The sequence below is a fragment of the Urocampus carinirostris genome, chromosome 1 (assembly GCF_059441175.1).
Source record: "Urocampus carinirostris isolate Australia breed hairy pipefish chromosome 1, RoL_Ucar_1.0, whole genome shotgun sequence".
Taxonomy (NCBI): domain Eukaryota; kingdom Metazoa; phylum Chordata; class Actinopteri; order Syngnathiformes; family Syngnathidae; genus Urocampus; species Urocampus carinirostris.
In genome coordinates, this window is record NC_142349.1 from 62,468,491 (window position 1) to 62,695,274 (window position 226,784).

Consider the following 226,784-nt stretch of genomic DNA (forward strand, 5'->3'; position numbering starts at 1 on the left):
ATGTATGTTCGAATGGTGAAATTGTCCAAATGTAAAGAGTGACGCAGTTTGGGATGATGTCAGAATATTTTACATTATGGTGATAGCTAATATTTGCCGGACATTTCTTCCGATGCCTAAAAAGGAATTTTGTTGAGGTGTGGCTGGCAATTGCAGAGGTTGAGAATGGGTAACCATTTAAATTCAAATAATATAATAAACCCTATGTACTGAACCACCTTCAATTATTTTTAATAAATCAATTATTATGCCAATTGGGCAGAAGATTGGGGCCAGCAATGGAAAAAGCTTGAAAATCTCTAATCTTCAATTTAGTATATGGTTTATAAAACTGTAAAGTGAGGTGAACTCAGTCTAAGAATAAAAAAACAAATACATTAATCTTGTAACGAATGTGAGATAGTAATATCCAAAGTAGTTTAATTGGCTTTCATTCCAAACTAATATCTTTAAGGCATGATCTCTTTGATACAGTTTTTTCTTATTCACTTGGTGCTTGGCTATCATTTTGATTTTTCCCATCTGCTGCCGTGCTTTCAGCATACCACACTGTAACGCCAAATGCCATAATGATATCCACTGTGGATTTGTAGAAGAACGTTTTTTTATAATGTTGTTTAACCATACACACATATATTATAAATAAGTATTACTTTCTATGTAGTATTTGTTATTATTGTTTAAAATGTATATACAATTTTAATGATTTTACCAGGGGAAGCAGGGGTTTGGAACAAATTACCTTACGATCCCCAGTCCAGAATATATTAAGATTGTATAGTGATTCGTCGTATTCTAGATTCGGGATGTGATTTTAATTAAGTGTTCTACTTTGCTCTTGCAAGCTTTCACTGGCCTGTTTGGTAGCATTTCCTGCAAGGTGCTAGCCACTAATTTGTCACTCGCTTCGTATGCAAAAAGTAATTTGGAGATGGGCTCGCGAATTGTGTGTGGTTATTGCTTTTTGGCTTCCAGAGAGCGACTTATTCCAATGCACACGCTTCACCTTATTCCATAGTGCTGAGATCTCTAGTGGGATATTTTTACACGCTATCACTTTATGATCTGAGCAGCTCCTTTTGCGCTCCTTCATGTTGCATTTAATCTGTGATGACATTGCGGTACATTTTCTAGCAGCCAGACCCCACATTGAAAACAGATTTCAGAGTGGTAGATCCAGTTTATACACAAAATTGCATAAAATAAGCCCACCCATGAATAACAAAACGAAAATAAACTCATGCGTGCAAAGGAATTCCTCATTTGTGCATCATATCTATATACAGTAAAAATATACGTTGAAAACCACTGAGCTGTCTAGAAATAGTATTTGGTGTTACCATGCAGTGGGCAAGATGATAAATGAAACTACTGCTGGCAATGTTATTATTATTAACACAAAAGTGCGACTCAAGTGATGCTGTGGTGGACTCAATGGCAATTAGTATTCTAAATGCATTCCAGATGTGCGTTTGATTAAAGCTTAAAAGGAGACAGGCCACGGCGGAAAGTGGAAGAAGGCAGCGGGTCAACACCCAAAAATCCTCAAACAAACTCAAAAATCTCTATGTATTAAGGCAGATGGATGGAAACTCCCAATTATTTAGATAGCAATTTAATTCATGTGGTATTGTCGGCGTAATGACTTCATAAGTCAGTGGATATCCTGAAAGCAACTGAAAAATAGATGGGAAAAACGAAAATTGACGTTCCTCAAAGATTATTTCATTCTTTCACTTAGTGTCATAATATACTGGAGGTTTGAATCCCTTTACAAAAGCCGATTCAGTTTTCGATAGATGGGGTGTCAAAGAGGTCATAAAGTAGACCTCAGGTATACAGCATACCCGCCTTACAATGTTTACGTGTTGTGGAATAAGATTTACTTTTCGGCCTCTCGTTTCAGCATTTTCCCCACTATACAGCATCAAAAACTAATGATTTTGGTAACCAAAAACTTACAAAACGTAAACTTTGCCGGAGTCATGTATTCCATATGTCTCCTAGACACCTGTCTGCTATTGGGCAACGTCATAAGATGCTTGTCCGTTTTTGGTTTGTGTCACGGAATCATGAAGATGCTAATATGCTATTGGCTAAACACCCTCCAACAATGCCTTTCTTTCTTCATTAAGTTCAGAATCTTCTATTCCAACGCACCAAAGGAAAATACAATTTCATTTTTTCTTTACATTTATATTTATTCAAAATATTATTTAATACTATACACGTTTACAGTATTACACAACTGTAGTACTTACTATTTACCCTTTTCTTTTACTTTAAAGTTTTCATCAAGGATACTGGGGGTTCAGAAAACATTAGCTAATTACCTTAGCTGTCTATCCCCCACAATTTGACAGTTTCACCTAGCAATCCCCATCTCAGAAGAGATCGTTGTCTAATGTAATTGGAAAATATGCATATATAGTTTACAGTTGAACTCAAACACAAGAAATAACTTTGGACAAAATGGATTTCTTGTTCTAAAGGCCAAAAAGTACCAAAACGAAGGAAATTTTTATGGTACTTTTGGTGTTGACTGAGAAGTTGCTCCTCAATACCACACTTGAACATAAAGTTATCAAAAAACACCAAAATTAAACTGAGATACGACTAGTTGTGGACAAAAATAGGAATTGGCCAGAAAAGTATTGCTAGGCTTTCCAGCAATCTACCGACTGATTTAGCACTTTGTTGCCAAACCTCACGGGAACGTGTTGCTTTGGATGTTTCAAAGATGGGTTACCAAGGAAAATGGGCAGCCAAAAAAAAGGTGCTTTTTGGTGGTCAAAGTACTAAAGTATGAGTCAAAGAACTTCAAAACCAAGCCAACCAAAGTAGTCTGAAATTTGATCTTCCAGGAAAATACGATTTAACAGTAACACAAAGCTTTAAATTCAAACACTTTAATCCGGTTATCAAGGGCCAGTAACCAAAAATGTAGAGGGAGACATTACATATATACAGATACTCCCCCATTTACAACCATTCGACTAATGTAAAACGGTAGATACGAACATTTTTTTCGGGATGTCGAAAAATATTTGGACATTGTTGTAAGTTAGGTTTTGTAATGTGTGCACCTTTTCTGAGTACAGGACATTACTGTAGTGCTTCTTTCCGCTGCTGCCTGAGTGTGGCACAGTGAGAGGTCACCCAGCATCCACCCGGAAGAAAATCATCCGCTTCATCTTCCTAGTTCATGTGTAAACATTCCATACATCCTATGCCTAGACTATCTCCAGCGAGATAAGAACTTGACATTTTTTTTGTTTAATACCTCGTGCATACATTCAATATGGTCTGTGTAAAGTGTAAAGAAGTGGCAAACTGTTTCTTTTAAAATTAAAGTAGAATAAGAAAGTTTGATGCGGTTGAAAAATTGTCAGAACGCTTTTTTTCTGCCACTTTTTACCATGGAGGAGGACCTCTTGAAGCGCATCTTCCAAAAGTAAACTCAACTTTATAGAGCATATTATTCTATGAAATGTTTATTTTTTAGTAAAAAAAAACAATACAGGTTACTTTTACATGCTTTAAACATACTTATATAAAACTTAAACATAGAAAATGTAGCACTGAAGCAACTTACAAACAAATTCAACTTACGAACAGTCGTACGGAATCTTGTTCGTAAGTAGGGCAGCGTCTGAATATAAAAAGTGTGATTACTTTTATGTAACCTTAAAGAATAAGCCTTTAATTATCTGATTGGGCTATATTTTAACATTGAAGTGTGTTACTGCCCATATTAAGCCATACCTGTAAAAAAGTTCCTTCATACAGTTGTGATTTTTTTATTCTTTTAGTTTTGCTTTATTTTGTTGCCAGATGTGACCTTGAGTATAATTATATCAATGCCTGCTAGAACTGGTTCAGAAAGAGTCTTGTGCAGTGGAAACGTCCACTGTTGTACTCAACGTTTCAGTTTTGTTTTAGCTTCTGTACTGCCTCTTTAGGAAAAAGATAAAAATTGGTGATCTGCTGCAGCCATTGTCTGTAACTGATTCATACCCAAAATTTTCTGTAGATAAAACTTTTGAAAGAGCTATTCATCATTTTAAGCCAGTATTTTCATTACTTGAAATCAGAAAAAAACGCACGAGTAAAAAAATTGATTGAATCAGAAGATTAAAATAATCTTGATCGTTACATCATTAGTTGCCAAACCAAATCTTGAAAGAAGTTGCGAAATAAGGATTGAAATAAATGATAATATATAATATAATTTACTTTTTCTTGTACTTTTAAAAAAAGGTTTTAAAACTAAGTCTGCACTTATCTCAATGTTTTGCCCTCATTACTGTTCACAAGATTGTGAACAATTTTTGGTGAACAATATTTACATCAACACAGCCAAGAAAATCATTGGCTTCTATTTTCCCAGTCTGGAGAATATTGCTGGCTCAAGTTTTATTTTGTTTGTCCCGAAGTGCCACATCTAATCTCATTGTACACAAGGTTCACGAGGATGTTATCAATGGCAATAAAAACATTTCAAATTCAACTATAGGCCAACTATATCAGATAAACGCAAAAACATGACAATAATTGAAAGCTATCTCGAAAATTGATTCAATGACATTCGAAGGCATTTAAAGTACTGCCAAGCCAAAGTAGAAGTACACCATGCTACAAAATAGCAGTTCGTTTGAAATTCTGATTCAAGCAGCCCTTCAAAACAGCTTTAAAATGCGGTTAAAGTAGAATCGCTTTCCATGTCATGATTTCATTATTTATTCCTCCAGGCAAATGGACACAATATGCTGGACAGATGCGGTGAGGGCAGATTTGTGTTGCATGTTTCCTCATGCCCAAGAGAGAGGAAAGAAAGATTTGTCTGTATTTGGAAAGCACAAGTTACTCCAGATAAGATGTATTTAAAGATGTATAAACACAGATAATGCTGTATTTGTTGCGTTATGCCCACTGATTGTGCAGTTGTTGTCTCATCCTTTCAAAAGCATTCTAGCAAGTTGAATATTTTTCATGCTAAATTGACATTGACACGTTCTTTCATTTGGACGCCTGATTTGCGTCATCATCTATAATATAGGTTTCTGAAAAAAAATCACACATATTGTAAGATTCGATCTTTTCGCAATCTAAATGACATATATGTCCTAAAAAAGCATTTCTTTCAGGCAATATTCAGGGTAAAAAACTATTGTTGCCATAGGCCTCATTCAGTAAAACACCTAATGTGAGGCTTTTTAAAAATGTTTCTAAAACGGCAGGACATGTTGAATTTCTAAGAAAGCAATCATTTCAAACATCAATTAGTAGTTAATGTTTCTTTTTTTTAACAATTACTTTCTACGAAGACTAAAAATATTAATATTATATAAGTTAATCACGACTTCTTCCAAAAGGTAACTCAGTTAGTAACTGAATTACTGTATTTTAAAAGTAACTTGTTACCACGGAAAGTAACTATTTCCGTTTTTTTTTAAAATAAGTTATATTTCAAAGACAAAAATGGGGAAAAAAAAGAAACAAAAAGAAAAAAGTACAATTTCAAAAGGAAAAAGGGAAATTAAAACAAATAATAATAACTTTATATTTTTATATAAACACATTTACACAGAAAAACAAAGGAAATATATTTAAAATATTTATAAAATTTAACCCTTTCTTATGCTCAAGAAATTTAAAGTCAACATCACAGAAATTCCCCCCAAAATTGCATATTGACCAATCATAGGAGAAAAGAGGCATCTTGGACAGAACAAGCTGTTGATTGGTGGGAAGCTGGCACCCTTCGTTCACTTCCAAGAGATGCTTTGTTCACGAATGACACGATTTGGGTGCTGTCAAATATAGGGTTCACATTTTTCATGATTCAACACGCATCCCCTTTTCTTTCAGCACATTAGTAAATACTATATTAGTAATCACTATCTATATGGGAGTCGATCTGAAAAGACGTGACGTAATCAACTCGGAAAAAGGCGGAAAACTGTTCTACTGAAAATAGCATCAGGTTTGTGGGGGCACACCGCATTCGACCGTCAGTAACAGTAACGGCGTTGTAACGGTGGAAAAAATAATTTGATAGACGACCCCTTTACTGAAAAAAATAACGCCGTTATTTATTCCCAACACTGATTATGAATAATTAAAAAAAATAACAAAGCTACATCCAAGTTAGTTTTTGAGGTATGCCCTTGGTGGAGGTAATGTCAAGGTTAACTGACTGCAAAGCTCAGAGCAATTCATCAACGTCATTCTAAGTAGCAATGACCTTTAGTATACAGTGGAGAGATTGTTACCTCTCCACATTAATTCAGAAGTCAGAGGAATAAACAAATGCTTCATAAGTAAAACACATAAGAAAGCATTGACAGACAGCTACTCTGTTTTTCACTTGAGGTCATCTCCTACATTTAGTTCCATCCACCAGCAGACAACATGGCTGGATGTGAGCTTGGCCCACACGTGGAATCTGAGATTTTGAGACATTTCCCACACTGTGCTACCAAAACACAACACAAACACAAACCCTCGGCTGACTTGAAGTGCTACATGATGCCCTTCGTGTTGCCACAGCAACCAGATAAATAAAATACCTGCTGCTCAGCAGCATAAAGAGCAAATAAAGTGAGTCATGAAAATGTCAGTTCCACAAACTACATTTACTGGATGGTTGAATTGAACTGATAGCAATCTCGTGCCGGGGTCGGGAATCTATTTGACCCGAAGAGCCTTGAGAGCAAAACTATTTTTATTTTTTAGAGACACACCATATATCTTAAGACAAAATTCAACAAAACCGCCAAATCCACTCTCCAGCCAAAAGCTAATTCTTCAGCACACTTTGTTTCACTGTGTGACATTTGATGATTTCATAAAATCTATCTAATAATAATAATGCCAAAGCCTATGTCCATTTCAATGTAAATTAACCACTTAAAATGTATCACCCTTTCAGTTACTCAAGAGCGTTGAGGCTGATTTTTGTCCTAAATAATGGTTTTAAAACGAGGTGAGAGCAAAGATCTTTTTTAAAATTGTCACAAAATACTGCAAACTAAATGTGTTTACCTTCGGCGCAGACTGGCTATGCCTCACCTGAAATACAGTATATAATTAAAAGTATATGAAATGCTTACGTTTATATTAAGTTTTTACTTATTTACTTCACGATTTGTGGATGTTCTTTTTCAAAATGGATGAATTTCCACATTATATCATCAGTATTATTAATACAATTACTATGTAACGTATTACTGAGCTTAGTCTTCAGATGCAGAGTGAGGCACGCAATTCTCTTGCCTAATGGCAGAGGGTGATAGTGAGTACAAACAGACAATAGAATTAGTAATAGTATTAGCAAGCTAAATCAAGTCAAGCCGTCCAGTCTATTTTTTTCTCATTGCATGCAATGCTTTTATTCAAAAGGAGCAGCTAAAATTGTAAGTTAAAGGGGATGCCTGGAATTTAGAAATTTCCTACTGGCTGATGCCATCTTCGGACTTAAATCATCATTGCAGCCTCTGTCAAGCTACTTTTGCGGTGCATGCAAATTCGAGCATTTCTTAGACACGCTCGAAAAAAACGCTTCTTTTTTCATCTTTTTTGTGGTTTGAATTGGCGTTTGGTGTGTATTTAAAACACCCCTTTTCTTACTTTCAACAGTTTCATGCCACACTAAAATACAGAAAATAAACAGTCATGAGCGTGAAATCAGTTACCTCCTCCCCTCCCCCCTTTCCTGCTTCCTAATGTAGTGCACGTCCCTGAACATCGATGCTAAGATAAAAGCACATAAGCGCAGGGGGGGTGGAATATACAGGCTTTTTGAACTCAGTTGGGCATTGTTAATGAATACTTGCTATGCTGCTTTCAACTTTTTTAAGGACGGCTCAAACGACGACACAGCCCTTATTTAAGGTGAGACAATAAAGCTTTGTTTCTATGCTACACTTTATATATTGCTTTCTCGCTTTGCCACTCATATGATGATGATCATTTGTAAATCTGCCTCACCAGACAAAAACTTCACCGCACATTATTGTTAAAAACTGTATGATTAGAATAGAATAGAATAGAATATGCCTTTATTGTCATCGTTACAACATGGGATATGCTGTGATTCAGCGACTTCTAGTTGTGAGTTATTACATACCGCTGCTTCATGGTGTAGCAATAATGTTGTTTTAGCATGATACAGTTTAGTAGTACACTAATGTCAAAAGCTACTGGTAGCATCAATGAGGCCTTTAGGACAACATGTGCTAATTGACATAGTAACTGCCACTCAACAAAATGAGTCATGGAAATGCCACTGCACTATACATCCAAGTCAAGCCATGTTGTTTGCATAGCCCTTAATCACAAGGAGTCTCAATGGGCTTCACAGACCACAGATTATTGCAAACAACAGACTAATATGATCCAAAACATACATGATCCAACATTTGATGCACTTAAAAAGTATCTATGAAACGTTGTTTTACTCACGAGAAAAAAAGGCAGTGGGGAAAATATGAGTGCAGTCAGCTTCAGGTGAGTCATTTTATGTTCAGCAGTCTGGTCCAAAACCGCCCGCGTCGTCTTCTTCTTTCCCCATTGCAGGTCGGAGGATGGCGGAGGTGAGAGAGAGAAAAAAACACAAACAAGTACTTCATTCTGATGCATGACAGGTGTGTTTTATATTTAGCTTTAGCTAAATGTCTGCTGGCGGGATCTGGGCCAGATGACCACACCTGTCAGGCTGAGGTGTTCAAGATGTCTCCTCTGTTTGGACAACCTACTGAAATGTTAGTCCCGAAGAAAATTAGCTAGATTTAAATTTTTGTGAACGGGGATTGCCTACTCTGTTAAGCGTTTGTGAATTTGTGACGGTGGTGCTGGTTAACCTCCTCCAATTCAGTGTATTTGTTAAACAATTACACAATAGCCGAACATGAACATATGAACATTTAAATTAGGAATGGGTGATTACGGATACCAGGCATGAGTATCGAAGCCAATGCCAGCCCCATTTTAAAGACTGATACTCATGACCGTGGCTGATTCCCTTATCAGTTGCCCTCTACTGGTCATTTCTCAATAAACCTAGAATTAGAGTACTGTAATCGTATTGCACAGCATTAAATACACAAACAGCTTATATATTATCATAGTGGCAGGACATTTGGTGTATTTTTTTTCTCATTTTATGATGCTGTTTCTGTATTGTCAGATAAAAAAAAATAATAATAATAATAATTTTTATAATAGGAACATATATCTTATTTGGCGGAATTTTGTTTATTTTGATAAATATTTAGGGAGAAAAGCAAAAAAAATATTTTAGATGAGAATATTTTGCAGATACAGAGTGTATTGTACGGTTATCATTTTACTCACCAATTTATAATATATAAGAAAATGTATACCTAAAAATGTGTGCCAATGTAGTAAGAATAAGTGAATTTTGTTTTTTTTAAAGAAATATTTCTCAAGCCAGAATAGAAAAAAAAAACAATGCAAATCTGCCAAAATTGCTAATTTGGGTTAGGTTATTTTTTTACTTCAATTATTTAGAGTATCATGTTACTATTTTACTTTAAACATAAAAAACTATGCTTAAAATAAACATAATTTTCTGCTGATGGGGAAAAAATATGTATTTATGTTTTGTAGTGTAACATATGGGTTGAAAGTATTTTTTTAAATATTTAAGTGAGATTGTTTTGTATTGTGGTATCGGTATCAATGACTTCTCCAGAGTGGATTAATGCATTTTTTAACATTTGTGTTTGTCCAAATTTGTTGTGAAAAAGCACATGGAATAATACATTTGGTCAGTTACCTATCACCGCCATCAGATCATCGAGGTTTTTAACAGGTTTTAGCAAAAGTTTTTTTTAATTTTTTTAGCAGGAGCCTAACAGTGTGACAAATATTTTGGGCATTTATTATTTTAGTTTATGATATATTGCAAAAACCAATAACATTTCCATGAGGTTTTATTCAAGCCAAAAATTGACAAAATTCTCAATAAATGTGGAAATAATTCGTCTTTTTACAGTGTATTAGAGAATATGTATGCATATTTTCGCCAAAATGTTATGAGTAACCTGCCTGCATAATTCTTGTGGCAGGTGAAGCAACACGACTGCCTTGAATTAAGTGTCACTGAAGTATTATCCACTCCAATTTCTTGATAAACAATAGAACGCTGTACATCATCACACATTAAAATGTGCTTATTTTATTTTATCTAAATTAGCCTATAATGTATATATGTTAATCACTCAATGGGCTTATACCTGTACAAGTCTTAGTAATTCACTGCGCCTATTTTAACCCCACTCCTATATGCCGACATTTCTGGGGTAAATTTTGTGTAAATTATAACTATAACCTTATCCTCGTTGTTTTATAACCTTATCTTCTCTGTTCCTTTATCTTCTTGGGTTTTTTACCCTCACTGTGAATGTGTGAAACTGGAGTGTCATGCCCAATTTCGTTGTCACAATATGTTAACCCATTTTGTAACAATGACAATAAAGGTATATTCTATTCTATTCTATTTGAATCGTTATAACCTGGTAATATCATAATAACAATACAGTAACAGCATAGTAATAATTTGAACTCTTTATGCTAATCTGTAACAAAGAAGTCAAGTGAAGTCATTTTTATTTGTATAGCCCTTAATCACAAAGAGTCTACAGATTGGGCAAAAATATCAGATTCTCGATGTGCAAAACTGATAGAGACATACCCCAAGCGACTTGCAGCTGTAATCGCAGCAAAAGATAGCGCTACAAAACATTAACTTAATGGGGCTGAATAATTTTGCACACCCACTTTTTCGTTTTTTTATTAGTTATAACAGTTTGAAATATCCAATAAAGTGTGTTCCACCTTCTGATTGGGTCCCACTTATTGTTGATGCTTCACAAGAAATTATATATTATTATATTATATATTATATATTTATGTTTGAAGTATGAAATGTGGCAAAAGGTCACAAAGTTCAGGGGGGGGCAAATAGTTTCACAAGCCACTGTATATAGTGATGTACTTGATATTTTATAAATCCAAATCTTCAATAGCCGTTCCGCAATGAGCAAAAAGCAAAGTAGCGAGCGACCACCGTATCACCATTCCTGCATAATACACTACAGGTGTACACCAGCAGTACCTCATAAATTACCCAAATGAGCGGCTTTTTGAAGTCTCTTTTTGCCCCCATTGAGGTACCTCTTTTCCCAAGAAAACGTCAAATTATTCCTTCAACACTTTGAAATATAATACTGTACCTCCACACGGCAGCCAAGCGGTGGGCACGCTGCAGTATTTACAGGTCAGTGCTTTCCTGGAATGTGGAATGACAGAAATTATCAATAGTAGAACTGCTGGAGGAAGAAAAGAATGTGCCCTGCACTCAAATGACATCAATAACATACAACAGGGAACAGGTTTATGAGGGAGATAGTCAATAAATGAATCAAGGAGGAAAAAAAAAATCTTATTGGGGTTTTTTGTTTGAAGGGAAGTGGTTCACTTTTGGCTTTTCTTTTTAGCCCCACACACCAACTGATGCATTTGTAAAATTATACTCCATTTCTAGAACTATTTGCATTTTATTTATGAAATTGTTCACAAATGCTATCGAAAGGATTTTCCTTGGATCAATTTATCCCCCGTGGTTTTCTTCAGGGCACACCAAATGGTGTCTCTTTCTCTCTTTCCAAAGCCTAAAGTATATTTCCAGATGTTCTGTCATCTAAACATACTAACATTTTTAAAATTAAGCTATCATTTTATTTAACATCCATCTACTTTTTAGATACAGTAGCCCCCCTGGATACAGTGGATACAGCCTTATGATATTGTAAATGTAATTATTTTTTGTTGGGATGTTCTGTGAGTGTGTTGTATGTTTGATAGCACCAGAGACTTTGGAAGTCACCGGCCCTTGAAGAGTCTTTTTTGGGGGGGTTGGAGTTTTTCTAATTTTTGGTCATTAGGTGACCAAGCTCCTTAATTCAAACCCCTAATGCTGAGCACCAATGCAAACCAAGAAGTAGAAACATACGGTTTCAGAACACAGTCTGTTTCAATCCAGAGACATCTGCACCCATCTTTTGCCATACGAAGCAGCGTCCGTATGTAACAACTTTTTCTTGTTCATTTGGTCAATATTGTTTCTTTGTTTGGTGTTTTGGGATTGGTGTTTTCATACATAATAAGTATGTAGTAGGCAGCACGGCGGCGCAGTGGTTAGCGGATGTGCGGCACAGTTCTGAGGTCATGAGATCGATCCTTCCTGTGTGGAGTTTGCATGTTCTCCCCGTACTTGTGTGGGTTTCCTCCGGGCACTCCGGTTTCCTCCCACATTCCCAAAACATGCATGGCAGGTTAATTGCCTGGGTATGATTGAGTGGGTTGTCTGTCTCTGAGGATAAGCGGTGCAGATAATGGGTGGATGGATGGAAGTATGTAGAATAGCTGTACTTGCCCAAGACACACCACAAGAAATGGTGCCCCTACAACCCTAGCTGTTAAGGGATCCAACCAACCAATATAGTTAAATATTCTTGTGAAACTGAAAAAAATGTTCCCAAAATTAAAAAAAAAAATGGGGTATAATTTTACAAAAAATAATTTTCAAAAAGAATTGTAAAATGATTAAAATAATGAACATTCCATACAAATTGCCTTGCTTTAGGTAAAATTGTTCTCATTTTGTTAAAATCAAACGCAAAAACATGAATTTTTGTCTCGGAATTTAAATGAAAAGAGAATAAAGATCACAAACAATATGTTAATCAAAATTTTTAGTCAGGCAGCACGGCGGCGCAGTGGTTAGCGCTTGTGCGGCACAGTTCATGTCATGGGAACCTGTCGTGGGTTCAAATCCAGCTCCAGACTTCCTGTGCGGAGTTTGTATGTTCTCCCCGTGCTTGCGTGGGTTTCCTCCGGGCACTCCGGTTTCCTCCCACATTCCAAAAACATGCATTTCAGGTGAATTGGCCGGGTCCAAATTGTCCCTAGGTGTGAATGAGCGAATGAGTTGTCTGTCCCTGTGTGCCCTGCGATTGGATGGCAACCAGTTCAGGGTGTCCCCTGCCCACTGCCCGGAGATGGCCGGGATGGGCTCCAGCCCCCCCGCGACCCTAATGAGGATAAGCGGTACGGCTGATGAGATGAGATGGGAAATTTTTAGTCTTATCTATATTATTCATTAAGCAAAAAAAATAATATATTCAAACATATTTGTTCCACTGGCAGATGTTGCTTAATTTTAAGTTCCCCTACATAAAAATAATGAATAAAGTAATTTTCCAAAGAAGAAAAATACTTGAAAATATAAAATATTACTTTTCTTTCTGCGCGATTTCTTGAGTTGTTTGTGCAACATGATTGAAAAGAGAAAAACAAATGTAAAAAAAAAAAAATACAATCCCTGCCTGTGACCCATTGAGCAAAACTTCATTTGCAAGTCACATGTTCCCTTTCTTTCGGAGTCAGAAAAAAACGAGTTGAAATGTCAATCTCGTTTAAAATCAGCCACACGTGTTTAATGCTTTTGGATTGGAGTGCATGTGGCCCAGACCTGTTGATTAATAGAAAAAAAAAGTTTTCAGCGATAACAGCTTTCATTCGTCTGGGAATACTTTTACCACTGGATGTTGGAGTGTGTGTGTGAGGCAGTGGAATTTTTGTCCATTCATCCGGAAGAACATTAGCGAGGTCACTGACGTTGGACCCGAGAGAATGCCTGATGGTTCCTAATCAGAGCGGCCGTGATGATTGACGCGCCCTGACAGCGCCAATCAAAGCCGAGCGTTATTCTCATTTTTCTACCGCACATTTTACATGGGATACTGTTACATTTTGCAGGTGCACCGAGGAGAAATTTGCTACTATAGCCAACGACGAGTTGCCTGGTGGATGTCCACATTCCTGTGAAGTCGCTCTGTTTCCAAGTTGTAATCAGATTAAGCATGTACAAATACTGGATTACCCCTTGTGTGGTCTCCTGCCTGTGAAAACCTGCCACCAAAATCCCATTAATGGATTTAATGAAAGGATAATACCTGTGGGATATTGTATCATTATTGTTGCTAATATTATTAAATTGTCATTGAGTGACACTCGCGTCACATGCGACGTCGTGTCGGACGCTATTATTGAATTCTACACATTCCGCGGCAGATTTTGCCAGGGCTTACAAAAAGGATGCCCAAGTTCATGTGAATTTTGGAAGCGGCGCTACAGTATGCCCTCGGATCGTTTTAGCATTTCGCGTGGATTCAGTGAGAGGGAAGTAAACGCAGCAGAGGAGGGAGGTGAGACTGTGCCTCATCTGTCATCAAAAATATAAAATTAAATCATCCATATCAATAGGTGGCAGCAGATTAAAAAAAATATTACTATATCAGTGTCTAAAACTAATGACAAAAGGTTACCGGCCATAAAGTTGCCTGCCCCATTTTTCACAACTTGAAACACAATAAGACGATTGATCGCAAAAAAAAAAAACATTGCTAAGTAATAAGGATTTATAATCAGAATGTATAACAGAACAACACTTTAAAATTAAGTCTATTATAAATCTACTTATAAAAATAATTGCATGTATATGAGATCGCGGTTTTCCATCTGCCATCGGTATGTATCTGTATTTACTCATCTTCATTGATGCAATGTTTGCGTTGCGTCGTCTGCTACTAGCCACGTGAGCTCCTCTTTCCACGATGCTCTCATTGTACGTTGAAGTTTTGTAGTGTCATAGATTTTGTTAGCTTCTTTTGAATATTTCTTCTGGGGCTGAGGTTTTGGCTTGATTCCTAACCACTTATCAATTTTTCTTGTGTTCTATGTGCGCCTACTTTGGAAAATGATATGCAAATGCTCGACTTTATAACGCTCAGGAAAGTCCGGAAGCACGAAGTTATTCGATGCATTCTTCTGATTGGCTGCCGTGTATGCTAATTGCCAAACGAACCGAAATTCCGAAATTTCCAAACCAAAAGAAGATTTCGAAATCGGAATAAAGCAAACATTTGATTTTAAAAAAAAAATCTTTTTTGTGTTTTATATATATATATATATATATATATATTAATAATAATACTATATATATATATATATATATATATATATATATATATATATTATTATTATTAATTTTTTTAATTAGTTTTATTTTTTACAACAGAAAATACAGTTCAATTTTAGCTACTTTTTAATCTTACAGAAAATGTCTAATTTAAATGGATAAATAGTAAAATAAGAGAACACAAATATAATATAGGTAAAATGCATTTTAAAATGAGCAAGTTTATTTGTAAAGATAAACCATGTGGAGAGAACATACAGAGAAACACTTTTGCAGATTATTTTATAAAAATTTCAAGTAGTAACCTGGTAATAATCAGAATGATATTGTGTTTGACTCTTAGGATGGTGGCAGGTGACTTTTCTCATCAAGTATTAATTGACTTTTTTTCTAGTTTCATAAAATAAACATTTTTTTTAAATCAGCAAAATGTTTTATACGGCAGTTGGCAGAATATTTTGCTTATTTCAAATATATTTCTAGGGATAACTTTTAGTAAAAAAATATCATCAAAATGCACAAAAATATCTGCTATATACCACATTACACTTTTCTGATACTTTGAAATATTTAGTTTCATTTTACTTAAGTGTTTTGAACAAATGAGCTATATTATGCAAGTTGAAACATGCCAGTTGGAGCACTCGTACGTCAAGGTAACACCAGCAGTCTACTTTATGTGGTCATGGAAACAGAGAGTGCCACCCGCTGGGTAGAATGCTTTACTGCAACACTCCTCCATCATCGAGTTGTTAGTTTGAGCACTATCAGCAGCAGCATAATTCCCTAGCAGATCCGGCAATTCCAGTCACAGAGCCACATGGAGTATTTATTAAAAGCAGATGGCTTTGCCCTGCAAGATGGGCCTCGGCAAAAAAAGAAAAAAAAACACCAAAGAAAAAAAAAAAACTCTGACTGGCTTCTCTCGAGTCTCGCTCTCCTCTGGGGGAACCAAGAGCGACCGGTCCACCCATTTCCTTTCCTTGCCCTTCACAGGCATGTCAGAGAGCAGCCAAGCCAAAATGGAAAGCAAAAAAGGGAGAAAAAAATCAGACCTGCAGTGGCTCTTTGGAGGAACGGTGAGGTCATGGCGATGGGTGACGGAGAGAAGGTGTGCAATGGAGAGGACGCTTGTCCGAAGCCGAAACCTTTAAAAAACAAACCACAAAACAAACAGAATGATAAAATACTAGGACATTCTGCTCCCTGCCCCCACCTATAAATGACATTCCGTTGACTGTTCTAAGGTCCAATGAGCATCGCTAAAACTTGAAGTTCCCGCAGCCGTTTTAGTCATTTTAAAAGGCCTTTAATGACCCTTACCAATTGCAAAAGGCGTCAAAGTTTTGCTTGGAGGGCAGGTTGGGGGTGGGGTGGTGGACGGCGTTATGTAATTATGATCCAGAAAATGTAATTGTATTCTGCTGCAGTTACAGGGAAAAAGACGTAATCAAATTACAGGTGCATTCAGTAAAAATAAGGATTACTTTGCAGGACTACAATTTATGTTACACACTTCAGAGGATAATGTTGTGCGTAGGTCTCATTCATTTCACACACTCACTGGTGCGCTCACTCTCAGGACTGGGGCCTGAGTAAATCATATGACTGTATGACCCAAAATATAGCAAAACTAAAAGAAAAGTGCCATATAATTAAATGCAACTAACAGCAACATCAACAAACAATTATTATTGATGCAACATGTCCCACATTTACATATACATAATGCGCTGATACACTAATTGTGTCCATCAGAATTTTAATCACTGACAAGAGAGAGACAGGGAGAGATGACAACACATCCCAGATTTTTGGGGACATTTAGAAAGTGAACACTTCATGTGTTTAAAACTATATTTATTGGGTTCTTAATGTGCTCCTAAAACAGAGCATATCTTGTCTGCCATGTGAAAGAGAAAGTTATATTTTTGCGCAAAACATCATCATAAGATTGGGCAATTAAAAGTTTCTTTTGGCTTGAATTGATATGTGATGATCGTGTGTACAGTGCTCTGATTTGAATACACGTCGGGAAAATTGCATGAATTATGTTGGGACTTTCATTGGCTAACCAATGTGCCAATCATCATTTGAATCGGTCATTACTGGCTAAAAAGGCCCGCATAGGCTAATGCGGGCTATGGCCCGTGAAAAAATCCTGCTATTTGCCAAGAGTGGTGTCAGTCAAAAGGTAAGAGGCCAACAGCCATATTGGGAATAATTCTGGTTGGTTGGTTGGTTGGTTGGTTGGTTGGTTGGTTGGTTGGTTGGTTGGTTAGTTGGTTAGTTGGTTGGGTCCCTCAACCACTAGGGTCGAAGGAGCACCATTTCTTGTGGTGTGTCTTGGGCAAATACAGCAAATAATGCAGTGGTTAAAATGTGAGCACTACCTGATCTTGGTTTCCTTTATTTTTTTAAGGTTATATTTTTCGTTTATCTTAACAACATTTAGTTAATTTTGCATTTTATCAGATTATTTTATATTGGAATAATCCACCCATCCATCCATTATCTGCACAGTTTATCCTCAGTAGGGTCGCAGGGGTGCTGGAGCCCATCCCAACTATCTTCAGGCAGTGGACAGGGGACACCCTGAAATGGTTGCCAGCCAGTCGCAGGGCACACAAAGACAGACAAGTCACCCGTAGGGACAATTTGGACCAGCCAATTAACCTGACATGCATGCTTTTGGAATATGGGAGGAAACCGGAGTGCCCGGAGGAAACCCGCGCAAGCACAGGGAAAACATGCAAACTCCACACAGGAAAGTTCGATCTTATGACCTCAAAACTGTGCCGCATACGCGCTGACCACTAATCCGCCGTGCTGTCCTGGAATAATCCAGTGCTTCTAATTATTTTTTGTAACAGTGTATTTTATTTTGGCCATTTTTTATTAGACATTTTGAAAGAGTTGTACATTTTTGACTTCACTTTCCAGAAGTCAATCAATGATTGTGCGCACTTACGTGTGATGATTGCGTGTATCGTGCTCTGATTTTGATGTTGGGACTTTCATTGGCTAACCAATGTGTCAATCATCATTTGAATCGGTCATTACTGGCTAAACAGGCCCGCATAGGCTAATGCAGGCTGTGGCCCATGAAAAAATTCTGCTATTGGCCAAGAGTAGTGTCAGTCAAAAGGTAAGAGGCTAACAGCCATATTGGGAATAATTCTTCGAGTCTGTTTATATCCATCGATCCATTATCCGCACCACTTATCCTCAGAAGGGTCGCGGGTGTGCAGGAGCCCATCCCAGCTATCTTCGGACAGCAGGCAGGGGACACCTTGAACTGGTTACCAGACAGTCGCAGTGCACGCGGAGACAGACAACTCACTCGCTCATTCACACTTAGGGACAATTTGGACCGGCCAATTAATCTGACATGCATGTTTTTGGAATGTAGGAGGAAACTGGAGTGCCCGGAGGAAACTCGTGCAGGCACAGGGAGAACATGCAAACTCCACACAGGAAGGTTCGATCTCACGACCTCAGAACTGTGCCGCACACGGGCTAACCACTGCGTCGCCGTGCTGCCCCTTTTAATATGTAAACGGATAATATTTGGCGAACAAACGGAGTACAACACAGAACAATCGATGCTGAAATGCTTTTAGGCTGATTTACTTTATTATCTGTCGGCATTATTGTGTTTTCGAGTAAATACTTTAATCGGTTGAATTCTCAAGAGACTGTCCTGGATGTAACGAAGCCGTTTTCGCAGACATTCAAGGAATTTGAAGATGGCCAGAGGACGTAATGGTGAGTTACACCAGCTTTATAGTTTTCAGGTATCTTGTTTCAGACTGATCGTGATGTTTCTGTTATGAGGACATTTTGAAATGGTCATCATAACTCGAATCCCAAAGGTTTAAGCTTTCCATTTATATTTTACACAAGGTATTTCAGTGACTGGTGGGATTGTACAGACACGTATTTATTTATGACCAATCCCGTGGGGACGTTAAGGGGTTAAGACTGATTTTAAAACATGTGAGGGTTGTCATTGCGCTTAGATTTCCTTCCTTTGACCACTTCTTTATTGTTTAATAAATAGGGTAGTGATTAATGAGCTTTCTTCCTATTTATTGATAATAAAAAGCATTAATCCTATTGGTATTATCAGAAATTGTTCCTAGGTGTGAATGAGCGTGAATTGTCTGTCTCTGTGCGACTGGCTGGCAACCAGTTCGGTGTGTTCCCTGCCCACTGCCCGGAGATAGCTGGGATGGGCTTCAACAACCCCGCGACCCTACTGATGATAATGCAGATAATGGATGGATGGAGATTCTGAACTGAATCAATAGAAATCTATTGTGGGAGGTAGTTTAGCCAATAACATATTGCTGTTTTCTTGATGACATGATGTAAATTAATGGCGGATGAGCATGTTAAATAACCATATCAACCAATAGGAGATGGGCATCTTGGAAACGTAGGCCATTATATGCAAGAATACCACAAAGTTAGAATTTTAGACGTTTTTTGCCTGACAAAATAATTGTTTGTTAATGTTGTACAGAGGTGAAAATACCATTAAAAGAGCTGGGGGAATAAACATCTCACTTGACATCGTAAACTGAAAACGTTGTAAAGCAGTGTTGTCGTATCCGGGGGTCTACTGTATCATCAAGTCGAATGAAAAACTATACCCTCTATGAACCAGAAACTGGGGAAAAAAGAAAATTAATAACAAAACTATATGAAACAAAGAAGAAACTTCTCCTGCACTCGGAACAAAAGTCACACCGTTTTTCTTCAGAACTAGTCCTACTGATTAACATTGACAAAAATAGTAATTCCCCCCCCCCCCCCCCCCCTCATGTATAAAATGGTCCAGTCTGTCAACTATGAACCAGAATATAGCCTACTAGCTAACAATTAACACAGTAACAAAAAGTGGCTACCAAATATGTATCCACTTTTACCAAAATGTAACTTGTAACTAAGTTATTTAATAATGTTGCTCTAACAATAAGCACTCTAACGAAATTACCATTTCATTTTGTATTTGCAAATATAGAAATGCTCCCATTTGCGATAACAAAATACCTGAAATTCAGCTGGGTTTACTTACATCATTCTCTGTAAACTAGGAAGTTCAGTACAGTGCAACAAGAACAAATAACAAAAAAAGCACACAAATTAATAGAACGTGCACACTTTTTGGAAAAAAAGAGCTCTTGTCACTTGTGTAACACCTTTTCCCTGGCTTTAAATCAAAAAATGGTACAGTCCCTGTCGTTGGGTGCATTCGAAGAAAGTGGGAAGTCTGAGAACATGTCAAGAAATGAGAACTGTATATCTTATTTTATTTTTTTTACAGATTTTTTTCTTTCTTTCTTTCTTTCTTTCTTTCTTTCTGACTGACCTTACTCGAAAATGACAGGGCCCATGGATGGACAGACTGAATGTATTAACATAATTTATACAATATTATATGTATTGATATTGTTATTATTTTGAATACATTTACGTTTTGATGGGGCGGCAGTGGCTCAGGAGGTAGAGCGCTCGTCTTGGGATCAAGAGATAGCAGTCTAAGTCTGAGAGTCAGGATCACTGGGATTGATACATCAAGTCAAGTCATGTTGATTTGCATAGGTCTTAATCACAGGGAGTTTCAAAGGGCTACACAGACCACGGACTGTTGCAAACTACGGACTATTATTACACCATCCCCGATCTAAAACCTACATGAGGGCAAGGAAAAACTCAAAACCTCAGCATGAGAAATTGAAGAAACCTTGAGAAGGGACCGCACATGAGGTAATCCCTGTTCCAGGATGACCAGGTTGCAATGGATGTTGCTTTAACAAACAATTACATTAAAAATAAAATGTGAAATAATTAGAGTGTAACATAAAATCAAAAGATAAGAAAATCATATAATTTTAATAAATATCCGTTGAAATTCTGCGTTACATTTGTTTTTATTTCACTTGAAATTAAGCTTATTATCCCAGGGAAATCCTATTTTTCAATTTAACGCTTGCTCAGAAGAATGCTTCAATTGCAAGGATTGGTTTATTTTGACTTTTAATTTGATTTGATATTTGATTTTGAGCGCTTGTAATAAGAAGAATGCATAGTATACATGGGTATTTTTATTTTGACTATTAATCCACTGCATAGATGTATGCTTACAATGCCAGGGTTGGTTTGTAAAAAGGGGGATGTGATAAGATTTTTTTTCGTGTTTATTATAAAGTTGTCAAATTAGTGTTACTCTTGTTTTCATCCTGATTGCAATGAAGAATGCTTATATTGTTGAGGTAGTTCTATTTTGACTTATAAACACTTGCCAAAAAGAATGTCTTTTTGACAGGATTGGTTTAAATATACAACACTTGCTTTTATTATTCAGCGCTTGAGAAAAGTATACCTATGATGCCGGGGTCGTTCAGTTTTGAAAATTAAACACTCGCTAAGAAGAATGTGTATAATGCCATGCTTGGTTCATTTTGACATTTGTTTTTATTCGGCTTGCAAAATATAATGTTTTTAATGCCTGGGTATTTATGTGTTGACTATTGGAGATTTTTTATTTACTTGACTTACGTTTACATCACTTTGGTTACTTATCCTAAACTAAATTATTTTAAAGACAAAAAAGGGTGCAGGGGGCTAGATATTAGACCTTGTGTCATGATTACCAATGTGATGCACCTGTGCTCGCTCATTTGTTGCCAACTGCCTCTGACTCTGATTGGCTCCCTGTCACTATTTCAACCCACTCCTTTCTGTCACCTGTTGTCAGTCCATCTGCGAACCTCAGTTTACTCTAGGCAAGCTTTTTCGACCCTGACTCACTCCTGTTTTTACTTCTGTCTGTTCCCCGGCTTCGACCCGTTTTTTGATGTTGACCACATCTACTCTCCTTTCCTGGCTTTCGACTCGTTGCTGATTCCGACCACGTTTTTGCTCTCCTGTCCCGGCTACTGACCCGTTTTTTTCCCGTTTCCGACACCGCCATCGCTCGCCGCGGAAGTAGCACTTCCGCTTTCAGAGCAACCTGCCTTCCACGACCAGCGATCACCGGATCATGGGTGCAATCCTTTCCTTTCTTCCTAATAAAACTGAGAGAAATGTAATGCAAGTGGGTCCTGTCTTTGTTCTGGTCCTGACATCTTGAGCGTTTTGTACAGTCCTCCCTTGTTCTCCTTGAAAGCTAAAAATCCATTGGTGTCTCCTTATTTTAAGTCTCTGTTAAACTTAACTGGGATGACAATTGTGAACGCTGAGATTAAGTCTAGGAAAACCATTCTGAATTAGCTCGCTAATTCCCCAGGTGGCCCTACGCAATGTGAAGTGCAATGTGAAGTGCAATGTTTTGAGGAACACCAGCTGAGCAAAGTCAATCTATGAATATTTGTTCAGTAAGGTAAAATGTGTCAATTAGGGTTTAACGGAATTTTCGCGACAAACTGTGTTAAGTGTTATTACAGAAGCTGTTAAGTGATTCATTCTCTCCTTTCATTACTTTTCCTCGTTAAGCTCCTCACTTTTAATCCTTTACAGGCACCGCAAAAAAGCACCGAGAGATCTTTTTCCAAGCAGGTGGAGAAACTTATGAGCAATTGTGGATTTCCGATAGAGCATAAAAATCGGGCACAGAAAACCTGGGAAAAGCAACAAGTCCTTATTAAGAGCATTTGGCATTTCTACGTAGTTTTCGTAAAATAGTGGAATAATAATGTAGCATTACAGTACATCATTATGTTTTGGGTGGCCTTGGATACCGCCACCCACCTGTCCGCCCCACACAAAAGAAAAAACAAGGTCAGCATACAGAGCTGTGAAATAATATGTAATATTTGCTTCCCTTTCTGGGCTTTCGTTTGCATATTTATCACTTACAAAGTGTCAAGACCAGAACAGAGACAGGACCCACTTGCGTTGCGTTTCTCACAAGTTTTTATTAAAAGGAAGAGAAAGGGCTGCGCCCACGATCCAATGTTCGCTGGACGCAGGAACCAAGTCGCTCTGGTACTCGGATTGTGCTCCGAACGCGGAAGTGGATCATCCGTGGCGAGCGATGGCGGTGTCAGGGACCAGAAAAAGCGGGAGAGCAAAATGTGGTCAGGGTCGTAAGCGAGTCGTAAGCCAGAAAAGGAGAGAAGACGTAGTCAGGGACAAAAAGAGGTCGGAAGCCGGGACAGGAGAGCAGACGTGGTCAGGATCAAAAACGCGTCGAAGCCGAGTCCAAACGGGAGCAAAAAACGGGACAGGTGGGAGTCAGGGTCGAAAAAGGCTTGCCTAGTCTTCACTGAGGTTCGCAGACGGACTGACAAAAGGGGACAGACAAGACTGGGTTCAAATGGTGATCGGGAGCCAATCAGAACCCGCGACAGTTGGCGCCAAAAGAGCGGGCACAGCTGAGTCACATCAGTAATAATGACTCAATGATTTCAGATCGCCAAAATATGCGTAATATCACACAGAAACTACCCAAGGAAATGCAAAATCTAAAAGGCACAAAAAGAAATCAAAATCTATGTGAAAAACTACAGTGGCTCAGGAGGTAGAGCGCTCGTCTTGGGATCAAGAGATCGCAGTTCGAATCCCGGCTCCTCCGTGTTACATGTAAAAGTATCCTTGGGTAAGACACTGAACCCCTAATACCCCCAATAAGCAGGTTAGCGCCTTACATGGCTGCAAGGCCGCTATTGGGAAATGTGGAGCACATTGACTTGAAAAGTGCTATATAAATGCAGATCATTTCATTTCATGAACTTAAAAGAAAGTTGAGCTACCTTTGGAAGTGATAACAGATATCAAACAGAAATTAAAAATTAGTCTTCACAACGCTGTGGAGGAATTTTGCCCCACTCTTCTTTCATATCTAGGCCAGACTTGGCCACTCCAGAACCATCATTTTGTTTTGTTTTTTGAGCCAATCAGAGGTGGGCAACACAATCACAGTCACAGAGTGCTTTGCTTGCAACAGAAGAGATTGACAGCTTCTAGTGTCCATAAGTATAAAAACTATGAACTCAAGAGTCCTCCTATCTGGCAAGAGTCATCCGGCTTAAACCAGGGCTAGCCCCTCAAACTGGTTGTGCCGATTCCTCCAAGGTCGGCTGGCCTGCAGCGCGTGAGGCTCCGAGGAGTGTGGGAAAAAAAAGAGTGTGAAAGGGAAGAGAGGAAGTGTGTATTTATCTCTGTTGGCGCGGGCGTGATTCTCACTTTTGATCTGTGTGTAAGCTAACTTCTGCTCTGGCAAAGGGAGTTGACTGAGGGTCATTGTGTCATCACTGTCAGCCATATTTAGCAGGGATACTTTGGTGGATTAATATGTTATTTACCAGCAAGACAGTAGACTATCATGTCATCTCCTTTATATGATAGGTCATGTATATCAGCTTTTTATTCAAATCAATATTGCTTAATTTAATCAATTATATTTTGCTTTTTTACCACCAGGTGACACCAAATAATGCACACTTTCACGACCAGCACACAGGGTTGACCCAATCGCGTAACGTTTTCTCACAATTTTATTGAAAGGAAGAGGAAAGGCAGCACCCGCGATCCGATGCTCACTGGATGCGGGAAGCAAGTCGCTCTCGTACTCGGATTGAGATCCGAACACGAAAGTGGATTTTCCGTAGCGAGCGATGGTGGTGTCAGGGGTGAAAAACTGGTTGGTAGCCGGGACTGGGAGAGCACTACGTGGTCGGGTCGGAAACGAGTCGTTAGCCAGAACGGTAGAGTAGACGTAGTCGGGAACAAAAAGGGGTCGTAAGCCGGGACGGGAGAGCAGACGTGGTCAGGATCCAGACAGGTCGTAGCGGGAGACAAACGGGAGCAAAAACAGGACAGGGGGGAGTCGGGGTTGAAAAAAGCTTGCTTAGTATACATGGCGATTCGCAGACGGACTTATAACAGGGGACTGACAGGACTGGGTTCAAGTAATAACAGGAAGCCAATCAGAACCCGCGGCGGTTGGCGCCAAACGAGCTGGCGCAGGTGATTCCGATCAGTAATCATGACACACACTATTTCTTTATGTGTTGCAGTAGTAATCAAAGCGGGAACATCAAGCTAATAAAACTGACATTAGCCTGACACTCACTTGCCAAGCAGTTATTAAAATAAGGGGGGAACGAAACAAATTAAGACTTTTTTTCAATGGCAGTTACTGTTTGTTTTCTTTATTTTTTAACAATTTTGAGAATTTTACAATTGTCGTGTTACATTTTTGGGTTGTGGACTCTACTGGCAGGGTTAGGACAATTATTTCATTGGGGAAAACAAGGATAACCGAGGGGCTCCACCACGGGAGAAGAAAACAAACGACAAAATAAAAACAGTTTGGAAAAGTAACTGCTGGCAGCGCCAATGAACACAAGAAACAAATACAATGCTGATGCACTCAAATCTGCCAAAAGTCCAAAATGTCCAGGGCTAGTTGTTAGGGAGCCAGGCTGCAATCATTCACTTTCGATGCGCAGAGATGAAATGCAGGTGTGCACAGTTTAGCCGCTCCCTCTAGGTTTACGCCCTCTAGGGGGAGACGGTGTGCCAGATCCTGACAAGCAGCCAGTGATATCTGAAAGCTTGATTGAAATAATACAGAACAGTACAAACTAAATATTTATATAGTTCCATAAATACTTTATGGTCATGTTTTTCTAATAGTTTTCTATTAGTAATAAGTGTAACTGTTAAATGTTATATTTATTGCAATATTCTCTGTGTAACTTGTATGCCAGTGTAGTAAATTATTATACAGATTGGGTATGAATTTGATTTCTTTCATCTGCCATCTATCCAAAAAGTAATCATTTTTCATATTTTTATAAAAAAATAGTACAGAATCAAAGCTTCCGAGAAACTCAACAAAAACAAAATTTGATTTTAGCATACTGTTATTTACAGTTTCGTGCCAATTTGTTTTCTCACGAAATTTTAAGTCTGTCTTGCTTGACTTTTTACCCAATGGTGTCATGAACCGTAACGGGAGGAGGACCCAGAAGCGTGACATTTCTCCCACAAGCTTTATTTTATGGGAAATGGGGCAGTCATGCACGTTAACCCAAAACGCCAGTGATTCGGCGATCGTTGGGCGGAAGACGTAAGGCAGCAGTCTGGCGTGGAATGACAGGAAGCCAGAGGCCAACGAGATACCAATTGCACGAGCAGATGTCGGACAGTTGGGGTCGATACCGGACATGACGGGACAGACAGGATTGATATCAGACACTGTAGATTGGAGTCCGATAACAAGCAGGACGAGATAGTTGGGAACGCTACCAGAAACTGGAGATCGATAACAAACAGAACAAAATAGCCGGGAACGAAACTGGAGATTGATATTAAACAGGATAAAAATACACAGGAACGATACCCGACAGGGAACGATACGGAATAGGAAACACAGGCAGGAAACCAAACAGAGTCAAAACCCACGTCTTGCGGGTGCAAAGGTTCGTTGACAGCTGGCGCGACACGGGCGGGGCCAATTGGACGCCATGGCAACTGTAACAAATGGTTTTCCATTCCGAACAAAAATGTCATTTCTTCATCATTATTTCTAAGCTAGACTTTAAAATCGGTTAAAATATCGTAAAAATGAATGAAAATACAAATAATACAACCGATGCTGGCGATCAAATTTCTCATCTGACAAACTCAGTATATTTCAGTTTTATTGCAGTGGCTAGAATGGCATAATTATTACAGCACTTAGAGTGGCAATGTTTTGGCCTGAAAAGTGCTTTACAAATAAATTTGATTTGATTGGATAATAATAATAGTCATTTCCTATCTAAGCCAGGAAATTAATGATTTGTTCCTTTGGCCCATGCCTTTGTCATTTTTTTGCAGCTAATGAATCAAGACAAGAGTAGTACAGGAGCTTTACGCTGAAAGGATGATATCATGGGGCTTGGTCCATCCCATTTCCAAATCTTACTCACTGAGCAAACACATCTTTTATTTCTGCCCTTGTTCAGCCCGGGAGTGGCTCATTAGAACGGACGTTTTCCATTGTCTGGACAAAATTGCTCTTAATTAGAGCTGCATGATATAGTCCTGTTTTTAATGTGGACGTCTTCAAATATGTTTGTTAACCAAAACAGTGGAACACAGTGACGTGAATAAGGTCCAACCTTGGGTTAGGAATTTCACCATCTGGAAAAAAAGGTTTTTCAATTGAATCGTCAACGGCAAAGATAGTAATGAGATTCGATCTGTAACCTCAGTGGAACTGTTGAAATCTAGGCTTGAAACACATTTAGATTCTGTAGCTTAGGAATGACCTATGTTTCATGATGACCATGTCTGTGTATGACAACATTCATCACAGCCTGGTCGTCCTGGAAGGGGGTTAACCTCATGTGTAGTCACTTCTCCAAGTTTCTTCATTTTCCTCATGCTGAAGTTTTGAGTTTTTCCTTGCCCTCATGCATGTTTTAGATCAGGGGATAGTATTGTCTGGAGTGTGTAATATTCTGTGGTCTGCGCAGCCCTTTAAGACTTCTTTTGATTAAGGGCTATACAAATAAACATGACTTGATTTGACTTTACACTGTTGCTAACCAAAACTGCAATAATGATGATGACAGTTGGGCACCGCCAGGCTGTACTTGCCCAAGACACACCACATGCACCCCTACGACCCTTGCAGTTAAGGGATCCGTGAACCGGAATTGCAGTACCTGTTTAAAGATCGATTTGTTTAATTTGCTTTAATTTTTGCTTTTTTTGTCTGTTAACATTTTGTATTTAGGAAGTAAAATCAGTTAGAACAGTAAATGAGGTAAATTGTTTGATTTGTCACAAAACATAGTGAGTGATGTGAGAGATATACAAGATATAAACTCTCTGTTGGCAGAATTATTTAGATAACAACACTTATTGAAGTTTTAACCTCCCTCGCGAATGGAGCGGGCACGACCGAGCGGCCATCTTCCCAGGTTCCCCGGGCGTGCTGCCAACAATCGGTCAGGAGGCGTGGTTTATTGTATTCACACATAAACAGGAAACAAAGTCAAACATAAGCGCGACTTCACAATAAAATGAAATAAAATTGAGAAACGTATTTACAAATAATGGAATTAGACTGATCTTTGAAAGGTGACTATGTGTATGTGTGTGATGATTGTTTTTATATTCCTAAATATAAAAACAGGTTAATTTCATAGCAGGGAAGTCTGAGAAATACACAACCAAAAACAGTCAACTTTACAAGTGAAATATGGCAGAAAACAGCAAAAAAACAACAGAAAGTCACTCTTAAACAGCATTGGATGACATAATAAAATTCTGATGATTCTTATGTATACTTCCTCATACAAGTCAGTATAAATTGTATTTTATTTTTTTAGGAGTAAAAGGTTCTTTTTGTTACTATCTGATTAACAAACTAAAAAAGATGGCTTCCAAATGCTCAGTGCTATATTCTCTGGGTTGAACGATTTTTTTAAACTTCGTAATAAGTAAAGTGGTTTTAATACCCCTGTTACAATCAGCTGTTTGGTAGCTACATTTCAATGTTGTTGGCCCTTACCTCTCCCTGTCCCCCCCTTTTTTGACATATTAGATTAAAACTGAAGGTCCCCACCCAAAACCTCCTCCGATTGTGGAGGAAGTGGGTCATCGAGGGTCCGTGTGGCACACGGGCGGGCAGGCATCTATCTGCTTTCGACAGTTCACACGGGCTTTTTTCCCCAACCGCCTCTGAGCGTATCAACACAATGTTTCCCTTCTCAAAGGATCCTATCTCCTGCATGTCCTCAGGGCTAAAAATGTCCAGGGACAATATCCCGACCCCTCCTTGCATTGTAGGGAGTGAGACGGCTGACTGATATTGCGTAACATTTCGTCCACCAAAGCCACTCTAAAATTATATATTTTTCCCAAACTTTTTTGTGGAAAACTTGATTCAGTACAACCTTACCCAGACCCTAGCTCTGGCGGCCCAGGTAAGTTGAGTTTGAGATTTGGCGGCCCACATGTAAATTAAGTTTGAGACCTCAAGTTTAGGGAAAAATCTCTATGGAGGGAACAGTTTAGGGTGTAGCTGGCCTTGAGTTTAAGGTTTAGTGGACCCCAGGTAAATTGAGATTTGGCGGTCCCCATGTAAATTGAGTTTGAGACCCCAAGTTTAGGGAAAAATGTCTATTGATGAACAGATCGGGGTGTAGCTAGCCTCTTTCCATCAACTAAATATTTTGCGTAAGGATTCAAAAAATATATAAACGGTATGTGAAAAAGGTACATGTTTTTCCCAAACTTTTTTGTGGAAAACCTGATTCAGCACAACCTTACCCAGACCCTTGCTCTGGCAGCCCAGGTAAGTTGAGTTTGAGATTTGGCGGCCCCCATGTAAATTACCGTATTTTCCGCACTATAAGGCGCACCTAAAAGCCTTTATTTTTTTCAAAAGCTGACCATGCGCCTTATAATACAGTGCGCCTTATTTATGGATCAATTGTTTGTTTGTTTTTTGTTTTTTGTTTTGTTTTCCAACTAACTTGCAGCTGCCGACTAGATTTTCCCCCGAACGCCAAGTAGTACGCGGTGTATGCTGGGATTTATTTACCGGCGTTTCATTGGCTAACCAATGTGTCAATCATCATTTGAATTGATCACTATTGGCTAAAGTTATTCGGAGGTCAAGAGGCGGATCATTTTTATCATTTACAGGCTGTCATTGGCTTAAACGGCAAACAAAGCCAGCAATTGGCCGAAAAAGATGTGTCAATCATCAGTTGAATCGATCACTATTGGCTAAAGTTATTCGGAGGTCAAGAGGCGGATCCTTTTTATCATTTACAGGCTGCCATTGGCTTAAACGGCGAAACAAAGTCTGCAATTGGCCGAAAAAGATGAATGCGTATAGCACGTGGCTGACGGCATAGAGAAAGCATTTTTTTCTATTCTGTATTTGTAAATATTGTATTCTCCTGGATTTACTACCCTCACGGATATAAGAGGACATTGCCTGCACATTATTATGAACACAACGACTTCGGTGAGCTATTCCGGGTTTTATATTGTCCCTGTATCTTGTTTCAGACTGAACTCGATGTTTCTGTGATAAGCGGTGCAGATAATGGATGGAATGGAGTGTCTATTTTTAAATTAAACTCAATTCCAAGTGTTTATTGTCATATGCACAGTAAAGTTGCGAGCGAAAAAGAAAATAGATACTAAGGAATGGTTATCATTTCTTGAATCCCAAGACTTTAACCTTCCGAATGATGGAACGATGCATTTGAGTGACATCTTACGGACACCGCATCCGCACGTGTTCTCGACACGTATTTGCGTCTTTGCAAGCTTTCGGAATGTTAAGGGAGTAATAAGTTGGACTGAACTATCTGACTGTTTTGTCCACGTTCCAATTGTAGCGCCTTATAATCCGGTGCGTCTTATGTATGTCAAAAATAGGACCAAAAACTATTTTTTCGGGGTGCGCCCTATAACCCGGTGCGCCTTATAGTGCGGAAAATACGGTAAGTTTGAGACCTCAAGTTTAGGTAAAAATCTCTATGGATGGAACAGATCAGGGTGTAGCTGGCCTCCTCCCATCAACAAAATATTTTGTGTAGAGAATTTCAAAAATATATAAACGGTGGCCCCAGGTAACTTGAGTTTAAGGTTTCGTGGACCCCAGGTAAATTGAGTTTGAAACCACCAGTTTAGGGAAACCCTTGATTGATGGAACAGATCAGGGTGTAGCTAGCTTCCTACCATCAACAAAATATTTTGTGTAGAGAATTTCAAAAATATATAATTGGTGGCCCCAGGTAACTTGAGTTCGAGATTTGGTTGACCCCAGGTAAATTGAGATTTGGTGGCCCCCATGTAAATTAAGTTTGAGACCCCAAGTTTAGGGGAAAATCTCTATGTATGGAACGGACCAGGGTGTAGCTAGCCTCCTCCCATCAACAAAATATTTTGTGTAGAGAATTTCAAAAATATATAAACGGTGGCCCCAGGTAACTTGAGTTCGAGATTTGGTGGACCCCAGGTAAATTGAGATCTGGTGGCCCCCATGTAAATTAAGTTTGAGACCCCAAGTTTAGGTAAAAATCTTTTTAGATGGAACTGATCAGGGTGTAGCTGGCCTCCTACCATCAACAAAATATTTTGTGTTGAGAATTTGGAAAACTGTATGTGAGAAGACCCTAGCTATGGCGGCCCCAGGTAAGTTGAGTTTGAGACCCCTGGTTTAGGGCACATTCTGCATTTATGGAACAGATCAGGGTGTAGCCCGCTTTATCCCAAAACAAAAAAAAGTTAGGTAATGTTTGCTTCCAACCATAAAAATCAATTGTCTTCCTTCTCTGAGAGAATCCTTGGGAAAAACCCAGCTAGCCAGCCCAGTCAAATATGATTCATAACCAACCCATCGGTAATTGGCGGTAATGAGCACTTCAAGAGTCTTTTTAAATGTTGTGACATGTCGGATAGAAAGTGGAAAATATCGATTTGAAATCCGCCCTTATCTCATTTCAGGGCTGACGTGCGCTGGTGCGCACATGGCCTAGGGAAATACGCGCTGTTGTTTCCGCCGCCTGTCATATTAATGACACAAAACAGTTACGTGTTCCCTCAAACAAATCATTGACTCATTTGGCCGCCGCCGCGTGTTTATTGCCGGGCCTCCGAGGTCAAAACAGTAAGTAAGCATCCGCTTGGCTAACGCCGTTCGTGTCGTCACCCTCACTGACCCGTTAGCCTTCTGAGTGTCATTAGCTTAATGAATGGAGGCTTTCCTTCTTCCTGTCACACGGCGACGGCTCAGCGGCGATAGCGCCGCTGCGCTCATTAGGACGCCGCCACCGTGTGTGGGATTTCCCATCTGGACTGTCTCACGCTAAAACTCTGTGTCACGGTGGACTGGATAGAAAGTCTGTGGGTTGTATTTCCCCATGTGGTTGGCGGATGTCGGCTCGTCAATGGCGGCATGTAAACAATGTTCAAGTACTTGTTCCCTTCTAATGATATTAGAGCAAATATGACAGATGCGCCCATGCCTTACGACATTTTACTGTAAAGGTGGTATCTTCAAAATACAGTGGTACCTCTACTTGCAAATGAATCTAGATACAAACGTTTCAGGTTACGAAGAACCTGGATGGGAAAATCTTGCCTCGGGTTACAGACGTTTAAGGATTTTTCCTGAACGTAAACAAATGGGCTATTGCTTCAAATCTTCCTGGCAACTTAGTGCGCATGCGTGCTTCCCGCATGCTCTTCGTCTCACCGTCATAGTTCAGAGATGAGGAGGAGGAGAAATTCGGACAAGATAGCGAGAAGGTGGACGCAGCCATCATCAGCCCAAATTAAAGACATTTTAGCAAAATTCCATGAAGTCTCAGAATTTTTGGAAAGGAATCACCTGGAAAAAGTGTTGACAATTCGGTCTGCTTTTTTTTAATCAACATTATTTCTTGTCTAAATTCTAATTAGGAGCGGATTGTTTTCTTTAGTAGTTGAGATTTTTGGTTATGAGAAAAAAAAAAGAGTTTTCGCCAGCAAACAAAAAAACACTAAATCAGCTGCTAGTTAGGCGCTATTCGCTAGCCGCCAATGCTTACAACTGCCGCCATATTTGCTATTATGTTTTATGGAGGTGGACCCCAGTTGAATCACTAGATTCTTTTGGGGGGTAAGGTAAACAATAAAAAGTGCTCAGCAGGTGGGAGGGGGCAGAAAACAATAAACAAAAATAGCATTCCAAAAAAACTCATGGTTGGAAACCAGAGTCGATTGACGATAAGAAGCATACTTACGTAGGAACATCAAAATGGCATGCAACGATTTGACAGCTTCTGCTTCGCGCGTTTCCGACGGATAGTCAAAAGTCGGCAAAAGCAGACATCATTGGATCAGTTGTTCTAGAAACACGAGGCAAAGAGGTGAATTCATATTTTTATTATTTCCTTTATTATTTGTTTTTTCATTTTATGTTTAATGTGCTATAATCTTAATTTAACATTTGTTTTATACGTTGATGCTCTTTAATGATTTATCAAAAAATATACCATACTGTAATTTTGTGGGGCTTGAAACAGATTAGCGCGTTTACATACAAAATGCTTCTCTTATTACAAAGTTTTCAGGTTACGGAGCTACTCCTAGAACATATTAGATTTGTAAGTAGAGGTACCACTGTATTCTACTTGCTGACACAATATTCTTGCTGAAGCTATCATTGTGGCCTCTGTTAAGCTGCGTCTGTGGTGCGTGCACATACGTGTCAATTTTGGAAGCGCTTGAATAAACTCTTCTTTTTTCATCTCTTTTGTGGGGTTTGTGTTTTTGGACTCTAATTGAAACAGTTATTTTCTTACTTTCACCATCATCCTGGAATAAATAAAAACAATGAGCACTTTATTGAACATTTTTGGTTCAATAATTCATATTGGTGTGTCAGTTCATTTCTAAATTCAATTGGTTTATTTAACTAAGCCACGAAACAACTCAATTTGGCGTTTTTACTATAGTCCTCAAATCCATGCGGTCAAACTTTTAATTGAGTCAGAACTTGAAAATATTTTGCACAGTTGTCTTTACTTTACAAGGTCAAGTACGTACAGAATGAATGTTTTACTTTAGTTCGTCCTCTGTATTTGAAAAAAATCATTTAAATGAATGGCGAAACCGCAAATTCGGGAGGGGAAGGAATTCCCAGCGCACGAGGAAATTACAACGTCTCTCCAGCTTTCAGTCATTTCCATATCGAATTCCGTCTTCTTTTTTGGGTCAGAAAGTCTGCTTATGGCTGATTAACACAAATAAATCAAAGGTGAGTGTTGACATTATGAACCTAGTTGGCGGTGACGTGGAATTTCCACCCATGGTCACGCATGTGTCGCGTCTTTAAGTGGATTTCAACCATTGGTATGCAGAGTTGCTTGAATCTTTTTGGGGAAAGGTTTTTGTGCAAATTCATTTGGTTTTATTGGACAGAAACAGAGGGACGAAATCGGAAGTCTAAAGCAACTGTCAATCAATGTTGAAGAGGATGACTAGAATAATACAAGTTTTATACCAGTTAATATAATAGAGTGGAACTTCCTGGAGCATTTCTATTGTATGACTTGTTATCACGCAGCTACAGGGTTGGGGAGTAACAAAATACATGTAACAGCGTTACGTAATTAGGTTACAAAAAAATGTACTTTATTTTCACGACCATAGGGCGCACCGTGTTAAAAGGCGCAGTCTGCGTAGCTGGTTCTATTTCTGTATTTAACACATACATAGGGTTCACCTGATTATTGGGCTTGGGTGCTCTCTGCTGCTACCAGCTTACAACACAGACAAGCATAGAAGCAGGGTTGGGTAAGGTTACTTTAACTGGATTACTTTCAATTACTTTTGGATTACTCCAATACCAAAAATGCTAATAAAAGACAAAAGAAACTAAATATGAATAAAATGATGACTCACAACACGTGGTAAGCTTTCTCTCCTGGCTTTGGTCTCTTTGATCTCCGGCAAAACTAACATAAAATGCGACAGAAACAAAATGAAAATAAAGCTTGCCAACATCATTTTTGCCGTTCCATGTATTCCATTACCCCCCCATTATTCATTTTTAGTTTCTTTTGTCTTTTATTAGCATATTTGGTATTGGAGTAATCCAAAAGTAATTGAAAATAATCCAGTTAAAGTAACCCTACCCAACCCTGCATAGAAGTGTGCGTATTTTAAGCGGGAGCAAAACTTTGGTTGTGATTTATTTAGGTATTGATTACAAAGTAAAAACACACAGATAAAACAATTATTTTAAAAGCACTGTAGCGATACACACAACGGGGTAAAGTCTTCGGGTACTGTTGTGCTTTGCTCAATGATCCACTGATTGACCTATTCTTCCAACTCGGGCCACCTCGCCTTATTTCCACTGAAGCTCAGCTGCGTTTTTTTCGATTGTCGGAGTTTGTTTTTCAGCTTCTTCCACTTGCAAACCATCGATTAATTAATCTTCAATTTTCTCGCGGCTGTACGGTTCCATGTTCTTCCGCTTAGCGTTGAAATCAACACACCAAGCCGGACGAAAATACAGAAAGCATTCAATGGAGGTAAAGTGAGGTTCTGGATTGAATTCATATTTGGGGGGACAGCTCTGTTTGGCCTCCGGTAGCACAATAACTTTCAAATTGCTCGATATGCTACAACGATAGCATCCTTGGGTACTTCCACAAACAACGGCCGCATTACGAGGGACATCATGTGTCCTCTTCTGCTCAAGTCACAGGAGATTGCATACAGGTCGCATTTAGTTAGAAATGCGAATGATATCACAAAAAAAATCGCATTTCACCCAAAAATCGGAATTGAGCATTAAGCTTTCCAGTGTAAACCTAGCCTTATATGCACGCCAACACGCCAGTGCAAAAAAAAAAAACATTTGAAGACAAGGCAAAAATACATAAACTATAATACCAATGTTAATAAGTTAAGAGTTTTTTATTTCTTTTACACTGTGGAATCCCAACCTAAAAGTTGCTCCCATGTCTCTCTGGCATATTGCTGCTACGCTGTGCTTGTGGCACTGGTTTTGTTTACATTAGATGACACAGTGCCACCTTGTGGTCAGAAAATACACACTGAAGCTTTAAACACTGATATTTATGGTATTTATTATGGCATCCCTAACAACCAGCATTATTGTTATTCCAAACTTCTCATAGGTTGGACTTCCTGTTTTTTTCTTTCGAATTTTTGATTTTCCAAACTTCCTATTCATGCTTGGACTTCCTTGTTTTTCGAAATTTCTTCACTTCCTGGTCGTTTGATTCTCTGCAACTTCTTTTGAGGATTTTAAGTGAGTGAACAAATACTGTGTGTAGAGAACATGGTAGAAATACATTTTTTGATGATTTAGGGATCCATGAAGCTGTTCCAGTATGTTTATCACCGGTTGCATTGGACTCAGGAGTTAACGCCTAAGTGAATAATGGAGTTTGAACTGAGATATCAAAGCTGTTGAAATATTTTTGTACAGATGGTAAAACAATTTGTTTTCTCAAACTTCAATGAGCCAAGGTGTGAATTTTACACAGACAAATTCTCACAGTTATCATCCAAGAAAAATATCCCAAGGTTTAAGAAGTATACTTCACACACCCACCTTTTATTGAGTCCCCGTATCACGAAAATAATTCATTCCATTGGTCGCTAAGGAAGTGCGTTCACGATGCATTAATAGCTTCCGATTTTGGGTTTATGGCTTCCTCAAAAATCAGAGGTTTGGCTCTAACTGAGCAATTTTATCCTTTTTATCATGTCCATTGAGGGAACATTTCATTTTGTTACCTGGGGAGGAAATATTAGACTACTAGTGAAAATAAAGAAATATTTGCTACATGTCTTCATGATGAAAGTCTTCAAGGGTGGGTGCGGATGATAGATGGTAGCGAGCTGCAACTTTACAGCGCAAATGCGTTCCTTGGGCAGTCATTTAAGTGAATGATTGGCTCTTTAATCGCTCTCCTTTAACTGGAAATCGTTCCAGTTTCTGAGCTCATTGAAGGGATTCCCAAATTTTAAAACATCCAAAATGTGAAAAAATAGTACCTGTGTTTTGCATAATATGTTATTGGTATACAGTGGAACCTCGGTTTTCGACCATAATCCATTCCAGAACCCTGTTCGAAAACCGATTCATTCGATCACCGAAATCATTTTTCCCATTAAAAATAGTGTAAATCGTTTTAATCCGTTCCAACACCCTGAATGTTTACCATGAACGTAAACATAAAGCTAACCCAGGTTAATCGTACGTTCGCGTTATCGTAATCTTCAGTACGAAAGATTACGCTAACATGAACGTGTAAAAATTAAAAAATCAGGTCGATTACAAGTCATTTAGCACGTGGGTCTCCACAACAAGTGGTGAGCGGTTTATTGGAAAGGGGGCTGCGTCCCAACCTACTGAATGTTGGGCTCCGTTCCAACACCCTGAATGTTTTGAATGTTTAACGTAAACATGAAGCTAACCCAGGCTAATCGTACGTTCGCATTATCGTAATCTTCCGTACGAAAGATTACGCTAACATGAACGTGTAGAAATAAAAAAATAAAAGGATAAAGAAAAGAATTATGCATAGGATTTCTTACCTTTGTGGTGGTCAGCAGAAGGCTCAGGTGGACGGTGGTGCTATTATTTCTCTCTTGAATACAATAGTTGTACGCACTACTTTTCTTTTTTCACCTGTAGCAACTTTGCTGCTTGCACTGACTTTCTTCTGAGGCTTAATTAGGGCTAAAACACTTCGTACACCTATATTAAAAGCGAAAGCAAAACGAAGCACGTCCGCACGCGATAACAGTTGGTCACGAAAAGAGCGAAAAGATTTTTTTGCCCGAACAGCGAAGCAAGAATTTCTGGACATTTTTGGTCGGACTCCGATTTGTTCAAACTGAGTGGCGTTCGAAAACCAAGGTTCCACTGTATTCGAATTATTTTCCGAGATAATGCATTTTGAAAACAGTCCGACTCATCTTTGACTTCTTGAGCTGTGACGTCATGTATAGAATACCAGCACCCTAGCAAGCCAGTTACCCTATTGGTTTACATGTTAACTAGACGACAAGGTTTTGAGTGTTTTCAGCCAAGGTTTGGTAGTTTTTGTGGAGAATGCCTAGGTGTTGTGTCGCAGATGGGTGCAGCAATGGTAAAAAGCGAACTGGCAAAAATAACACGCACAGAGCTAACAAGGCAGTGAACCATCCAGTACACACCAGGCTAGCCGGCTGCCATAAAGGACAAACCAGGACCAATCTGCGGAACAAATGGTAGTCTGGCTGACCAAAAACTTGATGAGTCAGGATAACCGCGAGCCATAGAAGCAACAATCACGAATGCAGCCGGGAGAATAAACAATGAGCACAGCAGGCCTAGCCGAGTGCTAGCAGGGCTAACCTAGACATAACAAAACCGGAAGCCTTAGAGTGCCCACACACTTACGATGAGCTATCTGGACATTATTATATCAATTGCAAGACAAGCAGCAAAAACACGAAAAAAGTCACCATCGCATACCTAAAATGAGGCAAAGTCAAAAAAGGAATGCAGGTTGTACACGACGACAGGTAAACTAACCCTTTGATGATCAACTTGGACAAAACCATCAGAAGTCCCCCAGCAACACAGTAAGCAAAGTTCTAATTACTCCAGACTAAAATGTCGGCCATGCATTCTCTGATTACTACGATCAGTCTGTTTTTCAATGGGACGCGCCATTTGTTTTGTTTCTCGTTGTCTTCTGGTGATGTCACAGCTCCAGGAGGTATGAGATCAAACTGTCTACTTTGAAAATTAATTACTCAAGATCCATGGTGCATGGAATATTTTGAAACATTTCTGCATGATTGTGTGGAGGAACACTACACGTTCAGTGCATAATTGAAAAAAAAAGGGTCTTTTAGAATCCCTTTAAGCATTTCTCTAACTTGAAACTCTGGACGTTTTCCTCCTGTGCTTCTTTGGCCGGACATCAGGAAGATCTAGTACCACAACAGTCCTTATTTACTTTTAAATAATAATGTAATTTGTCACTGCTATTCTAAAAACAGCCGCTTGCTTTCCACAGCTGAACCCTAAATAGGTGATGGTCGATAAGTACCTTAATTCAGGCATCTGGCACTTTTTCTTTCCACGGTTTCCTTCACTAGCCACTCATGTTAGCTACTTGGCTGCTGGGTATGGCTCGCCGCTAGCCTCTATTGTTATCGTTCACTGAACAGTGTAAGTAAAGCCTGCTTCATCTTTCAGTGTCATTCGCCTTTGACATCTGGCCATGTAAGCTAAGATCTGATTGACATATATATATATATATATATATATATATATATATATATATATATATATATATATATATATAAGTAACCTGTATTTTTTTGTATTGAAAAATAAACGTTTAATATAATAATATGCTCTAGAAAGATCTCATCTCATCTCATTAGCCATACCGCTTATCCTCATTAGGGTCGCAGGGGGGGCTGGAGCCCATCCCAGCAATCATCGGGCAGTGGGCAGGGGACACCAATCGCCAGGGCACACAGGGACAGACTACTCATTCGCTCATTCACACCTAGGGACAATTTGGATTGGACAATTCACCTGAAATGCATGTTTTTGGAATGTGGGAGGAAACCGGACTGCCCGGACGAAACTCACGCAAGCACGGGGAGAACATACAAACTCCGCACAGGAAGTCTGGAGCTGGATTTGAACCCACGACAGGTTCCCATGACATGAACTGTGCCGCACAAGCGCTAACCACTGCGCCGCCGTGCTCCCCCTCTATAAGGATAAATAACGTTAGGTTTAACTTACTTTTGGAAGATGGGCTTGAAGAGTAAGGTGACTTCCTCCTTCGTGGTAAAAGTGGACGAAAAAAAAGTGATCCAAACATTTCCTCAACCGCATCAAGCATTCATATTCAACTTTCACTTCACAAGAAACGGCTCTCCTCTTTTTTACACTTTACACTAACCATATTGAATGGATGGACATGATATTAAACAATAAAATTGTTCTTATCGCGCTGGAGAGAGAGTATAGAATGATTACACACAAACTAGGAAGAGGAAGTGGATTTCTTCTTTGAGGTGGATACTGGGTGACCTCTCACAGCGCCACACGCTGGTAGCGGCGGAAAAAAACACTACAGTAATGTCCTGTACTCAGAAAAAAGGTGCACAGAATACAAAATCTAATTTACAGCAATGTCAGGATATTTTTCAACATCCCGAAAAAAATGTTCTACCGTTTTTCGTAATTCGAATGGTCGTAAGTAGAGGAGCGTCTGTTTTTGCATTTCTTTTACAGGAGATTTCCTTTGCGCACGCCAGCTTTCTGCAACCAGACTTGACTGATTGATCGTAACCTGCAGTTTCCCGTATGAATTGAACACAGGATGAAGCTGTTGGTGGGGAATGTTGATGAGGGAGGTTCTGGGCAGCACGAAGGCATGCTCTGGGCTTGAATGACGGCAAACGGAGTGGGGCTTGCGTCGGCCTCGCCAAAAGGCCGTCAGACGATTTCGACTTGTTTTTGCGTAATTAGAAGTCGGTGCAGATGTCTGGAGCGTTACCTCACCGCGGCTTCCCCCTCCACAAGCTGGATCTGGGTTCTCCTCTGCCGATGGTGGAGGGGGAGATCCCATGCTTCCGCTCCCTCCGCCTGTGGTTAGACCTTGCCCAGATTAAATGGAAATAAGATGGGTCTGTAAAGACTGTAAAGGATGTGCACGGGTTGCCAGGGCAACTAATGTCACTTTTTTTGTCTTTGTCTTGGAAGTCGCAAAAAATCCCATATTGCTGCGAGTGGGAACCGGCAGAAAGCACTTTTTAGGAGGCCTTTTCTTCTGGCCAGCCTAAAATGAAATAGATAGAGATAGATAGATAGATAGATACTTTATTCATCCCCTAAGGGAAATTCACATTTTCAGCAGCATCCCTGACCCGAGAACATACAATAATAAAGCCAAAAGAATACAATATACAAATACCCAGTGTGACGTGCATGTTATATAGAGTAACTAAATAGTGCTACACAGAACACATAATGCAGTAAGATTTGGTAATATCCAATGTAGGTGGTGTGGTTTAATGTGGGCCTTTACTCTGCCGGGTGGAGTTAAAGAGCCTCATGGCATGAGGAAGAAAAGATCTCTTCAGTCTGTCCGTAGTACAAGACAGTGACAGCAGTCTGTCACTGAAACTGCTCTTCTGTCCGGAGATAATGCTGTGAAGCGGATGCGATGGATTGTCCATGATTGACCTCAGCTTTTTCAGTGCCTGTCTCTCAGCTACTGTTGTTAGGCTGTCCAGCTCTTTGCCCACAACAGAGCTCGCTTTCCTAGCCAGTTTATTGAGACGAGAGGCATCCTTCTTCTTGACGCTGCCTCCCCAACACGCTGCCGCATAAAAGAGGGCGCTTGCCACTACTGTCTCATAGAATATTTTCAGGAGCTTTTTGCAGATGTTGAAGGAGGCCAGCCTTCTGAGGAAGTAAAGTCGGCTTTGCCCTTTCCTATGTTCAAATGTTCTCTTGCGGCCGCAATCCATTCCATCCCATCGACTTCTGCAGGCAGAGTGCATTTGTTTTCAGTTTGGGCTGCTGAAGCGCGCCTTTGTGGCTCACCTAACATGAACTGCACTGTTTTGGCCACAAGCCATTAGCATCAATTGACTATTCTTTCGGGCAGGGCCCGAGAAATCAAATTTATTTCATGTGGCAGCTCTTTTTTTGTTAATGCTGCCTAAATTGAACAGCACTCATGCAACCACGCTCCTTTATACCCAGTCAACTAATACCGTAAGCAAAGGCTCGCAAAGCGTACAATACAGGGAGTGCAGAATTATTAGGCAAATGAGTATTTTGACCACATCATCCTCTTTATGCATGTTGTCTTACTCCAAGCTGTATAGGCTCGAAAGCCTACTACCAATTAAGCATATCAGGTGATGTGCATCTCTGTAATGAGAAGGGGTGTGGTCTAATGACATCAACACCCTATATCAGGTGTGCATAATTATTAGGCAACTTCCTTTCCTTTGGCAAAATGGGTCAGAAGAGGGACTTGACAGGCTCTGAAAAGTCAAAAATAGTGAGATATCTTGCAGAGGGATGCAGCACTCTTAAAATTGCCAAGCTTCTGAAGCGTGATCATCGAACAATCAAGCGTTACATTCAAAATAGTCAACAGGGTCGCAAGAAGCGTGTAGAAAAACCAAGGCGCAAAATAACTGCCCGTGAACTGAGAAAAGTCAAGCGTACAACTGCCAAGATGCCACTTGCCACCAGTTTTGCCATATTTCAGAGCTGCAACATCACTGGAGTGCCCAAAAGCACAAGGTGTGCAATACTCAGAGACATGGCCAAGGTAAGAAAGGCTGAAAAACGACCTCCACTGAACAAGACACACAAGCTGAAACGTCAAGACTGGGCCAAGAAAAATCTCAAGACGGATTTTTCTAAGGTTTTATGGACTGATGAAATGAGAGTGAGTCTTGATGGGCCAGATGGATGGGCCCGTGGCTGGATCGGTAAAGGGCAGAGAGCTCCAGTCCGCCTCAGACGCCAGCAAGGTGGAGGTGGGGTACTGGTATGGGCTGGTATCATCAAAGATGAGCTTGTGGGGCCTTTTCGGGTTGAGGATGGACTCAAGCTCAACTCCCAGTCCTACTGCCAGTTTCTGGAAGACACCTTCTTCAAGCAGTGGTACAGGAAGAAGTCCGCATCCTTCAAGAAAAACATGATTTTCATGCAGGACAACGCTCCATCACACGCATCCAAGTACTCCACAGCGTGGCTGGCAAGAAAGGGTCTAAAAGAAGAAAAACTAATGACATGGCCTCCTTGTTCACCTGATCTGAACCCCATAGAGAACCTGTGGTCCCTCATCAAATGTGAGATTTACAAGGAGGGAAAACAGTACACCTTTCTGAACAGTGTCTGGGACGCTGTGGTTGCTGCTGCACGCAATGTTGATCGTGAACAGATCAAAGCACTGACAGAATCCATGGATGGCAGGCTTTTGAGTGTCCTTGCAAAGAAAGGTGGCTATATTGGTCACTGATTTGTTTTTGTTTTGTTTTTGAATGTCAGAAATGTATATTTGTGAATGTTGAGCTGTTATATTGGTTTCCCTGATGAAAATAAATAATTGAAATGGGTATACATTTGTTTTTTGTTAAGTTGCCTAATAATTATGCACAGTAATAGTCACCTGCACACACAGATATCCTCCTAAAATAGCTAAAACTAAAAAAGCCCCACTCCAACTTCCAAAATATTCAGCTTTGATATTAATGAGACTTTTGGGTTCATTAAGAACATGGTTGTTGTTCAATAATAAAATTAATCCTCAAAAATACAACTTGCCTAATAATTCTGCACTCCCTGTATTGGGAGGGAGGTACCTCACAGAAATACGCAAATTGCAGTGGGTCTCGGTTCTTTCTCTCTCTCTGTCATATATATATACACACAGTATATACGTATATGTATATATATATACCACATATACATTTATATATACCACACATACATTCAACAACTACAATTATTTTTTTATAATTGATTTAGTCTCACCAATTAGACCACATTCAACAATATCCCGTGGCAGGCTAAAGAAGGTCTCTTGTCAACCAGTGTGCTGCTGGTTGACAAGCACTAATCTAACGAACCCCGACTACAAAGTCCATTAACTAAATTACCATAACAATTCCATTTTCTGAGTTATTAAGGTTTTTTGGGGGTGGGGAACTGCCGTCAATTCCATATAAGGATCAGGGTTGGGTAGGGTTACTTTAACTTGATTACTTTTAATTGCTTTTGGATTACTCCAATATAAAATATGCTAATAAAAGACAAAAGAAACTAAATATGAATAAAATTATGAATCACAACACGTGGTAAGCTTTCTCTCCTGGCTTTGATCTCTTTGATCTCTGGCAAAACAAACATAAAATGCGACAGAAACAAAATGAAAACAAATCCAAACAGCTTGCCAACATCATTTTTGCCGTTCCATGTATTCCGTTACTCCCCAAGCCTGCACAAAATTTAGTAATTTTATTCATATTTAGTTTCTTTTGTCTTTTATTAGCATAATTGGTATTGGAGTAATCCAAAAGTAATTGAAAGTAATCAAGTAAAAGTAACCGCACCCAACCCTGATAAGAATTGACTGCTGCTCAATAATAGAGCACATTTGCATGGGTCACCTATCAGCCAATGAAGCCAAACCTGGGTTGAGAACAAGCCCAACCTAAGTCATAGAGCCTGAATTCCAAAACACTGGTGCATTCCTGGACTAGATACATTTTTAATAAATTAAAAAAATAAGTAATCTTTTGTTGATTTTTTTTTTTTCTTTGACTAAATCCTTGACGCTTGCAAAATAAAAAAACATATATATTTTATATCATCATAGACAAAATGATCTTCCCTCCAGAATTGTGGGTCATTATGATTAAGTTATTTTCAAACAAGTATAAACTAATTAAAAATAATATCAGAAAACCCGCACTACTTTATGCTTTAATTTTGTTGATTTTGAATTTCATTTATTTCGTCTTTATTGTTATTTTGTAGCATAAACCAAGTAAAGTAAGTTAATAAGGGTAAAGCTTCAGGCTGCAAAAAGTTCATCTATGTGTATGTATATATATATATATATATATATATATATATATATATATATATATATATATAAAAGGTTAAAAAAACAAGTAAAAAAGAATATGTAAAAAATATCCCAAAATAAGAAAAATTATACTTGAAATAAGCTAAATTAGAGTCTAAGAAAAAAACATTTTTTTGCAGTACAGTATTAAGTTTTAAACTCTACTTTTATCGTTTATTGGTCCAAATTATCAAATTGTATATAAAATTCCAATGAAACAGAGTATAAAGCTGATCTTATCTTAAGAACAAATCATCATCCATCAAAGACCTAATACTGTCGTTCTGTAGCCCTGTCAATATAAAATTTAACGTAAAAATGAAAAATCTAACTAATTCATATTAAGTAAATAATTGTGTTTTGAAGATGCTTTTTCTCACATGACAGCAACGATGTGGATTTACAACAAACAGAATACAATGACTGTTATTGTCTGCGGTTCCTCCTTCCACCAGGGGGCACTGAGCGGGTTTGGAACCGGGCACAGGTGTGTCCAATATTCAAACACCTGTCCCTAATTATTCGTAACCTTTAAGGATAATTTGGACAGCAATGTCGTCGGGTCATTTTCATTTCACTGCCACGTTAGGTTTGTTTTTACTTTGGTATCAGGTTTCTTAACAATTTGTTAGTGGTTTAGTGCGCCCTTGTTAGTTTGTTACTTTGTTCCTCCCATTTTGCATTTTCCATTTTCCTTTTCCAGTTTCTGTCTTTGTTTCTGGTTTGGACCTTGTCCATTTTGGTTTTCTTGGACAATTCTTTGTTTTGTGATCTTTTTTGTCACGTTGTACCCAGTGTTCCCTCTAAGCTGCGCACATGAAAATCTAGCCAGCGCACAAAAATGAGGGCTCAAAATGACTAATTAAGAAGCGTCTTAAGTCAAAGTTACAGTGCATGAAGGTAAAAATACACGGGTTCCCCTGACGTTGTGTCCTAAATGCAGTATTTTGAAGTCAATGTCGAACAAAGTTGGAAAGTAAAGTCAGTAGAGTTTGTCGAGAACTGGCTTCTTCGGCTCGGCTCACTAAAAGAACCGGCTCTTCCGGGTCCTAAACGGCTCTTCAGGTTGTTTTTGCTTCTTTAATCCCAACATGACCAAATATTATGTAAAATTATGCACAAAATGACTTAAAGGAATGGGGGAATAGAACAAAAAAAGAAAAAAATGCCAAAATGAAAAAGTAGTGAAAAGCTGAGAAAAAAAGAAACATAGGAAGAGAAAAAAAGAAGGAAACATTTAGAAAAACGTCAGAAAAAAAGAAAAGTAAGAAATGTAGGAAAAAAGTAAATAGAGAAAAAGAAAGAAAAAAAGTAGAAATAAAAATGAACACAATGAGATTTTTTTTAAAGGAATTTTAAAAGTAGAAAAAAAAAACACGGAAAAAAGAAGAAAAAGTTTGTGTTGCATTCAAATAATTTCCAATTATATCAAGAGAATCTTGTTGCCAACATTGTACTTCCACTTAAAAATGTGATTGAGTACAGTTCTGTATCTTTCAACCGACTAAGCCCCCCAAAAATGTGAATATTATGCGACAAAATATATGAGGAAATAAAAAGAAATGGATATCTTGTGAAAGAATTGTAAGAACAAACGACGTTTGTAGGCCGTACAACCTTTGCAATAGTACATGAGTCAATTCATTCAAAAGAGAAAAATAATTTTGCATTGCCGGAAACTCAGCAAAATGTAACTTGATGTCAAGTTTTGGACGTGTTTGATGATTAATTATCTTGCCACACTTGGGATTATGGTTGCTCACTGTTGTTTCAAGCGTTGCTCACCGACTTTGTGTGAACAAAATTAGAGGGAACATTGGTTGTACCTCCTGTACGCATGCTAAAAACATGATTTACCAACCACAACCTTAGTTCTGATCGATTCTTAGTGACAATAACAAACTAGCATGGAGTGTTGGTAGTCCAATCATCCAAAGACCTTCGCAAACTTGAGGTCACTCATCCGACATGTGACCAAAGAATGTTGATTAAAGGTAAGATTGCACCTTCGAAACACAATTGAAAATCACCCGTCACTTTATTTCTCCCGGATTTTCCTTTCCAAGCCCTCGCAGTCACGCTGTCATTGAAATCTGGCGTATATTTGTCCAAGTCGTGTCATGACTGCTATCCTAAGCGTGTTCCATAACTCGAAGAGTCCCTGCGGAGAATCTAATTACCACTGGAGAGGTGTGCTGATTGTTTTTCAGTAATGGAAGGACGAAGAGATACGTCAAAAAACAAAGGAAAGTCTGCAGAGTGTAAAACAATATTAATGAGCAGACACAGCGAGTTAGCCGTGACGCCAATCGTGCACGACGATCCAAAGCGGCCTGTCCGTGTTTCCCAGGACGTGATGAAGCTTCCTCCAGAGGTAAATATCGACGGGAGTGCATCGGGGGTCAACGTGTCCAATCGCCTGATTACAAAAGACAGAAACATCTGCACTGGATAAAGTTAGGAGAGTCGCCACCAGGGATGGCTTTCTCGTTTTCGAGGGAAAACAAATTAGCTTCGTAACCTGCGGCCAAGAGGCGGTTAATCAAAATTTCAAGGTTTTAGGTACAAATTAAATGCAATACTTCATGTCATGATGTTAGACTTGGAAGTGCAAGATGCTTCCCATGGAAAGAATGTATAATGAAATGAATGCTTTATGTAAATAAACTAAATTAAAATATCTGAAACATCTGAACCCTGCTCATCAGAACAGCAGCACCGACAAAGGCACATAACCATTGGCGATAGCTTTAGCTATCAAAAAACATCTAATAGTTATAAGACTTTGGATTTAAACCTTGTTTTTGTTTGGCGTTCTTTACTTTTTCAAAAACATGTAATTTAGGAAGCAATCGAAAATATCCGCAGATTGTCTGAATGTATCAAGATCTTCAGGATTCAATGAAAACTGATTAAGACAGATATTTTGAGTGCCGAGAGGAAATTCAAAATATGAAAAACAAAGATGAACATTTAAATAAAGGAACATTAAGAATAAAAAAGTATTTTTAAAAAACATAAGAATTTTGAATTAAATGTAGTTATTGAAGTGAAAAATGGATACGAAAATGAGGTAAAATTTCAAAAACTAATTTCTTTTTCTTATACTCATTTTTTAATTATATAAATCATCCAGCTCAAGAATGCAGACTGTCCTGTTAAAAATATGAGAAAAATATAGTAAAAAAATAAAAATCATTTGAAAATACAATTCATAATTTTATATATTTTGTAGTATGAGACTACCTTATAATTTATGTTGGAAAATATCTAAGTTTAAATAAAACATGGCGAAATCCTGCAAAAAATGAATATCCTGGGAAAAAAAAAACAATATTAAAAATCCATTCCGTCCTATTCATTTTTTTAAATTTTGAGGTTTTTATTTTATTATGTAGACTTTTTAGTGAATAGAAAAAATGAAAAGATTGTAAAATATTTCAAGCATTTTACATTTTTAAAACACACAGAAAAAAAAATTTATTATTCAAATTCTAGATTTCAAAAAACTTTTTAAATGATGATAATAAATCAAAAACCTTGTAAAAACTAAACATAAAAACCTAACAAGTAAGATGGACATAAAATAAAAACTGAATGCATTATCCTGTGTTAGTAAATGAAAATGGTCTGCATTTGTATAGTGCCTTTTAACTCAATGAAGCCCTCCCAAAGCACTTTACAATGTGCTTTACACTTTTCCCTTTTACACACTAACTAACCGATAGCAGCATCAGCCATGCAAGGTAACTTCAACATTTAACACAGAGGAGCTAGGAATCAAACCTGCGACCTCTTGATCCCAAGACAAGCGTTGTACATCCTAAGCTAGTTTTGCTCTCATGTAGGTTAAAGACAGCCGGTGGTGTAATAGTAGTCTGTACAGCCCTTCGAGACTTCATATGATTAAGGGCTGTACAAATAGACATGACTTGACCTGACTTGGTAACCAGTCATGAGTGTGCTGACCATTAACCCTAAGGACAAGTGCAACAGAAAACCGCTTTCTAGTTTAAGTTTCAAGGGAAGAGGAAAGAATAGTCTTGGTACATTTTACCTGGATATTGTTTTTGATCTCTGGGACAGATTGCCCAACAATTTTGCAACAACTACTTAAGAGCCTGGGGAAACTCTTTGACTCAACTCTGAGAGACTCTGCTGCCATCCAAGAGACTGGTGAACAACTGGAAATGTGGCTCACAAAGGTAGATAACTCCGGCCTGCCTGGTAAATTTAAAGTCTGGATCTACCAGCACTCAATTTTACCCAGAGTTTTGTGGCCTCTCTTGGTCTATACCAGGGATGTCAAACTCAATTGCACAAGGGGTCAAAATTCAAAACACACTTAAGGTCGTGGGCCAACCAGGATAAACATTTATTGAACATACTTAAACTGAATGTTTTTGGAACATAAATATGAATATAGTATACGCCATATATGAAGGAATAGGTACAGTGACTAAAACGTCAGAATATTGACGGGCCATTATTAACAATAATGTAAAATGGTCTTGTGGGCTGGATATGATTACACGGCGGGCCGGACGTGGCCCACGGGCCGGGAGTTTGACACATGTGGTCTATACAGTCCTGCTACCAACTGTGGAGTTCCTCCAAAGCAAGATCAGTGGCTTTCTTCAGTGGGCTCACTAAGGGCATTCTAAATTTGGCCAGCCAGAGAGCAGGAGGGCATGTCCTGACAGGTCGAGCTTGACCAAGGCCGTAGCCGGTCCTGGCCGGGTCTCAGCTCAGCAGGAAGCCAAGCTTAATCAAGCTACCGGCCAAACCAGAGGGACAAAGCCAGCAACCTCAGAGAAACCTCAAGCCACCGCCAGTCAATCTCTCCTTCAACACTCTGCATCCTTTGGTCCTCGTCCCAACCAGCTCTCAAGCCTACCAGGATTCCTCATCGGTCTACAGCCGAGGACATAAAGACTGGGCCGTCATCTTCATCGACGCAGAACTTTGCAGATCATTTGTTGTTGCTAGGTATTGGTATTAAAGGGGAATTCTATTAAAATACAATACCTAAATAATCAAATCCACGTTGTTGTCTATCCAAATGGTGCCAATTTAAGTTCTCAACTTCTAGTTGTCTTTATTTAATTTCCTTACAAGTGTTTTGTGTTCTTTTCAAGCTTCTTCAGTAGATGATTAGTGAAAGATCTATCAATCTACCTTGGTCCCTAAGGAGGGGTGACCGACAGCAAGACAAACACATAAAATAACAAAGAAAATAAAAGGGGGAAAAAAACACACACAAACAAATTTTTTGGACCATGGCCAACCCAAATGCCCAAAAGAGTTAGGCACCTAAGTTGGTCATGCTTTCGTCCCCCCAGATGAAACGGGACATGCGAAAGCGGCCATGTCAAGTCAAGTCAAGTCATTTTTATTTGTATAGCCCTAAATCACGAAGAGTCTCAAAGGGCTTCACAGATTATTACACTATATTACACAGACTATTTTTTCAGCCGACGAGAAGAGTAGGTTATTCATATGCTATGGAGTAGAAGTGAGTTTTAAGTTTAGATTTAAACATTTCCACTGAGGTTGCAGATCGGATCTCAGGGGGAAGAGCATTCCACAGCACCGGTGCCCGGATGGAGAACGCTCGCGAACCAGCAGAACACTTCTTTGCTCTTGGGATCACCAGAAGACCGGCACTCTCAGATCGCACAACACACTCTTTTGTTCAACAGGAGGGCCCGACAGCTTTCACTGGTTTACCCCTGCTGCATCATACAGGTGCCCTGTCCATCCCTTAGAACGCGCCCAAACATCCCACTATCCTTTTACAACACATCTCCACTCATTCCTATCACAAGAAAGTTAAAGTCCATAAATCCAAGACTGTGTGTCTTGATTAAAGCATATTGAACTATCAAAAATGGTAAAAAGAATTCACCGAAAATGTGTGTAGCCACCCTTCAGAATAATGAAACGAGGTTTTTCATCCGCTTTCCTAACATAATGATCTAAAAACGTATGAGTTGCCCCAAAAAGGTGAGACGAGTTTTGAAAAGAATAAAATAAAATTCAATTGCTCAATAAATTGTTTGTTAGAATAATTTATTTACCACCCATACTCTCTACATCCGTATTTGCAATGATCTTGTACTGCTCACATTTGATTTTTATGGAGCAAAGAGCCAAAAAAAGCACAATTTTGAGGACAACTAGATTTAAAGAAAAACTCTTTCACACCCTTTCCATATGGTTTTATTCGAGGCCGTGACACAATCAGCAGAAGAAAAAAAAAAAGTACCATATGCTGATTAAAATAACAAAAGCAGAACTCCCATTCTCCATGCCGACGAAGAATCACGAAGGAATCGAAGTCGAATTTGGCCGGCACGGAGGCGCACATGCTTCACCTCCACTTGTGTGGCCTCCATCCATCACAGCGACCGATGCGGGAGGACATCATTAAAATAACAAGTTACCGCGCTCGGCTTCCCCGCTGCGTTTGACGGTAGCGCGCCCAGAAAGAACGTTTCCTCATTTCGGCCCAGCCGTGACGGTCATGTTTGACTGGATGCCGTTCAAAACTAATACGGTCCTTTCCTTTGAATAGGATTTGCGTCGGGGTCATAGATTACTCCGAAAGGCCTCCAAAAACGACGCTATCTTTTAAAAGGGACATTGTGTTTTATTTACTGCCTCTATGAAATTAATTAAAAAAAAATAGTTATGTCACGTGAATCATTAGCAAAATGTACATTCTTTCTTAAAAACAATAATTGCTTGTTTTTTGCAGGGGTCGCAATCCAAAAAGGTCCCGTAATAGTTAAAACCAGCAAAGTAGAAATATTTACCGTATTTCCCGCACTATAAGGCAAGGCGCACCGGGTTAGAGGGCGCACCCCCAAAAAATAGTTTTTGGTCCTATATTTTCCATACATAAGGCGCACCGGATTATAAGGCGCTACAATGGGAACGTCGACAAAACAGTCAGATAGTTCAGTCAAACTTATTATCCCCTTAACATTCCCAAAGCTTGCAAAGAAGCAAATACGTGTCTCAGACATGTACGGAAACAGTCACTAATCACTCAAATACATCGTTCCAAATATCATTCGGAAGGTTAAAGTCTTGGGATTCAAGAAATGCCAAACATTTCTCAGTTTCCATTTTAATTTTTGCTGGCAACTGTGTGGACAGCAAAGAAAGAATTTTATTGTGCAGGGAAACGGGGTTCTTTACTGTGCATATGACAATAAACACTTTGAATTGAATTTAGTTTAAAAATAGACTCATCACAGAAACATCAAAATTGTTCTAAAAAAAGATACCGGGAAAATATAAAGCCGCATAGCTCACCTAAGTTCTCTTGCAGCCATCACGTTCAATAATAACGTAACCATGGTCTTCTTATAACCGTGAGTGTAGTAAATCCAGGAGAGTAAAATATTTACAAATACGGAATAGTAAAAAATGTTTTCTCTATGCCGTAGTGCAACCCAACGTGTGTTTCACATTCATCTTTTTCGGCCAATTGCAGGCTTTGTTTCGCCCCTTTAGCCTATGCGAGCCTGTAAATGATAAAAAGGATCCGCCCCCTTTACCTCAGAATAACTTTAGCCAATAATGACTGATTCAAATGATGATTGACACATTGGTTAGGAAATGAAACGCCGGTATATAAATCCCAGCATACACCGCGGACGACTTCACCTTAGGGGGAAAATCTAGTCAGCGGCTGCTTGCCTTAGTTGCAAGACTTTGCGACTTAATATTGATCCATATATAAGGCGCACTGTTTTATAAGGCGCATGGTCAGCTTTTGAAAAAAATAAAGGCTTTTAGGTGCGCCTTATAGTGCGGAAAATATGGTACTTATTTATTTTTTAAATTCTCAATCAAACATTGAAACCAAAGAAAAAACCCTATTTACAGCTTCAAGTAATAAAATTAGTGTACTTTATAAACTTCTGCACTGTCAAGTCGTCTTCTTAAAAATAATCTTGCCGCTTTATTGCACAACTGTATTGATTAAGGACATGATCCACTTTACTTCACGTGATACTTTGTCGCCATCATGTGAGCTTTATGGAAAATTGAATTCACTTTCCGGTTGGCGACCCAAGATGCACACACATGACCTAACCACGTGCCGACACCACGACGGACGGCAGTAAACCGTTGTAAACAGGGGGTGAGGCCAGTTAACAGTAGACAACAACAACAGCAATAGCAGTACTATACAACACCATTGGCATTAACCAGTCAAACTAATAATGAACAGCTGTCTGATGAGGTGGCTCATCTTGTAGGAAATCACAGACAGAGAAAGTTAGCATTACCGCTAGCTACACCTACAGTATGGAGAGACGCTGCCCTACTACGAACGTGATCGGTTCCGGATGATCTTCGTAAGTTGAATTTGTTCATAAGATGCTTTAGTGCTATAATTTGTATGTTTAAGGTTCATATAAGTATGTTTACGTAAGTCTTGTATAAGTAACTTGTATTGATTAACAACTGAAAAATAAACGTTTAATAAAATAATATGTTCTATAAAGTTACAAAGCGGGCTGAATGATAAAGCATAGTACTGAAAAACAAAGCTACACATTAGGCGTTGACATTCTGTGGTCTGTGAAGCCCTTTAAGACTCCTTGGGATGAATGGCTATACAAATAAATGACTTGAATTGACTATAAAGATAAATAAAGTTGAGTTTAACTTACTTTTGGAAGATGTGCTTCAAGAGATCCTACTCCGTAGTAGAGAGTGGATGAAAAAAAAGTGATCCAACTATTTTCTCAACCGCATCAAGCTTTCTTATTCCACTTTCGTTTCAAAAGAAACGGCTCGCCTCTTCTTTACACTTCAGTCCACACTATGTGTACCAATGTATTGTAAATAGAGTATCCCCATACACCAGTGCTGATCTAAAAGCTTATAAAAGTCTGGATGCGGCCCAGTTCTTCATAGCTGGTTGGGTTATTGGTACACGTCGCTCACTGATGCAAGGAGGTACCTTGTTATGGCAACGGCAAGACACTGAAGTTAAGAGTGCATGATGTTTTATCCAAGGTGCCATCAAATCTCAAATCGTCAGTAACTGAAAGCTGCTCAAATTGTTGGAGTGAGATTCTTATGCAGGAGAATCGAATTCAGCCACAACACTCGTACCTTCTTAACATAAAATTGATCGGAAATACAGCAAACGTACCTTGTAAAAAATATGCGCTGCAAATCCCAAGTCCCTCCGTTTGATTGCAGAAAAATATCGCCGTCCTCATGAAAAAGGGATACAATAAAATTCCTAATCGGGCTTAAAACCATATCATTAGGCACAGCTACCACAAAGCACAATTGTAAAAAGTTTTGGTTAAATTCTTCTGCCTTTGTTTTAATTATATTTGTTTCAACTCAAATGCTTATTCAAGTGCTGTCCCCTAGGATGCTTCTTGCCGTCCGTCATGGCTCTCATTCAGCCAGGGAAGGCACTGGGATTTCATGTGCAAAGGGTCAAATGGAGCCCCCCCCCCCAAAACAGAAAAACTTCCTGCTTAAGGTACCCCAAAAAACAAAAAACCTCGTTAAGAGCTGGGGAAAAAATGAGAATAAAGATGACCACTTTGAGTCTCCGTAGTTTGTATTCTTTCCTGTGTTTTTAGCACTCGCTAACAGTTGCACTACACAATAAAGCGACATCTTGTGGTCAAATATTACACAGCGTCTCCTTAACCTAGTCTTAAAGAAGGAACTAGGTGACCAATGACAACCGGACCTCGTGCGTGCAAAGCCTAATGACCAAGGCCTGTAATTTGAGCATCAAAGCACACCACTAAGAATCGAACCGCAAAGTCATTTGGAGACCTCGTCCGCGAAAAACCGCAGAGAAGGTCCGTGACGCACTCGGCCACGTACACATAAACCCACGCCGTGTATAAAAATAACATATTTTGATGTCAGCGTGGCCATCTTGTCACCTCTCCCTCATCTGACAGGAGGGAAGGTCTGAGAATGCATGCGGCAAGTGTAAATTAACAAAGATATGTAATATATGGAATCGGTGAAAGTCTTCGCTAGCTCATATTGGCAGGGTAAATGAATGCACGTGATTGAATTAATTGCTGCCCTGGAAGCTGGAACAATTTCTAAATAATTTTTGAGGCTTTTAAAGGGACAGCGTGTACTATTCCTGGTCCGTGCATCTTTTTCATGGCCGAATGCAAGCACTTTTTAATAACTCTCAAAGCCAGTTTTCAAATTTTCTCGGTACCCATAAAAAAGAAAAATGTAGTGAATTATGTATTTTGCAGTATGCAGAGGTGAGTAGTAACGGAGTACATTAACTACGTTACATTTACTTGAGTAAGTATTTGGAAATTTTGTATTTCTAGGAGTATGTAAATGTGCTACATGTTCTTAATTTTTTTATTTGATTTATAGTATTTTTATTTTATTGTTTATTAAAGCACTTGCTTATTTATTATTTATTATTTATAATTTATGTTGATTTTTTTAAATTTACTTTTAATTTAAATATATTTTTTGTTGACTGGATGGACTTGGATTATTTGATGATCTGATTGGTTGTTTTTTAAAAAAAATCAATAAATACGACGTTCCTACAGTTACTCAGTACCTGAGTACTTTTTTCACCTAGTACTTTTTTACTTCTACTCAGGTAAGTATTTGGGTGACTAATTTTACTTCCATCCATCCATCCATTATCTGCACCGTTTATCCTCAGTAGGGTAGCAGGGGGTGCTGGAGCCCATCCCAGCCATTTTCGGGCAGTGGGCAGGGGACATCCTAAACTGGTTGGCAGCCAGTCCCAGGGAACACAGAGACAGACAACTCACTCGCTCATTCACACCTAGGGACAATTTGGACCGGCCAATTAACCTGACATACATATTTTTGGAATGTGAGAGGAAACCCACGCAAGCACGGGGAGTACATGCAAACTCCACATAGGAAGGTTCGATCTCATGACCTCAGAACTGTGCTGCACATGCGCTATCTCTACCCACCTCTGGCAGTATACAACAGTGTTATTCCCAACACTGAAAACAAATCATAAAGGCTCTTTGAACTCAGTTGGGCATTGTTAACGCATACTATTCAACTTTTAACTTTTTAAGGACACATCTAACGACGCACCCCACCTTTAAACCCCCAGTTAGTAATATTTGACCACTTTAGGGCACTGTTGTCTAATGCCAAGGAAAACCAGTGCCAACTGACCAATGCGTAGCAGTCCGATGCCAGACAAACAGGTATGGATTCCACTATGTAAAAGAAACCATAATTTCTTCACCTACTAAACATTCGAGGTGATTGTGTTGAGAACGACAAACAACTAAGTCGTTTTATGTAAAACGACCCAGAAACGAGTCAAATTGATCCAAGTATCGTTTCTTCTCATTTTTAACGCAAGTTTTTTATAGTGTAGCCTAATTATCAAAGGCAGAAGGCTAAATGTCATGTGACATTTAAAAGCATTGGTGACTAAACCTGAAACACTTGAAGTCTAAACATTGCTCCAACTTTCCAGATAAATTCACGCATTACAAAGACGAACGAGCTGATAAACTGCACGAATGTCAAATAAAAGCGATTCATTAAGTTGGTTTTTGGACAGGGAGTTGTGCAGCTGCACGACAGGGAGTGAAAATGTAGGCACAAAGAGGCTGCAAGATCAAACACTTCTCAAGGCCTCACCGCTAAGATAAGAAACATATGAGTTTTATTTCACCCAATTTGCATTTGATAGAAGCCAAATTGCAAATGAATGCTGGACATAATAATACAAATTCATACTAAAGTCGATGATCTCACAATTTGGCTCATTAGCCTATAATAGTTATTCAGAATTTTATATGAATGTTAGAAAAACAGTCTGGGTTATGTGCAGCTGCGTAATATTCTCATTCATTCATTTTGCGGCTGAACAGAAAAGCAAAGGTACTGTTGCTAAGTTCGTCAAACTCACAACATGACACTTTCTCAATGAACTACCAACCTTGCAAAGAATCTTTGTTAGCTTATTTAGCGAAGCACCATAAATGCAGTGTTCTCGTTTGCCCTCGTCCCTGCGTCCTAGACGCATTATTTTTGCTGGGGACGCATCGTGTCAAATCAACGTGCGTCCCCGGGACGCAACTTTTTTTGACACAAAATTGTCATTATCATTTTTTAACAAAAATTTACCGCACTCCAAACTTTTCGTGAGGCAGATCCGTCATTGTTGTTTTGGTCTCGCGGTTCGAGTTTTCGTCTGAACGCCGATCTCCAGTTCGAGTTGCGTAGTGAAAGTCCGTTTCTTTTTAGAGAACCGGCTTTTTCGACTCAACTCATTAAAGAGAGCTGGCTCTCAAACGGCTCACTTGCTTTGATGCATTATATTACGAATGATGATGTTGTATAAAGAAGTTAAGAAAAAAAAAGGAAGTATAAAAGGAGAAAATGAAAAAAGACAGGTTTGTGGTGATCCCTTTTAATCAGTATATTACCAACAATAATTTAATGCAGAAAATGAATTCATAATTTGAATAAGAAAATGTATTATTCTACTTAATTATATTTGCATGTATTTTTTACTTCTACAGTGAACGTCCAAGCGACTTCATTTTTGAACTTTTTTTTATAATAAACCTCATTCATGTCGAGCAACTCAGTGTCTCACAACAAAATGTTCATTAACAATATATATATGATATAAGGAAACACATGTAAAATATAACATGTTAAACTACATAAATAAACATGTTTGAAAAAATGTATATTGTGTAAGATTCTTTTGTATTTTGTAAGGGAAAATACGACAGTTTGTAAGGGCATGGAGCACACTAAATTTTGGGGACCCATAGATCTCTGTTGGGACCCATAGATTCTTGAGCATGAGAGTCCCCGGGACCCATCACTTTTCACAGGTAAAATGAACACTGTAAATGGTCAGTAAGGTTCAGCCTGAACTTCAGCCTTGTCTTTACTGGTTTAAACTGAATAATGTGTGCAAGAGTGCTTTTAGATAGGAATGCGCCAAACAAAGACAGTCACAGAAACCAAGCGGATGAGCTCAAGTCATCTAATATCGGAGAGGCCTAATCGACCAGGCCCTGAAAGCTAATTTCAATTCGACCGAAATGTAGAACAGTAGGCCCCTGGATACGACAATAATCTGTTCTGAGGTGGTGATTGTAAAATGAAATTGTCGTTTGGCTGGGGATAGAGACCTATGATGATTTGATAATGCGTTCTGAAAACCCAGTCTCCAGATAAAAAATGGATATAGTAAGTAATACTTATATAAAATATACAAGTATCTCAATAAATATCCAGGGTTGGGTAGGGTTACTTTAACTGGATTACTTTCAATTACTTTTGGATTACTCCAATACCAAATATGCTAATAAAAGACAAAATAAACTAAATGTGAAAAAAATTATGACTCACAACACGTGGTAAGCTTTCTCTCTGGGCTTTGATCTCTTTGATCTCCGGCAAAACTAACATAAAATGCGACAGAAACAAAATGAAAATGAATCCAAAAAGCTTGCCAACATCATTTTTGCCGTTCCATGTATTCCGTTACTCCCTACGCCAGCACAAAATTTAGTAATTGTATTCGTATTTAGTTTCTTTTGTCTTTTATTAGCATATTTGGTATTGGAGTAATCCAAAAGTAATTGAAAGTAATCAAGTTAAAGTAACCCTACCCAACCCTGTAAATAACATTCCAAATAAATATACATCTCATCTCATTAGCTGCACCGCTTATTCTCAGTAGGGTCGCGGGGGTGCTGGAGCCCATCCCAGCAATCATCGGGCAGTGGGCAGGGGACACCCTGAACTGGTTGCCAGCCAATCGCAGGGTACACAGGGACAGACAACTCGATCGCTCATTCACACCTAGGGACAATAAAGGAAAAACATTTTTTTTACTTATTGGGCGGATGCCAAGATTAGAATTAAAGCTTGTTTCAAACATTCCACTTGAAAAAATTTGCATACCCTTAGAAGACTTGGTTGCTTTAAGTGTCTCCCTATTCTTAATAAATTCTTATTATAAATTATCCGAAATATTAAATGACAAAATAATACGTCATGGTAAAATAGTAGAGTGTCTGCTTTTGCAGGCAATCTGTCCAGAATACGTAGGGAAGACGTCATCATATTGAGAGATAGCCTGACTTGTGAAGACCTTTCCTGGGTGATTCCTTTCAACAAATTGCGAGACTTTATGGAATTCCGCCTACTGTATTTTCCGCACTATAAGGCACACCGGGTTATAGGGCGCACCCCGAAAAAATAGTTTTTGGTCCTATATTTGACATACATAAGACGCACCGGATTATAAGGCGCTACGATGGGAACGTGGACAAAACAGTCAGATAGTTCAGTCAAACTTATTACCCCCTTAACATTCCCAAAGCTTGCAAAGAAGGAAATACGTGTCGCAGACACGTGCGGATGCGGTGTCCGTACGATGTCACTCAAATGCATCGTTCCAAATATCATTCGGAAGGTTAAAGTCTTGGGATTCAAGAAATGCCAACCATTCCTTAGTTTCTATTTTCTTTTTCGCTCGCAACTTTACTGTGCATATGACAATAAACACTTGGAATTGAGTTTAATTTAAAAATAGACACTCCATTCCATCCATTATCTGCACCGCTTATCACAGAAACATCGTGTTCAGTCTGAAACAAGATACAGGGAAAATATATAGCCGGAGTAGCTCACCGACGTCGTTGTGTTCAATAATAATCTGCAGCCATGGTCCTCTAATATCCGTGAGTGTAGTAAATCCAGGAGAGTAAAATATTTACAAATACAGTACAGAATAGTAAAATACTGTTTTCTCTATGCCGTCAACCCAACGTGCTATTCACATTCATCTTTTTCGGCCAATTGCAGGCTTTGTTTTCGCCCCTTTAGCCTATGCCAGCCTGTAAATGATAAAAAGGATCCGCCCCCTTTACCTCCGAATAACTTTAGCCAATAGTGATCGATTCAACTGATGATTGACACATCTTTTTCGGCCAATTGCAGGCTTTGTTTTGCCGCTTTAGCCTATGCCAGCCTGTAAATGATAAAAAGGATCCCCCTCTTTACCTCCGAATAACTTTAGCCAATAATGATCGATTCAAATGATGATTGACTCATTGGTTAGCCAATGAAACGCCGGTAAATAAATCCCAGCATACACCGCGGACTACTTGGCGTTCAGGGGAAAATCTAGTCCGCGGCTGCTGCATTAGTTGCAAGACTTTGCGACTTAATATTGATCCATAAATAAGGCGCACTGTATTATAAGGCACATGGTCAGCTTTAGAAAAAAATAAAGGCTTTTAGGTGCGCCTTATAGTGCGGAAAATACGGTAATTAAAAAGGAGCAATTCAGAGACGAGAAGATGGAGGACACAGCCATCATTCCATCAGCCCAAATTAAAGACAAATTATTTGCATTGATTTAAAATGCTCATTGACGCAAAAATTACAATAACGACATGTTTTGAATAATCGATTTCAAACAATTTTATGGATTTGTTGTTGCAGCCCTACTCTGTACCTTAAAAACATTAGAACACTGATTTAAAACATGAAATTGATGATGGTTTGTCGTCTTTATTCATCTAAGGCATCGAATGTGATTTAAGGTGGTGTCCGTAACTGTCATGATTACTCATTATACTCACGTTTGGCGCCAGCTGCTGCTGGTTACTTGATTGGTGTTCCCGTCCTATTAATGCTCAGTCCTTTCACTCGCCTGTTGTCAGTCCGTCAGCGAACCTCTGTTTTCACAAGGCAAGCATTTTTTACTTTGACTCCCGTCTGTCCCGTTTTGTCACCCGTTTTCCACTCCGTTCTTGATTTCCCTGTCGTCTCCTGCTACGACCCGTTTTTTGACTCCGACCACGTTTTGATCTCCCGTCCCAGCTAACGACCCGTTTTTTTTTACCCTGACCACGTTTTGATCTCCCGTCCCGGCTAACGACCTGTTTTTCCGTCTGGATACGCTACGATCTCCCGCTCCGGAAGATCCACTTCCGCATTAAGAACACACTCCGATCCCACGAGCGGCCTGCTTCCTGCGTCCAGGATCGCTGGCGCTGACTTTCCTCTGATGGAAGTTTTTAAATCGAGGCTTAAGACACACTTCTATTCCAAAGCTTATGATTGATGCCCATCTCATATTCTGTATTGTCCTGTCTTTTTCCGACTGCCTGCCTGGTGGTGATACGAAGGAGAAGGACGTTTTGAGATGAGTCAGCAGACCAGCGTTTGACCTGAAGCATGTGAACGCCTGCATGGACCAACTGGCAGAGATGGGAAACTGCGTGGCCGTCATAGACTTTCTGGACTAGTTTACAGGCTGGGGGCGTCGCTGCTGTCATGCACTTTCCGGACAAATTTTTAACATGTTACCTAGTGTTTACTATCCTTGTGTATAGTAATGCTAATTGTGATTCACCCTGGTCATCCTGGAAGGGGGATTACCACTTGTGAGGTCCTTCGTCAAGGTTTCTCTTTTTCCTCACGCTGAGGTTTTGAGTTGTTCCTTACCCGCATGTTGGTTTAAGATCAGGTCATTGTGTAATTGTAATCTTGTGCAGTCCTTTGAGACATTTTTGTGATTAAGGGCTATAAAAATAAATGTGACTTGACTTGACTGTTTCTCAATAAACTTGTGAGTAACATTACGCATCTGGGTCCTCCTTCTGTTCTGGTCTTGACAGTAACTTCAAAATATTCTCCTTGCCGATGCCATCTTCTGGCTGGAATCCTCATTGCAGCCTCTGTCAAACTTCTTTTTTGCGCGTGCAAGTATGTGAATTTCTTAGATGAATTAACCTCTCTTTTTGAATCTTTTGGAGGTTTTTTTTGTTTGGGATTGTATTTAAAACATTAATCAAAACGAATAAAAGGAAAATGGAAATGTGCTCAATCTCTGCACAGCATGAGCCTATTTCCATAATTTCGAGGTATTTGGGCGGGTAGGGGGTTGGTCGGTTGCGCGGGGGCACCTATTTTTTTGGAAACTCCTTCCGCAATCCCAGATGCTCTGCAACTACAGGGGGAAGCCGCCAGCAAATGTGTAATTGGAGAAGATGGAATGGAGTACAGGCACGTACACAAAAAATGGAACGTAGCCTGGTGAGGTATGAAAAAAAAAAAGAGTACCAGATGTTTACCCAGCCCGACCATATGCGGCCCGGTGGCGCTCGAAGTCCGCGTTGAACCTTTGACCAAGCGACCGCCAAGGCCGACAATTAACGTCTCGTGACCGCAACCGGGAAAGGAAGCGTCCCTCAATCAGGAATCCTCTTTTTCGTGTCGCCGGACATCAAAGACCAGGGCTTCCATTCCGAATGCGCATTCTTTACTCGTTCTTCGGGTTTATTTGGACGGCGAATTTGTGGGTGGAGCCCCAAACTAATTGGTATGGGAAACTTGCACCTGTGGTCAGCCGATGTTTTGAGAGTCGGCGGCGTCGAAATATTTGGAAGCGGCGGCTTCGACTTTTTGTGTGAAAAACAATTCCAGACGGCATGTGATGTGGAAGATTTTCTGGAACAATGCAGCGACGCGGCGGTTAGGAGTTTTCCGAGATTTGATTTCAAAGCGGGGCCCGTATAATTTGTCATTCATCGTTGGAGCCTTTGAAGCGCGTGATCGCTCTCGCGGGTTAAAGACTTCATGGTGGTGCCACCGCTCGCCGCCACGGATGATGTCATGCTTTTAGAAGAACTCCAGATGATTGTCATCGCTTGACTCGAAATTCAGGTTCAAAATGGTTAGTGCACTTTTCAAGAAAAATCCTTGACTCCATTTGCTCAGGTTGCTATGTTCATATAATATAAAATAGCACTTATGGAGAGACTGTGGATGTTCGATACGACTATTTTCATCGGTTTGCAGAGGTCCCTCAACCCTGGTTCGTCGAGGCACTACTAAGGGTTGAAGGATTTTATACATTTGACTATAAAGGATTTTATACGATCGAATACGAACAACATTTATTGCAAAATACATTCACCGTGGTGCGATGTTAGGGCACTCTGGTGGAAAATGTTCACAGGAACGGCGAGAACGGGACATAAGGCTGATAAGATAATCCGCACATTCAGACGCAGAAAGGCCCTGATGATGTAGAAACGCTCGGTGTTGTTTTGAGTATTCCAGACATCGCGACGCTCTTCGACGAGATGGTGAAGCCCAGGGGGAGCTTCCTTGGCACGCCCATGGGAGGAGTCGGCACGCCATTATGCGGGGAGAAGAAGGCCAATAGGAGAGAGCTAAAGGACTTGAGAAAAAGGCTTCCCACAGACGCCAACGACACTAATTCGGCCGTTTTCGATGGAGTACACTTAGTTAAATTGTTAATGAAATTAAATCTTTAAATTAAGCTAAATTAAAGCTTTCTTGTTGATCTTTTCTCTCAAGCAACGGGCGCGCATAAATTGTTCGGTGAATGTAGGTTGTGTTTGGTTAATGGAGTCAGATAACTAATTCGAACGATTTGGTATACGGTACATTTTGATATTAAATCCCAACAGGGTGCAACTGTGGCCAGCTTTCTACACTGTTGACGGGTTTGGGTCCATTATTTAATGTTCTTGGCCCACTTCTTTTTCTATCTTCCTCTCCTCCTGCCTTCTTGGACTGGAGAATAGAGGTGAGATTAGGCCTAAAAGCCATCCTGACTGACCCATCCTGCGGTTATTAAGGCCTTAACCAACCCCGAGCTTGACTGATTATCTTGATTTTAGGCACTGGGCCCAAAGTCAACCCAAATTTTTTATGTTTTATTTGTTAGGGGAAGGGTGATTTGGGCCGTCTTAGACAACGCCCTCCCCAAAAATCAGGTCGATTTGATCTGGGTTTGGGCTGGGCCCAAGCTTTTACCTCTACTGCGGAATAATCTTGGACAGTCCTGATGATCTTGTAACGTGAACGTTCTACTGCAGTTTTTGTCCGCCAATAGTTGACAACAGTTTTTCTGAGGATCCAAAGTGTCCTCTGATGGTGTTACATTGTTTTGTTTGTCTCATGGGCTAAGTAGCTGATGCAGAGAAGTTTCCTGTGGCCTGGATTTTCTTTTCCAGTTCTGCTGTGAGGGTCCATGTCTCGCAAGCGTAGAGGAGGATGACAGTAACCAGCGCTTGCATGAGTCTGATCTTTGATTTCACTGCTATGTTCTTGTCCCTCCAGATGGGTTCAGGTCTGGAAAGTGCAGCTGTGGTTTGAGCTATCCTGGCCATGATTTGTGGTCCTCGCCTCACTTATGATATGACATCTCCAAGATACAGTGGTACCTCTGTCCAAAACCATAATGCATTCCTGGTTCCTTGGTTGAGTACCGATTTGGTTGAGGACTGATTTTTTTTCCCCATAGGAAACAATGGTAAGTCCTTTAATCTGTTCCACCCATCATAAAAATACCTAAAATATTAAGAAAATGTGTATCTAAACAACATTAAAAGTGTACATAAGATATAATAAACATAAATAACAAGAAATATAAACAATTTTGTATTGGCTACATACCTTTGACATTACCCAATAGTGGCCATACAGCCATGTAAGGCGCTAACCTGCATATTGGGGGTATCAGGGGTTCAGTGTCTTACCCAAGGACACTTCGACATGTAACACGGAGGAGCCGGGATTCGAACTGAGATCTCTTGATCCCAAGACGAGCGCTCTATCTCCTGCCTATGATAGATTTCAAGCTCTTGGTGTTTGTGGTGATACCTTGGTTGTTGGTCATTACTTTTGTTTTTTTCTGTGCTGATTTCCATTCCATACCGGCTTGATGCTTTGTCCATGTGATTGACTAGATCTCTTAGTTGCTCTTCTTCACCTGCCAGCCTGGCAATATCAGCAGCAAAACGGAGGTTGGTGAGGTTATGTCCCAAAATTCTGTCTGTACCCTCATGTTGGTCCAGGGCTTGAGTGATCTCTTCCAGGAAGGCTTTGAACAAAAATAGTTGAGATAATGCAGCCTTGTCTTGAGTACCGTAGTTTGTGGACTGTAAGCCACAACATTTGTCATACAATTTAAAGCCTGCGGCTTATGCAAAGATGAGGCTAATATATGCATTTTTTTCTCAAGCCACCAGGGTCGCTCGAAAATAAAGAGTGAGAGAGGTGGTGTTAAAGAAGACACAAGTCATGACCGCCAAGTGACACCATAGAAGGAGATGTTTAAAATACGTTAACACACTTTGCATATGAATAAAATTAGCATAGACTGACCATCGTAATGGCAGCACGGCGACGCAGTGGTTAACGCGTGTGCGGCACAGTTCTAAGGTCTTGGGAACCTCCTGTGTGGGTTCAAATCCAGCTACCGGACTTCCTGTGCGGAGTTTGTGTGTTCTCCCCGTGCTTGCGTGGGTTTCCTCCGGGCACTCCGGTTTCCTCCCACATTCCAAAGACATGCATTTCAGGTGGATTGGCTGGTCCAAATTGTCCCTAGGTGTGGATGAGCGAGCAAGTTGTCTGTCCCTGTGTGCCCTGCGATTGGCTGGCAACCAGTTCAGGGTGTCCCCTGCCCACTGCCCGATCATTGCTGGGATGGGCTCCAGCACCCCTGCGACCCTACTGAGGATAAGCGGTGCAGCTAATGAGATGAGATGACCATCGTAATGGAAAATGCAAAGAGAAAAGCCTATGACGGACCTTTCAAGTTAAAAGCAATCAAACTGGAAAATAAAGAAGGACGTAAACATTGGATTGATGAATTAACGGTGAGACGCTGGAAACGGGAGCCGAAAGAACTGGAGCAATGAAAAATAGACTTGAAAATAAAATTTTCAGCGGTAACAAAATCAGAACTGGAACACATTTTTGAATGCTGGGTGATGCAGAGAGAGTTTATAGTGAGATGCGGCTTATGTGTGTACAAAATGTTTACCCTTTAAATCTATTGGGTGCGGCTTATATTCTGGAAATTACAGTACATATCGGATATAATACAGTAGTACCTTGATTTAGGGCATCACTACCCACGTTACGATGTCAAATAAGATGTTTTTTCTGCCCCTTAATACGGCATTTGCCCCACATTAAGAGCAAATTGAATGAATGAACTAATGAAAATTTTATTTCGAACATTATAAAATAAAAACAGAACAAAAACAATGCCTCAACAACAAAAATAATGTTAACATAACATGTTCGAAAAGGGGTAGTAAGAAGCAGAGGCTTATTTTCCCTACCCTTTCATCTTCTTTATCAATTACATTTCACAGATAGCTCCTCTTTTGCGTCTAAATGTAACAAAATCTCACGATATACATATTACATAAGTCGGATATCAATAATTATAATAACAACAATAGTCACATATGTTATATACTAATCATCGTAGTACCCATCTATTGATGTTATAATGCTATAGGTCCCTAAATATCATTGAGACACCAACGGTAATAACAAAAATAGCAACAATAACAGTTATGATATAATAATAGTAACAATAACAACCAGGTTAACTATAGTTGTAAACCATTCATTTGCGACGCAATATTTCAAATCTCCATCATCGCTCATACCCCATTTTCTTCATCTCTGTATTCTGCCAGTAATATTTTTTTGTATTCAAATTTGAATATGTGAATATTTGAACTTCGTTTGATCTTGTAAATTGTTCCAAAGTTTGACTCCACACACAGACACACACATACTTTTCCTGGTGGTTCTCACCAGTGGGATTTTGAATTTACTACAGCCCCGTAAGTTATAATTTCCCTCTTTCCGAGTGAATAATTTTTGGATGTTTTCTGGCACTATGTTTTTGTTGACCTTAAATAGCAGTTGTGAAGTGAACATTTTTACAAAATCATCCAATTTTAATAATTTGGACTCCAGGAATGAAATATTAGTATGATCCCGATATCTTACCCTGTGTATGGTTCTAATTGCACGTTTTTGGAGGATAAAAAGGGGATGTAGTGAACTTTTGTAATTATTGCCCCAGACTTCTGCACAATATGTTAAGTATGGCAGAACCAGAGAACAATATTATAAATAAAATGCATTATGGTCCTTGATCTGCTACCTTATCGTGGTGGAGGAGTTTGTGTGTCCCAATGATCCTAGGAGCTATGTTGTCGGGGGCTTTAAGCCCCTGGTAGGGTCACCCATGGCAAACAGGTCCTAGGTGAGTGGCCAGACAAAACGCAGATCAGAAGACCCCTAATGATGAGAGAAAACTTTGGTCCTCGATTTCCCTCGCCCGGACGCGGGTTACCGGGGCCCCCTTCTGGAGCCAGGCCTGGAGGTGGGGTCCGCTGGCGAGCGCCTGGTGGCCGGACCCTTACCCACGGGGGCCGGCCGGGCACAGCCCGAAGGGACGACGTGGGACCCTCTTCCCATGGGCTCACCACCTGTAGGAGGGGCCAAAGGGGTCGGGTGCGCAGAGAGCTGGGTAGCAGCCAAGGGAGGGGTCCTTGGCGCGACGATCCCCGGCTACAGAAACTTGCTTTTGGGACATGGAACGTTACCTCTCTGGCAGGGAAGGAGCCCGAGTTGGTGCGTGAGGTTGAGAAATTCCGACTAGATATAGTCGGACTCACCTCTACGCACGGCTTGGGCTCTGGTACCAGTCCTCTCGAGAGGGGTTGGACTCTCTTCCACTCTGGAGTTGCCCGTGGTGAGAGGCGCAGAGCCGGTGTGGGCATATTAATTGCTCCACGGCTCGGCGCCTGTACGTTGGGGTTCACCCCGGTAGACGAGAGGGTAGCCTCCCTCCGCCTTCGGGTGGGGGGACGGGTCCTGACTGTTATTTGTGCTTATGCACCAAATAGCAGTTCGGAGTACCCACCCTTCTTGGGGTCCTTAGAGGGTGTGCTTGAGAGCGCTCCCCCTGGGGACTCCCTCGTACTGCTGGGAGACTTCAACGCTCACGTGGGCAATGACAGTGAGACCTGGAGGGGCGTGATTGGGAAGAACGGCCCCCCTGACCTGAACCCGAGTGGTGTTTCGTTATTGGACTTCTGTGCTCGTCATGGTCTGTCCATAATGAACACCATTTTCAGACATAAGGGTGTCCATATGTGCACTTGGCACCAGGACACCCTAGGCCGTAGTTCGATGATCGACTTTGTCATCGTTTCGTCGGACCTGCGGCCGCATGTTCTGGACACTCGGGTGAAGAGAGGGGCGGAGCTGTCAACTGATCACCACCTGGTGGTGAGTTGGCTTCGATGGTGGGGGAAGATGCCGGCCCGACCCGGCAGACCCAAGCGTGTTGTGAGGGTCTGTTGGGAACGGCTGGCAGAATCTCCTGTCAGAAGAAGTTTCAATTCACACCTCCGGCAGAACTTCGCCCATGTCCCGAGGGAGGCGGGGGACATTGAGTCCGAGTGGACCATGTTCCGCGCCTCCATTGTCGAGGCGGCTGATCGGAGCTGTGGTCGCAAGGTAGTCGGTGCCTGCCGCGGCGGCAACCCTCAGACCCGTTGGTGGTCACCGGCGGTGAGGGATGCCGTCAAGCTGAAGAAGGAGTCTTATCGGGCCTTCCTGGCCTGTGGGACTCTGGAAGCAGCTGGCAGGTATCGGCTGGCCAAGCGGAATGCGGCTTTGGCGGTTGCCGAGGCAAAAACTCGGGCATGGGAGGAGTTTGGCGAGGCCATGGAAGCCGACTTCCGAACGGCTTCGAGGAAATTCTGGTCCACCATCCGACGTCTTAGGGGGAGGAAGCGGTGTGCCATCGACACTGTGTATAGTGCCGATGGGGCGCTGCTGACCTCGACCCGGGACGTTGTGAATCGGTGGGCGGAGTACTTCGAAGACCTCCTCAATTCCACCGGCACGTCTTCCTCTGGGGAAGCAGAGCCTGAGGACTCTGGGTTGGGCTCTCGTATCACTGGGGTTGAAGTCACCGAGGTTGTCAAAAAACTCCTCGGTGGCAGGGCCCCGGGGGTCGATGAGATCCGCCCAGACTTCATTAAGGCTCTGGATGTTGTGGGCGTGTCATGGTTGACGCGCCTCTGCAACATCGCGTGGACATCGGGGACAGTGCCTCTGGACTGGCAGACTGGGGTGGTGGTTCCCGTCTTTAAGAAGGGGGACCGGAGAGTGTGTTCCAACTACAGGGGAATCACACTTCTCAGCCTCCCTGGTAAGGTCTATTCAGGGGTACTGGAGAGGAGGGTCCGCCAGGAAGTCGAATCTCGGATTCAGGAGGAACAGTGTGGTTTTCGTCCTGGCCGTGGAACACTGGACCAGCTCTATACACTCTTCAGGGTCTTTGAGGGTGCATGGGAGTTTGCCTGTCCGGTCTACATGTGTTTTGTGGACTTGGAGAAGGCATTCGACCGTGTTCCTCGGGAGGCCCTGTGGGGGGTGCTTCGGGAGTATGGGGTACCGCACAGTCTTATCCGGGCTGTGCGGTCCCTGTATGCCCGGTGCCAGAGTCTGGTCCGCATTGCCGGCAATAAGTCGGATTCGTTCCCGGTGAGGGTTGGGCTCCGCCAGGGCTGCCCTTTGTCACCGATTCTGTTCATAACTTTTATGGACAGAATTTCTAGGCGCAGCCTTGGCGGGGATGGAGTCCGGTTTGGGGGCCTCAGCATTGCGTCACTGCTATTTGCAGATGACGTGGTGCTGTTGGCTTCCTCAGCCCGTGATCTTCAGCTCTCGCTGGAGCGATTCGCAACCGAGTGTGAAGCGGCCGGGATGGGGATCAGCACCTCCAAGTCCGAGGCCATGGTTCTCAGTCGGAAAAGGGTGGTATGCTCCCTCCGTGTCGGGGAGGAGGTCTTGCCCCAAGTGGAGGAGTTCAAGTATCTTGGGGTCTTGTTCACGAGTGAGGGTAGGATGGAACGGGAGATCGACAGACGGGTCGGTGCAGCGTCTGCCGTCATTCGGACCCTGTACCGGTCTGTCGTGGTGAAGAGGGAGCTGAGCCGAAAGGCAAAGCTCTCGATCTACCGGTCGATCTACGTTCCTACCCTCACCTATGGTCATGAACTTTGGGTCATGACCGAAAGAACTCGATCCCGGATACAAGCGGCCGAAATGAGTTTCCTCCGCAGGGTGGCTGGGTTCTCCCTTAGAGATAGGGTGAGAAGCTCAGTCATCCGGGAGGGACTCGGAGTAGAGCCACTGCTCCTCCGCGTTGAGAGGAGCCAGTTGAGGTGGCTCGGGCATCTAATAAGGATGCCTCCTGGACGCCTCCCTCGGGAGGTGTTCCGGGCATGTCCCACCGGCAGGAGGCCCCGGGGGCGGCCCAGGACACGTTGGAGAGACTATGTCTCTCGGCTGGCTTGGGAACGCCTCGGGGTCCCGTCGGATGAGCTGGAGGAAGTGGCTGGGGATAGGGACGTCTGGGCTTCCCTTTTAACGCTGCTGCCCCCGCGACCCGACCTCGGATAAGCGGAAGACAATGGATGGATGGATGGATGGTTTAAAAGGAATTTGGCTTTATTAATTATAGAAATGCTTTTAGATACCTTAGTTTGTATGTGTCTGATGTGTGTTTTCTAGCTTAATTTATTGTCTATTATGACCCCTAAAAACTTAAATTCTTTCAATGTGTCCTAAAAATAACAAAGTCATGGCACTGGTTGGCAAAACAGTTGTTCACTTTAACTACTGTATAACATACTCCTACCGTAATACACTTGCTATGCTGCAAGTGACACTAGCCGAGTGAAAAAGGAGATTAGAGGGGGAGAGCGGTGCTAGGACTGAACCATTTCAAGGCAGCTGAGTATTTTGGAGGCTGCTTCGTTCACGTTTGTTTAGTTTTTCTTTTTCAAAATTGTATCTAGTGTTTTTCATCGTATTTAAGCTGATCTTGTCCTCTTTTAGAGAAGAGTGTGTAAAGATTGCCATCATTTGGGGGTGCTTTGGTTGAATTTGCTTGAGAACCCTCCAAAACCATCTGGTTACGGCAATGTTTCCTTGTGCCAAATTTAATAAGGATATTTTTCATTCATGTCAAAACGGAAACAGAACATCCGACACGTGCCCGACGACATAAACAAACAGTACGTCCGGGTTAATTACGAGCGTGTTTCATGTTTGGCCACGGCGGAAGTGCCGTTATCCTTTTTTTGAATGAACCCTCAAGATTGGCCTTCCCGCGGATCATTGGCCTGCTTATTTACTTTGCGCACAAACCGAGAAGGATTATTTTTATCCGGTGAGGACGGGAGGCTTGACAAGGCACATCTTTAATTGTAATCACAGCGGATTCCGGAGCAACGACCCCGGTGCGATCGTTGTTGTCCACTTCCGCAAGTTCACGCAGTCCAAAGTCATTACCGGGCCAGATTCAGAGCAGGCTTTGAAATATAAAATCCAGAATTTGCGCTGGCTTGACTTTAGTGCAAGTAGCGAGGGCCTGGGTGTCTATGTGCCATTAAATTGCAAAGCAAACAGTCCGGGGATTTAATGAATGCCAGCTAACTTAACCATTTATTGACTAAGTATCACACAGGCCGCCTGGATTTTTTTCGGCAGACAAAAGGAGTCAAAAATCATGTTATGAATTATTACTTTTGGTCCTTTTATCAGAACAACCCAAACTTCATAATTTTCAGATTTAATTTCCCCCCATGTTCCGGTCCGGAGCCTTCGCTCCGATAATGCTGGTCTACTAGTGATCCCAAGAGCCAAGAAGAGAGCGTTCTCCATTTAATCCCCGGTGCTGTGGGATGCTCTTCCCCCTAAAATTCTTTCTGCAACCTCAGTGGAAATATTTAAATCTAAACTTAAAACACACTTCTATTCGAGAGCATATGAATAACCTATATTTTATGTTGACTATATCTGTGTATTATTTGCCCTCATGTAGGTTTAGGATCAGGGGACGGTGTCACATACCTGTCAACCTGTACGGTTTTGCCGTGCAAAGTACGTTTTTTTATGCATTTTAGAACAAGTACGACGTACAAGGAAATCTGTACGGAAAAACGCAAATTTGTCAATGATGGGTACCATCCGGTATACACAGACTATCACGAAACGACAAATCGATCAAGTCAAAGGAGTTCGCCGCGGAAGCCTCTATCTCGGTATCGTTTTTTTCGTTGCAAACGAAGAGAGCGGTTTGATGCTACTGTGCGCGTGCGTCTGCCGCCTGGGAATTTCCCATCATGCATCATTCAGAAAAAAAAATATATATATGGTGTACTATTTTGTACGGGAAAATATGAGTTTGTACGGGCATGGAACCATGGAGGTTGACAGGTAAGGTTTCATAATAGTTTGTGGTTTGCAATAATCTGTGGTCTGTGCAGCCCTTTGAGACTCTTTGTAATTAAGGGTGTCACAAATGTGCAGCCCTTTGAGACTCTTTGTAATTAAGGGTGTCACAAATAAACATTACTTGACTTGACTTGATTAACCGGTCTCGAACCGAAGACCTTTCGCGTGTTAGGCGAATGTGCTTCACAAACAAGTCTCACTGGAAATGGGTCGCATTTCCGACCAAACTATGAAAAAAAAAACTGTGACTTATATTCTGGAAAATACGCTAAGTGCTTTTAAAAAAAGATCCTGACCATGTCTGTTTTCCCGTCCCGGCTTACAACCCGTTTCTGACCCCGGCCGCGTTTTTGCTCTCCTGTCCCAGATATTGTCCTGTTTTTCCGTCCTTGACACCGCCATCGCTCGCTACGGGAGATCCGCTTCCGTGTTCGGATCACAATCCGAGTAAGAGAGCGACTTGCTTCCCGCGCCCAGCGAACACCGGATAGTGGGCGCAGCCCTTCCTTTTTCCTTTAATAAAACTTGAGAGAAACGGGTCCTTTTTCAGTTCTGATTCTGACACACTAAACTGCAGTTGTGAAACCAAGTTTTAAAGTGCAATGTCCTGGTTCTAAGTGCAATACCACGGTTTTAAGCGCTAAACCCCATTTTCTTTTAAGTGCAATATCCTGCTTGTGTTTTGCACTGTGATCCAGTACGTTAGGATGCTCTCTATGGTGTTACTGAAGAACTTCACAAGCAACTTCTCCTTCAAGTAGTTCCTCCCGAGCAATCTCAGGAAGTGAAGTCGCTACTCAATTAAAAAGAATAGTGATTTATAAACTCACAAAGGTACAAAATGTCCCAACACCTACTCAAGTAAACAAAGTGAGATTATTCTAAATTACAATTAATTATCTATTATAGGACCAGCAATACTTTTGAGATAATCTTTGGGAAAGGAGCAAAGGCCAGAGAGCAAAAAACATTCCCGTGGATGCTTCCCTCCGCACTGTTCGCCTTCAAAGTCGCAGCGGAAGTGGAGCAGCCCGCGATGAAGTCACGCTCGCCACAAACATGGCGTCAAGGCCGGTCGGTTCCCTCGGGTATCGGTAGCGCCCGCCAAGGGAAAGCCCACTCTCGTGTGTTTGCGGCGAGGACAAAGCCTCTTCCTTCGCCGCCGCTTGCTTCAAGGCTGCATGGAAACCACGCCAGCATGTCTCTGAGTTCACACGAGATTGTGGTGTGCCCCTTTGCCTTGCGCCACTTCACTGCGTCAAAAATGAGCATCTTGGGTGAGTGATGGACTGGGAGCAGATGGGACAGAATTTCAAGATGTGACTGTCAGTTAAGAAGGAAAAACTCCTTCACTGATGTACTACTGTAGAGCCCCTAAATACAACATTAATCCGTTCTGATGTGGGTGCCATAAAGGGGAATTGTATTCAACTAATGCATTTCAAAAGCCCTGGTACCCCAGGTAAGACTCTACAAATTGTATATACATATTAAACATTGGTAACAAAATAGTTTAGAGTAAGTACTACTTATTTCCAATACATGATCAAATAATATATATATAAAATGACTTTAAGTGAGCTGGTACAATGGAGTAAGCGGGTGGATGTAGAGTTGGGGAAGAAACAACATTAAAACTGATTAAGATTTTCATTTGCAAGGATTGTTATGACCTTAGAATACTTTGTCGCTTTAATTGCCTCCTTATAATTAATAATTGTGGAGATATTCAATCAAGTTACAGTTTGCAACTTAAATGGGCTAATAGAACGTGTGTCTTCTTCATATTACTTGATAATCACAAACTTTATTTCCATGGTTATCAAGTTTTTGTTTCTCCCTTTAGCATCACTGCAAGTCTTCGGACACAAAGATAATAATCGTTGTGAAATGATTGTACGCGGTATTGTTCCAGTGTTCGACAGACAAGGTTATTAAAGTTCACTGATGAACTAGGTCGAACTTTTTGTGGAAAAAAATTCCTATTATTGAAATGAAATATTTGCATTGGAAGGTTTTAATTTGATGTTTGTTGATGAGGGGGGTGAGGGACAAACAGAGTTGCTGGATACAACTGGAATGTTTGATGTTTGATCTTACATTACCCATAGTCCAGTGTTTTTCCCGAATTGCTCAGTCCACAATTGAATGGATTTGGGAGTACAGTCCATAAACATGCCCGATTAAAGTCGCTGTAGACGATAAAGCTTCGTTGGAGTGTGCAAGCTGCTGTTTATTGATAGCAGTGGGCAGGAGATTCAGCGCTATGCTAACGTTAGCATCCGGTGAAACGCTTAGCGGTGTAAAGTAAACAGCAAACACAAAGACCATGGTTAACTCTCCCGGTACATAGAAAGGTCTGCACGATACTGCTAGAAACTCCATATCGAGTGAGCAGTGTGTACAGAGCAGATATACAGATGTAGAACAAATAAGACCAGTACAAAATTGACTTGACAGAACTTTGGAATGGATAGAACGACGGTATCCCCTCTTGGATAGTTCCCGACGTACCAATTTACCATGTATCATAATGAAATCTGATAACATGAAGATTTCAATGTAATTAAACAACCCAAGCTATGAATTGATAAAATAAGGTTCTCACCGTACGTAAATATGTCGATTGGGGGGTCATTCTCATGTACAGAACATTACGCAAATTTCTCACTTCTTTGGCTTTCTAATAAGTATAGCAACTTCAAAGACCGTTACCTGATACTGCGAGTATCACATATCTAAGTCCACGCCCATAGAAGCATGATCTGGTCAGGCGTCCCTGGTCCATATAAAACGAGGAGCTGATCAATAGCTCGCTCTCTTTTTCTGCCGCCTCACAGGACGGCCGTGTCAACCTGCACTGTGGCCTTGGGTCTAGCACGTGGGCCACACGTTGAGACCATATGAAGCACAAGACCAAATCTATCAGCAACAACAAGCGGACGGTTTCAGATTTAACACCATGTTTGCTGGTTTTTGGGAATGAGCGTTTTTTTTTTTTCTGTACAAGGGAATCTCCCCAAATCGACTAGCATTATAGCGGGAAACTTTCATTTTGCGCTTCTTTCAGCAGTCAAAAACTCCCATAATCTCCAGCGCCCTCCCCTCTCTTAATTCTCTGTGTTAATAAATTGTGTGTGTTATTTCCATTGGCCTAGATCATTGATTCCATTTTTCTTGGTATTCGTAATTAGTATCAGAATTCAAAAGAACTTAAAGTTATCACGTAATTTAATTTTTTTATCAGTGTAGGAAATTCGAAGATCTTTCAGAGAAAAAACAAGATTTATGGTGGAGCACAAGCAACAACAAAAGGCAAATTTGTTAACTGATTGCAGTGAAGAATAATTCGTTTCAATCCTAACAATTTTCAAAATTAAAGCTAGAAAAAGTCCTACATAGGAATATGAAATATTATACAGTACTTGAAATTAACCATCACTAGAGCATAAAACAAATCCAGTTTGCGGAAACAAAAAAAATCCCTGTATCATAGTTTAGAAGTTTATTTATGTTGACATAGGCAGAAAATGATTTTTTTTTTCAACTAGCTATTGATACCATGTTTATGATTTTCAATCCATTCATCAAACATGACTCTTGTTATTTTTATCGATCAATAATTTTTTTTATTCACAGTTCAACAAGAGATGCCTAAATTTCGCATTCACAGAGACAATATTGCTTTACTATCCACATTTTTTGAGGTGCGTGATTCAACTCACAATGCGGGTTCATGCATTCAGTTGTTCGGACATAAAACCGAGTCACACTTACAGTAACAACAGACAATGACATTATTGTTATGACAAAGTGAACATTAGTCCTTTGCACATTTAGCAGCTTGTCAAATCTGTAGGGAAATAATTATATTCCGTGTACGGCAACATGATCGACATGTAGTACAACTTCTCTAACACGGCTGCCGTGGCATGGGATCGATTCAATAACCATTTAAATAAAAGACAGATGCGCCAATGCTCCAAAAGATAAAGGAGCAATAAAGTGTCTTTTGGTTGAGCATGCTTTTCTTTGTCTAAGTTTTCTATTGTGCCTAAAAGACGCTTGTGATAAAATGGTGTGCCTCAAAGACCATAGTCTCATCAACCCTGTTTTAAACATTTGTCTTAGAATATACTGTATATCCACATATTATGAATATCTGTCATGATTACTGATGTGATTCAGCTGTGCCCGCTCCTTTGACACCAACTACTGCGGGTCCTGATTGGCTCCGGATCAGTATTTGTACCCAGTCCTGTCTGTCCCCTTTAGTCAGTCCGTCTGTGAACCTCAGTTAACACTAGGCAAGCCTTTTTTAGACTTTGACTTCCACTTGTCCTGTTTTTTTGCTCCTGTTTGTGCCCCGGCTTCGACCCGCTTTTGATCTACAAAATCAAACTTATAGCAATGTCCGGATATTTTTCGACATCCCAAATAAAATGTTCGTATCTCCCGTTTTTTGAAAGTTCGTATGTAGGGGAGCGTCTGTATATTTAATGTATATGATTTGTTTTATAAGCTGTATTTTGATGGAGACCTTGACAGGTGGTATAATCATGGAAATTTAGGTGACATTAAAAGCTTAAGAACAGAACTTACATGTTACTAGAGGACTTCCTGTATTAAGGTTACCTAAACCTAAAAATAATTTAATAAATACAATAACAACTTTTTTGTTAATAATAGAAATAAATCAAACATTTGACTCTAAGTATATAATTTTTTTAGGTTTACGATCATAAACATAAATGTTAGTAAATTCAACCATTAACAATGTTTATAATATTTGAAAAAAATAATGACAAAAAAATCTAGATCCACCTGTTGGACATTTACTTTTAATATTTGTGTTTGTTCATTTCTAAAACCATCGAATTTCTAATAACAACATTAAAGCAATATTCGTTATGATTCGATCCATTCTGTCTTTTAAGAAGCTAATGCTAGCAACAGTTTCTGTAGAAAACCGGTGTCTAGCTCGTGGCTCAGGGGCCAGATCTGGCCAGCCACAATAAATTTGGGACACCCACAATATGAAATCACATGCTATGACTTCACATTTCTTGCTAGAATACCAAAATTGAAAATTCTAAGATAACACAAACATTTACTGTTACCACTGTCCCTTGGGTAGAAGACTTTTGTGTATCTGTGATAATGTGATGGTAGTGTACGTTTCAAAGGATTCATCATGAAGGCACCCCGGGGGAAAACCAATAAATAACACTGCTCCATCTCTGAGAGGAAACAAATACTAATATAAAGTCCTTCAAAGTACTAATATGTTCTTGTCTATTGTCTCTGAAAGCGCCCTACCACACCATCTGACTGTTCACAGCAGTCTCTTCATGCGGCATGTGTGCTTCCCGATAGTCATGGAGGCTTGATCTGTGGTGTTGGTCAGGACGTTCAGAACTTCGTCCTGACGTTCCAGCTCCGTCTCTGCCTCTAGGGCCAAGCTCTTCAGCTGAAGTAACATCTGGACACACACACATACGCGTTTGTTCGAACCGAGAATAAAAAGGTTCGCTTGTGATTTTTGCAGCAGGGGGTTTCACACGCTGCCCACCTGCTTGAGTTCTTGGGCTTCGGACTGGCTGACAGCCGGCTGGAGCACGTGCACCTGCAGCTGGGACAGCTCCCCCGCCGGGACCTCCATGGGGACTTCCACCTCCTGGCACCCGGGCAGGGAACCTGTGGTGGGAGAAAGGCAGATGAGTCGCTGTTTGTGTTAGGAGAAGCAGATGTGTGCTGAGGTTTATTCGTAGAGCTACGCTGCCACTCAGTGGTCGAACAGGAGAATTTAGGGCTGGTGTGGACAAAACAAATGACATCAAATTTTTGGGGTATGAAACCTAAACGCAACTGAAGAAAAATACCCCCTTCATCTCCACCCACCATCCCGAAACATCAAATAGACAAACACACAAAATTCACATTAACTAAACAAACAAACAAAATCATAAAGTGGGAGTCAGTAAAATACACATCACAAAATGGGAGTAAGTCAAATAGACAAACAAAATTGAAATAAAATAAAAAAACACACAAAAATGCAGCAGGTAAAAAAGACAAATACACAACATCACAAAATTGGAGTAAGTAAAAAAGACGAACACACAAAACAGCAGCAAGTAAAATATATGAATACACACATCTTAAAATGGGATGTATACAGAATAACATATGAAATCACAAATAGAGAAATACACAAAATGGGAGGATGTAAAATAAACAAAATTATAAAATGCGACTAAATAATATAGACGCACACACAAAACAGCAGCAAGTAAAATAGACGAAAACCAAAAACAAAAAAAATCCCAAAATGGGAGTTAAATAGACAAACACATTAATCATAAAATGGGACTAAATAAAATAGACACACACACAAAATGGGAATAAGTAAAATAGAAAAACACACAAAATCAGGTGTTATATGGAAGTGTCCTTGGGCAAGACACTGAATGCCTAATGCCCCCAATAAGCAGGTAGGTGCCTTGCATGGCTGACTCCCTATTGGTGTGTGAGTGTGTGTGTGTGTGTGTGTGTGTGTGTGTGTGTGTGTGTGTGTGTGTGTGTGTGTGTGTGTGTGTGAATGGGTAAGTGTGAAGCACAATGTAAAGCGCTTTAGGAGGTCTTCATGGACTTGAAAAGTGCTATATAAATGCAGACAATTTGTCACAAAATGTAAGTAATATAGAGGAATAGACAGAACAAGAGAAAGTAAAATAGACAGATACCCCAAATCACAAAATGATTGTGATATAGACCAGTATTTTCAACCTTTTTTGAGCCAGGGCCTGTTTTCATTGGAAAAAAAATTGCTAACCAAAAATGTTATAAAATGACACTGAACAGTATGTTTAACTACAATATAATTTATAATACCACGAGTTTTTACAGCACAGACACTTAACAACGGCATCATATTTGCAGAAATTGATTCATAAATGTTTTATAAAATTTTTAAAAGTGACATTGGATAATTTCTCACGGCACACCTGACGATCTCTCACGGCACACTAGTTCGTCGCGGCACAGTGGTTGAAAATCACTGAGATAGACAACCCCACAACATGAGAGTAAGTAAAATTGATAGACAAACAATATCACAAAACGGGAGATAGAATAAACAAGCATTAATCATAAAATAAGTAAATGTATGAAAAATACATTTGGCTTGATGTGTTAAATAATATAGAAATGTTATTCAGTAAATATTATTTTTTTTAATTAAAAATATATACTATCGTAAGCAATTAAAATAATTTCTACTCGTAGATGTCTTGCTTTCCAGCCCTAGACGGTATTAGTGTCCTATGTTTAATTTTGTTGAGGGAAACATTTTATCCCTATAAAGTCAGAGCAGTTAAAGGTGTTGAGATTATGATTCCAAAATAAAAAAGAAATGGTCAAATTAGTAAAGCCTGTTAGAAAATAAAATTAAAAATAAAGTATTTTTAATCTATCTATCGGAGAGAAAGAAAGACGATATATACACACATATCTCCTTTTTTAAAGCAAATGACACTCAGGGATGCTTCAAAAATAAATCCCTAAATGAAAAAAGGTAGGTGGGTAGGTAGAGTAGATTTTATGTGTGGATCTTAACAATGCTAATGAAAATATTTTGGAGCTAAATCTCTCCCCATATAGGTGTAGGGTCAAAATAATGGTAATCCGTAGCTTACATTTTCAGTTGCAGGAAGTTCTTCCCATTACAATTTACCACAGGGAAACATTACCTATTTTTTACATGGCCATAACTGATACAAAATCCTTGCACTAATACAAATTTTATAGTGCCCTGTTTACGTGATGCATGTAGCAAACCGTTAGCAAAAAATTATATTTAAGCTGATCATCTCAGAGAGTTATCTTTCATAATACTGGAAAGTGCTGCCTCCCCCATTGTAAAGAGATGAATCTTTTTTACACTCTTTCATGCACCCGTCCTAATGCACCTGTCCTAATGCAGCTGTAGGGGGCGATGATGGTTCACATGACGACACCATAATGTCACAGCTGCCTTGCAGACTTTTATCGCATCGCATTAGCTGCACTGCTTATCCTCAGTAGGGTCGCGGGGGTGCTGGAGCCCATCCCAGCAATCATCGGGCAGTGGGCAGGGGACACCCTGAACTGGTTGCCAGCCAATCGCAGGGCACACAGGGACAGACGACTCGCTTGCTCATTCACACCTAGGGACAATTTGGACCGGCCAATCCACCTGAAGTGCATGTCTTTGGAATGTGGGAGGAAACCAGAGAACATAAAAACTCCGCACAGGAAGTCTGGTAGCTGGATTTGAACCCACACAGGAGGTTCCCAAGACCTTAGAACTGTGCCGCACACACGCTAACCACTGCGTAGCCGTGCTGCCCGCCGACTTTTGTCATTTTTTATTTTTCTTCGTGGCCTGTCGAGTCAGTCGAGAGACATGGCAAGAATTTAAAGCATTTTCAAACACTTTAACCAAAGTTTGAGCATTTTCCGGACCTTGAAAACACAACATTAAAATTCAAGCATTTTCCTGGATTTCAAGCCCCCGTACGAACCCTGAAAAATGCTGAATAAAGAATAATTGCCCTACCATCATGAAAAACAGTCGCCTCACTTGGTGATGAAGCGGCCGTGGAACAGAAGGCGGCGTACTCTGCGGAAAACTCCAATTTCTTCTTGTATTGCATCTCCAGCACGGACAGCGCCTCCGGCATTTTGGCCGACAGGAGCCGACAGCGGACGTCGGGCCTGCCGATGAAACGCTGCCCCACCGAGATCTCGTACGGACTGTGCACTCGGATCTCGTCCACCTCGCCGCGTTCGAAGCGGTGCAGCAGTTGGCAGGCGGCGTCTCGCACTTCCAGGGAGGACGGCATCACCAACAGGCAGCCTGGCTTCAGGCTGGAGTCGCCGTCTTTGGACACCACGGCGGGGATGCTGCAGATCACTTTGCTCCGAGCGGATGCTTTGGATGCGGCGGAGGCAGCTTGAGCTGCGTCCTCTGCCTTTGCTTCTTGCTGAAGCTTCCATGGGAGTTTACCGAATGGCCACCAGGAAGGAGACTCCAGCTCTGACAAAAGCCTGAAATGGAAAAATGAATAAAAAACTGTAGTGTGCAAGGATGGCAGAAAGGAGCCCAATGCTGCTTCACCACATCAAAAAACAAAAATATGAAGACACCTAAAATATGAATAAATGGGAGCAATTTACAACAAATACACTAAACGCTTCCCTAAATTAATTACAGATAGATAGATAAGATTAGATTACTTTATTCATCCTCGAAAGGAAATTCACACTTCCAGCAGTATCCTTGAGTTGAAAATAAAATAATAATAAAACAAAAGAAATAGAATACAAAAATACCCAATATAACATGTTGATATAGAGTATTTAAATAGTGCTACATATGCAAATGTAGGGGTGGGGTTTAGTGTGGGCTTTTACTCCCCTGGGTGGAGTTAAAGAGCCTCATGGCATGAGGAAGAAATGATCTCCTCAGTCTGTCCGTGGAACAAGACTGTGACAGCAGTCTGTCGCTGAAGCTGCTCTTCCGTTTGGAGATGAAGCTGTTTTTTGGCAGTTAATCAGTTATTTTTCCCATATTAAGTGAACTTCAGTCTGGTAAGAACCATACCCTCTCATATATTTTTAAAGCATAATTCAATCCTTAAGGAAATTAATTTTCACTGACTGTACCGGGGATTTACAGTCAGTGCTGTTGTAGCAGAGCGTGCGCCAAATATCCTATTTACAGAACCTTGTTTTCCCAGGTGGGCTCCCATCAGAGGACTAACTAGGACCGACCCAACTTAGCTTCCCAAATCTGGCCGCTCTTAAGGTGGTATGGCTGTAAACACGTCAAACATAATGAGTTTACTTACACGCATTAATCCAAATGCGCAGTTGCTATCATCTACCACAGGGTTATCCATCCTTATATTATACATATAACAGTTGCATCCATCTATATACAGTGGAAGTCTAGGCTTCCTTAATTACTTGAATTCCAATCAGGTGGGAACCGTGAATTTTATATGTATATATATATATATAGATATAGATATAGATAGAGAGAGATTTTGTAGCGTTCAACAAATAGTTTACTTGTGCGCATTTTTGTCATACTCCACAGTGTTATCTCTCTCTCTCTCTCTCTCTCTCTCTATAGGGCAGCACGGCGGCACAGTGGCTAGCACGGCACAGGTCTGAGGTCATGAGATCGAACCTCCTGTGTGGAGTTTGCATGTTCTCCCCTTGCTAGCGTGGGTTTCCTCCGGGCACTCCGGTTACCTCCCACATTCCAAAAGCATGCATGTCAGGTCCAAATTGTCCCTAGGTGTGAATGAGCGAGCGAAATGTCAGTCCCTGTGTGCCCTGCGACTGGCTGGCAACCAGTTCAGGGTGTCCCCTGCCCACTGCCCGAAGTTAGCTGGGATGGGGTCCAGCACCCCCGCGGCCCTACTGAGGATAAGCGGTGCAGATAATGGCTGGATATAAATATAAATATATATATATATATGTATGTATGTATATATATCTAAAAGAAGAGTTGTATCTGTTGATATAGAGTGTAAATCTATGCTTCTTGCAAGCAACGTCCGAACGGACCTAATAAACAGGGACGAATTTAAAGGTTTAAGTGAGAGCAGATAAGCATGGTACTTTAATAAATATGGCGAATGACATTAATGAATTCATACTTTATAAGATAAAAAGTTAAATGTGGTCAATATCTACCGCCACAAGTGTATCCAGTCCATGTAGTGTCAATATTTGCTTTCTGCAAGCCAATCCATTTGGATTAAGCCAATATTCAGACTTCTGATCACAGTTCAACCATTCCCTGCATGTAAACGTCATTTTCTTTTATTTGCACTTAAAAAAACAATATCATACTTATCCGCCATCCCCAAATCCGAGTCCATCTTCTCCAAGCCTTGCATCATGTTGTCAAACTGCTCTCCCTGATAGCTGAGGGCCCTGCCTGTGTCCTCCAGTCGTCTCTGGGCCCCGGCGACGAGGTTGATGAGCTCCTGCCCCTTGGTGGGCTCACTTACCGGGGCCACATTTCTGGCCTCCGCACCTGCCGGGGATAGCAGGCGCTCTCTCCAGAAGTGCTCCATCACGTTGAATACCACCACCCGGTTGGGTTTAAGGGAACCGAACCAGTGTTTGACGTTCCCCTCCTCGAGTACCGTCAAGGTGCTGAAGATGAAGCTGGAAGATTCCATTTTGATCTCCATGATACGCGAGAGACGGAAACTGGCGAGCGTCTCCTTTGTTTGGTTGGAAACGAAACGAACTGCGCTTCTACTTAAAGAAAGCATGCCATTTTCCCACCTCTTGGAAGAGGCTAGGTAGTAGGATCCCGGCCAGCTGTAGATGGAAGCGTCTTGGGTCATTTTTTTAATTGCATTCGTTAACTAAATTAAACCTAAAACGCTCCTTTTGTAATCAACAAACATTAAATGAATGCCAACGCTTCGTTAAGTTGGCTGCGACTGTTTACCAAGGAAGTGACGTCATGAAATAGTGCATCGCCGAGTTCAGTATGACATAAATCAGTCCGGGGCAGATTAATATTTATTTGTTGCAGTTTGAGCATCAAGCCACTTAAGTCATTTTAAAATATGAAGATATTTTTGCCACAATATTCTTCCAGGTGGAATATGCTCGACTTCATGCCGCTAGTGTAGTTTATTCAGAACAAGACGTCACTGATGTTGTGTCCACTGTTACTTGTCCCACTTAAAACAGCATTGACAGTTTGAATGTCCTACCGAGTGCTTGACCGTTTTACAGTCAACTGTTTTTATTATTACATGAATACAATGGTTCATGTATAATCAATGAAACACAATACCCATTTTATTTATTTATTTGCCAAACACAATCGCATTTTTTCCGCTCAGCTATTAAATAGTCGTTTGGCGTCCTTGGTTGACAAGGAAGTGATTAGGTGTTACAATGAAAGTTGTCCGACCTAAACGTGTCGGTATTAGCAGCAAAAAATGAAACTAAAATAATTAATTATATTGTGTCAGTCAATCGAGGATTGGTTTGGTTTTAAATTATTGTTGTGATTTTTTTGGGTGGGAAAATAAATGTTTTTATGATTTTGTAGAATGATACATTTTTTAAAAAGCGTATTGATTTATTTTGTACATGATGTGGTATATTTACAAATTTACTGTCAATCAACATCAATGTTTCATATACATTTTTATTGAAAATTCACAAACACATTAGCATACAAACAGCGTAAATTGCAAGCAATTTTGATCATCAAGGAAATGACGTCATTAGAACACATTGTTGCATTGTTTACTGTCCGGACAGAAAGTATGCTGACAAATGGTCCACTGCGACAATGCTTGGACAAACATATCCCTTAGCATAGACATTGTGTTTTTAATTTATATTTTTGAAGAAAACAAAAATATTTTCGAATATGAATATAGTTTTAAGGTTATCAGAAACTGCTTCGGAACTGAAATTCATCACAATGGATATATTATTTTCTGCTGCGCTTCCAAACGACATCTCGGGAATGATGTCACGTCCATTGATCATTTTTATAAACTCCCTAAAAAATAAGTAACATCTGTTTCCTTTGGATAATCAAAATTCCTCAATTGCATCCCATGTTTGCATCATCATGGACAGGGATGCCTACCGCAACTGCTGCAGCCTGGTCAAAATCCCACGACAGTCCTACGACCAGTTTTGTTCGTCGCATTTCGTCGACTACATCGACAAAGATTTGTCTTATTCAAAATTCTTCAAACGCTACCTGCTGCCCAACCACCCGTGTGTCTTTTCCAAACGCTATACCGACGACTGGAAATGCAGGAAACAATGGGTGACTGAGGAAGGCAAACCTCACTTTCAGGAGCTGCTGCAAGAATTTGGTAAACATGACAAATGATGCACACGCCCCCTCATTGCACTTAATGCATTTCAATTCTCACTTCTTAGGGGATACTCCTGTTCCCGTGGCGAACTGCAACGCCAAAGAATACAACGCAAACCCTAAGCAAGTAATGCCTTTTAAAGAATTCATTCACTACTGGAGGGAGTACATTCAGAATGGACATTCGTCTCCTAAAGGATGCCTCTATCTGAAAGACTGGCATATGTCGAGGTATAATTTAATTCAAATGTATTACAAGGACATACATCTTTTTTTAATTGATTTTGACTATAGGACCTCCACATGTCGCCATGCAATCACAGGACACAAGAATTGGTGCGACGTGCAGGTGCACATGCTTAGCATACATTTCTAAATGTGATGAGGGTTAAAATGAAAATTCAGAAACACTTAATTGTGCATAGAGGTGAGATCGGGCCTAAAAAATGGTCACGTGTATATTAACCCGAACCCGCCAAAACCTGCAGATAACCGAGCCCGAAAAAAAGGCTTTAATTTGCCGCCAAAGTAACCACGAAGCTTTACTCTGGCCGTGCCTACTTCAGCGCCAAACTGTGTTTCGGCTGAACTACGCAGCTTGGGGTTTACTTGGGGCTGAGTCCCTCCAATCAAGTGTGCAGTGCAAGCGCAGTGCCTAAATGAAAGGTTCTGTGCCAAAGTGCGCATTTCGGCGATGTGCAATTGATATTGTAACCGGACAAAATGGGACCAAAAGAAAATCACATTTTGCGGATTACAAGATGCAAATAGTGAAAGAGCAGACAGAATGTTTGTAAACCTTTTAAGCTATTGGCAAGAAGCAGAAATGACGTATGACATGAGGGAGGTGGAAGGAGGAAGCCGCGCGTCTTACCCAAACACAGAGGAGGAAAATGTATTTGGATTTAGTGTTGTTAAGTTAAACTGATTGTTTGGTAAGAATTTTCTTTATCTATAATTACTTGAGTAAAAGTAAGTGCATGCTATGTAGATCCTCCACGTAGGGGGAAAAAAAAACGGCCCCACTTAATGGTTGACCTTTTAAGCCTGAAACCGACCCGAATTTCTGGCCGGGTTAGGTACGGGCCCGGGCCCAAGACCTTACCTCTAATTGTGCTCCTGTTGGGCAAGGCATTTAAAATTAAGTGCTGTACGCTACCCCCCTAAATTGCCAAAACTGTGCGGCTACATGTGAGACCGGATAGGAACATCTACAACCTTTAATGAATACTGAGGGGGGAAAAAAATATCCAAATTAAGATTATTATAACAGTAAGATTAGGATCGGACATTGTTGTATTGTTTTGATATTGGGTTGGTAACCCAATCATAAAACATTACAATTTTTTTTGCAGTCGCAGGTTGGGGCAGAGTCCTTTCTGCAGCGATGTAATGTAATCTAGCGAATCTAGCGATGTACACACATGCTAATATGCTATTCCAATATGAAATTTAAAATACTTTTTTGATCACAAATTTTGTGAGGAGTTTGTTATGCAAACAAAGTCAAATGCTTAAAAAAGCAACTTAAGTGGGGGAAAATATTATTCTAGGGGTCTATATTATTTCACATGGCCTGTTCTCATCTTAACCATATTATGATAAGTGTCGTTCATGATGCTGCGTCAGATGAAGCAGAGAAAAAGTCATGTTTTTATTTCAATTTTGATTAGCATTTAGCAGTGGTTAGCGCGTGTGCAGCACACTTCTGAGGTAATGAGATCGAACCTCTTGTGTGGAGTTTGCATGTTCTCCCCGTGCTTGAGTGGGTTTCCTCCGGGCACTCCGGTTTCCTCCCCCATTCCAAAAACATGCATGTCAGGTGAATTGGCCGGTTCAAATTGTCCCTAGGTGTGAATGAGCGAGTGAGTTGTCTGTATCTGTGTGTCCCTGCGACTGGCTGGCAACCAGTTCAGGGTGTCCCCTGCCCACTGCCCGAAGATAGCCGGGATGGGCTCCAGCACCCCAGAGACCCAACTGAGGATAAGCGGTGCAGATAATGGGTGGATGGATGAATTTAGGCCTACAGGTTATGACTGCATTGTTTGAGTAATAGCTGCCACATTGGCCAAATCATTCCTAATATGAAATTAAACCTCTCTAATGATATAGCATCCGAAGGGTACTTGAACTGCACAACAGAAACCTCACCTTTTTAGCAGATGTGCAGCTTTTTAACGTGATGTAACTATGATCTATTGTGGCATGTTTATTATTGCTACTGTCCCCACTTCATTTTCCTTTATTGCAGTCATGTACATTGAATAAAAAATATTTAAGAATAGCACTTTTCTCTCATTGAAATGCAAATTAAAGTGCCGGATGACCTGACAAACACCAAATAAAGGGGTTGATTAAAGAGACCCAGAAAATTAAAGCACAAATCCTCTCATCTTAAAGCTGCTCTTTATGCATATGAGGTGTTTCTTTGGTGTTTTTTTATTATTAATACAAAATGTCTAAATGCACAGAAAATTAAACTGCTGTTATGTACTTGAGTCTGATGTCAGTATTCTAAACACTTAATTTATATTGCATAATCCAATTATAAATTATTCAAAATAGTTGTAAAGATATAAATCCTCAACTTTTTTTAAGGTAGCAGTTTAAATATTTTCAAATGAATCATTATCGTTATTTTTTTCAATTGCAAAAAATGTTATTCTCGAAATTCACAAATAACCAGAAGTACATCCTATGACCCTTGCTTTAAAGTTTAAACACATCTATCCATCCATACATTATCTTCCGCTCATCTGGGGTTGGGTCGCGGGGGCAGCAGCCTTAACAGGGAAGCCCAGACTTTCCTATCCCCAGCCACTTCTTCCAGCTCATCCGATGGGATCTCGAGGCGTTCCCAGGCCAGCCCAGAGACATGGTCTCTCCAGCGTGTCCTGGCTCATCCCGGGTGCCTCCTGTCGGTGGGACATGCCAGGAACACCTCCCGAGGGAGGCGTCCAGGAGGCATCCTAATCAGATGCCCGAGCTACTTCAGTTGGCTCATCCCAATGCGGAAGAGCAGTGGCTCTACATAGAGTTTCTCCCGGATGACTGAGCTTCTCACCTTATCTCTAAGGGAGAGCCCAGCCACCATGCGGAGGAAACTCATTTCAGCCGCTTGTATCTGGGATCGTGTTCTTTCGGTCATAACCCACAGTTCATGACCATAGGTGAGGGTAGGAACGTAGATCAACCGGTAGATCGAGAGCTTTACCTTTCGGCTCAGCTCCCTCTTCACCACGACGGATCGGTACAGGGTCCGTATGACGGCAGACGCTGCACCGACCCGTCTGTCGATCTCCCGTTCCATCCTACCTTCACTCGTGAACAAGACCCCAAGATATTTGAACTCCTCCACTTGGAACAAGGTCTCATCCCCAACCCGGAGGGAGCATGTCACCCTTTTCCGACTACTAGTATATTTATCAGTACATTTGCACGTGTTTTAAAATATGCTATATTTATGTTTTAGCCTGAAATAACTTTTAGTTAAAACAAAAAAAACCCCAATGTATTTTTATAATAAAATTTATTTTTTTATATGTATATATCTGCAGGGACTTTCCGGACCGCCATGTTTACACCACCCCCATCTTCTTTATCTCTGACTGGCTGAATGAATATTGGGATGCTCTTGAAGTGGATGACTACCGCTTTGTTTACATGGGGCCCAAAGGCTCTTGGTAAGGTTTTTAACTGTGAATGAGTGCCTATTGGGGAATGTTTTTATCGATTTACTGGGTCATTTATAATTGGAACATCCTATGAGAACAATTTTTTGCCGTCTTGGCCCACAGGACCCCCTTCCACGCCGACGTGTTCCGCTCCTACAGTTGGTCGGCTAACATCTGCGGCAGGAAGAAATGGCTCCTGTACCCTCCCGGCCAGGAGGAGTTCCTGAGAGACACTCACGGCAACCTTCCGTACGACGTCACTTCGGCCGAGCTTCGCGACGGGAGCTTGTTCCCACGTTCCCTGGAGGCCTGCCAGCCTTTGGAGATTATCCAGGAAGCCGGGGAAATTCTTTTTGTGCCCAGCGGCTGGCACCATCAGGTTTATAATCTGGTAGGTTCCAATTCGTTATGTACTTTTTGCAATCTGCGGTTAATTTATTGCAAATTCACTCCTTGCACGTCGTCATTTGTGACGAAAACCACATTCACGGTAAGTATTTTCTTCTTTAAAGGTGGGGTGCGAAGTTTGAGTTGTCCTTAAGAAATTAAAAGTAAAATTCTTCCTCTATTAAGTATATGCTAACAATGCCCAAGGGAGTTCAAAGAGCCCTTATGCTTTATTTTCCATTGCCGCTATCTGCTGTTCTCTTATTTTATCAAGCCTGTTCAGGGCGGAACAAATCCCCCAAAAGAAGAAAAAAGAAGAGTTTATTGAAGCCCGCCTAAGAAATCCATGCAAATCATGTGATACTCTGACGCCATCTTCTGGCTTTAAGTCATGATTGCAGCCTCAAGTTTTCAAATGCTGGACACCACTTTTATTAAAAAAAAAAAAAAAAGAAGGAAAGAAGGAAAAAAAAAACTGGAATTCTGCTGATCCTTGAAAAGTCTTAGAAAACATTGATTTCATCATTCTAAAAATAAGGCCTTAATTGGCATCAAAACGTCTTAAATCCAATTTTCGAAAGTCTTGAAAATCTAGACAGATTAATATGATTTAAATAAAGTAAATGTTTGACCTAAAACGATTTTGTGACATTTCTCAATTGTCTTTTTCAATAATTTACTAATTTACTTTGGTGGCAACATCGCATGGCCACAATAACGAAATTATCCAAACGGCCATGTGGTTTCGATCGGGCCTTTCAGAGCAGACTCATGTCTTAGGTCGACCCACAATACACATAGCAACTTTGGACCATTGTAAGTGTCAATTTATTTTTTTCACTATGGCTAAAAGCTGTGCCAGGTGATGTGTACGAGGCATGATGTATTGTGTAGGAAATATTTGTGGTTTTTTTTTGGGTCTTGTTGGTTTCATTTGTGGGTTTTTTGGTCCACTATGTCCTAAATTTATTTTTCAAAAGGCATTAATAGTCTTAAAAGGTTTCAAATTTAACTTGCCTAAAACTGTAGGAACGCTGAAAAACATTAGCAGGTCTCTATTAGGTTGGATTCCCGGTGTAAAATGGCTTTTATTTAGCGCACAATGTGTATTCAAGGGTGTTCTGGCAGTCATAATTGCTTAAGAGATTGATAGATAGATAGATACCAGATTTGAAGTGAAATTAACCTAGATTAAACATTGAATCTAGGATAATCATGAAATCATTTTATATTCTCCTGGATCTTTTTTATTATAAGGATGTTCAAAACCTGGGTGGGTTTAATAATCTTTAGTTTGCTTAATTCTGTTCCCTCAAAAATCTGTACTTTGTGAGAAAGGCCAGTGGGAAATCTGGTTCTCAAACAATCAAAATGCAGTCTACGCACAAATCCGTTTTAAAAACCCAAATAAGAAGAAAATCAACAGTGTTTACACAGATCACAGTCTGGAGTATCCATTTTTGCCACTCAAGTCATATATTACTGCATATGCCTTATAAAAGAGGAATTTCTGTCTATCTGGCAGGTTCTACTTGGTTTTGATATGGTTTAATTGAGGTTCTCGGTCATTATGAGGTGTGACGAACGTGTTTCTGTAGACATGATTAATTTTCTGGGAAATTTTGACCCAAGTAATAGAAAAAAACATGGAATACTGCTAATGGAAAAAAAATGTTTGGATTAGGAGGACACCATCTCCATCAATCACAATTGGTTGAACGGCTGCAACGTGGACATCATGTGGCAGTTCCTGCAGAACGAGCTGTCGTCGGTGCAGAAGGAGATTGACGAGTGGAGGAACACGATGGATTCGTGGCATCAACACTGTCAGGTACAGAATGGAAGCAGAAAAGTGTAAACATACCTCACATTTCAAGTCAAGTGAATTTTATATTTTATTCCTAGTAAAGGCAATGTTTCAAATGAGGGGATCGAGTCCAAAGTCTATGCACACTCGCTATAGGTTAGATATAGTACAAGGGGTCCATAAGGCAGCGTAGTGCTCACCGGCATTAGTGTGTCCCCTAAGAACAGTTGAGGTGCCCGCGGACCTGTTCTGAAAATGGCTCACCAATGCTAGGTTATTGTAATTTTCTAGTAAAATTATTTTTTATTGGCTGACTGAGTCTATTTAACCATATTTTTAACCTGGTAATAGCATTTTCAAATCAGTATTTCAATCCGCCATCTCCTGCCCCACTGCATCGACCCACTACTCCACTGTACCAGCTCAAGTCACATCTCACCAAATCTAAACTTATATAAAAATCCCAATTTGCGTTTGCGCGTGTGTTTGTCCATATGGGGCTTAAAGATGCCGAAACGGCTGAACCGGTTTTCGTGTAAGTTTACACAGTTGTACTTTAAGCTTCTGAAAGTGTTTTTAGCTATATTTCGTTTCAAGTCATCCCCTATGAATACATACAAACCTAATAAACATTTGCTTTCTTGTACAAGTGGATCTGGAGCTCCATGCGGCTATTTGGCACGCTCTAGTGGCCCACTGGCGCTTTTTTTTAAACAAATAACAGCCCCAAAAAACCTGGCCCAAGTGGAATGCTGCAGAATGCTTGCGATTTAGGGATTTTACAGTTTTTTCTGTGGGTTTTCATTATAAAGTGTCTCCACAGTGAACATACGTTATTTAATTATTTCCATAAAAAGGATTCCTCGGCGATGTACAGCCAAAACGGGATCTGTTGGTGCGACACCTTCACTGTAAATTGTAGTGTAAACTGTGCCCTTTATATAGTGGACCGAACCAATCTCAAACCCCACCGTTACATTGGCTTTGCACGTGTCTAACTCTGTTAAGGGTATATTGGAAAAACACAAGTGAAATTTGCATCAGCAATTTTCTATCTCTGAGCCATATGTACTCATGAAAAGAGCCATAGGTTCCGGACCCCTGGTGTAAAGCGTCACCCCACTCTTCAGAGATGAGCCTGACAACGGTATTGACGGGAGTGGCACCAGATAGGAAATAGGCACCACAAACGCGGACATTTAAGCAGGTCGGCGCCTTGCATGGCTGCATGGCCGCTATTGGTGTGTGAGTGTGTGTGTGTGAATGGGTAAGTGTGAAGCACATTGTAAAGCGCTTTGGGAGGTCTTCATTGACTTGAAAAGCGCAATATAAATGCAGACCATTTACCATTTACATTCCCAATGAGGTCCTCGGTCCAGTCAGTTGTTTTAATGTCTGAGGCAGGAATAGTGCGTTTGAAGACATATAATATCCTAATAAACCTGTAGAAATATATGTTTGAAGATAAACAATAGTGAAAGAAATAACAAATGAAATGGCAAAAAAAGCGAAACACTTATCATTGGACAAAATAAACCTGCTCATCCTTACATTTTGAACTTCAAGGTCATCATGAAAGCCTGCTCGGGCATCGACTACGGGGAGTTTGCCTCCTTCCTCAAAATGGTAGCGCACAACCGCATGTCTTTCCTGAACGCTTGCCCGTCCGGAGACGACGCGGCCACCGTGGAATACCCGCGCCATCTTTCCGAGGCGCTCGTCACTCTGGGGCCTTACCACGCCGCCTTCGACTTGCAACGGGTGGCCCACATCTTGGAACTCCTGCTGTGTAATGAGGATTTCAAACTGCTGGACCATTCTGCATCTGCCCTACAGCCAGAAACCTTGTTGCAGCAAATACGGGACACCATACAGTCCACCAGGGGGCAGCATCTGGTTTATCAAGACTGAGAGGTGCGAAGACTTTAAGGAAAAAGTACATCTGTTCACTGAGAATGTTGTCGTATTTATTTCCAGGGTTGGGTAGGGTTACTTTAACTGGATTACTTTCAATGACTTTTGGATTACTCCAACACCAAATATGCTAATAAAAGACAAAAGAAACTAAATATGAATAAAATGATGACTCACAACAGCTTTCTCTCCTGGCTTTGATCTATTTGATCTCCGGGAAAACTAACATAAAATGCTATCTACCTATTTATCTATCTATCTACCTTGGTCATATCCCTCAAGAGGGGTGACTGACAGAAAGACAAACATATAAAATAAAAGGGAAAACATAAAATGGGACAGAAACAAAATGAAAATAAATCCAAACAGCTTCCCAACATCATTTTTGCCGTTCCATGTATTCCGTTACTCCCCAAGTCTGCACAAAATTTAGTAATTTTTTTCATATTTAGTTTATTTTGTCTTTTATTAGCATATTTGGTATTGGAGTAATCCAAAAGTCATTGAAAGTAATCCAGGTAAAGCAACCCTACCCAACCCGGTTTATTTCTGAAGTTGCCCTTTTCACATAGTCTGTTGTGTCAACGCTAGCATGGATTTTGTTACCATGAAAACTGAAAGCAGCCTATCCTGGAATCTACTCCTTAAGCCATACAATGAATTTTCATCCATACAAGCAGCACTTCATCGCCACTTGGCCCTATTGGATCGGCCATTTAGTAATGTGAATGTATCAACAACAGCTCTGCTTACCTTGTAACCTTTACATGATAGTTCCTATTACTTCATCATATTTGATTTTTATTTATCTCATAAAACCCAAGACCCATTGTTCCTTAAATGGAAATTATGTTATAATGTCGTCTGAAGTACTGTATTGTCAGTCTACGGGTAAATTGTCTGCGCCCTCACCAGGTTCAAATCCCGTTGCATACAATCTATTGTGATTTAGGCCAGCGATAATTATCGATTGACCAAGCATTGCTCAAACATACAAGTATACTGTAAACCTCGTGTAGTACGTAAATACTGTATTCCCAAGGGTCAGGATCCTATGGCTCGTGGGCCTTATATGGCTCTTTTTATGAGTACATATGGCTCGCAGTCAAAATTGATACCATGCAAAATTTCTCCATTTAGTTCTAAATTTGAGTGAAGTCGAGCATGCGAAACTTAATCAACACTGTGAAGAATATAGGTACTATGTAGTATATATTTAAATATAGAGCACATTTTGACTACAATCGACAACACAAGCACTCCTTCCTGTCTCTCTCCCTGCGCCATCTGCGCCAAAGGTAAATATGTCAAGATCCTCGTTTGCAGAATTTTGTGACATTTTTACAAAATAACTTTGCATGTACCTCGTTTTAAAACCATTATTATTATTATGATGAAAATGACGGTCAAAATGAGCTTAAGTAACTGCAGGAGGGAGACAAATTTTAAGTGCTGTATTCATATGGGACATAGTTATTTCAGAGATTTGATCAAATCATCAATCGTCACACAGTGAAATAAATTGCGCGAAAGAATAAGCTTTTCTCTTTAGAGCGGGTTAGGCTGTTTTGTTAAAAATGTTCTTAATATATAGTGTGGCTCTTTCCTCGCAAAATAAATCTAAATCTTTTTCTTTTATGGCTCTTTCAGTCAAAAAGGTTCCTGACCCCGGTTGCATACATTTTCTATTTTATCCACCACGGTATATAAGGCGCAATTTCAAATTTAAAGCCAATTTAGTCTGGAAAATACTGTAATTTGTGTAAGATTTTTCTAATTTGACCTCCCTTTATTTGGCTTACCTAAAATGTAATCTCTTGTGAGTAATGAAAATTGAATGACCATTGAATTTTACAATTCATTTAGCTATTCGGCGGCTGGGTGGATAGCGCACAGCTCCACGGTGCAGAGGTTAAAGTCCAGCTACCGAAGACCCCCCGTATGAAGTTTGCACGTTCTCCCCGTGCCTGCGTGGGTTTCCTCCGGTTTCCTCCCACATTCCAAAAACATGCATGTCAGGTTAAGTGGCTAGTCCAAATTGTCCCTAGGTGTGAATGAGCGAGTGAGTTGTCTGTCCTTATGTGGCAACCAGTTCAGGGTGTCCCCTGCCCGAAGACAGCTAGGATGGGCTCCAGCACCCCCGCGACCCTACTGAGTATAAGCGGTGCAGCTAATCGTTTTACCTATTCTACACTGTTGGACAACCTGGAAGTAACTTGAATAAATACAAATGTAAAAACATGACACTGAGGGCACTTTTTGTTTAAAACTTCTATATTTATTCATACACCATAATATGTCACATCGAGTTAGAACTCAAGACATTTCCTGACATGATTGGTTTGTGGCCATGAAGTGCATGTGTCAATCTCATCGTTTGCCCTTTCAAAATAAACACCGTCCAATTGTGACATTGAAACAAAACTTGAGGCTGGAGTCTGAAATGTGTCAGCAGTAGTCACACAGAAGCTCCCGAGTCACTCTTCGCTTTCAGGCCACCAGGCGGGCACGGCGGCTCGGAGCTTCACTTGGGTGCCGTCGGCGGATTTGACCGTCAGCACCTCGTTGGCGTGCGCTAGTCGGATCAGACTAAGGCTAAAGTTTCCGATCCCCGCGCGGTGCTTGCCGGCCGGCTTGCCCGATTGCGTCTGAAGCGCGGCGTCTTCCCCCAGGCCTTGGACGGGTGCCGAAAAACGCACTGGCATGAGGCGCTTGCGGATGACGCCGGTGTGATGAGTCCTGGCTGTCAGCTCTTGGCCAATGTAGCAGCCCTTGCTGAAACTGATGCCTTGCATGTAGACTAAATTGGACTCCAGCGGTAGCGCCACTCCGGGAGGAAGGTCTTTTACTCCCTCTGGTAGTCCTGGAAAACAATCACAACAGACAACAGGGGAAAAACATGCTTTCAGATTAGTTTCTCGTTGAACAAAAAGACAATAACAGCACAAATTAAGGCTTGACCGATATGGGGTTTTCAGGGCCGATAACAGATATTGTGAGCCGATATACATTTGCTGTAAAAGCTTAAAATAAATTAACGAAACAAATATCATTCAAGTCAAATCAAACTTGAATTGCTCTCAGAAATATTTTACAGTAAACAAATTACAATTTCAAACTAACAGTGCAGGAAACACAATTAGGCTTAGCAGCAACCTGTATAAAAGGTACATAAAAACAAATAGCTCCCTGACTTTTTTATTACCATAAATAAATAAAAACGTCAGAACAACCAACATAAATTAACTTAAAAAGTGAATCGACATTTAGGCTGAACTCGCAAATTCAAAAGTGTGGGCACTCCAGTTATAGAGACAGACTATGAACTAATGTTATGGTAATAGCTAATCACTCAGCCTTCCACTTTAAGTCAAGTCATTTTTATTTGTATAGCCCTTAATCACAAAGAGTCTCAAAGGGCTGCACAGATTAAAGACTATTGCAAACCACAGTCTCTTCTGACACCAGCATGTGCACACCTCATACGAACTGTGTGGGAAATTTGGGGTTAATGCCTTTGGCTGCAGAATGCCAACGGCGACGTGCCGCCGCACACTTGACACCATTTTCAGCATGGCGATTTTCCTCTCTACACCAAGATGTTTATGTCACGTATTTAGATACCATTCAAAATAGCGACTAACATATAGTTAGATAGAAATACAGTATTTAGTGATGCGCTGAAAGAAAATGCAAATGAGGGCTGCGATGCTCGAAAAATGTGGGCCCTGTATTTTACCGTGCTGTTGTCAACAGATTCGTGTTTTTTTGCAAACTTGTAAGTGGATGAGGGGAGCCGGCTACCCACTAACCAAAAGCTGGTTCTTTTGAAGACGCTGCTTTCCTCTTGTGATTGGTCAAAATGCATTTTTTCGAGGGATTCTATGCTAAGGACTTAAAATTTGTTGATCATAAAAACGAAAAACATGATTCTCTAAAACGATTCAGAACTTCCGCCTGCAACTTCCGTTCAACAGTTCCGATCTGCTGTATTAAGAGTCTTGGGTAATATTATGAATATTGACATGGGTAAAAACAAACAAACACCTACACACGATACCTACAAGCCGCAGAGGGTTCATGCACGACCATCTTGCTATCAAGATGGGAAAAAAATTGTAAAACTATCTGGCAAAAAAATTAAGAACAACGTTAATACCACTTACCTATGCTATAACGAAGCCTGTGGTACTCCTCCGTGTCACCTATGTGACACGACTTGATCACATCCAGTGGATCCACCTGACTTTCCAGCACCAACCTCCTGCCCATGTCTGGTGCACGGGGGTCTGCTTCCCACACAGCAGCTTTTTCCGGTGAGGAGAGCTCAGGCTTATTCGAACGTTGGTTTTGACTTTGCTGCAAGGGAATCACAGCCCAGGAGCAGAGCTCGGGACATGGGTTGATGTCGAGCTTTCTGCGGATCTTGTAGACTTTCAGGTGTCTCAGGAGCGAATCCGTAACAGTGCTATCACACTCCAGGAGGATGCCCCCTCCTGTTGCAGCTTCATTATATCTGGAAGAATAACAAACAAGAATGACGTAAACATAGTCAAATTATTTTCCAAACCAAATGTTTTAGAACAGATATCAATAGCATAATGCATAATGAACATTACTAATTAGTGCTATTTTTTGCACTCTAAGTGACTGTAGCAACCAGGAGAATATGTCATCCAGTGGTGTTCAGCTGTTACTAGGAGTTTCGACCCTGAAGCACACCGCCCTTAAGTTGGCTGACCGGCGGTGATTGCAAGTCATTGCCCATCTTCTCCTGGTCCCCAGCTAAGATCCTCCCTCCTATTCCAGAGCTGACAGCTTTCTGCGGCTTCCCTCACCCAATGGGCAGATGACTTCTTCTCCCTCCCTCTTATTCCCAGAGCTGTCGATGTGTCCCAGACAGACTGCGCTGGGAACCCTCTGCACCCGACCTCCAACTGGAAATAACCAGGTCTGCCATTCCTTGTCCCTGCACTATCGGAGCAGTTCATGATACTTGGTGGTTTTCCTTTCATGGGCTTCGTTGCATCCATCTTCCCACGGTACAGTTAGCTCAATCGGTATGATCTTTTGGGCCTCTTCTGACCAAATCACGATGTTGGGCCATGGGGAAGTTTGGACTACTTTGGGAAAGTGTCATTTTTTCCTAGGTCTACCCTCATGTGCCATGCTGGTGCTGTTTGCAAGAGGCTTGGTTTCCTTGGAGGATGATGGTTTCTTCCCTAATAACCTAGAAGCAATGCGTTTAACTAGGTTAAGTTGATGTTTTTCCGCCTATCCAGCTGAGGACCTTGTTATGGCGCCAGCAGTATCTGCCCTGGCTAAGAGCAGTCTGGCATCCTGTCAGTATGTGCCCCAGTGTCCCTTTCCTTCCACATAGCCTGTATTGTGGATCCTCCCTCAACCCCCACCTGTACAGGCTGGTTGGTGTTGGAAGGAAGTTGTACATTCAATGGAACAAGAAAGAGATCCAGGAAGGTCCTACTTCGTTCAAGCTCCTTGGACTCCGATCTCCACAGCCCTGGACCACTTGCCCTTCTCCTCCAACTGGCAGACCACGGCTTGGAACATGTCTCTCCCTTGCCTTGGATAAGCTTTTGTTCATTGCTGGAATCGGCTGGAGCCTTGTACCTGAAGCCCTATGCATGCATTTCAAATTACACCTTTCAGCTTCAGCCTGCCGTCTGCCCGTTGTTCTTGGCTGCCTGCATCCCATTTGCACCCAGATCTTGTGATAATGCCTGCGCCTCTAACTCTCTTGTCGTTGAAATCTTTGAACATCATGACAGCCCTACACTTTGACACCTCAACTACCGAAGACAGGGGTAACTGCAGCTGTCCTGACCTGATGTATAGCCCTAATGACATGAAGCTTGGTGGAAGGTTCGATTGGCTTCCACTCAATTGCTTCAACCGCTGTCATAGGTATTTCATAAATCGTTAGAAGCCACAGGAGTCTTGGTAAGACACTGTGCTGGAACAACCAGGTCTTGAACTTGCCATGTAGGTCTGATCTCTCAATCCTTTGCAGCCTGATCTTCTGTCCTGGGAACGCTGCCCCCCTCCACCACAGATGAATCATACTAGTTTCCCGGGCAATTTATTGGGTTCTCTTCATTTGATGGTATGTTCTCCCCCTGGAATGTGAGTTGGAACCTGCTTGTGTCCTTGCCACTGCTGATCACCATGCTTCTTGACTTTTTAGGCTTGTATTTCATCCAAGCCCAGATTGCTACCTGGTCATGTGCTTTAAGGATCGATCATGCTTGCACATGGGGTCCTGCTGAAATGGTGAGGTCATCAATAGAGCATCTCCACGGTGGCTGGCGGATGCAAGACCTCATCATCGGCCCTCTGGCCTCCTTCACCGCAGCAGAGATAGGTAGATTCATGCTCATGTCAAACAGGATTGGGGAGATGGAATGGAAACTTGAATCCACTGAAGTAGGAGTTGATCAATACCCTGATGTGCTGTAGGATATGCAGTGTTGATGAGGTCAAGTGGAATTGACCCATATGCATTGGCCAAGTCCAGCCAGACAACTGTTAAATCTTCTATGCGGATCAACTGGCTGATGATACTTGTGTGCTCCAGACATCCAGGGGACCCTGGGATACTGCCCTTCTGGGTTTATGGGTCGATATACTTGTTCTTCAACATGTACGTAGTCAGCCTCTGCACCAGGACTGAGAAGATCTTACATCCAACACTCAGGAAAGAAATGGTTTGGAATTGAGTTATGTCAGAGGACTATTTTTCTTCAGGCAAAAAGCACCAATCAGCTCTCTTCAAGGATGTTGGAATTATGCGCTTTATCCAAATTCTATGCAGCAGTTTCCACAGCCTGTGTCGGAGCATCAGACATCTCTTGCACACCTTGCAAGAATGGGTCCTGGGGCAGATGATGACCAGGCTTTCTTCACAACAACTTGCAATTTCTCCACGATGGCTCCTTGGTGTTAAGTGACTCTTCCGGAGCGTCACTTTTTCCAATTCTTAGCTGGACATTCAAGGCTTGGCCCCGAAGGGTGTTGCTGTGACTTTCTCTGAGGAAACAGTTTACTATTTCTGTAAAGCTGCTCAGTCTCCCAGATCTTGCTTCCCTGAACAAGGTTTTGATGAACCTGTATAGGAACTTGGTGAGCACATCATATGGGAAAAGGACAATAGGTGAGTAAATTTTAAGAAATAAAGACACCGCGCAAGGCAAAGAGTCAGATTACTTTTCAGTAATATTTCCCAAAACATATGTGGATTATTTATTTACTCATTCTTGTGAGACACTAAAAAAGCATTAAAATAGCATGTGGATTTCCTCATTGGATTTAAAAAGTGGAAAGAAGGTAAAATTGGCTAGGTAAAATCTTTAAATATGTGTATTAGATAGATAGATAGATAGATAGATACTTTATTCATCCCCGAAGGGAAATTCGCATTATTATGATAAGGATGGAATTTATTTGACCTATAATACTGCATAGCACTTGAAATAATATTGAATGCTTTGATGGATACGTGTGTTGTATAAATCAAACCTATAATAATGACCTATTTCTAACATATAAATAAATTTACTAAGTTTAATTCAGCAAATGTGTTTGACAGACATGGCGCAAATCAATTGAAATATCACTTTTCTTTAGTGACCATTTCTTTGAGTTGATTTTTCTACTGCATAAGCAAAATAATAAAATTAGTACAATTACCTGATACAAAATAATTCATACTGATTTTTAGGATTATTTTTTTTAAAATAAGATCTGAAAAGGATAGTTAAATTGAGCAGTGTTATCTACCACTAGCTATATCAACGAATGATGCATTAACAAACAACAAAATAACAAATAATGAAAGTATAATTTAAAATGAAAAAATAAAATAAAAAGGATGACAAGGTTGCAATGGATGTAGCATAAAACATACATGTCAACCTGTACGGTTTTGCCGTACAAAGTACGTTTTTATGCATTTTAAAACGACTACGACGTACAAGAAAATCTGCCGCCTGGGGATTTCCCATCATGCAATCATTCCGGAAAAAAAAATATGGTGTACGATTATTTTGTACAAAAAAATACGACAGTTTGTACAGGCATGGAGCCGTGGAGGTTGACAGGTATGCATTAACAAACAATAAACAGATATTGTCAACATGAAATACAGTGGAACCTCAGTTTTCGAACGCCTCTCAGTTCGAACAAATCGGTTCTCGGCCAAAAATTGAGAAATTATTGCTTCGCTTTTCGTTCAAAAAATCGGAGTTCGAACGCCGGTACGCTAGGGTGCGATGCTGAGCGGCGTACAGGTGAAGATCGTGTAGATTGCCCCCACCCCTCATGAAGAACTGTTATGACGTGCGCGCGCACTTCTTTTTGCTTTAGATAGATAGATACTCTATTCATCCCCGCAGGGAAATTCACATAATAATAATATCGGTGAACGGAGTGTTTTAGCCCCTAATTGTGCCTCCGAAGAAGGTCGGTGCAAGCAGCAAAGTTGCTACAGGTGAAAAAAGAAGAGTAGTGTGTACAACAATTGCATTTAAGAAAGAAATAATAGCAAAATATGAAGAAGGTGAGCGAGTTTCCGATCTTGCTATACATACAGCATGGCTTCTGCTAAGCACCACAAAGGTAAGAAATCCTATTCATAATTCTTTTCTTTATCCTTTAACCGCTCACCACTTTTTGTGGAGACCCGGGTGCTAAATGACGTGTAAACGACCTGATTTTTTTATTTTTACACCTTCATGTTAGCGTAATCTTACGTATGGAAGATTACGCTAACGCGAACGTACGATTAGCATGGGTTAGCTTCATGTTTATGTTCATGGTAAACATTCAGGGTGTTGGAACGGATTAAAACGATTTTACATTACTTTTAATGGGATAAACGATTTTCGGTGATCGAACAAATCGGTTTTCGAACAGAGTTCTGAAACGGATTATAGTCGAGAACCGAGGTTCCACTGTATAGGTCATTCATAAACTATAAAATAGAGGTTTTTGAAGCCAAGATTGAAACAGTTCGACTGAGGTTGCCGATTTTAGAACACACCTTACCAGGTGTATTAAGACTTCACAAACGGTAGAAATATTTCCGAGTTTTCACCAACGCAACAAGACTCCCGCGGCTCCCTGGGACCACTCACCTGTACATCATTACATCATAAAGAGTTCTCCCCTGAACATTGAGAAAGTGCGCGTATATGGCCCCGCCGCTGGCTTCCTCCAACTGGCGCACGTCGTTGGTGACAAGCCCCTGGAGGAAGGCGCCCGCTTCGGCTCCGAGGACCCGAATCAACGCTCTGTGGACCAGGCGATAGCACGCAAACTTCCCCGGCGTTGCTGGTTCGTCGAGCGCTGCTTGGCTATACCTCATCACCCGCAGTCTCGCTCGAGCCGAAACATCGACGCCGAAGCCGGTGTATTTGCTCGTGACGCCTTCGAAGGGAACGCCAGAGGTGAGCGCCCGCCTCATGATATAAAACATTTTCATGGTTTATGATTTCGTGATAATTTAATGCGTGGACAAAAAGGCGAAAGTCCTTAAATTAAAAAACAGTTAGTAGCTGTGTACTACAGGACAGTGAGGAGGCCGCCATCGTGATTTCCCACAATTCATTCCTTCATAACAGTTGGACCACGTGTGATTATGAGGCTTGACGTCACCAAACGCTCAGTCAGGATGACTTTTAGCGTTCACATTTTCCATAGAAAAGTATTATTTATTCATGTTAACTAAACATAAACCTCGTTGTGATATTTAAAGTGACGTACTTGGTTTTGGTTTAAACACACAAGTTGTATATGTTGAGTAACATGTTTGGTTTATTTTGTCTTTTATTGGCGTATTTGGTATTGGAGTAATCCAAAAGTAATTGAAAGTAATCAAGTTAAAGTAACCCTACCCAACCCTGGTGGCTAAACGCTATAATATTCACGATCATGACTAGCTGTACACAAGTAGGCTTTATTTGGTCTACTATAGTACCCCTGTTGTAATACATATTGTTAGATATAACGAAATTGTGAATATGCTTAATTGCTGTTAAAAGTGTCGAGAAAAATTGTTCAAACCTCACATTGTTTATTTGCTGTTAATAGTGTCAATAAAATTGTTCCAAAAAAAAAAAGTTCTACAATGATACAATACCTGGTATCAGTGTTCACCCATCCCTGAGTGTTGGTATCTGTCAATGACAGTTGACATGTAGACAAATTAGGTAAAAATGTTTAATATACATACTCTTGAGTAGGCAACAATACTAATACCTCTAGTACTTTTGATACATAATATCCACCTCTGTCACAATAAAAAAAAATTGTAAAGGAAATATCTATACATTGAAGAAGGATCGGGAGACACTGATCTTGTCCTTCGCGTGGTCGTTGAATTTTAGGTGAGGAGAATGTTGGTAAATTAAGAGGCTAGAGATTAACTGCTTCCTAAGAAGTTTTTATTGGCAGAATATATTCTGGGGACCAACGCAATACGTCTTCAATCGGACAAACTCTATTGAATTTTGAGGCAAGATTTTTATACATTCTTTGAGGCATTGTATAGGTCAATAGAAACCATACTTCTGTTTCTGCTTGCCACCGTTAGCACTTTTTTGTGTTATCAGCCAACTTTCAAAGTTTCAATTAATTTATTTTTTCACCTTGGTCTCGTGGTTTCTTGACATCAGGCTGAACTTTGTTCTTTCGCTAAAACTCCTGATATTAGTTTGAACTTGTAGTTTGCGTTGAAGCTATCAATTTATAATAAAAGCTGATATACCTCATGTTCATTAGGTCTACAATATCTAGATAGTGTTTTTTTCCTTAACATCACATGAATTGATTGGCAATTTATAGTTATTGTAATGTCTAATTCCTGATTCTTAAACAGCCACATCCGCATAGTTGATATTACTAGCAGTCTTGTTCTTCTTTGGGTTTAATGGCCGTTGACATCCACTAGTAGCAGTATTGGGCTGATACAATAAAAATAACTGATTTTATTCAATTTCTGCTAGTCGTATCAGTACTTGATGTTAGTGTCTGGTATGGATACGCCCACAACAGGGCATCTACTCTGTTTGCGATTGGGACAGGGCAATTCTATGGCCAATTTCAGGTTGAAAGCTTTGGGGGTGCTGAACACCCTGAGCATATGTGTCCAAATTAGGCCTGCGGGCCACATTTGGCCCGCAGTGTGAATATAATTGGCCCGCAAGATCATATCAAATGTGCATTAGAGCTGGCCAGTGGTATATACTGTGCCGCTAATACTACAAATCCCACAGAGCTTTGCTAGTATTTTGGCGTGCAGTAAAACTCGGCAAGTGCTCCTTACTTACTAAAGTGTTTGTTTTAAGGCCATATTTATTAGCTGATTATTCCTCTTTTTAAATTGAATTATTGCACTGTTGGGCTCCAATAATAACATACTCTCACGATAATACACTGGAGCCTCCACAGGCTAAGCCGCAAGTGAAACTACCCATGCGAAAGAGAACGGTGCTAGGAATCAATTACGTTTTCCTCTTTGATTTTTCACCATTACCACTTTCTAGTTGCATGTTGATCTGTGATGTTTGTTCTTTGTTTCTTTTTATTGTTGTTTTTACCGTTTGTTTGTCCCTTTGTTGATGATTTTGTATTAAATCCATCTGTTTTTGAGCACCTCGAATTTGTGTAATTCTCCCTTAATGTTGGAAACTGTTTTATAAACATCTATTCTCTATAGTGCCTTTATAACTGAAATTGTGTGCAACTACCCCAGTTAATTAAAGTATGAGACAGGGTACACTCAACTAATTGGAGGGAACAAACAACCATTCACCCTCACTACTCCCAAAAATGAAAAATAGGGAAGGGCAAGTAATCTTTATTGTGCCAATATCCTCCTTCTTTATAGTATCGTACTCACAACGGTAGCAAGTAACAGTATTTGATGCTTTCTAGTGGCCATTTAACAATAATCAACCTGAAATTATACCCTTCAATGCTGAGATCCAGCTCATCTCTGAAGAGTGTGATGACGCTTTACACCAAAACAGCGACCAGATGATTAGATTTGGATGCTTCTTCTGCTACTGGTATGCTTGGAAATCAGTACTCTGAGTTTCATGTGGGGGAGCTAGCCTCTACCCAAAAAAATGACCTGGAGAGGTATGGGCACAGGCAAGCTGTACTTGCACAACACACACCACAGGAAGTGGTGCCCCACGACCCCAGTGGTTAACGGATCCTTGAACAGTGATCAGTATGGGGTATCTGTATCGATGACTATTCAAGGTATGGGTATTGGTATATGTCTGAAAAAAATCCAAAATATCATGCATGATTTAGGGGTTTTGTGCAGGTATATGGAAAAAAACACAAAAGGCATGGGAAGAACATGCAACATCACAGGAGAGGCAAAACTCTCATTTGAATTGACAAACTACCAACTGTAAGATGCTTAAATTATCATCGGGCATTATCCACTCCAGTCCTATTTTAATTGTCTGTTTTAATCATAATACATTCTCAAATATAAATCAGTTTATGACAAAGTTCACTCATACTTTTATTTCAATTTGTTTTCTTCCCCAAAAACAAATAAAACACAAACAGTCTTGAAATGTTTTAGGCACTTTGATGAATGATAACATGAAGGCAGAATTAAATGTTAAAATCAACCTTTAAAACGCTCGTTTTGGAAGTACCTTTTTAAATTCTACCGTAAAGTTATTTTTTTAATTTTAACCTATGTAAAGAATGTATTGTTGTTGGTTGACAAAAAAATATGAACTGAAAAAAGTACTTCTGTTTTTTCTGTTTAGTGAAATATGGTTTTGATGTTTAAGGGGGTAAGGGTCCAGCTCATGTTTAACATGCAATGGCTGAAAAAAGTACATCTTTTGAGAGAGCATTCAGGATTCTTTATCAAAACAATCGTCCAACCCTCCATCCATTCATTTTCATCCGGTTCGCAGTGCACCAGCCTTAACTTATCAAAACATGTCATAATTAAGCAGCATTCACTCTTGTTAATTATTTTTTATCAAAAATGTTGTATATTTATACAGTACCCTTCTTTCCAATAACAATCAGCTGTCATCCCTCCCAAAAAAGCATTGAATGAATCCAGTTCGTTAACAGTCAAAATATGGCATCGAATACTCTATTTCCATTTGTATGAACTAGTCGAGTTAGAGACATAATTACTGATAGACTACAGGTGTGTTCAGTCACAAAATGAAACTGGACCGTAACAAAGACAAATCTAAGTTCCTAGTATACGTGTTCTTCTTCAAACTCTGAAGTATGCCTTTTTCTGCAGTCCTATAGTTGGTCTGATTGTTGTCCAAAGTAGTCCAGGTTTCTAGATTCCGAATATTCAAGATATGACTGTTAAAACACAAAATATTTCTAGATCCAGACAGAAGTTTTCCCATTTTTTACAATAGTAGTAGCCTTATCTGTGGCCAGTTTGGGCCTGGCACCTTGCTTTTCTTGGACCATGTTAACTCGATTTTGCTCTGTCGTCATGGCCCCAGACACGGGACTGCTGGTCCGGGAGGTCTGCTGGTGATTTTTTGTCTGGTATGTTTGAAATGCCATGTCCAGTTGCTCCTGGGCCACCCTTAAGTGGCGGTGTAGGCTCGCCAGGTCTGAGGGGATGTTCTCATCTGGGCTGGTACACTGCTCCTCCTGAGCCACGTTGGCCATGTTTTGCTCGTGGGTGGTGATTAGACTGTTGGGCATCCTGCCGGGCTTGTCTGTCTTCATCACAAGGTTGTATCCTGGAGGCGAGGCCGGGATGTTTCGGGAGAACGGGTAGCTGAAGCCCCGCCTTCCTCTGTTCCTCTTGAAGCGCAGAGTGTCTCTAAAAGTGCCAATTCCCAAGTGGAGCATCTCACACACGTTCAAGATGAGGCAGAGGCAGCTAACCACGTACATGATGAGAAGAAAGATTGTTTTCTCAGTGGGCCTAGAGATGAAACAGTCCACTCGGTGTGGACAGGGTACCCTGTTGCACACAAAAGAAGGACTTACTTGGAAGCCGTATAGTAAGTACTGTCCGGCAAGGAAAGCGATCTCGAAAATGGCTCTTGACAAAAGTTGGAGAACATAGATCCGCATCAGTCCCTCTTGAAGGATTCTTCGGCGGCCGTCATGCTTTGGCTGTCCTTTACAAGTGCTGCTCACCAGCTCCGATTTGGTGTCCGGACCTTCCAAAGTGTCTTCGTAGATCATCGGCTCCGCATCATCATCATCCCCCTCTAGAACGTCCTCCATATGGTGACTCCTCCTCCATCTGGAACGAGCCGGGGGATTCTTCTGGATCCTGTGACCCCTTCGCCGCTCTCGCTCTGACGATCGAGCAATCTTGTGAATTGCGTAGCCCATGTACATGATTGAGGGTGTGGAGATCATGATAATCTGGAAGACCCAGAAGCGGACGTGCGAGAGGGGCGCAAAGGCATCATAGCAAACGTTGTCACAACCTGGTTGCTTGGTATTGCACGTGAACTTTGTCTGCTCGTCCGAGTAAATGGACTCCCCTCCGACGGCTGTTAGCACGATTCGGAAGATGATGAGTACAGTCAGCCATACTTTGCCCACAAAGGTGGAGTGGTTGTGGATCTCTTCGAGCAGACGAGTGAGGAAACTCCAACTCATGTTGCCCTCGCTGGCTCTTCAACTACAGTCTGCAGGGAGAAAAAATGGAATTGAATTATAGCCAACATCAGCAATAAACATATTTCAAAACAGAAATCGTGCAACAAGTCTAATTTACAGCAACGACAAGCTTCCTGTCTCAAAATCCTGTTCAGTGCAGCACGTTCTATATGATGGCATGCATCAGGTCCAGGTGCAAGGTTGTAATTTTTAGAAGTATAGGGTTAGAATAGGCTCAATAGGCTACTAGTCAGATAGGCGTTTTTTAAATAACTGGGGTTATTACTATGCTGTTACTATGTTACTATTACGTTATTACCAAAAGAAAGTCTCAGTAAACCACTCAAACATCTGTTTTGTATAAGGGTACTGAATTATTGACATATATTGATTACAGGCTAATTTGAAAAATCACCTTTTGTATTCCCTCACACTGGTCTTAAAGGACTTATTTGCTGTAATTTTGAGCTTGTTATAGAAAACAGTACCTGTTAACGTGATTATTTTAGTTTTGACACGAGAGTGATACCTTCCTCATAACATATTATAGTGGTTATTTTAGTGGAAACATTTCTCACCCATTGAGTTTGAGGATAATCAACCAACTGCATTTGCGCTGCATTCAAACACGGGACAATATATAGTCAGAGAAAAAGCACTGCCGTCTGAAAGTCTGTTTTTTTCAGTGGTGATCCAGATATATTCCTCAAAATACTACTTTAAAATTAAGCTTTTCAAACAAGGTTAACTTAAAAAAACTCAATCGTATCCATATTACAAGTATGGTTGAGAAAACAACCTCGTATTTAAGTGTCCTAACAGAAGTGACATCACAGTTCTTCAGGTGATGACCAAGTATGTCACTACTTGAGAAAGTTAAGTAAACTGTGATTGGGTATTAGCACGGCCCATGGAAACTGTAACGTTGTTTTCTATGAGCAGCAAGTAGCAAAATATCCGCCAATTTAAACATATAACACTGTAGTTAGTGCCTAACAAAAATTGACGAAACATATTTAGTAGTTTGCTTAATTTTTAGCCCATAGATAATAGCCTTTGATATATTTAAAATCATATCAAATGTATTTTTAAAACTAGTTTCAGGCAAAAGATTGCCACTCGAAGTGCTGTATAGAAACATTTAGCGTACAATAAGACCATAAAATCCCAAGACCTGATGTCCTCAGGCAGACAGTTCCATAGATGAGGACCAAAGTGTCTGAATGCTGCTTCACCGTAGGTTTTGGTCCTCACCCCAGGAACAGTCAACAAGCCGCTGCCAGAAGATCTCCGGGCTCATATTATAAAAGCAAATCAGACAGATAGGATGGCCCAGGACCATTAAGACATTTAAAAACAAGTAAAATCACCTTAAAATTGATCCTAAAATTCACAGGGAGCCAATGCTGTGATTTTTAAAACTGGTGTTTCGTGATCTCTACCCCCGGTCCCTGTAAGCACCCAGGCTGCTGAGTTTTGCAAGAGCTGCAAGTTGGTATACTCTTTTTGGAAAGACCAGAGAGCAGGTCATTACAATAATCTAAATGGGAATATATAAAATCATGCATCAGTACCTCTGTAGTTTCCTTAGAGACAAATGGGTGGGCTCTGATTATATCTTTGAGATTATAAAAATTTCAGTTATGTTTTTAATATGTGGGATAAATGTGAGCTCTGAGTCAATAATAATATAATCCAAAGGTCTGAAATCTTGTAGTTTTAGTAAAAGTTTCTCTTTCCGTCTTTCAGTACCAAAGAGTAAAACCTCTGTTTTGTCCAGGTTGAGCTGTAGGAAGTTTTCTGCCATCCACGACTTGATATCTGAAATGCAATTTAATCTTTGCAGTCTCTTTGTGGGCAAGAGTGGACCCCTACTCCCATGCTTGTCGATGTGGTATGTGCTATCTGAGGGAGCATGAGAAACTATGCTGTGACCGTCCGGTGCCCAAACCCATCCATGCACCCCCCCTTATGATACAGCACTGCAGACACTGGGGACGGCTTTGGCTTCATGGAGACAGATGGCACCAATGGTGGGTAAGCGTGCCTCAGGATGGCATGACACGAATTGACTGCTTCATTATGACTACATCCATTCAAATTCCATGTTTAGAATTTAAGATCATGTACTGTAGGTTAACTGAAAGATAGATGTACTTTATTTGTCATTTGTGTACACATGTATACAGAACGAAATATGAAATGAAATGATCTGCATTTATATAGCGCTTTTTAAGTCAATGACTTCCCAAAGCGCTTTACAGTGTGCTTCACATCTCCCAATAGCGGCCTTGTATTGCAGCCATGTAAGACGCTAACCTGCTTATTGGGGGTATTAGGGGTTCAGTGTCTTACCCAAGGACACTTGACATGTAACACGGACAAGCCGGGATTCAAACTGGGATCCCTTGATCCCAAGACGAGCGCTCTACCTCCTGAGCTACTGCCGCCCCAAATATCGATACATCAGACCCGCACAGTTTCCGTAATGATATAAATATAAGTGTATAGTAATGAGTTGGAGTATTTTGAAAAAGTATTCTGTACAATAGTGGAAAGGACTTGTAGACCGAAAAATGCCAGTAAGAGGATCATATAATGTACAAAATATATGGATGTGCAGTAGTAGGTAAATAATCATAGCTATGAGTACTGTACAGCAAATGTTCAAAATGGGCAGTCAGGTAAACATGTTCATTATACAGTAACACGTAATAGAATTTGTAACAAGTAATGGAATAAAAAAAATATATATACTATTTTTGATTAAAACAGATGTGCAAAAACGGCTTGCTATATGTGAGCTTGACCGTTCAATGATGTCATGAAATAGGTGCATGAAAAAGATTGGTTTGTTTTAACTATAAATATTGATAAATTTTCTATATATTAATTCAAAATAGACATGGCATTATTTTTTTACACAAAAAATGTAGTGCTAGAATCTTTAATAACAGTAATTGTAATAATTATTGTATTTGTTGATTAGTAATGACCTCAATATTTCCAAGGTCAGTTATATGTAGTGTCATTGCGACATCTTTAACATTGTTCCCCCCCAAAAAACAACTACATATTTATGTATGTGAATGTTTATACATATATATTTCATGTTATACAAATTTACCTTAGGGTTTTTGACAATAGACATTTCTCTTTACATTTTATGATTCATATTTTACTTTAAAAAATACAGGAAAACACTTCCCATCACCATTTACGCAGATCAGGTAACACGCTACAATTTACTGTTTTTAAAACGGTAAAGCAAAATTCAAGGTATTTGTTTTTGCTCTCATTGTACACTTACACAAAGGACAGATTTGTCAAAAAATGTTACACCAGTTATGATTTTTAAACATTGGATGAATGAAAATAATTTTGATACTCTTCAATCGGGTATTTTCCATCGACATGAGTACATTTAGATTTTTTTTTAACATGACTAAATTCATGCATGACATTTTTGCATTTTCAAAATATCTTTAAGGTTCATGCTATTGTGGTTTTAATAACAGAAACAACAAAAACCCACCTGGAGAACTTTGATATACATTTCCCGTCCTAAATGTTCCTCTTTAGGTCCTTTCCCCAATCCGAGGCGTACAACACTACCTCCATCATAAAGTCCAGACCGCTCTCTTATTGATGCGCTTCTAAAACTTAAAATCGCAATTTTTAGGCTTTCCTTTTGGAACACTTTTATTTCCCTACATTCTGGCTTGTTTCTGGATTGAGTTTTTTGAAAGTCACATTCAAAAAAAGAAAGAAAACAAGGGAAACATCAGTAAATCCTCCTGCAGAAAGAGATCCTCATCCAAAAATTGTGATTTGAATTTGGTGTTGAATGATGAAGAGGGGAGCGGTGTGAGGGAGTGTGTTCATTCCCACACACTCAGTGCTCATGTGCAACATTTGTAACAGTGATCATAAGGGTTCCTCACTCTTTCTCCTCCTCTCTCTGTATGTATACATCAGTATTTGCTCTCTCTCTCTTTCTCTCCACGTCTCTTTCTTACTTGCTCTCTTGCCTAATGACTACAAATATGGCAACAAATACGAACTACAACACACCTGTCCGATCAGACGAGAATCAATCAAATCCATGCTGCTTTTACTTGTACATTGCTGTCCAGGAACACCTAAATGTATATATTTTTCGTAGTAGTATGGTTTTTTTTCTATTTTTCTATGAAGTTCTGAAACGAAACGTGAACGGGTACTCTTCTGTTTGGGTTAGTGGTGGCTATTTTCAAATGCAATTATTTATTGTCATTGACTACAATGTAGTGTATGTTGTTTAGAAGGGGATTTGACAAGGATAAATGTTATAAAGACAAAAAAATTAATAATGATATTAGGGTAGATGGGTAATATTTAAAGGATAGTGTTTGTACACTGCCCAATTGCACTGTTTTCTGTTCATCAGAAAACAGTGCAATTACATTAGCGGAATCCATCCATCCATCCATCCATTCATTTTCTGCACTGCTCATCCTTAGAACAGTTGCGAGGATGCTGGAGCCCATCCCAGCTAACTTCAGGCAGTGGGCTGGGGACACCCTGAACTGGTTTCCAGCCTGTCATAGGGCGCACAGAGACTCACCCATCACACCTAGGGACAATTTAAACCTGACATGCATGTTTTTGGAACATGAGAGCAAACCGGGGTGCCCTGAGGAAACCCACACAAGAACTGTGAGAACATTCAACTCTACATTGGAAAGCTGCAGTAGCTAGAACTCCACCCTGGACCTCAGCACCTTGGGGCTGCACGCTATTCACCCAGCCGCTAACAGTAACATGAACATTGAGGAGAAAATAAGGATACAGAATAAAAAATATAAATATGAATTTTCCTATACATAGTGTGAGGGTATTGCACTCTCACCGTGCCTGAGTGGATTTCCTCCAAGCGCTCCAGTTTCCTCACACATCCCAAAGACATGCATGGCAGTTTAATTGGTGACTCCAAATTGTCTCCGGTATCAATGAGGGTGGGAATGGGTGTCCCACTGCCCAAAGTTGGCTGTGATGGGAATAAGCGCTGCAGAAAATGGATGGATGGATTGTCCAGATATATTTACAGTGGCTTGCGAAACTATTTGGCCCCCTTGAACTTCAACAATAAGTGAGACCCAATCATCAAGTGGAACACACTTTATTGGATATTTTAATTTTTTTAACAAATAAAAAAGGAAAAAGTGGGTGTGCAAAATTATTCAGCCCCTTTACTTTCAGTGCAGCAAACTCTGTCCAGAGGTTCAGTGAGGATCTCTGAATGATTCAATGTTGACCTAAATATCTAACTATGATAAATGGAGTCCATGTGTGTAATCAAGTCTCTGTATAGATGCACCTGCACTGTGATAGTCTCAGAGGTCTGTTCAAAGCGCAGAGAGCATCATGAAGAACGTGGAACACACCAGGCAGGTCCGAAATACTGTTGTTGAGAAGTTTAAACCTGGATTTGGATACAAAAAAGATTTCCCAAGCTTTAAACATTCCAAAGAGCACTGTGCAAGCAATAATATTGAAATGGAAGGAGTATCAGACCACTGCAAATCTGCCCCTTAAACTTTCAGCTCATACAAGGAGAAAACTGTTAAGAGATGCAGCCAGGAGGCCCATGATCACTCTGGATGAACTACAGAGGTCTACAGTTGGGGTGGGAGAATCTGTCCATAGGACAACAATCAGTCATATACTGCATAAATCTGGCTTTTATGGAAAAGTGGCAAGAAGGAAGCCATTTCTTAAAGATATCCATAAAAAGTGTTGTTTAAAGTTTGCTACAAGCCACCTGGAAGACACACTAAACATGTGGGAGTAGGTGGTCTGGTCACATGAGACCAAAATCAAACTTTTTGGCAACAATGCGAGACGTTATGTTTAGCGTAAAAGCAGCACAGCTCATCACCCTCAACACACCATCCCCACATTCAAACATGGTGGTGGGAGCACCATGGTTTGGGCCTGCTTTTCTTCAGCAGGCACAGGGAAGACTGTTAAAATTGATGGAAAGATGGATGGGGCCAAATACAGGACCATCCTGGAAGAAAACCTGATGGATTCTGCAAAAGACCTTAGACTGGGACGGAGATTTGTCTTCAAATAAGACAATGATCCAAAACATAAGGCAAAAGCTACAATGAAATGGTTCACTAAAAACATATCAAGGTCTTAGAATGGCCAAGTCAAAGTCCAGACCTCAATCCAATTGAGAATCTGTGGAAAGAAACTAAAAACTGCTGTTCACAAACGCTTTCCATCCAACTTCTCTGAGCTCGAGCTGTTTTGCAAGGAGGAATGGGCAAAAATATCAGTTTCTCGATGTGCAAAACTGATAGAGACATACCTCGAGCGACTTGCAGCTGTAATCGTAGCAAAAGATGGCGCTACAAAGTATTAACTCAATGGGGCTGAATAATTTTGCACTCCAACTTTTTCGTTTTTTATTCGTTAAAAAAGTTTAAGATATCCAATAAAGTGTGTTCCACTTCATGATTGTGTTCCACTTGTTGTTGATGCTTCACAAGAAATTACAGTTTTATATCCTTATGTTTGAAGTCTAAAATGTTGCAAAAGGTCACAAAGTTCAAGGGGGCCAAATAGTTTCGCAAGCCACTGTATTTATTTTTATAGTCTTGTGTGCTTGTTTAGGGCCGTTATGGCTCTGAGGAGGAACTGTCTCCGAGTCTTTCAGTCTGTTTTAAGGGAATTCAAACGAGGTCAGTGGGTCAATAAGGTGGTGTCCGGGGTGAAAGAAGTCCTTAATAATATCTGCTGTGGAAGCGAGAGCCGGCAATGTCTTCTAGCCTAGGCAGGGAGGAGCCGATGAGTTTTTGGGCTGTATTTACTTTTTGTGTTGAATATGGTCTGTTGGTCCATTTTAAAGACGTAGAGCATGATGACCTAGATATGATAGTGTGAGTTAAGAAGAATGATTGCATGAAAAAAGAATTTTGAGTACAAAAATATTTTAAAAACCTGAGAGGCTTGAGTTCAGATCCGCTCAGTCACATGTAGTTAATGATAATATTTACATCTTCCATCCAGGAGCATGGACAGATAACAGAGCATACCCTTGCTTGCTGTCAAATTCGGGAAGGGAGCCGTCATAAGTCATATTAACAGATGTGTGTTCAATGTCTGGGTTGTATCTAGCTGTTGTCACGGTTACGGAAAATGCTCAAATCTTAACATTGCATGATCCGTAATAACTTCATGATTATTCATTCACGCTGAAGAGTGAATCAATGTTTCGAGGGTAATGATTTGTGAATATTATTGTGTGTGTATATATATATACGGTATGTATGTATGTATGTATGTGTATATATATATATATATATATATATATATATACTAGCAGATACCTTATATTGAGCAGAAAACATTAATCAAATCCATATAACATAACTCACATAAAAAGTTAAAATTTTTCAGTACACTTAAAAATCCAAAACTCACGAGATTCATCTAAACTTTTGGGTTGCCTGATTGTTTCAACTTTTAAAAAATTAAATTAATGGTAAATGGTCTCCATTTATATAGCGCTTTTCAAGTCAATGAAGACTTCCCAAAACGCTTTACAATCTGCTTCACACTTACCCATTCACACACACACTCACACCCCAATAGCGGCCATGAAGCCATGCAAGGCGCCTACCTGCTAACTGTTGATGACTTCATTAATAGTGCTCCTGAGTCAATAAAATATTTTGTATTTAAAAGAAGTCATTAAAAAAATAACAATGCAGGTAACTTGCAGGGATAAGCAAAAACATGATGACCACAAAAACAAAGCTGTGGTTGTGACGAAATACGAAGAAGGCACGTGAATTGCTGCCCTTGCATTTGCATAATTTTTCGACAATCTGGGCTATCATTAATAGTAATGAGGCTTATAAACTAAAGAGATCATTTTACAGTTGATTTTATTTTTAATATGCCATTGCCTTCTCTTTCCCCCTCATATAAACCGGCTACTCCACTTGACGAGATCAAGTCATGTCAGATCAGAGTAAAATAAAATTAGATTTTTCCTTTACATGCATATTTATTTATGAAGTAATTTAATCAGATGCACATATAGTACACATATTATTTTGGTGTTTTAGTTTTTTTAATATGGTGTACCAAAGGTCCAGAGCTAATTACGATTTCCCTTCGCTATACGTCAACTTTACTTTGGGATCTGCACCTCAGAACAGATTAATGTCATATTACAGGGTCTACAGTATTGCCAATAAACTGCACATCTCAAACACAGACAGTTTTTTTTTTAAATTAATCACCTGAATCGTTCATTTTTTGTCAAAAAAGGCAAACCAAAATCCATCTATCCATCCATTATCTGCACCGCTTATGCTCAGTATGGTCGCGGGGGTGCTGGGGCCCATCCAGTGGGCAGGGGACACCCTGAACTGGTTGCCAGCCAGTTGCAGGGCACACAGACAAACAACTCACTCGCTCATTCACACCTAGGGACAATTTGGACCAGCCAATTAGCCTGACATGCATGTTTTTGGGAATGTCGGAGGAAACTGGAGTGCCCGGAGGAAACCCACACAGGCACAGGGAGAACATGCAAACTCCTCACGGGAAGGCTGCAATAGTTGACTCACCGTGGAGCTGCGGGCTAACCACACAGCCGCTGTGCCCCCCGGCCAACCGTCAATGATATTTAAGTGATTATATAGACCCTAGTGTTTCCCATACCATGGGAAGATTCTGGGGGGCACCAGAGATAAGTTAGTCCCACCAGAGTCTCGTACATTTTTGTTCTTCAAAAAAAAAATATATATATTTAGATATACCACATTTCATGATGTATAACATACACTTGTGCATCACTCGTACCCCTAAATATTTATTAGAAATTGGTATAAGCTCTTGTTTCACTTTTTCTCACCCAATGTTCCTGTTGGGTGCCACAGGAATCAAACCCGGGTTGCAATGGTGAAAGCACCAAATTCTAACCACTGGACCACAAGTGGTAATGATGATCCTCGAATAAATATTCAATTATATCTCATTATCACACTTTATGGTGTAATAACAGTCTGTAGTTTGTAAAGCCCTCTGAGACTTCTTGTGTTAAGGGCTTTACAATTAATGACTTGAGTTGACTTGAGTATTTTTAGTCACGGCAGTGTTTCTGCAGTGCAACGGTTACCACAATCGCCTGACACACGAATGGTGTCCAGCTCATGACTGGGTGGAAGCATTTGTTGGCCTGGAGAGGGATGGGCGCCACCAGGCTGTACTTGCCCAAGACACACCATAGGAAATTGTGCCCCTACGACCCTAGTGGTTAAGGGATCCACTCACCACCAAAGACAAATGTTAATTTTGATGTGCGTTTTGCATCTTACAATGACAATAAATTTGTCACTTACGATGCTTAGAATAGAATAGAATAGAATATACCTTTATTGTCATTGTTACAAAATGGGTTAACATATTGTGACAACGAAATTGGGCATGACACTCCAGTTTCACACTTCCACAGTGAGGTAAAAATTCAAGAAGATAAAGGAACAGAGAAGATAAGGTTATAAAACAAGGAGGACAAGGCTATAGTTATAATTTACATGATATTTACACAAGAAATGTCGGCATCTAGGGTGTTTCATACAGTTGGTATTGTAATACAGTTGGTATCGTAAGGGTTGTGCGATTTTTGCATTTGGTGCAAAAGTCATCATAGTGCAAAAAAATAGTCAACATAGTCCAGAAAGAGCATTCTGACGTAGCACCCCCGGTGGTCCAGGTGTTTCAGCACGGTGTGAAGTGCTGTGTTTATGGCATCGTCAGTGGAGCGGTTTGCCCTGTAGGCAAACTGGTGGGGGTCCAGTGTGAGTGGCAGGGAGTTTTTGATGTGCTGGGACACTAACCTCTCGAAGCACTTCATGACCACAGGCGTAAGAGCGACAGGCCTGTAGTCGTTGAGGCTTTCCACTGCTAACTTTTTGGGGATGGGAATGATGGTGGAGGTTTTGAGGCAAGGTGGGACGGTCGCCTGTGACAGGGACCGGTTGAAGATGGTGGTGAAGACCCCAGCCAGCGGATCGGAACAGTCCCTGAGTACCCTCCCTGGTACTCCATCCGGGCCAGTTGCCTTCCTGGGGTTTATACTGGTAGTTTTCAGCGCACGCCTAACTTTGTGCTCCTGAAATGTGAGTGTGTTGCTGCTGGTTGTTGGTGGGTGTGATGTGGCTGTTTGTGGCCTTTCAGCTTCAAAGCGAGCAAAGAACTAATTAAGGTCCGCAGCTAGTGAAGCGTCAGCCTCAACAGTTGCCAGGTTGTGGCCTCTGAAGTTGGTGATGTGTAGAAGACCCTGCCACATCCTCCTCAGGTCATTTCCAGCGAAGAGGTGCTCGATCCTCATCGTGTAGGCTGTCTTTGCTTTCTTTATGCCTCTCTTCAGGTCAGCCCTGGCCACCCTGTAAAGAGCCTTGTCTCCAGACCTGAAGGCGGTGTTGCGGTGTTTGAGGAAGGTGCGCGCCTCGCTGGACATCCAGGGTTTTTGGTTTGGGTAGACCTTAATTTTTTTATTTACTGTGACTTTATCCGTGCAGTATCGAATGTAGGTTAAAACGGTGTCAGTTAATTTCTGGAGGTCATGGTGTTCAAATACCTAGAACCAAATAGAAGGGCACACATTGATCATAGATCTAGCTACTTGATTTTGCTGTAATAATCCACCAGAACGATGCATTTGAATTTAAAATGCACAACATTTTTCTTTCGAGGGACCTTTCACTGGACTACCCTAGACTGTCAACCCACCATGTTATCCACATATTATATGGGAAACACCGGACCCTATCTCTGGGAAAAAAAAAATCAGTAACAATAAAATTCTAAAGTCAAACCGTGAATATGCGGGGTGTGACTCTTAAATTCTATCAGCATCATTGTCTCAGTTCAATCCAAGGAGAAGCCACAAGACGAGAGGAGCGTAGTGTTGTCTGAGTAGTTTCCAGTCCTAAGAAAAGCCATATGGGCCTGCAGGACCTCCCGCCTTGCAGGCTGCCCTCTTCAAGTGACGGAGGAGATGTGGCGTAGCTAGCACCCCTAGTGAGAAGGCAGGGGATGCTGTAGGAGTGAGCACTGGGGATTTGGACATGTGCAAGCCCGCGGGGACAAATAAGCACGTGTTTAGCTTTTTTTTTATTACATCTATCTCGCCCCCCTTAAGTTTTGACACTTTTCTCCCTGCTGCTCCTTCCAAAATCTTCCTCATAACGATGAAGATGGCTGATAAGTGAACATTGGAGGCATTCGGTGTCAACGTCACTCTGAGTGAGTGTTCCTCGACAGTAAGTGGAAATGGCTGGCTGTGATAGACAAATTAGCACTCGCAGGTCGCAGTGATTTAATGAAACATGATACTGACACAGACACGCTCTCTTGAAATAGTGCTATTTGAAAGATGGAGTGGCCGTAGCCCTTTATTGACAGTGAAAAACGATTGTAAAGGAAAATATTTTAATGCAAATATATCTACAAATACTTTGTGTGTATTTATGGAAAATCTATACACTTGATGATGTCTGTGTATTGCAACATCCATTGCAGCCCAATCATACGGGAAGGAGAATAACTTCATTATATAGATGGAGAGTCTCGTCACTTCCTGTGCATGGCTATTTGTAGTTGGTTGAGTGAGCTGGGGGCATTGACTCTACAATTTGTTTGCATTGACACCATTTAAAAAATCAGTTTATGTAGAGTTGCATCACTTGGATTAACTCAATGCCAGCTTTTATGAGTAACACATGACGATGTACACATCTTTCTTCTTCAAATATCCTTTCAAACAAACTGAAACAAAAACATGACACAAATACAGTACACAACATGAATCTGTTTTGAGGAGGGGATTGTAAGGTGAAATAGCCACACTGTGGGGTAATCAAACCTTTGGCAATTTCAATTTGCTAATGTGTTTCAGTTAAAAACATTAAAAATACATTTTATTTACCTTTCGTGTGACGTAAGTTGAGATGGTGAAGTGGAGTTAGTGGGTGGATGCAGAGGCAGGGAGCAGATGGCGATGATGTATTAAAAATTGAAGCGATTTCAAAAGTCCCACTTGCGATGATTATCATGCTTCTTAGGAGATGTCCTTGCTCTAATCATATGATTTTAATGAGCGTCCTAATTGTCAATTGGTTGCGTACATGCAATATAGCAAGGGGCCCATTTGTGAGCTTTCTACCAATTTTGGGATAATCACAAGCTTTATTTCCATGATTATTATGTGTTTGATTCCCCTTTAGCATCACTGCAAGCCTTGGGCCCCATAAACGAAAAATATAGTACAAAAAAAATACGGTATCCCAGGGATCGACTGTATTAGACACCATCATGTGTTTTAGGTTTTGTTTTGTTTTTATGTCAATTTGTCAACATAACTTAAAGGTGGGGCAGCACAGCGGCGCAGTGGTTAGCGCGTGTGCGGCACAGTTCTGAGGTCGTGGGAACCTCCTGCGTGGGTTCAAATCCAGCTACTGGCCTCACTGTGTGGAGTTTGTATGTTCTCCCCGTGTTTGCGTGGGTTTCCTCCGGGCACTCTGGTTTCCTCCCTCATTCCAAAGACATGCATTTCAGATGAATTGGCCGGTCCAAATTGTCCCTAGGTGTGACTGAGCGAGTGAGTTGTCTGTCCCCGTGTGCCCTGCGATTGGCTGGCAACCAGTTCAGGGTGTCCCGGAGATGGCTGGGATGGGCTCCAGGCCCCCCGCGACCCTAATAAGGATAAGCGGTACAGCTGATGAGATGAGATGAACTTAAAGGTGTTTTAGAAAGATGTGTATTTATAAGTAATCTTATAAATGTACAACACCCTTTGGGATATTAAACAACATTATCCACAGCAAAATGACTGTTGAACTTAATGGATGCTCATGCAGAACAAACCACAGAGGCATATATCATAAAACTCTATTTACAGGCTCAATAAAAAAAAACTATTTCATAATCATGAGACGATTCAAAAAAGTCAATTTTAAACATTATACATTGCAAATGACTACTCCTGTGGCCAGTCTTTCAACTTGTTTATCGGACAACCAAATCTGCAAACATTGACAAGTAAGAGTAGCTTAACAACAAAACCAGCAGAATATCATGAGCAATGACAACAGAGACGGTCGCCCCGCCCGAGTGTCCTCAGATAAATCCAGCCGTTCTAGCTTTGGGACAGCGTGCTTCATGTTGATAACTATTGATTGAAGCGCCCACAGCCTTTCTTTTGTAAGACATGCTTTGACATTGCCTGCCATCCAAGGTCTGGCAACATGCAACAGCCTAACAGCAGCCTTTAATATTCATAAGGTTGTGTTTCAGTGTGACAATGGAAATCAGATGTTGTTATTTAACAATGCGGATAATGGATTTTTTTTTTCTCTCCTTCTGTCTTAGTAAGCCTGCTGTGGTTCCAAAGTCTGTCATGAGAGATCATCAGGTGGGCGATTTGATGCAATTTGAGTTCTTTGGTCTGAATTGTATTACAGTACTTATTTCTATGTTCATTTATATGCAATGTATTGTGACAGCTGCAGCAATTATGTACCTTGATAGAAGTCAGAAAACATTAATTTACAATCCCTAGTTGATCCAAAGACAGGTTTTCTTTCTTTATTGTCATTTTATAATAGTTTTCCATCAAATGTTTTTGTCTGCGGGCATTCTGGACTTGTAGAGACAAGCTCCTGCCTACTCCCTAAAAAGCCTTTTGGGCATCGGTTCCATTTTATTTTCTTCCCCCACTGTAAAAATGGCAGTTACACCCATCCATATATAGTGTAAGTCTATGTATCTGTCAAGCCGCATACGGACATAACTTGTAAACAGACGCCACACAGTAATGGAGCACACTTTCGAAGCAAGAGCAAACAATTGCGAAACCTCCTTAAGTTTGATAAGTGACATACACGAAATCAACTTCTAAAGTCTAAAGAAATTACAGTTTTATATCTTTATGTTTGAAGTCTGAAACGTGGCAAAACGTCGCAAATTTCAAGGGGGCCAAATAGTTTCGCAAACCACTGTATGTATGGGAAACACTGGGTAAACAATGTTTAGTTTGATTAAGAAAAGGTTTGTAGCATTTGTTGAAAATACCTTTAGGGAATTTAATATTCCTATTTTAAATGAATTGAAATTAGTTCGAGAGACACTTTAACTTGAGCCAATTGAAAACTGATCTTGTTTTTGTTTTGTGTCACCTTTAACAAGTCAGTGTTAGCTGTGAGGTATGCCAGCGTAGCCGAATAAAGATGTCGACAACTCTCTTTGGCCGCCACTAATGTCATCACAACTTTTTTTTATTTTTATAAGGCAAACGGCTGCGCCGCGCACAGTTGATGCGAGCAGACTGCGGGCTGTTGAGGTCTGTGTTTACGTAACAGATCAAGCTGCCCCCATGTGACTCGGAAATGACCCCTCCTCAACCCACACCCCCCCAACCTCTTCGCCACCCCTCCTCGGAGAAAAAGAGTGACACAAGACACCAGAGCATAAAACATGCAACTGCTCCCAACCGCCAGTTAGGGTTGGGTGGATCGATCCAAATATCGTCATTATCAATACTAAGCTAGTGCTTTGATCGGATCAATACTATTGTCCTGGAATAGATACTCCGCTCCTCCACCATTTTCCTCAAAGTGCCGCTTATTTAGATACTGAAACCACTCTCTCTCACCAGGCACCCTCGGCCTATCTCTTATTTTATCCCTGAGTCATAAACAAGTATTCTTCCCACAGTGGGGACATTTCTTTTGTTACAGCCGTAAGACAATGAATGACATCTAAGAATATCAACAGTATAAACAAGTATTTAAAAATGAAAAAAACAAAATAGTTTAAGTATTTGACTGACAGGGAGAGGTGCTAAAGTGTGCCTATCTGGCCTGCTGCTGCCTCCCAGGGATTAGAGAGGGCCAAATCGATGCACTCAGCCCTACCACAAACTTAAAAAAATAAGAGGCAAATAGGAAGCTCAGCGCGATGTGGACTTTTTTTCAACTACAACAAAAGAGAATGCCAGTTGTAATATGTGTGGTAGTGGTCTGCTACTGTGGCAACAACACCAACTGACATAAACACATGAACAAAGCTCACCCTGCAGAGCTGCAACCAAAAATGTAAATTGCTAGGTTTCCTGAACAAAAGCCTGTAAATCCATTGCCACTCCCGTGTTTATTTTCAATATATTGTGCAATGGAGGGTACTTTAGATGTCTTGTTGACATTTTTTGTTTAACTCTCAGCTTTTCCTCCAAAACCGTTGTAATATAAGTATTTTTTTTAATACTTTTAGAGTTTGCAATGTAGTTATTGCATAAAAAAATGAAACAATTTTAATTCCCAAAACTTTTTTTTGTGTGTTTATCGAAATAATAAACTAACTCGAGGGAAGGGGTTCAATTGTTCAATGATCATGACATTTCCAAGCAAAAAGTATCTGTATCGGATCGGTAAACGATACCAAAATTCCCAGTATCGCATTAATGTTCCCCTACCGCCTGTGCCGTATGGAGCTATCTAAAGCGCTGTTGTCCGGGTGGGAGCGGGTGTGGACGACGGTCGGGAGTGGGGTGGAGGGGTGTTATCCCATAGGCTGCCTGAGAGTGGTGGCAGTCCCATCTCATTTGTTCATCCGGCTTCTCGTTTTCTCAGCCGAGCCTTTCCTACCCGCGGGCCACGCGCGTCCCGTGCCAGTTTGACTAAGGCCCGGCTCCAGTGAAGCGACGGAGATGCTAAAAGCCTTGAGGTTAGCGCCGGGCAACTTGCGCTACGTCTCCAACACATGAGCCCGACCTCATGCGTGAGTGTGTCGCTGTTATAAATCTCCTACCCGAAACTACAATGTGAGCCACCATGCTGAATAAATGTCAAACCTGCTGAAGGATCTGGAGCTTTTGCTGCAAGTCCTACATGAAGTGAACCATTGATGTTTGGGCTGGAGAACTTAGGTTAAGTAACAGCCTAAGTGGGAGGTGGAAAAAGGGACTCTGCATTGCTCAACGGCAATAAAAAGGCCATCTGAAGGGAGGCCATTTTGCCACTTGTTGTCAGCGAAAAATGGCATCACAGTAGCAATATAGGAAACATCCAATTGTAGCTCAGCTTCAGAGACCAGATGGCTATTTATTGGTCATTGACAAAGCACTTTTGCTAGAGCAATACTGGGTATGTTTACATTCAGGCAATAATGCGATTGAAAATGGACTATGTACTTATGAATTTGTTTAATGACATTAAAAGCACACATAAATCGAATTAAGATCTTAATCCGACTGCGAGTATTTTTCCACTCGTTGTTGACAACATGACATCACATCAGCAGTTCAGGAAACAGCCAATTGTGGCTCAGCTTCAAATATTAGATGGCCTGTGATACATTGTTGCATAAGCACGTTTGCTAAAGCAATACTTGGTACGCTTACATGTTCTCAATAATCCATTTCAAAACAGCTCTCGAACCTGAGGACCTCTTCTTGGGTCTTAGGATCCCGAGCAGACCAGCATTTTCTGAGCGAGAGCTCTGAGCAGGAAAATAGAGGGAAATTGAATATTAAAGATATGCTGGGGCAGGTCCATGCTTGATTTTGTGTAGAACCAAAAGAACCATAAAATCACGTCTTTAACTGACAGGGAGCCAATGCTGGTTTGCTAAAATTGGGGTAGTTATGTAATGTGTGTCATGTATCACACACAGAAATCCGATTAAGGTCTTAATAAGAATGTAAGTATTCCCATTGCAATGTTTGGGTTAGTCCTTTCTTCTTTTTGATTACTTGTGCATGCAGGAAGAGAAAAGCATTGTAGGGAGTAATTTGGTCATCCTGAAAAATATAAATAAACGCATGGCGGCACGTATTCAAAACGCAGATGGGACCGGCCTTATGTGTGACTGTCGCTGTTATAAACTTCCTGCCCGAAACCACATTGGGAGCCACCATGCTGAAGAAATGTCAAACCTGCTGACAGATCAGAAACATTAGCCGCAAGTAAAGTAAAGTGATGTTCGGACTGAAGAACTTAGGTTAAGTAGCATAAGTGGGAGGTGGAAAAAAATGACCGTGTTGCCCGATAGCAGTAACAAGGTAATCTCAAGGGAAGCCATTCTGCCACTTGTCATCTAAATATTACATCACACTAGCAACTCAGGTAACAGTCAATTACTCTTAGCACAGAGATGAAGGATACAAGTAAAGTCCATTTTCTCTCTCAATATAAAAATAAAAAAATCAATGGCCGATTGAGTCGAAAAGGTTCCGACCCATGTGTTAGTCTATGCATGTTAACCATTCAAGCTAGGAAATGGGCAAATGCTAATTATTGTTTTTGTTTCAGTTTTGAAATAGGAAGAACATTGATCCAATCAGAGAACTTTTTGCATATTAAGTAATGGCTTAATGCAAAATCCAGCCACCCAAAACATTTAAGAGCTATTGCTGGAAAAATCTGGGCTACTGTACTCTCCGCTTATCCTGATCCGTGAATGTAAAACATTATTTTAATGGCCCAATGAAATAACATTGTGAACAATGAAGTGATGATGATGATGGACATCAATATTTCATATTTTTGTCTTTTTAATGGGAATGCTTTTATAAATATACATTCAATTCATTTACATTTTCTAATATTCACTTTAACATTATAAATCCCTGTGTTTTTTTAATTCAATTGTTAATCAGAATTCTTGGATTTTCTGGTCCCGCAAGACGTTCAAGAATATTCATCATCATGCTGGTTCTTCTCTATGGCCTTTTCATGTTCTTGACAGTCTGAGCTCAGTTGCATCACAGTTTAGGTTGTTAGCAGCGCACAATGATGTTGCTCTGTCTGTGTGTGCCTGCTGGCATGTTTCACAGAGACGCCATTTTATGTTGGCCCAGTGTCAAGTCAAGTCATGTTTATTTGTATAGCCCTTAATCACAAGGAGTCTCAAAGGTCTGCACAGACAAACGATTTATTAGAGACTACAGACTATCATTACACCTTTCCCTGATCTAAAAGCTACATGAGGTCAAAGAAAAACTCCTTAGCATGAGGAAAATTAAGAAACCTTGAGAAGGGATCACATATGAGATGATCCCCCTTCCAGATGACCAGGCTGCGATGGATGTTGCAATACACAGACATTGTCAACATGAAACTAACTATAGAATATAAGTGTGTTATGAGTCTAGACTTAAACTGTTCCACTGAGGTTGCAGATCAAATCTCAGAGGGAAGCGGATTCTTCGCCACCAGGGCCTGAATGGAAAACGCTTTCAAACCCGCGCATCTCTTCTTGGCCCTTGGGATCACGAGTAGACCAGCATTTTCAGAGCCAAGGCTCCGGACCGGATAATAGGGTAAAATTAAATCTGAAAGATATAAGGGAGCAGGTCCAACAGAACCTTAAACTTCAGCTAACAGGGAGCCAATGCAGGTTAGCTAGAATCGGGGTAATGTGATCAAACTTTCTTGTCTTAGTTCAAAGCCTCACTGCTGCATTCAGGGTTGGGTAGGGTTACTTTAACTGGATTACTTTCAGTTACTTTTGGATTACTCCAATACCAAATATGCTAATAAAAGACAAAAGAAACTCATCTCATCTCATCAGCTGCACCGCTTATCCACAGTAGGGTCGTGGGGATTCTGGAGCCCATCCCAGCAATCATCGGGCAGTGGGCAGGGGATACCCTGGACTGGTTGCCAGCCAATCGCAGGGCAACAAAAGAAACTAAATATGAATAAAATTACAAAATTTTGTGCAGGCTTGGGGAGTAACGGAATACATGGAACGGCAAAAATGATGTTGGCAAGCTGTTTGGATTTATTTTTATTTTGTTTCTGTCGCATTTTATGTTAGTTTTGCCGGAGATCAAAGAGATCAAAGCCAGGAGAGAAAGCTTACCACGTGTTGTGAGTCATAATTTTATTCATATTTAGTTTCTTTTGTCTTTTAAGAAACTAAATCGGACCCTGATTTTGGTACCTGTGAAGCCGAGGTTACCCTGAGAACAGTGAGGATCACTTCAGGCAACTTCTTGTTTGCAGTATTTTGAGATATTTTTACAAAAAAGCTTTGCTTGCACTTTGTTTTGAAACCATTATTTAGGACAAAAATGACGGTCAGTATGCACTTCAACACTACTAAGGAACCGATTTCAAGTGGTATATTATTGATTTGAGACACAGGCCCTGGCATAATTCTAATTTCATAGATTTTATCAAATCATCAAATGTCACACAGTGAAAAAAAATGTCAAAGAATTAGCTTTTGTCTGGAGAGCGGGTTTGATGGTTTTGTTGAATTTGGTTGTAAAAATATAAGGTGTGGCTCTCTCTATTGTTTTAAAAGAAATTCTTGCTTTTATGGCTCTTTGGGTGAAAAGGTTCTCGACCCCCGGTGTTGTGCAACCGAAAATAAATGTTAAAAGGCCAAAGAAGACATGTTCACCAACACTACCGCTTTACGCGTTAGACTGGCGCTTTTCTTCCCTTAAAAAACGACTTACAGTTAAAAAAAACAAAACGAAACAAAAAATACTGCTTTTTTTCAACTTAAACAACAACAAAAAATCTTGACAAAGTATTTTTGTCTACAGCTGCTTTATTTTGAAGCGAGACGAAGTCTTCGTGTGCAAATACACTGTTTCAACAATGGCTTTAGATTTGCGTCTTGGTAAAAGTTTGCCACTTCCTAAACAAGCATATGTTTTTAGACTTATATTGTTGTATTCTGGAGACGGATTGTGTGTTGCACATAAAAATAGAGTGTGCAATAAAATCTACCACTTTTAATGTCAAAAGTTTGGCATGTATGGGGAGGACATAAACTACAGAGTGACCATAAAGCACAATTTTTTATCTGTATTTCTGTGGTCCAACCTTTAGCAAGGTAGAAACCGCAGCAGCAAGATTGCGGACAATTATGTCAGCTGCCTCTAAGTGAGGCTCATGTTATAAAATATATGCCAATTTCTTGACTTTTTAAAATGTAGCGTATACATTTTGGTTCTTTTTAAAATAAAAAAATAGTTTGTTTTTTTTCTCAGTAGGAGGCGCTAAATATTACATTGTCCCTTTAATGCAGTGGTGTCAAAATCATTTTAGCTTGGGGGGTGGGGAAAAAAAACACTCAACTGGGCCACTCTAGTAAACTATTGGAATAAAAGTGTGCCTTAGCTGTAGGGAGGCTCACAATTAAATGACTCATGATACAGAGTTGTAAGATTTGAGTATAAAACAATTATTGAAGGTAATTTTCCCAATATTTTTTCCTTTACTAAGACTTAATATGTTGTTTTGTTTATTAAATGTGCATGTGTTAAAAAAAGCTAAACAACAATTGAAATAATTCACACTACAGTTTATTTAACTCAATGAAACTCTTGCAAACTGAAGTGACAAAAATAGCACACAGACATTAATATTCAGTATGTGCAAATGATCTAGGTAATTAACTTTATGATTAAAAAGTATTTTTCAGCTTTATTTCTTACATTATTGTTTAAGATTTCATTTTTATTATTGAAAGGAGCTAAAGCTCATTTTAAACTTCATTAGTAGTTTTTAATCCAGGTGCTAACCAAAAATTTCCAATGACTGAAAAAAGCGTAGTTTAGAAGCAAATGTTGTGGTTAGGAGAGACATCCACGCACCATACGTGAGTGCAATCGTCTTGCCTCAAATTGTGCATCTGTGACTTCTATTTTAGGTGAAATAATATGTGTTTCCCCAATTGTTTCTGGTTTATAAATGGTAGTCAGCTGATAAGGCTACAGTGGGTTGTCCGTCGGTAGCCTCATCTAGTTGACGTATTTTAAACTGCAGGTCATTGTTCGACATGATGTGGCTCGTTTTTCTCTTCTGCTTCTCTCAGCATTGTCTCGAGGTCCGGATTAAATCTGTTGGGGGGGCCTGATCCCGCCCTCTGGCTGGATGTTTGACATGCCTGCTTTAATTGTTTGCAGATTTTTTTCCCACATCAGGGCTTCATTTTGCTGTGGCTAATGAAGTTTTCCCATCAGGGCACTAAAATCCAACTTTTCGTCCAATGGAATGCAATAACAAAGCTCTGCCTGCAGAGCATGATGGGAGTAGGGGGGGGCTCTTCATCCTTGACATTATCTTGTCTTAAGCAGCCGTGTCATGGAGCGTGTGAAGGGGCACGCCCAAAGGAGCGGCAGACCTCGTCAGGGTCATTTGCAGTAGCAGAGAAATGTAACTGCATCTTCCGCTTTCCTTCTCTTAGATGCCTCAATCAAACTCAGTGAGCTCGCAACCCTGCCAAGGGGGTCGCCGGGAAACTCTCACACTCGCTGGCACTTATTCACGCAACGGCAGCTCTTTGGCGAGCATTATATCTGCTTTTTCCTCGCATATGACTCAGCTTTGTAACGATAAGCGTATTCAAGGTTAATTATTTACATAGGGTCAAGGTCATTCAGTGAGTTCCTTAAAGTTATATTTAGTCAACGTTTAATGAATATATATATATATAACACAGAATCAACACTGTGGCATAGTCAGACCAGACCACCAGGTTTCATTAGAATTTGTTGCAAAGGTAGGGAGAAGGGAAAGATGAAATGAACAAAAAGGGGGGGGGGGGGTTGTTACAGTAATCGCTCGTTTTCCGCGGGGGTTTGCGGGGTTTGCGTTCCCGTAGTAGTCCAAACCCGCAAAGTTATATATTTATTGTATACTCTATACATTAAGACAAAAAGATCAAACCTATTTACCGGCTCAAGCATTTATTTTTTTACAAATAAAAATACTGTGCTGTATAAACTTTTTTTACTTTATTTTTTTACAAATAACTTCTGTACTGTCAAATAATCATTTTTAAAATAATCATGTTGCTATACTTTATTGCGCTAAGGATTTCTGGAAATTTCTTTTTTTTTACCTTAGATCAGGGGTAGGGAACCAATGGCTCTTTTCATGAGTACGTATGGCTCCGGAATAGTCAAGTGATTTCATCCCGATTTTGGTCCATATAAAGTCGAAGCAACTTAATGCAGAAGTTTGATAAGAAACCATTTTAACTGATAAATAAAAACCCTGGCAAACGACTTTGATTGGGTGAGCAGTACGGGTGGGCGGATCCCTGCACACAGCGCAAGGCACTTCCTTCTCTCTCTCTCGCTCAGTGCAGTCTACACCGAAAGTGAATATGACTATATGCTTATCGTTTGCAGTAATTTGTGACATTTTTACAAAAGAACTTTGCATGCACATTGTTTTGAAACCGTTATTAAGGCCAATTTTCAAGGAAAAAATTGCCTCAACACTCTTAACTGAAGGTGGAAGACAAATTGTAAATGGCATATTTACATTGATTTGGGATTTGATTAAATCATCAAATGACAAACCGTGAAATAAAATGTGCTGAAGAATTAGCTTTTGTCTAGAGAGCGTATTTGGCAGTTATTTCAATTTTGTCTGAAAATATATGATGTGGCTCTCTCAATTTCTTTTTAAAACATTTTTTGCTTTTATGGCTCTTGCCTTAGATGATAATTTGTTACCCATTGTGGACGTTATGGAAAACTGCTTTTACCTTCCGTTAGCAGGTCGAGAAGTCGAACTTCATAGAAAAGCATCTTCTTCTGCCTTTCGATGCTTTTGTAGGTTTTTTTGACATGATGACTTTTAGAAAAACTTGAAATTGAAAAATATTTGCCCCAAGCTGTTTGTGTACAACTTAGACCGCCATGTCATAGACGCATGGGTAGACACGGGCAGAGAAGAGACGGGATGACAGTTTTACCAATCAGAACGCATAGATAGATACATAGATAGATAGATACTTTATTCATCCCCGTAAGCATAAAAAGCCATGAAATAGCAAAACTACGAAAGGAAAACTGTGATACAGCGAAGGATTACTGTATAGGTCAATATTAACAAATGAGCTTTTTGTGATTATAGTGAATCTGATAAAAGTGTGATGAGAAATTACTATTCTTACATTTATATTTGAGTCTACAAAGCTATCTGTTGAATAGTTCATAATCATATACCTTTCTTTTGAACAATGAGAATATTACGTTATTTTTAACGTGTTATCATCATTCATTTTCTTGAATAAAATCATGTGAAAGGTGCCAAGAAATTGAGGGAGAAGACCAAGATAAGATTCACCTTTTTCTCGTCAGTCCTTTCTTTCTTTCTGTTTAATTTTCATATTGCGGGTTTTCTAAGTGATTGTAATCTTTTTTAACCGATGAACGGAGAGGAAAAACCAGATAAAATTACAATAGTTCATATTTTTGATCTACTTAGATGTCTTTGTTTTTATTATTTTTTGTGGTTGCAATTTGTGGCCACTAGATGGAATTAATGTATCCCAGTTAGAAGTCTCTGCTTAATTATGAAAGCGCTTTTTTCTCTCTCAACAGATTGATAAAACGCAAATTAAATAAGTCAATAATCAAATGTAAAATATTTATACAAAAGATTGCATCCCAGGCACTAGCTTATAGATTTGCCACAACTGCTTGTCAAACTCTGATTAGCTATGCTGTCAGTAGAAAGGGATATTTATGACACAAGCACTCTGTTTTATTCATGCTCCCCTTTGTCTTAAATTTATTTTAGATAAAGCTTTATTCAAATATTGAACTATCTGAAGCTTATGTGTAATAACGAATCAGTGCCAGGGTTGGGTAGGGTTACTTTAACTGGATTACATTCAATTACTTTTGGATTACTCCAACACCAAATATGCTAATAAAAGACAAAAGAAACTAAATATGAATAAAATTATGACTCACAACACGTGGTAAGCTTTCTCTCCTGGCTTTGATCTCTTTGATCTCCGGCAAAACTAACATAAAATGCGACAGAAACAAAATTAAAATAAAACCAAACAGCTTGCCAACATCATTTTTGCCATTCCATGTATTCCAAGCCTGCACAAAATTTAGTAATTTTATTCATATTTAGTTTATTTTGTCTTTTATTAGCATTTTTGGTATTGGGGTAATTGAAAGTAATCGAGTTAAAGTAACCCTACCCAACCCTGCGAATCACATTGTTACAAGTGTCCACTAGTAGTGTTACAACTGTATCAGGTACTGGGTATGGTTGTAACATTGTGTATCTCTCTGTTTGGAGACTGTCAGAGACTTTTGAAGCTATTTAGCACTATACCGTTGATGTATACTTGTAAAAGACATATTAAGGTACCGTGTATAAAAGTTTGGGAAGACTAGCACAAAAGATCATAAAATGTGGAAGGAGAAAGCAAAATGTGTTACAACTGTAACCCTGTATCCCCTACGGTACTTTTAAATACATTTGTAAATTTTCTGGGTTGAAAACGACAACAAACAATTTTAGTCATTATGTAAGTGAATTTTTTTTATTTGATTAAAGCGAAACATAGTTTTGTCCGTATTTAAAGGGACACGTAATATTCGACCTCTATATTTAGCCGTATTGTTTATTCTACCTGAAAACGTGCCACTAAGCACAAAGAAGAATACAATCTATGGAGATTCAAAGTGACCAAAAAGCACCATTTTTTTATTTCATTTGCCCAACCTTTCATAAGGTTTTTGGTTTGGGGGGGGCTGCCTGCAGCAGCAAGATGGCGGAAAATCAACTCTGTCACGGTTGCCCATTGCCCCCAATTGGCCCCGCACATTTGGCACCAGCTGCGGCCCATTTACCGATTGGCTTCCCTCCTGTTTAAGCTCAGTGCTCATCTGTCTATCGCGTCCTGTTTGATACCTGACTCCAGTCTCCAGTGTTCGGTATCGATCCCGTCTGTCTCGTCCTGTCTGATACCTTGCTACAATCTCCAGTATCGGGTATCGTTCCCGTCTACCTCGTCCTGTTTAATATCGGTCTCCAGTCCCCAGTGTTTGGTATCGATCCCGTCTGTCTCGTCCTGTCTGATACCTTGCTACAATCTCCAGTATCGGGTATCCTTCCGTCTCTCATCCTGCTCGATATCGGACTCTGGTCTCCAATTTCCGGTATCAATCCCGCCTGTCTCATTCTGTCCGATATCTGTCTCCAGTCTCCTGTATCTGATATCGATCCTGTCTGTCCTGTCCTGTCCGGTATTGACCCCGTCTTTCCAGTATCTGCTCGTGTATCTGGTATCGATCTCGTCGGCCCCTGGCTTCCTGTTGTTCCACGCCGGACTTCTGCCTTACTTCTTCCGCCCAATGATCGCCAAATCACTGGTGCTTGTGTTAACGTGCATGACTGCACCATTCCCTTAAAACAAAGCTTGTGTGAGAAACGTTACGCATCTGGGTCCTCCTCCTGTTCTGGTTCTGACAAACTCGAACATTATGCGATGTACAATTCTAAGAATATATATATATATATATATATTATTGTTTTTTTTTTCAAATATATACACGTTTATATGACAGTTCATGGATTTTTGTATTAATTGTTCAAATCAATAGTTTTTTTTTTTTTTTTTTTTTTATATGAAGTATTTATTTTTCAGCCAGGAGGCCTTAAAAGATACACAATTTCCTTTAAAGATTGGTGTGCTTTTAGAAGTGTTTCAGATAGCTGTGAACGTTGATAGTGTACTATTCTGTATACACCTGTCCTTGACTGGAGGGACGAAAGGGAAAGGACAGGGTGGAGCTGAAGTTTTTTTTTCCTTTTCTTTTCTTCGGTTGAACATGCAGTAGTTCAGGTTGACCTGTAAATGGCTTTGGTGTTCCAAAAAATGACCCAGGAACATTTTTGGGTGTACCAGAGTCCGAATATAAACAGGTGGATTAAGCATTTTTCTCCCCCTTGACGGATATTTAACTAGACCAATGGTACATCATCCTATCATGTGGTTTGTTGAGCTGCGGAGGGGATAACAAACAGTTCAAGTGCGTTGACCCAGCAAGTATGAAAACAAACGCACCTCACGCTGCCACAATACAAACAAGCGACACAGTAAATTCTTGATTTCGCTGAAAGTCTTTGCAGGAGTGCTGGGGTTATTTGGGATTTGTGGCAAAATGTGATGCAACATGGGGACCAAATGCCTGATGTTTCCACATCTTATTAGCACACAGACTTGGATTGAGAAATCTAACCCATATCCATCCTTACAACAAATGAAAATACACAATTAGTCAGTGACACTGACTGAAACTAAATATGAATAAAATTATGACTCACAACACGTGGTAAGCTTTCTCTCCTGGCTTTGATCTCTTTGATCTCCGGCAAAACTAACATAAAATGTGACAGAAACAAAATGAAAATAAATCCAAACAGCTTGCCAACATCATTTTTGCCGTTCCATGTATTCCGTTACCCCCCCAAGCCTGCACAAAATTTAGTAATTTTATTCATATTTAGTTTATTTAGTCTTTAATTAGCATATTTGGTATTGGAGTAATCCAAAAGTAATTGAATGTAATCCGGTTAAAGTAACCCTACCCAACCCTGACTATATACGCATTCTACATTCTTGGGACAATACTTTTGCAAAGTACTGTAGAGGCTGACTTCATACATGTTTCCCACCAAATTTAATCAAATACTCATCTTGTTTCATCAGTGCTTCTTAAATGTACTCCAAGATTTTCTTGTACATGGCTTGCCAAAAGCAAAGACACTATATGTTGATGGCTACAACTGTTGTATTTTCATGGTAAATGGAAGGATAAAAGGGAAATGTCCGAGATAAATCTACCAATATACATCAAGGTTTTTTAGCTAGTAAGCTATGTTTGATTTCTCACTGTACTGCAAAAGTTTACAGTTCTTTTCGGCCCCGAAAATAGACAGGGCTTTATCCCTCATATCTGAACTAGGTTTTAGGTCCGAATAATGATCGATATTATATATGATTTAAATTACCAACTATTCACCTTTTTTAATGCAACTCATCTGTTGCGGTCTTGTGCACCTTCCACCAAAAGGTGTCAAATCGCTTTGGAATCGGGACCGGTGTGTCCAATTACCACAGACTTTTCGCTAATTACCCCAAGTCTTCCTAAGTGCATTTTGGGAAAAGCCCGTAGTCGGGTCATCATCCATTTCTCACCATTCATTCATACCACAATTCTCTTATACCTAGCCACTCCTTTGCACATCTGTTCTCCTCTGCACTATCGTACTCCAGTGTTATTGTTATTGTATAGTGACTTGTTTACCTGACAGCCCATTTTGCACATCTGGTTAGCTGCTCCTCTTGCACTCTTTGCACTACTGTATAATACTATACATAGCTATAATTATTTAGTATATTATTAGTACTTCAATACTCCAACTCAATACAACATTTTATTTATATCTGTACATTCAAGGAAACTGTGCGGTCAGATGTATCGACATTTCGTTCTGTATACACGTGTACAAGAATGACAATAAAGTATATCTGAATCTGAATCTGACAATCATCTTTTACCAGTTCAACTTTGTTTCTTAGGTTTGGGATTTGTTTTATGGTTTGGACAGTTTAGTTGTTCATTGACCATATGTTTGTTACTTTGTTCCTTATTTTGTGATTAAATACCATCATTTTGAGCACCTTGCCATGCTTCCTGCATCTTTGCATTTGGGTCCACTGCAAAACCTAACACCATGTGTGCTTCAATTATGAAAATCCAAGCTATACTACAGAAATGTGTGTCAAATCAAGTCATGTTTATTTGTATCGCCCTTAATCACATGGAGTCTCAAAGGGCTGCACAGACCACAGACTATTGCAAACTACAGACTATTATTACACCATCCCCTGTTCTAAAACCTACATGAGGACAAGGAAAAACTCAAAAACCTCAACATGAGGTAAATGATGAAACCTTGAGAAGGAACCACACATGAGGTAATCCCCCTTCTAGAATGACCAGGCTGCAGCGGATGTTTCAAAATGTCATTGTAGGCAATAATGATGACACTGTTGCTGAAAATTTATATTTAAGAATATGACATATATCTATATATGATATGTACAATTGCCTTATGTTTATAAAACATAACAGGATAGGTAAATAAAAGGCGTAAATGAAAGTAAGCAAATAGGTAGGTTTGAGAGATGTGTAAAGGACAGTCGATTTAGAATTTCCATATTTTATTTTTATTTTAGAAATGTTTTGGACAGGGACACTTTGCTGCTTTGGGGAATTTCTAATTCAGCTCTCTTAGGGTGGAGTGGACATTTTCCATTACTTTGTTATTCCAGGTTTCGTATGGCCCGTCCTCCCAGTATAAAAGTAATTGTCAGCCATTTTGACGGGGCAACTGTGAATCCTACAAGCCACTGTCCTTAGCTCATTTGTGTCCAGAATTTTCTGTAGGAAAAAAAATCCAAAGAAACTGCTCGTCTCAGCTCCAGTGCTTGCTTGACCCCCGTCACAACTCGGGTGTAAACAAACACGCGGAAGAAGAAAAAGGCCTTTCTTATTCAGCTGGTCGAAAGGTCTTTGGATGATAACTTTAGTGTTTCAAATTGTGAGTACCCTTTTTCCTATTGTGGAAACTCTCATTTTAAAATGTATTATTATTTTAAATTCAATGCATATGCTTGACCAAGATGACATCGCTGTGAAGCTAACTGATAGTAACTTAAAAGTGTCTTACCTGTCCAGGTGGATCGAACTGCAGTTTTTTCTATGTTTCATGGATGAACATGATGGGCAAGCATCCAGTGGCATTGTTGCGCAGCATTCATACTCCACAAGAGCGGCGCAGCGAATGAGACAATAGCTCATTTTTCATCAAAACCGATCCCCACCAAGTACAGGCTGCTCAGTGAGGAGTGCCGAGCAGAACGCTGTCAAGGACCCCATTGTTCCCTTACCCCGTCATGGCTGTGACTTTTTTTACTACAGCTTCCATTCATGATTTTTGGTGAAAGAATATGGTAAAAGCACAGTGGCTAGAAAGGTTCATGCTTTCAAAAATCCACCAATTTTATTACGCGTCTACCTCGGGGTCCGCCAAATTATTTCATGTGACCCGTGGGATAATGGTGAGAGAAGCACACAAGGAAAACGAGCTGCGCAGCATCAAACAATGACTTGCAGTTTTCAATATGTCCACTGGATGTTGCCAAAGCCAGGCGCCACTTGCAAAGCAACTACTTTAGCAGCATTTGCTGACTTAATCAACCACAGAACATTAAGGGAAACCCATTACCCATGTCAGATTACCGAAAATAGAAGTCACGGATGCGCTGTTTAAGGCAATGTGGGGAAAAAAAAAAACGTAAAAATACATAGCACCTGGGTGTCTTTGCAGAAATCAGTTAAGCATTTTCATAAACAGAAATAAAAAGCAGAAAGGCTTTAAAATCATTAAATCATTTTAAAAATAGTTTGTACGCTATTTTTGTCACTTTCCAGTTTGCATGAGTTTCCCCGAGTTAACTGTTGTGGAAATTCATTTAATTGTTTCTTTTCTTTTTTTTCAAAATGCACAGTTGATAAAAACTACAAGAGATTAAATCTTAGTGAAGGAAAAAACATATTAGTTAAGTTAAACCCTCAGTAATCGTTGTCTAATCAAATCTAACATCCCTGAATCAAAATTTAATTGTGAGCCTCCAAAAAGAACCCCAGCCCTTCAGCTCAAGTCCACTTTTCATGCCATTTTTAACTTGTCTGGCCCCCAAGAGAATGTTTTTTTCTACCATGTGGCTGCTGATCAAAAACGAGTTTCACACCTATGCATTATGTATCATTAGCATAAAAATACCCTTTACATAATGTAAATAGTCTGCATATATATAGCGCTTTTTAAGTCAATGAAGACCTCCCAAAGCGCTTTACAATGTGCTTCACACTTTTCCCTTTTACACACTAGCTAACCAATAGTGTCTGCCATGCAAGACCACTAGATGCTATCAGAGGCATTAGGGATTCAGTGTCTTGTGCAAGGACACTTCGACATATAACACAGAGGAGCCGGGAATCGAACCTGCAACCTCTTGATCCCATGACGAGCGCTCTACCTCCCCTTACTGTGTTTGGAGAAGTGCAACAAAAATTGCTAAATTGTGTTTCTAATACACAGATGTCAAACTCAAGGCACGAGGACAAAATGTGGCCCGCCTGAGCTTAAAATGTACGAGTGTCTAAAAATATTTGAATCAGATTGCTTCGGACAAAAAGTACTGATAAGTTTATAGTCTAGTGGACAGTCAAAATAGGGAGAGAAAAACATTAATGGATTTTGAACTTGCAAAGAAAACCGGAGAGAATCCAAATCTCCATTAAAAAAAATCCAATCTGTTATAAAAGCCATCCCTTGAGCCCTTTTTTAAAATTTCATCTCCTTTGGCTACAAAGGCAGATCCGCCCTAATGGGTTTGGGAATCCAAGAACATCAATCGGTTTTGGACTTGCAAGGAGAACAGGAGAGAAACTAAACCTTCAAAAAGAAATTCCAACCTGTGCTTTGGACAAAAACTACTGATAAGTTTATAGTTTAGTAGACGGTCAAAATAATGAGAGAACACATTAGTAGATTGTGAACCGGAGCGAACCCAATTCTTCATTAAGAAATTCCAATCTGATCTACAAGCCATCCTATGAGCTGCTTTTTTAAATTGTAATCTCCTTCAGTTACAAAGGCAGATGCTGTTTACTTTTCAGTGTCTCGCTACTTCGCTTTTGAATTCCTATATGATCAAAGCAAAAGAAACAGTTGAAAGAAAAAAGGAATAAATGTATCAAAATTAAGCTCTGAGACTTAAATCTGTTTCAGGCTTGAGTTAAAGCTTTAAGGAACATTCATTCAAAGGTAAAACATTAAAGCTTTAGCTTTTAACTCCACAAGTTTAAAAAAAAGGATTTAGTCTTATACTTAAATTATGAAAAATAAAAGTTTAATCAACACTTAACATCCAATTTTTCTTGGCTATAGCAGCACCAAATTGCCATAATACTGTATGTTTGACCACATTTAGAATCCTCAAATCGACTTCCAAGAGTGGATAGTCACCTATCCTGTGAAGCATGTTTTTACTTTTACTAAAGATGAATGATACTTATCGCAATATTTTTAGTGCCGTTTAAAATTATACAGACCCTTCGTGGTAATAGAAAGACACCAATAAACCTGTTGTTGTCGAGGTTTGTTTTTTTTCATCAAAGTTGTGAGAATATAATTTTAGTTTGTTGGAAGTTGTAAAAATACAAAAAAATGAGTCAGTAATTAAAAAAAACATTCAGCTCGTGCTAAGTGGAAAAAATACATGACAAATCTTGAGTACAAAATGCTTTATTTCATTACAATTATTTTTTGTTAATACAAGATGTGTGTTATCATTATTGCGAGAGAGTGCGAAGAAGTCGATTTGGTAGCTAATTTCGGGCAATGTCTTACGTAATACCAAAATTTTCTGGGGTTCTTTCTTCTATGGCTGTTTTCCAAAGGTTATTTTCACAGGCATTGGGTTCAGCTGGGCGCGTAGAGGACCTTTTTGCTTGACATAATCATGGCCTGACTCCTCTCTTATTTGAAGCATTGTGTCAAAACAATCACCACTCTCCTTTTTTGACTTTATGTGTCCCCTCCTGTTGATACTGGGGCGTTGGAAAAATATAGCCATCAAACTTCAAGGCCAAAAGTTGGACAATGCATGTTGACAATTACATTGTTTATAAAAGTTTTTAACTAAGTCACACAATGTACAAGGTTATTTTCATTGGGAATGTCCATCCAATATCTTCACAGCTTATCCTCTGGGGGCGCTGGAGCCCATCCCATCTCTCTTCGGGCAGTGGACACCCTGAACTGGTTGCCAGCCAGTCTCAGGGCACACAGTGACAGACAACTCACTTGCTCGCTCATACCTAGGGACAATTTGGACTGGCCAATTTACCTAACATGCATGTTTTTGGAATGTGGGAGCAAACCAGAGTGCCCGGAGGAAAACCACGCAAGCACAGGGCGAACATGCAAACTCCCCACAGGGAGGTTGTGAACCCTGGACCTCTTCACCGTGGGACTGTGCGCTAACCACCCTGCTGCCCTGCTGCCCTCATTGTGAATGTTTTTGTCAAACGATCAAGGGGCTGAAATATACTGTGATTTTCACCATATATAGATTTCGAATCCTTGTTTTATCGCATTCCCCAAAATATCTGTTTCGTGGTTATCAACCAGGTTTGTTACACCAGTTTCAACCACTTCAATTAAAACATACCTGGTTAATATATATTTTGCAGTGAATTTGGCACAGAATTATAATCATTGAAAATCTACTATATATGTACTATTTATCTATTTTCAACGTGAGTAGAGATCTGGGTAAAATACATCTATTGACCAGGTTGTTAGAATGTATGTATATCGAAAAAGGTATGCCAAAGTCCATTCAGATAGGCAGATCATCCTTGATAATAGTCAAGACAGGAAACATTTTTATAAACTTGAACTTTATGAACTACTGCATATCAAATTAGATATATCCGGTGAAGTCGATCACATCTTGGAAATGAATGACTAACGTCATAAATGCCGGCAACCAACCCAGTCCTTAACGACTCTGCGGTCAGCAATTCAAACATAACCATTACTACCTGTAACCAATGTTCCCTCTAATTTTCCACGGGTCTGAGTGTTCACACAAAGTCGGTGAGCAACGCTTGAAACAACAGTGAGCAACCATAATCCCAAGTGTGGCAAGATAATTAAGTATCAAACATGTCCAAAACTTGACATCACGTTACATTTTGCTGAGTTTCCGGCAATGCAGAATGATTTTTCTCTTGGGAATGAATTGACTCATGTACTATTGCAAAGGTTGTACGGCCTACAAACGTCGTTTTGTTCTTACAATTCTTTCACAAGATATCCATTTCTTTTTTTTCCCTGATATATTTTGTCTCATAATATTAACATTTTTTGGGGCTTATTGAGTCGGTTGTAAGATACAGAACTGTACTTAATCACATTTTTTAGTGGAAGTACAATGTTGGCAACAAGATTCACTTGATATAATTGGAAATTATTTGAATGCAACACATACTTTTTCTTCTTTTTTCTGTGTTTTTTTTCACTTTTTTAAAAATTCCTTTAAAAAAAAGTCTCATTGTGTTTATTTTTTCCGAGCTGTTACTTTTTTCTTTTTGTTCTCTATTGACTTTTTTCCTACTTTTCTTTTCTTTTTTTTGGCTTTTTTCTCAATTTTTCCATCTTTTTTTCTCTTCCTTTTCTTTCTTTTTTTCTCAGCTTTTCACTACTTTTTCATTTTGGTATTTTTTTCTTTTTTGTTCTATTCCCCCCTTCTTTTAAGTCATTTTGTGCATAATTTTACACAATATTTGTTCATGTTGGGATTAAAGAAGCAAAAATAGCCGTTTAGGACCCGAAAGAGCCGGTTCCTTTTAGTGAGCCGAGCTGAAGAAGCCGGTTCTCGACAAACTTTACTAACTTTACTCAACTTCGTTCTACTTCGACTCGACTTAAAAATACCGCTTTTAGGACACAACGTCAGGGGAACCCGTGTATTTTTACCTTCATGCACTGTAACTTTGACTTAAGTCGCTTCTTAATTAGTAATTTTGAGCCCTCATTTTTGTGCGCGGGCTAGATTTTCTTGTGCGCTGAGAATGTGCGAGCAGTGCGCAATTGCGCACGCGCGCAGCTTAGAGGGAACACTGCCTGTAACACTTTGTTTTTTGGACGGATGCTTGACTTGTATACAGACTGTTTGTCACTGACCTGGATTGAGGCAATACCTCTCTGTGTACAACAAGTATTAATGAGTAACTGGAAAAAAGTGTTATGTGTATACGTCATCGACTTCTGAATTGAGAAGGTTACTACAGAGCAACCAGACACGCAACAACTCTATAACAAGATGGGTGAAATACGTATTTGGTATCGTTGGCTGTTGAGTTCCTGTTTTTATTATAACAGATTACGTTTGGTTAGAATTGTCATCCATTCGGCATCACAGTGTGGTATGCTAGGAGCACGGCAGCAGACAGGAGAACCTTACAAAGGGTCACCAAACACCCCAGACAATCATTGGCTGCTCTCTGCCCAGTCTTGAGGACATTGCAGGGTCGTGCTACTGCAGCAGAGCCAACCACATTATTAAGGATTCCTCTCACTCTGGCCACCATATTTTTGTCTTACTCCTCTCTGGCAAACGCTACAGGTCCATTGGAACAACGACTAACCATCACTAGCCTAAACAAGCACAAAAGACTGAAACAGATATATTTCCTACATACTAACAAACATTCATATTTAGTTTCTTTATGCTTTCCCGCATATTTTTTTGTTAATGTCATTGCACTGTTCACATTACATCACCCCTGTCCTTGAGCGACTCCACTGGCTCCCAATCAACTTGAAAATCATTCTCTATGTAACGGGTGTAATAATAACTTTTGTTTTGTTGAAATTCCTGCTGAAATATCTTTGTACAGTTTGTGTATAAGTGTCCTGCAATGACGAGTCTATTAGCGCCACCTGTTGGTATGGGGTAAGGTTTAGTTTAGCCTCTGATTTTATGACTGAAAGGCGGATATTGTTAGCAGTCTCCAATGCGCTGCTAACGGTAAGCCACGATCTTTTGGCGCAAAAAGTTTATTAACAACATTAAAACCACAACTGACAAATCTTGCAACATACACAGTGATGTAATTGATGTTGTCAAGCTGTTTGGATTTATTTTCGTTTTGTTTCTGTCGAATGAAATGTTAATTTCCCTCATAGATGTTGAGAACCAGCGGAGGTGCTAACCACATGGTGTGTGTATGTTGTGTCGCTCATTGCAGAGAAGTCTCCAGCGCTCTGCTAACTTTACTGAAATAAAAGCCTCATCATCCAGTCCAGCCTGAATGTGGATCCTTGGTGGGACGGGTACACCGCGGTTACATCTACCGTTCATAAACTTGCAACACCCTACTTCTCTGACCTCCTTCACATTGCAACTGCATCCCGTACGCTTAGATAATCCTTTACCCGTCTCCGCTCAATCGGGAGCAGAGCTTTCAGCCGCTCTGCCCCTGAGCTCTGGAACTCATTGCCGCCTGACCTCCGAAATTCCGCCACCCTGTCCCTCTTCAAATCCAGACTCAAAACCTACCTCTTCAAACTTACCTTTTCGTGATCATCTGCCTCATACACCACTCCTTACTTGCTTGTTTCATTCTTGTTTGGTATTCTGTGTACAGCGACCTGGAGTGTCCGAAAAGGCGCTTTGAAGTAGAATGTATTATTATTATTAGTATTACTATTTTTCACTGCGCTGTTTCTGATGCACTTACAGCATTGGCTACTCTACAAGCACTAGTTAGATGGATCCCCTAACCACTAGGGTCGTAGGGGCACCATTTTCTGTGGTGTATCTTGGGCCAGTACAGCCTGCTGGCGGCCATCACATGTTTCCACCTGGTCTCAAACCAGGGACCTTACGCGTGTAGGCAAATGTGCTAACCACTGCACTACAGAAACATAGGACTACCTTGTACGTATTACCTATTGATCCTAATGTCTTTTAACATACTTTTTATCTTGTGCTACGGTTGATCTCATTGTAAACAATTTATATTACGCTGTTATCCAGTACAATAAAAATTGTACACAACAGAATAGAATTGTTGCGTTTCTTGCGTTCTACTACTTGCTTTGAGTTTGATTTTAGGTAACCAGCATTACATTTTTTGCGACTAGAAACAGTGGCCAAACTTAGTGGTTAATTGAAACATAACATGGTGTCAATTATTTGTGTGGGGGAGAATTTAGCTGTTAATTTAGTTATATGTTTTGTGGAATTTTCAACGGCAGATTCAATATTATGAAAATGGTTTGTGTTTTATTTAGCACTCACTGTTGTTGTTTTCTAACAGCATAAGAGATGGTTGGTGTCACGACCAGCACACAGAGTAGACCCAATTGCGTAATGTTTTCTCACAATTTTATTGAAAGAAAGAGGAAGTGCAGCGCCCGCGATACGATGTTCGCTGGACGCGGGAAGCAAGTCGCTCGCTACGGAAGTGGATCTTCCGTAGCGAGCGATGGCGGTGTCAGGGACGGAAAAGCTGGTCGGTAGCCGGGAATGGGAGAGCAAAAACGTGGTCGGGGTCAGAAACGGGTCGTAAGTCAGGACGTGAGAGCAGACATGGTCGTAGCCGGAGACAAACGGGAGCAAAAACGGGACAGGCGGGAGTCAGGGTGGAAAAAGGCTTGCCTTGTAAAAACAGAAGTTCGCAGACTGACTGACAACAGGAGATTGACAGGTCTGGGTTTAAATAGAGACAGGGAGCCAATCAGATAGCCTGCAGTGGCTGGCGCCAAATGGGCGGGCACAGGTGATTCCAATCGATAATCATGACAGTTGGTTTTATTTAAATAATCATAAACAGTTACAAATGAAAGAAATGTTACATTTTTAAATGATGTTGATACTGATTCAGGAACAAGCTACTTCAATTGTTTTTCAATGCATGCAGAGAAATAAAACAATGTTCTGTTAGCCGAATTAACCACTATTATAAACAAAGTAAACATTTTCCTCCAAAAACTGTGTATACTCAAAGTTACGCAATGACTTGCGACTTCTGTTTTTGCTTTTAATGGAACCTTGAGCACGTTTCGCTAGTGAAACACAACACTAAAGGAATGTCCCCTATGTGCGCTTTTTTCCATAAAAAAAGAACATTAGTCTTCATCTCTTGCAGATGTTGGCAGAGTCTTGAACGTGCATTTCAGGGGAACTTTTCTCCTGAAAGCCAAAACATTTTATTAGATTGACTTGCTTTCCTTTTCTTTTCTTTTTTTAAATCGATCATATCGAATGTTATGTAACCGAAGAATATTTTGCAATAGGTATCACCTTAGGCAGCACGGTGGCGTAGTGGTTAGCGCGTGTGCGGCACAGTTCTGAGGTCATGGAAACCTCCTGCGTGGGTTCAAATCCAGCTGCCGGCCATACTGTGCGGAGTTTGTATGTTCTCCCCGTGCTTGCGTGGGTTTCCTCTGGGCACTCCGGTTTCCTCCCACATTCCAAAGACATGCATTTCAGGTGAATTGCCTGGTCCAAATTGTCCCTAGGTGTGACTGAGCAAGTGAGTTGTCTGTCCCCGTGTACCCAGCGATTGGCTGGCAACCACTTCAGGGTGTCCCCTGCCCACTGCCCGGAGATGGCTGGGATGGGCTCCAGCCTCCCGCGACCCTAATAAGGATAAGCGGTACAGCTAATGAGATGAGATGAGATGAGGTATCACTTTACCAAATCTGTAATCACTCCCCAAAGTGAGTGCATGTTTTATTTGGGGGAAGTAGAGTTGAGCATACAGAAATTTGAACTCCTATTTGTTATCTCATTATATAAACATTAAGAAGAGTGATTTTATTTGATTGTTTCATTATGGTAGGCAGCACGGCGACACAGTGGTTAGCGCATGTACGGCACAGTTCTGAGGTCATGAGATTGAAACTCCTGTGTGGAGTTTGCATGTTCTCCCCGTGCCTACATGGGTTTCCTCCGGGGTCTTCGTTTTCCTCTCACATTCCAAAAAACATGGTTAATTGACCGGTCCAAATTGTCCCTAGGTGTGGATAAGCGAGTGAGTTGTCTGTCCCTGTGTGCCTTGCGACTGGCTGGAAACCAGTTCAGGGTGTCCCCTGCTCACTGCCCGAAGATAGCTGGGATTGGCTCCAGCACCCCCGCGACCCTACTGAGGATAACTGGTGCAGATAATTGATGGATGGGTGGATGTTTCATTAGGTTGTTTCAGCAAATGTAACGCAATATTTTTTGGGAGCTAGGGCAATGAAAGACAATCAAAACACGTTTTCTTTTACTTTATTTTCTAAAAACAAGTACACTCTTCACACAAATCTTACAGATCAAATAATGTCCCTAAAATACAGACACATTTTCTACATTCTACACAATATGTTAGCTTTGTGATTATAAACAAAATAATACATGATTACAATCATTTTTAGGTAATACTTTCAAACGTTAAAGCTTTAAATTGTTAAATCTGAGTCAAAGCTCTGAATATGCTTGAACTTTAAACTTCTTGAAATTTTGTAGCTCATCATTTGAGTTAAAGCTTTAATTTTAACAGCACTACTGATAAAAAAATACATTCTTCCGCCATTTTACACTTTATTCTAAGGCATATTCATCACTTTAAATGGTCTCAGGAAAAATATCCTTGTACTTTTCGTCAGTCTCTTTGCAACTCCGTTCAGCCTCCACCCACTTCCCACTTTTTATATTCTTCATCTTGTTTTCTTTAAAAGGACATTGTGTATTATTTTGCGCCTCCTGGTGGTAAAAAATAATAATTTATTTTATAAAAAAGAACATCAACAATATTGATTTGAATAAAAGGAAACAAAATGAGCCATAATATGAATTTGCATTTTAAAATACTCGTAGGTCAGGAAATGTGTTGTTTTTTTTGTTTTGTTTCTACTTAACATAAGTTTCAACTTATGGGAACTGAAATTATTGTCTGTCATCTTGCTGCTAAGGATTCCCACAAAAACATTGTGAAAGGCTGGGCAAAAAAAATGCGAAGAGTCTCTAGTTTGTATTCTTCCTTGTGCTTTGTCGCCCTCCTTTTCCGTGGGACTAAGAAATACAGCGACATCTTGTTGTCAAATAGTACACAGTGTCCCTTTAAAGAATGTAACCTCATTTAAAATAATGTCCATATTTTAGGATGTACATGGATATGAACTTTACCTATGTCATGTTTAGAACAAAAGATTTTAGGTACAAAGGAACGGAAGTATATAAAGCTTTAGATTTTATTGCATTGCCTTTTAAATAGTCTTAATTTTAACGCAACTCTTTAAAATCGGAGCTTGTATCGGAAGGGAACTTCCCTGACAGGCTGCATGGTACCAAAGCCCCATCGCCGGACATCTATCTCAGGGATCTCCACTTCGGGGTCAAGCAGCTCACACTCAAAGTAGACCAGCACGAGAAAGATGAACTGCTTGAGCTCGTTGGTGGCGAAGAAGCGGCCGGGGCAGATAGACACCCCGGCGCCCCAGGGCATGGTGTAGTACTTTACTCTGTTGCCGTCTTTGTAAAACTCAGTTTTTCTGGTTCCGTCTGGGTTGAGGAAACGGTCGTATTTGAAGGTCTTCGGGTCCGAGTGGATACCCGGGTCCATTTGCACACTGCAGTAGGGGAAGATGGCCATCCTGTCTCCCTTGCGGATGAGGAACTCTTTGCCGTTGGCCATCTTAAACGACATGTCCTGGAGAACAGCCCTTGTAAGAAGAGGCGCAGCGCAGAGTCTCAAGGTCTCCTCCACAGCACTGTCTAATTTGGTGGCCTTTGTCAGCATCTCACGTGTGAGGTCCAGTAAGGGTCCACCGCGCTTCACTTCCTGGCCTGACTCTCGGACGATCTGATCCACTTCAGCCTTGACTGCCACCATTGCGTCAGGGTGCTTCATGAGATAGAGGAGCAGCCAGAAGGCGGAAGGGCCTGTGTTCCCTTGCGAGGCCCACAGAAGGAGAAACATGTACCTGTCGATCATGGCCTCATCCATGCCCATTTCCACCCGCACCTGCTGCATGTCCCAAACCCAACCGCTGATGTTGTCTTTGGTCTTCACCTTGTTCAGCGCCAAGGCATCCCAGAAGTAGTCCATGAGGCCACGGAGTTCCAGCCTTCTCTTGGGAGGCAGAACGCCATACGCCAGGTTGGGAAAGAGCTGGTCGTACTTCCGGAACTTATAAAACAAGGCCTCGGATTCCGTCCTGTCTTTTTCTTTGGCTTTCTCCTCGCTGTCCTTGCACTTGGGAGACACGTTGCCATACAGGGACAGGTACCCTGCCCTGAAGACGATGTTGTAGCAGTACATGAAGAGCCCATCTTCTGTCCAGGCCCGTTCCTCTTTACCCAAGTCATGCAGCATCAAGTTCTGAAGGTTGCTTGTCATGGACTGCGTGAGAACCTCCAAGCCGTCTCCCTTTAGGTGCTTATTGCTGGACTGCTGAAGGATGTGATGCTCACTGTGGGGTGACCAGTACCCGAAAACCCTGTGCACCAGGTGCTTGGCAAATTTGTTAAAGTCTAACTTCTCACGGCTTTCTTTGACAAACGGTCCGAAGGACAAAGGATCCTGAACAAAGGTGACATAGAAGCCGCCCAGCTGGATAGTAAACACGTCGCCGTGCTTGCTCTGCATTCTCTGAAGGAACTTCACCGTGTTCCTGCGGAACTCCAACACGTGGCCCAGCCAAGGGAAGAAACCCTTGTCTAGAGGGGGCTCGCCAGGTCTCCGCTGTCTGAACACCCCCAGAATATACAATCCTCCCATCAGCGCTGTGAAAAGCGCAACGAGGATCGGCAGCAACAACCCGCCCATGACTGATCCCTCTGACAGGACAAGCATACTTTGGAGTAAAGGTCCACACACAGAGTATAAATGCTGTTTTGGCTCCTCCCATACGTTTCAGTTTTCCCAGAACTTAGCAAACTCCCATTTGTGGATAGTTACAAGCAGAAGGTATCCTATGAACCACATTTGCTTTTAGTTAGACTCTATGATTCATTATTTATTTGTTACTGCTGCTAAAAAAAATGTCTCATAGTCTAACTGAGGGGAAAATCCAGTTCAGCAGTCATCCAAGAAGAAACTGCTTTTAGTTGGCTAGGTACTAATTTCAAAACCTTTTTCTCACTAAAAGGAAAAAACAGCTATTATCCTTAAATGTTTTCCTTACTTTCGTTTAGCAGTAACAAGTTCGTAGCCACCCAAAAATCGAATTCACTTAATACTTTTAAAAGGCTGCAAATATATAGACAATTCCATTTCCAGGGCGCTTATTAAATCACATTTTGCTGTAAATGCCATGTTTCACCCTTCAACTGTAAGTTTGATTAGTTTGTGCAACCGGTTTTGGATTTTGCTGTCTTATCAGGTTGCTAAAACAAAGCAATCCATACACACTCTGAAAACAATGTAATCAGAGATGGAATTTGGCGACAATAATAGCTTGAGTATCTGGCGCCATCTAACGGAAGTATGTATATATACAGGCAGATAAAATCACGTCACCTGGGACCTTTCGATTACCCACAATAAACGTGTAATAGCAGTCTTCTCGTATATGACGCAGACACATATCTTCTTGCTTTCGTTTTCCCCCTTGCTTTCGTTTTTCCATTCTTTTTTATTTGATATTTTACATGCATTTGCTCCTATTAAAGCATGATGCGATTTAGATTACTTCTCTTCATTCGGTAATATTTATCATGTATTTGTTCTTTTCCCATATGTCGCAAAAAGTTTTTTTAAATGTCATTTACTTACTGTATTCATAGGCATGTCATTTTTTTCTTTCTTTACTATTTTACATTTGTTTGTTCTTTTCAGGCTCGCCTAAACAAATCTGTCTTTCTTTCTTTCTTTGAATTTCACATTTCTTCTTTCCAGGCGCAACATATATCTATTTTGATCTATATTTTTTCTTTCTTTCTTTAAAATGTAACGTTTATTATTTGTTCTTTTCAGGCATGTCACAACCTTATTCTTTCTTTGTTACTTTGTCCCTTTGTCTCTTCTCAAGTTTTCTTCATTTTTCTCATGTTGAGGTTTTTGAAATTTTCTTTGCCCTCATGTAGGTTTTAGATCAGGGGATGGTGTAATAGTAGTCTGTAGTTTGCAATAATCTGTGGTCTGTGCAGCCCTTTGAGACTGTGATTAAGGGCTATACAAATAAACGACTTGACTTGTTTCTTTCTTTTCTTTTTTCTTTCTTTCTTTCTGTCTTTCTTTCTTTCTGTCTTTGTTTCTCTTTCTCTCATTCTTCATTTCATTCTTTATTTTTATTCCTCACAATTCATGACAATTCCATAATAAGAGAGCAAATTGTACAAAGACCATCAAGGAATACTTTCATTCACACTAAATATACAGCAAACAGCGGTAGAAACTAGCTGTTACAATTTGATTTCGAAACTTTTTGCGTAATACAAGGGTGTTCTGGGTGCCACAGTAGCTGAGTGGTTAGCGTGTCTGCGGCACAGTTATGAGGTCATGGGTTCAAATTCAGCTGCCAGCCTTCCTGTGTGGAGTTTGCATGTTCTCCCACATTTAAAAAAAATGCATGTCAGGTTAACTGGCTGGTCCAAATTGTCTCTAGGTGTGAATAAACGTGTGCATAGTTGTCTGTCTTAATGTGTCCTGCGACTGGCTGGCAACCAGTTCAGGGTGTCCCCTGCCCACTGCCTAAAGATAGCTAGGATGGGCCCCAGCACCCCCGCTAAGGATAAGCGGTGAAGATAATGGATGGATGGATGGATGGATGTTTCTGTCAGAAGCCAGAAACGGAGACAGGACCCAGTAGCGTTCGTTTACTCTGTTTTATTGATAAAGAGAGAGAGAGAGCAGTGCTTGCTTCCACGATCCGATGATCGACGGACACGGGTAGCAGGTGGCAGGAACGCGAAGTGGCACTTCCGTGTCGAGCGAGGATAATCGTAGGCAGCAGGGATACTGGTCGCTCGCCGGGACGGGAGAGCAAGGGCGGTATCGAGTCCAGAAAAGAGGTCGGCAACAGGTATCAGGCAGGAAACAGGGCAAAACAGATCGATGGCCGGGATGGAAGAGCTGGGCAGAAACGGGTCCAGAAACAGGTCGGCAACAGGTATCAGGCAGGAGAAAACAGGGCAGGAAAAGGTCGGAAGGTATGGAACTTGCCAAGCTGGGAGCATAGGTTCGCAAACGGTCTGACGGCTTCCTCTAGGAGTTTTAAAAGAGTCTTTGAACCAATCAGCGCTCAGGGCTGTTGGCGCCAATTGGGCAGTCACAGGTGCCCTGAATCAGCAATCATGACAGTTTCATTAGGTTGTTTCTGTCATGATTACTAACTCAGATCACCTGGAGCAATCATGTGGCGCCTGGGTGGGTGTCTTCTGATTGGCTGGCACTTCTCTCTTAAGCGCGCTGCGTCCAGAGAGCAGTGTCAGAGTGTACATTTGTAATTCTGTGTGTTTCTCCTGATATCCCATTCATTTAAGAACTCTGCTTACCCGTTTCTGCCTGCCTCCAATCCGACCTGTTTCCGTTCCACGCTTCGATCTCCTCTCCAGCCCCGGTAAACACGACCTGCCTGACTTCCGCAATACCATTCCGGACTCGTTCCGAAGTTATCTCCCCGGCGCCGCTGCTGACGTCTGACGGCCATCACGTCTCCAGCAAGCCCTGAACGCTTCCTTATTAAAAGACTTAAACGAATGTTCTGGGGTCCACTGGTCTGTTCTGGTTTCCTGATAGTTTCGGCAAATATAACGCAATATTTTTGATGACCCATGACCCCACTGAGGATAAGCGCTGCAGATAATGGATGGGTAATGGACAAAGAAATTCCAAAAGCAGTCAGTGGCTGACCATGCAGTATGCACCTACTCCTTTCCACCTACACCTTTTTTGGGTTGAAAATATGTGTTAAACAGAAACATCGGACATGATGAATTTATAGTATTTGCTTTTGCTGATTCTTTTGGTGAATTATCGCCCCCTATATTTGTAAAAGTGGTAATGTTTCTCTAGGCCTTTCAGAATCCAAATTCAAACCAACTCAAAATTTGTTTGGCTGAACCCACAGCGATATCTCAGCAATGCGGTGTTGAGAAGACGCCTTCACATGAAAGATTGCAGGCGTATGGGCAGGTAACTGAGCCTAGCAAATAGCAATCCTGAAACATGATTGGTTAAATGCTCTGAAAGCACACGTCTTGGAAGCACTGCATTCAGGGGAGAAGCAATTAAAGGAAACTAACAGTTTGGAATTACTGTCTTCTATGTTTACTATAAATTGTGGCTTTATTTAGACAAACAATCATGAATGAACAAGCTTTGAAGGGAAAAAAAACTAACATCACATGATTCTGATATTTTTTTAGGACAGCAGAGACAGCCTTACAGGCCCTCACAGCTAACCGCTGTGCAAAAGTCTCAGGCACATGTGAAGTCACCATATCTCCTTAACTATGAATAATAGTAAGCTTAAAGTTGTGCCATTTTAAAGTTAAATACATTAAGTTTTTGTAAGGCTATTGATTTTGAAAATGTATTTTCAAACCCATAAATGACAAAAGCAATCCAATGGTTGGACACGTCAAGTAGAAATTTCGCTATTGGCTTGATGTGTTGTGTGACCAAAAGGTGCTTACATTCAACATCTTCTAAGTAGATATTACAAGCTTTCTGAATTTACCAGATGTCATTTATATCCTTGATCGTTTCCCAGATATTTAATGTCAAAACGTGCCAAGGACTTTGGAAACATCTTTTGTACATAAACTTGCCCGCAGCACGTTGCAGAAAAGTGCGGTTTTCATTGATGACCTACACAGATGTGTCATGACAAAGAATTGTCAGTACAATTCTACGCAGATCCATTAGGTTTTGCGGTTAATAGGTAAAACCACCTGCAAAAAGTGAAAATCTGTTAAAAAAAAAAAGTAATGTCGCACCAGGGAGAAAGAGAAAGACATAGAAATAGAGAGAAAGACACAGAGGGGGGGGGGGGGGGGGGAGAGAGAGCAAGAGAGAAAGAAAAGAGAAGCTAGAGAGAGAGAGAGAGAATGAACAAGATGCATTGTTTAAGCGGCATGACAAAAGGCGGGGGGGACACAAACTCATCTCATCGAGATGCAGAGGAACGCGGAGCAGGTGTACAGTCACAGTTCAGTATGAAAGATTAAATTATATGAATTGGCCAACTGGCATTGGAGCTCTCAAGTCAAGAGGTGATGGCCAATCGGCGCTGATCTTGGCTATCTGAAACGTTCTACGATAGTTTGGTTTGGTTTTTAATTATTTTTTACGTGAAGGAGTGCACCAGTGAGGGTGTTTGTACTCATTCCTGTTTTTTGTTTTTGTTTGTTTTTTTGTGAAAGTAAAAAATTGTTTTCTTTTCAGGTTAGACGAGTGCAACATATGACATTTTCATGTCTACTTAGACGTGACTTAGTATAAAATAGAGGAAATTAGATACATTACAACACCGCTGCTCCGTAATCAATGCGACAACGTGTGGACGAAATTTTACAGTCCAGAGTAAAATATCTTGTATACACTGAACTATCTTTGACAGGAGTGAAGTTGTACTGATGCTGCCTTCAATCGTAGTACATCATACAATTTTGGAACATCAGTCGTATATTCAAATTCATATTGGACAGTCATCAACTTAATATATGCATTAGATTTAAACTAAGTGAGGCATGTAACTCATTTTGTATGTTTAGAAAAGAATAAAGCAGCCGACCTTCGGCTTGGATTTTTTTACTCATGTTCCCGAACGCACCGGAAATGACTTGGCTCTACGTCACATTTTCCTGCACTTATTGCACTCGGAGTTACATCACGGCATCAGCCAGTACATTTCCTTCCTTTTCCGTGCTAGTTGAGCACTTCGGGGACACACATAATTACAATTAAAATTTTCTCCAAGGCGATAATATTTATATTTACGAACAGGTAAGACTTGCCGAGAAGACATTTGTCACTTAACCGCTACGAATAAGCGTGTGAAGGTGTTGAAACTGAACTGTAATTAAAATGGCGTTACCAGGTGTATATTATTATTATATTTTCAACACGTGTCACCTTTACCATTTATATATTTTGTAATAGTTTTACTTGTTACATGACGTAAGTACGCGTTGTCCTTCATGTTTAACCTCTGAGCGGCTAGCTTCAACATGCTCTTCGAGGTTCTTGAGATCTTATAAATAAGCACACCTCTAATGGATCATGTTTTTATGTACAGACAAAATGTCTACGTACGAGGAGAACGATTCCAAGTTAATGAGAAAAGCCAAGGAGAATCCGTTTGTTCCTGTGGGTGAGTACATTGATCACTTAAACAGTTGTGATATTTAAATAAGGTAACAGTGATGAAGTTCTCATTGACCCCATGTTTTTAAAAGGAAGTTGTTTCCCTTGTCAAATTTGTTATTATAGTTATCCATGTGTCGCTTAACTTTGATATCACTATGATGTCAAGATAAATTTTGGTTCGATCCCCTAAATGGTAAATGGTCTGCATTTATATAGCACTTTTCAAGTCAATGAAGACCTCCCAAAGCGCTTCACAATGTTCTTCACACTTACCCATTCAGTCACACACTCACACACCAATGGTGAGTCAGACATGCAAGGCGCCTACCTGCTTATTGGGGGCATTAGGGGATCAGTGTAGATGCTTTAAACCTCAGGCTGGGTGCCAGCTTCGACAGATTACTTATCTTTCATCCCGTATAACATATTTTCATCTCCCGAAGAGTCTTGTTCATTCGTATAGCCCTTTATCACAAAAAAAATCTCAAAGGGCTGCAGTATCCACTACCACAACATCCCCCGATCTGAAACCTACAAGAGGGCAGAAAAAAAACTCAAAAACCTCAGGATGAGGAAAATGATAAAACATTTCAGTATAATTATTCGTCTCCTATGCCTTACTCCTCAAACTGCTTTTGTCTTTGCTCATTGCTTCATCACTTCTCACCTGGATTACTGCAACTCTGTTTAGACTTCCCCTTAAGTCATAACAAAAACTCCCAACTTCTTTAAAACTCTGCTGCACGTATTATCACAAAGACTCCTTCCCTGCAGCACATTACTCCAGTTTTGTAACAATTCCATTTGCTCACTGTTTCAGTATCCAATACAAAATTCTCGTCTATACTAAGGGCATAAATAACTTAACCCCTCTTTGTCTTTCCGACCTTGTTTAAATTGCCGTATCACCGGGTTCTCTATGATTGACATCTGCACCACAGCTATCCCCTCCTTTCACCCGCCTGGCTATCATGGTGGACAGAGCTTTTAGCTGCTCTTCCCTCTGTCCCTGGATCGCATTACCACCAGACAATCATGACACTCTCACTTCTACTTTTTAAAACTCACCTATTCTAGTGTGCCTATGTAATTTGTTGACCATATCATTTAGATTGTAACATTGCTTTGTTCTCAGTTTTAGTGTAGTGTGTTTTATCTTTTGATTGGTTGATTGGTTACCTTGAGTGTGATCATTCAATCGAAACACTTTATTTGTCCCAAAGGGGTAATTAAAAGGCACCCACCCACATACATACAGTAATCCAATGTTCGACCGTGAAGTCATGAAAGGCACCTTTGAATTCGATGAATTATTATTACACTAGCATTCACGAACATGGTGCCTGCAGGGAAAAGGTAGCCCCCTAAGAACACTTGAGTAGCCCACAGACCGTTTCTGTAAACGTCTCACAAGGGATGGGTCATTGTGATTTTTCAGGTAATTTGATGTCTAACCGGCAGGACAAATCATTGTCATGATCAGTGTCTTTAAATACATGATAAAGTCTTCCAAAATTATTTTTAAAACTAGTCTTTTATGCAAAAAAATCAGTGCCCTCATAGAAGGAAGATGTTTAATGGTTGACTGAGCCTATTTTATTCCTACTTCTTATGATTTTAACTTGGTACTAAAAAATAGTAATATGGTATAACAGAATTTATTTAAAAATGCATATCAAACTGGTAGCCCTTTGCACGCACTAAAAACGTAGCTCTCATCTTCAATTTTGTGACCACTATTGTATTCCCAACTCCACATCTCAAATACATGTCTACCCTTTGATGGCTCTTATCACCACTAACTGTACAATGGCGGATGACACGCTCAGCTTGCTGAGCAGATGACCACTCCTGATACTCACATGAAAGGATATAAATCTAATCATTACCTATCTTGAAGTTAAATCACATTTATTTTTATAGCCTTTAATTTTAAAGAGTCTCAAAGGACTGCACAGGCCGCAATTACAGTAAATACAACATCCCTTGCTCTCAAACCTACAATGCTCATGATCAGACCCAACTAAACATGTTTAGTAAAATGGATTATCGGTACAATACAAAGTGCAGGCCTAACTATATCACCGACAAGTTTATACTTTATTTCCCAGCTATTTGCCACTAAAATGACCAACCACGCGGCACGGCAGCGCAGTGGTTAGCGCGTGTGCGACACAGTTCTGAGGTCATGAGATCTAACCTTACCGTGTGGGTTTTGCATGTTCTCCCTGTGCTTGCATGGGTTTCCTCCGGGCACTCCGATTACCTCCCACATTCCAAAAACATGCATGTCAAGTTAATTTGCCGGTCCAAATTGTCCATGGGTGTTAATGAGCCAGTGAGTTGTCTGTCTCTGTGTGCGACTGGCTGGCAATCAGTTCAGGGTGACCCCTGCCCACTGCCCGAAGATAACTGAGATGGACTCCAGCACCCCCGTGACCCTACTGAGGATAAGCAGTGCAGATAATGGATGGTTGGATGGATGACCAACCACCATTGAGCCACTATATAAGTTAATGTACATTATAATACGGTTGTTGAAACTTCCTTTACTTGCAACTCTGCTTAAGACACACACTTTTAATTTTGAAATCTCTCCCTGGTTAGATGATGGGCATGCAAATCACTTAAAAAGATGAGCACTTTTGTTCAAACAAAACCAATAACCTTTAATATTACCTATCTTTCCTATTATTATTATTTTTGATCTTATTAGTCTTTTTACATGTTTGTCCCGGAATGCCTCATCCAATCACATTGTGATTAACGTACACTACATTGTAATCTATACCAAAAATACAATTCTATTGTATTCTATAATATTTTTTGGTGATGGCAAAAACAAGTCTTATTAACTGCTTTGCTCAGAATTCACAAGTGCAATATATTGCTAAGTTTAGTCTCGTTGGGTAGGAAACATGGCCTCAACCGTTTACCCACCACAGAACAGATTTTGGAACTGTAAAGCTGAAGTTGAAGGGAGTGGTCATTTGTACAATAGTAAATCAATGAGTAAATACACTTTGTAAGATGTGTTTACACTGTCTTTCGTGCTCATGTAGGATTGGCTGGCTTCTTTGCCATTGTGGGCTACAGACTGTGGAAGCTGAAAAGTCGCGGGGACACGAAAATGTCTGTACATCTGATTCACATGCGTGTCGCTGCTCAAGGTTTCGTAGTTGGAGCCATGACTCTTGGTAAGTATGCAGGAATAGAAATTGGATAAAACTGGCAGCGCTTGTCTAACCGGTGTATTTTTTTCCAGGTGTCATTTATTCGATGTACAAGGACTTTTATGTCACGCCAAACAAAAAACAAGATCCCACGGATTCAAAGTGAAAATGGACTCCGCTGCTTTTATTTAATGTTCCTTAATATTACCTAATATTGAGGTTTATTTTTCTACTGACAGTGTGCATGTGTGCAAGTAAACATAGGATCTGACTACCTGACTGCAGAAGTTACCTCTCCTATCAATGTGTTATAAATCATGATTAATTGATGACATCTAATTACAGTAGACCCCTGGGATCTGACATTAATATGTTCTGAGGTGGGGATAGCAAAGTGAAATTGTTAAGCAGGGGATAGAAACCTATAGTAATGCGTAGCCAATCCGTCTGAACTTCCGCTATTATAGATAAAAAGTGAAAAAAAAACAAAATAGTATTTAGTTAATACTACCTGTGTATAATATACATGATTGGGATGAAATAACAAAAGTGAACAAGAAAATATTATTTACTTAAGATTTGTTGTGATGTGTCTTGAAATGGTGCAGTGGAGTAGCGGGTGGATGCAGAGGGAGGAAGGTAGGAGACAGCAGATTAAGAGTGAAACTGCTTTTGAACTTACCACTTGTGAGGATTCGCCTTCATGCTGTTGATAACAGTCCCGATTGTCCACAGATTACAGCCATGAAATTAAGAATTGGTAGCGATTTTTGTGCCTTCTTTGTATTTTTTGATTATCGCAACCTTTGTTTCAATGGCTGTCATAGTTTTTCTTCCTTTATCATCACTGCAACATTTGAGAACCATAGCAGATAAATGCTGTACAAAAATAATGTATTGCTAACTCTCGAATTTTTTACAAAGCTCACAAAATTCTAAATCGAATGGAGAGAAAGGTATTGTGGGAGGTAGTTCAGCCAATAGTATATCGGCATTATCATGATGCTGTGACGCTAACCATTAGCAGACCACCATTTTGTATAACATCGACCAGATTCCAATATGCATCTTAAAGGTAGTGTCCGTAACTTCAAAATATTCTACTTGCAGACGCCATCTTAAATCATCATTGCAGCCTCTGTCAAGCTCCTTTTGTGGAGCGTTCAAGTAGGTGAAATCCTTTTTGGGGGTTTGGATTGGAATTTGGACTGTATTTGAAACAGTCCTTTTCTTACTTTCACCATTTTTGCCCTTAAAAGAACTGCTAGCACGCGCCTGAAATTACTCTCATCCCTCGCCTCTTTTCCTCCAGTGTAATGTGGTCCGTGTCTGGAACACTGAGGGTAAAAGTAAGATAAAAGCAGATGGGTGCTGTGGATAAAATATATAAAGGATCTTTGAACTCAGTTGGGCATTGTTAACACATACTTTAATATATAATTTTAAACTTTTTCAGTGCATCTCAAACTATGCCCCCACCTTTATAGATACAACTCTTATTTGCGCACGAACACTGTAAATTATTAAATTTGGGGAAAGCAAAATAATTCATTGATGACATCTTATAGTGGGGAAAATGCTGTAAAGGAAAAACCCCATCTTATTCCACCCCAATATGTGAAGATTGTGTTCGGTGGTGTCGCTGTATCCTGGGGGTCTATTGTATTTTGGTGTATTTTTGAACATTGTGTAGTGTTATTGAATTATTTATTTTCCAAACCGCATATCCTCGATAGGGTTGTGTGGGTTATTAAATAAATCAAACAAGCTTACATGAAGACAATAAATCGGCTGAGATGGTTGGAGATTTTCAAATAATTTCATTTTGTTTTTAATTTATTCATGTCCCACCAAAAACGTAAAAAACTTGCACACACAGTAGCCGTGTTGGGAGCATACCTTGGATTTATATTCCCATCTGGAAAGTACAAATACATGAGTACATTTACGGAATGTGAGAATCCTCTATAAGTCACCATGTTCAATATCAATTAATTTCCAGAGGCATTTTTAATGTATTTCACATCAATTTTGGTCTGATATGCTTCAGCAAATGAAGTTGTACACACACACTCAAAGTTAGCACAGTATTTTTGACGATGTGTTGCTTAATGCCACATTTAAATGCCTTATGTGACCTTTTCCAAATGTGTTTGCACTTGGTGTTTTAGGATTTTTAATGAATATAAAATATTCTATCAAATGGTCTGACTACACCTTTTGTGTGCATTTTGTCTCAAAGTACATTTGTTATGTCTTCATGTACAAGATTTCAAATGTTTTTGCTGAAATGTGAAAATTTTGGGAATCACAGCACTGCAGTACTCGGAACGGCAATTTTTCTCGGTGTTCTCATATTCTCCTACTGGAGACTGATTCGACTATAACAGTAAAATGATATTTACATTATTCACGTGTATTTTATTGAATATATATTCAATAACACATATTCAATAATTGTTTAGCATAGAATAAACATTTAATCATCACTGTTACAAAATAGTTCAACATATTTTGACAAAATTGGAAGTGGCACTCCAGTTTCCCAATTAACTAAGGATAAAAAAACAAAAAAGATAATTTAAAAAATATTTTCACAAGAAAGTGTGGGCATGTAGAGGCAGAAGATATTTACATTGGGTGTTTACTTAGTTTTGGCATCGTATTAGTGCAATATGCGGTAGTGCAAAATAAGCAACATTGTGCAAAGTAAGCATAGGCATAAAAACAATTTTACATCTGAAGTAGTGTGTTTACAAGAGTTTCAGTATTTTGATGGCTCTGGGGAAGAAATAATCTCCGAGTCTGTTTGTTTTTGTTTTGAGTCATCGATGATGTTTCCTGCTCTGCTGAGGTAGCGAGAGCAGGCAATGTCCTCCAGACTAGGCAGAGAGAAACCAACGATTCTCTGGGCTGTGTTGATAGTGTGGATTAGTTTAATAATGAAGTACAGTAAAGTGGCGACGCCCCTTCAAAAATGTTTAAATATATACATATACAGTGGAACCTCGCGGTTTGACGTTCGCGGCTTCAGAGCTTCGCGGTCTGTAATGGTTTAAAAAAAAAAAAAAAAAAAAAGGTAACTCCCGGGCCGCGCGACGGAGCGAGTTCGGCGGACGTGGCGTCACCCAAATAAGGATAAGGAGTGCAGATAATGAGATGAGATTTTTTTTTTTTTTTTGAAGGGGCGTCGCTACTTCGCAGATTTTCACTTTTTGCGGGTGGTTTTGGTCCCCATTAACCGGGTCTAAAAAATAAGAATACATTTTTTTTTTATTATTATTTTATTTCTTGTTTGAGGGTGCGCCGCTACTTCGCCGATTTTCACTTATCGCGGGTGGTTTTGGTCCACATTAACCGCGATAACTGTATAAATATATATATATATATATATATATATATATATATATATATATAGGGCAGCACGGCGGCGCAGTGGTTAGTGCTTGTGCGGCACAGTTCATGTCATGGGAACATGTCATGGGTTCAAATCCAGCTCCAGACTTTCTGTGCGGAGTTTGTATGTTCTCCCCGTGCTTGCGTGGGTTTCCTCCGGGCACTCCAGTTTCCTCCCACATTCCAAAGACATGCATTTCAGGTGAATTGCCTGGTCCAAATTGTCCCTAGGTGTGAATGAGCGAAAGAGTTGTCTGTACTTGTGTGCCCTGCGATTGGCTGGCAACCAGTTCAGGGTGTCCCCTGCCCACTGCCCGATGATTGCTGGGATGGGCTCCAGCCCCCCGCGACCCTACTGAGGATAAGCGGTACGGCTAATGAAATGAGATATACATATATATATATATATATATATATATATATAATTTTCTTTTTTTAAAAAATTATATTTTAGACCCGCGAAGGTCTGAACCCGCGAACGTGGAACCGCGAAGTAGCGAGGTCCCACTGTATTTAGCTGTATGCAAGCTGAGGAAAGTCAATGCTTCTAAAGTTTAACTTATGTGTAACCTAAGCTACTTTTAATGTGAACTGGTCAGGTGAGCCACTATTTCCATCCATTTTACTTGCTTTTATATAAAAAAAAAAAACTATTTTACTCATTACCTATAAAGACGGGCGTTGTATAAAAGGCGAAACAGTCATACAAAAGCGCCTGGTTTCTTGCAAAGATGCCGCCAGTGTTCTACCATTCCTTGCCACTGGGCGCGATTATGATATACATATTCAACACCCTATTATTAACTTCTATTATTTAAAACGTATTTTCATAATAAAATTACTCAGTCCTACTAATACTGTATTATATCCGCACTCCCTTCTCTTGTTCTCGCGATATCTTGTCAACAAGTTTCGTTGCCATGGCAGCAGCTGTCGCGGGTATAAAAAAATTCTTTGGGGAGTTTCCTGTTTTCCAAACGGATGAAAGCGAACCTGTGTTGACAATAAACACGAAACGTCATCTAATGGCAGGTGAGGAAATTAATTATATTTGTTTACAATCAATGTCGGTATTTGTTGTTTCCCTGGTCGAATTATCTACATGCAGGTCTAAGTTCTCATTGTTTATCAATCAAAAAATGTATTGCGCTTGGTTTTTTGTTTGGAATTTGATTTAAGTAGCTTATGGTTAAAGTCTATTATTTTAGTAAATGTTGCACGCCGCATTAGATGAAAACGACAATGGAAATTAATTTGTTTCTCATCTACTGAAATGAACCTTTCTTACTCATTCCTTTAATGTATTCTGGTTTTAAACTCCCGAATCCCAAATTTTAGATCTAAATTGTTGACACTGTAGCTCAGTGGTCTCCGATGAGGTGCTTGTGGGTTCCAGGATGCCGCTAAGGACAGATGAGATGCCTGTTCCGAAAATGGCTCACCAGTGCTGTCATTGTAATTTTCTAGTGAAATAATTTTTCAATGGTTGACCGAGTCCTTGTAAACCCTACTTCCAGTGATTAACCTGGTAATAACATAGTAACAACTAGGTAATGACCTGATGAGTATACACATGCTTAAGAAACTGGGTGCCATTTGAGCTAATTAGCAACAAAAAGTAGTTCTCGGCTTGAGAAAAGTTTGGAGACCCTTGCTCTCGCCTGTATATTTATCTTCCTGCTCATTCAAACTTATTCCCTAACATAAGCATAGCCTAGTTCCGCCACATCAAAACCCATCCATTATCTGCATCGCTTATCCTCAGTAGGGTCGTGGGGGTGCTGGAGCCCATCCCAGCTATCTTCTGGCAGTGGGCAGGGGACACCCTGAACTGGTTGCCAGCCAGTCGCAGGGCACACAGGGACAGATAACGTACTCGTTCATTCACACCTAAGGACAATTTGAACCGGCTAATTAACCTGACATGCATGTTTTTGGAATATGGGAGGAAACCGGAGTGCCTGTAGGAAACCCACGCATGCATGGGGAGAACATGCAAACTCCACACAGAAGGTTCGATCTCATGACCTCAGAACTGTGCTAAGCCCTGCGCCGCCATGCTGCCCCCAAATGGAAATACAGGATGGTAGTCTTCCTGCTGGGCATTTCTGCCTGACGCGCCTCCTCCAGCGCCTTTGGAATGCTTGTGTGCCCTAAACACTAGGGCCTGACTGGGTCATCAGCTGGGGACCACCGGTCATTGATGTTTCACTCCTTTAACCCCAGGACATCTCCCGGTGGCGCAGCGATGGCTGGAAAATCTCCCTGCCAACCCCACTGATGCCCTAGGTGTTACTTGAAGGCCCCCAGTTCCTGTCATTCCTCCGCAGCCACAGCCAGAAGCTGCCCTTTTCCGCCTCTTCTGATAGCTCTTTAGTTGCTTTAATTTTAAATATGTGAAAACATGCTTATTTTTCTGGTGTTAATACACTTCTATACTCTAATATATTTGCTACAATAATTCTTAGGTTGTAAAAACTCTCAAATGGGAATTGTTACATATATCGCAGTGGACTTCTCTGTTGGCCTAAAAAACACATCTGAATCATGTGATGTTAACTGTATTTTGCCCATCAATACTTAAAAAAAATGACTGATGCTGTTTTGTGCTTTGCCCAAATAAAGCCACAAATCACAGTAAATATAATTCCATATTAGTCCGTCAGCTCTTTCATTGCTTCTCTCCTGCTTGCTCTGTGTTCAAATGTGTGCTTTCATATCTAAGCATTTAACCAATCGCATATCAGGATTACCTGTTGCTAGGCCCAGAAATCTTTCCATAGGCTTGCAGTATTTTATGTGCAGGTGCCCCTGAAGCATAGCATAGCTGGGATATCTCTGTTGGCTCAGCCAATCAGATTTCAAAGTGGTTTAAATTTGAATGCAGGAAGGCCTAGAGAAACATTGCTTCCTTCACAAACATAGGGGCGGTAATTCACCAAAACCCACTGCACAAGCAAATACATTCGATTGCGTTTATTTAATAAAAAGGTTTTCAACCCACAATGCCTGAAGGAGGAAAATAAATGGATGTCGTTGCAGATTTTCAAGGCAGACTTTTCAAGAAAAGCTGACTTTACCATCCCGATAAAGGGACCATTTATGCCAGTAATGCAACAGGACAAACTCGGCATTCCGCATGAGGTTTGATGGCAATAGGAAATAACTTTTTGATAGAACTTAAACACGTTGATATTCTGTACAACAGAACTTTTTTACCATTAAATGCGACGTCTATGCATTCTTCTGACTTTTATGTGTCTCATATACCACTGCCATCATATTCTGCTTGTGTGGATGAGGACATGTGACGCCACATGAAATGCATTTCTTGCGAAAGTGCTCATGGATGCTAAAGCTTTAGCATATCTAGCAATTCAAATTATTGTGCCACCGGAGACAAAACCTCACTTTCTGTCCTTTGAATGCCTTCTGTATTTTCGTCCGCAATGGCGTGTTGATTTCTACGCTACACGGAAGAACAATGAACCAAGCAGCTACGAGAGAATTGAAGATTAATGAATCAAAGGTTCGCAAATAGATGAAGCTGAAAAACGAATGAGACAAGTTTTTATCTGTGTGTTTTACTTTGTAAACTATACTTCAATAAACCACAAACTCAGTTTTTCTAACACTGTATTTTAAAATATGCACAATTGTATGCTAGTCTGTGTTGGAAGGCAGTGTTGTGACGAAAGATGTTTTTATACTAAGCCATTTTAATGTTGACTTTAAGCAACTCAGAATCTCTGAAAAATGTTAATTAAAAATATTAAATATTCAGTGCAACAACAGATAAACTATCTAATATAAGAATAAACTTTACATCTGTTATGTAAAACACATTGAATGAAAACACATATTAAAATATTTACAGATATACAAATCAACAGATCTACAAGTTTAACCTTTTTTATATACTCAACAAATTTAAAGTCAACAACACAGAATCCATTGGAAAAATGTGAACAAACCGGCGTATTCACTAATTCAGACTGGAGTGAAGGCATAGGTTTAAACTGCATTGTCCGGCACTGATACAGTGTTCTCGTTTGCCCGCGTCCCTGCGTCCTAGACGCATTATTTTTTTTGCTGGGGACGCATAGTGTCAAATAAACGTGCATCCCCGGGACGCAACTTTTTTGACACAAAATTGTCATTATTACCCGATTACTTTTTTTTTTAACAAAGATTTACCGCACTCCAAACTTTTCGTCAGGCAGATCCGCCATTGTTGTTTTGGTCTCGCGGTTCGAGTTTTCGTCTGCACCCCGATCTTGGCAAACGAGATCTCGTTGCTTCGAGATTACGTCATTGTTGTCGTGCTTGTCGTCGAGTGAAGGTGAAAATCAACACAAACTTGGTATTTTCTTCGGTGTCAGTAATAAGTCGAAACATAATGCAGAAAGTGATAACAACAGCAATAATTCCGGCACGAAAAAACAGCGGAGAATTTCTTCGGGACAGTGGCGGGACAGCAAACCACGAAGTATATATGAATTGAAAAATCTGAAGTGATAACTGCTTTGTATTACCGATTAACTGTGATGAAAATATAGATTAATATAATTATTTCAGCAATATTATTTTGTATAATGTACAATATTGTTGGGAACTGAAAAATCTTGAAGTGATAACTGATTTGTATTACCAATAAACTGTGATGATTAAAACTGAATGAATATAGATTTATATTACCCTATATATTTGTCGCAGATTTAAAATTTCAACCCCGATAAGACTAAATTTTAGGGACCCATCAATCTCTGTTGGGACCCATAGATTTTTGAGCATGCGAGTCCCTGGGACCCATCACTTTTCACAGGTAAAATTAACTCTGCTGATAGAATACTGTAATGGGAAATATGACACTTTGCCACACCAAAGGTTGTGCATGTGTTAAACATTTAAGTTTAAATATTTAATGTAAAGAAATTGTTTCAACATATTTATAGTACTTGTTCTATAATCTACTTTGCTGGTCTTTTAAAAACTGTTTGTCCCTATAACAGAAACAACACTGGACTCTGGAACTGGAGCAAGCAATCCTCAGTATCTGGGAAAAGGAGACGAGCACATGGACAAAATGAAACTAAAGAATAGGTTTCTCAGTGAGCATATGGAGTTACTGAGCCAAAACACTCCAGCAGACAATATCAAAGACAGGTGACAAAAAAAAACAAAAATGTTATGTCATCATTTTTTATGCAATAACTCTTTATCCATCACTCCCTGCAGACTGGAACGGGATGAGCGTCAGCATTTGTTGGACCAGCTCAGAGAAATGACCGACGTCAACGGTCGTCTCTTCAAACTGCTTAGCGAGAAAGAATTTGAGTTCAAACACATGAAGAAGAAATGGGAACAGGAGAGAGTATTTCTCAAGGCTGGTATGCAATATTCTATTAGGACGCACACAAGCCACTTTTCCTAGACTGAATACTTGTTCTTCAAAAATATGTTATGTCATTTTGTGAACGCTAAGAGCACTATGTAAACGGGGTCTATAGATCAGGCTTGAGCAGGACCCACCAGGCTTTTTAATCTAGTATTCTACCGAAACATCCTACACTCTATCGTAGGCTGACCTGATAGCAGCGATTTAGTTTTCTTTATAATCAAGTAAAACCTGCAACAGTTACACTCAGAATTCTTGCAAAAAGAACTTTTACTAATGATATATGGTTGGGTACATATATACTGTGTTTTTACCATGGTCAACAAACACCATGCTAGAAAGCTACCACAGAAAAATACCCGGCTTAAAAGCAACATCAGAAAACGGTATTTTGAAGCAGTGAAAGAGTCAAATTAAAGTATAGGTAGTTGGTGTTTCCTGCTTGGCATTGCTGCCTGTTGCACCTCCTCCGTTACCCATGGCTCAATTGCAGGGTCGTCAGCTAGGAACCATTAAGCAGCAACGTTTGCTCCTTTTATCGCTAGAATGTCTTCTGGTGGAGCATTGACAGGGACATTTTCCTGCCACCCTTGCTGCTGATAGATGTCTCCCCCCTCCTGCGGCTGTTTTCAGGGATTAGGTTTTATTTCCTCAGCTCCTGTCTTTCCTCTTCAACTAGAACCAAAAGTTACTCTTCTCTGCCAGGTCTTTTCAGTTTCCCTCTTTTCACTTCTCTGTCCTTCAGAAGGCTGACTGCCCCATGTTGCCTTGGCAGCCGACCTCTACTGGGTAGGTTGTCGCCTTCCAACCAGCTTCTCGGCGTTCAGCAGCCAGCTCAGAGTACAGTGGAACCTCGGTTTTCGAACGCCTCTCAGTTCGGACAAATCGGTGTTCGACCCAAATTTTCGAGAAATTCTTGCTTCGCTGTTCGGTCAAAAACTCGGAGTTCGAACGCCGGTATGCTAGGGTGCGATGCTGAGTGGCGTACGGGTGTTTTAGCCCCTAATTATGCTTCCGAAGAAGGTCGGTGCAAGCAGGACAGGTGAAAAGAGACAAGTTGTTCGTCCAACTATTGCCTTTAAGAAAGACATAATAGCTAAATATGAAAGAGGTGTACGAATTTCCGATCTTGCTAGTGAATACAGCGTGGCTAAATCTACAATCAGTACGATAGTAAAGAATAAGGAGGCTGTGAAATCGAGTGATGCGGCTAAGGATGTTAGCGCTATAAGCAAGCAACTGCTGCAAGTTTTGGGAGAGGTTGAAAAACTTTTGAGGATTTTTCTCTCCCCACCGTCCACCACAAAGTCCTATTCATAATCCTTTTTTTATTTTTACACGTTCATGTTAGCGTAATCTTTCGTAAGGAAGATTACGCTAACGCGAACGTATGATTAGCCTGGGTTAGCTTCATGTTTATGTTCATGGTAAACATGCAGGGTGTTGGAACGGATTAAAACGATTTTACATTACTTTTATTGGGAAAAACGATTTTCGGTGAGCGACGAAATCGGTTTTCGAACAGGGTTCTGGAACGGATTATGGTCGAGAACCGAGGTTCCACTGTACTTGGCTTTCTTGCGCTGTGTCGATTTCCCCTTCTGATGGCACTGTGAGCTTGAAGAGAGAGACCACTCATGTGTTGATAGACAATCTCTGGGCAGAATTATGTTATTGTGATCCCCGTGGGCAACTGGAATTGCCCCATGTTCCACTTCTGGTTGGGGTACAAGGACTTTGGTGTCTCAACCTGGTGCTTCTTTGTTCACCCCCATCCTTGACAAATCTAGTGTGGCTTCCTGCTGGTTATTTTCTGCTGCCCTTTCTCCTCCAGCACCCCAGCCAGTTTCCCCAGGACCTGGTCGTGTTGTCATCTATAGCGCCCCTCAGAGAGTGCGATGTTGCAGCCTGACAAGATATACTGCAGGCTTGCGCTGGTAGCATTGCAGGATTCCTCATTCCCGAACCACTGGTGATGGTGGCAAGGGCAGGGAAGTGTGTCGTACATAGCATGAATGAGGAAGCTTATTCTTGCCTGTAGAATCGTCCACTGATCAAACTGACTGATTTTCCGGTTGATAACTTGTCAGCTTTGTAACACTGCTTTGATGTTTTAGCACACTTCTATTATCCCCAAAACCTCTGCCACCACAATCTCTTTCCTCTCCTTGTGGTTAGGTTTGGACTAAAACCATGGCGCTTCTCCTCATCCCAGGCCCGATCTTCCTGCTGGCACTCTGCCCATGCTCTCTTTGTGCTGGAAAGTGCTAATGGCTTGGTCGCTCTACTTTTAGCCGGCAAGGACCTTGGCGTTGGCATCCCTCACTGGTCAGTTGATGCTTTTAGCTGGAGGTCGAGCCTGGTCTTTTCCTGAATGTAGCACAGCCTGAAGGACTGCAATAAAAGCTAAATAAAAATGAAAATCAAAAGTACTCACCGCTTTCAAGAGCACAATTGTTCTTTGTGTTGTGCACGTGAGTGCATTGGTCTGGGCATTGGTAGGACATGTCAAGGGGTAGGAAGGAATTTCAAAACATCGGCCCGCTAAATGAAAATGTTGTGTGTAAATAATACGTAGTACCGCTACTTACGAATGTCTCTACATACGAAAGTACCTGAACGGGAAAATATTGCCTCTAGTTACAAAGCTGTTTCAGGATACGAAGTCAAAAATACAGTACAGTACGTGCTGCTATTCGCCGCGCTTAGAGTTTACCCAACAATAAACAGTGAAAGCGCACCCTTTAGTGACGGTTATCACTAACTGCCCTACATCAACAAACTGGCTATCGCTTCAAACCTGCCTGGTAACCTGTGAGCATGCGTGCTCCCAGCATGCTCTTCATGTCACCGTCACAGTAAAGAGTTTAAAAACTAGGAGAGGGCGGGTTTTTAAAAATAAAGACTATCTATCGATCTATCTATCTACCCTGGCCATATCCCTCGAGAGAGGTGACAGACAGCAAGACAAACACATACAAAAACAAAGAAAATAAAAAGGGATAAAAGGAGCAAAAATCACACACAAAATTTTTGGGATTATTAAATTATAATTAAGGTAAAGACTTCTTAGCTAAATGGGGACACATCTTTTCAGTATTGGCAGCGACGATATGAGAAAAGTTTGATAGGCCTGCTCTATCTTTTGTATCGGCGCGGTATCTTATGTAAGTCTGTTTGAGGGGAAACATAAGAACAACAACTAATCAATTATCTTTTTCCTCCTTGCTCGGCCCCTTGGCAAAATTTTTAACCTAACGCGGCCCATGACTCAAGGTTTGCCCAACCCTGCCCTAGATAGTACAGATGCTGTAGAAAACTATAGCATAGTGAAATAGTATCACTGTTATTTCATAAGAAATCAGTATGAAATGAGTATTTGTACGGATGTACAGAATGCAGTGTTCTCATTTGCCTAGATGCATCATTTTTGATGGGGACGCATAGTCTCAAATCAACTTTTTTGACACAAAATTGTCATTATTACCCGATTATTTTTTTTTAACAAATATTTACCGCACTCCAAACTTTTCGTCAGGCAGATCCGGGAGATGTTGTTTTGGTCTCGCCGTTCGAGTTTTCGTCTATACGCCGATCTTGAGTTGTATAGTGAAAAGTCCGTCTCTTTTTAGAGAACCGGCTTTTTCGGCTCTCATTCAAGAGAGCCGGCCCTCAAACGGCTCACTTGCTTTGATGCATTATATTACGAATGATGATGTTGTATAAAGAAGTTAAGAAAAAAAAAGGAAGTATAAAAGGAGAATATGAAAAAAGACAGGTTTGTGGCTATCCCTTTAATCAGTATATTACCAACAACAATTTGATGCAGAAAATGAATTAATAATTTGATGATTAAAACTGAATGAATATATAGATTTTATTATATTATTTGTCACCGAATTACAATTTCAACCTCGATAACACTAAATTTTGGGGACCCATAGATCTCTGTTGGGACCCATAGATAAACTGTCATCAATGTCCATCTATTCTTGATATTTTGTCATGCCCATCTCGGAAAGGTCTGTCTGCCATGTCGGGCGATGCGGCTGCTGCCAAGATCGTAGAGTTATCCAAAAAGAACCGAGATCTGACCGCCGAAGTGGAACGGGAGAAGACGAAAAACAAACAGAACAATAACAGAATTAAAGCACTTGAGCATGACGTGAGTCTACCCGTTTTAGCGTGATAGTTACGATGTCAGATTGCCTCATTGATTCCTTTTTGTTTTTGTTGCAGTTAGATGCTGCGCTGCGCTCACCCCAAGGGCAGAAGATGGATGACGATTGGCTGAAACAAAGCTCGTCTAGAGACTGTGAGGTCAAGTATACCACGTGAAATCATTTACTGTCATTTTAATTGAAAACAAAACAAAAAAAGACATGTTTTGCTGTCAATCGCACTGAGAGTGTCAAATTCTAGGGATCCACTGAAATAAAAACTTACCCAAACCAAAAAATACCCAAAATGTGAAACGCTTGGCAAAAAAAACAAAAGTTTGCAATGTAAAGTAATAAATAATGGAGGTATAAGAGTGATTGATTGATAGATATTTTTCCTCTCTATTCTTAAACACACAAGGTTGCAATAGTTTGAAAAATCAATAGTATAACTGAAAAAAACAGAGAAAAAGGGCTTATAGGAAAAACAGGATTATCTTGCTTCCTTCCCCTTGACTACCTGAACCAGGGGTCTCAAACTCAATGTGAGTTCCCTTTTGGTGAGCCTCATGTTATCTAAAATAATCAGAAATATTTCGACCTATAAGTACTTTAAAAAAATGCACATTTGTAAAAAAACTTCCTTTATTTTTGCTAATCATTCAATCAATATGTATTTATTTTTTTTACCACAAGTGGGCACTGAATATTACACACTGTCCCTTTAAGTGCAATTGATTTTCACATTAATTTTTTAAAGTTTTTTTCTGTTTTTAGATGTTGCTTTGGACAGAATTATTTTAAAATATAGTTAAGAACAGTTTTTGATGGGTGTTTTTTTTTTTTTTTTTTTTTTTTTTTTTTTGTGGAAACCCTCATTTGGCCCAAACTTACCTGGACACTAGCTCCAGAGGCCCTCAACTCAATTCAGTTTGAGACCCCTGGTCTAAACACTATACAATTTAGAAACCCAACAATTATAACAGAGTATTGCATGAATAAAATAATCACATCATATCATCATTAGTAGATAATATATCGGACTTATCTATCTTATCTACCTTGGTCATATCCCTCAAGAGGGGTGACCGACAGCAAGGCAAACAAATACAATAACAAAGAAAATAAAAGGGAAAAAATAGCAAAAAACACACACAGATTTTTTGGGACCATGGCCAACCCAAATGCCCAAACACTCAAACAAGTTAGGCACCTCGGCACCTAAGTTGGTCATGCTTTCGTCCCTCCAGATGAAATGGGACACAAGAAAGCGGCCATGTCACTCGGGTCAGGGTGACACAACACACTCTTTTGTTCAACAGCAGGGCCCGACAGCTTTCACTGGTTTACCCCTGCCGCATCATACGGGTGCCCCACCCATCCCTTAGAACGCGCCCAAACATCCCACTATCCTTTTACAACACCTCTCCACTCATTCCTATCACCAACAATAGCTCTAGCTTTCACTAGATTTAGACCTCTTTCCTGCAGTGCACTCATAACACCATCCATCCACGTCAATCGCGGCCTTCCTCTTGGTCTCCTTCCATTTACTTCTGCTCCGTAGATCCTCTTCAACATTCGGTCCTCATCCATCCTCTCCATTTGTCCAAACCAACTCAGTACTCTCTTATCAACACGCTTGCTCAGTTCCACGACTACTCCAGTTCTTTCTCTCACAATTTCATTTCTCTATCTAAAGACATGATCACAATACATATTTTTGTGAGAAAATCAACATCTAGCTTAGTAAAACATTAAATCAAAGCTCGGCAGCAAGGCAGCGCAGTGGTTAGCGCATGTGCGATAGAGTTCTGAGGTCATAAGAATGAACCTTTCTGTGTGGAGTTTGCATGTTCTCCCCGTGCTTGCGTGGGTTTCATCCGGGCACTCCGGTTTTCTCCCGGTTTCGCTCGTTTATTTGTCGGGTTTGGGTGGGTTCGGGTTTATATACCCATGACACGGGTCTGGTCGGGCTGATATTTTTAGGCCTGATCTTACCTCTAGCCAAGGTGCAGCCATTGGAGAAGCGGGACCCATGAACTTCCGAATAGATTTGGACGAACTCCTGTTTTGATGACGCTCTCATTCTTTCTTCCTTCTCGTTTTCAGCTGAAACCAAAAATGCACTTTTCCTCAATTTTGGCAGAAAAATGATTGGCCCAAAAGCTTGGTGCATCCCTGGTAAATACCTTAGATTGATTCTTACACGTCTCTTTTGGTTTGCAAAAACAGGAAAACCCAGCAATGCGGTCCTTAAAGGACAAACTATCCACCAGCCAGCTCAAAGTCTCAGAGTATCGCAACCAAGTCCAGTTCCTGAAGCAGGAGTTAAAAGTGGCTCAGAAGGTGCAACGCATTCCATCGAACGTGATCCCTGACCCATTTTTCTCATATTGTTTTATTTTTGCAGGTTTTGGTAAGTGAAGTTGGGGATGATGCCAACGTGCAACAGTTACTGAGTGGTGCAGGAAGCTTTAGGGGACGTGCACAGCAGATCCTTGTACTTCAATCTAAGGTAGATGGGGAATTGGGCTTCATTAGATCCGTCATTGATTCTAAAAACTAGCTTAAATATTGTGTTTTTGACCTGTCAGCTAACACGACACTCCTCACAGTAAGTTCGATCTACAACCTCAGTGGAAATGTTTAAATCTAAGCTTAAAACACACTTCTATTCTATAGCATATGAATAACTTATATTTTTCGTTGACAATATCTGTGTAGTATTTGCCCTCATGTAGGTTTTAGATCAGGGGATGGTGTAGTTTGCAATAATCTTTGATCTGTGCAGCCCTTTGAGACTCTCTGTGATTAAGGGCTATACAAATAAACATGACTTGACTTGACTTTATCCCTCTCTATTTTGCGCTTCATACTTCGCAGCCTGAGTGCATTATTGGTTAAAAAGACTTTGCGATCCATTATCCCCGATCGTATATTACTGTGAGCAGAACCCAGCAGAGTGCATTTTTGTTGATCCATTATCCACAATCGCATATTGCTGAAAGCTGAGGCTAGCAGAGCGTACTTTTGTCAGGGCTGGCTGCTCTTCTTTTGTCGGAATGCACTGCACTCCTGCGGTCATGATCCATCATTCCCAATTTCATATTACTGCGAGTGGGGAAAGGAAGGAGGCACTTTTGTCGGGAGAAATGCATGGTTAAGGCTGCGATCCCTTGTCCCTAGTGGACTATTGTTGGCCGATAGAGCATGTTTCTTTTTCGGCTCGGGCCGCTGAAGCGTGCTATAGAGGGCTGCCTAAAATGAACTACCCTGTTTTGGCCGTGATCCATTATCATCAGTCAACTATTGCTGAGAGTGGATGGGGTGATTTGGGGCCATATCCTGGATTTTCTCGCGCCGTGGGTTCTGGTTCCCATTAACGACGATAAACAAAAGATTACAGTATATGGTGCAGGGAAGTGAGCATTATTTCAGGCATTCTTTTAGACGTTACCAAAAAATACCAAACATTTTCTGATTCTTTGTAAATTTATTATGTGAGACAGACAAATTAGTGTTAGCTTGTTCCAGCATTTACACTAACAGCTTTTATTGTGTAAGGGGCCGCAAAATTGCCTCCGCGTTTTGCACCTCAATACAATAGAGCTTCGTCTTTTAGTGGAAAACTAGCATTGTCTTTGTGTACACAGAAAACCTTTATCAACTTCTTCTGTTTTTATAACTGACAATGCTAATTGTCTGTGCAGAAAATTAAATTCAATGCTCAAAATTAGCATTGGGTTCTTCTGCGCCACAAGGTGTCTTTATTTTTTCAGTAAGTTACATCGGAAAACAATTCAATTACAAAATCAAGGAATAATTGAAGTAGTTAGTTGGTTAGTTAGTCAGTTTAAGAAAAAAATATATAATTCCAAACGTTCCCCAAAAGATTTCCTGTTAAAAGTAACCAAAATCGTTCTCATTTTGAACATCCTATTTTCTTATTTAGAATGGTAGTAGAATTTAAAAAAAACATATGAAAAAAACAGCAAAATAATCTGATAAGGCCCAAGGTGTGTATTTTAAATATATTTTCATAGATTTTGAATAAAAGAAAATGAATAAAAGTTATTTTTACTTAATTGAGAAAAATATCCTGTATGTGAAGAATGTATTGGGAGTTTCCATCTGCAATGTCGGATCAATTTGTTAATTTTAGGAATCAAAATATACTTGAATTTTACTCAACAAACTAATTCACTTAAAGTTAATTTAAAAAAAACAAAAAAAAAACTTAATTGAGAATAACGATCTAAAGGACTTGATAACTTTTCATTGTCAGTATAATTCTCTAATTTTACATATATGTTTTAAAGTATGTAATATGTGAAAAGAGGAATTCTTTGGGGGCTCTCACAATAAAAACTTTAAGATTGTCTCATTCATTATGCAATACAGTCATGTTTATTTGTATAGCCCTTAATCACAAGGAGTCTCAAAAGGCTGCACAGACCACAGATTATTACAAACCACAGACTGTTATCACACGATCGCCTAATTTAAAACCTACAAAATAAAAACACGATTGAAAAAGTGAAAGTAATCTGATGTGCATCTTCAAAAAAGTAGAACCATCGGGTTGTGATCTGTAGATATTGTACAGGGTATGTTTGCTTGGAGACCTTTTCGGTGCCAATAAAGAATTCTTCTGAAACAAAGCATGAGAATGGAGGGGGCAGAAGGGGTGTTATATAAACGGCAAGGTCATGATTTATGGTAAAATATCACGCCGCATGTGACCAATTGTCAATTTAAAATAAAAAAATAAAATAAAAAAAAGTCATTGCAAACCCAGCAACTGTCTCACCGTATTTGTTGGGTCCTCTTGAAGAATGTCACCATAGTGCTTGTTTGCCTCATCGTACCTTAAAAAAGACAGAAAAAAATCTCAATATTCACTCAATCCATTTTGAACCTTGTAGAATTTGGTGGTAGTGAGACCAAATACAGTTCTGGAAAATCAATGTCTGTATACAGGAAGCATGTTTCTATGATTAGAGTAAAGCTATACAGTAATCAGTGGTGAGCTTCAGAATTAAACACACATTTAAGGAGTAGGTTGCTAGTTACATAGAAAATCTTATAAGAGTTCTGCATCATTTCACAATAAGTAATGGGATCCATGCAAGGCTTTCCATTTTGAATATTGTAGTTGTTTGATTGTATCCAGTTTGTTTCACGTTTAAATTACCGTATTTTCCGCACTATAAGGCGCACCGGGTTATAGGACGCACCCCGAAAAAATAGTTTTTGGTCCTATATTTTCCATAGATAAGGCGCACCTGATGATAAGGCGCTACAATGGGAACGTGGACAAAACAGTCAGATAGTTCAGTCAAACTTATTACCCCCTTAACATTCCGAAAGCTTGCAAAGAAGCAAATACGTGTCTCAGACATGTACGGAAACAGTGTCTGTACGATGTCACCAATCACTCAAATGCATCGTTCCAAATATCAGTCGGAAGGTTAAACTCTTGAGATTCAAGAAATGCCAAACATTTCTTAGTTTCCATTTTAGTTTTTGCTGGCCACTGTGCTGATCCATATAAAAGGGGCTCTGTATTATAAGGCGCATGGTCAGCTTTTGAAAAAAATAAAGACTTTTAGGTGCGCCTTATAGTGCGGAAAATACGGTAGGTCATTTTGCCACACTAAAAAAGCTCGCTAAGTTTCTGATTAGGTGGTCTGTTTTGACCTCTGCAGTTGTAGGGACATAGTTTGTACATATTAATACAGGACTGTGCCTCGGAGTGTGATTTTACATGATAATACTTAAGCCAACTACTGACCGTCACAAAAAATGAACTAAACGTGTGACAGGTACGAGACCTGGAGCGGCAGCTGAGGTCCCTTCCATCGAGCATTTCCAACATCACCGAAGTGGAAACTTCAAGTATGCCTTCTAGAAGCCAAGGCCGGAACGTGAGCTTCAGCCGTAGCGCTGAGAAAGAAAAAAGAGAAGTCTTGCAGGTGGGCTAGTAGTAATCATTTTTGACCCCCCACAAAGAAAACACACAGACTCGTTTGGCGTTTTTTCAGAAGCTCTCAGATAACTACGAAGCCTTGCAGCGAGACCACGATCATCTCAAGAAAGAGCTGGAAGCCTCCAAAGCCAGGAATAAATGTATTTCTGCTGAAATCAAAACCCTTAAAGCTCAGACTTCATCCCTGCTGCAGAAGAGCAAGCACGACGACGAACTCGTGGACGCCTTATTGGTCAGAACAAAAATGTTGAACTGTAAAAATAAAGAAAAGCACCCGCCCGTCACCGTTTGTCTCCTCGACAGAAGGAGAAGGGACGAATGCTGGAGGTGCTGAGTCAGCTCACCAAGCAGAAGATGCCGATCCAGCCGAGCTCAGGACCGCCGCTCAGCAGTGAACTCGCCGCGCAGAAGACGCTCATCCAGAATTTGTACCAAGTGGTCGCTGACAAAGAAGCCACCATTCAAGAGTTCGAAGAAATAATAAAGCGTCTTTCTCAGGGAAACTGCTGACAAATAAAGCGGGGGTCACCAATGTGGTGCCCACGTGTACCAGGTAGCCCCCTAAGAACAATTGAGTAGCGAGCAGGCCGGTTATAAAATTAGCCTACTAAAGATGGGATAGTGTGATTTTGTAGGAAGTTTGATTTCTAACTGGAGAGAGACATCCTTGACATCATCCGTGTCTTTAAATACGTGTTATTGTTTTCCCAAATTGATTTTATAATAAGCCTAGCACTTCTATAAGTCTCTAATATATACGTCCGAATTTTTAACAATTGTAAATTGTAATTTCTGTTTTTCGTAGCATATTCGGAATGTTGAATGTTGTTAAATTTTAAAATTCTCACTGAGCCGAGACAACGAGACGATTTCCGATGATTTTTATGTGAAGATTATTGGTTGAATAAACTAACTAACTATAAACTAACTAACTATAACTCAGTGCCATTATACAAAGCAAATGTTTTAGATGCACACTGAGCCTATTTTAACCCTACTATTAAAATTTACAACCTGGTAATAGTGTAATAACCTAGTAACAACATAGTAATAACATATTTAGAAAATGCATATACAGTTGGTAGCCTTTTGTGCTAATCGGGAACAAAAGAGTAGTTTTTAGCTTCAAAAAGGGTTACTCATAAAAAATAATCTTGAGATAATTCATCTAATGTAGTGTACTTGAGTTTGCTGTAAAAATGTATGGACAAGGAGATGCTTATTTATAGGGTTCCTACAGCTGAAAGCAAGTTAAATTCAAGGCTTTTTAATACTACTTTAATGCTTTTGGAATCAAATTTAAGACCAAGTCGCCAAAAATATCGGAATCAAAACAAACAAGGGCAGCACGGCAGCGCAGTGGTCAGCGCGTGTGCGGCACAGTTCTGAGGTCATGAGATCGAACCTCCTGTGTGGAGTTTGCATGTTCTCTCCGTGCTTGCGTGGGTTTCCTCCGGGCACTCAAACATTCCAAAAACAGGTTGATTAACCGGTCCAAATTGTCCTTAGGTGTGAATGAGCGAGCGAATTGTCTGTCCCCTGTGTGCCCTGCGACTGGCTGGCAACCAGTTCAGGGTGTCCCCTGCCCACTGCCCGAAGATAGCTGGGATGGGCTCCAGCACCCCCACGGCCCTACTGAGGATAAGCGGTGCAGATAATGGATGGATGGATGAAACGAACAAACCAAAAATCACCACATGAATTAGACTGAATTTTAAACTAATGTTTATTTTAATTTATTTTGTTAAATCACATTTTGGTCCATTTGAAAACTTTCCCTCTGAAAAACATAGACATGGAAAACAATAAATAAATGTTTGTTTACAGTACATCATGGATCCTCAGTTAAAACTGACATAACTACTAATTTCATTGAACTCTTGTGCTACATTAATAAGCATTTTTATCATGAATCATGAAAAAAAAAAGACTTTACGAAATATTTTTCTTTCAAAAAACTATAAATAGTATGTGTTCACATTTTTAAGACCTTTAAAAAGAGGATTTAAGACATTTTAATGACAATTAAAGCTTTTTGAGAGTAATGAATTTAATGCTTTTAAGGACTCCATGGATCTGCGGTAACCCTGATTCATATACTACGTATACCTATCCATCAATTCAGCCATCCGTTATTAATACTAGGTTCTTATGACAAACAAATAAATTTAAAATATATGGCGGCATTGTGGTTGGGTGGTTAGCGTGTAGCCCCACGGAGCAGAGGTTCAAGGTTCAAGTCCAGCTACTGCATCCTACCCATGTGGAGTTTGCATGTTCTCCCCGTGCCTGTGTGGGTTTCCTCCGGGCACTCCGGTTTCCTCCCACATTCCAAAGACATGCATTTCAGGTGGATTGGCCGGTCCAAATTGTCCCTAGGTGTCAATGAGCGAGTGAGTTGTCAGTCCCCGTGTGCCCTGCGACTGGCTGGCAACCAGTTCAGGGTGTCCCCTGCCCACTGCCCGAAGATAGATGGGCTCCAGCACCCCCGTGACCCTACTGAGGACAAGTGGTACAGATAATGGATAGATGGGAATTAGAATTGTCTTTATTGTCATTGATAACAATGTAGTGAATATTTTTTCCAAAATGAGAATAGACGGGGAAATCCAGGATTAACATGTAATAAAAGAAAAAAAAGATTGGTGAAAAAAAAAGAAGAATGTCAAGATAAAAAAAACATTCACTACAAGATAGTGCTTGGGGACTGGCTTGAATTTTAAGACCAGAAGAATAGTACAATGAAAAATAGTGCAACATATTTCTAAAATAGTCTATTGGATAAATTGAATTACTAAAATATGAATACACATTCTTCTATTCATATTTCAGATAAATATGTATTTAATCATGTGCCTTCCTTGAACTTTTTCAAATGTTAAACATAACATGTGCCTTCGCTCAGTTCATTTTCAAAATAAAGTGTAATTAAAAATATCTCTTACCTTGACTCTTTTGAGTTACCCCTCCAATATGGCGGACCCACACGCGCACTTGACCATTGCGTGATTTTTTTTTTTTTTTTTTTTTTGGAGAAGGTAAATTGCTTGCTTTTTTGCTTGGACGTCCGTACAATGTTCGATCATATTTCACATCGAGAACTTTTTGTGACAAGACAAATAACGCAAACACACAACGTTGTCAAATTTTATTGACGTAAGAAAGGCCAGTCGGGATTTGCAATGGCGCAACAAAGGGGAAACGATTTTACAATGCCCGCCATTTGTTTGCTTTTGCGCAACAAAGGCTTACATTCATGCGATAATCTAATATTTTTGCACAATTAAAGCAAACAAACTTGGGAGTGTAATGGAATACTCCGCACTATATTTTTGAGCTGTGTTTTATATTCCGCTTTAAAGAAAAGTGTAGCTAAGCAACAGGAAACGGGTTACGGGGATTACTTAAATAAAACGATGGAAAACCAATCTACCAACTCGGAGGACGACACGTGAGTTTTACTGTTAATTTGATTTTCTAAGAAAAATGATTTATGAATTTTTATATGCTCGTGTAAACTTAAATTGTACAAAATTAAGTTGACTTGTTGTCAAAAACAATCTCCGGTATCAAAACAGGTCGCATATTGACCCTTTGCACGTGACGTCACGTTGCCTTCCCTGTTAGAATGAGAGCCATGACGGACGACAGAAGCTCCCCAGCAGATAGCAGTTGAATGAGCAATTGAGTTGAAACAAACATCAATAGCAATGATAGATGTACCCAACCACAACTTTTTACGATGGTGATTCATTGCTGTGCGTAGGGCTGTGCCAACCGGCATGGTTCTAGACATGATTTTGAATTTTACATACCTGTTTTGATCAAGACAAGAAGGTGATGTTCATCCGAAAAGCAAATGGAGGGACAAGCAGCCCTCAAATTATTCCAGGATTTGCAGCAAGCATATTTTACAAGGAAGTTTTATGTATTTCCAAGCAATTTTATGTTAGTTTGTACGAGTGTTGTCAGACACTCATAACAATTTAGCTAGTGCTAACCAGCTAATGTTAGTGGCATACTGTTGCCATTTCTTACTATGTAAACAAGCTGCTTTTATTGCAATTAAGCAGCGATTCGAAACAGTAATCTTCTGAAGAGCATATGTATAGAAAACTGTTATTTGCTTTATTATAAATTTTCTTACGCGGAAATTAACTCCCAAATTAACAATGGAGAATACGGGAGGCGAATGTTCAGAAGATAAGGTGTCATTTCACCAAAGTAAATATTCTAAACATGCTTAAAAGTGGTTTCTATACATGAAGTAAATGTTCATGTTTTACTGTTTTACTAAATTTCCCACAAAATTTAGATAAAAGTCGTTTTAGTAACGTTTGTGTTTGGGGGGGACATTTCACAACAGGGGTGCATTTTTTGGCACAATGAAGCACAGAAACGTGTACGTGTTCCAAAGAACTGGTGAGCATCCAGACTTTTATAAGCTTATAGATCGGCACTGGTGTATGGGGAGACTCCATTTACAATATAGATGTACAGATCATGTGGACTGACGTTAGGCAGACTGGACGATTTGTTTAGATGTGTGAATATGTTAGGACGAAGACTCGGTAGCTAGCATTGCTAATGCTACCCTTAGTTTTTCTAAAAAGCTCAATTAATGCTTTCCGATAAGGTGAGCCACCTCATTCGACAACTGCACGTTATTCGTTTCACTAGTCATTGCAAATGGTGTTAAATAGAATCACTGTTTTTGTTGTCTACTGTTTACTGACCTTGTCCACTGTTTGCTAGGGTTTACTCCCGTCTGTCATGGTGTCGTCACGTGTGTGCAATGGTCAATGTGCTAACAGGAAGTGTTTTTTTTCTAGGGCAAAACAAAACCATTGAGTTCTTTGCTTTTAAAACATAATGTTTATGTTTTTCAAAAGACTTCATTTTTTACCCTACATGTCACAAGTAAGTTTTCAAGCGAACACGTTTTGCTTTTGTCTTAAAGGGACAGTGTGTTGTATTTAGTGCCTCCTAGTGGTACATACAGATGAACATGACCTATCATACTAGCGTTAGTTTTTGTGACAAATATCATAGGTTGAGACATTTGTATTTCTTGTACATAGTGGAATTAATACCTAGTAGTCGCCACCATGTTGGTCTGGTGTCTTGCGAACGACAACCAGTGGGACAGAACACAGCGTAGCAGCATTAGATAAAATTGCCATCTAGCGATTAAATATTACACATTGGGGCTTTAAACAATACAAAAAGTAAACTAAATTAATGAAATATCAAATTAAAATATTATTTTTTTTAATGCTGAGTTTCACATTTAATGCCACCGAATAATGAGGGACTAAAATAATTGATATAAAAAAACAACAGTTTTAATTACCATCTAAAAGTACATCAAATCTATATACTTTTCTTTTTTCAATCATATCCAGTGTGCAACAAGCCATTTACTTACCTTCCACAGGTGGGACCTGCAGGTAAAAGAAAATATATTGCCAATGTAAATGGTCTTCATTTATATAGCGCTTTTCAAGTCAATGAAGACCTCCCAAAGCGCTTTAAAATGTGCTTCACACTTACCCATTCACACACACACTCACACACCAAGTTAGCCATGCAAGGCGCCTAACTATTGGGGGCATTAGGGATTCAGTGTCTTGCACAAGGACACTTCGACATATAACAGAGGAGCTGGGAATCGAACCTGCGACCTCTTGATCCGAAAACGAGATCTCTACCTCCTGAGCTAATGTAAGTCAAGTCATCATTATTTGCCTTAATCAGAAGGAGTGATAAAGGGCTACACATGATTATTACAAATTACAGAGTATTATTACACCATCCCCTGATCTAAAACCTACATAAGGGCAAGGAAAACCTCAAAAACAACATGAGGAAAATGAAGAAACATTGAGAAGGGACCGCACATGAGGTCATCCCCTTTTAAGATGACCAGGCTGCAATAGATGTTGCAATAAGAAACAATATAATTAAAAATAAAATATAAAAGAATTACAGTTAATACATCTATCTGCCCTGGTCATATCCCTCGAGAGCAGTGACCGACAGCAAAAGAAACACATACAAACAAGGAAAATATAAAAAAGGGAAAAAGTTGCAAAAACACACTAAAATTATTGGACCATGGCCAACCCAAATGCCCAAACATCCAAAAAGGTTCACCACCTTGGCACCCAAGCTTTCGTCTCTCCAGATCAAACGGGGCAGAAGAAAGTGGCCATGTCACTCGGGTCAGGGTGACACGACACCCTCTTCTGATCAACAGCAGGGCCCGACATCTTTCACTGGTTTACCCCTGCCACATCATAAAGGTGCCCTGCCCATCCCTTAGAACACGTCTAAACATCCCACTATCTTTTTACAACACATCTCCAGTCATTCCTATCACCAACATTTAAAGTTAATACAAAATAGAAATACAATCCAAAGGATGAAAAATTATATTTATATATGTCTTTATTATTTTTGCACAATGTTGCTGCTTATGTTCCAAAGCACTATTTTCTGATGCATTTGCAACCTCGGCCAGTCGAAAAAAGACCACCTTGTAAATATTGACTATCCTAATATTATCCATCCATCAATTATATGCACCGCTTATCCTCAGTAGGGTTGCGGGGGTGCTGGAGCCCATCCTAGCCAATTCGGGCAGTGGGCAGGAACTGGTTGCCAGCCAGTTGCAGGGCACACGGAGACAGACATTTCACTCGCTCATTCACACCTAGGGACAATTTGGGGGGAAATCCAAGAAAGCACGGGGAGCACATGCAAACTCTGCACAGGAGAACTGTGCCATGGACACGCTAACCACTCATCCGCCGTGCCGCCTATCCTACTATATATTTATATTTTTCATTAAATGTATTTTCTTAAAAGTCTTTTATGACATGTTTATCCTGGAGTGTCGTGTCTTATCTCGCAAACGATGTACACTATGTTGTAATAAATATTGATTAAGACAATTCTATTTTTGCATTTTATTTTGAGTGCACTGATTAACAGTGTTGCCTACTCCTGCCTCCTTGTATATTTACGTTGATTTGTGTTTAGGGAGCAGCATGCGGATGCAAGGTGGTTGATCCAACTGAGAGAGATGAGGGATGAAAACGATTGCCTGATAAATTTGCTCGCCGAAAAGGATTTGGAAATCAAGCTCATGCAGAAGAAGTTGGACGATGAGAGACTTCTGGCCATGGCAGGTAGGTAACAGTATGATTGTATTGTTGCTAGTTTATAAACAAAACAACATTTTTGCGTTTTAGGCGTCGCCGGAATAGCGGGCGACATGGCCGCCGTCAAGATCGTAGAGTTGTCCAAGAAGAATCGAGAGTTGACGTCTGAAATGGAGAGAGAGAAGTCGAAATCCAAACAAAACACTAATAGGATTAAGGAGCTTGATAAGCAGGTTGGTTTTGATGTCATCTAGATTCAGGGAAGAAGATAAGTATTTGAACACCCTGCTATTTTGCTAGTACTTCCCACTTAGAAATCATGGAGGGTCTGAAATTTTCATCGTAGGTGCATGCCCACTGAGAGAGTGATAAACTAAAAAGAGAAATCCAGAAATCACTTTGCATGATTTTTTTCACAATTTATTTGTGTGATATAGCTGCAAATAAGTGTTTGAACACCTGAGAAAATGAATGTTGATATTTGGTACAGTAGCCTTTGTTTGCTATTACAGAGGTCAAACGTTTCCTGTAGTTTTTCACCAGGTTTGCACACACTGCAGGAGGGATCTTGGCCCACTCCTCCACACAGACCTTCTCTAGATCAGTTAGGTATCTGGGTTGTCGCTGAGAAACACAGAGTTTTAGCTCCCTGCAAAGATTATTGGTTGAGTTCAGGTCTGGAGACTGGCTTGGCTATGGCTAAAACCTTGATATGCTTCTTACGCTCCGGTTATCCTGGCTGTGTGCTTCGGGTCGCTGTCCTGTTGGAAGACCAAGCCACGAACCATCTTCAATGCGCTGACTGGGGGAAGGAGGTTGTTCCCCAAAATCTCACAATACATGGCCCCAGTCATCCTCTATTTAATGCAGTGCACTCGTCCTGTCCCATGTGCAAAAAACACCCCCAAAGCATGATGCTACCACCCCTATGCTTCACAGTAGTGATGGTGTTCTTCGGATTGTACTCTTCATTCTTCTTCCTCCAAACACGCTTGGTGGAATTATGACCAAAAAAATTCAATTTTGGTCTCATCTGACCACAAAACCTTCTCCCATCATCCAAATGGTCATATGCAAACTTAAGACGGGCCTTGTTGTGTGCTGGTTTAAGCAGGGGAACCTTTCGTGCCATGCAGGATTTCAAACCATGACATCTTAGTGTATTACCTACCTTGGAAAAGGTGGTCCCAGTTCTTTTCAGGTCATTGACTAACTCCTGCCGTGTAGTTTTGGGCTGGTTCCTCACTTTTCTTAGAATCATTGAGACCCCATGAGGTGATATATTGCATGGAGCTCCACTCAGATTGAGATTGTTGTTGAGAATGTGAGCTGTTTAGCTTCTTCCATTTTCTAATAATTGCTCCAACAGTGGACCTTTTTTCACCAAGCTGCTTGGCAATTGCTCCGTAGCCCTTTCCAGCCTTGTGAAGGTGTACGATTTTGTCTCTGGTATCTTTGGACAGCTCCTTGGTCATCGCCATGTTAAGAGTTAAAGTCTTACCGATTGTATGGGGTGGACTGGTGTCTTTATGCAGATAACGACCTCAAACTGATGCATCTAATTCAGGATGTTACATGGAGTTCAGGTGGATTTCTAATGGGCGGACTAACAGGTCTTTTAGGGTTAGTATTCTTGATGATTTACAGGTGTTCAAATGCTTATTTGCAACTGTATAACACATATAAATTGTTAAAACATCATGCATTGTGATTTCTGGATTTTTCTTTTTAGTTTATCTCTCTCACAGTGGACATGCACCTACGATGAAAATTTCAGACCCCTCCATGATTTCTAAGTGGGGCAAAAAGCAAAATAGCAGGGTGTTCAAATACTTATTTATTAAAACATTTCTTTTGACTTATTTTTACCTGGTTTCTTTTTTTTTTTTTTTTTTTAACAGCTGCAGGCCGCTCTTCTTTCACTGTCGGAGCAAAAGCCCGACTCCAATATTCAGAAGCACATCTCAAAAGATTGTGGGGTAAGTCTATTTCCATCTAAAATACCTCTGAGTTACGTTTTATGATGTTTGTTTTTTTCTTTAAACCAGGTCGAACAAGCCTGCGTGAGAGATATTTTAGCAAGTATGAAAAAATACATACTTAAGACTTGACTTTGTAATGCTTTTTTTTTTAATTTGTCCAGTTTGCCGCTTATTGGGTTTTTAAATGTTGGGCAAGTGCTGTAAAAAGTTACAGCTTAAAACTTTAACTCAATAGTTAATCACTTTAAAGCTTTAACTCGCGTGTTAACTTAAAGACAGTGGCGGTTTTAGGCAAGGGAGAGGTGGGCAGCCGCCTGGGCGACATATATATATATATATATATATATATATATATATATGTATATATATATATATATATATATATATATATATATATATATATATTTAAGCATTTTTTGATAAATATTGGCCATTTTTATGTATAGTGTATTTGTATTAATCATTTAAGTATTTTTTGATAAATATTTGCACTTTTTATAAATATAGTCTATTTGTATATATTAGTTAAGCATTTTTCTTTATATTTCCCAATTTTACGAAAACATTGTATTTGTATATATTATTTAAGCATTTTTTTATATTTGCCATTTTTATGTATAAAGTGTATTTGTATTTGTGCAATTGAAAAATATATCCACCTATTTTATTCGTGTTAATTATGTGTCTTGGCAATTTTTTGGGGGTTATAATAATAATAATAATAATAATTTCCTTGTATTGTCATTCTGTGTAACAATGTACACAGAACGAAATGTCGATTGCACCTGACCCGTTGTAGCGAGCCGATGCAGCCGCAGCCAACATAGGGCGCCGCCGACCACTTTTTAAGTCTTAGGAATGACTCGGCCGGGGCGCGAACCACCGACCTCCCAGTCTCAAAGCGGGCGCCTTACCATCTAGGCTACTGAGCTGGTATGCTAGGCTACTGAGCTGGTATGCTGGGTTGTATGGTTGGTCGGAAGAGCACCCGGTGTTGGTTTCGACCCAGGGAGTAATTTAGTGTAGAACCGCCACTGCCTTAAGTAGAATCAAGAATTACAAACGTTTAAAGGGTCATCGTGTACTATTTAGCGCCTCCGAGTGTTGATGAAAATCCAATGAATTAAAGAAAACAATGTTGATTTGAATAAGCAATACTACTTGAACTATCACATAAACAACGAATGTTGGACTCTTACATCTGTCTCTGGTATCATGATTAGAAATAGTGTGATGACGAGATCAAATTTACATTCCTAGGGGTCTAGTGGTTAGGCCTCGGCGCTCCCACCGCTGAAATCCAGGTTCAATTCCCTTTGCATTCAATGTTTTGCAAATGTGTTCAGAGATATTTTTCAACCGATTCGTCATCACTCAAATACTTTAATATATTACCATAAACCCAAACATTGAGTTGTTTTGGGGGTAAAAAAATGCAAGTTCTATATGGTAGAATCAAAAAAATAAGGCATTTTTTATTTCTTTCTGTGCGGTCCGGTACCGGTCTGTGGCCTGGTGCTTGCTGACCACTGCTCTGTAGCACTCATTTTCGGTTTGTTACACAATGCAGCAACATCTAGTGGTCGAATAAGACAGACTGTACCTGGGAGTTAAAGTTTTCACCTTTTTAAAGCTTTGGATACTGTACGTGGGACTTAACGTTTTAATTTATGCAGCATTAGTTTTACTAGTCATGTTGTGGATTAACTGTAAGTCAGCAGCCTTCGAGCTGACAGTAGCCCATTTTGTGAAGACATCTGGCGGGAGTCAGGAGATAAGTCACAATATGTTGACTGAGCAAAGTCGGGGCCGGGAAAAACATCATGAGATCTCTTGAACACACTATAAATGCCGATGTGAGAAGAGAAACAAGGAACGTGGCTTGAATGAATATTGCGGAACGGATGCAATAAAGGGCGTTCCCTTTTTGTTATATCTCCGTCTCTGTGTATATTTTAGGGTGAGACCCAATGACATCCTCTCCAAAACTCAAGTCAAGTCAAGTCATTTTTATTTGTATAGCCCTTAATCACAAAGAGTCTCAAAGGGCTTTACAGGTTATTACACAGACTATTTTTCAGACTGTTATTACACCATCCCCTGGTCTGGAACCAACACGAGGGCAAGGAAAAACTCAAAAACCTCAACATGAGGAAAATGAAGAAACCTTGAGAAGGGACCGCACATGTGGTATCCCCCTTCCAGGATTACCAGACAGCAAAGGATGTTGCAATCACTAATAATACAGAGATATTGTCCACAAAAAGTATAGGTTATTCATATGCTATAGAGTAGAAGTGAGTTTTAAGCTTAGATTTAAACATTTCCACTGAGGTTGCAGATCGGATCTCAGGGGGAAGAGCATTCCACAGCACCGATGCCCGGATGGAGAACGCTCTCGAACCAGCGGAACACTTCTTGGCTCTTGGGATCACCAGAAGACCGGCTCTCTCAGAACGAAGGCTTCGGACCAGAACATAGGGGGAAATCAGATCTGAAAGATATGAGGGAGCAAGTCCATGTATGATTTTGTATAATACTAAGAGAACCTTGAAATCACATCTTAGGCTAACAGGGAGCCAATGCACTTTAGCCAAAATCGTCGTGATGTGATCGGACTTTTTTGTCCTAGTTAAAAGCCTCGCTGCGGCATTTTGTACCAGCTGAAGACTCTTGATTCTGGACTTCGGGAGACCGGAGAGTAGTGCATTACAGTAATCGAGACGGGAGCTAACAAACGCGTGATTTATAATCTCCGCCTCTGACTGAGACAGTATAGGACGTATTTTAGCAATGTTGCGAAGATGGAAGAAAGCGGTTCTAGTAACTTTCTTCACACGCGTTTGAAAGGACAGGTAGGGGTCAAATATGACACCTAAATTTTTAACTGAGTCACTCTGTGTGATGTGACATTTGTCAATGTTCACAGCAGTTTTTGAGACATATTTTTCACTTAAATGGCTTTTGCTATCATCTCTCTACCCTTGAAGGCCCAGTGTGCAATATTTGACCACTAGATCGCACTGTTGTCTAATGCGAAATAAAACCAATGCAGCAGCAAGCAGAAAGATGCCAGACAAACGTGGACTACTAGGTATGGAATCCACTAGGTGAAAGAAATAAAAATTTCTTGATGAAAATTAACATTGCTATTATGATACATGTATTTTTGCCTAGTATTAATATCAATGTTTTCTTTACTGAATGAAAGTTTTTTTGTACCACTAGGAGGGACTAAATATAAAACTGTCCCTTTAAAAGTTTAGATGTCTTTCATTCATTCATTCTCCAGGCTCTTCTCCTCACTGGGATTGTGGGAATGCTGGAGCCCATCAGAGCTGATTGTGGGCAAGGGACATACTGGACTGTTTGTCTTTAACATTTATTATTTTATATTTATTTGAGGCATTTACAGTTTTTATTTTGTTTCATTTCCCTTTTTATTCTCACATTTTATTTTGTTTATTTTTTGCATCATCTTTAAAAGATTATTTCCCCACAGTCACTCTTTGAAAATCCGTATTTATTTTTATGATATTTGCCAATGAGAATTCGTTAGATCTGAGAGCATATCCTGTATTTCCATTTTTTTAAGTCTTACTATCTCAACCTAATCAGTGCGCCTGATTGCTTTGTTCTTGAAATCAGGACCTTCCAGCAATGAAGTCCCTGAAGGACAAATTATCCGCTGCTCAACTCAAAGTCACAGAGCACCGCAACCAGATTCAGTTTCTAAAACAAGAATTGAAACTAGCTCATAAGGTGCGCAGCATTTCACCCAAAGTCACCTCTCAAACAAAGTTGTGCTCATCCCATTTTGTTTTCCACTTTTCAGGTTCTGGTGAGCGAAGTTGGGGAAGAGGCCAACGTTCAGCAGTTGTTGAGCAGTACAGGTAGCTTTCGGGGTCGTGCGCAGCAGATACTGGCCCTGCAGGCAAGGGTAAAGTGAAAGTCATTTATAATTACCTTGTATTTTTCTTTACTTCCTACCGCTAACCACGGATACAGACAAAAACTTTTATCACTAGCCGCTAACTAAGCATTAACTAGACAGATTTTGGTGAACTATGACTTGTGTTTAAATACAGTGACCATCGAAAACTCCGATGGAACAGTCAATGGATACTTTCATCATCAATAACTGCAATTATTAATTATTGTATAAAAACCAACACACATGAAAGCCGCACCTGTATATAAGCCGCATGCGCCCACATTAAAACATGTAACACAATCACAAATTTAACCCAAACCCGACTTTGAGTCCCGCAATTGTAACTGAATATGAAGTACACAGTCCAAAAACCACAGCCGGCAAATTGAACGTAAAATGATACCGGTACTTAAGATATGACGCAGACCTGCAGAGTCCGGGTCCCGTTGAAAATCTCATTTCATCTCATCTCATCAGCTGTAACGCTTATCCTCATTACGGTCGCGGGGGTGCTGGAGCCCATCCCAGCCATCTCCGGGCAGTGGGCAGGGGACACCCTAAACTGGTTGCCAGCCAATGACAGGGCACACGGGGACAGACAACTTACTCGCTCATTCACACCTAGGGACAATTTGGACCGGCCAATTCACCTGAAATGCATGTTTTTGGAACGTGGGAGGAAACCGGAGTGCCCGGAGGAAACCCACGCAAGCACGGGGAGAACACACAAACTCCGCACAGGAAGTCTGGAGCTGGATTTGAACCCACGACAGGTTCCCATGACATGAACTGTGCCGCACAAGCGCTAACCACTGCGCCGCCGTGCTGCCTATTTTTATTTTTATTTTTTTCAAATCAAACGTTTGCTTTATCCCGATTTAGAAATTTTCGTTCGGTTTGGAAATTTCGGTTTGTTTGGCAATTTGCATACTCGTCAGCCAATCAGAAGCCTGCATGGAATAACTTCGTGGTTCCGGACTCTCCTGAGCGTTATGAGGTCGTGCATTTGCATATCATTTTCCAAAGGAGACGCACAGAGAACACAAGAAAAATGCACAAGTGGTTAGGAATCAAGCCAAAACCTCAGCCCCAGACGAAAGATTCAAAAGAAGCTAACAAACTTGATGACGCTACAAAACGTAAACGTACATTAAAAGCTTTGTGGAAAGAGGAGTTCACGTGGCTTGTAGCAGACGACGCAACGCAAACATTGCATGAATGAAGATGAGTAAATACAGGTAGATACGGATGGCAGATGGAAAACAGCGATGTCATATACATGCAATGAAAAAGTAGGTTTATAATAAAGTGTTGTTCTGTTCTATACTCTGATTATCAATCCTTAATACTTTGCAACAACGTTTTTTTTTTCTGCGATTCGTCGTCTTATTGTGTTTCAAGTTGGGAAAAATGGGGCAGGCAACTTTATGGCTGGGCAGGCAACTTTTCAGAGTTGTCTGCTCTGGTGTCCGCTACATTTTGTCATGAGTTTCAGACACTGATTATAGTCATAAGATTTATCAGAAATAAAAATCAAGCCAACCAAATAGATGAACCACCCCCAAAAAAATCAATTTTTTTACTGTGAGTTAACTATGAGAAATCATTAACTATTAATCAAGTGTTTTTTAATTTTTACGCATTTTAACTGATAAATATGTGATTAAACTTGATATTTTTTACATTGGTGATTGAGTGGCCTATAATATTTGATAATTAGCATTTTATACAGATACATACCTGATTCATTCTGAGTTACAGTAACTGAGAAAATTCGACTTTTTTCCCCTCCATTTTTATATCCGTGATTAATTATGATTAATTACCAGAAAATGTGTTTAATCTCAGTTTTAATTTCTTCACAACACTTGTAGCTTCATGTGCTAGATATATCAAGGAAGGTTTTAAATGTGTTTCCTTTAAAACATGTGCAAACTTAAAATTAAAAATATAATTGTGGATCATCACTTACGGTAATTAACTTATCCATCCATTATCTGCACCGCTTATCCTCAGTAGGGTCGCGGGGGTGCTGGAGCCCATCTCAGCTAATTAACTAATCAATTGTCGAAATAATAAACAAAGTATACAAATAAATGAAATGAAATGAAATGAAATCATCTGCATTTATATAGCGCTTTTCAAGTCAATGACTTCCCAAAGCGCTTTACATTGTGCTTCACATTTCCCAATAGCGGCCGTGATCTGTGCAGCCATGTAAGGCGCTAACCTGCTTATTGGGGGTAGTAAGGGTTCAGTGTCTTACCCAAGGACACTTCGGCATGTAACACGGACAAGCCGGGATTCGAACTGGGATCCCTTAATCCTAAAACGATCGCTCTACCTCCTGAGCTAACACACAAATATAGAAATTAAAGTGTTTTTTGAAAATCTTCATATACAACGTGATTAATTCATGACACATATATTTAATTTTAGATCTAATTATTTTAATTGTATTGTTTGTTAATGCAACATCCATTGCAGCCTGGTTATCCTGGAAGGGGGATGACCTCATGTGCAGTCCCTTCTCAAGGTTTCTTCATTTTTCTCATGTTGAGGTTTTTGAGTTTTATCTTGCCCTCATGTAGGTTTTAGATCAGGGGATGGTGTAATAATAGTCTGTAGTTTGCAAAATAATCTATGCAGCCCTTTGAGACACCTTGTGATTACAAATAAACATGGCTTTACATCTTTTATGACCATATTTAGTTCATCTCATCAGCTGCACTGCTTATCCTCAGTAGGGTCGCGGGGATGCTGGAGCCCATCCCAGCAATCATCGGGCAGTGGGCAGGGGACACCCTGGACTGGTTGCCAACCAATCGCAGGGCACACAGTAACAGACAACTCATTCGCTCATTCACACCTAGGGACAATTTGGACCGGCCAATTCACCTGAAATGCATGTTTTTGGAACGTGGGAGGAAACCGGAGTGCCCGGAGGAAACCCACGCAAGCACGGGGAAAACATACAAACTCCGCACAGGAAGTCTGGAGCTGGATTTGAACCCACGACAGGTTCCCATGACATGAACTGTGCCGCACAAGCGCTAACCACTGCGCCGCCGTGCTGCCCCCATATTTAGTTACCACACGAAAAAAATAATATTTTAATGGCGTATTGATTTATTTAATTTGGGCACTTTTAGTCGCGCATACCTGGGCACCTATTCAACTCATTCATTGTCGACCTACTTAAATGGAAAAAATGAAGGTTTGTCGTCTATAGCCGTCTTCGGCACTGAACGTGTTGAATATTTGTGACAGGTGCGAGACCTGGAGCAGCAGCTGAAGAGGGCGACAACGCAAGGGTTGAGTAAGCATAGCGCGGAAGAGGAACCTTCCAAAACCCAGGGCAGAAACATCAACTTGATCCGCACCATGGAGAAGGAGAAGAAGGAAGCGCTCGATGTGCGAGCACGCATTAAAATCGATTTAATTCCGTAGAAAATGTAAATCACTTGGTGGTTTCTTTTGCAGAGACTCCTAGTCGGATACGAATCCCTTCAGAAGGAGCTTGAAGACACGAAGAAGAAACTGGAAGGCTATAAGGCCAGGATCAAATGTCTGTCGGAGGAAAAGGCCGCTCAAATATCCGCCGCACTAATTAAAAGCAAACACGACGACGAGCTGGTGGAAGCGTTGCTGGTAAGGCTTTAACGTGTTTTTGGGATGGTGGGCTGTCAGAATGGAATCTCGGACCCAATTGCGTTAGTTTTAAAGGAATCTTTATTGCATTGAGCTGACAGAGCTTGCTTAGGAAGCCGATGATTGTCGGTCGCTAGCAGCGTTGGACGGAATGGCAGTTCCGTGACGGGTAGGGAGAATCAATACGTCTTAGCGGGCAGGTCGATGGCCAGGGCAGGAGAGCCGGTCGTAAGCGTGGGGCAGGAACAGGTCGACACCGAAGGCAGGCAGGAATCAAACAGGAAAGGTCTTTGGTACTGGAATCTGGCAAAACACACAGGGAGACACAAGTACGGTCTGACACTCTCCTTTGGCGCTGACAGCTTAAGAAGAGAGTGCCAGCCAATCAGAGAGCGCGCTCCTGCGCACCAGACGATTGCCACAGGTGTCTGCATTTTGGCAATCATGACATGGGCTGCACAAACGTCCCAAAAGTGTTTTAAAATGTCCTCTCAAGAAATTCAAATTGCAAATAAAACCTGAAATGTTATTAAAACAAAAACAATTGGAATATAAATTAATATATTAGACGCTTCCCTATTTACGAACATTTGAGTTACGAAAAACGGTAGATACGAACATTTTTTTTGGGATGTCGAAAAATATCCAGACATTGCTGTAAGTTAGATTTTGTATTGTGGACCTTTTTCCGAGTACAGTACAAGACAGTACTGTAGTGCTTTTTTACGCTGCCACCAGCGTGTGGCGCTGTGAGAGGTTACCCAGCATCCAGCCCGAGGAAGAAATCCGGCTTCCTCTTTCTAGCTTGTGTATAAACATACTATACTGTATCTCCAGCGCGCTAAGAACTTTGACATCTCTCTCTCTCTCTCTTTCTCTCTCTCTCTCTCTCTTTCTCTCTCTCTTTCTTTCTTTCTTTCTTTCTTTCTTTTTTTCTTTCTCTCTCTCTCTCTTTCTTTCTCTCGCTCTCTTCTTCCCCATTATCTGCACTGCTTATCCTCAGTAGGATCGCGGGGTGTATATAATATATCTATAATCGAAATTATTATTATTTTTTTTAATTAAAGAAAAAATTAAGATATTTTGTATCGCTCATTTGAAAAAGTTTTCTTAAAAACATATTGGACGATTTTGATTTTTTTTACATGAATGCAAGAAAACATTTTATATCGATATATTTAGGAAAAAAAATCTTCAAACTTACTCTTAAATGGATGAGTTAGATTATAACAGATGAAAACGAGTTTCAGAAAGAAATATTTTTGAAACGGCAGTGACATTTTCAAATACGGATCATGTTAAACATCACAAAATAACATATTTATATGTCATCTAAATCCTTATTTAGTAAATGTTAATTATTGGGTATCACTGAGAAATTTCTCAGCAAGTTGTATTGGTAAAAAATGGGTTCAAAACCAAAATAGTTCAACCATTGGGTGCATTGAATTAGACCTAATTAAATTGTAATACAGACGCTGCTCTACTTACGAACGAGATACCGGACGATCGTTCGTAAGTTGAATTTGTTCGTAAGATGCTTCAGTGCTATATTTTGTATATTTCAGGTTTATATAAGTATGTTTAAGGCTTGTTTAAGGAACCTGTATTGTTTTGTACTTAAAAAATAAAGATTTCATAAAATAATATGCTCTATAAAGATAAACAAAGTTAAGTTTAATTTACTTTTGGAAGATGAGCTTCAACAGTTAGACGACTTCCTCCTCCGGGGTAAAAAGTGGCAGAAAAAAGCGTTCCGACCATTTTCTCAACCGCATTAAGCTTTCTTATTCCACTTTCATTTCAAAAGAAACGGCTTGCCTCTTCCTTACACTTTACACCAACCATATTGAATGGATGCACGAGATATTAAACAACAAAAATGTCAAAGTTCTTAGCACGCTAGAGATACAGTATAGCATGTTTACACATGAACTAGGGAGAGGAAGCAGATTTCCTCTTGGGGGTAGATGCTGGGTGACCTCTCACAGCGCCACCACACGCCGGTAGCGGTGGAAAGAAGCACTCCAGTACTGTCCTGTACTCGGAAAAAGGTGCACACGATTCAAAATCCAACTTACAGCAATGTCCGGACAAAAAATGTTCGTATCTACAGTTTTTCGTAGGTCGAATGGTCGTAAGTAGGGGAGTGTCTGTACTTGACTAATATTATTCTGAAGTAACAGTAATTTTACTTGAGTAAATCTTTTGGCTACTTTACCCACATCTGTTCTTGACCAACTATGATGAGGTGTGGATTTTCACTCTTATTGTTTGTTGGCAACTCTAGTAAACGAGTGTATGATCCAACCATTTTCTCAACCACATCAAGCTTTCTTATTCCACTTTCTTTTCAACAGAAATGGCCCGCCTCTTCTTTATACTTTACACCAACCGTATTGAATGGATGCACGAAATATTAAACAATAAAAATGCCAAAGTTCTTAGCGCGCTGGAGATACAGTATAGAATATTGACACATGAACAAGGAAAAGGTAGCGGGATTTCTTCTTCGGGGTGGATGCTGGGTGCCCTCTCACAGCGCCACACGCCGGTAGTGGCGGAAAGAAGCACTACAGTAATGTCCTGTCCTCGGAAAAAGGTGCACTCAATGCAAAATGTAACTCAGAAATGTCCAGATATTTTTTGACATCCCGAAAAAATGTTTGTATCTACCGTTTTTCTTTTTTTAATGTGATATGTCTTCCAAAATAAATTTAGAGTGTTCTCGAGTTCTTTAAAGAAAAAAAATATAATGACAACAAAAAAGTAACTAGCATGGCCTAATGGGCAAATTTACTTTATTAAATGGAATCGTGATCTAAATTGGTTATTTTTCCACCAATCAAGCCACTCCTTATTTTTTTTTGCATCCCAGCCGTATTGAATCACTTATTGTGGATAGTTTACACCAATACATGCCGTCTTTTGCCTTTTTCTTTTGATCCCACTGTAGAAGGAGAAAGCTCAGATGCAGGAGACGGTGAATAATCTGACCAAAGAACTGGAAGAGCAGAAATCGGAGCCCGTGTCCAGCCCCTTAGCACCGTTGCGCAATGAGCTCTCCGTGCAGGGCATGCTCATCCAGAACTTGTACCAAGTGGTTTCTGACAAAGAAGACACTATCAAGGAGTTAGAGGAAAAACTCCAGCTGCTCGCAGCAAAGGTGAAAACTAAATTAAATAGAATATTCAAGAAAACACTATACCCCTGGAATCTGACCTTGTTGGCAACTTTTCAAGCATGGGGAAACTCTGGCCTGCTCCACTGATGCCAGCATCACCACCGATGCCAGTATCACCACCGATTCCAGCATCATCACTGATTCCAGCATCATCACTGATGCCAGCATCATCACTGATGCGAGTTCTCCAGAAGATGGCGCTGTTGACAAGAAAACATCTCCACGGTATGTCTTCAAACGTTCTTCACTGTGATTTTCATCATTCAAGGCCTTCACCAATGGAATAAAGCTTTGTTATTGTTGACGCTATTTAAAATTGACTTGAAATTGATCTTTGTTTAAGGAAAAGGATTCATTTGTCATGGAATGTATACAATAAAGTCTAAAATTCAATCGGCAATCTAAAATGCATTACGCTTTGCTGTATATTGTACATTTACCCAAATATTGGACCCCCATACAATTTATTCCTCACAAGTAATTATTCCACATTATATAAATGATTGTAATCCTAAGAACGTTTTAATAGTTAAACTTTGACATCATTTTTTTTCTCAAAAAAATCCAACTTCACTCTTTTTGCCATACAACAGTAGTCCAGTTGTTATTAGAAATTTAACCTTATACACTTTCTAACTTTTGCTTAATCATTCTTGATTAACAATATGGAAATATATATCATATCATATATATATATATATATATATATATATATATATATATATATATATATATATATATATAAAAGACATTTTCTTATTTATGCTGTGTTTTATACACTGCAGTTATTAAAATATCCAAAGATACAAGTTAACTGTTAATTTTGAACGAAACTTTCTTTTTTAGAATGTATTTATTGATTTACAAAATTATAAAATAACCTTACATAAATATAAGACGGAATACAGGACTGTCTCAGAAAATTAAAACATTGTGATGAAGTAGTTTGTTTTCTGTAAAGCAATTTTAAGAGAAAGACAAAACAATAGTTCCAAATCAACTAAGATAAGTACAAAACGTTATCGCAATATACTAATTTTCTCAGGGTGACTGTTCTTTTAAAGATTAAATAAAATAAAACAAGAAATTTTGGTGTAGAGTTAAAAATAAACCTCATAAATTTTCTTTATATTTGCCATTCTATCCCCTATGTGGCCCAAAGCTGACAGATTGGAATCTATTGCTTTTATTTGCTTTGAATATACAATGTTAACCTCACTATTGTGTCTAAAGAATATAGAATTGATATAAAAACATATTTTTCCTTTAAAATAGACAGATGTTCAACTTTGTTATTTCCTTCAATCCCACACATTATTTTTCTGTAAACTGCTCGTACTCATTCATACGGGAGTACCTAATGTTATGTCTGAAACTCCTCCTTTGTCTCCTCAGCCCCACTTTTGCGGTCAACGGGCCGTGGTATTTGTAGACGTTTTCATCCTCCCTGAGAAACGGACCGCAACAGCAGAAGACGATGTACCCGTCTGCATCTAATGACTTTGAATGCGCTCGGCCACGGGTGAAAGAAGAAATATTTGCCAGCGGACAGGTGCGGCATTCACCCCCTCGCCTTCCTTGAGATTACCAAGGTCCGGAACATTTAAGGTACGAGTCGGTGGGGAGCCGAGTCGGCGATTCAAACGAGGATGCTAAGTGGCGATAGGAAAAGGGGGCCGCCGAGGGCATCGCCGTGACGACAGCATCCGGCTTGAAAACTGACGCGATGTGACAAGTGGAGCGTTGCTTCCTGTAGGGTCTATGACGTGGTAGACTTTACCTCCTCTTGTCACGTGATCAAATGCAACATTACCTCCCTCCTTCCCGCCTCCTCGCTTTCCGCCTCACCGATGTTCCAGCACTCGACTGTGACCTTCTTATGCCGCCTAAGGTCACCTGCGATTGTTGTCTCCTCGGCCGGCCTCTGCGCAAACCCTTCGGTAGTGGAGTGGAGTCATCAATCCCTGTTGAAAAATAAATCACAAGGGTAAAAATTGCGTGACCTGACCCCGGATAAGCGCGAGAAATTGGATGGATGGGTGGCTACAAATTGAACGGGGGTTTGTTTACGTGACGAAAACAAAACTTAAAGAAAGGGACTGAGCGATAGCGTCAGCAATTTAAATTAGCGACTTTAAAGTCTGGCCATTTGAAGTCCAAATAACAATGTGTGTCATTTACAAGCAGGATATATTTAAAAACTGTTTTCATTTGCACAACAGTTGAGTCATACATGACGTCTTGGTACTGGCAGTTCTTGTTAAATGAAAATGCATGTTTTTCAATATTCACACATTTTTCGCTTTATTTTATTGTATTAAACCGGTATTATTATTACTGGGCCCTTGTATTCATTAGAAAAATTGAATACAAGGGCCCCTCTATTATTGTTATTCTATATATATATTTTATATACCACTGCCATATTCCCCTAGTGGGAGGTGGCTAGAGTCATTTCTGACTCTTTTTGGAAGATTGATTCAGAGGAGGGGATTCCACCACAACCTCCCAGTCTCGGGGCGGGCGCCATACCCCCAAGGCCACCGAGCTGGTTTTATTCTAACAAACAATTTATTGACCAATTGAATTAAAGAGCCGAGTTTATTCTTTTCAAAATTCGTCTCACCTTTTGGCGCACCACATTCGTCTTTAGATCATTATGTCAGGAAAACGGATGAAAAACCTTGTTTAGTTATTCTGAAGCGTGGCTAAACACACTTTGGGTGAATTATTTTAACCATTTTTGATAGTTCAATATGCTTTAATCAAGACACACACTGGATTTATGGACTTTTCTTTTACTAATCATCTACTGAAAAAGCTTGAATAGAACACAAAACACTAATAAGGAAATAAAACAAAACTACAAGTTGAGAACATAAACTTTCACCATTTGGATAGACAGTTCTTCTTGTTAGGATATGCCCTGTTGTCTTCTGGCTGGCCAAATTCAAACTGCCCTTGCGAGGTGAGACGTGTACCAGCTCTCAGTTCCAGTCTCCTGGGAGGGGCGGACCCCTTGGGGTGGAGTTGTTACAGCAACCTTTGATGCGCAAGTGCACGCTAACGCCACCTCTCCAACCTCAGATTCCACCAGTATCAGTCAGATAACATATTCATATTATTGACTTAACAGTATTCACTTGACATTTTCTGCAATGCAAAACGGAATTCTGACCACACGTTGAATATTCAACACTACCTAGCAAAATCTTTGCTTTTTGTAGCTTTATTTGTTTATTATTTTTTTAAAATTAAATCTTAAAGCCTCTAAATCAGGCATGTCCGAAGTACACCCCAGGGGCCAGTTACAGCCTGTGATAGAATTCTGACTAGAAATTGATAATATGTGACCTGCCAGTAATGTTGACCACAGTATTAAAAACATGTATGCAAAATAACTAATATATATATAAATATATATATGTATATCACTATATAAAGGCAGTAGCCCTTTGGCCACCTTGCCCTTGGCTTTCTGTGAGAATTTTAGCCCACCCCATTTTTGACATGGCTATTGTAAATATAAAAAGGAAAGGTGGACCGCCGCCTCCAGGACAAGTAGGAACCAGGGTATTTTTTTTCGCCAAAATCTGAAACCACTGCGTCTGCCTAAGAGACTCGTTTTCAAAGAATATAATATCAAGAGGCACTGCCAGATGAAACATGCTGAGTACAAAAAGCTAACTGAAAACAAACGCTGTGAAAAGGTGGAGCAAACTGAAGCTGTTTTAATAAGACCCTGTGAGTCAAATGAAAATGCTACGCGTTTTCGACGCCAAGCGCTACAATTCTTTCACGGAGGGTGAATTTATTAGCGAATTTTCAAATCATTCCTGGCTGAACAGTCAGCCCTCACACATTTTTTCAGCTTACCAATTTTGGCCTGCTTTCTAAAAAAGTAGGACACCCTTGCTCTAAATGTTAGAAGAGAATTTTAGAAAACTGATCAACTTGAAGGACTAAAAATGTTACTTTATGCTAAACGTTTTAATTTGCTTTCGCTATTTATCTAATTCACTCCTAGTTACGGTTATAGACATCAATAATGCACTTATCATGGGCTTTCATTGAATGAGATAAGTGTTCAGTACATAAATCAGAATTTGTACACTTGTATACAATTTGTCTGATACCCCAATACTCAGCACAAATTACTAAATACATAAGTGGCTTTTTTTAATGCGTGTAAAAAAAGGTATCATGCTTTGTCACAGTTCAAAATGCAAAAATGTAACTATTTTATAATTAAAGTAACATTTTGAGCCACATGTTGCTACAAAAAGTAGCATTGTATTCCAAATGCTGTGATTATTGGAAAAAAATACAATTTAATGTACATTGCGGTGCCATTGACGGCAATAGACACAAATTCTCCAACAAAAAATCTGAAGGTTCTCAATGTACTTGGTTTTATAATGCTGAGTAATGCAGTGTCTTACACTTAAAGATATAAAAATAAACATGAATACGCAGTAGCTAGTGCCTTTAAAGTGCTTCATTGAATGAGTTCATGGGCACTTTTATTTTCACTGAATGATTACCAAACCTTTTCTAAGAAAAGATAAGAAATTCAGTACCAGTGAGTTTTTGTGTCAGGTTTCACATGCCGGAGACATTTCAGAAAATTACTTATTCACAGAAAATAAACCACTTTCCCATAGTGTACAGAACAAAACACGTTTATTAGGATCTTCAGAATTGAAAGACATCAATGGTACTTTAACAAAAGCGCGACCATGTGTCCTTCCTATAAAATGTTGAAACACAAACCACAGTGGAACCTCTATTTATGAATGTCTCTAAATACGAAAGTTTATGGTTACGAAGTACTTGAACGGGAAAAAATTGCCTCTACTTACAAAGTCGTTTCAGGATACAAAGTCACAAATACAGTACAGTACAATCTGCTTTTAGCAGCTCCGAGAGTTTCCCGGCCATAAACAAATTCATCTGCCTGGCAACCCAGTGTGCTCTTCGTGTCACCATCACAGTTCAAAGTCCAGAGACGACAATTCCACAAAGTTTCGTAATTTGGGGAAAGGAATCACCCAGAAAGAGTGTTAACACGTCGGGTTATAGCTATGTCTAACTCGCACGTTCCCGACAGATTGACAAAAGCTTGTGTGGTAAATGGTGAAGCAATTCCTGGAGTAAAGGACCCACGTCATGCATGACTGATCAGTAGCAAGATCATTGCCACTTTGACAAGCAAGTCTTTTTTATTGGTTACAGACTTTAAAACATGCTTTACAAAATGCATTACTTATTATGCCCCGTCTGTTTCATTTCTTGCCTGTGATAAGTCCTTTGCCACACGTGGATGCCTGTGCGATACGATTGAGAGAAGTTCCTGCTACTGTCATGATTACTGATGTGAGGCACCTGTGCCTGGTCCTTTGGAGCCAACTGCCTCGGGCTCTGATTGGCTCCCTGTCACTATTTTAACCCTCGTCTTTATGTCACCTGTTGTCAGTCCGTCTGTAAACCTCAGTTAACGCTAGGCAAGCTTTTCGACCCTGACTCAATCCTGTTTAGGCTCCCGTCTGTTTCCCGGCTTCGACCCATTTTCTGATCTAGACCACGTTTTTTGCTCTCCTGTCCCGACTACTGACCGTTTTTCTTCCGGTCCCGACACCGCCATCGCTCGCCACAGAAGTACCACTTCCGCGTTCAGCGCCACCTGCTCCCTGTGACCAGCGATCACCGGATCGGAGGTGCAATCCTTTCCCTTCTTCCCAATAAAACTGAGAGAAACGTACGCAAGCGGGTCCTGTCTCTGTTCTGGTCTTGACAGCTAACTTTGTTGGTGTTTGGTAGAACTATATTGATTCAATATGTTGTGTTTTTTTATGTCGGTTATGGTTATTTAAACAGCGCTTGTCATACAGGGGCGAAAAAAACTTTAAAATGACAATGGCCGAAAACCGAACCTAAAAATGTAATTCGACCGCAAAACCACCAAAACTGCATACATTTTTAAAACAAGAATTACAAACTCATCCTGTGGGCTGCGTTTTTGAGACCCCTGCTGTAGAGAGAGGAGCATGTTTTGATCGGGCTTGAGTCTTAAGGGGCTGCTTTTTGAATAAAAGATGGAAAATACGATAAGCGTTATAAGACTTATACACCTGAGAACATTTTAGCACAAACATCGTAGTAATCATCAACTCCACGCATCAAAGATGCTTATCCCTCCATTTCCTCCAGCTTTGCCTGCCTCTATCAACAGATTCAATCCCATATTGTTATACCTAACACCAAAGTAAATTGTTCCATTTTATGCTCACAATATACACATTTTTCTCCATTATAATTTCCTTTACACTGCCGTACCGAAAGACAGATAAAATTCATTTTTAATTTATCTTGCAGCCTTGAGCATCAAAGATAACGTTAACCTGAACGGTGCCGTCAAGCTAACGTTAATTGCGTGGAAAATATCCAGCAGCGGTAGAGATTCCTTTGCAGGACGCGGTTTAACGCGATAATCTTGGTTGTTTTTATTTAATGGTAATTTTTTTTTGCTGATTAGAGAATAGGGTCAATTGTCTGGACTACCAATTTTCTGTTTTGACTCATTACCAGAAAAAAATATTGAATTTAGTCTTGTTTATCGTCCGTCCGTCCTTCCTTCCTTCCTTCCTTCCTTCCTTCCTTCCTTCCTTCGGTCCATCCTTCCTTGCTTCCTTCCTTCCTTCCTTGGTCATTTCCCTCAAGAGGGGTGACCAACAGCAAGACAAACACAATAACAAAGAAAATAAAAGGGAAAAAAATAGCAAAAAAACACACACAAAATGTTTGGACCATGGCCAACCCAATTATGAAATGAAATGATCTGCATCTTATATAGCGCTTTTCAAGTCAATGACTTCTCAAAGCGCTTTACAATGTGCTCCACATTTCCCAATAGCGGCCTTGCAGCCATGTAAGGCGCTAACCTGCTTATTGGGGGTATTAGGGGTTCGATGTCTTACCCAAGGACACTTCGTCATGTAAAACGGACGAGCCGGGATTCGAACTGGGATCCCTTGATCCCAAGGCGCTCTACCTCCTGAGCTAAGTTAGGCACCTCTGCACCTAAGTTGGTCATGCTTTCGTCCCTCCAGATGAAATGGGACACCAGAAAGCGGCCATGTCACTCGGGTCAGGGTGACACAACACACTCTTTTGTTCAACAGCAGCGCCCGAAAGCTTTCACTGGTTTACCCCTGCGGCATCATACGGGTGCCCATCCTTAAGAACGCGTCCACAATCCCACTATCCTTTCACAACACCTCTCCACTCATTTCTATCACCAACAAGAGCTCTAGCTTCCATTATATATAGACCTCTTTCCTGCAGTGCACTCATACCCTGGTCATATCCCTTGAGAGTGGTGACCGACAGTAAGACAAACACACAAAACCGAAAAAGTTGGAAAAAAAACACCAAAAACTCGCAAAGCAAAGGAAGGGGGGCGGGAGACTGAGAGGTCTCGCAAAGCCTAGTTAAATGGTCGCTAAATGTGAGAGGATGTGGAAGTGAAGCGGCTGAGTGGAAGTCTTGTTTTACTAACAATAATTCTCAAAATAATTTGTAAAATTAAAGACCATACTGTATATTCAAAATAATTCATAACCCGGATATATTTGCTTGCTAGATATCATTTTCTTATTTTACTTGAAAAACAAAATACAGAATATAGTACTTATAGTCTTTGTATTAAAATACAATATTTGTATTATTTATACATTGAGCAAAAAAGTTCAATAATATAGTTGAATATATTCGCTTCTTTGGTAGACGATTATTATTTTTTGGTATGTTTTTCTATTGTAGTAATTATTTCAATCATTTTTACAAATATGAAAATATTCGTTCATATAAAAGATGGGTCAATTTAAAATAACTCTTTATTTTGATTTTATTATTTTTTTTTAAATTTGTTCTTGTTCGTCCCCTATTCCTTGGTCATATTTTTTTTTTCCTTTTGAGGTGATTTCTGTTTCTTGTGATGTTTAAGAAAAAGGATAATCGTGAAAAGTTACAAAAAAAAGATGGTTTTAGTCATTTTAAATAATATATTTCATAATTTACGATTTATTGTAAGATTATTTTGTAAACTAGAAACAAACAAAACCGAAATTATTGACACTGTATATTTAGCTAATTTTAATATTTTTTACTCAGGAAAAACAGTTAAGAAATATAGTATATAAAATGTATTTTCAGGAAAGGAAATATTTCTTAAAATAATTTGAAAATATCCAATAATAAAGAGATCCCTTGGTTTTTGCGATTAATGGGACAAGAACCACCCTTGAAAAGTGAAAATCCACAAAGCACCAACATAAAGCGCCCAAAAGTTACATTACCCGAGATGACATCAATACCCAACGAGAGTATACGACCGTGACAAATTAACAACGATATATCTACAAACAAAACACAACATATTATCGCAGTCAAATGAATGGTTTCATTGTCATTATACAAAAGTAAAACAAAAATAAAGGGATTCAGTGTAAGAAAGCAATTTAGAAAGCTCCTGGCTAGCTGCGCCCTGGTATCTGGTGTCCTTGAATGGAGACAAATATCAGGTCATCTATCTTATGGGTAATAGACCTGGCGTTGGCAAGATGCAGGGTCCGCAGCAGTCGCCTCGAAGAGTTGTTAGCCTAACTGTTATCAGTAAGCCGGACCAGCAGCACCGCTATTGCCTTCTCCCGGGCGCCACCTGAGTCACTTCTGGAACCTGATAATAATCCACGAAGCACCCACTCGTGCTTACCATTTCATTGTGCTCTTCTGACTATCCTCAGAGTACGTTTTAATTGATGAATTTCTTTTCAATTTCATGAGCTGCTAAAAGATAGCGGTTGCTGTTTTTCCCCTGTCCCTGCTGTTAGACAGACACCATACATCAGCCTATCACGGCTGCGCACACAGACAGTCACACCCACAAGGCACCCTCCTAATCTGTTCTCGCTGAACACAATGGACGATACAATGATATTGATGTAAAAAAAAAAAATGTTGCTTAAAAATCCGCAAAGAAGTGAACCAGCGATGACCGAAGCGTAGAGAAAGTATAGAGGAGTCTCCATATTTAAAATTATATGAAAATATTGCAGGCAGTGGAATAAACATGTTTTTCTTTTTGGTTATATAGTTTTCAGGATTATGGATGAAAACGACTAACCATTTATTTTTATTTTTTAAAGCCTAATTTGTAGTCGCACATCTCAACGCATCTTTAATTTGGGGTGGGACGTTAGTCATGTGGTATTGGCGCGTGTATCGAGGTTGTCTAAGATTTATGACGTTTCAGTATTGGACCCTCCCTATTCCCAACATGTTAGTCACAAGGTGGTAATCATCAAATTCGTGTTACGTCCACAAACTCATGCCTGCTCTTTCTGACCTCATGGCTTGTTTGCTCGCAACCTTACTAGGGATTCACCGAATTTTCCGCACTGATTCGTTTTCTGCTGAAACTGTGCAAAGGTCATTTTCAGTTTCCTCTGAATGAAAAACAAAACTGAAAACAGGATTTTGAAAGAACGATGTTGTGATGACATCTAAATTGAATTGAGCCATGCGAAGCCAGCTTTCAATCTGGGTCAGAGGTAAGATCGGGCTTAAAAAAAATCCAGCCCAACCCGATCCGCGGGAATAAAATCCCGAACCAGCCCGAGCCCGACCGTAAAAGTAAGTGCATGCTGGGCAGATCCTCCACAAAGAAAAAAATAAATGCATTAGAGAAGCCAAGCCTTCACGACTTAATGATTGACATTTTATGCCCTAACCTGGCCGTTGCCCAAGATTTACCTCTGCTCTGGGTCAAGTTTGTGAATGATGCCGCTGTTTGCAAGTTTTGGTTTTTTGTTAGGCGGACTTTGGCTAATATTTATGCTAAAATTAGAGAGCTAACTTACTACAGTTGGGCTGTTTTATTCGTCATTATGTAATTTTTGTGCGACAATAGGTCTGTCCCCAAAGTTGGCCTGTCATTATCAGTGTTCTCGTTTGCCCGCGTCCCTGCGTCCTAGACTCATTATTTTTGCTGGGGACGCATCGTGTCAAATCAACGTGCGTCCCCGGGCCGCAACTTTTTTGACACCAAATTGTCATTATCATTTTTTAACAAAGATTTACCGCACTCCAAACTTTTCGTGAGGCAGATCCGCCACTGTTGTTTTGGTCTCGCGGTTCGTGTTTTCGTCTACACACCGATCTCCAGTTCGAGGTCTGTAGTGAAAGTCCGTTTCTTTTTAGAGAACCGGCTTTTTCGGCTCAACTCATTAAAGAGAGACGGCTCTCAAACGGCTCACTTGCTTTGAAGCATCATATTATGAATGATTATGTTGTATAAAGAAGTTAAGAAAAAAAGGAAATATAAAAGGAGAAAATGAAAAAAAGACAGGTTTGTGGTGATCCCTTTTAATCAGTATACAGTGGAACCTCGGTTTTCGAACGCCTCTCAGTTCGAACAAATCGGAGTCCGACCAAAATTTTGAGAAATTCTTGCTTCGCTGTTTGGTCAAAAAATCGGAGTTCGAACCCCGGTAATGCGTGAGTGCTTACGCTAGGGTGCGATGCTGAGCGACGTACGGGTGTAGTTATTGCGTGCGGATGTGCTTCGTTTTGCTTTCGCTTTTAATATAGGTGTACGAAGTATTTTAGCCCCTAATTATGCCTCCGAAGAAAGTCAGTGCAAGCAGCAAAGTTGCTACAGGTGAAAAAAGAAAAGTAGTGCGTACAACTATTGCATTTAAGAAAGAAAGAATAGCAAAATATGAAGGAGGTGTGCGAGTGTCTGATCTTGCTAGGGAATACCCCACCGTCCACCTGCGCCTTCTGCTGACCACCACAAAGGTAAGAAATCCTATTCATAATTATTTTCGTTATCCTTTTTTTATTTTTACACGTTCATGTTAGCTTAATCATTCATACGAAAGATTACGATAACGCGAATGTACGATTAGCCTGGGTTAGCTTTAGTTTACGTTAAACATTCAAGGTAAACATTCAGGGTGTTGGAACGGATTAAAACGATTTACATTATTTTTAATGGGAAAAATGAATTCGGTGATCGAACAAATCGGTTTTCGAACAAGGTTCTGGAACGGATTATGGTCGAGAACCGAGGTTCCACTGTTTTACCAACAATAATTTAATGCAGAAAATGAATTTATAATTTGAATAAGAAAATGTATGATTCTACTTCATTATATTTGCATGTATTTTTTCCTTCTACAGTGAACGTCCAAGCTTTTTTATAATAAACCTCATTCATGTCGAGCAACTCTGTGTCTCACAACAAAATGTTCATTAACAATATATATAATATAAGGAAACACATGTACAATATAACATGTTAAACTACATAAATAAACATGTTTGGGAAAAAAAAAGATTTTTTTTGTATTTTGTAAGGGAAAATACGACAGTTCTTAAGGGCATGGAGCACACTAAATTTTGGGGACCCATAGATCTCTGTCGGGACCCATAGATTTTTGAGCACGCGAGTCCCCGGGACCCATCACTTTTCACAGGTAAAATGAACACTGCATTATACTGCAACTGGAACTGGGTTATTAGGATGCACACTTGACTGGTGTAAATTTTTGAAGCTGTCCATCAGGGGTGTAGAGGGAGACAGTTGAAGTTTTATTCATCATGGGGTCTTGAGAGATGGGCATACTCCTGTCCATCAGAAAGCGTAGCGAGGTCTGTCTGTCAGGGGGCATAGTTACTCCAATAATCCGAGAGAAGGGGTTGTTTTCGGGGACCAACGACGCGTTTTTCGAATTTCCTTTTTGACAGGGTCTGTAGCTGAAACAAGGGCGGGGGTTTACTCCTAGCAATGGTATCCCCTGTAAGGGAAATTATGGTTGAATCGTGCCTTTTTATGATTTTATACTCAAAAGTGTCTTGATTCTATACTACAAGTGTTTTCAAGGCAGCCAAAGCCAGGTGCTGTTTGTATTCTTACAACAATTGTATCATCTTGAGGCCCGCTAACTATTAATCAAGATGTCCTTCACTTTAGGGAAGTCTGGTCACAAGCTTGCCTCCCCTGATATACTCCCTTGATTGTTCTTTTATTTTACGAAAGTTTCACTTTTTTAACTTTTGTTTATTGTGCCCGCAAAAGTATATCGCTCCATGTAATCATGTGATCTTGTTTAAGCCAATCAGATATGTTGTTTTACGCCTGTGGTTTGAACAAATGGGCTAGTAGTTATTGGATGGGTGTCTTTTGTCTCTGAGTTGATCTTGGAAACAGATCTAGGTGTCAGGAAACGAACCTGGAAGCAGGAAGTCAAGTCAAGTCATTTTTATTTGTATAGCCCTAAATCACGAAGAGTCTCAAAGGGCTTCACAGATTATTACACTATATTACACAGACTATTTTTCAGCCGACAAGAAGAGTAGGTTATTCATATGCTATGGAGTAGAAGTGAGTTTTAAGTTTAGATTTAAACATTTCCACTGAGGTTGCAGATCGGATCTCAGGGGGAAGAGCATTCCACAGCACCGGTGCCCGGATGGAGAACGCTCTCGAACCAGCAGAACACTTCTTTGCTCTTGGGATCACCAGAAGACCGGCACTCTCAGATCGTAGGCTTCGGACTGGGACATAGGGGCAAATCAGATCTGAAAGATAAGAGGGAGCAAGTCCATGTATGATTTTGTATAATACTAAGAGAACCTTGAAATCACATCTATGGCTAACTGGGAGCCAATGCAGGTTAGCCAAAATCGGTGTTATGTGATCGTACTTTTTTGTCCTAGTTAAAAGCCTCGCTGCGACATTTTGTACCAGCTGAAGAGACTTGATTCTGGACTTCGGGAGACCAGAGAGTAGTGCATTACAGTAATCGAGACGGGAGGTAACAAATGCATGAATTGTAATTTCCGCATCAGACTGAGACAGTATAGAACGGATTTTAGCAATGTTACGAAGATGGAAGAAAGCGGTTCTAGTAATTTTCTTTACATGCATTTCAAAGGATAGATCAGGGTCAAATATGACACCTAAATTTCATTTGCATGGCCGATCTTTCACTTTAATTGAGAAATAAAAGTTGTCCAACACACAAACGGACCAAAGACAAAACAGGTTTAAAGGCAATCAAAATTTAGAACTAGGCATTACTTAGATCAAACAGGCATGAACAGGTCTTCAACAAGGTAAAGCAATGGTCTGGCAAGGGGCAGTCCCAAAAGGGGTGTTTAATTACCCCACAAGCAATCAGTTCAATGCGTCTCGGCCGGTGTCAAGGGGCGGGGCTAGCTGGATGCCATGACAACTGTGCAGGACACGACACTAGGGGAAAGCTCAGGTGGGATGCGGCTCCAAAGAAAGGGATACCTAAGATCAATACCCAGAGTGTGTATACTCAGAGTATGTTTCTTTTTTTACTTACAATCTCAAGTTTTAACCTCGACATCACCCAACAATAGCCAGCATTTAAGATAAAGAACGGAGTTGTGATTCAGAACGAGCCTTAAAATCAGTGCCATTATGAGCAAGTCAGTGCAAAATATAATTTTTTCGATTCATTTTTCCGTTTTTTTTTATCTTACTTTTAAGCATTTCACATTTTAGGTTTTTATTTCGTTGCATCCCTCAACCTTACCGCAGGATTACAACAGCACCAGTTGCCAGTTTTCTTCCCATTACCTTCCCCTTCACGCCAAATTCGAACTCACGGCCAATTTAGTGTGCCAATTCAAAGTACCGCACCTCTTCTTCCCGAGCTCAGCAGGAGTTTGACACGGACGCAGCGAGGAATAAAAAAATCCATCCGTTCTCTTCAGCGCTTATCCTCAGTAGGCAGCAAGACAAAAATATGGAGGCGCCCGATGAAGACCCTCTTTGTGCCTGACAAACGAGGCTTGTGTTTGTACGCGAATAGCCAAAAGTCCCCCGCAATACCCCCGGCGAATGCCCTCTTTTGCTCGGCCGCAAGTTATCACTCACTGAGATAGCGGCTATTCCTTTGCCGATCAGTATCCTTGCCAGGAATATGAATCAAAAGTAGCAATGTGCGTCAAAGATGTTGATGGAACAAAATGTTAACGGGCCGAGGGGAAATGTTGAACTCAATACGTGCTTTTGTTGGGAGGATGGTGAAGATTTACCGTCAAATAAACCAACTCGCCGCAAATCAATCACTACTCGGTCATTAGTTCTATTGTTAAAGTTTTTCACTGGAACTGTTCATTTTGGATCGGAGAATCATTTTCCGTGTTATTCTTGACCAAGGGTAAATGTACTCCGTTACATCTACTTGAGTAAGTTTGGGGATTTTTTTTTTACTTCTAGGCAATGTTCCCTGTAATTTTCCTTACGGGTCTGAGCGTTCACACAAAGTCGGTGAGCAACGCTTGAAACAACAGTGAGCAACCATAATCCCAAGTGTGGCAAGATCATTGATTATCAAACATGTCCAAAACATCAAGTTACATTTTGCTAAGCTTCCGGCAATGCAAAAATATTTTTCCCTTTTGAATGAATTGACTCATGTACTATGCAAAGGTTGTACGGCCTACAAACGTCGTTTGTTCTTACAATTCTTTCACAAGATATCCATTTCTTTTTATTTACTGATATATTTTGTTGCATAATATTAACATTTTTGGGGGCTTATTTAGTCGGTTGTAAGATACAGAACTGTACTTAATCACATTTTTTTGTGGAAATACAATGTTGGCAACAAGATTCACTTGATATAATTGGAAATTGTTTGAATGCAACACATACTTTTTCTTCTTTTTTTTCTACTCCTTTTTTTCATTCCTTTAAAAAAAATCTCATTGTGTTTTTTTTCCGAGCTGTTTCTTTTTTCTTTTTGTTCTCTATTTACTTTTTTCCTACATTTCTGTCTTTTCTTTTTTTCTGGCTTTTTTCTAAATTTTTCCTTCTTTTTTTTCTCTTCCTTTTGTTTCTTTTTTTCCTCAGCTTTTCACTACTTTTTCATTTTGGTATTTTTTTCTTTTTGTTCTATTCCCCCTTCCTTTAAGTCATTTTGTGCATAATTTTACATAATATTTGGTCATGTTGGGATTAAAGTAGCAAAAACAACCCGAAGAGCCGTTTAGGACCCGAAAGAGCCGGTTCCTTTTAGTGAGCCGAGCCGAAGAAGCCGGTTCCCCGACAAACTCTACTAACTTTACTCAACTTCGTTCTCCTTCGACTCGACTTCAAAATACCGCATTCAGGACACAACGTCAGGGGAACCCGTGTATTTTTACCTTCATGCACTGTAACTTTGACTTAAGTCGCTTCTTAATTAGTAATTTTGAGCCTTCATTTTTGTGCGCTGGCTAGATTTTCTTGTGCGCTGAGACTGTGCGAGCAGCTCGCAATTACGCACGCGCGCAGCTTAGAGGGAACACTGCTTCTAGGAGTATTTTTAAATCCCTATACTTTTACTTTTACTTGAGCAAATTATTGAAAGAAAAGACGGTACTCTTACTCTTCTACATTAGGCAACATTGAAGTCTTTACTTCATTACTTAATATCCCCTCCACATAAGTACGTGTCTGTCTGTCTCCGCTAAGGCTCATCTATGATGACAGAGACTTCTGCCAGGCTCTACCATGTTTAACCAATCAAACATAGCATCCTTTTCCAATGAAGCGCTAGCCACTTTTTGTGGAGACCCGGGTGCTAAATGACGTGTAAACGACCTGATTTTTTTTATTTTTACACGTTCATGTTAGCGTAATCTTTCGTACGGAAGATTACGCTATCGCGAACGTACGATTAGCCTGGGTTAGCTTCATGTTTACGTTCATGGTAAACATTCAGGGTGTTGGAACGGATGAAAACGATTTTACATTACTTTTAATGGGAAAAACGATTTTCCGTGATCGACCAAATCGGTTTTCGGACAGGGTTCTGGAACGGATTATGGTCGAGAACCGAGGTTCCACTGTATTGGAACACTTTTATCTCATTCAATGCAATCCCATAATGAGTGGATTATTGATGTCTATAGCCGTAACTGGGAGTGAATTAGATAAATAAAAAGTGCTTGAATTTTGCCATGAACAGAGTGTACAAACCCCTGAGGGTAAGATTCCATTTGTCACGAGCACAGCAATCAATAACCATAACGCCAACATTTCAAACCGTCGTTTTCCAAATTACAAAAAAATGACAAAAAACAACTCTCAACGTCTGGATTTGCGCCCGTGGCCTCAGCCGCTAACGAGTCTCATCACATTCCGGTAAATTACCGGCCCCAAAACACAGTTTTGATATTGTTTTTCGGTGCCGGATTACGCAAGGAGCGCTGCAGATTTATTCCAAGATGCCCAAGGGGCCAAACGGCCCACTTAAGTCAACGCGGCCTGGGTAAACAGCCTCCCTTATTTGTCATTCCGGCTTTCAATGACTTCTTTCTCGAAGGTATTCCCCCGTTCTGCCGTCGAGCTTCCTGCAGACCGCTGACTGAGCGACCGCGTCCAGAAAGCTAAAGCAAACAGCGCGTCGGCTTTAAAGTTAGCCGTTCGGCGCATGTATGAAGCCGTCTGTGAACTTTACTCGCCGTTCGTCTATCGTTTGCGTTTAATGCAAAGTCAATACGCGCTTTCTTCTAATGAGAAGAAAACAGTAATTGGACTGTAAGTGCCACAAATACAGGGTTCGTACGGGTGCTGGAAACCCTCGAAAATGCTTGAGTTTGATGTTTTCAAGGATCGATGCCGGCACTACTCTCTGGTGGTTTTATTTTGCTGTAGTGCAATGGTTAGCACATTCGCCTAGCACGCGAAAGGTCCCCGGATTGGATGCTGCAAAAAAAATCCGGTAAAAAATGTCATATACAGGGTTCGTACGGGTGCTGGAAATCCTCAAATACTTGAGTTTTAATGTCAGGTTTTCAAGGATCGATGCCAACACTGCTCTCTGGTGGCTTTACTTTGCCGTAGTGCAGTGGTTAGCACATTCGCCTAGCACGCGAAAGGTCCCCAGATTGTTGGCCTGAAGAGGGATGGGCGCTGCAAAAAAAATCCAGTAAAAAAATGTCAAATACAGGGTTCGTACGGGTGCTGGACATCCTTGAATATGCTTAAGTTTAATGTCAGGTTTTCAAGGATCGATGCCGACACTGCTCTCTGGTGGCTTTACTTTACCGTAGTGCAGTGGTTAGCACATTCGTCTAGCATGCGAAACGTCCCCGGATTGTTGGCCTAAAAAGGGATGGGCGCTGCAAAATAATCCAGTAAAAAAATGTCAAAAACAGGTATCGTACGGGTGCTGGAAATCATTGAAACTGCTTGAGTTTTAATGTGAGGTTTTCAAAGATCGATGCCGACACTGCTCTCTGGTGGCATTACTTTGCCGTTGCATTTCTTCTCCTCTCCTGATTCACTGAAGCTGGTATTTGTACGGCATTATCCTATGAAGCGGCATCGTCCCTTACGGGTAGCACCCAAGAGGACAGGCATGCTACGCTTAGACAGGGCACTATGAAATGTGTAGTAATGCAAGGATTACCTATCAGAGAGCCACTGGGGAGTGCGGAAGAACTGCAGCGCCAAAGCCACTTGTACACGAAAGCAGATGTTTACCACTTCTGTTGGTATCTATTGGGGGTGCCTTTAAACAAAACCTAGCTAAAGACACTCCCAAAGGCCTAAAGTACTACTGCGTAAAATTTCACGAAAATCAGTTGAGCCATTTCGGAGCCTACAAGCCACATACGAACACACATACACTCACGCAAATCGGGATCATTCATATAACAGTCTTTATTAGATAAAAATACAGTTGTATGAAAAAAAATGGACTTAGAATGAGCAAGATGATCTGCAGTGGAAATTTGCGATGCAAAGTGACAGCTGAGGCAGAGAATTGTGTGTTAATTAGTCCGGTGAGGCAGGTTATTGCATGCTAATGAGTCCATTGAGGAGCGGCAGATGAGAAAACCTAGTGGACAAAAATTCATCTCTCTGACATCCTGATGAATGAACCTTTCGTCTGCTTGGAAGACCCTGCCTGAGGCGATGGCACTTTATTCTCTGCTCGGAGAGGGAAGGTGAAGGGTGTCTGGTGTCATGGGTGATACCAATGGCCGTGCAGGTGAAGCGGATAGGAGAAAATGTTCCGTATTAAATCAGTGGGGCACCAAGTAACTATGTATTCATAATGCGTTGGCCTCATATTTTTTCAGTTCTCTTGCCATGTCCACTTCCAACCCAATATCCCAGACCGTGGAATTCAAAGACACAAAAGGATTGTGAAAAAGGACCGGGTATGTGAGGAAACTGACCCAAATAAGGCTCATTCATAGGGGCTCATGTTTATCAGTATTAATCAGAAGGTGTCTCAAAGGGCTACACAGACTATTGCAAACTACAGGCAATTATTACACCATGATATGAAACATACATGCGGGCAAGGAAAAACTCAAAAACCTCAACATGAGGAAAATGAAGAAACCCATAGAAAGGACCACACATCAGGTAATCCCCCTTCCAGGATGACCAGACTGCAATGGATGTTGCATTAACAATCAATACATTAAAATAATTAGATATAAATTTAAATATACATTGTAGTGGGTTGTACATAATTCACCCACGGAACTATTGTTTAGTTAGCTAGTTCCTAGGGGGACTCTTAATTCGACCGGTTCTAGCCACTCTCGTGTGTTTGTTTTGGTTATCGCAAGTTTACATGTTATTAAAGCAGCGTCCGTTGGCACCTTTGTTTGACACTCCGCCTACGACTCCCGTCTCTGCTCGCTACATTGGTGACCCCGACATTAGTCTCGTGGAAGTTTCCGAGGCTGTGCATACTACTGAGCATACCGTCATGGCATACGCGCCCATTCTCAAGCTCCCCGAGTTCTGGGAGTCATCGGCGCTAACGTGGTTCGCACAAGCAGAAGCTCGATTCGCCCTGCACGGAATCACTAACGATGACTCTCGCTATTACCACGCGGTGTCTGCTCTGGGGAGCTCAACTGCAGCCAGAGCGGTGAGTTTCATCACATCCCCTCCTGAACTGGATAAATATAAGGGACTGAAGGCATATCTCCTCAGAATCTTTGAACTGTCGCGTTCTGAGCGTGCTCGACGCCTCCTTGCTATTCAGGGCTTAGGAGACAGTAAGCCATCGGATCACATGGAAATGATGTTAAACTTGCTTGGCACCGAAGAGCCAAATTTTCTTTTCATTGAACTTTTTCTGCGTCACATGCCGCCGCATGTCCAGACGGCGCTTGCAAATACAACCATTACAGATCCGCGTGCACTGGCAGAGGAAGCGGACCGGTTTTTCCTGGCCACGCATAGATACACACATGAGGTGCTGGCCCCTACACGCGCCTACACACCATCAAGTGCGACGCCCCCAGCCAGCAAGGCACGCGCGGCCACCGACGATCAGAATGTGTCAGGTCTGTGTTACTACCATGCACGTTTTGGGCCCAGGGCCAAGAAGTGCCGTCCCCCTTGCACCTCCAACGCGACGGGAAACTTCGAGGCCTGCACTCTGTAGCGGCCGTGAGTGCAGGCGCAAGAAACCGGCTACTGTTCATCCGGGACGCCATCTCCGGCCAAAAGTTCTTGTGTGACACCGGCGCCCAGAGGAGCGTCCTCCCTGCCACTGTGGACGATGTGGGGGGGGGAACACATGGACCTCCATTAACTTCTGCCAATGACACCCCCATCCGCACATACGGGACACGGACAGTGGACGTGTGTTTTGGGGGTCAGCAGTTTACATGGGACTTTGTCACTGCAGATATTGCTTTTCCTCTTCTTGGTGCAGATTTTCTGTGTGCCAATGGATTACTCGTCGATGTGAAAAATGGCCGCCTCGTTGACGCATTGAATTTCTCCTCTCTCGCGTGTGTCCGCGACAAGGGGATTTTTGAGGGTCTGTCCAGCTCTCTCTTGGACGGTGATATTTACCACCGGCTCCTCGCCGAGTTCCCCAGTCTGGCGAAGCCCACCTTCTCAGCCTCCACGACCAGACATGGGGTTGAGCACCACATTGAAACCAAGGGGCCCCCGGTTCATGCCAGGGCCCGACGACTCAATCCAGACAGACTGGCAGTTGCTAAATCCGAATTTGCTAACATGGAACGTCTCGGCATCATTCGCCGATCAGACAGCCCCTGGGCCTCTCCACTACACATGGTCCCGAAACCAGGCGGTGGCTGGCGCCCATGCGGGGACTATCGCCGCCTTAACGAGGCTACCACGCCCGACCGTTACCCAGTCCCGCACATTCAAGACTTCTCTGCACACCTGGCGGGCAAACTTCTCTTTTCCAAGGTGGACCTCGTGCGCGGATACCACCAACTGCCAGTGCATCCCTCAGATATACCGAAGACGGCCGTGATAACTCCATTTGGGTTGTTCGAATTTCTCAGGATGCCGTTCGGACTGAAAAATGCCGCTCAGTCCTTCCAAAGGCTGATGGATTCAGTGCTCAGGGACATGCCTTTTGTGTTCGTCTACCTGGACGACGTCCTGGTTGCCAGCTCCTCAGAAGAGGAACACTTGGAGCACCTCAGAGACCTCTTCACCAAGCTCAGTCAGCATGGCCTGATTATAAATCCCGCGAAATTTGTTTTTGGCGTACCCTCCATCCACTTCCTTGGGCATCTCATCACCAAGGATGGGGCTTCCCCCCTGCCGTCTAAGGTAGAGGCCGTCTCCACCTTTCCTCAGCCGCCAACAGCACGGGGCCTCAGGGAGTTTCTCGGCATGGTGACATTCTACCATAGGTTTATTCGCCGAGCCGCTGATGTCATGCGCCCACTCTACGAAGCCCTCAAGGGTAGGTCACCCAATCAAGCTGTTGAATGGACCGCTGAGAGGATCAAGGAATTCAAGGACACAAAAACCGCGCTGTGCCAGGCAGCCATGCTGGCTCACCCAGCCCCCGGAGCCCCAGTCGCACTGACTACAGACGCATCAGACCTTGCAGTGGGTGCCGTGTTCGAGCAGTGGGTTGACAATGCTTGGCAGCCACTCGCCTTTTTTAGTCGCCAGCTGGTCCACAGAGAACGTAAATACAGTGCATTCGACAGAGAACTACTTGCCATCTGGTTGGCGATTCGCCACTTCCGTTTCATCTTGGAGGGCCGTGAGTTCATCGTCTTTGTTGATCATAAGCCTCTTACGTTCTCCATGTCCAAGACGTCCGAACCATGGTCTGCCCGCCAGCAGCGCCAGCTGTCATTCATATCGGAATACACGACTGACATCAGGCACATTGCTGGGAAGTCCAACGTGGTTGCGGATTGCCTGTCCAGAGCAACCATCAGCGCTGTGCAATTGGGGCTTGATTATTCCAGTATGAGTGTGGACCAGGCTTCTGATAACGGCATCCAAACGCTCAAGAGCTCAGACACTGGTTTGCGGCTGGAGGAGGTTGCGGTCGGAAACTCAGGGGCCAAGCTTTGTTGTGACGTCTCCATGGGTTGGCCTAGGCCGTTTGTCCCTGCTGGCTGGCGTCGGGCTGTTTTTGAGGCAATACATGGCCTGTCTCATCCTGGCAGGAAAGCATCCATTAAGCTAGTGGCCCAGAAGTTTGTGTGGAAAGGGATGAGAAAGGACGTCCGGGACTGGGTCGACTCATGCGTGGCATGTCAACGCGCCAAAGTGCACCGTCACATCAAGGCCCCATTGGTACCATTTGCCATCCCCGAACGGAAGTTTGACCACGTTAACATTGACCTGGTGGGCCCACTGCCCCCTTCACACGGTTTCACTTACCTCCTGACGATGGTGGACAGGACGACCCGTTGGCCTGAAGCAGTTCCGCTGACTTCCACCTCAGCTGTCGATGTGGCCCGGGCGTTCATCGGAACCTGGGTCGCCCGTTTTGGACCCCCTGCAGATCTCTCATCTGACAGGGGCGCACAGTTCACCTCCGAGATGTGGAACACGGTTGCCGAGAGCCTTGGAGTCAAACTTCACCGCACCACTGCCTACCACCCCCAGGCTAACGGGTTGTGCGAGCGGTTCCACCGCTCGATGAAAGCGGCCTTGCGCGCCAGCCTGACCGATGGGGACTGGGTCGATAAGCTACCCTGGGTCATGCTGGGACTGAGGACCGCTCCCAAAGAGGACCTTCAGTGCTCTTCAGCTGAGTTGGTTTACGGTCAAGTGCTGCGGGTGCCAGGTGATTTCATCCCAGACCCAACGACACCCTGGGCTGCATCCAGGGAGAAGTCCATCTTGCAGGGCACTGCGGGAGTGTTTGTGCCTATCCCCACATCGCGACACGGCAGGCCAGTTTCACGGGTTCCCTCCAACCTGCGCTCGGCTGGTTTTGTTTTCATTCGCCACGATGCCCACCGCGGACCATTGCGCCCTCCTTATGATAGACCGTTTAAGGTCCTGCAGCATGGCGACAAGACCATGGTCGTGGACATCGGTGGTAGGCCAGAGACTGTCTCCGTGGACAGGGTTAAGCCTGCCCACATGGATATGTCCAAGCCATTGGAACTGGCCCAAGCCCCACGGCGCGGCCGTCCTCCTGCGGCACGACCCTCCGGTCCCGTGGGTACCCACTCTGACCCTCCGCCCCCAGCAACTGTGGGCTTTCCAACTGAGTCCACAAGCTCTCACCCCCCTGCTATTCCAACTCCTTGTACCCGCAGTGGCCGGGTCAGCGTCCCAACCAGGCACAGAGACTTTGACTATGGGTGAATTCTGGGGGGGCTTGTGTAGTGGGTTGTACATAATTCACCCACGGAACTATTGTTTAGTTAGCGAGTTCCTAGGGGGACTCTTAATTCGACCGGTTCTAGCCACTCTCGTGTGTTTGTTTTGGTTATCGCAAGTTTACATGTTATTAAAGCAGCGTCCGTTGGCACCTTTGTTTGACACTCCGCCTACGACTCCCGTCTCTGCTCGCTACAACATGTTATTATATCATCACATTGCATATTGACTTGACTAGTGAAGGATTTTATACATTTGACTATAAAGGATTTTATACGATTGAATACAAATTACATTTAATGCAAAAGATGTTGTAGAATAGAAACTTGCATTTGTAGAATAGATTCGCATACATTTGTTCAGGAGACTTGCTGACATGTAGAAAGACTTGCTTACAGTTGGGAGAAATGTTGCTTACATTTCGGGAAGGTCTCGGCGGACGAATTAGTACAAACAATCCTCCTTAAGGGAGGACAAAAGATAACGGCAAAGGGCAAACTGACCCAAACTTAAAAACATTTCCAAGAATTGATGATTACAGAATCCGTGGCATGTACACGTGAAAGGGACGGGCTACACCGTTTACACATGCTGTGTTGAAACTATAAAGACCCACGCATATCTGAGATTCTCTAAGTTTTGTCTTGTTGAGATTGTTGCATCAATAAACAAGAGCTCCCTCCCACGCCATTGATTCCTGCATTCTCTGTGAACGCGTATGAGACGATTTCTCGATCATTATCTTCTTCAACAAAAATATTCACTGACTGGGCTGTGTTGCGAGGTCAGGGCACCCTGGTGGAAAATATTGTTTACAGGAATGGCGGGAACGGGACGTATGGCTGATAAGACAACCAGCACATCTAGAGGCTGTTGACGCAGAAAGGCCCTGATGACGTAGAAACGATCGCTGTGGTTTTGAGTACCCCAGACATCGGGACGCTCTTCTACGAGATGGTGAAGCCCAGGGGGCTTCAGTGGCACGCCCATGGGAGGAGTCGGCACGCCATTATGCGGGGAGAAGATGGCCAATAGGAGAATGCTAAAGGACTTGAGAAAAAGGCTTCCCAGAGAATCCAACGTCACTAATTCGGCCGTTTTCGATGGAGTACACTTAGTTAAATTGTTCGGGAAATTAAATCTGCCCCCGTGTGGAAATGTCGGCTTCCTGTTGATCTTTTCCCTCAAGAAACGAGCGCGCATAAATTGTTGGTTAATGGAGTCAGATAACTAATTCAAACAATTTGGTAAACGGTGCATTTTGATATTTAATTCCAAAACTAGGAATAAAATAACATAAATCACGGAATATGCCGAATTTTTCCAGACTATAAGCTGCTCCGGAGTATAGGTCGCACGAGCCAAAATGGATGCTTGAGAAGAAAAAAACATATAAGTCAGACATGGAGTATAAGTCGCTTTTTGGGGGAAGATTTATTTGATAAAATACAACAACTATAACACACTGTACATGTCATCTTAATAGCAAATGAAAATAAAAATAAAATGGAGAACAACAGGCTAAATAAGTGTATATACGACCGTTACATGATTGACATGCCTAGTAATATCAGTAACGACATAACATATTAAGAGTTAACCAGATAACTGTAACATAAGGAACATGCTGACCAAACTTACCAAAAATCACGAAATCCAATTAAATATTCGATTTCGGTGTCAGTTTTACCGGTAAACAACTCCCCCAATCTGGAAGGTAGACGATGCGCCGCTTCCTCCTCCGCCTCCACATCGCTTACGTCAGACTCATCGTCACTTCCGCCTCTCGCTTACTCCAATACTTTCTTTCTATAGCTCGATTATTGTTTTTTTGTTTTTGGCTGCATATTTCACTAATCATGAGCTCAAGCACACTTACAATCTCGTGCTGATATTGACTTCAAAATACCGCGTTTAAAACACACCACAGAGGGAACCTGTCATGATGTCAAAGGTGAACCCGAATGTGGAGAAACCAGAGGCAGGTGTGCTAAATAAAGAATAATATTCGTTAATGAAAACCAGGAACAAAAAACAAAAACAAACCAGGTCTTAAAACTAGAAAAGTGTCTAAACCATAAACAAATAAAACAAACCTGGCATGGTAACAGTGGCTAGGACAAAAGTGGTGTGGAATGGCATCTTCTCCCAGCATAATGGCGTGCCGACTCCTCCCATGGGCGCGCCAATGAAGCCCCCCTGGGCTTCACCATCTCGTAGAAGAGCGTCCCGATGTCTGGGGAACTGATTGAGGTCCTTTGGGGGAAGGTTACGCACCAGATTGGGACAAAACCTGTGTTGTTTTTAGCCACTGTAATTCTGTCCGGATTTGCTAATGAATCAATTTCCCAATTTCGAGCCCTGATATATTTTCTTGTGCGCCGAGAAGGTCTGAACAGTCCACAATTGCACACACATGCAGCTTAGAGGGAAAATCTCTAGACCCTCCCATCCCACACCCCAACCAATCAATTCCCTGAGGCTTCAGCACCACCAGGGCAGGCCACGCCAATCCCACCCCAGGGCAGCAGTGCACGCGGAAGAACCAGCCCCGGAGCCTGAAGCAATGTTGCTGGGATGTCAAGCCACCCTTGGTCCAGCACTGACTCACATGGCCCCCCCTGGCCCCAGGTCCCTACCCTGTTCACCTTCCTTCCTACCCTAACACCTTATTTTTTTCCAACAGTGCATCGTAACACTACAGTGGAACCTCGGTTCTCGACCATAATCCGTTCCAGAACCCTGTTCGAAAAACGATTTGTTCGATCACCAAAGTCATTTTTCTCATTAAAAATGATGTAAATCGTTTTAATCCGTTCCAACACCCTGAATGTTTACCTTGAATGTTTAACGTAAAGCTAACCCAGGCTAATCGTACGTTCGTGTTATCGGAATCTTCCGTACTAAAGATTACGCTAACATGAACGTGTAAAAATAAAAAAAATCAGGTCGTTTACAAGTCATTTAGCACCCGGGTCTCCACAACAAGTGGTCAGCGGTTCATTGAAAAAGGGGGCTCCGTTCCAACACCTTGAAAGTTGGGCTCCGTTCCAACCCCCTGAATGTTTAACTTGAATGTTTAACGTAAACAAAGCTAACCCAGGCTAATCGTACGTTCGCGTTATCGTACTCTTCCTTACGAAAGATTACGCTAACATGAACGTGTAAAAATAAAAAAAAGGATAAAGAAAAGAATTATGAATAGGATTTCTTACCTTTGTGGTGGTCAGCAGGAGGCGCAGGTGGACGGTGGGGTATTCCCTAGCAAGATCAGACACTCCACCTCCTTCATATTTTGCTATTATTTCTTTCTTAAATGCAATAGTTGTACGCACTACTCTTCTTTTTTCACCTGTAGCAACTTTGCTGCTTGCACTGACTTTCTTCGGAGGCATAATTAGGGGCTAAAACACTTGGTACACCTATATTAAAAGCGAAAGCATAACGAAACACGTCCGCACGCGATAACAGTTGGTCAGGAAAAGAGCGATCTACACCTGTACGCTGCTCAGCATCGCACCCTAGCGTACCGGCGTTGAACACTCTTTGACCGAACAGCGGACTCCGATTCATTCGACCTGAGAGGCGTTCGAAAACCGAGGTTCCACTGTACTTGGTTTAATGTTTTTACGCTTTAACCACTTTGCGATTTGGAACAAGATGTCCTCTCTTTGCCTGTTGTGGCCGCGTGGGACTTGGAAGTTTGACTCATTGGCCTCGATATCATCAATGCAGACATCCGTATCGTTTCTTGTGTGTGCGTAGTATGTCACGACAGCAGCTGTACATCACATGTTGCTGCTGGTGATTCACACACATAGACGGAGACAAGAGTAATTGGCTCGGCTCTTGCCAGCTGAGGCGCCGACACCTCAGCTGCTTTCTGTGTACATGCACAACGCGCCACGCATCAATGCTAATGTTTTCACACAACCGACGCAAGTCGCTATTGTTACCATGCACTATTCTTTTTCATAGCATTATTATTAGAACCAAGGTCAGTTCTCCAAGCATTACCTCATCATTATTTTTTGCCTATTTATCCTGATGTTCTTTTATCTTTTTTGTCTTAGTCTGTGGTCTGTGCAGCCCTTTGAGACTCCTTCTGATTCAAATAAACTTGACTCGACATGTTTTACCCTGGAGTGCCATGTCTAATCTCATTGCATACAGTGTTTCACAACGTTAATATCAATGACAATAGAGACAATCTATCCATCCATCCGTTATCGGCGCCACTTATCCTCAGTAGGGTCACAGGGATGCTGGAGCCCATTTCAACTATCTTCAGGGAAGTGGGCAGGGGACACCCTGAACTGGTTGCCAGCCAGTCACAGGCAGGGTTGGGTAGGGTTACTTTAACTGGATTACTTTCAATTACTTTTGGATTACTCTAATACCAAATATGCTAATAAAAGTCAAAAGAAACTAAATATGAGTAAAATTACTAAATTTTGTGCAGGCTTGTGGAGTAACGGAATACATGGAACGGCAAAAATAATGTTGGCAAGCTGTTTGGATTTATTTTCATTTTGTTTCTTTCGCATTTTATGTTCGTTTTGCCGGAGATCAAAGAGATCAAAGCCAGGAGAGAAAGCTTACCACGTGTTGTGAGTCATAATTTGATTCATATTTAGTTTATTTTGTCTTTTATTAGCATATTTGGTATTGGAGTAATCCAAAAGTAATTGAAAGTAATCCAGCTAAAGTAACCATACCCAACCCTGGTCACAGGGCACACAGAGACAGCTTGCTCAATCACACCTTGAGACAATTTGGACCAGCCAATTAACCTGAAACGCATGTTTTTTGAGTGTGGGAGGAAACCGGAGTTTGAGAAAACCCACGCAAGCCCGGGGAGAACATGCAAACTCCACACAGGAAGGTTTGATCTCAGGACCCCAGAACTGTGCCGCACACGTTCTAACCACTGCGTTGCCGTGCTGCCCACAATAAAGACAATGTAATTAATTTTAAGTCATCATGGCGACTCGATGGCGAACCCGATGTAGCGCGAGCAGTGCTGAAATGCCTATACTGTATCATTCAAGCCACCGAGCTTTTGAAGTTTGAAATCATTAAAGTATTGTAGTGTATTTAGAGTCAATGAATTGTTTTAAGTAAACATCGATTAACTAATTGAACTAAAGTACATTGTCATTGTCAACCTTCAAGTATGCTATATGCATAACACACATGATATATGATAACAACTTGGTAAAAAAAAGTAAGCATATAAAAAAATGTAAGGTTTAGAATGGAGAGAAATGTGCAAAGTATATGTCGGAATCTAAATAGTGCAAATTTTGCAGTGATTTGGCAGAAGGCAAAGGAGTTGGAGTGGGTAGGGCAGGAAGAGAGTTCAGAGTCCTTCAAGTCTAATGTAAGAAGCGTTCCTTGAGCCTTCTGGTTCTGGTTTGGAGTATTTTTCCCTTTCAGCAGCAGGTTGAAGAGGCTGTGAGATGGGTGTTTTACTTGCAATCCTTGTGGATTTGCGGATGAGGTCCAGGAGGGGCATGAGGGGGGCACCGTTGACTTTTTCCACTGTTCTTACGATACACTGCAGAGTGTATCAGCAGGACATGGTGGAGGCACCATACCACACGGTGATGCAGCTGGTCAGTTTATTCAAAACAGACAAATGGACTTGCGGAGATTCTTTTACTACTGTACTAACAGAAGAAAATGTAATATAAACACAAAAGTCGGAACTAGATGGATATAATAAGATACAGAGGGGAAGAACATACGCTGAAATATGGCTAACACAAAAAAGACGGGAAAACAACACAGTTTGCTTAAAATTGCGTTAGGTAGAACTTTCTGAGAACAGTTAGGTTTACAGTATTTAATATTTGATCAGAATTCCGTTCTGAAAGAGTTCAGAAAATTATTTAACAATGTCAAGACATGTGAAGTGAATACCGTGTTTTAAGTCAATCACATAGATATGTTATCTGACTGGTACTGGTGTGAGGTCGGAGAGGCGTTAGCTTGCGTTTGTGCATAAAAGGTTGCCGTGACAACTCCACCACAGGGGCTCTTCCCCTCCCAGGAGACCGGAGCGGAGAGCTGGTACACGTCTCACCTTGCGAGGGAAGTCTGAATTTGGCCAGCCAGAAGGCAGGAGGGCATTTCTTAACAGGAGAATCTGGACCAAGGACTTGGCCGGTCCTGACCAAGTCTCAGCTCATTGGGCAGCCAGACATATTTGACCCTTTGCACGTAGCGTCAAGTTGCATTTCCCGGAAGTATGAGAGCCATGAGCAGATGGCAATTGAATAAGCAGTTGAGTTGAGAAAAATTTCAAAAACCACGCCAGAAGAATATAACCACGACTTTTTACGATTATGATTTCTTTCTGTGCGGTGGGCTGTGCGAACTGTGCGAAATCGCCATTTTATTGTATCCCTTTTGCAGTCAATCAGAGGGACTGGCAGCCCTTGAAATACCCCAGAATTTGCAGCGAGCACAGTGGTTAGCACATTCGTCTATCACGCAAAAGACCCCCAGTTCGAGACCAGGTGGAAACATAATTCAGGTAATCTGGCGAAAATTCAAATGATAAACAATATTTGAAGATTTGATGGCCCCCTGGAAGAAACATATTAGTATACACAGCTAACGTTAGTGTCTTACCTTTGCCCTCACTGTCTGCTCAGAAACACGTACCTGTAACCCAACCTGCTACGAAGAACTGGTAAGCATCCAGACTTTTATAAGCTTTTAGATCAGTGCCACCAGCCATTTAAGCGCCAGTGTATGGAGATACTCCATTTACGATATAGTGGTTGAGATTGCGTGGACTGAAGTCAGGCAGACTGGACGATTAGTTTAGAACTGTGAATATGCCTGGATGAGAAAGGTAATGGCTGGTTTCTAGCCCTGCTATCCTTAATTTCTGTAAATAGCGCCCTTTTTGCTTTCCGACAAGGTGAGCCACCTCTTCCAACAGCTGCACGATTTTCGTTTGACTAGTCATTGCCAATGGTGTTTAATAGTAAAGCTTTTTTTGTTGTTGTTGTCGACTGTTTACTGGCCTCACCCATGGGCCGTTGTGTTTACTGCCGTCAGTCATGGCGCCAGGGCCTTCCATTGCATCATTAGCGTCACGGGGTCCCAGCGGTCTTCCGGCAGTGGGCAGGGGACACCCTGAACCAGTTGCCACCCAGTCGCAGGGCACACAGAGACAGACAACTCACTCGCTCATTCACCCCTAAGGAAAATTTGGACTGGCCAATTAACCTGAAATGCATGTTTTTGGATGTGGGAGGAAACTGGAGCGCCCAGAGGGAACCAACTCAAGCACGGGGAGAACATGCAAACTCCGCACAGGAGGGCTCTGATACCACGTCCTCAGAACGTTGCCGCGTACGCGATAACCCCTCAGCCGCCGTGCCGCCCCAATACCTTACGGCAATGATTAAATCATTTAAAAAGACGAGAATCAGGTCAACATGCAAAAAGAAAGCAGAAAATCACAATGTCACTTTGTCACCTGTGAGCTACTTTTAGAACGGGGCCGCGAGCGTCTTGCTCGCGTTCTGTGGTTCAGGGAACTGCAGGGTGCGTGGTTGTCATTGCCTCAAATGTACTCAATACATTTGATTTATTTATATAATTTTTAAACACATGCATTTAAACCAATTTTCTGGGTTCTGTAATAAATCATGAATAATGAAACGCAGACATCATGCCTCCTACATTTCAAAAACATGAACCGTTATAATTTCTTCTGCAAGGAGCTGACCTAGTTTGCAATAATACATAGTCTGGTTCATTGCAAAAATAAAGCTACCAAAAATGCCAGATAATATTATTTGATCTTATGATTATTATTATTTTGTAATGTAGTTATTTTAGAAACTTATTCTGATATGTTTTGTACGAGCAAATAAGAAAGAAGGGGCGGGGCAAACGCGGGCTGACGGGAAGTGGAGTAAAGGAGACGTACTGTAATCCAGCCCATTGCAAAACTAAGGGACATTTTGATAAAGAATTATGTTTGGCAGATATTATTGATTATTTCATTTTTTGACACATTTTTTGAATACATTGCTTTTTTGGTAGTAAAATAAAAACATCATCTACATACTCTAAAAGGCCTTATTGTAAATTATTTTACTTTTTGCCTCAATACTATTTTTTTTATTTGATCACATCATAAAATAGTAAAAATATTATTCAGAACTGACACGTTTATCTCCAAACAAAGTACAGTGGAACCTCGGTTCTCGACCATAATCCGTTCCATTTCTTTGTACGAAAACCGATTTGTACGATCACCGAAGTCGTTTTTTCCCATTAAAAGTAATGTAAAATTGTTTTAATCCGTTCCAACACCCTAAATGTTTACCACGAAAGTAAACATGAAGCTAACCCAGGCTAATTGTACGTTCGCGTTAGCGTAATCTTCCGTACGAAAGATTACGCTGACATGAACGTGTAAAAATAAAAAAATCAGGTCGTTTACACGTCATTTAGCACCCGGGTCTCCACAACAAGTGGTGAGCGGTTAAAGGATAAAGAAGAGAATTATGAGTAGGATTTCTTACCTTGGCGGTTGTCTGCAGAAGCAATGCTGTATTCCTGAAAGAAGGGAAACTCGCACACCTTCTTCATATTTTGCTATTATTTCTTTCTTAAATGCAATAGTTGTACGCACTACTCCTCTTTTTTCACCTGTAGCAACTTTGCTGCTTGCACCAACCTTCCTCCGAGGCATAATTAGGAGTTAAAACACTCCCTTCACCGTTTTTGAAAAACGAAAGGAGAGAAGGAGTGCGCGTTGCCGTGACAAAAGTTCTTCACGAGGGGTGGGGGCAATCTACACTCGTACGCCGCTCAGCATCGCCCCTAGCGTACCGGCGTTCGAACTCCGATTTTTTGAACGAAAAGCGAAGCAAGAATTTCTCGAAATTTTTGGTCGAGAACCGATTTGTTCGAACTGAGAGGCGTTCGAAAACCGAGGTTCCACTGTAATTAAATTTAGCCTATTTACTTATCTAATAAATACATTTTTATTTTTATTTTAGCGTATTTATTTTTTTTACTTTGTCCTGTTAATGTTTACACTGCTCCTATGCCAAATAACATTATAATAGAAGCAATATATTCAAAAATTATATTTAGACGGTTGGGGTTTGCTTGAAATATGACATTTCCCCTTTTGGATGAATATGCCAAAAATTGTCATGCATGCATTTAATTTGTATCTGAAGTTACCGTTCTATACTTCTCAATTCACAAAAATTATGTGAATTACTTTGTAAAAAGTGGAATGTTTAGAAAAAACAAGACAATTTCCTCCATTTCTCTAGTCCTCTTTCCCCTCTCTCCTAAACGTGAGCTCCAGCACTCTTACAATCTCGTGCTTATATTGACTTCGAAATACCGCGTTTAAAACACACCACAGAGAGAACTTGCCATGATGTCAGAGG

The 226,784-nt window shown here is 40.6% G+C and overlaps 8 protein-coding genes and 3 long non-coding RNA genes across 21 annotated transcripts; 5 read left to right on the forward strand and 6 right to left on the reverse strand.

Annotated features, from left to right (window-relative positions):
- Window positions 1-76,020: 76,020 nt before the first annotated feature.
- On the reverse strand, window positions 76,021-83,088 carry snap47 (synaptosome associated protein 47). Its single transcript, XM_088347814.1, has 4 exons — window positions 82,354-83,088; window positions 80,045-80,535; window positions 77,018-77,142; window positions 76,021-76,927 (listed from the first exon to the last, which is right to left on the reverse strand). The coding sequence occupies exons 1-4, from the start codon at window positions 82,857-82,859 to the stop codon at window positions 76,781-76,783; spliced, it is 1,269 nt and encodes a 422-aa protein (XP_088203940.1). The 5' UTR covers window positions 82,860-83,088; the 3' UTR covers window positions 76,021-76,780.
- A 711-nt stretch (window positions 83,089-83,799) lies between these two features.
- jmjd4 (jumonji domain containing 4) lies at window positions 83,800-92,472 on the forward strand. Its single transcript, XM_088347836.1, has 6 exons — window positions 83,800-84,368; window positions 84,436-84,601; window positions 87,928-88,053; window positions 88,168-88,435; window positions 90,116-90,262; window positions 91,805-92,472. Exons 1-6 carry the CDS (start codon window positions 84,116-84,118, stop codon window positions 92,147-92,149), a joined length of 1,305 nt encoding a protein of 434 aa, XP_088203962.1. The 5' UTR covers window positions 83,800-84,115; the 3' UTR covers window positions 92,150-92,472.
- A 1,938-nt stretch (window positions 92,473-94,410) lies between these two features.
- iba57 (iron-sulfur cluster assembly factor IBA57) lies at window positions 94,411-101,786 on the reverse strand. Its single transcript, XM_088347877.1, has 3 exons — window positions 101,305-101,786; window positions 96,319-96,668; window positions 94,411-95,015 (listed from the first exon to the last, which is right to left on the reverse strand). The coding sequence occupies exons 1-3, from the start codon at window positions 101,649-101,651 to the stop codon at window positions 94,630-94,632; spliced, it is 1,083 nt and encodes a 360-aa protein (XP_088204003.1). The 5' UTR covers window positions 101,652-101,786; the 3' UTR covers window positions 94,411-94,629.
- LOC148376500 (uncharacterized) lies at window positions 101,290-150,002 on the forward strand. Its single transcript, XR_015852051.1, has 3 exons — window positions 101,290-101,616; window positions 108,657-108,843; window positions 149,786-150,002. It is a non-coding gene; the product is annotated as an uncharacterized LOC148376500 (long non-coding RNA).
- gjc2 (gap junction protein gamma 2) lies at window positions 105,044-135,542 on the reverse strand. Of its 3 annotated transcripts, none has more exons than XM_088347848.1 (2): window positions 135,400-135,542; window positions 105,044-106,839 (listed from the first exon to the last, which is right to left on the reverse strand). In XM_088347848.1, the coding sequence occupies exon 2, from the start codon at window positions 106,808-106,810 to the stop codon at window positions 105,557-105,559; it is 1,254 nt and encodes a 417-aa protein (XP_088203974.1). In that variant the 5' UTR covers window positions 106,811-106,839; window positions 135,400-135,542; the 3' UTR covers window positions 105,044-105,556. The 3 variants fall into 3 exon arrangements, with proteins under 3 accessions (XP_088203974.1, XP_088203982.1, XP_088203990.1); XM_088347856.1 differs by lacking the exon at window positions 135,400-135,542 and adding an exon at window positions 110,346-110,717; XM_088347864.1 differs by lacking the exon at window positions 135,400-135,542 and adding an exon at window positions 107,389-107,473.
- On the reverse strand, window positions 144,574-147,155 carry LOC148376502 (5-beta-cholestane-3-alpha,7-alpha-diol 12-alpha-hydroxylase-like). The gene has a single exon (XM_088347824.1). The coding sequence runs from the start codon at window positions 147,153-147,155 to the stop codon at window positions 145,596-145,598; it is 1,560 nt and encodes a 519-aa protein (XP_088203950.1). The 3' UTR covers window positions 144,574-145,595.
- A 2,084-nt stretch (window positions 150,003-152,086) lies between the features above and the next one.
- Window positions 152,087-158,002, forward strand: higd1a (HIG1 hypoxia inducible domain family, member 1A). Its single transcript, XM_088347926.1, has 4 exons — window positions 152,087-152,252; window positions 152,545-152,619; window positions 155,678-155,812; window positions 155,881-158,002. Exons 2-4 carry the CDS (start codon window positions 152,550-152,552, stop codon window positions 155,952-155,954), a joined length of 279 nt encoding a protein of 92 aa, XP_088204052.1. The 5' UTR covers window positions 152,087-152,252; window positions 152,545-152,549; the 3' UTR covers window positions 155,955-158,002.
- A 2,116-nt stretch (window positions 158,003-160,118) lies between these two features.
- On the forward strand, window positions 160,119-177,552 carry LOC148376504 (coiled-coil domain-containing protein 13-like). Of its 3 annotated transcripts, none has more exons than XM_088347897.1 (10): window positions 160,119-160,216; window positions 164,197-164,350; window positions 164,423-164,574; window positions 168,605-168,747; window positions 168,822-168,902; window positions 170,978-171,091; window positions 171,156-171,260; window positions 174,571-174,720; window positions 174,790-174,966; window positions 175,038-177,552. In XM_088347897.1, exons 1-10 carry the CDS (start codon window positions 160,210-160,212, stop codon window positions 175,242-175,244), a joined length of 1,290 nt encoding a protein of 429 aa, XP_088204023.1. In that variant the 5' UTR covers window positions 160,119-160,209; the 3' UTR covers window positions 175,245-177,552. The 3 variants fall into 3 exon arrangements, with proteins under 3 accessions (XP_088204023.1, XP_088204039.1, XP_088204031.1); XM_088347913.1 differs by having other exon boundaries at window positions 175,041-177,552; XM_088347905.1 differs by having other exon boundaries at window positions 174,793-174,966.
- LOC148376505 (uncharacterized) lies at window positions 166,712-177,747 on the reverse strand. 4 transcript variants are annotated; one of them, XR_015852056.1, is made up of 6 exons: window positions 177,680-177,747; window positions 174,540-174,691; window positions 173,556-173,613; window positions 170,935-171,061; window positions 170,744-170,854; window positions 166,712-166,988 (listed from the first exon to the last, which is right to left on the reverse strand). It is a non-coding gene; the product is annotated as an uncharacterized LOC148376505 (long non-coding RNA). The 4 variants fall into 4 exon arrangements; XR_015852057.1 differs by lacking the exon at window positions 177,680-177,747 and adding an exon at window positions 175,079-175,214 and having other exon boundaries at window positions 174,580-174,691; XR_015852058.1 differs by lacking the exon at window positions 166,712-166,988 and adding an exon at window positions 168,446-170,438 and having other exon boundaries at window positions 174,580-174,691.
- Window positions 177,748-177,925: 178 nt separating this feature from the next.
- Window positions 177,926-197,035, forward strand: LOC148376506 (coiled-coil domain-containing protein 13-like). 4 transcript variants are annotated; one of them, XM_088347959.1, is made up of 11 exons: window positions 177,926-178,185; window positions 181,779-181,927; window positions 181,991-182,133; window positions 183,802-183,879; window positions 187,531-187,644; window positions 187,718-187,822; window positions 191,087-191,230; window positions 191,300-191,467; window positions 194,424-194,633; window positions 194,710-194,876; window positions 196,047-197,035. In XM_088347959.1, exons 1-11 carry the CDS (start codon window positions 178,151-178,153, stop codon window positions 196,081-196,083), a joined length of 1,350 nt encoding a protein of 449 aa, XP_088204085.1. In that variant the 5' UTR covers window positions 177,926-178,150; the 3' UTR covers window positions 196,084-197,035. The 4 variants fall into 4 exon arrangements, with proteins under 4 accessions (XP_088204085.1, XP_088204112.1, XP_088204093.1 ...); XM_088347986.1 differs by having other exon boundaries at window positions 181,786-181,927; XM_088347967.1 differs by lacking the exon at window positions 177,926-178,185 and adding an exon at window positions 178,385-178,638.
- Window positions 191,531-196,614, reverse strand: LOC148376507 (uncharacterized). Its single transcript, XR_015852062.1, has 3 exons — window positions 196,009-196,614; window positions 194,690-194,851; window positions 191,531-191,770 (listed from the first exon to the last, which is right to left on the reverse strand). It is a non-coding gene; the product is annotated as an uncharacterized LOC148376507 (long non-coding RNA).
- Window positions 197,036-226,784: the final 29,749 nt, after the last annotated feature.

Bases quoted from the DNA above. Each gene is read 5' to 3' on its own strand.
- higd1a (XM_088347926.1), top strand. From the start codon at position 152,550: ATGTCTACGTACGAGGAGAACGATTCCAAGTTAATGAGAAAAGCCAAG. The intron at 152,620-155,677 runs GTGAGTACATTG...GTGCTCATGTAG, and splicing joins GAATCCGTTTGTTCCTGTGG to GATTGGCTGGCTTCTTTGCC. The intron at 155,813-155,880 runs GTAAGTATGCAG...ATTTTTTTCCAG, and splicing joins AGTTGGAGCCATGACTCTTG to GTGTCATTTATTCGATGTAC.
- LOC148376506 (XM_088347959.1), top strand. From the start codon at position 178,151: ATGGAAAACCAATCTACCAACTCGGAGGACGACAC. The intron at 183,880-187,530 runs GTAAGTCTATTT...TCTTGAAATCAG, and splicing joins ACATCTCAAAAGATTGTGGG to GACCTTCCAGCAATGAAGTC. The intron at 187,645-187,717 runs GTGCGCAGCATT...TCCACTTTTCAG, and splicing joins AATTGAAACTAGCTCATAAG to GTTCTGGTGAGCGAAGTTGG.
- jmjd4 (XM_088347836.1), top strand. From the start codon at position 84,116: ATGGACAGGGATGCCTACCGCAACTGCTGCAGCCTGGTCAAAATCCCA. The intron at 84,602-87,927 runs GTATAATTTAAT...ATATATCTGCAG, and splicing joins AAAGACTGGCATATGTCGAG to GGACTTTCCGGACCGCCATG. The intron at 88,436-90,115 runs GTAGGTTCCAAT...TGTTTGGATTAG, and splicing joins ACCATCAGGTTTATAATCTG to GAGGACACCATCTCCATCAA.
- LOC148376504 (XM_088347897.1), top strand. The intron at 168,903-170,977 runs GTCAAGTATACC...TTGCAAAAACAG, and splicing joins GCTCGTCTAGAGACTGTGAG to GAAAACCCAGCAATGCGGTC. The intron at 174,721-174,789 runs GTGGGCTAGTAG...GCGTTTTTTCAG, and splicing joins AAAAAAGAGAAGTCTTGCAG to AAGCTCTCAGATAACTACGA.
- iba57 (XM_088347877.1), bottom strand. From the start codon at position 101,651: ATGAAAATGTTTTATATCATGAGGCGGGCGCTCACCTCTGGCGTTCCC. The intron at 96,669-101,304 runs GTGAGTGGTCCC...TTATTCTTCCAG, and splicing joins TATGATGTAATGATGTACAG to ATATAATGAAGCTGCAACAG. The intron at 95,016-96,318 runs GTAAGTGGTATT...ATTGTTTTCCAG, and splicing joins CAGGCTTCGTTATAGCATAG to GACTACCAGAGGGAGTAAAA.
- snap47 (XM_088347814.1), bottom strand. From the start codon at position 82,859: ATGACCCAAGACGCTTCCATCTACAGCTGGCCGGGATCCTACTACCTA. The intron at 80,536-82,353 runs GTATGATATTGT...TTTCCATTTCAG, and splicing joins GATTTGGGGATGGCGGATAA to GCTTTTGTCAGAGCTGGAGT. The intron at 76,928-77,017 runs GTGGGCAGCGTG...GTGTGTGTCCAG, and splicing joins AAGCCCAAGAACTCAAGCAG to ATGTTACTTCAGCTGAAGAG.
- gjc2 (XM_088347848.1), bottom strand. From the start codon at position 106,810: ATGAGTTGGAGTTTCCTCACTCGTCTGCTCGAAGAGATCCACAACCAC.
- LOC148376502 (XM_088347824.1), bottom strand. From the start codon at position 147,155: ATGCTTGTCCTGTCAGAGGGATCAGTCATGGGCGGGTTGTTGCTGCCG.